This window comes from Tiliqua scincoides, chromosome 1 (assembly GCF_035046505.1).
Source record: "Tiliqua scincoides isolate rTilSci1 chromosome 1, rTilSci1.hap2, whole genome shotgun sequence".
NCBI lineage: Eukaryota > Metazoa > Chordata > Lepidosauria > Squamata > Scincidae > Tiliqua > Tiliqua scincoides.
Genome location: NC_089821.1, coordinates 31,529,908 through 31,818,265, shown reverse-complemented (window position 1 = coordinate 31,818,265; position 288,358 = coordinate 31,529,908). Strand labels below are relative to the sequence as shown.

At 44.0% G+C, this 288,358-nt stretch overlaps 1 protein-coding gene and 2 pseudogenes across 2 annotated transcripts; 2 read left to right on the top strand and 1 right to left on the bottom strand.

Annotated features, from left to right (window-relative positions):
* The first annotated feature begins 46,380 nt into the window (after window positions 1–46,380).
* Window positions 46,381–46,497, top strand: LOC136637916 (5S ribosomal RNA; annotated as a pseudogene).
* A 10,173-nt stretch (window positions 46,498–56,670) lies between these two features.
* LOC136637242 (5S ribosomal RNA) lies at window positions 56,671–56,790 on the bottom strand (annotated as a pseudogene).
* Window positions 56,791–64,210: 7,420 nt separating this feature from the next.
* Window positions 64,211–270,255, top strand: LDLRAD3 (low density lipoprotein receptor class A domain containing 3). 2 transcript variants are annotated; one of them, XM_066635423.1, is made up of 6 exons: window positions 64,211–64,310; window positions 121,863–122,009; window positions 162,110–162,235; window positions 168,799–168,933; window positions 263,325–263,670; window positions 268,294–270,255. In XM_066635423.1, exons 1-6 carry the CDS (start codon window positions 64,277–64,279, stop codon window positions 268,547–268,549), a joined length of 1,044 nt encoding a protein of 347 aa, XP_066491520.1. In that variant the 5' UTR covers window positions 64,211–64,276; the 3' UTR covers window positions 268,550–270,255. The 2 variants fall into 2 exon arrangements, with proteins under 2 accessions (XP_066491520.1, XP_066491529.1); XM_066635432.1 differs by lacking the exon at window positions 64,211–64,310 and adding an exon at window positions 89,571–89,630.
* Window positions 270,256–288,358: the final 18,103 nt, after the last annotated feature.

Below are 288,358 nucleotides of genomic sequence, written 5' to 3'. Positions count from 1 at the left end.
GAGTAGGAAAGACTCTGGGCAGAGGGCTGCTGATAAATGTTATCAGTCCGCATTTCTTATTAAGTATCCCTGAGAGGACTGGATTGTCAGGAAAGTTGGGAATTGGAGTGAGAACTGCCAGGTGGGGTGCTCACTCACCCTGTCTGCCTCCAGATTCCCCAGTCATTCACTGACGTCTTTTGATCTCTACACTTGGATGAACTTGGTTGGCTCCATGGAAACAAAACAGACTCTCAGCAGCCGGAAGGTTAATAATCATGCTTGGCACTTGTATAGTGCTTTCAAAGTGTTCAAACCACTTCACGTCCATTCAGCGGCTTGACTAGGGTTTGCGTCGCCCGATGCGGGAGGCCAGGGAGTCACCCTTATGATGGACGTCCTCCCGTGAAGTGGGCGGGGCAACGCCCTGGGTGGTTTGCATGGTTTTTTAGCTATAACTTTTGCTAGAATAGAGATTTCAACATGGTTTGTTTCATTGCATTCTGCATGAAATCATGCAGCGATTGATTTATGACATGATGATATTATTTGAAAATACCAAGATTTTAAAAGTTTTGGCAAGTAGTGGTGTCACCCCCCCCCATGCATGCCACCCAGTGCAGCCCCCATCCTCCTAGCAATGCGACTGCGTCCATTGCTGTATGTTACTAATCCGTACAATACCCACAGAGGGTAAGTTACAGCCCAAGCCTAACTAAATCTTCTTGGATTTGCGCACGTTATTTTGCTAGTGCATGTTCAAGTAGAGGAAGGGAGAGGGAAAGGAAAAAGGGTTAGAATCTGGTACCTACCAGTGCCACTAAAGCCTAACCCCATTCCACCTAATGCTCATCTTCCCACCAGGAAACTTCCAAGTTCCTCCCTCCCCACCCTGTTTTGCCCGTTCCCTGGCTCCACTACCAGCTTACCTCCTTTACTGGAGATAGCTGGCAGTAGCAGTGGGCCTCTAGGACTGCCACTGTTTGTGGTGGCAGGCCCAAAATGGCTGCTGTATGGCCATTTACAACATTTGGACTATGTTCTGCTGTCATAAAAGGCAGCAAAAGCCCTATGTTGGATTGGGCTGTAAGTGTTATCTCCACGTTGCAGGAACTGAGAGTTTTGCTTAGATCCAGACACAGTCCAAGCCTAGGCATATCTATTCAGAAGTGTCACTGAGTACAATGGGACTTACTCTCAAGTAACAGCCTGATCCTAACTAACTTTCCAGTGCTGGTACAGCTATGTCAATGGGGCATGCATTGCATCCTGCAGTGGGGGGACAGTCACAGAGGTCTCCTCAAAGTAAGGGAACATTTGTTCCCTTACCTGGGGGCTGCATTGTGGTTATATCAGCACTGGAAAGTTGGATAGAATTGAGCCCTCAGTGGGCCCTACTCACAAGTACATATGTATTGGATTGCAGCCTTAGCAAGTTCACAGTTGAAAGGGAATTTGAACTGGGGATGTCTCTGCTCATAGGTGCATAGAAAGGCAGGGCAATTCTCTGGTCCTGCTGTGCTAAGTGGTTCCTATGTCTATGCCAATGGTAGTGTAACATGGGTCCTTTGCAGAAGACTGGATCTTTTTGAACACACAGGCAGCAGAAGGTGACAAAGTCAACTCCCCACCATATATTTGTGTCCATGTGACAAAGACCCTCATATAGTGCACCTATGACCAATACATACATGCCAGTGAATATCTCTGCAGTTGGAAAGGTGAAGCAATCCTGCTCCATCCTTAAAAGAATTTTTTGAACATATGTATTTTGATTTTTAGTTATTTGATTTTTCTCTGTAAACCGCTTTGTGAACTTTTAGTTGAAAAGCGGTATATAAATACTGTTGATTGATTGATTATGTAGGGCCCACTTGAAAAGAGTGAAAGAAACAGCCGAATTCACTACCAGCAGCAACACAAAAAAACCCAATCCAGTGCCATTAGAAACAAAACTGCAGGGAGCAATAACTCCTCCTCCAGTATCCAGAGCAACTCTGTTGCCACCTGCCAATCACAGCTGCCAATCACAATGTTGAAGATTGAGAACAGCCATGTGTGGGAGGCACTAATTAATGTGCAGACTAGCTGGGACTCCGTGGTGGTGTCGTGCTATTTCACACTCTGTGTGCAAGCCCCCTCTCAGGAACACACCACACCATCTCCTACCAGAACCTCTGATGGCCCAGCAGTCAGGAGGCTGGTGTGTAGACTGCAGAGGCTTTGCAGAAAAAGAGTGTGAGTCTTGCTGGTGTGGCAAAGCTTCCAATACAAAAAAAGGCTAATAATACTGCATGACCTGTTGTCCTGGTGCTGACCTGGATCAGGACCTCTCACTGCTGCTATTTGTCAAAGGATTTTTTTTTAAAAAACACATCCAGTGGCACCAGTGAAAACTTTTCCTCCTTGAAAAATAGCAGCCAAATGGGTTGGGGATCCAGATCGTGGGAAGGGGTGTGTGTGAAAGGTACAGAATCAAATCTGAAGTTGCCATTCAGCAATACAGGTAAGAACAAATGCATAGACTCTTTGTATCCTGCTATTGCAAATTTTAGGAAACTGCCTTGGCAACCATGTCTCCTTTAGAGTGGCAGCTGGGTCTGTGAAAGTTTTAATCAGGGAGCGATTGTCTACAGTTCTACACAGCGGTGATTACTTTCCTAGGGAGCAGCACCTTGACAATTCCCCTGAGTGATTGCAATAAAGCTGCCTTTTATATTGCTGCTTCTTTACCACTCCAACTCCATCAAAGCACTAAAAGGGGGACGACGACTTTTCCAACATCTGATTTCTAGATGTTTATCAAAATTTCAACACTGTCTCCAGTCTCTTTCCTTGAGCTTTCCCAAGCTATCCTTATGAGCTCTTGTCTTCCTGTCTTCTGGACTGGTCATGTTCTACTCACATGACATTAGAATCTGAAGGGTATTAATTCACCAACACAAATACGCTCTTTCAGAACCTTTCTTAAAACCCATCTCATCTATGATGGTTTGAGCACACTTCCTTAGGGCCTGTTCCCTGCTATAACAGGTTCAAGTGCTTGTAACTTGAAACAGTAACTTATGTTTGTCCTGGTAACCTCCCCCCCTTCCTTTCTCTGTTATTTCCTTTCTGTCAGTATCTCAATTGTAAGTTCCTCAGGGCAGCGATCTGCATTCTCACTCTGTGTAAAGTGTCATGTACATGAATGGTGCCACCTAAATAAATATTATCATAGTTGTAGCACATAAAGATGTGGTATATTTTCAGAAAAGAGGAAATGTGGCCAGTGGGATCACATATCTATTGAACGCATATCTGTCTCCTCACCCCCCAAACCCAACTTATATAGATGTATTGTGGGTGGGAGCGAGGTCCTAGATTCAGCTACCATTCTTCATCTAACAGTTTTCACTTAAAATGAAGCAGGCTCCTTCAAAAGCAGCACCTCTTATGATGGCTAGTACCATGATTCAAATGATTGCTACTCCATGAGAATGAAACAAAAGCAGCTTATTGGAAACAGAAGGCCACTCCAAATACTGGATCATCCATCATCCTTAGTATTTTAGAACAGATCCAGTTCATGGGAACATTGCAATGATTGGTATCTAAAAATGTGAATTTTTGACATTGTTTCACCATTGCTACCATTGTGGTCACTGTATAGTACTGCTATTCCAAAGCCTCTGCTAGTGCAGCATGTGGAGGTTATAAATCTTGCTTTACTCCTCCTCCTTGGGGAAGGCGACATGATGGGCATGCTAAAGACTCAGAAGTAGGGGAAGCGAGAAGAGGAAGAGGCAGGCTCTTCGAAAAAGCCCCCAGAGGAGGCTTTGCCTTCATCAGCCCTTGAAAAATGAATGGTTGTTAGATTAATTTCCCATAAAATATCATTTAGGCCATGGTAGTTTAGCTAAGTATGTGGTCTTAAGAACTTCTTTTGTTCCCTATTTGCTTTTACCGCAGAGAAGAATACAAAAGCCCACAATGAATATATTGTGTTTTTATTGAATATACTCTGAAGGGGGGGGGGGAGGCTTGTTTTTCCAAGTAACCAGTTACCCCATTTTACTTCCTTTTTGAAAGATCAGAAGTGCTGACTGGTCAAACATTCACTGTCTCGTTAACTCACGTTTACATTCAGTGTGAGCTTGACTCGAGTTCATTTGAGTTAAGATGAAATTGGCGACCTGCCCATGAAGGTTTTTATAAAGAAATGACAAAAGTACTTGTCACCAGTGGTGTATAGCTACAGGGGTGGTGGTGCAGTAAGAACTACAAGTGCCATAGTGAGCCATGTGAGCAGCCCCTCCCACTTGCCATTGGAGCCATGTGCAGGCATACGCCACTGCTTGCCATGCAACAGATACTACTTCCCTCACACTCTCACCCTATACTTCTGTCTCTGTGTACAGCTCACTGATAATTTTCACCGCACTTGCCTTATATGCCTTATGTCTTCACAGAGACCATTAACTAGTCTTGAAGGCATGGATAAGTTTGGGGTTTGGATGTAGGAGGCACAGGATCAAATCTTTGCGTGACACAGGGCCATATTATTCATATGGCTGACTAGGCTAAAATCTAAAAACTCTTTTTTTATCCTTTTGCTGATGCATTGTTATCTGAGCCCTAAGGCTCCAATAGTTAAAGGCACTTTGCACTCAGCACCGTAACAATACATGTACAAATATATTTATCCATACGTATTCTCATATGTACTGTGGCTTCACTTGGGTTGGCAACAGCTGGTACAGGAGGCCAGCACATCATCCCTAAGATGGACCTCTTCCCATGCAGTGGGTGGGGCAATGCCCCAGGCAGTGGGTGTGATGATGTACCATCACCCTGCCCCCATTGGGTTTTTTGGCTATACCTGTTGATAGAATAGAGGTATTTCAACTTGGTTTGCTTCATTACATTATGCGTGAAATTATGCTTTGAATGATATATAACATGATGGTGTTATTCAAAAATACAAGATTTTAAAAATTTTGGCCAGTAGTGGTGTCACCCCCCTGTGCATGTCACCCAGTGCAGCAGTACCCCCGGGAAATCCCCTAGCGATACCACTGCATAAACATACAATAGATAGATAACTTTTAATGCCATATTGCTTACCAGTTCCTTTCTCGTCCATATCTCTATTCCAATATTCAGGCGAGAGAAATAGAAGGTGGGAGATGCTTAGTTTCAGTTCATAGATGCTCTTCCACCTATTTTAGTTCATTTCTATGAAATGTTTATTGTGATAAACTTCTCCACTTGCCTGTGGAATGCTATAGAATCCCTATGATCCCTTTTCGAACAGCCATCTACTGAACTGTTATGTAAAAAAACTGAGAAGTTGCAAGGCACGCTCGTAGTCAGCTGAGGATTGTTTTGAGACAATGGGGGGAGGAAGAGACTTCCTCCCAGCGGACCAATAGTGCATTAGCATCAGGGTTATGATGCCATGCTGCCTCCTCTCATTACACGTGAGGTGGGGTGAGAGATTGCAGTGTTAGAGGGGGCCCAAAATACTTGAAAGCCTAGGGGCCCAGCCATGGGTCAATATGGCCCCAGCATGACATAAAATCAGGAAAGTTGATTGGTCTCACCTGAAGTGAGCAGTGGTGGACCTCCCAAACCTCACACCCCAGGGCGAAGGTCTGTGATGGCCCCCGTAGGATGTTGCCACCCACTCCCACACACAAATCCGCTCCCCCCCCCCACTTACCTGGAGCTCATGGAGACTCGTGCAACTCCAGGATGCGTTGGGGAAGCCTCCTGAGGGTTCCCCGACACTTTAAACTATGCTTCCGGAAAACCAGAAGCACATTTTCCAACCCCATCAAGAGCCTCAGAGAGACTTCTGTCGCAAGGCATTTCCCCGATTGACTAAATGGGAGATTTGCCACAGAAGAGAAGGGGCAGAGAAGAACATGTTCTAGATTTAATATAGACAGTAATGTGGTCAAATGTCTACTTTTTTTTAACCTTGCTGAAAGTTGCTCATTGAGTTTATTGCTCAGGGTGAATTTGAACCCAGTTTCAAGTCTGTCCACCGCGTTGCATAGAATTAAATACTGAGAGTAAAAGAAGCGAAGCTCTTGAGACTGGTGATCTTCACCTAATTGCTGCTTGTAATACAGAAGTAGGAGCTGTTTCCACTAGAACTGAGGCAAAGATCCAGGTGTTTCTCTGGAAATTTACACATGAAAAGCATCATTGCCCCAAACTATTACCGAGCAGCCCTGCCTAGCCCATAATCAGGCTGTAGCATTATGGCGGTTGTGCAGTTAAGCATTTGTCCAAGCCACCGCCCTGGCATCTGCTACATATGCAAGTTTCACCCTGCCACTTCCGCCACTTCTCCTCTCCTTTATTCTGGGAAATAAAGAAAGGCTTGTTTGAACTATTGTTAATTAAATATTTCTGATGAGCAAGAAAAGGAAAGTCGAAAGCTGCAGCATCTTAATGTCTGCTCTTTTTTAGGACAGACATTTGATTATGAAAACAAAAGCCAGCTTCTTTCTTAGCACATGGTATCACCTACCAGCGATACAGTAATGCACATCTGTGTGAAGGAAGACAGCATTCTTCTGTTGTAGACTTAATGCGAGTTCATGGAGCTTGTCTGATGAACGGGTAGGAAGTAGTTGGCAGGAACAACAGAATTTGCATAATTACAAATACATCGAAGTTCTGGGTTTTTTTGTTTGTTTTTTAAAGCCCACTGTGGTCAGGGTTCTGGAAAAGAGGATCCTATTTTTCAGCCAAAAGAGATCAATAATTTCCTCTTGGCATTTTGCTGCAAAGATATGTCTGTCTCGCTAGGAAGGGAATTTCAACACAGTCCCTGGACACATGACAGCATTCCTGGGGGTTAATACTACATTACACTTGATCTGCTCAGCTTGCACTGAATATCAGGCAATTGATCTCATTCGGGTGCTAATAGCAAAGAAAATAAGAACAGTTTGAAAAAATTCATGTCCCTATCTCCTTCTACAGAGTTAAGAGGCAGGGCTATGCTATCTGTGAGACTGCCTGACGTCATCACCTCATGCAGGAGCTTGACAGGGGTTGCTGCCACAAATAGCAAAGAAGATCCCACATGCAGCAGCAGTCAGGAGAAACCCCACCAATGTCGGTGGTGATCGAGGCAGATTGGGGGAGGGAAGGGGGCATGTCGGAGGTGGAAGGGGATATATTCCAGTGCAGGTAACATCCAGATAATATATGTGAAATGCTTTGCCATTCTGACAGTGGCAAACCTCCCCAGCCCTGTGCTCCCAGGTAAAGGTCCATGATGGTGCCCCCCATGGGATGTTGCTGTCCCCCCCCCCCGTGCGCAAATCCACCCACCCACTTACCGGGAGCACAACGGAGCCTCGTGTGACTCTAGGACACGTCGGGGAAGCCTCTCTGAGGTTCCCCAACACTTTAAACTGTGCTTCCAGTAAACTGGAAGCACAGTTTCTGACCCCATTGGGAGCCTCAGAGAAGCTTCCACGGGGTCCTAAAGGTGCATGAGGCTCCGCGCTTGGGGCATTTGCCCCATCGAATGAATGGGAGGTCCACCACTGCATTCAGAAAGTGCAAAGTACCATTATTGAAACTGAGAGTCTCTCACTGTCCTGTTCTTAACTCCATGACCCTTAGCTCTTCTTGGACTTTGTGCAGATTTTCAGGACAAAGTCTCCAATCTAAATGAAACTCATCTGCTCTTCTTTGACTTGTGTCCATGCATGTATCTACCTGACTTTTGTTTCCTGCCCTTCTTCCACCATGATCATGCCCACCCTCATTTTATCCTCACAGCATCCCTGTGAGGTCAATTCACCTCAAGGTCACCAAGTGACAGTGGCCCAGTGTTTTGAATCTGCATCCCCTGCTCCAAGTCCAACACTTTATTCACCACACTGCAGTGTTCTGCCAAAGTGCCTCTAGCAAAATCAGACTTCCAGGGAAATTCTGCACATGCCCAGCAAGCTCCCTCCCTCCAACCGACATTATTCTGTATAATGCTGGAGGCCCTCTGACCTCAGCTCCTCTCTAAAACACGGAGAAAGTGTGACTTCCAGAGTTTCTGTTGTCTTTGAGGAAACTCAACTCTTGCCAATCCTTAGAGGGAAGGCGCTATAGAAGTTTGACTGTAGTTGAGATACTCAAGGTACATTTCAAAGTATGCAGTCCAAGGAAAAGAATCGGATTACTGAGCAACCTGAAAGTATGCCAAAATCTGATTTACAAAATCACCTGTGGAAAGAGTTCAGCTTATGCTGAAGACACACACTACCTGCCACATCTATACACTGCTCCTCCTGGTTTCCTGTTTTGGTGATGGCCCCAGAAGATGGGGAATTTGGCTCATATTTCTGTTTACGATAAAAACTACTCTTCCTCTTGGTGTTCAGCTTCCCTGCACAGGTGTCCTGTGCTTCAACAAGGGAGTAGAATGCACAATTTAACCTTCTGGCTTTAATTATGGTTCATAGGAACTTGTGCATAGGCAAGGAGGGTAGCACACCTGCTTCCCATCCCTTCAACAATATCATTTCCCTGTATTGTCTGAAGGCAATTCAAGATCTCTTATCTGTGAAGGAAATAATGAGAGAATTCGTAAGAAACCGAGTTTAACTTCCTCACTCCAAAAGTGAAATATGCAGATACGGGATTCTAAAGTATTTTACTGCAAAAAGTTGACCAGATTTTGAGGGGGGGAGAGAGAGAGAGAGAGAGAGAGAGAGAGAGAGAGAGAGAGAGAGAGACTTCTCCCCCTACCCTTCCTCCCATAATATTAAAACTTAGGATTATCTGCATGGCTGTTGGGTTACCCTGCACATGCCTGATCTTGTCTGATCTCGGAAGCTAAGCAGGGTCAGGCCTGGTTAGTAATTGGATGGGAGACTGCCTGGGAATACTGGGGGCTGTAGGCTTATACCATAGTCTTTCGAGACTGAAAGTTGCCAACCAGGATCATCCGCATCTCTCAAACTGTGGAGTGAGACCTATTCAGGTGGGTCACACAGCAGCTGGATCAGCTGCCACTGTAAATACAGAGCTGACAATACAGGGTACAGAGCTGTTGGGCAGGGCAGGCTTCTGGCGGGAGAGCGGCAAGGTGCTTTGCCCTGAATAGGTGGGAAGACGGAAGGCTGGAAAGCGGGGAGGGTTGTGTAGTTGGAGAAGGAGCCAGGTCTGCTTTCTGCTTTGACTTCCGAGCTGGAGTGTTTGAATTCTGAGCTATGCAAAATAACAGCATGAGCATGCTGTGTAACGAGACCTTTGGCTGACTGTGGTTTAGATTTGAAGCCTAAATTAACAATGTCGCGTCTGGCCATGACATCACTTCCAGGTTACTGACATTGCTTCAGATGGGTCCTGACAGATTGTCATTTTTTCAAAAGTGAGTCCTGATGCTTAAAATGTTTGAGAACCACTGGTCTAGCAAATTTGTCTGGCAGCAGATTCAGGACATATGAAAGTTCCTCTTTACTTGGGTCACCCAGTTTAGGGCCCAGTCCGATCCAATTTTCCAGTGCTGGTGCTGCTGTGCCTATAGAGTACGCACTGCTCCCTGTGTTGGGGAGGCGGTCTTGGAGGCCTCCTCAGAGTATGGGAACATTTGTTACCTTACTTCAGGGCTGCACTGTGGCTGCCCTGGTGCTGGAAATTTGAATAGGATTGGGCCCTTAGCTGATTGGCAAAAGATTTAGGATAGGCAAAAGAAAGTCCTTCGCACAGTGGATATTATTCTTATTTTTATACAAAGAAGTCAACAAAGTTATTTTCACAACACAAGAAGTGAGAAATATTCTACCTCCAGGTTACAAGGGAAACTAGCCAGTCTAGGCTAGATAAATTGCTGATTAGATAGGCCTTTCCTGGAGAGCAGTAGTCCATAGTTTCACTAGGGTCTACATCACCCGGTGTTGGAGGCCACTGCGTCACCCCTACGATGAACCTCCTCCCATGCAGTGCGTCCCACCATTGCCCCACCCTCACTGGTATTTTGCCTAGAACTTTGATAAGCTATTTCAACATGGTTTGTTTCATTGCATTCTGCATGAATCACACATCAAATGATAGATATAACATGATGGTATTATTTGAAAATACCAAGATTTGAAAAATTTTGGCCAGTAGTGGTGTCAACCCCCTCCCCATGCGTATCACCCAGTGCGGCCTGCGCTCTCTGCACCCCCTAGCGATGCCACTGATGGGTCATGACACCTCTGCAGAGGTGTGTGGATGAAATTCTGCGCACCAGAAGAACTGATGTTCAGTGCAGTTACATGCAAGCTCTTTTAATATTGAGGACATAACAATGGGCAAATAGGAGATCTGTTCTTGGCAAAGGATGGTCCTGAAGGTCTGTGGAGATTGGACGGAAGGGAAAGCTGGTAATGGGAAAGTTTGCAAACCTAATCTCCAGCTCTGAAGCCAACTAATCCTCCCACGTTAACGTTAATCTCTTCAGCAGAGATCAAAGAGCCTTCCTTATCGTTCATTTTGATCACTGAGTTTAGAAAACACAGAGCCGGGCTTTGGTCTTTGCTGGTTGTATAAACATGGAGGTGCCAGTATCTCTGCTGGGAGGTAAAGTTGCCAGACTTCCCAAGACTTTGGCTGGGCTTAGCACTTACTTCCAGCTCTCAGCAGCAGCAACCCAGTATTCTCTTTGAACCAGTCTGTTGTTCTTTCATTTATAATCTTCATTTTTTCTTTCTTTCTTTCAGCAACCTTATGACAGGGATTCTTATCATTTCCAGAGCAGAGAATGGGAACTGCAACTGGGAAAGTGCCTTGACTTTCTCTCTGTTAAGCCCACCCAGAGAGATAATGGCTTAACAGGGGAATGCTTTCTTGGCAGAAATTAAAATGTGAGGCCACCAAGAAGGGACTTGGTGGCAGACACGTCTTTTACAGCCAAATCCTATCTCAGTCCCTGCTTGGCTACAGCTGTATCCCTCTGGGGATTGTTGGCTGCTGGAGGTCTCCTTGGGGTAATGAAACATTTGTCCTCCTTCTCCAGGGGAAGCCCCAGCAGCCACCATGGGGCAGCTTGGGCTTGCACCAGTGATATCACTGATTCAAGTCCACCACGCTCAGTGAATTAGGCTTGGGAAGGGGATTCAGTGTGCACCGTCACTGCTGAACTGAAATGTTGATGATAGACACATCACTGGACAGACCTGAAAAGAGCCTCTTTCCAGTCTCTTGTACAGGGCGGGGGGGGGGGGTTAAAGGGGGTAATTTCTACCTGGGCCCAGGGTCAAAAGGGGGGCCCAGAAATTTCCTGAGATTTTACGTTTTCCTATCTACTCAAACTTGTTGCCCGTATGGGATGCTGGGGACACTACCGATGCCACATGGGTTGGTAGACCTGGGCTCCAAAGTCTTTTGCAGCTGTCTCCACTCTCCCCCCCCCACCCTGGTTCGCTCCTCTCTGCCCCTATTCTGTTCTCCCATCACCACTCTCCCCTGCTCTGTTTCACCCATTTCCCTTTGCAAAGGAGGCCAAAACAAACTTTGTACCCCCTGATAAAATTCCTCTCAGAGGCCCTGCTCTTGTATTAATACATGTTCCTCTTGCTGTCTTGAGAAATGGCTCAAAATAAATACTTTTTTTAAAAAAGTAGCCAGGGAAGGGGGTCTTAAAAATAGGAGATGTGAGGTTTTTCACCTTTTTTAAATCCAGCACTTGTGATTCCTTTCAGCGGCACTGGCCTATAACCCTTTGTAACATGCTTGAGCTCACTGGAAAACTTATTTTCTTGGCAGCAACTCTCATTTAGTGCTTCCTCTGTACCCACAGACTTTTCCCATAAACCACAGCAGGGGAGAAGAGCTGCAAGTTCTTTTTTCTTTTTTTTCTCCCCTACAAAGAAAGAAAGGAATCCATGCTTAGAACCATCTCTGAACCAGGAAAGACACCCCCAAAGTGGCCAATGTGTGCAATGAAAGCAACCACTGAGTGCACCAGATGGATAGCCAGGAAAATGTGACACTGAGGACTGTGCTGACAGGCTCCAAGTTCACGCAGTGTTCATTCATACCACAGTACACTTGAGCATCTAGTTTTGATAGATATAAGATAACAGGCCAACCCATGTCATGTTGAAGCGCAGGTCTATCTCGGCTAGCCTGCATTACTAATTTCCCACGTCACTGCCACTCCGAGGACCTGCAATGCATGGCTAATGTGCAGCATCTCCACCAGCAGCAGTTGAGATACCTGTGACAGAGCTTGTTTTTTCAGGTGCAGCCGTTTCCTATAAATGTGCAATTGTGCTATAGTTAGCAGAACTGTTTGTGTATGTGTGTGTGTGTCTTTTTTAAGCGGGGAAAGAATGACACAATAGCATTCCTAGCCAAAGCCCAGCTGCCCTACAAAAATCCATATGTGAATATAGAATGTGTTTAGGAGCACTGAATGGAGTGCATAGAGACACATGTGCTGCAAACCAGCGACACATTGGATAGAAGCCAGCTAACCTGCAGAGCAGCAAAAGACCCTGATATCTCTGTTTAATCTCAGATCTTGAGGTAAACCTGATTCACCTTGGAATACTGAATACTCTTCCATGCAAAAACAAATCCTATGCATAGAAAATGGCAGGCCAGGAGAAGGTAGATTAGAACCAGGCCTGGTGACACATGTGGCACCCTCAGGCAAAGGCTGGGGTCCCAACTGCATAGCAAGCCTAGCAAGCACCCCCCGCGCCACAGCTGACACCTGTACATGGGGCCCCTTTGACATGCGTCCTTTCCTGCCATTCCTTTTAGTGCCAGCGTGGCTGAAACAACCATATAAATTCCCCCACCATGTCCCTGACATAACATCATTTTGGCCCAGTTCTATGTTGGGAGCTTTCTGAGGGGATTGAAATGACATTAGACTGGCAATGAAAGTGCAACATCTGCTGCCTGATACAGTTTCCTGCCTGGGAAGCCTCTGAAGGCCTCACAGCACTGAAAAGAACACTATTGTAACTGCCATAGCAACCGCAGAGCCTGGAAGTTCATCAGGGCCCACCTACATGTTGGGGAGGAGGACCAATGCAGGGGATCCACTACAGAGCACTTTAATAATAATAATAATAATAATAATAATAATACAGGTATTTCTATACTGCCTTTCTTGGTCCTCAGATTTCTCCTTAGACTTTGTTCAAGGCGGTTTACATAGGCAGGCAATATAAATTCCCATAGGGATTTTTACAATTTGAAAGAAAGTTTCTATCTTTCAAGAAACCACAACATTCAGATGTTTCTTTCTTGATCTGGCCGCACATTCTGGCCTCCATCCTCCCATGCTCAGAGCAGATGGAATAGCTCGGCTCAGCTTGTCAGCTGCTTCAAGATCGCACGGTGCCGGTGGCCTCGAACTGGCGACCTTCAGATGTTATCTTCAGGCAAATGGAGGCTCAACCCTCTAGACCAGACCTCCGACTTTAGTCGGGTTTTTTCCTGACATTTATTTTTATAGGCACAGAAAGGATTTTATTGATACATTTCTAAGTGCCGCATAGTGACATTACAACAACTGATCAACCACATATACGATAGCGGTCCCAGCAAACTCATAAGGCTAGTTTCCGTCCCTTCATCCTTGCCAGCTCAACTGTTGTTCATTGTCTTGTTTGCTCCCTGGGGCATTTGATGGACCACTGTGAGATACAGGAAGCTGGACTAGATAGGCCTTTGGTCTGATCCAGCAGGGCTGTTCTTATGGCTAACCAGCACTTTGTACACTTTTTGTTGTTTTTGCAGTAGCTACCTGCCTTCTTCCTGCTTTTCCAACTCTACAAGTCATTCTGGGGTGCTCTATGGCTGTTGCAAGGCATTCTGTGTACAACTTGGCTGCCATTAGGGAGGCACCTGGACTTTGTAGAACGTATCCCCATCATTAAGCAGCATGTACCTGTTACCTATATGGAGAGGGAGAGAGGCATTCAGTCCCAGGAGACCCACCTGCACTCTGAGAGTCAAACTACACATTACATGCCTCTGTGTTGATTTTTACAAAAGAATACTAGCTTCAGGTGGCCAAATCCATATGAGAACCATGAAAAGATGAAAAGGTTAATCCCCTTTTCCATCTCCTGATCCAGATTACTCCCCCTGTTCTTCCCCAGCTATCATATTTAAACACACACACACATACACATGGTGAAGATATGTGGATGCATGGATTGTCATGTGTAGTTTGAGCCTGAAATGATTGTTGGTGATTAGTACCCAGTGTTCTAAGAAAGGTGTTTCCAGTTGTGCAGTATCATGTTAGGCACAAACTTCAGTTGCAGTGGGCCCTCTTCTGCAGTCTCAGCGGATTTAAGAATCTGCGGGTGCCAAGCCTTTGGCTAGAGGTCCTCAGAAGGAAGTCTGGTCTGAAGAGGCCAGGAGACTGTGCACGACCTCTGGAAAGCCAGGTGCAGCCCCCAGATAAGTTACTGCGGTGCTGTGCCTGGCTCCCGGTGAATTTAATTATCCACAGATTACGGCAGTGGTTTTCAAACTCTCATGGAGAGTTTGAGCCACTGTAAGTGCTTGTGGGGTGGGGGCAGGCAGCGGGGCAGGGAGAAGGCAGTGGCGCGGCCCACTGTAATCAGAATACCAAGAACCCACTGAATACCAAGAGTAGACAGCAGATACCGAGAGCCAACTGTAATCAGAAACTGGGTCCAACTGGCAAAGAATTGCACTGAATTTAATTTAACTTGAGAAGCAAGCCCACAGAAGTTCTCATAAAGAGCCAGAGAAGACTGCATTTGCTCCCCATGTCATCAGGCTTTGCTGGGGCTGGTGGCTGTAATTTCCCTTCTGGCCACTGTGAGGTGCTGTATAGCAACTCTGTTCAGGTCAGCCAATCCAACTTCCTACTAGTTATTTTAGTGAGGCAGAGAGTAAGGTACCTTAGCCTTACTGCAAGAGTTCCTGGTTTGAGACCCCCTGATATGTATACAGTTATGTATAGAAGGTTCCAGATTCAATCTCTGCCATCTCCAAAGTCCTAGGAAAGATGTATCCTTAAAACCCTGGAGGGCTCCTGGAAGGCAATGTGGCTCAGCTGAAGGCAGATTCATAAGGATGCTTTAGCAATTTCAAGGGTCTCTAAACATTTAGGCCAGAGGGCCACATAAAATATTTGGCATGGTACTGAGGGCCATAAAATAAATTTTAAATATAAAATTTAAATAAATTTATTTGATTAATAACATTAATTATTTGATTTCTCTGTAAACTGCTTTGTGAACTTTTAGTTGAAAAGCAGTATATAAATACTTATAATAATAATTACTGTTAATAAATACATTAGAAAACCTCCAAGCCTTCAGACGGCCCAAAAACATAACTTCTGGTTTTTCAGGAAAACCAGGAAGTGATGTTTTTAGATCTTTAGAAGGAATTTTGAGGGGAGGTACATGGTCACCCCAGCCCTCAGAACACCCACCAGACACAACTGGAGCACAGCTCTGGTCACATTCAGTTGAGCAGGCCAGAGGTTTGCAGGGGACTAGAGGCTTGCCGCAGGCCGGATAGAGGCTTGTTGCGGGCCGGGGTTTGGAGACCCCTGAATTAGCTGACAAGCAGTAAAAAGTGGTATGAGGTATGCAAATGTTTTTAAATATTCAAAAGCAGAAAAGTTATGCTTAAAAGATTTCTAAACATAAATCTTGCTTTAAAAAAAGACCTCCAACTCCTATACAAGTTTAAAGAAAAAAATTTTTTTTAATGTTATAAACATTCCTTCTAATCCATTTATTTTTATGGATTATAGGATGGACTTGTGAAAAGGTGAATCATGACACATCAAGCCAATCTAATATTTTTTGATAGGATAACTACATTCATGTTTAAGGGAGAAAAAAGGTGATTATAACAGAACTTTATTTTAAGCAAAGCCTCCAACCATTTTCAGTGTAATATTCTTCTAAATGAACAAGGAACATGGTGACAAACTACCCTTGAAAATTATTAATGGAGCAATACCAAATGAGGAGTATGTAACAAATGGGGTCCTCTCCTTGTGAGCCTTGATCCTGTTTGTTTTTATTAATGACTTGGATGAGAGAATAATGAGGCTGTTAATCAGTTTTGCAGATGGTAGAGATCCAGGGAGATAACACTTTTGCAGCTAGGACTGTGATTAAAAATTACTGTAATGAATTGGAGAATTAGGTAACAGAAGACAAAGTTAAGTTCAGCAGAGCCAAATGCTGAACGTAAGAAGTAGAAAAGTTGAACATAATGCACAAGTACAAAATGGGTAATAACTGGCTAATAATAATAATAATAATAATAATAATAATAATAACTTTATTTTTATCCCGCCTTTCTCCCCAAAGGGACTCAAGGCGGCTTACAACATAAAAAACATAATTTAAAAACAAATAAAAACATATTAACACATCATAAAAAACAGCAGTCAGAGTAAAAAAATAGGTAAAAAGAGCATAGAGCAGCAGCAAGTCATAAAAGAATCAGGCCTGTAAAAAATATTAAAAGATGTTAAAAAGATGTTAAAAGGCCGAGAACTCAGAAGGCCTGTTTAAACAGAAGGGTCTTCAGGCCTCGCCAAAAGGTCTCAAGAGAGGGAGCCATTCTTAAGTCAGGGGGAAGGGAGTTCCATAGCGTTGGTGCCACTACTGAGAAGGCCCTATTTCTTGCAGCCGCCCCACGTACCTCCCTAGGCGGCGGCACTTGTAAAAAGGCCTTCTCTGATGACCTAAGAGGACGAGCCGGATTGTATGGGAGCAGGCGATCTCTAAGATACCCTGGTCCAGAGCAGTATAGGGCTTTAAAGGTCAATACCAGCACCTTAATGGGAAGCAGAATTGGAAATGATGATAGTAAGTGATACAATGAGTGACTGCTTTTGATTACTGTTGCTGTACTAAGGTAAATGCTGTAGTTACTACCAGTAATGCATCCAAAAAATACAGCAATGGTCTTTAACTGGATGAATATTTTTGCCAAGCAATTTTAAGGGAAAAAGTTATCGCATGCATGAACAGCTGGTCAATGGAACAAGTTAGCTAGGGATGTTTCTCACTAGTAGTCATTTCTCTAGCTTCTGAACAAGAAGCTGTGATGCTTGGAGAATTCTGCTTTGGGGCAAAAGTCTGATTGTATCTTCTGATCTCTTCTGGTTCATGATCTTGAGATGTGGTTGAGTATTAACACATTTCCCCTCAAGGGAAGTGGCTCAGGTACCCTGATCCTTGAGATCTTTTCTCAGTCTTACATGATCAGTGCCTGCCCAGTGATGTCAAGCACACCTTTTTCTCTTTGTGTGAGTTTCAGGATCCTCTGATTCTCGAAGTTTAACAAAATAGCTCTTCAAACCCCATCTTGTTTACCTTTTAGTATGTCAAGAGACTCTGCCTGCAGAGCTTGCAATGAAGTGTGAGAGCCAGGAAAAAAAAAATGTGCCTGGATTTATTAAATGTGAAAGCATTGAAGCCAAGGAGTTTTTTTTATTACAACTCATAAAATACTGGAAAAGATCCTGTTCATTTTCTCTAGGTTTAGCCTTAATGGATTACTTGTACTTTAATAAGGCTTTGCCAGGATGAAGGGGGAAAAGCATTTTAATAATAATAATAATAATAATACAGGTATTTCTATACCGCCTTTCTTGGTCCTCAGATTTCTCCTCGGACTTTATTCAAGGCGGTTTACGTAGGCAGGCTAATTAAATCCCCGTAGGGATTTTTACAATTTGAAAGAAGGTTCTATCTTTCAAGAAACCACAACATTCAGATGTTTCTTTCTGATCTGGTCGCAACATTCCGACCTCCATCCTCCCACGCTCAGAGCAGATGGAATAACTTGGCTCAGCTTGTCAGCTGCTTCAAGGTCGCACGGTGCCAGTGGCCTCGAACTGGCAACCTGCGGATGTTATCTTCAGGCAAATGGAGGCTCAACCCTCTAGACCAGACCTCCTGCCTATTTAAAATCACCTTATTATCCACTTATAAAAAGCAGACACAGTTTGGTCACTCTGGAGAAACCTGTGTACGTTGACCGTTCTGCTTTGCAATCTGGACTTTTCTCAGCCCCATTTAGATAATAGCTATGACCTTTTCTTAGGTACCCTTGGTTCCAATGTAATAGCAGGAGTCAACTCATATGCATATGGATTGAAAGTTAGAACACTGATGGGACTTAATTATATCTTGTAAGTGAACCGATATGGCTTCTCTGGGATTTATCCTGATTAGGGACAGAGTTTTAGACATCACTGCGAGTATTGCTAGAATCAGTTCTCCCTTTCCCCCCTAGATGTTTATGCTTTTGAAATAGCATTATAGCAACCACAGACACAGCCTCTTGTGTTTTGATTCCCACCACATGCTTAAATATTTGCGTTGCTATTGTGAAGTCAGTGTCTTTGGCTGGAGTCTCCCACTGTTACAAGCAGAACGGAAGTATGGATGTGATTTAGGCATTTGGTTCTGCTGTTCCAAATATTGTTTTCTGGAGACAAACCTTAGGACAGTGGCTCCCAAACTTTTTGGCACCAGGATCCACTTTTTAAAATGGCAGTCTCTTGGGACCCACCTAAGTTTACCAGATATTTAAAAAGGAGATCCAGAAAGATATTTTTACTTGTTTGTTTGTTTATAAGTAATAATAACCAGAAAAAAGATCCTCAAACATTTATCTCCCTATATTTATAGGACCTGCAAGAATTCAGGTCCTTGCAGGGCAGGCAGTCCATCCCAAACGGCAAGAGCTTTGCAGGGTAATTAACAGCTATAGTATCTGATTTTTTAACAACCTCAGGGCTTGAGGCAATTAGTTACCTGATCTTTCCATCACCCTATGGTGACCCACCAAAATCAGGTCGTGACCCATCAGTGGGTCCCTACCCACAGTTTGGGAGCCACTGGCTTAGGACATGAGAAGAAGGGTGTCACGGGAAATAGTCCACTCCCTGAAGCAGAGACCAGCATTCCCTTTGGATATGGTATGTCTATGCTGTCATAGCCTTAATGCTAATCAGGATTACTTTGACAGAAGAGAGTTATTTTTATGCTATCCAACCCTGGAAGACACCATGGATTCAAAATGCATAGAGGCAGATGGGCCCAAACATCCACTTGGCACTGCATTGGAACAGTAACTAAGTATGCAGATTGCTTCCCCTCTTTCTATGTATCTGGACGCAAGTCCATGTGTTCTACTGAAGAACTCTCATCGCAAGGACCCCTGCCAAAGCTTCCACAGAAACATTTGGACCATACATATTTTAGGGTCTCCTCCCATTAATTAGCATTAATTGCCTCATATTAAAAGACAAGCACAAGAAACACAAAATTATTATGGGGGAATCCAAGATTTTGCGCTTTTTTTATTTTTTGCTTTTTTTCCTAGCAAACCTCCCCATTGTTGGCAAATCACCATTTCCCCAGCATGCAAACAGTATATAGGTTATACCAGGGATGGGCAAACTTTCAACTTTATGGATCCTGGACCTTGAACAACTGTATAGAACAGCCATTTTCAACCACTGTGCCATGGCACATTGGTGTGCCGTGAATGGTCTGCAGGTGTGCCGCAGGAGTTTGGGGGAGAGTCATTTATTAGTAGGCCCTTAGGGGGATATGAGCCTTCCCCATCACCAGCATGGTGTGCCTTATCAATTGTCCAAAAAATGATGGTGTGCCTTGACAATTTTAGTATCTTGTCAGTGTGCCGTGAGACCAAAAAGGTTGAAAATCACTGGTATAGAAGCTGCACCTGCTGAAATTGTCTCTCCTACACAATTGTTAAAGGTCCAGGATCCCTAAAGTTGAAAGTTTGCCCACCCCTGGGTTATACTGACACACTCCCTCACACACACAACACCCATTCACCACCCCCAAAGCATTTTCATGGCTGTACTCTTTGCCATCGGAAATATAGCTGGAGTACATCCCAGTTAGCGCCCCTGGCATCATGGGTGGCAAAACCTCTTCCATTCACGACAACATTTTGAATACACATTCAAATATTTTGGGAATGGATTTTAAATGAAATGACAGCACTTCAGTTGATGTGAGTTTCCTGCAGGTTGATTGCTGAGAGTGGCTCGATCATTATGGTGTTGCTTGATGTTGTGCGCTGACACAAAAGAACATCAATTTGCATTAATGGATGCAGGTATTTTCTTTGAGTGGGAAAGTCACCTGCAAGAGTGAGGTTTGAGATGAGTGCTTGGAATGTATGGCTGACCCGAGAGATCCATTATTAAATCTCCTGGCATCTTTTTCTTTTCCTAAATGCAGTGATGGGCAATTCAGATCGGGGCTGTACTCATGCATGTGTGTGGCATAAAGGGGAAAGGAGTTAATTCTTTCCCTTTGGATTGATTCACCAATTAAAATTCTCCACTCACCCCTTCACTGACTATGAATCTACTATTCCCTGCAGAAGGTAACAGTATGGGCAAAAAAATATAGGCACACAGAAAGAAAAAGAAGTTGGACTCTCTGGTCACAAACCCAGTAGTGTAGCCAGAGAGGGAGCAAAATGGTAAGTACTGCAGGTGCCGCAATACATCTTGTAAGCAACCCCTCCCACTCAGAGCCATTCCGGGCATGGTTGACAACCAATGGTTGTCAGAGCTATTCCGGGCATGGCAACACACAAGAGACACCATTTGGTTTGGTGAGCGCCTGTGTGTTGCCATCACACTGAATGGCAAGTGGCACTGTGTGAGCCCGGAATGGCTCTGATGGCAAGTGGAAGGAGTTGCTTACAATACAATGGCCTGCAGTACTTACCATTTTGGCCCCCCTCTAGCTATGCTACTGCACAGACCTCCCATGTCACATGCAGTTTGACCGTGAGGCAGTTTTGCGAAGACAGCGACCACAGTGGTGAGTGGCACCTTCTGTACTAGTTTCCAATTTCTTCTTCAGAGACCAGCTTGATGTCACTGTGCTAGCACCAGGGAGAATGAATTGCCTTCTGATAAGGTTGGTTCCTGGCTACGTTCTCTTCCTCACAGTTCTGTACTATAAATCAATATATAATCAGTTAGCTAAAGAAGACAAAGGGTTCTGTTAGATGGATGGAAAGAAGCACCGTAGACCCAGAGAGGGCAAAGTGAATGTAAATTCTATTCAGAACATCTTCATTGTTCTGAATCTCTGCTTTGCCCTGGTTTTTTTCACCATTTCAAGCAAAGAAAGTGACACACACCACAAAAGTTAAATGCATATATAAGGATGCTTTTAACTGTGTGTGTTCACTTGCTCTCTGGTGCACATGTAGTGGCCCCCACAGGCCTGGGGTCATCATACAGAGGGAGGTCTACATCAAAAGGGTGTATGGTGCTCAAGGGCTAGGCTGTGGTTCCCTAGGCAGTTAGAAGGATCACGTTTACCAGACTTTTTACGCTGCAACTATGTCTGTTTTTGGCTGTTACAGGATGAGAGGCCTAGGCCTCCTGCTGATACTTTCCCAAGGGTCAGTGCTCCCAGTGATGCTTTGGTCAAGTACTCTCTGACAAACAGCATCCAGCAAGAATCTTTCAATAGACCCCAACTCTCCCCCATAGCCAGTACTAGCCTCTTCCTCTTGCTTCAGGCTTGGCCAATACCCTACCCAGTCAGCCCAGATCATCTGGCAGGATTCCTAAGAGGACTTGTGCTTGTCCTGAGGTCCCTCAAATAAGGTGTCCCGAAACAAGAGAGTTGGATCACAATGGGTTGCAGGCTTGGAAACCCAGCAATCTATCAGAATAAGGAAAAAAAAATCTTTATTTTCCTAAGATAGAAGTGTAGCTGATTTAAATTGTGCTGCAGATTAGCTCATCCCCTGATCTGCCATTCTGGAACTAGGAGCTGTCACTGGATATGTGGCAGCTACTGGTCCCTGGGTCCAAGCTGCCATGTTTCTCCAGGATAATGCACACATGCAATGGATATCAAATGGGCTTGACCAGTGTTTCTCAAATTGTGGGTCGGGACCCACTAGGTGGGTCACGAGCCAATTTCAGGTGGGTCGCCATTCATTTCATTATTTTATTCTTAATATATTAGACTTGACATGATATGTGACTGTATTTGGGGAAATGTTACAAATCTGTACTTTTAGCAGGCTACTCTGTATATGCTTTTAACAATGATAGTCAATGGGACTTACTCCTGGGTAAGTGTAGGTAGGATTGTTAAAAATCTTCCTGCTTGATGACTTCTGGTCATTACATCATTTCCAGTGGGTCCTGATAGATTCTCATTCTAAAAAAGTGGGTCTTGCTGTGTTGAGAACCACTGGGCTAGACTATATCTGCTAAGCCCAGCTACCACTTGCCTCTGCGTTTTTCTCTGTTGTCTATCACTGCTGGTGACACTCCAATCCCAGATACAGTGAGCATCTATGATATCACCCTCACAAAGGCATGTGTGCATTATCATAAGGAAGCATTGGCAGGTAAGAACATAAGAACAGCCCCATTGGATCAGGCCATAGGCCCATCTAGTCCAGCTTCCTGTATCTCACAGCGGCCCACCAAATAGCCAAGGGAGCACACCTGATAACAAGAGACCTGCATCCTGGTGCCATCCCTTGCATTGGCATTCTGACATAGCCCATCTCTAAAATTAGGAAGTTGCACATACACATCATGGCTTGTAACCCATAATGGATTTTTCCTCCAGAAACTTGTCCAATCCCCTTTTAAAGGCATCCAGGCCAGATGCCATCACCACATCCTGCGCCAAGGAGTTCCACAGACCAACCACACTCTGAGTAAAGAAATATTATCTTTTATTTGTCCTAACCTAATTTCTTTTGTTTGTCCAACACACAATTTTAGTGGATGTCCCCTGGTTCTGGTTTTATGTGAGAATGTAAAGAGCATCTCTCTATCCACTTTATCCTTCCTGTGCATAATTTTGTATGTTGCAAACATGTCCCCCCTCAGGCACCTCTTTTCTAGGCTGAAGAGGCCCAAACGCCGTAGCCTTTCCTCATAAGGAAGGTGCCCCAGCCCAGTAATCATCTTAGTCGCTCTTTTTTGCACCTTTTCCATTTCCACTATGTCCTTTTTGAGATGTGGTGACCAGAACTGGACACAATACTCCAGGTGTGTAGGAAAGAAGCTTTGGGGTTCGTTTAGCCCTAGCATAAAGACTAGGAGTCAGAGTATACACATTTTGGTAAACTACCTTGGCTATTATTTGGTTGCCGCTGGCCCTCCACTGTCATCTGGCAAGCAGACAAAACTTGTAAGAATACTAGGGATTTGTTTTTGACTTTGCTCTATCCTTCAGAGGCATTTTTGGTGCTTCTAAACTGAAAGCACAGAATGCAGTTAAGTTCAGTCCACCTCTTCCCAAGTTCCAGGCTCAGGAGGGGGGTGGGGTTTTGCCTCTGATTTTGTAACACCTTTCAGGAGTTTTGAATGCCTGCAACAGTAAATAGAGATGAGAGAAGGAATATTCCAGCACTGAGAAGGTCAGTCGCAATGGGATCTGGAACCAGGACTTCTTTATCTGGTCGATAGAGCAGTGTCTTCTGCTTGCCATGCTTCTGACTCCAGTTTCTAACTGAAGTCACTGACCTCAAAGTCCTTCTGTGGGAGCATATACCTTTCAGACCAGATACAGATGAATGGTCCAGACTGGATGCTAGGGGACCTAGCTTCCACTATGATGGACTCCATGATAGTGCATGGGTGTAACAATGTGTCATGGGGCGGCACTGGATTTCATACAGGTTCCTGTGGAATATGTCTCCTTTCCATAGCTAGAAGAAGGGTGAAATGGTAAAAAGGCTCATCAGTACTCCTCCCACTCACTGTCGAAACCATTCCGGGCACCGAAGGCAATGCACAGGTGTTCACCGAACCAAACAGTGTCTCCTGCATGTTGCTGTCATTGCCCAGGATCGCTTCAAAAGCAAGCTGCACATGAAACATTGCGGGGCTTGCAGGACTTACAATTTTGAACCCCTCTAGCTATGCTACTCTTCCTATCCCCCATTCATCATTAAAAAAAAGGTTGCAGGTTAATTATACCTGCATCTTGCCCTTTCTCAAGGACCTCAAGAAAACATACAACAAAGAGCCTTAAGTTTGTCTTAAGACTAACAGATTTATTGGAACATAAGAAAGAGTATGCACCAATAAATCAGTGTGTCTTTAAGGTACTGCAAGTGTCTTTGCTGTTTTTGCTGCAACTGACATGGCTAGCCTTCTGGAAAAGGACAATTTAAATAATGTGTCAATGCAATGTTCTAACTAGCAATGGATTTACTATAGCAGAATCAAATTAAAATTGCTTCCAGATGTAAGGAGTTGCAGCTATGAAAGTACACTGCACCCTCAGCAAGTTAATATGCTGGGAAGTCACAGCACAATAAAAAATATCTCATCCAACCCCTTGGGCTTCGTGTTGTGTGCTAGGAAAAATTGTTAGGGTGAAGGGATGAGATAGAGAGAAACAAAGGAGTCTTGAGATGAAAGTCAAATAATTACACTGGATCTGGTACCCTATCAAATCGAGGCAAACATCTCTGCTCCCTGATGATGGAGTTGCTAGCAGAAGCCTCAGATGAAAAGCCAGTCATTGTTATTCCCAGAATAGGAGAAACTAGCGTAAGATTTGCGGCCTGGCACTGAAAAGGATTGAGCCTCTGCTGGAAAGAAGAGCAAATACTGTCTTGATCGGTATCATATAGCACCATCGTTCTCATTTTCTTAATTTCGGTTTGCATAAAAGAACACAGAAGGCCTGTTCAAGGGCAAGACTTGAAGAAACGCAGTATCTCTGAATTGTCCAAACTAATTTGAAACACATCATAAAGCAAAGGGGCCTGAACCTACATTAAAAAGGACCTTTGCAGACTTGAAATCTGTTTTGGAGTTAACATTATTACAGAAGGTTATTGGCAGTGTGGAGGGCAATGCTGGAGATTTAAGAACTGTATAAGGAATCTATGGACCCACCATTTTAGTTAGGGCTATGATGTGGAAGCAATCCTAGAAGTAATCCTTGCAGCTCTCCATCTGTGAGGCTTTTGTTTTACCTGCATGGGGTCCTTTGTCTTGGCATCTATAGTTAAGGATCATGTTCGGAGTAATAAGACCATTTCAGCTTATGCCACAACTTTTGTGGCATAAGATACCTAAATGTTACACTGACCAGGAGCCAGGAATGTTGTCTAAGGAGTTTCAGATTTGGACAAAGGCTTCTTCTCTCCCAATACATTTTCAGTCCTACCCATTTTAGGCCTCTGTGCTGGTAGTCTTGTGCTGATTTTCAGGACAGTCTGGCATAACATTGCATGCTGTCAATCTTAGCCTGCAAAGCAGAGCCACTGGAGATGGAGTATTTGAGGGTGTACTCTTAGCTTGCGGAAGATAATGATGAGGTCCAGCAGACCTGACCAGTGCTGCCTGTAAACTGACTGTGCATCTTAAAATATTTTCCAAAATGTTCTATAGACATTCTGGAGTGGCCAAGGGAATTTGGAAAGGACTTGTTGAAGATAGATTATTTGAAAACCACTGTGCTACTGTACAGAACTATTAGAAGTAGGGGAACTACTTTTCCAGATGCACTCAAACACATCATTGGAGCCTGGCCTCCCTCATTGGAAATAATACGTGCTGCACCTGGATGCACTGGATAAGATCTCGATAATGAAACCCGAGATCTCTCCAAGAACCTCAGCACACAGTTTACGACACATTCTGGTCCTACCATTTTAAGGAAAAGTGACTTGTGCTGGGAGGAAGGCAGGCTGCTATATTCAAACAAGCTCCCCGAATTAACACTGGTGGAAAGGCCTACTACTCTTATCTGTTTAATCTTTTCCCAGCTGAGGGCGAGTGGTTCAGTGAATTCATTCCGACTCAGTAAAATGAGATCCAACCTCTAAGCTGGCAGAAATTCATCTATCATGTTCTATATTGTGTTGAGGAAAGCAGCTGCAAAATTCCAGCTGACACACTAAGCAGAAATAGTCCATTTCTTGAGTGACATGTTATTATAGGACTCCTGGAGTTCTGAGAGCTGAGAGTATAAGGCTACAGGGCTGTTTTGCTTGGAAGCAGTTACAGTAAGTTATGGTGTTTTGAATTTATACATGTGCTATATTAAAAGCGGCTAATGTGCCAGGTTGTTCAATGGTACGGACTCCAGGGATGAGCAATGGAGAGGGAGCCTTTTGCATCTATAGTAGCCAAAATCTTCTGCATAAGTTCAGATGAAGTCATATGAATTCCAGTGGAGTTGACTTGTGGGAATCTTATTAAGGGTCAGAACCATGCTCACCTTCAGTAGCTAAACTTTGGCTAACCTCTAGTGCTGATTTGTTCACAGCTAGCCCATTCCTGTGCTAAGGAAGTAGTTATTGGTGTAAAAACTCCTGAGTAATCCTTCACACAGGTTGCGTATGAATCCTAGGCTGTTTCCCATTTACAGTCTAATAGCACCATCCAGTACATGTTTACTCAGGAATAAGTCCTACTGTGTTCAGTGGAACTTACTCTCAGGTAAGTGTTTAAGGATTACAGCCTGGGACCAAACCTATCCAACTTTCCAGCATTGAGGCAACCATGCCAACAAAGCATATTCTGCATCCTGCGTTGTAGGGGCAGTCATGGAGGCCTCCTCATGGTAAGGGAACATTTGTTCCCTTACTTAGGGACAACGCTGCAGCTGCATTGATGCTGGTAAGTTGAATAGGACTGGGCCCTAGGTCCCCTATAAGGTTTGAATTGGGTGTCAAGCCTGTTTCATTCAGTGGGCCGAATAGGTTTCATGATACCTGCTGAGGGCCAGGAGTGATGTCATAAAGCAGGAAGTGACATCATTAAGCAAGTCATGACCAGAAATAGGCAGTTTTTTTTCCTTTCTTAGGAACTCATTAGCTGCAAATGACAGAAGACAAAATATGCAAATCTTGATCATATTTTCGAGATATGGGAGAGCCCAATTCTCACATGGGTTGCCCTTTCAGCAGTGACACCTCAGCCCAGCTCAGTAGCTGAGAGCAACTGATGGAGATGTTGGGCATGACTGAGGGCCGTATAAAGAACTTCGGCAGGCTGCATCCGGTCCCCAGGCCTTATTTTGACACCCCTGGTTTAAATAGCCCTGTGTGGTGCCAGTCCATTCACTGTGTGTCCATATTCTGTTTCCTATATAGCACAAGCCTAGTTATTTTTACAGATCTATTCAGAGAGGCTGGATAAAGCTGCCCATGAGGGTTAGGCGGCCACTTACTTGCCTTGCTCATGTTAACATTCCTGTGTGTTTTCTCATCTCATTTCTCCCTCCCATACAGAGCTCATCTTTTGTTGCTTCCCTGCACATGTCTTTTACTCTGCTTCTTCCTGCTTCCTGGCTCCTCCAGTTGCTGCATAGACTCCCTTCTCCCAATGTTCTGCTTGCTTCACAAGTTTCATAAGGCATCAGCTCTTCATCTCCCACCTAGGTTTCTCTGTCTGGACTGCCATATTATTTTTACTTCTATCACATCCTCACTCACCATGTGCATCTCTGACTTGCCTTCCTCTCTCCTCACACCCGTGTCACCTATATCAGATGAGTCATAGCTCAGCTTAGTTAGAGCAGCAGGAGAAATCTGCTCCAGTAATTACATCTGTCCACAGGTAGTAAGAATAGATGTGTTGGCTCCACGCTCAGGATCCTCAGATCTGCTAATCTGTTACATGTTAATAACTATAAAGATCCAATGTCTGCCCCTCTACAGCAGCTTAAGAACTCACACTGCAGGGGAAGGAACAGGGCATACCCATGAAGCCACCGGGGGGTAAGGTATCTGTGTCAGACTAGATTGGCATGGCTCCCCTACCTCCATCCACATAGCCACCTCTACTGCTTTTCTTCCTCCCTGGATTCAAAGGGGGAAACAGAGAGGAAGTATGGCAGAGGCGAGTCTTTCCTCCTCTACATTTCCTGTTTAGCCCCATGCCATTCTTTCTGAATCCAGGGAGTGAGAAGAGCAGCCAAGGTAGTGGCTGTTCAACCAGGTAATGGGAGAAATTTGGTGGACTATTTGAGGCTCTAGGAGGTCATGGGCTGATAAGGACCGAAAGGAAGATGCAATGAAAACATGACCTTATGCAGGATCCTCTGGCCTTTTTTCTTTCAACCAGCTGCACAAGGAGCTTGAGGCAAAAGGCAGAGATATATTAAAGAACAATACTGCCCAGATTTCAGTTTAACAAGGTCCTTACATACTCTTTGTATTTTTAAATAAATCCATAGGACACTGCTAAAGTTTGTCTGGCTGGATGAGCTATGTCAGAATGCCAGATGCAAGGGAGGGCACTAGGATGAGGTCTCTTGTTATCTGGTGTGCTCCCTGGGGCATTTGGTGGGCCACTGTGACATACAGGAAGCTGGACTAGATGGGCCTATGGCCTGATCCAGTGGGGCTGTTCTTATGTTCTTATGGACATATTCAAAAATCTGTGATTTCTGATGCCAGGATGGGTACCCATCTGTAGAGGGGCAGAGCCCAGAAGTGACCCAGAATGCCCTGAAATTAATCTTTGCTGCCCTTCTGCCTGAAGAAAAAGCAACACGCTTGATAAATTGTCATTTTTGGCAAGTTGGCAGCCCAAGACATGGACTAGTTTTCACCCTTCCTCTTCCCTACTTTCCAGCACTTTTCCCCTTGCCACAGCCTGGGTCAACTATACGATTCAAGTAATCCTGTATGCTAATGCCCATACTGATAGTGTATTCTGTGTTTGTATTTCTTGCTGTGAAATGCCTGAGCAGTATGAGAGTAAAAATAGTCTAGTAGCAAGCTTGGAGAAGAACTAAGGTGAAGGCATCCATCAGTTCCAGCTTAAAGTCACCGGAAAAATATATAAGTAGCAGCCGTTTGGAAGTCGGATTCAACATTGTTTTGACTTGGTGTGAAATGCACAGTAAAAGTATCCTGGAAATTCAGATCCTGCAAAAAATTTTTTAAAAAACAGCTTAATCCTCAAAGTTTCCAGTTGGTGCAAGGCCAGTGGAAATGAGTGAGGCTTACCTAAGACAGGCTGAATAAAAGCAAGGTCTTTTATTCTTCTGAGACAAGCCGATAGTCTGCGATGACTTTGCCAATGTTCACGTAAATCCCTCCGTTTGCTTCTCCGGTGTGCGTGTTAAAGTCAAGGGTGTGTTCTGGGTTATTAATATCCATCTTGTTATTTTCCAGGTGCCTCCTCTTATAGCCTTCTGCTATTTCCCTGAGCGACATTCTTTAGCTCTAGCCCTGGAATCAGATCCATGTGGAGGTGGCTGCCAAATGCAAACCTCAGCTGCTTTGGAAAGTTTTGCCATTATAGCCACCAATTGGAAAAGGTTTTCAAATCATATAAACAGTGGCAATTAAATGTGCTAATGAAGTGTGACAGCCTCATTAGAGCCTCTTTTTTACTCTATAGATTTCTGGGTGGAAATATTTTGAGCATAGATTAGATTGATCTGACTTGTTTCCATATTACCCATAGGTCCTCCATGACTGGACTGTGAACTCTGAACCTGGACATATAACTCCAGTCTGGCTCAGGACAGGAAAAGGCAAAAATGGTTTTTGTCAATTGAATCTGCATTAGTACACCTGGAACAAAACAAACAAAAGGTACAAAACAGCAGGGGGGACATGATTGAGACATACAAAATCATGCAGGGGATGGTCAGAGTGGATAGAGAGACGCTCTTTTCCCTCTCACATAACACCAGAACCAGGGGACATCCACGAAAGTTGAGTGTTGGGAGAGTTACTACAGACAGAAGAAAATATTTCTTTACCCAGTGTGTAATTAGTTTGTGGAACTCCTTGCCACAGGATGTGGGGACTGGACACATAACCCCTGCTAATTGGGTAAGAGGCACTTTTTCAAGTGGGTGCTCCTTTTTTTAGCAGGGGGAGAGTAACTGGCCCACCTCACCCCAGCACTGTCTGTCCTAGTGGATATCTGCTGGTATTCATTTGCATCTTTTTAGATTGTGAGCCCTTTTGGGACAGGGAGCCATTTAGTTATTTGACTTTTCTCTGTAAACCGCTTTGTGAACTTTTAGTTGAAAAGCGGTATATAAATACTGTTAATAATAATAATAATAATAATAATAATAATAATAATAATAATAATAATAATAATAATAATTATTATTATTATTATTATTATTATTATTATTATTATTATTATTATTATTATTATTATTATTATTATTTCTGGAGGAAAAGTTCATTATGGGTTGCAAGTCATAGTAGGTATGTGTAAGCTCTTGGTTTTAGAGGCAAGCTGCCTCTGATTGCCTGATGCAGGGGAAGGCACAAGGATGCAGGTTGTTTCTGTTTTCTTGTGTGCTCCCTGGGGCATTTGGTGGGCCACTGTGAGATACAGGAAGCTGAACTAGATGGGTCCTTGGCCTGATCTAGCGGGGCTCTTCTTATGTTCTCATGTTCTTATGATGGGAACTTGGCTCATAAAAACTCGAGTCTCAAAAACACACGTTTTTGCATGTAACTGACTCGGGTCCTGACTCGTGACTTGGGGTAGTGACTTGGAAAAGAGTCGTGACTCATATCAACTTGTGTCACACTTGTGGTTTTTGTGTCCCCAACCCGGTTTTGTGCCTGTGCATACTTGCTTACTATTTTTTTCATTGCTTCCACATTGCCCCAAAAGACCTTGTGGGTGATCCAGAAGTTGACATTCAAACCAGCGCTAGCAGCAGACTTGGTGGAAGGAGGGTAGCTTGGCTCCAGGAGGCAGGGGCTGGGGGAGTGGAGGAGAGACTTAACAAGGCTGGGGAAGGAACCAGAAGAAGGTGGGGGCAGCCAGGACATGGGGGGGGGGAATGGGCTCTCTTGTCCATCTTGGAAGAACAGACAATTGATTGGCCAAATGGATGGCCTGCTTTTTTATCTCTGGACAAGGGAAAAGGAGGAGCCCAATGAAGGGGAGAGGGGGTTCTTGCAATAGGAACAAATGACTGGATAAGCCCAGGGAGGGGGCAAAGGAGGCAGGCAAACCCCATTTTAGGGAGGCAAGAAAGGAGGCATTTCTTAGCAATAGAAGAGGAACACCTTCCAACCTCCTAGCTCACTTTGCATTCCAGCATGGCAGGAGCAGCACTCACCTGTTGCTCATGCCTGAGGTGCATGCAAGCACCAACTTCTTAATATTATTATAATACCTCACTGATGGTCCTGAGTAGAGCTGCAAAGGATTGGGGGTTGTAACATAAGCCTCCCAGCTACTGCCAGTGACTCTCTCTCTCCTGCTTGCGGCTTCTGTCTCCTTAAGATATCTGTCCCCTCCACCATTAAGTTTGAATATCTCCCTGTTGATCATGGCATGCCTCTTGGTGCTCCTTCTGAAGGTGGAATTGGAGTTGTGATTTGAACAGGAGGGTCATTGCTGTGGTTTGTAAGGAACCAATCACTTTCTGCACTGCTGCACTCACTCAAATAACAGCAGAGCTTCGGTTTACATAAATAAAATGAAAATGAACTGAAGGACCAACACCTCACTGATGGCAGATGGGGCGGAACATCAAGGCAGTGTTAAATGAGAACTCTGACACACCCATACTCCCACCAGCACCTCCATTTTTTTCCTGCGGAACTGCACCTGACTCACAGCCTGACTCACTTCTTGTAAAGGCTCAGACTTGTCAAAATGACTATCAAAAAGGGTCAGGACGAGTCACGATGACCACCTGTTATGACTCGCGAGTGAGTTGAGTCAAGGAGGCAAAGACTCATGACTCAACTTGTGATTCAGCACAGGTATTCTGGCACATCCCTGCAAGACAGAGAATAATTATAAATTGTACATGCTCCAAGCCTGAATGAAACGTGGGAGAATTTGGAATTTAAAGAAAAGAATGCAGAATCCATCTTCAGCTTCTCTAGATTTCTGAATGGATGGATTTTGAAATACATGACTGAGTTGCTCACTTCACAAGCCTTGCTATACATTTTGTCTGGAAATTCTTACCCAAAAAGGAGTTATGAATAGTGTTCACACTTACATAATCACCCACATACATTTGGCCAAGTTCATGACACACCCCCCCCCCCAAATTTATCTTGCTGGGGAGGCAACATAAGGGCAATCATTCTTATCTCACCCTCTCTGTACTAGCAAGAAAATCTTCTTGGACATGATGTGGTGGTGTAGCCAAGGAGATTGGCTATTAATAAAGATAAGTTGTGGGAGGAAACAGGGTATCACAAGTGAACGTTTTGCTTCAGTTTGAATTCACACAATGGCCATATTCATTATGCTGCTGTTGCATTTTCCATGAGCCCCAGACTGTCTGAACCAGTCAGGCCTTCGTCCATTTGTAGCAGGGCATCTGAGCACAGTGCCAGGGCTACTGGAACGCATTTCTTTATTTACCAGTGTTCCATCCTACCTTTCTGCCTAAAGATGGAAAGTCACTCCAAGGTGGCTCACAACAAATGCAAAACAGTTAAAGCAATAAAAGCAAGTTAAAAATACATCAATAAGTAAAAACTGGCAAGGAAAACAGCACAATAAATAATCTGTCAAGTGCTGCCAAGGGCCTGAGCAAACCAAAATGGTTTTTAATAACTCTAACCCTCTTTTTCTTTGCCAGCACTGCTCTCACACACAGAAACACATGTTTACCACTGCAGATGCAAATATACAGTCCAGGGTCCTGGTTTTCCCAGCCCAGAATTAAAACCAAATTTGGGGAATTTATGACCAGATTGGCCAGAACACTGTGAATGGCTGTATTGGGACCATTGACTAGAAGGAGCAAACAACCTTAAAGGGCCTCCAATTAGTCTGACAGTAACCAGGAGACCTGAGTTTTCCACAAGTATGTCGGTTTTATTGAAAGATAGAAAAACAAGGAAAGGGCAATGTTTACTTTGTAAGATCAATTGCATAGAGATTTCAGTGACTGTGTGAAGGGTAACAAGCCAACACACATTTTGCAGTCTTAAAAGACAGACCTATTCCTGGGTATATTTGGAGTGCTGATTCCAAAAATGGTGTCGGTTTTGCCTTATCATGTCTAGTTTTGGCGAAGCAGCATAGCCTCATGAAGAAGCTGCTTGAACCATTCACTAAGGAGGCAATGCAGTATCTCTGAAACAAGGTGTGATAGGGCAAAACTGATGTCATTTTGGGAATCAGAGTCCCAAATTCATATAAAACCATCATAAATTTAGAAAAAAACTTTTTCTGACCCTCAAATTTGCAGGCCTGTATAATTGAAAGTGGTTCCATTTGCGGATACATGGATTAAGTGCATGCTTTCAAAGGGGGGGGGAGACATGAAGAAATGGAGAGCATGGCCATGGCTCAAGTCTGCATAGATGGCTTGGTGCATGCAATTATTATTATTTATTATTATTAACAGTATTTATATACCGCTTTTTCAGCAGAAAGTTTACAAAGTGGTTTACAGAGAAAATCAAATATCTAATGGCTCCTGGTCCCAATAGGGCTCACAATCTAAAAAGATGCAAAAGAATACCAGCAGACAGACAGTGCTGGGGTGAGGTGGGCCAGTTACTCTCCCCCTGCTAAAAAAAGAGGAGCACCCACTTGAAAAAGTGCCTCTTACCCAATTAGCAGGGGTAGGATTATGCTGTAGTGCAGTGGTTCTCACACAATGAGCACCAGGACCCACATTTTAGAATGAGAATCTGTCAGGACCCACCGGAAGTGATGTCATCTAGCAGGAAAATTTTTTAACAATCCTAGGTTGCAATCCTACCCACACTTACCCAGGAGTCAGTCCCATTTACTAACATTGTTAGAAGAATATACACAGTAGCTTGTTAAAAGTATAGGTGTGTAGCATTTTCCCAAATGCAGTCAGATACCATCAAGACTAATATATTAAAAAAATAAAATATTGAAATGAATGGGGACCCACCTGAAACTGGCTCATGACTCACCTAGTGGTGAGTCACAACTCACCCACAGTTTGAGAAACACTGCTGTAGTGTATCCTATCCCCCTCTCCGGGCTTGAAAGCCCAACATGGCTCCACTCAAATCTTTGCCAGTGAATTAGCTGGCACAGGTCTGAGTAGACCCATTGCTCAGGCTGGGGCTTTTCATGGAGCAAGGGGACAAATGTCCCATTACTTTGAACTCCAGCCTGCTCACTACCAGCCTAGGATGGAATGTGGCTGTGCTGGTCCCACTATCTCAGTGCTGGTTAGGATTGGACTGCTGGGCTTTTCTTTTGATTCAGAAATCCTTCTGTTAGGATTCAGAAAATTGTATGAAAAGGCTGATGATAACAACAACAACAACAACAACAACAACAGGTATTTATATACCGCCTTTCTTGGTCTTTATTCAAGACTTTATTCAAGGTGGTTTACATAGGCAGGCTTTTATTTAAATGCCTTATTAAATAGGGATTTTTACAATTTGAAAGAAGGTTCTTTCTTTCAAGAACCACAACATTCAGGTGTTTTGTTCCGATCTGGCTTCACATTCTGGCCTCCATCCTCCCACGCTCAGAGCAGATGGAATAGCTCGGCTTCAGCTTGTCAGCTGCTTCAAGGTTGCACGGTGCCAGTGGCCTCGAACTGGCGACCTTGTGGATGTTATCTTCAGGCAGACGGAGGCTCTGCCCTCTAGACCAGACCTCCTGCCCATGATAGAACACTTCTGCTGGTGTTAGTTGCCACAAAATCACCATAAAGCGCTTTGTGGTAGTGCAAGCTGCCAGTGTGCTGGTGGGAAGACTGGAGACTTTCTGCATGTGGGTGGACGCCAGGAGGCCACTGGAAGCCTATGAAGGGGGTTGGAGAGAAGCGGAGAGAGGATTGAACAGGGTTGGGTTTCGCAGAATGGAAGAAGGTGGGTGGGAGGGAGTGATGATAGGGCAGGGAGGAGGGCAGATCAGGTCCAGGAAGGGAGTGAGTTTGGCTGCAGTACACACTGAATCCTGATCAGGCCTCCTTCCCAAGCCTGATCTGCCAGGACAGATCAACATGGACTTGTGCCAGAGATAGATAGCTGGTGCAAGTCCTAGTTGATCATTTGTCACTGTCTGACTCAATTCTGGTTAATTTTTAAAAATATTTGTATTAAAATTTTTGATTGTGTTTTTTTGCCTAAAACATTCACTGCAGATACTCGCCTATAAGTAGACCCCACAGATAAGTCAAGGGCAGGTTTTGAGCCAAAAATCATGGAATTTTCTATGACCCTCGGATAAGTCGGGGGTTAAACTTAGGAGGGTGTCTGACTATAGTTTTGTCTGATTTTACCCGAGGCCAGATCCTGAAAAATAGCCTACCACTAATTGTTAACCTAAGAACTATAGTCTCTATTAAAAACATAGTAAAAGATCATAAGATACATTTTTATTCTTTTAAAATTCTGGTCTTCACTACCTTTTTGTAAAGACTATTGGAATACGTGCACTGTAAACAACATACCAGTAGAACAGTGGTTCCCAACCTGGTAGTCATGTACTCCAGGGACACTCAACAGGACCTTTAGGGGTACTTGAAAAAGAATAGAATAATGGCAGAAAAAGGCAGGTCGTGCTCCAGAATGCCTTGCAATGACCAGCAAGGCAGGAAGGGAAGTAGCTAGTTGGCTGTGAAAGCCCCACCAATAGCTCATTTTTGGTCATCAATTCACATATGAACCAGTGATTGAAAACCAGCACGTAAAAAAGCTGAAACATAATATGGAAAGTGATCAATCACCCAGAATTTCTCAGCACACTTCTGGTGCAAAACAGTGCAAAGGCAGAGTCTTCTGTTCTTCAAACAGATGAAAAGAGAAAACACTGTGAAATACTTGAAGTCTGGGCTTTCATATAGAGGAGATGAGAGTTTATATACTAATTACAAACATTTTGCTAATATGAAGGGTACAATTTATGGAAATGGGCTGCCAAGGGATATGCAAGTGAAAAAGGTTGGGAACCCCTGCAGGAGAACCATGAATCAAATCCACCTTTAAGGTGTCTGGTGTGTTAAGCCAGAAGCTGTACATACAACATACAACCCATAACACGTAACTGAGAGTGTGCAATTCAATTCACAGCAGACAGATGCAGCTGCATATATTTGCAAACCTTTTTACTCAGAAGTAGACCCTCTGCTTTCCATGGGTGTTATTCTTAAGTAAGGGTGTATTGAATTGTAGCCTGAATTGAATTTCTGATGGAAAGGAGGATCCCAACCTGATGTTGGGGAAAAAAAAAAGACTTCTGCCAAATGCATTTGCAAAAAGGAACCAGGTTGCAGCAGCGAAAGGGAATGGAGGAGAATAAAAGGTTAACCTTGGCTAGAATTTCCCAGCAAAGTTACTATAGAACAGCCATTTTCAACCTTTTTCAGCTCACAACACACTGTCAAGGCACTAAAATTGTCAAGGCACACTCCCAGTTTTTTTACTTACATTTAATTACTATATTACAATTAATTTTTAATTAATATAATTAATACAATTAAATCATTACATGACAAAGGGCACAATCCTAACCAGGTCTACTCAGAAGTAAGTCCTATTTTGTTCAATGGGGCTTACTCTCAGGAAAGTGTGGTTAGGATTGCAGCCAAAGACTAGGGGGAATGTGCCTGTGGGACTTACTTCTGAGTAGACATGCCTAGGATTGGGCTTTTGGTTGCACTTTTTTCTCAGGAGCAGGCAATTGGCACTTCTCTCTCCTCCCCACCCCACCCCCTCCCTCAGGCACATTCCCCCATCTCATAATTGCAGTTAGCACCTCTCCTACTGATCCACACCTTCCAAAGGTCCAAAATCATTTGCCTCACATTCTCCTCCCCATTGCCTGCTCCTGTATTTCAGAGAAAAGCCCAATTCTAGGCATGTCTACTCAGAAGTAAGTGCCATTATAGTCAATGGGGCTTACTCCCAGGAAAGTGGGGTTCGAGAGGAACTTGAGAGCCCAACCCAGCCCAGGCATGTCTACTCAGAAGTAAGTCCCATTATAGTCAATGGGGCTTACTCCCAGGAAAGTGTGGATAGGATTGTGGCCCAACGCCCCTCCTCTGAAAGGTAAAGGCGAGACACAGAGGGTCAGTTTGGGGAGCTGCAGTCAACTGTGGCCAGGAAAAGGGACTTCAGCCAGCCCATTCTTAGGCTGGTAGCCTCAGCAGACTTGCTAGCTTCCCACCTGCTTTCCTGCCCCTGGCTCCCTCATTCTCACTCCTCCCAGACCTCCTCCAGGCTTTTCTGGTTGCCCAGTCAGCAGGCAGGGCAGACAAGGGACTTGATACCCAATCCTAGGCATGTCTACTCAGAAGTAAGCCCCATAATAGTCAACAGGGCTTACGCCCAGATAAAGGAGGATCAGGTTGCAGCCTTCCTCTTGCTCACAACAGGAGATGCTGTGGATTGGGTTTCAGCCATAATAGTCAACAGGGTTTACTCCCAGGTAAAGGAGGACTGGGTTACAGCCTTCCTCTTGCTCACAGCAGGGGATGCAAAGCTCCTTCCCCCCCCATGCCTCGAGGGGGTCAAAGCAGCCGCTTTTTCTGCTGCCTGCCTCCTCTGGCCCCCCCCCCCCAAGCCGTGGCACAGCGGGTAAAAACCGCTACTATAGAAACAAATGAGCCTGCTTTAGCAAGAACCGAGACTGTTCAAAGGCTGTGCCCTCTAATTGACCCGGAGATAAGGCGAAGTGAGAATTGGAGCTTGATTACTTGGCAAACATTTCATGTACTATATATGAGTATGCCACCTGAGCAGAACCCTGGCCGGTCTCATGGTGTTTTGTTTGGGCTTATGGCAAAGAAGTATCAAGTCCCACAGGGCTTTAGGAAAAAGGCCAAACTTTGGTTTGTTGAAGCAACTCTCCCTGCTAGCTGGCAAGCTTGAGAGAAGCTTTTGCAGCTGATCTTTTACAAAGCTTATCTTTATTTGTTTACAAAGATCTTCTAGTTTGGCTCTTACCGGACTTCCTTAAGTTGCTAGTGACATTATTTAAAATGAAATACACACTTTGGGAACTTGCTGGATGGAAAATAAATGACCAGGCTATAGACAGAACCCAAACTGGCAAGGTTAGGTCAGCCGTAATATCAGTCGTTCTACTGCCCACAGAGATATATTTGGCAGTCCTACAGAACTGTTGCTGTTACAAATTTTTCATTATTTTTTCCCATCAGTCACCATGGAGTTGAACTATGACATGCACACAGTTGCACAAGTCAAATAAGCATGTTCAGCTTTAGCCACTTTGTTTTGCACTTCTTTCTCTGAATTGCCCACCATTTATCCTTTGCTGGCAGTGACCTTTTATTTACAAAGAGTACTTCATGTGAGATATATATACAAAGAGATTGAGTTCTGTGTCATCTAATGTTTCCTCCATATTATTGATATACCAGTGAAGTGCCTGTCAGTATGCTTGTCTACGTTTACTTTTTCTCATAAATGTGAGTGGCTTCCATTGACTTTTCAAATGTCCACCATGTATTACTTACACTGGGTATATGAGGTGCCATATAAACATTAAGAAGCATGGCCCTCTCTGCAGGCTTTTGACTGAGGGAAAGCTCAATAGCTGAGGGAAGGAAATCAGGAGGGAAGGAGTCGGCACTAGATATCAATCAAGATAAGCAAGATTGATCATGATGGAACAGGAGGATCGAAAAGATGAGTTTTCAATTTCTCCTTAAAGAAAGGGAGGAAAGAAGCCATCAGAGTGTCTTAAGGAATGTAGACCAACAAGATAAAAAGAGGGAAGCTGAGAAACAGCTCTTAAAAGAGAAGGTTTAAAAAGATGCAAAGATTGAAGTGACCAAGAAGGCGCATGGTGAAGAAGCAGAGATGAGTCACAGTAAGGATTTGGGGCCACAATGTGGACGATCTGTGAAGTGGGACGGCTGAAGCTATTAGGCTGCCTGAGGCCGCTCAATAGTGCCACCTCCACTCTGCTGGTCCTGTTGCACCAATCCACACACCCCTTACCTGGCTCCTTGTCCCACACATGTTCTTGGATCAACACAGCAGAGCTCATTGGGATCACACCCAAATTGCTCCACATTTCCTACTTCATTCAGAGTGGTTTCTCTTCTATCAGTGGTTAAAATGTGGCAGGAAAACACAATCAGCAAACAAACAAGAGGATATGAGCCACCAAATGAAACTTTGGTTTAAAACAGGGGTGCCCAAACCCCAGCCCCGGGGCTACATGCGGCCCTTGAGGCCTCTCAATGCGGCCCTCAGGGAGCCCCCAGTCTCCAATGAGCCTCTGGCCCTCCGGAGATTTGTTGGAGCCCGCACTGGCCTGATGCAACTGCTCTCAGCGTGACTGTTTGACCTCTTGCGTCTCTGACACAGTGTCAGAGAGATGATGTGGCCCTCCTGCCAAAAACTTTGGACACCCCTGATTTAAAATGTAACTTGCAGCAAAACATGCATTATGGAGAAAGTGATTTGGTTTGGCCTAACATTCTGTGAAGAGTGATTATGTGCGCACCCAAGCAGGACTTGCCCATCCATGGAACCAATCGAGATGATAGCCTTAGGTTGCAGATTGGCTGGGGATGCCCACCTCCATCAGTCCACTGGCTTCCATTGCTTTACTTACTCCTCCCACTGCCCGGAAAGGAAGGACCAAGCGGAAAAGGTATCCCACCATGCTCCTCTCCTCATCCTTCTTTCACTCTGAAACCCTCTTGCTTTTCTAGACAATGTTGGGAGGAGCAGGCGCTGACATCTCACCATGTAAGGGAGGAAGTATTTGACCTGCTGCTCCAGGCAGCAGAAGCTTTTGGGCAGTCCCTGCATCCAGGTGCTTTGGGTTCTCTCTGATTCTAAAAACAGTATGTCAGTTTAAAGAGGTGACTGGACATACTGCTGAAATGTGGACGTATTTCTTAGCAACCTCAGCATGCCAAAGGACCTTTGTGCTCATGCTGTGCAGCACAAGACACAGAGTCTGTGAAACTCTGCTTGTGTCGGACTGATTCCTCAGCCACTGTTTTCTCAAAAGTGAGATTTCAGGAGAGGGTGATGGAAAATGGCAAGTGGTGTGTTTTTTGCTGCCTGTGAATATTCACAGCTTTCCAAATGGGTTGTATTAGCCGGACTCAGGGAGGAGACAGAACAGGAGGACTGGTTCTCAGAGGTGTTTTCACTTGAAGGAGGGAATAGAAGAGAGAAAACGCAGCAACAGCATGCATGACTGTTGTCTGTGTGTATCATATCATAAGCATTTCCTACTGGCTCCACACCACTCACATCGTTAGATTAGGCTTGAAACCAGATCCCACCTTCGGCGACACTTGCTTCTCCTTTGGACCCTACTAGTTCCTGTGGCCACAATTGCTTCTTACCTGGCACCCAGCTCACATGGAACTTGGTTGCCCATATATGATGACACAGGCCCAGCTCAAACACTTTTCTCAGCTCTTCACGGTTCAGTAGAATGATCATTGTCTCAGACACTGAAGAAAATGTATCTCTTTTAGCTCTCACACATGAAATATAAGTCCCTCATTTTGCTTATATTGGTTTTCCTGAAAAACCTTTATGTACCCGAAACATGACAGAAACGATAAAAGGAATCTTTGTATCCTCTTAATCCATTCCAGATATCTTCTGTGCACATAATCTCTAATGATGAGTAGCAATGAGCCAAACTGCTTCCTTGGTGTAAGTCCTATTCTGACCTCTTTTATCCAACACCAGGGATGAGCATGGATCATGGAATCTGGCCTGTAGCCATACAAGCTCACGCTGTGATCTTGTCAGCTCTTATAAGCTTATTATCTTGGCTGTGCTAACACACCACTTAGGTGGCAGGCAGGCCTCTCTAGAGAAAAACCTAGAAATAGCTAACTCTGTCCCCCAAGACTTCATTAGTGTTTATTAATGTCTGTTCAATTGTGATGTGTCTAGTAACACCAGAGCTCCTAGATGCTGGCCTGGGAAATATTGAAATACCTGGTTGTTCGTGAAGGTTGTTTGATGTTAGAGTTGGGTGATAAATGAGTTCGTTAGTACAAGAAAACGCTTCTGTCATTTCTGAGATCAGAGAAGCCCGTAGCAAAATGTCTGGGCAGTTTGAGAAGATCTTTGTCACGGAGCACCTCTTTTCAAAAATACAACAAAGAAGGGAAGGTGATAATAGAGTCTACACATTTATAAACATGCTGCCAGTCACTGGCGTACATAGAGGCAGGCCACTAAGTTTTGCAGGGAGCCTCCCCACAGCGTGTAAGTGGCCCCTCCCCCTCCCCTTGGGAGCTATTCGCCTCCGTTTAGCCTCACCGCAGCGTGCAAGTGGCTCCTTCCCTCCCCTTTGGAGCCATTGGGGGGGCAAAACGGAGGCAAATGGCTCCCAAGGGGAGGGACCACTTGCACACTGCGGGGAGGCTCCCAGTAAAACTTAGTTCCCCACCTCACCTCTAGCTATGCCAGTACTGCCAGTTTATTATCAGCCAGTGCCCTCCAAACTTAAGCCGTAAGAATAAGACAGGTAATAGGAGCTTGTCACCTTCCGTTGATGCAGAAGTAGCCAGGCTTTTGAGTTCACTACACAGAACGGAAAGAAAGCTAGCTCTGAACAACTCTGATACACATTAGCATTTTTAAAGAGCTTGACAATAGTTGAAGTGCTTCATGTGTGTTATCAACAACCCTATACAGTTAAGTATATCTGTGTCCCCGTCCCCCCCGGGGGTTGGGGATAAGAATAGGCTCTCAGTTTGGCTGTACTTGTTGTAAGAGGCGACTAAACAGCCACAGGGTAGATGGGACTCCTTAGCCTGGGAAGGCAGCTCATCTGAGAGAAGGAAAACTCTGATCCCAAACCTCCACTGCCGTGTGGCTACATCCAGTTATGGAAAAGGCTTCAGGAGTCAACCTCAAGGCAAACTCCGGAGCCGGAGTCCCTGAGGCAGTTCATGGCTGAACACAGTCACGTTCTGACAACTCCTGCGACGCCGCTGGAACCAACCGTATTGGCCTCTGCTTTTCCATCGGACCATTTCAGTGATGTGGAGAGGGGATATTTGCTGCATGGGAAACAGTCTATCTTCCATATCTACTTTACCCAGGCCTTGCACACTGGAGAAGACACTGTTCCAGAACCACCATTCAGAGCGCGATACCATAGTCTTCCAAGACTGAAGGATGCCAACAGCTCTATACAGTTAAGTCAGTATTTTTCTGGTAAACAAATTGGTTCAGCAGATATTTTGTTATACATCACACAGAGAGAAATGTCTAGTTTACAAATATTCACTACTACCTGACCGCCTGCCTGCACAGCAGTCTGTGGGTGGATTCAATGGGAATCCAGTTCCCATTTCCTTGGCCTCTCTCAATGTGCTTACCCTGCCTAGCTTGTGATTCCTCTTGCCAAGCAAATTATTTTAGGCCAATAAAGCGACTTCATTTCATGTGGGGCCTGCAACAGACCTTTTGTTGTCACAGTGTGTCTTGCTTGCAAGTGAGGCAGCTGCCCAAGTGTTGTGACTGCTACTAGGGTTACCACTAAGTTGTTCTGAAGTTGTAGAGAGATTTCCATAGCTGTCTGTTTGGGGGAAGAGGGGAAACATGATGACTCTACCTACATGTTAAGTTTTTGCATGAGCAGTTTTTGGTTCATCTAAAACATACTGGAAGGTTTTCATACCAAAGGTTTCCAAAAGACACTGAGGGCCCAATCCTATCCAACTTTCCCATGCTGATGCAGCCATGTCAATGGGGCATGTGCTGAATCCTGTGGTGGGAAGGCAGTCACAGAGGCCTCCTCTAGATAAGGGAATATTTGTTCTCTTTCCTCTCAGCTGCATTGCATCTGCACTGACATTGGACACTAAGCCTTTGCAGATCAAGTAAGCAGTCTCTGAGTTTGTCCATTCAGGACATTGTTCACAGTTTATAAACCATGTAGCAGGGTACTTTGCAATATCTAACATGTTCTTTTATTTAAAAAAAAAACCATGAGGAAAAGCATATGTGAACACATGCATGTTCACCTACAGGTATAGCAAGGCAGAGAAGGGAGTCAGATATACACAGAAGAATCTTACTCAATATTTTCTATGAGAGCTCGAAACTTTAAAACTGAAAGATGAGAGTCTCAGGGCACAGTCCTAACCAACTTTCTAGCACTGAGGTAAGGTCAATGCAGCTCCAAGGTAAGAGAACAAACATTTCTTTACCTTGAGAAGGGCCTCCGTGACTGCCAACCAACTGCAGGATGCAGCACATGCCCCATTAGCACAGCTGTGTCAGTGCTGGAAAGTTGACCCGGCTTTGGGCCTCAGGATACAGGGTTTAGAGGTTAGCTTCTAAACTCTCATATTGGTAGAAAGAATGAAGGGGAACATTTACAGTCATGCACACAAGTATAATTTCCAAGATGTCAGTGGAACCATACCAGTGGTAAATGAATAACCCAAAGGATCTCCTCTATGGTGAACTCGTGCAAGGAAAGTGCCCTACAGGTAGATCACAGCTGCGATACAAGGACATCTGCAAGAGCGATCTGAAGGCCTTAGGAGTGGACCTCAACAGGTGGGAAACCCTGGCCTCTGAGTGGCCCGCTTGGAGCCAGGCTGTGCAGCATGGCCTTTCCCAGTTTGAAGAGACACTTGGCCAACAGTCTGAGACAAAGAGGCAAAGAAGGAAGGCCCATAGCCAGGGAGACAGACCAGGGACAGACTGCACTTGCTCCCGGTGTGGAAGGGACTATCACTCCCGAATTGGCCTTTTCAGCCACACTAGACGCTGTTCCAGTTCCAGAACCACCATTCAGAGCGCGATACCATAGTCTTTCAAGACTGAAGGTTGCCAACATAAAGCTGAAATCCACATAAGCATTTTACTCCATAGAAATAGCCAAGGTGGCGTCAGTTGGCATTGTCAAGGCTGCTCTGCGGTAATTGTTTGCTGTTCTTTCACAAATGCATACATAAGCGCACGGAACATCCCAGGACAATCATCACTGATTCATTAATTTTTCATGGTCTTGTGCTAAGAAGAGTTTTCTAATATTAGACAGTGCATTAAAATAGGGGCTGGAAGTGAGACAATGGTAGCTGGTCCTCTGCCAGAAATATTTGCTTTCATTTCGTTGGCGTCAATAAATTTGCATCTACTGAAGATCTGAATTCAGTAAGGTCCCACTGTAAGCAGCACAAATCTCCATGATTTCTAAGCCATGAAAAGTGTCATACATCATACAGATGTATTGATTTGCCCTATGTAATTTATATGTCAAAACTGCGAGTAATGGATCTTTTGAAGTAATCTTCATTCACTAAAGGGGATATCTATTGAACTGGTCATTTCCATTATTGATTTTTCACTCTGCTGCCAGATAATCTGCAATGTGATCATTTATCTTTATTACATTTTGGGTTTGGAGGAAAAAAAAAATTCCTCCCCTAGTTTACCCATTATAATAATGGCAATTATTGAGATGGTAATTGTGTAGGAGGTGAGCTTAAGAGTTTGCAGGTGATAAAATCATCTTGCGTTGCTTTGAGTTGTCTATTATGACTATTCTGGAATAATTAGTAGTAAATATTGGTGTGTTGGGGAGATGTAGAAAATTAATGTGATTCATTTCAAAGGAACTGAAAGTGCCTTTAGGAGAAGAGGAAAAAAAAATCCCTGAAAACAATGCATGGCAAATGCTCTGTATTTCTGATTAGTTCCTCTGAATAATAAGAACACTTAGGGTGTTTAATAAAAAGTCATACCCAAGGGAGGATTATGCAAATCATTTGTATTCTAAAGCCTTCCAGTTAGAAGAATGTAGTGACTTCACTGAGCTATAAATTCTCCCTGCAGACAGACTGTGGCCTGGTTTAGACCTTTGCAGGGTGAGAGTAGTATTTGTTTAGTAGTAGACTGGTAAGTTCCCTCCATTTGTCTTGACTGCCCCCGCTCCCACTGTGGGATGCAACACATGCCCTGTTGACACAACTGCATCAGCCCTGGAAAGTTGGATAGGATTGGGCCCTCAGTCCCTCAGGATTGTGGGAAGTAGTACCACAGGTAGCTTGAAATCTTTTTTTATCCCTGTATCATTACCACTGCAGAAGACTAGCTTTATGATGGTGGATCAGTGGCATTTTACTCCTTGAAAAATACACAAAATATATCATTATGGAGAAGTGTTGGTTTTGCCAAAATGTTAAAAGTTATTTTATTCATGTACAGTGCTTATGTAGAAGACTCATAAGTTCCAGTTGGTTCTAAATACAATGATTTTTTTAGCCCAACCTTTTTTTATTATGGACCCCAAGTTTGTCTTTCAAATTATGCAGAACCATATCCCTCCCCCCCAAAAAAAATTACCTTCTGGCTGCATCATGTATGTGCATGATATTGGAAAAAATGGATAATTCCTCCCAAAAAATGAGTGGCTAAACAAATTATGGGAACTAACGGACAGCCTAATCCTATTTCAGCACAGGAGCAGTGGATGCCAAACGTCTACCACTGGATCCTGTGTTGGATCTGAGCAGGTTGGGAAGGGGACATTCATCCTCTTACCCTGAGTAGTGCCCCAATCAGCTCAAAGAGCTTCTCAACACAGGGGTTAGGATTTGGCAGAGGAGGACTCCACCATTCCCACCCCCTCCCCTTAAAAAAAAATCAATCTGAAGGGTGAATTATAAAGCAAAACCTTGTCAAATCCAAGGCTAGAAAGAAGCTGGCCCAAATACAAAGAAGCAAGGCCGTTATCACCTGCTAACTATGACAGTTCTTCCAGCTGGAGCAGTACAGAACATCTATCAAGAGGGCAAGAGAATGGGAACTGAACAGTTAGAGCCGATTTAAACATTATAGGCCCCACATGGAGGTCACTGAAAACTACTCTCCATGAAAATGCTCCATGTGGTGAGCATAACATTTAACTCCTCTTAATTTGATGCTTTGTTCTGCATCAATCCTGGACAACGGATTGCAATTAGCAATTATTGATGGAAGCAATTGGAAAATGATTGGACTAATGTGTTAATTGTCTAATTGGTTGAGAAATTATCTATGCCAATGTATTGGACTATAAAAGGAGTTGCAATGAATGCTAAAGTTTAAATTTGGGTTCAGTGTCCTCTGTTTTCCCTATGAAAGCTAACAGACCTGGCCCAAGTCTTTGTGGCACTATTCCCTCCATTCCCTCCTTCTCTGTTGACTTGGTGGAGTGGCCAGCATGGAGGCTTGCTCGCTTGTCCTCATCTTCGCAGTGGAGACGGCACTTACTTCTGCTGCAGCCCCCCTATCCCTGTTCTTTGCCAAGGGCCAAAGCAGCTGGCTGAGGCAAGGGCAGTGGTGGAAATAAGTGCATGGTGGCAATAGAGTTACCACTACCAAAAAAATGGGGGAGAGGAAATGTGCTCCCTGGGTTTTGGTGCCCACCAGGCCAGTTAAAGGGCAAGCCCTGCTGACCACTATGTCTTTCTTTGTAAATAAAAACAAAACAGTTGTGGCAGCAACTGTTACCCTGCACATGCCCGATCTCATCTGATCTCGGAAGCTAAGCAGGGTCAGGCCTGGTTAGTACTTGGATGGGAGACCACCTGGGAATACTGGGTGCTGTAGGCTTATACCATAGTCTTTGGAGACTGAAGGTTGCCAACCAAAAAGAAATGCATTACAACTTAGGCTTTTGTAGGCTAGAGCAGTGGTTCTCACACATTTAGCACCGTGACCCACTTTGTAGAATGAGAATCTGTCGGGACCCACCAGAAGTGATGTCATGGCCGGAAGTGACATTGTCAAGCAGGAAAAAATTTAACTATCCTAGAGCCGAACCCTATCCACACGTTCCTGGGAGTAAGACCCATTGACCACAAAGGGATTTACTTCTGAGTAAACATGCATAGGCTTGGGCTGTTAGGCTGGAATCCTACCCACACTTATCCTGGGGTAAGTCCCATTTACTTACTATCATTGTTCAAAGAATATACATAGTAGCCTGTTAAAAGTACAGGTCGTAACATTTCCCCAAATGCAGTCACATACCATAGTAGTATCAAGTCCAATATATCAAAAATGGAATATTGAAGTGAATGGGGACCCCCCTGAAATTGGCTTGCGGCCCACCTAGTGGGTCCCGAGCCACAGTTTGAGAAACACTGGGCTAGAGCCTTCTGTTCTGCCAGAATGCATTTATGCTGGGTCATATGATATCTGATGACAAATTCAAGACAGCTCTGAGCTGTGAATTTAAATTAAAGGAGAGTCGTGCTACTTTGGCAGTACTCATAATTCAGCAAGTAATAACAGGGGACATGTTTCAGTATTTAGGGAGGGAATCAATGAAAACATTGGTCAATCTCTCTTTATATGCAGTGATGTAGTGGCAAAAAGTGCAGGAGTTTATCATGACAACCACCCCACACAGTCATGTTCCCCTAGACACACACTCATTTACTTTAACAACAACAAAACTCTAAACTTTATATTTCTTCATTACATATCTTCTTCTCCTGCCACATATTTCTACTTTGAAATAGTTTCTACTTATTATGCTTCAATTTAAATCCTTGTTGTTGGCATCCTTCAGTCTCTGAAGACTATGGTGTCTTTTGACTATGGCTCTGAATGGTGGTTCTGGAACAGAGTGTCCTCTCCAGTGCGTGAAGCCTGGGTAAAGTAGGTATGAAGGATAGGCTGTTACCCTTGCAGCAAATCCCCCCTCTCCATGTCGCTGAAATGGTCCAATGGAAAGGCAGAGGCCAATACGGTTGGTTCCAGCGGTGTCGCAGGAGTTGCCAGAACGTGACTGTGTTCAGCCACGAACTGCCTCAGGGACTCTGGCTCCAGATTTTGCCTCGAGGTTGACTCCTGAAGCCTTTTCCATAACTGGATGTAGCCACAAGGCAGTGGAGGTTTGGGATCAGAGTTTTCCTTCTCTCAGATGAGCTGCCTTCCCAGGCTGACGAGTCCCATCTACCCTGTTCTCTCCACATAATGCATAATCAATGCAGGAACCTCACTGCCACACTATTTTTTGCTGGCACAATCAGAGAACAATATAACACACATGGCTCTGTTAACAACTCTATGAAAGAGCAAAGATTCATGAGAGTGCTTCCTGAGTTATCACTCTGCCTTTCACTGTCCAGAAGTCCTACATTTAGGGGTCGCAGAGCAGGCCACGTTCAGGAGGGGCGTCCTCTGAGCCGCGGACGCCCCAGACTGTCGCTCCTGCGGGGAGCAGCGTCGGGAGCCGGGGAGCGCCCCCAGAGCAGAGCTGGTGTGGAGCCCAGGTCTGCCTGCCAAGTCCAGGCTGGAGCCCGGGTCTGCCTGCCTACCTGCTCGATCTGGGCTCTGCAGCCAAGAGAGCCTCTATACCCTCCAGGATTGTACGAGATCAGGTGGAGTTGCGTCTGTGTGCAAAGACAGAAGGATGGACACGTAATGTCATGTGGTCCTGGATGAATCGCAATGCCCGTGTCAGCGACTTGCTCCAGATCCTCAATGACTTGCAGCTCTACCTGGCACGTGATGTCATCATCTCATGGCACCCATCAGTGGGCTCCCCAAAGCCCAGTGCCTTGTCTTGTCATCTTCCATCTGCCCTGCCTGAGCCTCCACCTGCCCTGCCTACTCCAGATCCTGGTAGCAAGTGCACCTGGGTCAGTACAACAACCTGGGAGCCCCAGAAAGGAACATCCCTACCTGCTGTTAGCTTTGTGTTCTTAGGGAAGCAGAACCACAGCTTACAAGTTGGTTCAGGAAGCAGGTGTAGATTGCTGAATCAGCAGAATCAGCAGGCACCTGGGACTGACACACCCTGGGTGTGACCAAGCCAGCACTGATTGGCTAAGCTGACTACATAAGGTTAGTCTGCTGGTGCTTCCAGTGCAGCAGTAGGGGAGTAGGAGATAACTGTGGAACTCCTGCCAGTGACTGAGGAGGCTGGATACTGTATGTATATGTTATTACTGACTTATGGAATGAACCTTTGACTGTGTATTGTTGGAAACTGATTTGGATTTGTTATACTTGGACTGACTGCTCTTCATGCTGAATCTTGGACTGTTTACTGACTACTCTACTTGTGATATCCCTTGCTCAAATACATCTGCTGAAAGTACTCTGCTGTATCTGCTGTTTTTCTTGCAACTTGCTCTCATTGGGACAAAGCAGGGATCCTACACCAACCACCCATACAAAAATAACCTTAACACCTGCCACAGGTAAAGTTCTCTATATGTGATTAGTGGAAGGTGCAGCAAAAGTATGCCCTCTTTTCCACCCTCATCTTCACTACCACCAATTTAAATCACCATTTCATTTAATCCCAAACTCTTAGCGAGTTAGAATATTTTAAAACAAATGGTTAAAAATGGCAAAAAAGAGATTAAAAAATATCCTAAACAAATATATTTGGTCCCATATGAGTGCTGGCCCATGCATGTTAGATGAGTTATATGCATGCTATATGATTGCTAGCCCATGCATATAGCCCATGCTATATGAGTATTAGCCCATGAGTGCTAGTCCATGCGTGTTTCCTCAGAAATGAGTCCCACTATGTTCAGCAGGACTTATTCTCAGATAAATCTGAACAAAATTGTAGCCTGAATATAACATGAGCCACATACTAACTTTTAGGTAACTTATGGGCAAGATAATGGCCTAGTTTTTCAACCAGTGGTATGGGTACCACCGGTGGTTCTTGAGGTGGCGTCTGGAGGTATTTGTGGGATCCCTGGACATCTGCTGCCAGCAGTGAGTTGAGTGACATGACATGACACGACACCCATCAATTGGCTTGGCTTGGTGGGCAAAGCTCCAAATCATGCTTTGCACTCTAAAGGCATTGTGAAAAGGTCTCCTATCCACCCTGAGCAGGTGTGTTTGTCAAAGTGCATCTGGCTTCTCAATCCAGAAGTAACTGGTCATGCTCTCATCACCAGTTACTTCCGGTTGTACTTCCAATAGTTGGATCATGCGAAGTGGTATGGCAGGGATAAATGTTGAGAAACACTGACTTAGACATCAGCTTATGACCCTGGACAAATGTCTCAGTTTGCCTCCTGATGAGCCTGTTGCTTCTTCCCAAATAAGGTCCTCTGAAAACTTCCAGAGGCAGCTCCTGAGCATTTCTGCGGATGCTGTCACAGCTTTGGTTGTAGAAATGCTAGAGCTCTGCTCTCACGCCTATTAACTGAAATCTGCAAAGATGCTTGATGTGCCTTCCAAAATTCTTTTCTACTGTCTCAGCATGGAGGTGTTTTTTTCTGACTGCATTTCTTCAATCCACCCTCCTCCCTCTCCCAAACCTCCCCCAGCATGGCTCTTGGTCCACCCCTACTGCCAACTTACTGGCAACGGTGGAAGTTCTGAGGTCCACTGCTGCAGGTGCAGGACTTACCAGGTACTGTACCATTGGAGCAACTCCAACAATGGTGACCTTGTTATTATGAGGATAGGCTTGGGCTGTAGTTTGTGGAAGCCTATGCTTCAATGCATTTATTTTAAGATATCCTAAGATTTTCCGTCTGGAAAAGGAAAGGCTGAAGTTAAATTTCACCTTAAGCTGTGGGTTGGGGAAGGCATCACTCAAGGGGTACCATGAATCCTGTTCCTGCCTGCCTGCCACCTTCTCCAGTTCCAAACCTGCCTGGAGACCAAACAACTCCATCCTCATCTTGCATGCAGGCACACTAGCATGGCAAAACTGTGTGCTCAAAGGGCATATGAGAGCATGAAAAGGGCTTCGTTTCTAAGATGAGTCCAGCACTGCTGCTGTTCCTTTACTGGCTGACGGGCAAAGAGAGTTCTAGGAATTCCCAGCATTCCTCTGTTGGCCACTAGAGGAGAGAGAAGAGGTTGCAGTGCTCAGTTCATTGGCGTGACTTAAGTGAAACACATGGGGTGTGTGTGGCTTACCTTCCTCCTCATATGAGTCCAACTCCTGCCTCCCCCTCCTCTAGTGGCTGGTGATTTTAGAAATGGGCTATGTCTGAAGGCCAGATGCAAGGGAGGGCACCAGGATGAGATCTCTTGTTATCTGGTGTGCTCCCTGGGGCATTTGGTGGGCCACTGTGAGACACAGGAAGCTGGACTAGATGGGCCTATGGCCTGATCCAGTGGGGCTGTTCTTATGTTCTTATGAGGGAATGTTGTGCACAGAAGCCCCCAGTGTTCCCTCTGTTGGCCACTAGAGAAGGCAGTGACTGCAATAGTGCTGGATTTGTCTGAGAAAGTAAACTCTCTTCATGCTCCTCATTTCCTGAGTGTAAGAGGATGGGGTTGCCAGAAGAGCAGGTGGACTGCCCTAGCATGCACCCGCAGTGTGCACTATTCATGATGTATGCTTCATAATTGATGCACGTGTGTATCTGTGCACACGATAGTACATATGTGCTGGTGTAGATAAGTGGTGGAATTTGTGGGGAGATATAGGCACCGGTGTGTCACAGACTACCTAGAGTGACAGGGTGGCATCACATGTGGGGTCTTGTGGGTCATGGGTCTAAGAACCTACCTGGAATGAGTTCAGGCATGCAGAGCTGCAGTGTGAATCACAACAGCATAAACCAAGAAACTATAAATTGCCTATCATCAATCAGCCCTAAAAGTCAATATGCTACAACACATGAAGTTTATTGTTTTCAAATGTACAGGATGCCTTTGCATCACCAAGGAGGAAGGACAAATATATTTAACAGAATTAACAAAGCTGATTTAATTAAAGATCTGCTTCTTGATAAACAAAAGACATGCAAACACAGACATCTAAACTCTAAGAAACATGAAAGAGAAGTAGGCCTCTTTCTATCTATCATGCACAAGCCCAGAACAAAAAAAAAAGATTGTAGCCAATTTTACTGTGTAAAACAAGAGTTAACATTTTTGTTCAGCTCTGAAAACTGTAACTCCACTGAGTGAAAGCTGATGTTCATGCCAGTAATTTAATTTTTTGAAGCACAAAAACAGCACATTCTGTTTTTAGGGATTTGGTTTTGAATGAAATGTCCAAGTCAAATGTTTTGAATGCTTCCCTGGCACATCTGCATTATAAACAGGAAGCAAAATAACTTTTGCCAGTATTAAACATTGATAAGTCCTCAAGAATCTTAGGGCCCAGTCCTATCCAATTTTGCAGTGTTGGTGTAGCTGTGCCAATGGAGTGTGCACTGCATCCGGTGGTGGTGGGGAGCGGTCACAGAGGCCTCCTCAACATGTGTTTTCTTGCCTTGGGGTGCATTGTGGCTGCAGCAGTGCTGGAAAGTTTGATAGGATTGGGCCCTCTGTATCCTGAAATCTTGTTTGGACATATTAAACAATAAGTATAGAAACCAAATCAACAGCTAAGAGGAAGAATGGAAAATGGAAAACAGTGGAAACAGTGACAGAATAGTAGGAAATGGAAAACAGTTCCCTCAGTGACAGAATAGTAGGGTAAATTACAGCTTAATTGATTGGCAGGTTTTGTTCCTTCACATGGCTTTAAACACAGTTTGAAAGCAATATTGAAATGGTTGTTTTCTATAGGCAAGAAGAGAATAGTATATCAATGGCTTTGGATTCTCTTTTGTTTTGATGTCTGGAAGTGTAGTAATTTGACACTATTTATTTATTTGACACTAAGATCTATACAGTCATTATTTATGAATCTATCCTTAAATGTATTTTGTATCAAACATACATTGCATTTATTCTCTATTTATCAATTCTCTACTTAAATAAATGTTCGAGAGCAACAGATTCCCACAAATAAAGGGAAAAAAATCATAGCAGAAAACATAGTCCTGAACACGATCTGGGCTGTCTACAGTCCTGATTTGGCACATAGTCTTGAATATGATCTGGGCTGTCTACAGTCCTGATTTGGCACAGTAGCCTATCACAAAAGCACCGGTGGGGCTATTATGTTCCTGGAAAAGACACTTCTCCCTCCTATAGCCAGAGATCTCCCATGAAAATATGCTTCAAAGTGTGTGGACAATACTTGCTGAAATCTCAGGGCACAACCAAGTATGGTTTTAGAGAGACTGAACTCCAACTGGGACTATGGCATTGGAAGTGTTCTCCCAATCTCTGCACCACTTCTTCAATGAAAGTCCCCCAAACCTGCTGTTTGCTTCACTGGTCAAAACATATAAGTAGCAGAATATTCTCCCCCCCCCCCATGGAGAAATGGGGATAATTCACTTGGAAATTGATGTAATGGGAAGAGTTAAAAAAGCACACACATTTCCCCTCAAGTATTATGGTGACAATTGCTGCTTTTTTTTTTGTTAAAAAAATTTCCAGATTATTTACCATCATATCTGATATCAGAAATCATATCAGATAAACCATATCTGATCTGAGAAACCAAAAAATTCTAGATTTACTATCATATTATTATTAATAATAATAATAAATAATAATAATAATAATAATAATAATATAGCAGTATTTATATACTGCTTTTCAACAATGATATCTGATATCAGAAACCAGAGAGGCAACTGAAGACTTCCAGAGGTTGGAAGCAGGAGTTCAGAGAGCAGCATCCCTCTTATCTTTCTCTGTCACTAACAACACTAGAATTATTTGTGCAAACCTGGGGTCAGGGGAGATGAACAAAACATGCACAGTAAGAAAAACCGAATGGTTTATTTGGGCCCAATCCTATAATGGGTCAGCGCCTGTGGCCACTGCACTACCCCAGCAACCTCTGTTGCAAATGTGTTGTAAGCCTGCATTGGCAGTAAGCCCACTGGGCTGGCACTAGGTCTTAGTGCTGGGAGGATCTGCTGCGGGAGCAGCCTGCGGTGTCTATTCTTGGGATGTGGGCAGCGTGTGGGGAGGGTGGAACTGGGTGGAGGAGGGTGAGCTGGAGGAAGGATCAGGCCTGGGAAGGGGGTGGAGATGGCAGCAGACTCTGCCGCTGAATCCTTTGCCCCCTCTCTGGTCGGAAAGCCCAACACGAGCCTCCTCAGTTCTGTGCCAGCAAAAAAGCCGGTGCAGTTCCAAGGACACCCATTGTGGATGCCGGAGTTTTACCTGCGGCATGGGAACATTTGTTCCCTTACCCTAAGGAGACTCCAACGGCTGCCTCAGGCCCACAGGATACAGTGGCGGTCATTGCAGTGCCGCCACTCCTGAGCTCCGGGGCAGCATAAGATTGGGCTGGCAGCCTTTACATAGATTGCAGCATTTATCTCTTATTGTTGGAATGTGTGAGTTACCTGAATGCAGAGATTTTGTGTGCAGGACACATACACTATGACTCTCTGAAGCACAACAGCTGATGATGCAGAGGTGCTGTAGGCTGTACTGTCTTAAATTTCAAGGCAGGGTCTAAATTATTCTGTTTCCTGAAAGCTTTCAAGAGTGAATGCTCTCCCTGAATGAAGAGTGAGCCTTTGGACAGTGTTTGTCACCTTTGAGGGTGACTAGCATATGCCACCGATTATAAATTGTTGAGCGGCTTTACCGAATCCCACCTATCTGATAAGTGTACTTGTGTGATAAACATATTTTCATATGTATCTTTGTCCATGTATATATTGCATCTTACATCTTTAAAAAATGTAAAAAAAACAATTCAACATTTTAAAAAAAGTAACAGCACTGATTTTCATTAGGAAGTTATTTTATTTTTCTTTCCACTTTTTAAAAACCTTTAAGCATTTTAAGCCTGCTCTTCAGTCAACAAGTCCCACAGAGTGGCTTATTAAAAATGACAAATTTGTAATACAATAAAAGCACAGTGGGTAGCAGTCTAATGGCTTCTTCTCTACACAGGAAGGTAAGGACCCCAGTCTCAGCTGGGCCACCAGTGGTAGGTGGCAATGGCACCTTTCTACTTTCTCCTTCTCGTATTGATAGGGTGATTCTTTTGGACTCTGTGAAGGGAAGTTGGGCCCAATTTCAGCCAGAGAAGCACCAGTCTGTGCCAATGGGGCCACTTTGTCTTGCTGGTTTTTTTCTTTCTGTTACTGGTGGGGATCAAAGCATCCATAACCTACCTGAATTTCCACGAGATCACCTTCATGAAGAATTTTGGATGACCACTTTAAGGTGCTCCTGTAGATATGTTTCTGAAAACTCTGAAACAGCTCCTAGCTGGAAGGAAAGTTGAAAGATCAAAACATTAGAATGCCATAATGAAGATGAATTTTACCCGGCAAGCAGATATGTGCTCATGTGCATGCTTAATGTGATAAATGCTAATGAGTAAGTCCATTTTATAGATGTTTTCAGAAGCCACCTTTATCAATTTGTGTGAACAAAGGACTTCTATTATTATTTTGAATCCATCAAAATCCTGCAGTTCAGCATGCCAACAGATTCAAAGGCTTACCTATGTGGTAGCTAGTCATTTATAAAATGCTGCAGGGTATTATTACAAGGTTTTTGTCCTTAATTAACACGACCTCAAATTTTCATATTCATCAATCCTGATATCAGATGTGACAACCAGGCACATTGCCACTCTCTTTTGCCACATGCGCACATATGTGAACACATTCATTACAATTAACATTTATTTCTTGCCGCTCCACAATTTTGTTTTAATTAAACAGCACTGCTGTGTGTTTCTTTATGGAATGTTGTTATGGTCTGTTTACAAAAAAAAAAGGTGTAAATAGTAGGATATATAGAATATCCTTTAAAAACATTTATGGGAGATTTCTTCTTGAGTTGAAGCCCCCCCTTTTTTTTTTTAAAAGCTAGAGGTGACTCAGGAAACATTAACCATCACAGAAGCGTTTGTGCTGCAGCTGCCAGTCAGAAGAATGGAGGAGGAAAGTGAGCAAAAAGTAGGGCAGAGGAGATAGAATCAGCAGCAGCACCACCAATGAAAATCCTGGCTGGAGAGCCTACCTGAGGTTACCAGGAACTAAATCTGGGACCTTCTGCATGCTAAGAATGTTGCTCTATCTGCCAAAGTCCTTCCCAAGCATTGGGGAAAAGTGCAGTTACAATCCTTCACTACCACAATAATGCAGTCGAGTTTCCCATAACTGTAGGGCTCATTAGCTGCATCAGTCACAATGGCACAATTAATTAATTAATCTGTATTTCTTTATTAGTTTTATACATATACAGTACATTTTATTTTTATGTCTGTCAAAATGAACTGCTTAAGGCCCAATCCTATCCTTGAGATACGCTGGTATATCTCTATGTATGCTGGGGTAACATAGCCCGCTAGCATAGAAACTGCCCACCAATGAACGCACCACAGATGCCAGTGCAACGTCAGAAAAATATTGCACTGCTGTAACTCGGGCATCATTTGGACACCAGTGCAACACCACCAGCAGTGAAAATGGGCCGTAAATGGGGGTGTGATGTTGGAGGGATGAAGAGGAGATAACATATGCCAGATCCTGGTCCTCTTTCAGATGATGGATAAGCCCCCAATGCTGGAAAAACGCTATGCAAATATCTGAGCTTGTATGGGTAGGAGGAACCCAATAGGGAAACACACCAGAAAATTGCACCTTCTGTCACTCCCCCCACCTAGCCCACTTTCCTACAATGGCGCACAGGATGCAGACTGCAGTTTGCAGCCAATCAGCCAACCTAGTACCAAAGCTCCTGCCAGGGAGACTAAAGATTAAATGTCCAGTCTGGTGTCATTTAATCTTTGTATCTTACTCTGGTATCTCTGGAACTATGGTGATAGGAACCATGCTAAAGGGCACCTTATGGCACATTTGTGATGGCTTTGCTGGTGCAGCAACCACTGCACCAATGCACACCACAATAGGACTGGTTGGTTGGCAACCTTCAGTCTCCAAAGACTATGGTATAAGCCTACAGCACCCGGTATTCCCAGGCGGTCTCCCATCCAAGTACTAACCAGGCCTGACCCTACTTAGCTTCCAAGATCAGATGAGATCAGGCATGTGCAGGGTAACAGTTGCTGCACAATAGTCATTTGTTAAAACCACTTCATATCCAAGTAATCCTACAACAGTCTTGTAGGATAGTTATTATTACATAGGCACACACACCCCATATCACAGAAGATGTGTTTGCTGAGACGAGTGGCTCATCTAAGGGCACAATCCTAACCAGGTCTACTTAGAAGTAAGTCCTATTTTGTTCAGTGGAGCTTACTCTCAGGAAAGTGTGGTTAGGATTGCAGTCTAAGGGCACAATCCTAACCAGGTCTACTCCGAAGTAAGTCCTATTTTGTTCAATGGGGCTTACTCTCAGGGAAGTGTGGTTAGGATTGCAGCCTAAGACTACAGAACGAGGATATCCTAGTTTAGCCATTATGGTCCAGAACTTTGCTGTGGAGAGAGATCTTGAGTGAAGCTATCAAGGTTGACAGGGGATTGTAAGCTGTTTGGTCTCCTTTGTCCCTCCCTCCCGCTGCCTTTCTTCATTTCATCTGGCATAAAGAGTGCCCACACACCCATCCTTTTATATTCTACTATTGTTGCTTTGGTTGTTTTTCATGAAAGCATGAAAATCTATAGTTTAAGTTTGCACAGTTATGTTTGGATATATATCTAGCACACCGTCTTATAGTGGCCAATAAGCAAAACTAATGGAGTGCAGGGAAAACATTATGTTGTCAGCATAATGCAGTCAAAGTCTGTACATTGTTTTTTGGTATGGAATAATCCATCACTAAGTAAAGACAGGATCTCCTTCAAATTCACAGCAATTAAAGATTAGACTGTCAGCGACAAAGGTAATGAAAAGCTAACACTACACTACTCTCAAATTCAAAAAGTGGTAATGTAGACAAGTCCCAAGAGACTATGTGCACAATCCACAAGTCATACTTTTCATGCATTTCTCCGTTTTAATTAATGCCATGTAAAGTTATCAGCATACTGACCCTTATGCCTAACCTTTAATGCTACATTTCTGTGCAATTTCAGGCCAGTGGTAGGCTGCTTTGCATTTTGCAATTTGTGGATGTGAGCAGATGCATGAACTCAAGCTTCGCCTTACAGCCACCAATTCTAATTGGCAAAAAGAAGCTTGCACAGCTTTCTCTATAGAGAACTGCATAGACTCCAGATGCAAGGAAGACTCTCTTCCCACTGAGGTGATGCAGTGGGAAGTCCCTCTAATGTGTTAAAGCTTTCATCAGAGAGTAGAAGTGCAAGTCAATTTGCGTTTCTGCTTACCTATGAGATCACAGCCTGTGAGGTCTGGCTGCACCAGTTGATTCACTGACTGCCATAGAGTTTGAAAAGCCACAGGAGCCTGAATGGAAGGAGTTGATCAATAAGCAACCTGGTGTCCAAGACTGGTGTTAGGAACTGCGGGGCCTAATTGGAAACACTTTTGTGGGGCCCCCTCTAATTTTGCAGGGCCCCCTTCTGCTAATTTTTTTTAGCTCTTAGCCTGAATGGAGCTAGACCAAGAAAAAAAAGTCTGTTACTTCTCTGCAGGTGGATAGGACTCCTGTACCTTTAGTGGCACAGTGCGCGCCCAGTCTGCAGTGCTCCCTGGCTCTCGCCCATTGCCATCTGCAGCAGCCCACTCTGGAGCAGGTTGGGGGGGGGGGGAGGATGGCTCTGGGAGCTGTGAAGGCAGGGAAAGAGCAATATGCTGCCACCTTCAAGGCACCAATTCCGGGCTAACTGATAGAAGCGGTGGGTGGGAGCTGCTTCCAAAGTGACCCAATTTCAGGCTCACTGGAAGTAGCAATGAGCAGAAGGGCAGCATGAGGCCCCCAACTTTCCCTCTTGGGGGGGGGAGGGCGGACACTGCAGTGGAACTGCTGAGGACCAATGTTCAGTCCACTGTGGCAATGGTGCAGTCTTGAAAACACAGTGGACCCTGATGAGTGTTGTTTGTGCAAATACAAAGTGTTTGCTGAGTGTGCTTTGAGTTCCCTTTGTGTGCTGAGTACTGTTTCACCATGGTTTCCATTACCAAAGTTTGAGAGATCAGAGAGGTATGGCCAAGGGTGACCAGATACAATGGAGGACAGAGTGCCTATACCAGGGGTGTCAAACATAATGCCTGGGGGCCGGGTGTGGCCCGCGGAAGCTTTTTATCCAGCCCTCAGGATCTCAGCTGCTGAGCAGTGCTGTTACTGCTAAAAGGGCAACCCCCACGAAAATTGGGCTCTCCCATATCTTGAAATATGATAAAGATTTGCATGTTTTGTCATTTGTAAATGAATTCCTAAGTGAGAAAAAGTGCTTATTTTTGGTTATGAGTTGTTTTATGACATCACTTTCTGCCTAACAACATCGCTTCCGGCCCTCAGCAGGCATCACAAATGCCATTCGGCCCTTGGTATGAAACGAGTATGACACCCCTGGCCTATACCTTTAATCACTGTATAGAAGAGGGAATTTTGGCAGGTGCAGCTCAACATGGTTTAAAAAGCTGCACCTGCCAAAATCTCCTCTTCAATACTTCAGAGGTATTGGCACTCTGTCCTCCATTGTATCTGGTTACCTTGGGTATGGCCCTATGCCACACACCTTATGATGTGAGCTATAGTCTTCTAGGCAGCGGTTTATATACTGGAGTTAGTTTGCTGTGATTGGCTGCCAAATATAAGATACTATATTATATAAGATACAGACTATATCAAATATAGTCTGTATATTCTGTATCCCACTAAACCTCAAAACCTCTGTTGTATAAAAATGGGCAGAATCATGGTGGGGGGGGGAGCAGAAGGTGCAATTTGCTGCTGTTTTTCTTTTCCCCTTTGTTCCTTATGGGGTTATTCCTTCCTACACCAGTTGTCACTGGCATGGCATATTTCTGGAGTCAGGGGCACCTCTGTTGAATGAAGATGGCTTCAGATATGGTATACGTCAACTTCTCCTTGTGCTTCTCATGTCCCTCCCCCATCTCCTCCCTGTTTTTGTCTCTCTGCTAGTGAAATTACCCTGGTGCCCAATGATATCTGAACTATGTTGACATGGCATTTTTCTGACACTGTGCCAGCATCCATGGTGTGCCAGCAGGCGGGCTTCTACACTGGCAGGACCGCCATTGTGCTAGCATATTTAGGGATATGCTGGCTTATCTCAAGGATAGGATTGGGCATTAAGGTATAGAAACACAGTGACATATCAGCAAAGAGAAAGTTTTAACCAAAGTCTTCTCTCCCACTAATTCAATCGTTCTGCCAGATCTCCAAGTGGCTAAAACTTCTTATTTATTTTTGGCACTAAGTCCCACAGTGAATAGCAATTTTCAACTCTAGACATTAATTGCATAGTCTTGAAAATTAATGACTAAGGTTTAAAGCTTCACTCAAGTTATAACCCCCCCCAAAAGCACTAGATATTAAAATAATAATGAAAAACATTCATCCCTCCAAATTATATGAAATCCTCATCAATAAATCTCTAGAACACAAGCTTCTTGGTTGACTAAATTAAAAATGAATTACAAGAACTCAGCTTGTACCCAGCAGTATTTTCCTGTAGATTACTAGATGACAGTTTTTAAAATCAGTTGGCAGCTTTAGGCTATTACATGAAGAATTGAGTTCTTGGCTGGAACGAAGTTACTCAGTCGTTTCATGCTACTGTTCAATGTATTCCATGGGGTCCTCTAGGATTAAGACTATAATTTAGATTATAGCTTTTCGGGGAGCGGAAGATGACATGATAGAGCATCACGTGGAACATGCACTGAATTTATCCCATTCATTTTTCCATCCTACTAAACCTCAAAACCTGTTTGAGAAGGGACACTGGGACAGAAAAAAAATGAATATCTGTACCACAGGCAGCAACTCTGTCATCCAATCTAAAGTCTCAGGAAAATAATTGTGCACATATAGCCTATGAGACTACAATATTTGAGATGTTGGTTCATGTACTGTTAGGTGACATTGGGAAACAGAATATTTTCATATCAGAAAAGTCAGTAATTTCGATCCACATAATGTTAACAGTCACACAGTGCAACTCTGCAGAAGCTGTGGCTTAGGTCTAATTATGCTGCTGGTACACTGGAGATATTGGTCGTATATCATAATAATTGTAATCTTGAACATACCCTGCTGACTGCAACAGATGTAATTTGGCATTCTAAAATTCTTACAGCACAATCCTATCCATGTCAGTTCAGAAGGAAGTCCAATTTGTTTCAAACGAACTTACTCCCAGGTAAGGGAGTACAGCATAGTATTGCAGCCTCATATTCCAAAATAATCCTATTTTTCCCAAACCACAAAAAATTGAATCTGAAAGAAAAGTCAGAGTGGTTATGCTCAAGATTAGTCTTTTGGGACCAAATCAAAAGCCAGTTGGTGGACATTAAATCAGATCTTTAATCCTTTGTGATTGGGGAAAGATTACATTTCTCTTTTAAAAGTTGGTGTTATCCAGTCCTAATCAAACTCTAAAGGTATTATGGTTTCAAACAAATCAGGATTTGAGCCATATATAGCTAGTCACAGACCTATATACACTGCTGAAATTCACTGCATGCATTTTCCTTAACAATGAAGTTAGAGAGTTCTGACTACTTTGTAAGGACTGTAAATCCCCCCAGAGCATTCTGATTGATTAGTTATGATGAAAAATTCTACCACTGGAAATCAACAGGGATTTCAGGAAGATAAATGAGCAATCAACAGGTGGAGAATGAGAGCAGATGTGCTTTCTGAGATACAGAAATCATAGAGAACTGTAGAAAGGGGAATAAGTGTGCGGACTCCATTATCTGTTTTCACAAGGTACCACCTAAAGTACAAAGTGGAGGGCCAGAATGTGATGTATAGCTTGATCCTATCCACATTTATTCAGAAGTAAATCTTGAATTCAATAGGGCCTCCTCTAAAGTAGGATTGTATACATAGGAGGATATTTAGGATTGGAGTGGCAATGTCTCCAATAGCTGAATTTGCACAAAAAATTACAAATAGGGTTAGGTACTCTTGTAGGGCTTTCTGAAAACATTGATTATGCCAAACCAAAATAATTGGTTCCCCAAAGTACCATGTGTGGAGGAAATGGAAGAGTGTGATGAAGTTCAGTCATTCATAAACGAGAAATACTGAAAATATGTTTCTAGAGTTCAAGCACTAAGTTCAAGCTTGCTTTCTGCATTTTATCTTAATAAGTCAGCACATTTCCCTGTCGTGACAAAATCAGGTCACTTAGCAAACCCATCTATGTATAATGCATAGTTGCACAGCTGGCCCAGAATAAAATACCCTGTATCTGCAGGTATAGCCTGCCTTCCCACAAAAAGGTACTCAATCATAAGAGCAGTTATCCCTATTTATTACCTCTTTTGCAGACATGCACATCAGAGGGCTAAAAGAGAGGAGCAACTCAGAGAGGAGTTTTAGTGAACAATTTGCTACAGTCTCACAATCTGGTTGCTCTGTTAAATTTGGAAAGACTCTCAACTCTTATGAACAATACCATCATGTTATATATCATTGAAAAGGTAATTTAATGCAGAATGCAATGAAACAAACTGCACTGGAATATCTGTATTCTATCAAAAGTTATGGCCAATTAACCAGAAAATGAAAACACAACTGCCTTGTGGAACAAAAAGTGGATTTGCTTAACTCCAAACTGACCTGTGAGACCGATTGTTCTGAGTGCCAATGAGATGTTGTTATGATACAGCATGAAACCAATAACTTTTTATTTAATTAAATTTGATTTTGTCATGAAGGGGGGGCTACAAAATCTTTGACTTCAGGTAGCAGATATATGCTTTAGCTATGCCACTGACTGGGGGGATGCAGCAGAGCAAGTGGGTGGTGAGCTGCTGGGGGGGAGGAGGTGGGTTCCTACCAATTTTCACCTTTTAAAAAGCCCAGGTGTGATGTCACTTCCGGTTGTAACATCACTTTCGGGGCAACATTTTGAACTTGGCTACGCCACTAGCTATTCCACTGATCCCCTGTAACTTACTTTCATGACCAGGGCTGAAGCCCAGACAATGCAAAGAGCATGTCTGAGCACATGCAGACGCCTTTCCCCAGCCCTTCAGCCAGGTCCATAAGTACATACGAAGGGCCCCACTGCATCATTCCAACGGCCCATCTGGTCCTGCATTCTGTAATCTCACAGTGGCCCAATAAATGCCTCAGGGCCCAATCGTATCCAACTTTCTAGCACCGGTGCAACAGCAATGCAGCCCCAAGATGAAGGAACAAATGTTCCCATACCTTGAAGAGGCCTCTGTTAATGCCTCCCCACCACAGGATGCAGAGCACACCCCATTGGCACAGCTACACTGGCACTGGAAAATTGGATAGGATTGGGCCCTCAGGGAGCACACAAGACAACAAGATACTTGCATCCTGGTGCTACTCCCTTGCAGCTGGCATTCTGAAATACCCTACTTCTCAAATCAGGAGGTTTTACACCTACCCATCAGGGTCCATAACCTGTGATGGTTACAGACTTTTGGACTTTTCTTCTAGAAATCTGTCCAGTTCCCTTTTAAAGGCCTCAGGGCCAGATGCCATCACCACAACCTGTGGCAAGGAGTTCCACAGATTAATGACGCGCTGGGTAAAGAAATATTTTCTTCTGTCTGTTCTAACTCTCCATTCAGTTTGAGTCCCCTGGTTCTTGTGTCCATCCATTGTGCATTCACTCAGAAAATGCAATTAGCTCCACCAGATTCACTCTGAAGTCACAGCGGGAGCTTCAGGGCCCAATTCTCTGTGCATGTCCACTCAGAAGCCAGTTCCATTAGGGTCAAAGTGGCTTGTTCCCAGGAAAGTGTGGACAGGATTGCAGCCTCAGGGCCCAACCTATCCAACCTTCCAGCACTAGTGCAGCCCCAAGGTAAAGAAACAAATGATCCCATCCCTTGAGGATGCCTCTGTGACTGTTTCCACCACAGCATGCAGTGCATGCCCCATTGACACTAGAACACTGGATGGGAGAGGGCCCTCAGGCTACAATCCTGACCACACTTTCCTGGGAGTAAGCTCCACTGACTAAAACGGGATTTACTTCTGAGTAGACAAGCCTAGGATTGGGCCCTGAGGGTGCAAGCCCCTCTGCTTGGAGTGGGGTTTGCTGCCAACCCTGGGCACCTTTTCTCCTACAGACAGCCCCACAGATCCCAGTGCCACCGACTGCCAAGAAGCAGGCGCCTTGCCGGGCTGGAGAGAGGCGAGGCCGCCCAGCCCTTGCACAGCAGCAGGTCTGCGCTGGGGAAACGGGGCGCCGCAGGGCAGGGAGGCAGCCCGGGGTGACCGAGGGATGCTGCGAGGGCTGCGCAGGGGCCCTGCTCCGGGCCAGGGAGGAGAGAGCCTGCGAGAGCGCAGCCGGCTGGCTGGCTGGGCGTGAGGGTCCGGCCGGCTGGGAGGGAGCCTCCCCCTGGCCGCCCTCCTCTTCCTCCTCCTCCTTCCCCGCCCAGCAGCCTGGGCCGGGCTGGGCCCAGAGTCGGAGGCGCCGGGGAGAGCCCCGAAACTTTGCCGAGTGGGGCCATGTGGCTGCTGTGGCTGCTCCTGGGCTCGGCGGGTGAGTGAGCGGGGGGGGGGGGGGAGCGACTGGCGTGCGCTCTTGCGCCGGGCTGCCCGCTGGGGGAAGGGAAGAAGCCCAGGAGGTGGGACGGGCTCCTCGTGCTGGCTGCACGGGCAGGCGGGGACCCTCGCCCCGCACTGGCGCCTTTCGCCCGCTTTGTGTGGCTTCCTTCCCTCCCCTTCCCTCCCCAGGCGGGGGGCAGAAGGCGTGGGCTGCGCAGCGCGGCGCAGGCTCCCCGGGGGCTGCCAGCCCTCTGGAGCAGCGCTGGGATGGGGGGGCTGCTCAGCTCGTCAGAGGGCTCAGCCAAGGCTGGCACTGCCATCGCTTTGGAGATCGTTTGCACCAGCCACTTCTAAGAACAGCCCTCTCCGGGGGGGGGGTTAAGTACCATCCCACTAAGTTGGGGGAGGGGAAGATTTCTCCCCTCCCTCCAGCAGTGAGGCAAGCTACTCAGAGAGTGATGCCAACTCCTTCTTGGCTGAAAGTTCTTCTGCAACCCATCTTTTCTAGTGTATTGGTTACAACGTGGCTTGTGATTCTTTTCCTCTCCAGCAGCCCAACAGGTTATTGGCGACCAACACTTAGCCCTGTGTGGGAGGGAAGGAGAAGCCTCTTCTTGCAGGAATAACCATTCAATAATGCAAGAGATTGCAAAGTACCTTTTCAGACTGACATGGGGCTAATGATCCCCCAGTACAGCGATTTTCAGCCACTGTGCTGGGGCACGTTGGTGAGCCACGAGTGGTCTGCAGGTGTGCCGCAGCAGTTTGGACGAGGGTAATTTATTAGTAGGGTCCCCCACCAGCAGCATAGTGCGCCTTGTCGAAGTCAAAAAACCGATGATGTGTCTTGACAATTTTAGTGTCAGCGTGTGCTGTGAGATGAAAAAGATTGAAAATCGCTGCCCTAGTAACTTCTAGTAACTTCTTCTGTGTGAATTTTTCTGGCCTGTGATTCGAGTTGGTCAATTGTGCTAACTTTCAAGAGGGACTCTGTGTTTTAAAAAGCCTGGAACCGGCTGTCCATCAGTTCCCAAGGGAATGTTAGTTTTTGGCTGGTTTTTGTCATGTGCTGTTGACGTTTTCCTCTCCCTGGAAGTTTTGATTGTAACTCTCTCATTCCTGTAGTTGTGTGTGTTACTATTGAGATCTGGGGGCCATAGGTCAATCTTTGTTCTGAAGAGTTTTGTTTTGGCTTCTTTCCTTACTCTGATCCACTCCTAATAGTGCCGGAGCTTAGCCCCAGGTAAAACAAAAATATTTTACTTCTGGCTCCCAGCTGCATGCTGCAGGTGGAAGCTATGTGCATATGAAAGGTTGCCTATCCCGAGGAGAGGTGCTGTAGCGCAGCTGGTTTCTGGCAGCAAAATGTTCTTGCGCTAAACTTGTGTACTGCTACATGTGTTCCTAGGGAGAAGAGGTATATGCTATGTGCCTGTGGAGAGAGGAACCTGCAAGTGTGTCTGAACTTTGGAATGACAAAGTTGGAAATGACTAGAAAACTCTAGTCCACCCCCCCCCCCCGTTTGCAAACGAAACACCCACCCCCACCAGTTCCATTGATACAGTCCAGGCAATACAAGGCCATGATCAGATGCTTGGAGTACACAGAGCATCTAGTTCCAAACAAGCAAGTTGAATTTGTTTTTTGGGAAGCGCTTTCCGATGTTGGGAAGCACTAGGTTTTGACATCTGAAGGTACGTACTGTCAGCTCTAGCGCTGCTTTATAATCCCTCTGTTGCTGGAATACCTCTTGCAACATCTGCCCCTGTTGCTCGGTGAGTCATTGGCCAAACTGACTCCAGTCGATGGGGTCTGTCATCCTGGAGGAGAATTTCTGTTAATGGGCCTCCTGCCTGGTTATCTCAGAGGAACTGGGTTGTCCCTCGTGCCCTTCCTTTCCCTGGGGCAGCACCCAGAGGCTTTGAGGAGAGACCTAGGCTGAGGGGCACTGGCAAGTTTGGTGTTGGCCTCAGAGTCAAAGGTGGGAGACTACATAACTTTCCCTCTCTCCTCTGCCTCCTGGGATACCCTTCCCTAAGTGTCGGGGTTCCTGCCTCTGTCAGAAAGCAAGGAGTTTCCTAGCCCTCCTTCCGTCCACCTCCTTGGCCTGATTGTGGTTTCTGAGCTACACACTGCCCTTTTTCCAACCCCTTCCTGTCCCTCCTCCCCTCTTTCCCCTGCCACCCACCCACTTCCGGCTCCTTTCCTCATGGTCCTGGGTCTCCCTGAGCCTGGCTGTGGCCTGCAATACAAGGTAACTGCCATCTTGCCCTGGGCTGTTGTTGGTTGAGGCCACTGTGCCTCAGCCTGGGCCTGTACTTACAGCCCCACCCCAGGGTTGGGCATGGTATTGTGAGGAGGTTGTGCGGCCAGGTGCCCGTCGGGCTGTGTCCCCTCATAGCTAGTGTCATTAGCTTCCCACTCTTTGGACAGGCAGCTCGACTGCCCATTGCTGCCGGGGGGATTGCCAGGGGCTTGTCCCCCTTGCAGATAAGTCCATTGCTGGACATGTACTATATATTTGTCCTCAGATATAAATAGTGTTGTGGTTTGTATAGGCCTTTGACAGACCAGAGCTCTTATAGATGCAGCTGCTACAGATATACCTGTGCAGCTGTTCAACAATGAGTGATAGTGAACACTCAGTTTTAAAGGAACTGATTAGTGTGTACCACTTTATGAAGATTTTTTTCCTTTATGGACTATACAGAATTAAAGAATGTGAAGCCACATAAGCTGTCAAACATTCTGAAAATTCAGAAGTGGTTTGTGCTCCAAGAAAAATGAAAAAAAAAAATGAACACTTAGGTTCGAAGGCCTGTCTGAACACTACTGTTAATGAGAAGCCTGGAAAAATGTCTCTTCTGAAAATCCGTTTCGTTGCACATGTGTACACCTTTTCTCACTATTGGAGCATTTCATGCAACTGCTAAGTTTTATGTGCAAAACTGCATCCTGGTCACCTCATCAGCACTTGCACTTAGATGTTCCACTGTCTTTTGCCGGCATATTTAAGCAGTGGTGTTGGAGGTAAATCTCTTCTCATATAATGCATCATTCCCATTGAAGATGATCTGTTTGTCTCCTGTCTGTAATGGTACTTGATGATAAGCCCTGTAACCGTGATACTTCTTGGGGTGGATGTTGACAGAAGTCGCTGGGTGTATAAAGGATTTCACTGTATAATGTGGCCATTAAAAGCTTGTTTGTAAAGCTCATCTAAGTTCTTTCATGTGTTGCACCATATCACATGAGTGGTTTTTCTCCAGTGCCTTTTGTCACCTTTTGTTGCTTTCTTTCTGACCACATTGAGCATAAACGTTTCAGAGAACTTTTTCAAGTGCCACATCTTTACCTATGCGATATAATGTGGAAGTAACATCCCAGCTTGTTATTGCATGAGCAAAAAGTTCATTTCTTAACCTCTTAATGTTCTAAAAATTACTTTATCCCATGTGTACACGTGCATATTCTTGACCAAGGAGCAAACGTTCTTCTTAATAAAGTAGCATTAAGAGAGCTATGCCATCTGCTAAGATGATTGTCAGCCCAATCCTAACCTGCACTGGAACAGGCAGGTCAGTTGACCTGTGCTTTATCTGTTGCAGGTTTGAAGGTGGAGGGAGCGCAACTTGGAGTAAGGAGACACGTCCCCTTACTCTGAGTAATTTCCTAGCACTGCAATGGGGCTACTTGGTTCTGCACCAACAAAATCACTGGCATAGGTTCGAGCAGTCCGGTGTAATGCCAGGCTGCTTGGGAAGGGGGTGAGGATCTGTCCAAAATGCCAGAGGCCAGTCCTGCCCCCCTCCCAGTCCTGGTCCACCCACTGGCCCGTCCTCTGCCACCCAAAACACCCCCACTGTGCCGTCTCCTCCCTCCCCAACCCCTTGCTCTGGCCGTCCTTGGCAGATGCTACTTTACTGGGTCCTGGTGGCATGGAGGCTGGATGCGCCCTCCACAGGCTGGTGCGTGTCCTCATGCCACCCTAACCAGCTCTCCTGGAGGCACAAAAGTGCTTTATGGCACATTTACAACGTGCCCAGGCCAGTGCCAGCCCCACAAACACTCAGGGTTGTGCTCAGAGCAATCCACAATGGTCTTAGCTGTTTTCATGTAGCATCACTTGGAACTTGAATGACTGTGAATCCTGTTTCATAAAGGTGCAGCCAGCATGTTCAGATATCCTGTTCTTTTGCTCTGAAGTTTCAGCTGCAGTTCTGTTGAGCTTGCATCCTGTCATTCAGTGGCATTTACAAAGGGGCTACTTTTATGGTTGTCAAAGACAATGGTTGCTCTGGGATATTTTTTGGCTATGTAAGTTGTCAGTAACATCACACTACGACTCTCTTTTTTGAGCACTCTATGCGGAGGAGTGCTTTCATCTTCTGAAATGTATTTAATTGTTCCCTCAATGATGTTGCACTTGACAGTGATAGACTTTGATGGTTTTGGTTTGTTTGGAGCTTAGAATATTAAGACTAATCAAATAGTGCTACTGAATAGGTGCAAAGTCAATACCAGAAACATAAAGAAGCTGACATTCTGTACTCTGTGCATGAACAGTATTTTTTAAGTTGTCATTTGTACAGCTTTATCTCTTCTCTTGAATGTAAGCCCTCTTAAAGACTTCCCAGTCATTGTTTCTGTAGCACTTTGCTTCCAAGGTCTCCTTTTCTGTATCAATAATTGATTGCCCTCAATTGCAGGTCCGTTTAATAGTAATTCAACAGTTGTTTTCACATCCTTGAAGTTGCATTGTTCCCTTGCATCAGCAGGTTGTGTTTTTACTGGTTCTGTAGCATTTCATTATAGTCTCACTTGAAATACTAATTTTACAACAAGATGGGTGTGAAAATGTGCACAATTAACTCTACATTTCTGGGATGCTAATAATACTAGTTAGTATATCCATTGTTTTCAACTGTCTGATCAGTACTTTATTGAATGTTTGTTATTTTTATCCCACCTTTCTCCCACACTAAGGGGAACTCAAGGCAGCTAACAATGTAGAAACATAAAAAATACAATTCATACATATTAAAATGTTAGAACAATAAAAACACCCAGGATCCCAACTATTAAAATGTATATCATTAAAAACACTAGCCGCCAGTATCAATTAAAAGCTTTCCTGAATAAAGAAAGTCATGAGGCCCCGGTCTCCAGAGAGGGAGCCATTCTTAATTTCAAGGGAATGTAAGTGAGGCACCACCACAGAGAAGGCCCTATTCTTAACCGCTGTCCCCCTCGTCTTTACTGGTGGTGTCACAGACAAGAAGGCCCCTTCAGATGACCTGAGAGGATGAATAGGGATTATATGGACAAAGGCACTCCCTCGGATTTCCTGGCCCTGAATCATATAGGGCTTTAAAAGTCAAAATCAACACTTTGAATTTAGCCCGGAAATGAACTGGCCTCCAAAGCAGCGGCCCGACTGAGTTGAACTGATGAGCTCCAACAACCACACAGGTGGCTGTATTCTGCACTAGTTGCAGTTTCTGAACTGTCTTCAGAGGCAGCCCCATGTAGAGTGTGTTACAGTAATCGAATCTAAATGTCACTAGGCCATGGGTCACTGTGACCACATCTGAGTGACCCAGGTATAGTCAGAGCTGGGGAATCACCCAAAGCTGAGCAAAGGCCCACCTGGCCACAGCTGCCACCTTGGGTCTGTTTATTGGAGGCAGGAATCATTAATATCTCTAGATAGCAGAAAGCATTAATTTATCATTATCTCGGAGATGTATAGGTGAGATAGCAATACTTTCAAACCAAAACCTTAAGGGTATTATTTGCACAACTCTAAATTGATATGTTTGTTGGATAGACTAGATATTACTTGGAAAGTGTTTGATGGAGCTGGTAAGAAAACTGAGAACTCCCATGTTGTCAAATTATTATTTTCCCCCCGCTAAAGATTAGCAAATATCTATACCTGGGTACAAAATGATAATGGTGAGTATGATGCTACTTAATGCAATGAATTAATACTTATAATTGACGGAGATAGATTTACCTTTCAGTAGGAGATAATTGACTGGAATGTTATGATAGTGGCAGAGGTGAACTGCACACTTACAAAGGGTTGTATATATAGCTATGTCAGAATGATTTCCTAGGAATGCTATCTGTACATGTGCTAGAACATTATGAAATAATGATTCCATAGAGCTGCCAAATTGCTCATGCACGAAGACAGTTTGTTGTAGCAGGCATAAGTCTCTTAATCAAAGCCTGGCACCCTGCTTGCATTTGCATCTTTAATGTAGGTATGAATTATGCAATGTGATTTTTACTGGCACCCCACCCAAGTATCCGTGTAAAACATATAAAACACATTTGCTTTGTGCAGCTATATTTGGTATTGAATACCTTCTTGATGATGAAGTGATGACAGACGGGGCAGGGGGGAAGTGTGGGACAAGGACAGCGGCAGGATCAAATTAAAAAAATTTAAAGAACTTCAGTCCTTTAGTGGAAGTTTCCATGGCAAGCATAGTTCCTCTTGGCCTAGATAGAAAGAGAGTTGTATCAGACATAATATTCATAGAGTCATGTAATATAGTTAAGTTTTATAATTGAATGTCGCCATCATATAATTTTTCTTGTGGTTAGATCCACAAGATTACCTTGAAGTAAAGATCTGTTTAATATTGGAAGCTTCCAAAAAATGGTTCTAGGTGTTCTTCCAATGCCTATAAAATTTTATTTGGAAATGGAGATAGCAGCTGTTTGTGGATACATGTTTGCCCTGCTATATGTGTTCTTGGCTCTGCATTATTACTGTAGGGCAAAGTAGTTTGCAATAATTAGTTGTAATAATTACTTAGCAACTTTCTCTCCATATATTCTGGTCTAAAATAGAACTCTTGGATCAAAACTGGCCAAAGCATAGAAACGGCAAACTTTTTTTTCTCTCCAAATGCAAGGCTGGTAAAGGTCACTTTTCAAGGTGGTTTTTTTGGGATTAAAAAACGCATGCTTATTGAGTGTGGTTCGCATCTCACTGGTATAGTTCACACAATATCTTCCTTTACTTATAAGAACATAAGAACAGCCCCACTGGATCAGGCCATAGGCCCATCTAGTCCAGCTTCCTGTATCTCACAGCGGCCCACCAAATGCCCCAGGGAGCACACCAGATAACAAGCGACCTCATCCTGGTGCCCTCCCTTGCATCTGGCATTCTGACATAACCCATTTCTAAAATCAGGAGGTTGTGCATACACATCATGGCTTGTACCCCGTAATGGATTTTTCCTCCAGAAACTTGTCCAATCCCCTTTTAAAGGCGTCTAGGCTAGACGCCAGCACCACATCCTGTGGCAAGGAGTTCCACAGACCGACCACACGCTGAGTAAAGAAATATTTTCTTTTGTCTGTCCTAATCCACCCAACACTCAATTTTAGTGGATGTCCCCTGGTTCTGGTGTTATGTGAGAGTGTAAAGAGCATCTCCCTATCCACTCTGTCCATCCCCTGCATAATTTTGTATGTCTCAATCATGTCCCCCCTCAGGCATCTCTTTTCTAGGCTGAAGAGGCCCAAACGCTATAGCCTTTCCTCATAAGGAAAGTGCCCCAGCCCTGTAATCATCTTAGTCGCTCTCTTTTGCACCTTTTCCATTTCCACTATGTCTTTTTTGAGATGTGGCGACCAGAACTGGACACAATACTCCAGGTGTGGCCTTACCATAGATTTGTACAACGGCATTATAATATTAGCCGTTTTGTTCTCAATACCCTTCCTAATGATCCCAAGCATAGAATTGGCCTTCTTCACTGCCGCCGCACATTGGGTCGACACTTTCATCGACCTGTCCACCACCACCCCAAGATCTCTCTCCTGATCTGTCACAGACAGCTCAGAACCCATCAGCCTATATCTAAAGTTTTGATTTTTTTTTATTTTCTACTTTTCTCTTTTACACTCCTAGAACTACCCGTGAGAGTTTAGAGAAGTCCTTAAATACTGAATAATTTATGTAGATAGCTAACAAACCCAAAATGAACAACTGAAGGAAGCAAATACTTATTATACCAAATACCCCCCAGATCCTGATTATTGGGAAAACCCTAGAAATGTAAAGACATTTTTAGCCTCTATTTTTTTCTTAGAATCCTATAGTGGGCTCCATTCCAATATCTAATTTAAATATCGTTTCCAATTAAGAAATCCTGCATATAGTACAATTGATATCATGTCATCAACATAACCTGACCTTAATAAATTGATTCCCCTTTTCTTGGCACCACAGCTGTGCTTGCTGAGCTTGCCAAAATACAGCCGCGAACCAGCTCAAAACATGTACAACCAAATCACTTGTGTTGCAGACCATGCCTGTTCAAAATTTGCCTGGAGATTTGCCTGGAGAGTAAAATATAGTGTTGCTGTACTGCTAAATTCTGTGCACATTTAATCTTAGACAGGGAGAGTAATGTCCACTTTTCTATATTGTGTGTGCACACAGAACACTTGCAGTGCAATCCTGTTTATGTCTATTCCGAAGTAAGGGTCACTGAACTCAGTGAGCCTTATTCCCCGGTAAGTGTGTATGGATTGCACCTTGAGTGATTTTCTATAAGTATACGGACTGCACTGTACACCTGTTGGGTGCGTTTGATACCTTCTAAAGTTAATTCTGGGAAATCTTGTCATGTAAGATTCCTTTTCTTATTGGAAGACTCTTGTTTCTTTTGGGTACATTGTAGTTAGTAATTGTGGTATTGTTTGACACTTCAGTCTGCAGCTTTATTTCATCAGAGTCCTTTTGAGTAGGCTGGTGGCAGCAAAGACTTGGATACCCTTCAGTCTTGTAAGAGCTTAACGACAGGGTTACGTTCTCCAGTCCCCGTTGTTATGCGCTTAGGTCATTAAGTGAACTTTCAGTCCAATCTATTGTCTTTCTGGTGTAAACAGACACTCCCTGCCAGAAACTAGCCGGCTGCTCAGGCTACTGGAGATAGATTGCCTCCTCTTTGCATTAAGAGCAGTCACTCTGCTGCAGGCTATGGGAGATATGATTGCCTCATTAAGAGCAACTTTATTGTGCTTTGATCACTGTCATATATGCAGTCCGTTGTTAAGCAAATGGTTGTTAAGCGTCACGCGCCTGTATATTTTTGTGTGACCCTTCTGCACAGTCTAGAAGTAACTTGGGTATCTGTGATGCTCTTAAAGGAGTAATATTTAGTAATTGTGTACAGGGTTTTTCGTTTTGTTCTCCTATAATCTTCAAATCAATACAGTACGTTTTCTATGTTCTAGACCAGGGGTGCCCAAACCCCGGCCCTGGGGCCACATGCGGCCCTCAAGGCTTCTCAATGCAGCCCTCAGGAAGCCCCCAGTTTCCAATGAGCCTCTGGCCCTCCGGAGATCTGCTGGAGCCCGCACTGGCCCGACGCAACTGCTCTCAGCATGAGGGCGACAGTTTGACCTCTCACATGAGCTGTGGGATGAGGTCTCCCTCCACTGCTTGCTGTTTCATGTCTGTGATGCAGCAGAGGCAGCAAAGGAAAGGTCAACCTTGCTTTGTGCAAGGCCTTTGATAGGCCTTGAGCTATTGCAAGACCTTCATTCATTCATATAAGTTCATCTTTAATATATTCATTTATGTAAACTTATGCAAATTTTTCAAATATTAAATGTAAATTAATTCTCCCCCCCCTCCGGCCCCCGACACAGTGTCAGAAAGTTGATGTGGCCCTCCAGCCAAAAACTTTGAACACCCCTGTTCTAGACAAAAACAATGGAATGCTGTTTCAAATATTTTAACATAATTATTCTTTTCACTTGCTTGTGCTAACTCAGATTTCATTTACTTGCTTGTTTTCATAGCACTTGCTTGTGCTAACTCAGATTTCAGATTCAGATTCACTTGCTTGTGCTAACTCAGATTTCATAGCACTTGCTTGTGCTAACTCAGATTTCATAACTCATTTGCTTCTTTCTTTTTTTAAGTTCCCTCTCTCCACTGTCACAGCTGAAAAACTTTCATATGAAAGTTAAGGCTAGGTATACAGTTTTTGTTTCATGATTTTGACATGGGGGGAGGTTTGAAACAATGAAATCTTCACATGAAACCTGACATAACAAGGTTGTAGAATAGGTGCGTAAGAGCATAAGAACAGCCCCGCTGGATCAGGCCATAGGCCCATTTAGTCCAGCTTCCTGTATCTCACAGCAGCCCACCAAATGCCCCAGGGAGCACACCAGATAACAAGAGACCTGCATCCTGGTGCCCTCCCTTGAATCTGGCATTCTGACATAGCCATTTCTAAAATCAGGAGGTTGCACATACACATCATGGCTTGTAACCCGTAATGGATTTTTCCTCCAGAAATTTGTGCAATCCCTTTATAAAGGCATCTAGGCCAGATGCCATTACCACATCCTGTGGCAAGGAGTTCCACAGACCAACCACACACTGAGTAAAGAAATATTTTCTTTTGTTTGTCCTCTCTCCCAACGCTCAATTTTAGTGGATGTCCCCTGGTTCTGGTGTTATGTGAGAGTGTAAAGAGCATCTCTCTATCCACTTTATCCTTCCCGTGCATAATTTTGTATGTCTCAATCATGTCCCCCCTCAGGCGTCTCTTTTCTAGGCTGAAGAGGCCCAAACGTTGTAGCCTTTCCTCATAAGGAAGGTGCCCCAGCCCAGTAATCATCTTAGTCACTCTCTTTTGCGCCTTTTCCATTTCCACTATGTCCTTTTTGAGATGTGGCATCCAGAACTAGACGCAATACTCCAGGTGTGGCCTTACCATTTATTTTATAATATTAGCTGGTTTGCTTTCATTACCTTTTCTAATGATCCCAAGCATAGGATTGTCCTTCTTTACTGCCGCACATTGGGTCAATACTTCAATCGAGCTGTCCACCACCACCCCAAGATCTCTCTCTTGATCTGTCACAGGCAGCTCACAACCCATTAGCCTATATGTGAAGTTTTGATTCCCCCCCCCCCCGATGTGCATGATTTTACACTTACTTACATTGAATTGCATCTGCCATTTTGCTGCTGATTCTGCCGGTTTGGAGAGATCCTTCTGGAGCTCCTGACAATCACTTCTGGTCTTCACCACTCGGAAAAGTTTGGTGTTGTCTGCAAACTTAGCCACCTTGCTACTCAGCCCTTTTTCCAGGTCATTCATGGTTGTAAAGCACTGGTCCCAGGACAGATCCTTGCGGCATACTGCTTTTCACCTCTCTCCATTGTGAAAATTGCCCATTAACACCCACTCTCTGTTTCCTGATCTTCAACCAGTTCTCAGTCCATGAGAGGACCTGCCCTCTGACTCCCTGACTATGGAGTTTTTTCAGTAGCCTTTGGTGAGGGACCGTGTCGAATGCCTTCTGAAAGTCTAGATATATAATGGCTGTGGGTTCTCCCGCATCCACATGCCTGTTGACCTTTTCAAAAAATTCTGTAAGGTTCGTGAGGCAAGACTTACCCTTACAGAAGCCATGCTGATTCTCGCTCAGCAAGGCCTGTTTGTCTATGTGTTTTGAGATTCTATCTTTGATGAGGCATTCCACCATCTTACCCGGTATAGATGTTAGGCTGACCGGCCTATAGTTTCCCGGGTTCCCCCTCTTTTCCTTTTTAAAGATCGGTGTGACATTTGCTATCCGCCAATCCTCTGGCACCATGGTCATTTTAAGAGACAAGTTGCATTTTCTAGTCAAGAGATCAGCAACCTTATTCTTCAGTTCCTTAATAACTCTTGGTTGCATGCCATCAGGGCCCGGTGACTTATTGATCTTTAATTTATCAATGAGGTCTGAAACATCTTCTCTTTTAACCTCTATCTGACTTAACTCCTTGGTCAGGAGGGGCCGTTCGGGCAGCGTCATCTGCCCGAGGTCTTCTGCCGTGAAGACAGATGCAAAAACTCATTTAATTTCTCTGCCATCTCTAAGTCCCCTTTTATCTCCCCTTTCCCTCTCTCACCATCCAGAGGGCCAACTGCTTCTCTGGCGGGTTTCCTGCTTCTAATGTATCTGAAGAAGCTTTTATTATTCCCCTTAATGTTGCTGGCCATGTGTTCCTCATAGTGTCTCTTGGCCTCCCATATCACCTTCTTACATTTCTTTTGCCACAGTTTTTGTTCCTTTTTCTTCTTATTAGGGCAAGACTTCCATTTACGGAAGGAAGCTTCCTTGCCCTTTACGACCTCTCTAACTTGGGTTGCTTGCCATGCAGGCATCCTCCTGGACTTAGTGGAGCCCTTCCTCCTTTACCTTATACACTTCTGCTGGGCCTCTATTACTGTTGTTTTAAACAGCATCCATGCCCTCTGGAGAGACTGGACTCTTTTTACCTTCTCTTTCAACGTCCTTCTAACCAGACTCCTCATTTGAGGGAAATCAGCTGATCGGAAGTCAAGAGCTTTTGTGACAGATTTGCCTGGTATTCCTCCCCCGACGTGCATGTTGAAACGGATTGTTGCGTGGTCACTGTTCCCTAATGGCTCAGTAACATTTACACAGCCAATTCTGACCAATCCTAACCAATCCTGAGTACCGCACAATATTAAATCCAGTGTCACCTGTCCTCTGGTGGGCTCCATGACTAGCTGTTCTAAGGCACAGTCATTTAGCATGTCAAGAATTCTGGTCTCTTTTTCGTGGCATTGGCATTGGCAACCTTCAGTCTCGAAAGACTATGGTATCGTGCTCTGAATGGTGGATCTGGCACAGCATCTAGTGTGGCTGAAAAGGCCAATCCGGGAGTGACAATCCCTTCCACACCGGGAGCAAGTGCAGTCTGTCCCTGGTCTGTCTCCCTGGCTATGGGCCTTCCTTCTTTGCCTCTTTGCCTCAGACTGTTGGCAAAGTGTCTTTTCAAAGGGTTCCACTAAATCCAGGAGAGTGCCCGCATGGCTAACCAGCCAAGTTAGAGAGGCTGTGAAGGGCAAGGAAGCTTCCTTCCGTAAATGGAAGTCTTGCCCTAATGAAGAGAATAAAAAGGAACATAAACTGTGGCAAAAGAAATGTAAGAAGGTGATAGGGGAGGCCAAGCGAGACTATGAGGAACGCATGGCCAGCAACATTAAGGGGAATAATAAAAGCTTCTTCAAATATGTTAGAAGCAGGAAACCCGCCAGAGAAGCGGTTGGCCCTCTGGATGGTTAGGGAGGGAAAGGGGAGATAAAAGGAGACTTAGAGATGGCAGAGAAATTAAATGAGTTCTTTGCATCTGTCTTCACGGCAGAAGACCTCGGGCAGATACCGCTGCCCGAACGGCCCCTCCTGACCGAGGAGTTAAGTCAGATAGAGGTTAAAAGAGAAGATGTTTCAGACCTCATTGATAAATTAAAGATCAATAAGTCACCGGGCCCTGATGGCATACACCCAAGGGTTATTAAGGAATTGAAGAATGAAGTTGCAGATCTCTTGACTAAGGTATGCAACTTGTCCCTCAAAACGGCCACGGTACCAGAAGATTGGAGGATAGCAAATGTCACGCCTATTTTTAAAAAGGGAAAGAGGGGGGACCCAGGAAACTATAGGCCGGTCAGCCTAACATCTATACCGGGTAAGATGGTGGAATGCCTCATCAAAGATAGGATCTCAAAACACATAGACGAACAGGCCTTGCTGAGGGAGAGTCAGCATGGCTTCTGTAAGGGTAAGTCTTGCCTCACGAACCTTATAGAATTCTTTGAAAAGGTCAACAGGCATGTGGATGCGGGAGAACCCGTGGACATTATATATCTGGACTTTCAGAAGGCATTTGACACGGTCCCTCACCAAAGGCTACTGAAAAAACTCCACAGTCAGGGAATTAGAGGACAGGTCCTCTCCTGGATTGAGAACTGGTTGGAGGCCAGGAAGCAGAGAGTGGGTGTCAATGGGCAATTTTCACAATGGAGAGAGGTGAAAAGCGGTGTGCCCCAAGGATCTGTCCTGGGACCGGTGCTTTTCAACCTCTTCATAAATGACCTGGAGACAGGGTTGAGCAGTGAAGTGGCTAAGTTTGCAGACGACACCAAACTTTTCCGAGTGGTAAAGACCAGAAGTGATTGTGAGGAGCTCCAGAAGGATCTCTCCAGACTGGCAGAATGGGCAGCAAAATGGCAGATGCGCTTCAATGTCAGTAAGTGTAAAGTCATGCACATTGGGGCAAAAAATCAAAACTTTAGATATAGGCTGATGGGTTCTGAGCTGTCTGTGACAGATCAGGAGAGAGATCTTGGGGTGGTGGTGGACAGGTCGATGAAAGTGTCGACCCAATGTGCGGCGGCAGTGAAGAAGGCCAATTCTATGCTTGGGATCATTAGGAAGGGTATTGAGAACAAAACGGCTAGTATTATAATGCCGTTGTACAAATCTATGGTAAGGCCACACCTGTAGTATTGTGTCCAGTTCTGGTCGCCGCATCTCAAAAAAGACATAGTGGAAATGGAAAAGGTGCAAAAGAGAGCGACTAAGATGATTACGGGGCTGGGGCACCTTCCTTATGAGGAAAGGCTACGGCGTTTGGGCCTCTTCAGCCTAGAGAAGAGACGCTTGAGGGGGGACATGATTGAGACATACAAAATTATGCAGGGGATGGACAGAGTGGATAGGGAGATGCTCTTTACACTCTCACATAATACCAGAACCAGGGGACATCCACTAAAATTGAGCGTTGGGAGAGAGGACAAACAAAAGAAAATATTTCTTTACTCAGCGCGTGGTCGGTCTGTGGAACTCCTTGCCACAGGATGTGGTGCTGGCGTCTAGCCTAGACGCCTTTAAAAGGGGATTGGACGAGTTTCTGGAGGAAAAATCCATTATGGGGTACAAGCCATGATGTGTATGCGCAACCTCCTGATTTTAGGAATGGGTTAAGTCAGAATGCCAGATGTAGGGGAGAGCACCAGGATGAGGTCTCTTGTTATCTGGTGTGCTCCCTGGGGCATTTGGTGGGCCGCTGTGAGATACAGGAAGCTGGACTAGATGGGCCTATGGCCTGATCCAGTGGGGCTGTTCTTATGTTCTTATGTTCTTATGTTCTAAACTGGGAAAGGCCATGCTGCACAGCCTGCCTCCAAGTAGGCCGCTCAGAGGCCAGGGTTTCCCACTTGTTGAGGTCCATTCCTAAGGCCTTCAGATCCCTCTTGCAGATGTCCTTGTATCGCAGCTGTGGTCTACCTGTAGGGTGCTTTCCTTGCACGAGTTCAACATAGAGGAGATCCTTTGGGATCCACCCATCATCCATTCTCACGACATGACCGAGCCAACGCAGGCGTCTCTGTTTCAGCAGTGCATACATGCTAGGGATTCCAGCACATTCCTGGGCTGTGTTGTTAGGAACTTTGTCCTGCCAGGTGATGCCGAGAATGCGTCGGAAGCAGCGCATGTGGAAATCGTTCAGTTTCCTCTCCTGTTGTGAGCGGAGAGTCCATGACTCGCTGCAGTACAGAAGTGTACTCAGGACGCAAATTCTGTAGACCTGGATCTTGGTATGTTCCGTCAGCTTCTTGTTGGACCAAACTCTCTTTGTGAGTCTGGAAAAGGTGGTAGGTGCTTTACCGATGCGTTTGTTTAGCTCAGTATCGAGAGAAAGAGTGTCGGAGATCGTTGAGCCAAGGTACACAAAGTCATGGACAACCTCCAGTTCATGCGCAGAGATTGTAATGCAGGGAGGTGAGTCCACATCCTGAACCATGACCTGTGTTTTCTTCAGGCTGATCGTCAGTCCAAAATCTTGGCAGGCCTTGCTAAAATGATCCATGAGCTGCTGGAGATCTTTGGCAGAGTGGGTAGTGACAGCTGCATCGTCGGCAAAGAGGAAGTCACGCAGACATTCAGCTTTTTCGTGTCCAGAAAACAAATTGACCCAGTTGATGTGAGGATAATTGAAGTCTCCCATGATTACAACCCTGTCCCTCCTTGACACCTTCCTGATCTGTTTCCTCATTTCAAGGTCCCCTTCTGGTTTCTGGTTTGGAGGACAATAGCATACCCCCAGTATTACATCGTTCCTCGAACCTGGTAATTTAAGCCACAGCGATTCTGTGGTGGAGTCGGACCCGCATTCAATCTCTACTTTGCTGGATCCCACCCCTTCTTTAACATAAATGGCTACCCCACCACCAACACGCCCATCCCTGACCCTCCTATAGAGTTTATAGCCCGGGATTGCGGTATCCCACTCGTTCTCCGCATTCCACCATGTTTCTGTTATGCCCACTATGTCAATGTTTTCCCTAGTCACCAGACATTCCAGCTCTCCCATCTTTGCTCGGAGACTTCAGGCATTCGCATAAAAGCACTTGTATATGAAGTCCTCCAAGATGGGCTGCTTATTATCTCCTTTATCCTTGCAGTCTCTCATTTGCTGGATGGGCTATCACATCCCATCATGTTTCCACTTCCACTTCCTACTCCTACTTTGACCCTGCCTTGTTCTCTAACCTCTCCATCCTCATTCCATAGGGATGAGAAGTCCCGAACCGGATGCCCCTTAGCTCCTGTCAGTTTTTCCCCAGGGATCATTTTTAAAGCTGCTCTGCCACCTTTTTAATGTTATGCGCCAGCAGTCTGGTTCCATTCTTGTTCAAGTGAAGCCTGTCCCTCTTGTACAGGCCCCGCTTGTCCCAAAATGTTTCCCAGTGCCTAACAAATCTAAACCCCTCCTCCCTACACCACCGTCTCATCCACGCATTGAGACCCCTGATCTCCCCTGATCTCCGCCTGCCACATAAAACGTCTGTGTGAAATGGCTTTATACTGTTGTGATCCTGAGCATGTTAACATGGAAGTTCCACTTAAATCAATGGGACCTATATAAAAATAGATGTCCTTAGGACTGGGATATAAATTTGGCTTGAAACTGTTGCCTTGGCAATTTTCTGCAGAAGTCTTAAGAATCATGCTGAATCTAGCAAAGTTACAAGTCAGAAAACGTCCTTATGTTTTTTCTGTCTGTATTACTCCTGTTTCTACCCATGGGGTGGGTAGGGTGGTAGAGCAGGGGGTGTCCAAACTTTTTTGGCAGGAGGGCCACATCATCTCTCTGACACTGTGTCGGGGGCTGGGGAAAAAAAGAATTAATTTACATTTCAAATTTGAATACATTTACATAAAATATATTAGAGGTGGAACTTATATGAACAAATGAAGGACTTGCAATAGCTCAAGGTCTATAAAAGGCCTTGCAAAAAGCAAGGCTGGCCTTTCCTTTGCTGCCGCTGCTGCAGCACAGACGTGAAACAGAAAGCAGTGGAGGGAGCTCTCATCCCACAGCTCACATGAGAGGTTGAACAGTCGTCCTCACACTGAGAGCGAGGGCCAGAGCGAGCTCCAGCAAGTCTGTGGAGTGCCAGACCATTGGAGACTGGCGGCTCCCTGCGGATTGAATTGGGAGTCTCTGTGGGCCACAAATGGCCCTTGGGCCGGGGTTTGGGCACCCTGTGCTAGAGAAGCCTTCTTACATTGTGGTACAGAGCCTGAAAGTAGAATTTTTATTACACAACCTGCCGGTACCATTGATGATCAGGCTTTATAATAAAATCTGTACCTCCTTTACAATAGCAGCTTTAGTTACAAAGTGCATGTGTTCAAGTGTGGCAGAGACATCACATATGAAATAGAAAGAAATATGTTATATTCAAGAATGGAATATCTTATAATTTTTGTTAACAGTTTTTTCAGGAAATAACACATTTATGATAGAGTGGTCTGCCAATTTGTTCTCGCCATCGATCTTGTCGTGGCAGAGGGTCAGGGATCTTCTGAACTGGGGTGAGGGACAGGAATTTGTTCCTGGTGTGCTCAACTTTGTAGGTCCTTTCTACATCTTTCAAGTTTTGGAAGATCTTTTAGTCCTTTCCTAGTTTGGGAGAAGAGTTAAGGATCCCACATGAACAAAAAGTGAGCTTCCTAGTGGTGATGTAACAATTTTATCCTTATTTTCACTATAAGTACTGTAAAAGAAAATTCAGGAGTCTGTTACATCTTGATTAACATCGCATCTTGAATGATTACTAAGTAGTGTATGTACAGATAAAATGGCTTTGCAAACCATATCTGAATTGTGGGCCACTGGCTGCTTTCTGGTCCCTGAACTGTTTTAAGCAAATACAATCTACCTCTTAAGTGAACGTAATCAAGACTCTGTTTGCAGTTTACGGGCAAGGTGGGAAGAATTTGCAGACCTGCCACTTGCCAACAATGCTTCTTTCATGCTGTTTTTCAGAAACTCAGGATGAACTAATGTTGCCTTTTCTGTTGTTTTCATTTTAGTAGCACAGCAAAACTGATGGAATTTTTTTTTCTGTACGTGTTCTTAGTACAGCAAGAGCAACAGGAGCTGCATCATGCTCAGAAACAAATAATGTTGTTAAGGTTTGCTGCTAGGCACGATCAAAGCCTCTGAGTGTTATGGGACTGAAGTTGAATCAACAGCCTGTAGTAGAGGGAGGAGAAAGTGATAGGGCTGCTGTTGCCTTTGCATGAGTTAGTGAAAAATGAGTAGCACCTCTGCTGTCCTAATGTAGTACTATTGGAGTACTACCTTGTCCTAATGTAGACAAGGTAGTACTATTGGAACAGTAGTTGAATAAGCAGACTAAGGGCACAAGCCTAACCACGTCTACTCAGAAGTAAGTTTTATTTTGTTCAATGGGGCTTACTCTCAGGAAAGTGTGGTTAGGATTGCAGCCTAAGTGAGTCAGATATGGCTGCTGAAAGCCTGTTCCATTTATAATATAAATGACTACAGTAAAGGCAAATCGGTATGCTGTAGAACACCGTTTAGCATATATAGCAATACTTTTAATAAAGCTGCTCCTTTACCACTCTTTTGCTCCAATGTCCTTCATCCAAGATTGATTGACAGCTACCACTGCTGATGAGTGTGGTATATTCTGGCCAGTGAGCACTAGTTTCCTGCCTTATCTTCTGTTTCAGACACTACTCAGCTTTTGAAAAATGAATGCATTGTTGGAGGTATTGCTGCATGCAGTTGGAAAGGTGGGTTGTTTTTCATGGTAGATGCTGCACACCTGAAGAGCTGCACCAGTCTTGAGATTTTCAGATCCTTTAACATTTTTAGTAGGTAGAAAAGGCTTGAAAAGGCAGTTCAGATAGTTAACTTCCACCTTATACCAAACTGTTACTTACTCTAGGAAAGTAGCTTCCTTTTACAGCAGGGGCCTCCAAACTACTACCCACAGTGCACAGAGAAAGTCCTCTTGGGCATGATTCAGTGGGGGCAAAGCTTTATCATTCTGCCCTGACGCCTCCCGTCTTTGTCAAATCATTGCAGAAACTTGTGCCAGAAAGTTGCTTCTGCTGTTGATCATCCCAAAATTTTGCCCTGATTTTCCTGGGGAAGTGGCGGCCCAGTGCAACCTTCTGCAAATATTGGGTGTGAAGATGGGAGGTGGCAGGGTAGAAGGGTAAGGCTTCTCCACTGCCATGCCCAAGAGGATTTTCTCAGTGCAACAGATCCTGCCTGCGAGAGCCATATTTGGGAAGCTCCTGCTTTATGGGATAGACTACAGTAAATGGTGCTGCAGGAGGCTTAAGACATTTTGGTGGCAGAGGCAGAAAATTTCAGTGTTGCTTCCCATAGTGGTGAAAATATAATAATAAACTAAACCAGTGTTTTTCAACCAGCGGTACGAGTACCACAAGTGGTACTTGTATTATGTGACAATCCCCCCTTTTAGCTTTGATCTTCTTTTTCTATACCTGGTTATGCTCTATTATGGACTATAATTTCATGCAAGCTAAACTGTTGGGACTCCTAAAATCCTTCTCTACAACCCCCTTCCTTTTTCTGATTTCCTTGGATGCACCAAATACTCTTCATACGCAACCACCACGAAGCCAGGTACACTGTATTCAATGATTAGGACCAAGAAACATACCTTTATTATTTCTCCATGTGCATTATTTTTACCAAAACAAAATAGCTCTTTTGGTAACACTTGAGGTGGTGTCTGGTGGTATATAAGAACATAAGAACAGCCCCACTGGATCAGGCCATAGCCCCATCTAGTCCAGCTTCCTGTATCTCACAGCAGCCCACCAAATGCCCCAGGGAGCACACCAGATAACAAGAGACCTCATCCTGGTGCCCTCCCTTGCATCTGGCATTCTGACATAACCCATTTCTAAAATCAGGAGGTTGCGCATACACATCATGGCTTGTACCCCATAATGGATTTTTCCTCCAGAAACATGTCCAGTCCCCTTTTAAAGGCGTCTTTAACGCCAGCACCACATCCTGTGGCAAGGAGTTCCACAGACCGACCACACGCTGAGTAAAGAAATATTTTCTTTTGTCTGTCCCAACCCGCCCAACACTCAACTTGAGTGGATGTCCCCTGGTTCTGGTATTATGTGAGAGTGTAAAGAGCATCTCCCTATCCACTCTGTCCATCCCCTGCATAATTTTGTATGTCTCAATCATGTCCCCCCCTCAGGCGTCTCTTTTCTAGGCTGAAGAGGCCCAAACGCCATAGCCTTTCCTCATAAGGAAGGTGCCCCAGCCCCGTAATCATCTTAGTCGATCTCTTTTGCACCTTTTCCATTTCCACTATGTCTTTTTTGAGATGCGGCGACCAGAACTGGACACAATACTACAGGTGTGGCCTTACCATAGATTTGTACAACGGCATTATAATATTAGCCGTTTTGTTCTCAATACCCTTCCTAATGATTTCAAGCATAGAATTGGCCTTCTTCACTGCCACCGCACATTGGGTCGACACTTTCATCGACCTGTCCACCACCACCCCAAGATCTCTCTCCTGATCTGTCACAGACAGCTCAGAACCCATCAGCCTATATCTAAAGTTTTGATTTTTTGCCCCAATGTGCATGACTTTACACTTACTGACATTGAAGCGCATCTGCCATTTTGCTGCCCATTCTGCCAGTCTGGAGAGATCCTTCTGGAGCTCCTCACAATCACTTCTGGTCTTCACCACTCGGAAAAGTTTGGTGTCGTCTGCAAACTTAGCCACTTCACTGCTCAACCCTGTCTCCAGGTCATTTATGAAGAGGTTGAAAAGCACCGGTCCCAGGACAGATCCTTGGGGCACACCGCTTTTCACCTCTCTCCATTGTGAAAATTGCCCATTGACACCCACTCTCTGCTTCCTGGCCTCCAACCAGTTCTCAATCCACGAGAGGACCTGTCCTCTAATTCCCTGACTGTGGAGTTTTTTCAGTAGCCTTTGGTGAGGGACCGTGTCAAACGCCTTCTGAAAGTCCAGATATATAATGTCCACGGGTTCTCCCACATCCACATGCCTGTTGACCTTTTCAAAGAATTCTATAAGGTTGGTGAGGCAAGACTTACCCTTACAGAAGCCATGCTGATTCTCGCTCAGCAAGGCCTGTTCGTCTATGTGTTTTGAGATCCTATCTTTGATGAGGCATTCCACCATCTTACCCGGTATGGATGTTAGGCTGACCGGCCTATAGTTTCCCGGGTCCCCCCTCTTTCCCTTTTTAAAGATAGGCGTGACATTTGCTATCCTCCAATCTTCTGGCACCGTGGCCGTTTTGAGGGACAAGTTGCATACCTTAGTCAAGAGATCTGCAACTTCATTCTTCAATTCCTTAATAACTCTTGGGTGGATGCCATCAGGGCCCGATGACTTATTGATCTTTAATTTATCAATGAGGTCTGAAACATCTCCTCTTTTAACCTCTATCTGACTTAACTCCTCGGTCAGGAGGGGCCGTTCGGGCAGCGGTATCTGCCCGAGGTCTTCTGCTGTGAAGACAGATGCAAAGAACTCATTTAATTTCTCTGCCATCTCTAAGTCTCCTTTTATCTCCCCTTTCCCTCCCTCACCATCCAGAGGGCCAACCGCTTCTCTGGCGGGTTTCCTGCTTCTAACATATTTGAAGAAGCTTTTATTATTCCCCTTAATGTTGCTGGCCATGCGTTCCTCATAGTCTCGCTTGGCCTCCCGTATCACCTTCTTACATTTCTTTTGCCACAGTTTATGTTCCTTTTTATTCTCCTCATTAGGGCAAGACTTCCATTTACGGAAGGAAGCTTCCTTGCCCTTCACAGCCTCTCTAACTTGGCTGGTTAGCCATGAGGACACCCTCCTGGATTTAGTGGAACCCTTCTTTCTTTGCGGTATACACCTCTGCTGGGCCTCTATTACTGTTGTTTTAAGCAGCCTCCATGCACTCTGGAGAGATTGGACTCTTTTTACCCTCCCTTTCAACCTCCTTCTAACCAGCCTCCTCATTTGGGGGAAGTCTGCCCGTCGGAAGTCAAGGGTTTTTGTTAGAGATTTGCCTGGTATTCTTCCCCCAACGTGCACGTCAAAATGGATCGCAGCATGATCACTGTTCCCCAATGGCTCAGTAACGTTTCCATCTCTAACCAGGTCCTGCGTATCGTACAATATTAAATCCAGAGTCACCTGCCCTCTGGTGGGCTCCATGACTAGCTGCTCTAAGCCACAGTCATTTAGCATGTCAAGAAATCCGGTTTCCTTATTGTGACCAGAACACAAATTGACCCAGTCAATATTCACAAGAGCCCCAGACCCCTGCTCCAGAGACCTAGCCCCAGGTATTCACAAGAGCCCCAGACCCCTGCTGTCTGGCAGGGAGGCCAGGAATGTGACGCAACAAACAGCAGTAGGAGACTCCAAAGCATACTTTTCCACTCTTGAAAAAGCCCTCCCATCCACAATGAGTCTCTTACTGGTGTTTGAGTCTTTTTCTGGAGGAAAAGTTCATCAAGGGTCTCAAGTCATTGTAGGTATGTGCAAGCTCCTGGTTTTAGAGGTAGGCTGCCTCTGATTACCAGATGCAGGGGAGGGCACCACGACACAGGTTGTGTCTGTTGTCTGGTGTGCTCCCTGAAGTATTTGGTGGGCCACTGTGAGATACAGGAAGCTGAACTAGGTGGGCCTTTGGACTGATCCAGCAGGGCTCTTCTTATGTTCTTATGCTTTTACGTTGTTGTGTCTCATCTTTCCTTGCGATTTTGTCATTGCCAGTTACTTCCGGTGATTCTTCAAACTGGTGGACCATGTGAAGTGGTGCAGCGGAGGATAAACCTTGAGAAACACTTGAAATAAACATGCCCTTTAATAGTATCCCTCAATCTGCCACCTAAGTTGGGTCACCTGAGCTTACATTGTCATGGTGGGGCCATTCCTCACATTGGTCTCAGGGACTTATTGCCATTACATAAGATCAGTGGCAAAAATTTGCAAAGCAAGTACTCAGTTTGTACATGCAGGTATTTTAGTTTTGACACTGTATTCAGGTGCCTATGGTTTTCCCTTAAGGTCAGGCAGCAGTGACTGAAAAGTAGTTGCTGTAGATGCAGAGCTGTCATTGTTATGAGCATCCAGTATTGTCTTCTACTCTGCGGGCAGGTAGAGGCACATTGCTTTTGAATGCACTTTGTGTTTGCATAAATTACCTGAGCACAGTTAAATGTCTGTCTAGGTAACATGCAGTATGGTGTGGTGGTTTTTTCTTTTTCTTTTTTAAGAAGGCATTTGTTAATAGTTGCAGACAAACCATTTTTCATGCCAAGTAAAATGAATTTTGTAGCCTCCTAGTTTGTCATCACTCAGTTCTCAGATTTCACTGGTATTCTCTTTTCAGCGAGCCGGTGTCTTGTTAATAGGCAGTTAAATCGGTGTGTTAAAAGTTGGATTTGACAGCAGTTTTGGTTCATGCTGAGGGGCCTTCAGTTCAATGCACAAAAAGTTTAGAGTTACGAAATAAAAAATGAAGAATATTTGTTTTGGCAAAATGGATCTGATAGAATATCTCGAGGAGAGAGAATTAACTATATTTTGATATATTGAAATGGGAGACAGGATTTCAAAATAGTTTGCCAGTGCTGCACCTCAGACTGCCTGCTGACCTTTAATTTAAACAGATGATAGGAAACTTTGCAGACTAGCATCATTTGTCATTAATAGAAGTTGGATGAGCCACCTAACTGTTTTTTAAAAAGTCCTATATTCTTGCTGCTTCCTTCTTTCCTTCATCAGCATGGCGCCCATTTTTAACTGACTCTGAAGGAACCATGGAACATTATGAGATTTATAATAGGCTATTTTTGTTAGGTTTACTTTTACAATTTATTTTGAACTGGTCTTTGCATCCTGCAAAATGCTTATGGAACCATATGACTTCAGATGGCATGTTGTGTTGAATTCAACCTTCAGAGCAGAAACTCGCATAGGCCTGTGTTTTGCAACATTTGTCTTCTTCCATACCACATTGTATGGTCCATCTATTGGAAGTACCACTGGAAGTAACTGGTGATGATATCATTGCCAGATACGTCTGGTTTGGGAGTCTAGATGTGACATGATGAACACCAGTAAGAGGCTCAGGGTGGATGGGAGGGCTTTTTTGAGTGTTGGAAAGCATGCTTTGGAGCTCTGCCTGCTGAACCATGCCTCCTACTGCTGTTTGCTGTGTCACGTTTCTGGTCTCGGTGCCAGGCAGCTGGGGACTGGGGGGTCCCATGGGTATCACCAGACACCACCTCAGGTACCACTGGTTGAGAAACACTGCTGTAGACTAGTCTGTAGTGGAAAAAGCTTAGCACTTTTCCTGATATTGCTAGTTTTCTGCATGCAGGGCAATCAGAACTGCAACAACTTGTGGAAGTGGTATTATCCCAGAAGAAATCTTACCATGTGATTTTGCTGATCAACCTTAAGTCTTTTTTTGTATCTTTAAAAAAAAAGAACTTGGAAAATGGAATAGGGGCACTTTGCCTTGTTTCAGATAGGTATTAGGAGGCTGCATAACTTCACATGCTGATGCCATTAGGCATTGCAGATGATGGGAACCACATGAGTACTTTGTGAAGCACTTGTTTTTAGAGATCAGCTGTGAAATGAGGAGCTAACCTAACTGTCTTGTACAGATCTGGAGAATATACCACTGCCATTTGGCTAATTAAATTAGTCCTTAGATTACCAGCTCTCCATTATATTGAGTCACATAGGCAGTAGTAGCAATGGGCATATAAAGCAAGTTTCTACACAAGGAAACCACACAAATGGTAGATTGTAGAACAGTTACTAGGAGTGGAGCTACTTAAAAGGAAACTGAAATAGTTTCCCCCTTCAGAAGGCACAATTTTAAAGTTTAATATAGTCTAATGTTGCAATTCAGTTTAAGGATCTTTACAAGAGAATATATTTTCACATCCTTGCTGATTATACTCAATCCGTAGCTCGCCTTCATGGTGAAGGACTCATTCATCTTTTTTTCTCTCCCAGCTCCCAAGCCTGTTTATTTCCTTGGTGTATTTTCATGACTGTTCCATATTTTCAATATTTACTTGACAAGGTAGGTACAGAAGTACTATATAGAACCTAAGTGTAATTTAGAATTTAGAGCATTGATTTTCGAGAAAGGTGCCTTGGCACATTGGTGTGCTGCAGGTGGTCTGCAGGTGTGCAACGGAAGCTTGGGTGGAGGGTCATTATTAGTAGGGCCATTGGGTTATGTGAACCCTGGCTAGCAGTACAATGTGCTTTGTCAATTGTCTGAAAACTGAAAATTTTAATGCCTTGTCAGTGTGCCTTGAGCTGAAAATGGTTGAAAATCCTTTTTTTGGAACAACTTTTTAGCACGAGACCCACTTTTTAAAACACTTTATCGGGATCCACCTAGCTTTACAAGACGTGAAAAAAACATTTATTTATTTATTTACAAATCATAACCACCCCCCAAAGATGCTCAAACATTTACCTCCCTTTATTTACACATGCTTGCAAACTGCAGGAGCAGAGCTCTTTGCAGTGTAATTAGCAGCTGTATGATTTTGAATAGCTCAGGGGGTGAGGCAATTAGCTATCTGAACTTTCCATTACCTGTGTTTTTATTGGAGGCTCTGCTCAACTGCTAAGGGACCCACCAAAAATCCGGTTGTGACCCACCAGTGGGTCCTAACCCACTGTTTGGGAACCACTGTTTTAGAGCGTTCAAAACAATTCCTATACAGTATGCTGTTGTAATCATTACAACAGTCCTTGAAAGCCTGCTAAAATCGTTGTCTTCATATTAAGGATGGGAAGCCAAGACTTGTTGGAGGCTGCCGTGTCAGAGGCAAAATTCAAACCTGGGGCTTCCAAATTCATAGCTCTTAGCTATTATGCTCTCACTTCTCCCTGCAGAATCAACAGTTGCCAATGTGTGATGCTAGAATAGGCTGCTATTAACTTGATGTGCTGAGGATAGGTGGCATAAGGAGAGTACTTGATGAGTGTTCTTTTTTTTTTTAATGCTATACTGTCATGGGCAACTGTGAAATCCTCTCTTAGTTCCATCTATAAATGCCTTTTTAAAATTCAAGGAACTCTGGGGAAAACTGGCATCTGTGCCGAGTGCTGTTCCCTGACAGAAAATAGGTAGAAGGAAGGTCTGGGACAGCACAAAGGACTTGTGACTCCATAATGAGTGGGCATTCCAAGGACTGTGCTTTACCTCCGTCTACTGCAATAGGAGGAAGTGGTGTGCTTACTTGCTCTTCTCTTGTTGTGTGAAATTCTTATTGACGCATAGGATTTAAAAAACGGTTACCAGTTACATAGATTTGCTTGGGACCTGGATTTGTGTATGTGTTGTATGTCAAAGACTGCATGCTTGTTCCGAAACACTGTATTTTGCAGAACCCTTTACTTTAATGTTTAGTTTCTTTATAATCATAATTTTCCTGTCACTTTAATTTCTGACACTTTTCCTGATTGCACTGAAGGGCAAGGAGCATATCAACATTTTAATTCATACACTTGCCCTAAAACCTTATATAGTAGTAGAAATCTTTTGCGTTTATGCTTTCCAGGCAGTGTTCCTCAGTGTGTGCTCCTCAGAGCCCTGGGGCTCCCTGATAGGAGTGGAAAGTGATCTGGAGAGTGAAAATTTGAGAATGGCTGCTTTACAAACACTAAGGCTGCAGTCCTGTGACCTCTGGAATTTACTTCTGAGCATAAGTGCAGAGGATTGTGCTGCAAGTGTAGGAGTCTTTGCAGGTGTACTCAGCTGTCTATTGGTTACTGGCTCTGAAGAGTTGGTATCTGTGCTTGCTATATAGTCTTTGGAGGTCCTGCTAAAATCCAAGGAAATCAACTTGAAATGCAAAGCACTTTCTCTAGGAGAAAGAGTTAACTGGTTTTGTGGAGGGGGGAAGGTTAGCTGCAGTAGACTTCTAGTTGGCACATCTAGTAATTCCTTCTTGTAAAGCTTCTGAATGGCTGAGTGTATTTCAAGCTGAAAAGCCTACTATTTGATTAGCACCAGGCTTTTATACCAATTCTGGCAGAACGCATAACTAATTGCAATGAGTTTCCAGAAGAATCGTAATAGGAGTATTGGAAATCTGCCAAGGGAGTGATTAGGCTTCCTAGTAAATTTCTTTAATGGACACTCTGGCCTGTTAGTTGGTTAAGAGCCTTCAGGTTAGCCTGGGGGGCACTCGTTTCCCAATTTCTAAGTGTTATCAGTGGAGGAATATCTGCTTCATTGGATATTATTGTGTAATTAGCTGAGTCAAACGATATGTGACAATTTAAGAAGCAAGCAGCTTTGATCTCTGACAGGATGTTCAAGTCCTAACTGAGGTTGTGTGGAGGGGCTGCTCAGCTGTATAATGTATTAATTGTTTTCTCTCCTGTACTCCTTAGTATATTCTCATGGGAAAGATTCAGCCAGCATCTTGATTGAAATGACACTGAATCTAGCTTCATTTTATCTGTATTGCATTTTAGCAGTATCTCTTGGCTGTTTTCTTCTTCTAGAGCAGCCATTTTCAACCACTGTACTGTGGCACACTAGTATGCTGCGAGTGGTCTGCAGGTGTGCCAAAGGAATTTGGGGGGGGGAGATCATTTATTAGTAGGGCCAATGGGGATGTGAGCCCCCCACTGGCAGTATGGTATGCTTTGTCAGTTGCCAAAAACCTGATGGTGTGCCTTGACAATTTTAATGCCTTGTCAGTGTGCCACAAGATGAAAAAGATTGCAAATCACTGTTCTAGAGATTGCGCTATTAAACAGTACGTATCATAACAGTCAGCACAGCTCTCTCTCCAATTTCCAGGTACCCACAATGCCCTTTCTGCCCCTCCCCCACATCCTCCGTTTCACTCAGCACAGCTGAGTGGACTGACAATCAGCCTGAAGAAAACACAGGTCATGGTTCAGGATGTGGACTCACCTCCCTGCATTACAATCTCTGCGCATAAACTGGAGGTTGTCCATGACTTTGTGTACCTTGGCTCAACGATCTCCGACACTTTCTCTCGATACCGAGCTAAACAAACGCATCGGTAAAGCACCTACCACCTTTTCCAGATTCACAAAGAGAGTCTGGTCCAATAAGAAGCTGACGGAACATACCAAGATCCAGGTCTACAGAGCTTGCGTCCTGAGTACACTTCTGTACTGCAGCGAGTCATGGACTCTCTGCTCACAACAGGAGAGGAAACTGAACGATTTCCACATGCGCTGCCTCCGACGCATTCTCGGCATCACCTGGCAGGACAAAGTTCCTAACAACACAGCCCAGGAATGTGCTGGAATCCCTAGCATGTATGCACTGCTGAAACAGAGACGCCTGCGTTGGCTCGGTCATGTCGTGAGAATGGATGATGGGCAGATCCCAAAGGATCTCCTCTATGGTGAACTTGTGCTAGGAAAGCGCCCTACAGGTAGACCACAGCTGCGATACAAGGACATCTGCAAGAGGGATCTGAAGGCCTTAGGAATGGACCTCAACAAGTGGGAAACCCTGGCCTCTGAGCGTCCTGCTTGGAGGCAGGCTGTGCAGCATGGCCTTTCCCAGTTTGAAGAGACACTTTGCCAACAGTCTGAGGCAAAGAGGCAAAGAAGGAAGGCCCATAGCCAGGGAGACAGACCAGGGACAGACTGCACTTGCTCCCGGTGTGGAAGGGATTGTCACTCCCGGATTAGCCTTTTCAGCCACACTAGACGCTGTGCCAGAACCACCTTTCAGAGCGCGATACCATAGTCTTTTGAGACTGAAGGTTGCCAATACAATACTAATCATAACAGTGCACTTTGCCTTTCTGTTTTAAACACCCATTTCTGTGCTAAAGTTATTATAGAAGCTTTGCCACCTTCTTGCAGCAGGTTTTGTTTTGTTTTAAGCAGCATCTCGCTTTTTAAAAGTGTGTGTGACTTTCTTATGGTTTTTAAGAGTAGAGAGCATGAAAATACTTTTAAGTGCAGTTTTGCATTGCTCTCCCGCCCATGTGCAACCTCGGTGTGCCTTCCCTCCCTCAATGCCTCGCCTAGCTTTAGGTTTTTAAATTATTGTCTTAATTGCATTGTCTGTTCCACATTTGTTCCATGATGTCCACAACTGTTGTACAATCGTCTGGTTGTGTGAAATTTTTACTTGGTAACTGCTGCTTTGAACTGTCCTCAGTCATGGCCCTGTCTGTAGTAAGGACAAGTACATTGTGGGATGGGGATATATGGTGGCGCTAAGTAACTCAGCCGACCCATGGGGCATGATTCACTTTTAGGCATTAGTAACGACAAGTGCATAGGAATGGGCGCAAGCTTGAGACCATCTAGATGTGCTTACCTCCTCTTCTCTAACCACCAGTTAGCCCACATCTTGTCAGGTTCTACTTTGACAATCTGTTTGTGACTTCCTGTTTCTACCTGGGCCAGTTTGAGTGAGCCCCTTCTTGAGCCTGGGATATCTGACAACAAGAGTAGGATTAAGTTGAGACCATCTAGCTGTGCCTCCTCCCACTATTCTAATATCATTTTTTTAGGATTGCTAAATAGGAGCAAAAAGGAATACAAGTTTCAACTGAAGTAGGTGTGACCGATTCTTAATAAAAACCTAATTAACATGGCTACAGTTTGATAACATTATCTTCAATAATTTCCTTATGAATGTGAAAAGTACCTTAAGGAATAGATTTTCACAGGCATATTTGTCATAACTTCAGATTGCATTGTGAAGATTTTACAGGAAAAAATATATTTTTTTTTACCCTACAAGCACAATGCTTGATAAATTTTGACTCCACTGGCAAGTCAAATGTTAAGCTTATCATTGGGTTAGTTCCACTTTTAATAGATTATGTGATTTAGCCCTTGCATTTGACATACATATCGTTTGACGTACACATCTCTCATAATTGTTGTGTACCTCTGCTGCAGTTCCTTAGTATTCTGCGTCTCAGGGTCTTAAACCTTATATGATGTACACATTTATTTTTGTATGCTTCAGAGCTGCTGGATCATTGACACTGGCAATTGCTGCAAGCAATGACAATGTAAGTAATAGCCTCCAGCATCTCTGTGCATCTAAATTTACAAGGGGAGCAGCCCACACACACATGGTTACAATGGAATTGGTTCAAGAGCTTTATCTGTATAAGCAGTTGCTTTTGTCCCTTCATAAATATGATTACTTGAAGGACTGAACAATATGGAATCATTCCTGTGCTGGGTGTATACATACAGTATGTGGATTAATCAAGGACACGCATACGGGACTGACTTGTACTGACAAAACTCCATAGTTAAGAGTTGAATGTACAAAGAACACTTGAGAGCAAAAACAAAAATGCTTATTAGTCTGGCAAAAACCATATATCTTCATTAATGTAGGTGTGGTAAAATGGTTGACAAAATAGATGTTGGCATAGGAAACATGTTATAGCTTCTCTTTTGCAACACACTTCCACAAGGACGACGTATGGGTGGGGTATTGCTGAAATGACAGACAGCAATATCCTAGAGTCAAAGAAATGAGAGATGACAAATGTGCAGCTTATCTTTTTGGCTTTCTTCTGCAAAGAAAATATCTGCATGGGTTGTGCAATGCAGATTTTTACAGCTGGCAGCTTTCAACATTACTACATTAGTCTAAATACAGAAAGATTAAAAGATAATATGCAGTTTCGTTTATGGAAAACAAAAATGTGACTAGCAATATGGACAGCTCCCAACTCCTTTACAGTGCGCATGGTAACATATACTCACAGTTTGCTGTGTGTTTGAATCTGATGTCTTGCATGTAATTCAGTTAAAGGATACTTGTCAACCAGTATACATGTTCTGTAGTTGTATACATGTTTGTAAGATAACTATGTGAACATTTTTAGGAGTTGCTGAAATAAAGGTTATCAGTTATTCTGGGCTCAATCCACTAGGGGTCTTTTCCTTAAGGCAAAGTCAGGGACTATAGAACCTGAACTAGGAATCTTGTGGTCTATGACTGGCATACGGAGCATTCGGGGTCGATATTCATTTTCATACTTCTTTTATGCCACTGAAGCTGTATGATACAATGTTGGCTCTTATAGACATGATAGATGTATCTGGGCTGACCAGGCATGTTATAAATACTAGGCTCCTAGCCTTTTCTTCTGCCTCTAAGCCCCTAGCATAGTGTTCTCAAACTCACCACTAGGTGAGTCACAAATCAGTTTCAGGTGGATCCCCATTCATTTCAATGTGTACAGATGCGTGCTGCTTAACAACCATTCGCTTAACAACAGACTGCATATATGACGGTGGTCAAAGCACAATAAAGATGCTCTTAATGGAGCAATTGTATCTCCCATAGCCTGTAGCAGAGTGTCTGTTTACACAACAGAGGGGCTCTTAATGCAAAGAAGAGACAATCTATCTCCAATAGCCTGTGCAGCCAGCTAGTGTCTGGCAGGGATTGTCTGTTTACACAACAAAGGCTCTAGATTTGGCAGAATGTTCACTTAATGACCTAATTGCATAACAACATATTTCCGTTGTTAAGTGGCACACACCGGTATTTTATTTTTAAGATATTAGACAATACTAATATGTGCTAACTTGGTGCATGGTATATGGCTGCATACACTGCTGCAGTGTCCTAAGCTAACATTTGCAAAGAGATTGAGAAATGTACAACAGTACCATTCTTTTCCCCAGCTTCCTAATAACCTTTTAAATGTGTTTATAGGAGAATCTTGGGATGGCTGGTTGTTGCTTCCTGAGAACTTTGAAGATTTTTGTTTGGGGTTAAGACACTGGGATGGAAGGGAAAACTACAAATAGCTGTTGCTTGTAAAACTGTAATGAATGTAAAGACTTCAAAATACATGTTATTTAAATGCCTGTTTACATGCTTGGTCATACGAGCATGTCACCATTATCAGCAAAGAAGACGCACGTGCATAAAAAGTGGTGTAACTGGGGTTTGGATCTGAAAAAGTTCTGCTTAATTTCCTTTCTGCTTATTAAAATTCAGGAGCTTTTATGTTGCTCTGCTTTACTCTTTGTTCTGTAATATTTATTTAGATAGGGTGTTGCTTGATTTTTATCTTGCAGTGCAGCGGTGTTTTTACTATGATAAAAAAAACCTTTGCAATCATGATTCATAGCTGTTAGCGAAGAACTTTTGCTGGCAGGCTGTCACTGGTAATCAGGATGCTTCTTTAACAGAGATTGGCTGGATCACCTGGATCTTGTTGTTAGTGTAGAAGTTCATCGTTTATTAGCATAGATTGAACATATTCTGTTTTCTTAAAACACTTGTAAAAAACTTTTGAGTTGATATAACAATAAAATCTACTATAATGATCCAAAAATTAATGGTAATAAGAACATAAGAACAGCCCCACTGGATCAGGCCATAGGCCCATCTAGTCCAGCTTCCTGTATCTCACAGCGGCCCACCAAATGCCCCAGGGAGCACACCAGATAACAAGAGACCTCATCCTGGTGCCCTCCCTTGCATCTGGCATTCTGACATAACCCATTTCTAAAATCAGGAGGTTGCGCATACACATCATGGCTTGTACCCTGTAATGGATTAAAACAATTCACCAGTTAAAAAGTCAACACAGTTAAAACTTCCTAGAAAAGTATTTTCTTTTTTTAACCTGGGAAATTCATAGCTGGGGCACTACTACTAAGAAAGCTCTAGTCCAGGGATGTCAAACCCGTTTCATACAGAGGGCTGAAGTTAGTGTTCATGGTGCTTGCTGTGGACTGGAAGTGACATCATTAAGCAGATGATGGTCAGAAATAACTGAATGACTTTATTCTCACAGAGAAACTCATTAGCTGCAAATGGCAGAAGAGAAAATGTGCAGATCTTGTTTAAATTTTCAAAAAATGAGAGAATCCAATTATCCATCTGGGAGAACCCAGTTGTAATGGGGATTGAATAAATTGCTCCTGTGGGCCACATTCGGCCTACAGGCCTTATATTTGCCACTCCTACTCTAGTCCATGTGGTCACAACACTGTGTTTCAGATAGTAGGAGCACTTCCAAAAGCATTTATTGCTCTCTCCATTCCTAGTGGTGGGAAATAATTGATAGGATTTAGCATTCTTTTAATCAGGACCTAAATCTCAAAAGCAAGGCTTCAAATTGAGCCTGGAAATGGCCAGAACCAGTGCGGCCCTTTTAGGATTAAACATGACTGCTTTTCCCAAGACACGCCTAGCGCACATATCACGGGAGCTGACTAAGCAGTCAGCATTGTCAGGAAAAGGTTTTAGGATTAGCTGTAGCAATTGCTGGAAATAGTCCTGCTATTTTGCTGCTGAGCAGATGTAGTGCTGACACAGCAGAATTTGCTGAATATGTTGCCATCTTCACTGCCACAGAGTAGGCTTGTAATATGGGCTTGCTAGCATCTCTCCTGTCATATTCAGCCCACGTCTTCCTTCATTTCAACTCTAGCTAGCCTGCCAACCATTTCGTTGCCTGCAGGGAGCAGGGAGCTCTTCATTGCATCAGGGAGCAGAATGGGCTTTAACCATTGGGAAAGGTTGCTTAGGAATATCCATGTTATTTATCCATTTGAGCTTCACATTTAGAGATCTACTAGGGAGGTGAACGACAACCAAAGAGTTACGTGACTGGGTTGAACCATGCAAATATAGTCCTTCCAGCCTTGCAGGAATCAGTGAGCAAGTGAATTCTGAAGTTCATTAGATGATGTTTGTTTCTTGATAATTGAGTAATCTCATACTGATTTCTTACCAGGATAGTCATTCACCTGACTTGACAGAAATCTTTCGTTAAAGCTACTTAAAGAGAAATGAAACATGATACTCACTTCCCAGTTGTGTAACTTGTCCAAAAGTGCCACATTGTTGGTATCAAGTTGCTGCTGCTGGGGACAATCAGAATTTTAAATCTCTAAACAAGTCTAAACTTCTGTGCCCTACCTACAATTTTAACATTGTGTGTGTTGATGTCCTTTTATATAAACATTGTGGAATTGCCGCTTTCCCTCCAAAATATTAGTTCCTTGTTTTGGTGAAAAATTCGATGATAAAAGTTTGGATTTGTGGAATGTTGCAAGAGAGATCATAGTTGCATTGTGAGATGCAGTGGGGCCTGGTTTTATAAGCTGTACAGGTTCATGAGCTCCACTTAGCCACTCTCTTTTTTTTAAGCATGGCTCAGACTTTCCAGATGTTTTGAGATGATTGATAGAATACTGAGGGTAGAAGTACTGATCCTTAAAAGAATGCTGGAGAATACTTTTGTGTGTGTGATGGCTCAAATGATGCACTGGCATCTGCAAACGTTTAAAGGATAATTTTCATTGTATCCAACTATTGGTTAAAATAAGAAGCTATCAGATAGATTAACAAGTTTATCTACTATTTATATCACTTAAACTAAACATTTGAACTCATTCCCAGGATTGTCTGAGTACTAGGTTAAATTAGGAAACTCTTATGCTAGTTGTTGCATGGGGTGTGTGTATAGTGCTTTCAAGTGTTCAGAGCATTTAATATGTATTACCTTGCTATGTTTACAACAATTCTGTAAGGAAGTATTATTGCTAGATTAACAATGGGGGACTGAGGGTGAGAGGGAACAGCTCACATAAGGCCACGGAGTGTGAATTTGCAGAGACTTCTTGATTTCACAACACAGTCTCTTAGCCTCTGTGCTGTACCAGCTGGCAACCATGCAAGTCCCTGGGCTCATTCTTGTTGAACATGGTGGGACACTGATGTTTCCTAAAATATTATTTGGATTAAACCTAACTTTATTGGTAAATCTCAGCCGAAGAAACATGTTCAGAGAATTACAGTAAGAATTTGTACTCTTCAAATACCTATAATTTGCCTATAATGGCACCTAGCATAAGAAAAAAAGGAGGAAAGCATGACAAAGGGAAAGAGCATTATGACTTTAGTATTCATAATAAGAGAGCACTGCCTTTTGAAAAAGCCATATAGTTGTTTTGGAAAACTTTGGAGTAGTGATGGAAACCGAATGTGTTGGTGCACATTTAAAATGTAAGTTTCATCCTTGTTCCCTTGTAAAAAGCAGTTGTTTAACTAATGATTCTGGCAACAATAAAATTGCTCACTATTAAAGAACCTCTGGGGATGTTTTTTTCCCAAGCCTAGTAAGTTTCACTCATAACTAAATCCTGCTGTGTTCAATGGGCTTACTCCCAGGAAAGTGTGTTTGGGATTTCACCTTTAACCATCAACATAAATGGTTAATGCAGTGGGGCTTTTGTTGCATGTACAAAAGAGATGGGAGTACCTTTAGATTACTCAAAGTGATGAATATAACTCTGCTTCCATTGTATATTAGTGTGCATTGCATTTGAACACCAGGAAATTAATTGCTTAAGAGGCTGGGAAGATGGAAGGAAAACCTATAATCATTTGTCATTTTCTGCAGCTTGTGGACATTATAAATCCAAGTTATACAAATTATATTTATTCTTTAAGCTCCGTGCATTTATCATTCTTTTTAAAACTAGGTCTCCCAGCAGTACAAGTGCCTTGTAGTCTTGAAGGAGCAGTACACCCCCCCTGTAGGTGGATGCTCCTGCTGTAAATGGAAAGCGAAGGCAGATTAAGAGCATGTTTCCTTCTATCATAATGGACAACAGCAAAGTTTACTCCTTAGGAAAATGCTCCAGTTACATGGCCATTAATAGCTAAATTATTGATGCAGTGTCTCTTGCAGAGGAAGCTTTTTGACTGCTGGGTATCCTCTTTCATTTGGCATGTTAATAGCTGGAATTATGGGAGCTGTACTGTGTGTGATGAGACCTCTGCTAATATGAACTGTCTCTGATTCTGAGCAGACCACTGAACAATAGTTTCTGTGCAGTGTTGTTTTGTGCAGCGATGCACAGAGCTTACATTTTGGGATGCTTCCTTAGTATCAAGCACTGATCCTGTGACAAACTTGATGAATCTCAGATGATTAGGGAGGGGATGCTCCCTTTTAAAAATAGGAACAGTGGTAATCTCAGATAAATGTGACATGATGAGAATTAGTGACTGCCCTCCATGTGAGTTCTGAACACAGTGCTGCATATTTTCCCTTGCTCTGACAATTAGTGCAACCATCTTGTTGAGCTGATGTGACAGTGCGTCACAGAGCATTAGCACTTGCAGAGCGAAGACCCTTACTCTTTGAGAAGTTACCCCAAGGCACAGGAAAGAGGACAAAAAAAGGGGCTGTCTGAGTGGATGATGGGTTTCATTCACTGACAAAAGTGAAGGATTACCTGTCTCCTTGATACTAAATACTTGGTTGGTGTTCCTACCTCAGTGGTGTCAAATTAAATGCTATAATACCGCCTTAGGTGCCTGCCTTGGGTGCCCTTTGGGGAGAAAGGCGGAATATAAATCGAATGAATAAAATAAATAAATAAATATAATACAATGGTTTTCACACATTTAGCACCTACTTTTAATCTGTCAGAATCTGTCAGGACCCACTGGAAGTGATGTCATGACCGGAAGTGGCATCATCAAGCAGAACATTTTTTAACAATCCTAGGCTGTAATCCTACCCACACTTACCCAGGAGTAAGTCCCATTGACTATCATTGTTAGAAGAATATACATAGTAGTCTGTAACATTTCCCCAATGCAGTCACATCCCATGGTAGCATCAAGTCTAAAATATTAAAAATAAAATATTGAAATGAACGGGGACCTACCTGAAATTGGCTCGCAACCCACCTAGTGGGTCCTGACCCACAGTTTGAGAAACACTGCTGTAATAAAACAATTGGGAACTATGCATATGATGGCCCTGTATCTTTTCCTCTGCCCATGGCGAAGCTGGCTCTGAGGGATGTGAGCAGTTCTGGGCAGAAAACAGGAAGCATTCAAACACTCAGTCAGCCAGGAAGCCACCTTCAATTGCATTGTATCAGCAATAACATTGGTTTTGTTTCTTTTTACAAAACTAAGACTGCAATCCAGGGACATGCGGTGGGTGGGGAGGCAGATGAGGCAGAGCCTCCCCACAGGAGTCCTTCAAAAAGCATTGCCACTATGTGAAGTGTGCAAGCGTTTACAACCCATGCGCAGAGCACATGGGTTGTGAATGCTTGCATGTCTCCAATGGCTTGCATGTCTCACACAGCAGCGCTTTTCGGAGGACTCTGGTGGGGAGGCTGCCTCACCTGCCTCTCCATCCACTGCATGTCCCTGCTGCAATCCTGGGCACACTTAGAGGCCAGTCTTACACTCACCAAGTCCTTGTTTCCTTTGCAATGGCACTGACAGCCATAAAGCAGTCACAAAAGACAGTCTGTCTGTCACAAGAGGCGCTCTGACAGCGTAAGACTTGGTACAGATTATCTTCCGTTCCCCTGATTGCTGGAGAAGGTAAGATGTCTGGAAAGGCAGGAGGCTGTGTGGAAAGGATTGAATTTGTCTTTCACTGCCTAGTAAATCCCATTAAACTTGATGAAACTTCTGAGTGGACATTGACAGGATTGCACTGCTAGGTTGCAATTCTGTATTTGCTTATGTAGGATTGATCCCATTGAGCTCAGTGGGGCTTACATCTGGGTAGATATGGATGAGATTGGGGTGGTAATTAAGTATTTTTCCCCTAATCTTCCATGCTTCCTATTCAATAGGAAATTGATTACACTAACATGAAATCATTTAGAAACATATAGTGCTACCAACCAGCCATACTAGCTTAATATCATGCCAATTTTATTGACAATTATTCATGCCTGGCTTGAATTTGCAGATTTGCATAACAGTAACAGAGTGCTTATGAATTAAAGTTAATTCTTTACAGTGTCTCTTTGTGTGCCCCTCTCCAATAGTTGTATTTACAATTTATAGTTTATTGAGAGAGTGCATATGGAGTTTTGTCAAGCATTTCGGAACCCCCTTAGTGTACGCTGTTTAATCTGCTGATGTGTTCTCTTGGCTTTAGTGTATGCACAAAGATGTCTCTGTATATGTTTACAGGCATGAAAATTAGTGAGTGAACAAGTTGGTAACATCTATGGATGTTTTAAACTGGTGTATTTCTTGATATTTTTAATTAAGGTTTCTTTTTACTATGTTAGACTCATCTCACTCCAAAGACAGAAATTGTGTTTGTGGTCTTTTTCCTTTTTTAAGTGAACAATTGAAATAAGAGGTGGGAATGTTATACTTCAGAGGTGGGCAGGTTTGAAGGATTTAATTTTTCCTACAACTCAAAGGTCTACAAACCAAAGCTAGCTACAAAAGTGTCACTGGAGAATGCGCAGCAAATTCTGATCAAACTTCTCCCCAACCCCGCTGCACTGGATCTACCAGTCCCTTGGGCCTGGTCTAGAATTGCAGTGTTCTATCTCAGTAAAGGAGACATTATGCCTGTAGTTCCCAAATGTTTTTGACTGGCAGCTCCTTTGACCTACTGGGCTGTGGCTCCCTATTAGGTTCTCAAACTAGGGCATTGCGATGCCCCAGCCAGAGAGTCCTGGCCTCTGCCCCCTTAAGGAGTGGGGAGGGGGGAAAGCAGTGACGCGATGTGCTAGATCATGCTGCTTTGGAGGGGTGCAGGGGCTAGCCGCCACTTACTAGAGCCTTCAGCAGCCTCCCAGGGATGTGGGAAGCCCCCACGCCACCCTCAGCAGGGCTTCCCAACTACTGGAAGTGGTCGTGATCACGATTTTGAGGGTCTGCAGTGTGGGGAGCCCTGGGGAGGCTGGCGCAGGGGCTCCCCACACCCCCAGGAGGCTGCTGCAAATGACAGAAGAGAAAACATGCAAATCTTGATCATATTTCAAGATATGGGAGAGCCCAAATTTCATGTGGGCTTCCCTTTCAGCAGTAACACCTCAGCACTACTTAGCAGCTGACAGCCTGAGGGCCAGATAAAAAGCTGGCCCCTGGGCCTTATGTTTGACACCCCTGATCTAGTGCATCATGTTGCTGCCCCTGCACACACTTACTGTGGCTCAAACTCTCAGTGAGCATTTGAGAATTGCTGCTATATATTATATAGGGTGGTGGGTTTTTCTCAAGGATTCCATAGCTTCCTTGGCTGGTTTCTGTGGCTCTCTGGGAAGCCATGGCTCAAAATTTGGGAACCACTGGATTATGCTGCCATGCTATTTGAGAGATTATGGATGCGTCTCATTAGGCCTTTCCAGTGGTCTTTGCTCTGCTTCAAAGACTCAGGATTCAATCCTATCCAACTTTTCAGTGCTGATGCAGCCCTGTGGTAGGGGAATAAACATTCCCTTACCTTCATGAGGCTTCCATGACTGCCTCCCCCACTGCAAGATACAGCTCATGTCCAGTTGGCACAGTTGCATCAGTGCTGGAAAGTTTCATAGGATTGGGCCCTCAGTGGTTACCTTTTTTTTGCATTGCATTGCATTATTTCTCTCCTGTTCATTATTATGCAAAATGGAGTTATCAGTTAAAATGATGTAATTTGAGACTCACTTGGTATATTGTAAGCTATTGCATTACCTTCCTACTAGTTGCCAGGCCATCTTAATATATTATGTACTTGACTAGCATTTTGTTGTGGCCATTTTGTTGGTTGAAATTTGTCACTTGTACAGTGCAATAAGATTATCCCTTATTCTTCCCTTTTCTCTGCTGCTGCAAAGTGCTGTGTATGACAGTGCACATTTATTTCCCATCTGCACTGCCTGAATATAATTTCTATTGTAATGGAGATACATATTTTCTTTCAGCTGGGGTTTCTGTTGTGATGAATAAGTGGAGTAGATAAGGTGAAATTAAACTTCTGTGAAAATAATGTGGCTGACTTCAATATAATTTCTGCTGTGCATCTTCATAACAGTTTGTTTCCCATTGACAAAATGCAAATGCCATTCATTCTTGTTATTGATTGTCTTAGAGAAAACAGCTGAAATCTAATCCAGCCAGGAAATAACTGAGCCACAGTATATTTTGCATGAATTCTCAAACATTTATTGCTGAATAGGGAACATTAAAGAAGGGTGTGGGAATCTAATGTGTTATGAAAGGTGACTATGAATGTTATTATCTGGTAGTGATTTTCATTGGTTATGATATTTAAGGATAAATAAAATAATTTGTGACATATATATATATATATTTAAACTATAAACTATATATATAAACTATTATATATTTATGTAGTATATTTATCTATTATATATTTATTTATATATATATGTTTATTATATATATATAAACTATATATATATATATATATATATATATATATATATATATATATATATATATATATATATATATATATAAACTTTGTAAACTATATATAATTTTTTAAGTCGTTCTAAGGGCTCTTCTAAAAGAGGGTCTGAAAGCCCAATGTTGTCGTTAACAAAGCAAAGTCAGTGGTCACAATCCAAATATAAAAACACATATGGGCTTCTTCACAGCAGGTCTGTTGACTTGGTGATGTGGCCTTGGGCCAGTAGCAGGGCATATAGATGCAGTTGCATGGTGTTCTGGAATACAAGGACAAACTACTTTCTTAAGGGTTAGACAAAATGGCTCCTTTCTGAATATACATTTTTTTCTGATTTGCTGCTTACTGATGAGTGAAGTGAAAGAAGTTGCTTCTCTTTTTCTGGGTGGTGTAGCAGGAGGATTGGACCTGTGGCATTGTTTAGGCTATGCTAACAGACTAGGAGAAGGTTCCTAGACAGCATAGCCAAGAGGACTGATCCACTGGACAAAATGCTGACCGTGTAGTACCCAGAGAGGGAGAGTGCAGCATACAAGTGAGCAGAAGTGGCTGCTCCTTCAGGAAACTCTTGCTCACCTGTTCTCTTTCTCAGAGGGCAGAATAGTGGTGGGGCTCATTGAGCCCTGTGCTACCGAGAGAGAGGATGATGACAATAAAACACAGATAGTGGCTGCTGTTGAAAGCAGCCATGCTCTCTCTCTTGATGGCCGTGGGTGGTCCTGCTCAGTGCGAGAGCGGTGAGCATTATAGCCTCCCTGAAACAGGGAAGGTAAAATTTTGGAAGCAGTGGCTCCATCACTGACCCAACCTTCCTTGCTGTGCTGTTGAAAGGGGGGGGGGTTGTGCAAAGGCAGCTAACTGGGTAAGAGGCACTTTTTCAAGCGGGTGCTCCTCTTTTATTTAGTGAGAGGGGGGAGTAACTGGCCTACCTCACCCCAGCAGTGTCTTTGCTAATGGCTGTCTGCTGGTGTTCTTCTGCCTCCTTTTAAATTGTGAGCGCTTTTGGGACAGGGAGCCATTAATTTGATTTTTCTCTGTAAACTGCTTTGTGAACTTTTTGTTGAAAAGTAGTATATAAATGTGAGGGGTGCCCCCAAAAGGGGGGGATCTTTGGGGATCACCTGGTGGGGTGCCAAGGGTCAGCTGGGTGGTCTTTTGGGACCCCTGGGTGGGGTGTCCACCTCCCTGGGGTTCCTTGCAGGGGAAGCCTCAGACCAAGGGGTTCACAAGACCCTTGTCCCCCTTGTCCTCCTCCTTGGAGGCAGGACCTGAGGCCCTTGGTCTTCAGGCAGGGGCTCCAGCTCCAGCCTCCTGCCTTCCCTCTCCAGAACTGCCTGTCATCACAGGCTTCCCTGCTTTTATCCTCCCCAGCCACACCCTCGGCTCCTCCCCTTCTAGGCTTAAAGGGGCCCTGACCCTAGCCTGCTTCCCTCCACTCTGGTGGTTAATGGTGACCCAGCCCTGCTCACTGCTCTGGTCAGGTGAGCTCTGGGGGGGCACAGTCTCTCCCACCCAGCTGCGCTGCATCTTGCCTGGTCAGCTGGTGAGGCGGTGGTGGCTCTGTGGCCAGGCAGTGCTGCCCCTGGCCCGCAGCCAGGTAAGGCAGGGGTTGGACAAGGGCTTGAACCCTGACATAAATATTGTTAATAATAATAATAAGTTGGTAGCTACCATGTAGGTGAAAGAGGTGGTACTACTGTTAAACATGTGGTGGAGGCAAATAAGGTGAATCCATGGTAGTTTTGTCACCATCCAGACCCACCAGAATTCTGTCTGAACTTTTGACTCACTCCTCTTTATTAAAACAGTTGGCCCTCTGTATCTACATTTGTTTCCGGGACCCTACACGGATGCCTAAACCTATGGATGCTCCAGGCCATAGTTGTAACACTGAGAAAATTTTGTGAAATGTGCAAATTGCCTAAACTTGCATGAATGAGGCGAGTGCTGCAGGCAGAGAGAGAGAGCTGTGAAATGGCAGGAGGCTACAGCAGGGTCAGTGAAAACTAGTCAGAAGTTACATGGTACCTTTAAAACAAATGGACTTCTTATAACAGAGCTTGGATAGACAAGACTTCATGTGAGAAAGCAGTTTTCTTGAACAAACAAGTCAATAGATTTGATCACTTCAGGTATAATCTATTTTATTTGTGTAGTCTTCTAGTTAACACTTTACACCTGTCGCATTATAGCTCTGGGGTTTGGTTTCCTCCCAGTTCGATTTTAAGTAATTGCTATATCTCCCAGTAAAATAAATGGCTTTACACTGGAGCTTTAGGAAATGAGTATGTAAGAAGACACTATGCTCTGTCAAAATCTCGGCAACAGCCATTATATTGTTCCTGTGTGTTAGGTGACAAATAAGAAGCATTATTGCATCTGTACAGCTTAGTGTTCATGCAGTTAATTAGTATTGATGAAAGTGTATTTACATGGTAAAATACAGATCCTTTACAATGTAAGGCATTACAGCCAAGAACAGAATATTAAGAAGGATCTGAATATTAATAAGGATCTGATACTGTGAAAGACTTTCTATTTGTGGATTCTTTCTGTGCATTTCAGAATTCAGTTGTAATTCTGGACTTTAATGGATTGTTCTGTACTTAAGGGATCTTATAATGTATCTTTCATTTATTACTTATGCCTACCTCCACGTTGGAGCTATGCATCAGTTGCAGAGTACTTCTTTGAACAATGTGCCTGATGAACACTTAGCTTTGCAACTGCTGCACATTGGCTTTTAGTCTGCTGTATGACTTGAAATTACAGCCACACCAAATTTTTCGCTTGTCATTGTTTAACCACCTGTGCTTTTCCTTTGCAAAACTGAAGACGTATTTGGTAGCAGAAAATTGAGAGTAGATAGATCGGGTGCGTGCCTGCCTATGCGTGTGGAGAATTTACTTGGAGTAGCTAGCCTGAGATACACTTCTGTATCTTAATTAATTTTATTTAAAAGATTTCTATTCCATCTTTCTGCTTGTGAACAATTTATCTCATTTTCCACTTTGCATTTTCCTCTTTTGCCAATTTTGGCATTATTTTTCTAACTCAATCAATGTTTTAAAGATAGGATCTTGGAACAGCACACTTCCTGTGCCCCCTTTTTTTTGGTAAAATCCTGATCTGCCCATCACCATATAACAGAAGGCAAGGATGGTTGACTCTATCTGTGTGTTCTTAGCCTTCCGCTTCTTGGGGGGAGAGGCTACTTAGGTACAGTGTTTGTCAGTGTAGACAGATGCTATGCACTGGCTAGTATGACTGGGCTTAGTGTGAGGGTGGTGTTTAGTAGATGCACTCTAGACCCTTCCCACACTGTGTGGACAACCGTCATTGTGTTTTGTCTGAAGATGGCTTTGCTGACGCTTAAGTTTCTGTGTTTCTGTAGTACTATCCATGTGTAGTTCCTTTGTCCCATTTCTGTAGCTTTATTCTGGGTGGACTGTATCTTTTTGACAGGCCATGCAGTACTGTTGGAAAAATAGATTTATGAATAAAAATTAAGCAGTCATATGGCAAAAGATCCTTTTCCTGGTGCTTCCCTTCAACCCCTGCTACTGTGCTGCTAGCAGTAAAACAGAAGCAGAGGCAGTGAAAAGGTATAATAGGAAAAAAAAAACTTAATACTTGCACATCTCTGTTCAAAGTATAGGTCCTAGATTTTGCAACAGGGTATCATAGGCTTATTTCTTTTGCATGCACACTCATGGCATGGTGGACTCCATTTCAGCTGGCAGAGATCATGGGGGAACTCCTACACTTTAGGAGGCCTGGAGACGGGGGGGGGGGAAGCAAGATGTGGATATACCTTTAAAGGTCATAGAGGGCAAGAGTATAGGTCTGAGACAGGCAGTCTCTGAGACCTCTGCCTCCTGGAAAATACAGTGTATCATAATTCCTTGCCACCCTCACTATTCAGTTCTTAACCTGTAGTCAGTGATAGATTTTGAATTCTGCTATGTAATTCATCACAAATTGTAAAGTGATCATCTGAATGCAGATTACAGAATCTCCTAAGATTGGGTCTTATACATCAATCAAAATTAGTAACTGTGTGACCTACAATAAAAAAAAAACCAACTCTTGTTCTTGGACTGTGTAATAGATTGTTTTGGAGCTAAATCTTTACCTTATTTTCCCTGAATAATTTTAATAGCCTTTCTTATGAAATTGGGATTTATAATATATCTCTATCCATTTTATGGTTTATACTCTAGTCTTTTAATGTTCCAGCATGAATTAATAGTTTGCATCTCCCACCATGCACATAAAACTGTCAATATGACTGCATTATGATATTTAATGACATTGGGAACCATCAGTCTCTTTTAAGCTTTTGTTGCATGGTAACACATTTGATCCTAGGAGGTTTTTAAAAAAAAAAATTCAAACTTTAGAAGATATTTAGGGATTTTACTGTCATATTTGAAAAATGGGCTGAAAAATAAGGCAAGATTTTGATTGTAGTAATCCCCCCTTTCCCCTCCATTGACTTGTAATGACCTTGATTGATTTTTCTATAAGCCACTTTGGGCAACCATATCAAATGAAGAATGGTGTGCCAATGCTTTCAGTAAGTAACCTTTGTAACCTGCAACCAGACTCATGTCTCCAAATACACTGAACAGGATTTTAAGGAAGTTTGATGGGTGCCTTAGGAAAGAAAGCACAACATATCATTGGTGTACAATGCTCTTCATGTTCAGTTCTCTTAATTCCAGGGAATTCCTTAAATGTTTCCAGCATCATCACATGATTTGGAAACAGCTGCAGCTTTGTGCATGGCCACCACATGTGGAGGATGGTGATGAGTGTGATTCTAATAAATTCATACTTTGCATTTAAATACCACTTTAAGAAAGAACTTCACATATATCATGTTGTAATCCTACAGTACCCCCCAAAATTAGTTTAGTTGTATTGCCCAGCTGCGAGTGCCATTTCAGGTGGGACCTCAGTATCCATTAGGGATCTGATCTCTGCTTTTTTAATTAAATCCGTGATCGGCTTCCCCAGGCCTCAGAATACCTTATATGACATAAAACATCCCTTGGGAAACCAGAAGTAGCCTTTTTCCTCCAAAAAGGCCATTCTGAAACCTGCAGAGGCCTCTGTGAGCTTCAGAATCAGAAAGTCCTCTGGATGCGACCAGAGCTATGCTATGCTATCCTCGGGAGAGCTCAGGTCCAGGGAGACCCATGTTGAGCTAGATCTTCAGGTGAATAATCCATGGATATTTTATTTTTTCACATTTTTATACTGCCCTTCCTCCAAACAGCTCAGGACAGTGGACACAACTGCTTTCCTCCTTTTGTCCTCACAACAACCCTGTGAGGTAGGTAAGACTGGCCCAAGGTCACCCAGGAAGCTTCATGTCGGAGAGGGGATTTGAACCTGGATCTTCCAGGTCTAAGTCTACCTCCCTAACCACTACGCCACCTGCCTGTATTTATAAAAGTTGTGGGTACAATATGTGTTTTTCAGTTTGGTCTTTTTGAGACATTATGAGAGTTCAATAAGCTTTTAGTGCTAACTTTTTTCTCTTTTTTTATAGTGGCTCAGCTTCCTAGCCTTACCTATTTTTATAATCATCTGGTCAAAGGGATTCTGCTGCCAGTAAAAATGTTAGGGCTTGTGTTTGCTAAGAGAGCAAGCAGCCACAATCAAACTTAATAGCAAAAAGAAACAATCAAGAGTGAATGGTAAAGTATTAGCACATGGTTTTTCTAGGCATTATAAGCATTGACTGATGTAAAAGTTAGATCCATGTATACCAGTCTTCATATTTAGTTTTGCAATCTTTTGTGATTGCATTTCATTTGTATCTAGGACCAAACAAACTTAGTACTGCTTTCAGCCACTTATTTTTGAAACCTGATAGAAACATAGTGCTAGTTATTACAATCTCCTGACTGTGATGCTAGAAGACCATATGGTGAGTTGGTTTACTCCGTTCCCTGTGCAAATTTCTCTGCTTTTCCGCCCTTGATTAATGTTAATGGTGGTGCAGCAATACATCTGCACTGGAAGTGACAGCATAAAATAGTGACAGCTTTTAAATTTTATTTTATTTAAGAAAAAGTAAGAAAATATTTGGAATTTCATTTCTTTGCTTAGAGGCAGTTTCAAGGTGCAGCTCTGCCCCAACCCATTCCAAAGAGGTAAAATGAATGCAGCATTTTTGAGAGGGGTTCATCCTGGAATTAGAGAATGGACTGAAGTTTACACAGAGTATCTCCTACTTTGCTGTGATTATTATTATTATTATTATTATTATTATTATTATTATTATTATTATTATTATTGCTGTGATAAATTATTCTCTTTGGATTATTTAATATACTCATACAAGATTTAATGGTTGTGTGTATCTGTGAAGGCTACTGCTATCTATTGATGTTCTCCCTAGAGGAGAAGCATGATTGTGCACTGTATTTTTTTTTCTTTTATACAATTTAGCTGGACTTAGACGAACTATTTTATTTAGGATTATGTGTGGCTCTTTCATCAAACTGGTTCTATCTCACTCAGTGGTGGGAGCAAGTATCTTTTTCAGGCAGCCCTGTTGTGCCAGATTCTTATGTAAGTGAGACGCCATGGTCCTTCTCTGCTCCTGTTGCTGCCTTGGCTTGGGTTCGGCATTGTATTGGTCTGGTGCCACCTGTAGCCTCCATGCAGACTTTGTTTTGCAAATGGCACATGTTCCCTATTTCCTCTGAGTCATTAAAAAGGCCCTGTGAGCTTTGCCCAGATTTATTTTTGTCCCTGTCCAAGCAGAAGCAACAGCTGCTGTGGAGACAGTTTAAACCTGAAGCTGGGGATTTCACCAAGAATCTCCAGCTGTGAAGCCCAGCCACATCATGTTCAGTGGGATTAAACAAGGCACAGTGCATCTTGGATTACTAATACTTATATCTTATTTGGATGTTTTAAAATGGGAAAATGTGTCAGTTGTTGGAAAGCATACTCTTCCATTCAGAAAGTATCTGATTTGTTGTGTGGAATGTATGCACAAATCCCTGGAGCAAGGTCTGAAATGCAGCCATCCATGAGGTGAAATATAACAACCTAACACTTTGAATAAGCACTGAAGAGTACAGAGCACTATTCAGAGGAAGTTAAGTGCAGTTAAATCCTTTTGCAATTGCCTGGAAGATGCTCAACACCCTCCCTTCTATCACTTCTTTTCTGAGATTTGAAACCGATCTGGAAAGGCTACACAAAAAAATTTTATATAGAGAAAGGTTCAGGGACGACCAAAATTAACATGGCAAACCTTCCTATGAACTTTTGCCTCCTGGATTAGGTTAAGATTGTATAGGTGTAAAAACTGTACCTTAGTTTCACTTTTCTGTCTCTTCCCCCCCCCCCATTCTTTCTAGTTTAATCTGTATTCTGTTTGAAAATTCACTGTAATGGGTGTTCTGTGCTATATGTGGAACTATAGTTCTTGTTTCTCAATTAAAAATTTCTCAGATGGGGGCTAGGGGGATGGAGAAAGCTAATCATCAGTTTTCTGTAAATAGAACATGCAAATTTATACACACAGGTTTATATTGCTGTTGCCATTGTGACTAAAGTGGTTCTATTAAAAAAATAGAAGAATAAAATTAAATCTTATTGAAATAAAATGAAGTTGAACATTTAAGTCTATTTATGGAACTCTTTGCTACAGGACATTCTGATGGCACCTGGTCTTGATACCTTTAAAAGGGTATTGGACAGATTTCTAGAGGAAAAGTCCATGCCAGGTTATAAACCATGATGACTGCATATAATCTCCAGGTTTTAGAGGTAGCCTAACTCTGAATGCCTGATGGAAGGGAGTGGAAACAAGATGCAGGTATTGGGTTGTCTTGCTGCTCCCAAAAGCATCTGGGGCCACTGTGAGATAGGGAAAGTTGGACTGGATGGACCCTTGATCGGATCCAGCAGGATTCTTCTTACCTTCTTATATTTCAAAGAAAAATAAGTGGGCCAGTTCAGACTCGCTTGTATTTCACATCACTTTGATTGTGCTTAATAATTCTCAGCTGAATTTGCGAATGGACTCCGCTGAAAAGGTTTATGTTAGACTTGAGGTTCAAATTGCTTCTAACATTTGATATACCACCTGAGGTAGTGGATAAGGAACAACACATAGGCTCAAAATCTTAACTCATTCCAGTCAGCAAAACATCAGCGGTAGACTTTGGGCAAGGCAGCAAGAAATGAGAAACAAGAAAGCTACAAGTGTCTGTACAAACTCTTTTTTTGTGGGCTCAGCGCAGTTCTACCCCATCTTAATAAACATCAGTGATAGACATGCAAAGGACTGCACTGTAAATCAGAAGTAAGCCACATAGAATTCAAAGGGACTTACTTTCAGGTAAGTGTGTAGGATTGTGCCCTACAAACCATATATCTGGGTTGTGGAAGAAAAAAATTGTTTCTCAGTAAAGGGTGAATTGCTTTACTGTGATTTGCATGATGTCTGTAGAGACTTATGACCAACAATGCGCATTTTTAAAGGAACATTTGCAGTCCTAGAGGAGAGTTCCAGCCTGCAGCTTGTAATGGCTGCCTGGTGGCAGCTTGTAATGGCTGCTTTCTTTGCCAGTGGACCATCTTATGATGGAGAACTGCAGCCAGTTGGGTTCAAACTTGAGTGTACTTTGTCAGTGTTCTCTTCCAGGAAGGACATGGGAAGTTCAAGCATACCTGGACCCCCAATAGACTTGCATCTCTGATAAACAGAAATACTTGGACATAAGCAGTCTAATTAATGTAAAATGTCCTTCTGTCAGTGTGGATAGGATTGGAAAACAGAAAAGGAATTAGTGAGGGTCTTAGGGTCCAATCCTATGGAGTGCATGCTGACTCACTGCTGGCGTGCACTGTCGTAAATGTGCCATAAGGCACATTTGCGGGTCCTAGCGCCAGTGCTCTGTGCGGACCACCGAGCAGCGGAGATGTAGGTGGGGGTGTGGGGGGAGGCTGGGAGGAGGCGTTCCAGGGTGAGGGGAGGTGGAGAGAGGGCGGGGAGGAGGTGTTCCAGTGGGAGAGAGCAGGGCAGGAGGGAGGTGGGACTGGTGGAGTTTCGCTGCACCGGATACAGAGCCTCCATGTTGGGTTGGTCACCAGACACGGAGGCTCTGAATTTTACGCTGCCTTTTGGGTCATTGTAGAATTGAGTAACCCCATTGTGGTTTACCAAGGGGAAGGGGACAAAAGTCCCCTTCTCCTGAGGAGGAGGCTGTGTCTGCCTGGAGTGTGCTGGATGCAGCGGCAGCCATTTTCAGCACCGCTGCAGCCCTGCATGCTGGGCAACTCAGGATTGGACCGCCCGTGAGTTTTGCAGTGAGGACATAAAGATCATGTCAGCCTATGTGTAGATAATAGAAGTGTTAGTTGAAAGGCTTGTCTGTCTTGAACCTTTGCAAGAAAATAGCAGTTAGTTCTCTGAGAGGGAATTAAATACAGTGAGCCCTTGATTTGACAGAACTCCATGCCCTGGACTTTGGAAATTACAGACTATGTCTTTTTTCCAACGTCTGCAGAGGTCTGTTAAATCCCTACCTCGGCAGCACCAAGAAAGCTCTCTAAGGCATTAATTGTTGGAAGAGCTTTGGGAGCATGCTTACCTACCTTCTAGGCTGGTGCTGATACTCTCTGCTCTGCTGGTGACCATGATGCTCTATGAATGCAGACGTTTCTCCAAGAAGCTCTCCATTATTAGATTACCTGAAGATCAGAGGAATGTCTCTATTCCTAAGGCACAATCACCAGCGGAGTGGAAGGCATGAGCACCAATGGAGATCTAGAAGGTAAGCCTGTTCTGCCCCTGACCGTTCCGAGCTATGGTAGAAAGACATTGCCAAGGGTGCTCTCTGTGGTAGGGGCTTAATGAATGGGAGGGAAGGGTTGCCCAAACTTAATGGGCTTTTCAATATTAAAAGGCACCCCTTCCCCAATTACTCCATGAAATCAATGTCTCACTGTACTGCTCCAGTTCCTGTCACAATCGCTCCAGGTTTGTTACACAACAAAACTCCCTGTTGCTGCAGAAGTTGGATAGGAGTTTACATCTCTCTGAGTGTTGTTGACTTCAATTGCGCATACTTGTTGCTTATTTCTGGTTCCTTTTTTCCATGCCTTGATCCTGTTATATTAATTTTGGTGGGGCTGCCTTGGCAAAAGTTTGTAGAGATGAATACGGTGGCTCTCCAGTTTTGGATTATAAACTGTGACCATTTTCTGGTGGTGTTCAGATGAAAGTGGAACCATCTGTCTGTCTCTAAGCAGATGCAAATTAATGTTGATTTCTATCCTTCATTTCCTAGAGCTAAGTATTGCAGCATCTGTAGTTGGGCTTTGCTGCCCCAGTTATAGTTAATTGGCACTTTATTGGTGGCAGTTGAGAGAGACGGATTAGTCTTAATCACAAGGATTATGAGATTCTTAGATAATCCTGCAGTAGCTATCCTTTCCTCTGTATCTAACCATGGTGCTTATGAATTATTATCAGGAGGCAAGCAAATATCCTAAACATTCTGTCATAGCCAAACGTTCTGTCATAACTTGTTGTCTTTTTCTATAAAGTTGAACAGGACAAAAGACCACAAATAAGAATAGTAATTGATGATACCAGTTTTGGAGAATGAGCTCCCTCTTCAGTTCATGTGCAATGCCAGAATACTTGGAACTTTGTGTCTTAGTTCAAAGTCAACAGGGCTTTGCCATTTTATCAGAACCCAGCTGATACTTTTTTTTTTCTAACTAGAGTTAGAAAATATTTAACCAGAATATCAAGCTGTGATTGATTTAAACCTGTCCACTCACTGGTACGTGAACTTCATGGCTCTGTGAGGAAGAACATTGTACACGTTGTAAACGTCCCAAGTATATATCAAACACTTCTTACATCACACTGACTTTTGTCAATAAAATGTGTTTTTTTTAAATGTTAATGATGAAATGTTGCTAATGAGGAGAAGCTAACATTGGTCATAGTTTGTGATTAGGATTGTGTTGCCTTCTGTATGGTAGGGAATGGACTTGAGTCTTTGACAGCCAAGAAGAATATAACAGACCAGGGGATAGGCACAAGTGCAAAAAAAGCAGAGAATTTGATATTGGGTGCAGGAAAAAATATAGAAAAATTGATTTTTAAAAAGTTTAGCTGCTACAATTGATCCCCTGGGGATCCCCTGGGGACTGGGGGATAAGAATAGGCCCTCAGTTTGGCTGTACTTGTCGTAAGAGGCGACTAAACAGCCACCGGGTAGATGGAACTCGTCAGCCTGGAAAGGCAGCTCATCTGAGAGAAGGAAAACTCTAATCCCAAACCTCCACTGCCTTGTGGCTACATCCAGTTATGGAAAAGGCTTCAGGAGTCAACCTCAAGGCAAAATCCGGAGCCGGAGTCCCTGAGGCAGTTCATGGCTGAACACAGTCAACCATGTTTCTGGCAACTCCTGTGACGCCGCTGGAACCAACCCTATTGGCCTCTGCCTTTCCATTGGATCATTTCAGCGACGTGGAGAGGGGGGATTTGCTGCTTGGGTAACAGCCTATCCTCCATACGTACTTTACCCAGGCTTCGCGCACTGGAGAGTACACTCTGTTCCAGAACCACCATTCAGAGCATGACACCATAGTCTTCCGAGACTGAAGGATGCCAACACACACAACACAATTGATCACTCTTTGTGGCTCAACACTCTTTGTGACTTGGACCTCTTGTGATTCTGTCCTCAAATGATTCTCTTCCTGCTTCTTGTTCCATGTTTTCTTAGCAGGAAAGGCTTTTTCAGTTTCCAGAAGGGGAAGCTTCTCTTACCCTCTTTCTATTGGGGTTCTTCAGTGTTCTGTTCTTGCCCCCCTTGCTGTTCTCCCTTGTACACTGACCCTGGGTGATCTTATCAAACCTGTGACTTTCAGCACCGCCTATATGGGCACAGCACCCAACTATACCTCACTGCTCCTGCACTTTCCTCTCTGCCTGTTTTCTTATCTCAAATTGCCTAGATGCTTCATCATCATCTCAAGCTCTGTATGTACAAGAACTGAATTCCTTATTTCTCCTTCTCTCGCTCCATCTCACTGTCTACTGACAGTGTTGCCGTCACTGTGAATCAGACATGTAATCTTGACTTTCTTTGATTCTTCTCTCTCATTTGCTCCCCATATTCAATATGTTGCCAAATTATGTAACTTCTCTCTTCAAAATATTACAAAATATTACACTGTTGTCCTCTGTCCCCTTGACAATAGTTCTAGTTCACACTACTGTAGTTTCTTGCCTTTTTATTCCAAACTTCCTCCTTGTTGTTCTTTCATTGACTCATCTTAATCTCCTTGCCTCCATCCAATACTCTGCTGGTAAGGTCATTCATCATTTTCATTGCATATTGTATATCACATCCCTCCTTAAATCCCTTCACTGGCTTTCTGACCTGTTCTGGATCCAGCCCAAGCTCCTTTGTCCTTGCATTCCAGCCTCCCCTCTTGACTCTCTTATCCCATTATCCCTGTGACTGTCACTCTTCCAGCTCCACCATCCTCAACTATCTGAAGAACTCCATTTAATATCTCCACCTTTTTTTGCCTGTGGCTGACCCTGTGAACACCACCTGAGAACCCATCTCTTTTGAGAAACCTTTGGCACCTTGCCTTCATTTGCATTCCCTGCTATAACTAAAGTGTGTGAAACTGTAAGTATTGCATATGCTTCTGTTCCTCTCCCCCCCTCCCCGTCTGTCTCCTTTGAATCCATTTCAAGATTGTAAATCCCTTGGGGCAGAGACCTGCCTTTTTTACCCTATGCAGAACATCATGTATATTGATGGTGGTGTGTAAAATATAACAACAGTACTTTGTTATTATTGTAGTTAACAAGGTTGGGAAAGGTTATTATATGAGAGAGCCCTGGAGAGCTGTAACCAGTAGTAGATGGTCCTGAAGCTAGTTGGGTGGTCTATCCCCACATAAGGTTGATTCTCATCCTTGCAGGTGCTGTGCTAAAAAAAGGTGGTACTTTCACATGTGTATGGTTATTGCATTTCTAGGATTCCAGATTGTTCTAGGATGCCAGCTGCCGGCAGAATTTTTTTCTTTCCAGTTGGAAGGAATTTGCCAGGTGCAACAAGTTTATGCTATTTGACATAATTTCAGCCTGAGTACCACTGATGGTAATGGTTGTGTAATCAAGGTTTGAATTTTTCACCCCTGTGATTTGGAAGCCCCTCAGTTTTATCTCACATGCATAGAACTGTTTAAGGTTGTAACTTCCAAATGGTAGAACATACGTATTGTTTCCAAAGTATCGGTGCTCAGCTGATGGGTCAGGACCCAGATCCCAGCAGTACCACATTGGGGTCTTTGTTATTCTTCCCCAACCTCTACCTCTTAAAAATACAAAACAAAATAACAATGAGAAACTAATGATGTTATAAAAATAAGAAGGTGCAGAACTGAACAATTTTAGACTTTGGGTGAGTAATAATAAAACTACTCTGCTTATTGGCTTCCTGTGCTGATAGGGGGAAAGTAACATCTTATTGCATAAAGAGGTTGACTGTCATGAGAGAGCTTCTGAAACGGCCAGAACCAGCCAAATTGTAGTAAATTGGTCAGTGATGTGGTCATCTGGAATTTAATCTGGATTCCACCACACAATTTAGTTATTTCAGCAGCATCCAGGTAGAAAGTAATCTATCTCTTGTTTTTTATCTGAAGCATTGGGAGAGAAATCGTAATGTTTTGATAAACATGTCCTTATAAATAAGACAAATGATATTGTTTGCTGTAGAATTTGCTCGTTTATTTATTTGATTTGTACCTTGCCTTTCTTCTGAAGGGCCCCCAAGGTATTTTAACAACAATTAAAATACACTAAAAGAATGATAAAATACAATGAAAAATGATAAAATACAAATAAAACTGTAAATACCTGTAAATGCTTTTTTTTTTTTTTTTTGGTAAATACTTTAAATATAAAAAAGGAATACATTCTGGTAGTGCTAAACACTCTGTATAAAGAGGGCGGGGAGTGTTTTTGTATCAATGTGTGGTATGTGAATTGCTTTGGTTATTAAACCTTTTCCATTGCACCATGTGTCATGCTCGCCGAGCTATTTGTTTTGGGCAGGGTGCCAACAATATCTTCGATGGTATCCAAATGTGGTTGACAACTACTTTGAGATGAAAAATGCCAGGCAGCTGTATTGATCCAAAACATAAACTATGTCATAATATCTTTGTCAGGCACAACTAGAAGTCACAAAACGGTTGGCTAGCTTTCAGGTCCTACAGAACTCTTCCTCGGTATCAAGTTGAACAGATTGGGTTTGGGGTAGGGGAGAGAGAGGAAAAAAGTGACAGGTAGAGAGCATTCTACACCAGGGCTTGACAGTTTCTGGGTAGCAGGTTTGTATGGTGACTTTGTATGGTGACTTCTTAGTGATCCCTAGATAATGACCACAAGGCTGTAGCTAAGGTGCAGCCATTGCTGAAATGCAAGGTGAAGAGAAGCAGCGCTCAATTTTGATTTGGCCATGCCTAGTGGAAATAGAACTTGAGTTATAGTTCGGATAAATAAGCAACAGTTGCTTTGCCTTTGCAAGTGTAAAAGCCTTGATCCACTATGCCTCTAGCTCTAATGGAAAGGCATGTAAGGCGGATAGTAGAAGTCAAAAGTCAAAATGTAGTAGTCCTTATATTAGCAAAGCTTTAAACTAGCTTTAAGTAGTACACTTGCTAGAGAGTCAGTAGAAACCAAATTGGGAATTGAGTGGTTGGAGGGCATGTTTTCCTCACAGGCAGGCGCTCACAGGTCTGTGGTAGAAGAGTCTCCAGTTCTAAGATCTGTATCCTAAATTAGATATTCTCAAAAGTAAACAAAATTCCAACATTAGTCTTAACTTCCTGAAATTGCAGACAAATTTAAGGTTTTAAGCCCATCCTGCCTTCCAGAGAGGTCAGGGCGACACATATAATTTATCCCAGTCCCATTGAATTCTCAAAAGCACTCCATGCGGTAGGTTATGCTGAGACTTAGCAACTGGTCTAAAGTCACACTGTGAACTTCTTGGCTGAGCAGGGATTTGAACCTGGTTCGTCCAACTCCTAGCCCAGTGTTCTAACCCTATGCTGCACTGGTTCTTAGGTTAGTTCGTGCCGAGTGCTTGGACTGAACCAAAGCATACTGATGTCACCCTAGAACTGCATTGGCTGGTCCAGAAGTGACTAGCCAGCCAATCCTAGGTGGTGGTGTTCACTGCTCCAGAATCCGTCTCAAGGCACAATCATGCATCGCTTAGCAATAGGGATGTGGACCGGCCACCCCCATTGCCAAGCAAGGCTTGACCATTATGTGAAGCCCCCGAAGACAAGGGGAGCCATATTCCCCTCCCCTTTAATAAAATATACAGCTCTTAAATCCAGCGCAAGAGTTAGAGAAACAACATCTGACAAGAGAGGAGAGGAGTGAAGGGAGTTGTAATGCACCATGAATGTGTGGAGATGTGTGGAGATGGAATGCTTTTTGGGCGTTCTTCTCTGCGTGTCCTACCATTTCACTTAAACCAAGGCGATAGTCACTGAGCTACAAGGGCAGAAAGCAAATCAGAGCTAATAGCGGCAGTGATGATGCCTTCTGTGTAGGAGACCCCAGTGTCTGACTGCTGCAAATAGATTTACATCTGATGCAGTGGTAAAATTTAAAGAGCAGGAACTCATCATGACACTCGCCATTAAGACTAGAGCGCACAGACAAAATCAGTTCCTTCTTTAGAGTGTTTTCTTCTGGCTCAAGCCCTTTGAAAATAAAATATGTCAAGGGGAACACTTGGGTGTTCTTGCTGATGCCATCACCACTCCAGCTATAGAAGGCCCAGCGCTCCCACTTGAATACAGCCCTGGTAGGACTGCCAGATGAGAGAAACAACAAGAAGCTCCTTGTAAGACACAAATTGCTGCTAGGAGATTCTCAGCGTTTGTACTAAGTCTTGGGAAGAAAACCTGAGAAGATCCTGAAACACGAAGTTCGGTTATGACTCTCCCCAGAGAATGCCAGGAGAAGACCAGCACATGTTATTCCCTTGAGCTGATTGCTGTGTGGATTCTTTGTGGGGCAATTGGACACCCCTGCAGCTGTCTACTGTCACACACTCACGTCTGCTTTAGACACAAGTAACCAAACTATTGGGAGTTCAAGACAAGCCCTGCCACCAAAGTGACAACTACTGTTGCTGTTACTCAATGCTTGTTTAGCATCAACAGTCTAACGCCAATTAGGTTCTCTTGAGATACTTGTTGGCACAGCAGTCTGGTGTCGAGCCAAAATGCCTGTTTTGGGTGAAAAGACGTGACTTCCGGTTTTCATGCGGAAGTCACATGATTTTGGCCAAAATAGCCAGTCTGAACCTCAGTGAGGCTCAGAAAAGCCTTCAGAGATGAGGAGAGCATGGCTTCCCTTGGCTTCAGAGCCTGGGGGGATGGACGGACAGGGACCAGCGGCAGCTGTCACATATGCAGTCTGTCGCTGGTTGGAACATTGCTAAGCAACACTCACCTGTATAATGATAGCTTAATTTTGGTTACAGAGGGCAACAAATTATTCAGATTTCATCTCTATTACATCATACCTGCTCAGACACACAACAAGAGTTGTCAGTTCTATCTATCCTCCTCTCCAGAGGGTGGGGGAGGGTTGCCTGCAAATGTGGCACAGTTGTCGGTCATATCTCCGATTTTTAGGCCAGGTTAATGGCAACCAGTATCATTTCACAACCTTGATGTTCAGCTCTCTGCACTAGTCTTATTTTGAAGCCATTCTAAAATCATCGAACATAGGCTCAGTCTCTCTTGAAATGATGGTTAAAAGCCTTTTTGTAAAGCACATAGAAAAAGATAGCCTTTTTAGAACAGCTTTGATGTAGGCCTAATGGACCTTGTGCCATGTGCTCCAATTTGTCCAGTAGTTGATACTTTTCTCTTTACATCTATAATTGTATTTTATCTTCCAATAAGGTTGTTTCAAATGTGAAAACAGTTTCCATGCATGTAAACACTGTGTATTGTTTCTTTTCTTGCAGAAGGCCAGTTGTTGCCTTGGAATAACTTCACAGATGAATGTAACATCCCCGGAAACTTCATGTGCAGTAATGGGCGCTGCATCCCAGGGTCCTGGCAGTGTGACGGGCTGCCAGACTGCTTTGATGATAGCGATGAGAAGGAATGCCGTGAGTGTTCTTCCCCTGCTTGCTATGTGGAGCAAGATTCAGCCATGTAAAACTGTGTACATTTTCGGAGATCACAAACCATTGCATTCTCTCTCTCTCTCTTTCTCTCTCTCTCTCTCTCTCTCTCTCTCTCTCTCTCGTTGTTGCTCTGAGTATACAGATGAGTGTTCACCTCTGAGTTTGGGGCATTGCAGTTACTTTATGTAATTGCCATTTCTTCAAGCAGTGACATAGCTAAGGAGGTGCAGGGGGGTGCAATCGCACAAGGCAACAAGCTGAGCTTGATACTACTGGCCAAAATTGTGAAAACCTTGGTATGTAGGAATAATGCCATCATGCTATATGTCAATGGAAAAGTAATTTAAAGCTGCATACAATGAAACAAACCACACTGGAGTATCTGTTTTCAATCAAACGTTATGGCCAATTAACCAGGAAAATTTATTTATTTATTTATTTACTTACTTACTTACTTACTTACTTACTTACTTACTTACTTACTTAATAAATTTGATTTTATCATGGAAGAGGGGGCTACAGAATCTTCTTTGACCCAAGGTAACAGATGCTTTACCTATGCTACTGCCCCATTTTTCACTTTTTAAAAAAGTCCGAATGTGATGTCACTTCTGGAAGAGAGGTCAATTCAGGGGCATCATTTTGCACTTGGCACTGGGCTGCACTTTCATTAGCTATGCCAGGGGTGTCCAAAGTTTTTGGCAGGAGGGCCACATCATCTCTCTGACACTGTGTCGGGGGCCGGGGGAAATTAATTTACATTTAAAATTTGAATAAATTTACATAAGTTTACATAAATGAATATATTAAAGATGAACTTATATGAATGAATTGAAGGTCTTGCAATAGCTCAAGGCCTATAAAAGGCCTTGTACAAAGCAAGACTGGCCTTTCATTTGCTGCCTCTGCTGCATCACAGATGTGAAACTGCAAGCAGTGGCAGGAGCCCTCATCCCACAGCTCAGGTGAGAGGTCAAACAGTTGCCTTCATGCTAAGAGCAGTTGCATCAGGCCAGTGTGGGCTCCAACAATCTCCAGAGGACCAGAGGCTCAGTGGAGATGGGGCTCCCTGAGGGCCGCATTGGGAGTCTTCGAGGGCTGCAAGTGGCCCTAGGGCCGGGGTTTGGGCACCCCTGAGCTATGCCACTGTCTTCAAAGATGGCAGAGTGGCAGACATGGAGTTCTCATTTTATCCTAACAAGTGTGTGAAACAGATTGTTATAACAGACAATAGTTTGCTAAAGAGCACTGTTAGCTTTTAAGTTGAGTTTGCATCTGAACTAATTTCTTACATTCCAAGTAGGGATGAGTGGGTGTACCCTGTTCTACTCTGCCTCCCAACCAACTTGACTTGGAGAATTCCTAAACGTAACTTTGAAATTGGTTCATACAAACTGAAAGTCACAGGAAAATGAGTATCTTAAAAAAAAAAAATAAAGAAGTGAAAAATTAAAAAAGAACCTATATTTTTTAAAAAAACATTTTCTTTTTCTAATGCCAGCAGGCTGCATGTGTTCATTATGTACAGCACCTGCAAACAGGAGTTTCGTAATTGCATAACAGTTCTTTTTTTACAGAGTGATTTAATCAGTGCACACAAAAGCAATCTTTATGTAGTATGTGTGTGGTTTTAATCAATACACATGTGAGTCTATGGAATAGAGTGGAATATAAATAAATGTTGGGCAGTCCAGTCCTGAGCTGCCTGGTATGAAGGGCTGCTGCGTGCCAAAATGTCTGCCACGGTATCCATTGCTCAACCAGGCTGCCACAGGCTGCACCTTGGGGGAAGGGGACAAAAGTCCCTTTCCCCAGGTAAGGGAAGCAGCCCGACAATGGGACTACTTGATTCTATGGCAGTTCTGGAGCTGCTCCAGAATCGGAGAGTCCTGTGTCGAACCACACGGGGCTCAGGATTCAGTGGAACTGAGCTCCACCAGTCCTGCCCCTCCTGCCACGCCTCCTCCCTGCCCTCTCCGTGTCTCCCCCTGCCACGGAAAACCTCCTCCCTGCCTCCCCCCACATCCCCACTCACCACCACCACCAGGCAGTTCAGGTGACTGCTGAGGAACATACTGCCAGCTTCCCACTGTCACTGGCTGGCCCAGCAAGGGCTCACCCTGGGCCAGCTCTGGCGCTCGGCTGGCACTCACCCTTGCAAACATGCTTTATGGTACATTTGCGCTGGTTCGCGCTGGTGGTAAGCCAGCGCACCAACCTCAGGATTGGACTCTAAGTAAGCAATGAGTTGTGGCAACTGTGAGAGGAAAAACGCACAAACAAAAAAATTCAGTAACTTCCTTTTGCCCAGCAGTCTGAACACTGTCCAGAAATCAAAAAGGGAACAATGGTGGATTGATGCTATTCTGCAAGCAAAGTGAGATTATTTGGAATCCCTAAACCTGGGTAGAATTGGACCATTCAAAAAAATTGTGTTCTTGTTTTGTTTTGGAGGGGTTAGCTGTTTACAAAAGCTAGTCAACCTGAGATAAATTCACTCACTAATCCAAATTCACCATACTGTCTGCCCTTTTGCAAAGAGCTAAATGAAATCTTAAGCATACAGATTCACATCCATTTTATGTCTCTGTGTTTTCTGTTTAAATATTTGTATCTGAAATACAAATAATGTACCAGAGAGAATATATTAGGAAAGCTTGTACTTTGAATTAGTGCAATTTTCCATGTGAACCCGTGTTTAGTAAGATTATCTGGTTCCGTATTCTTCCTGGAGACTGTCAACCATATAGCAAATAGGATCTAGAAGGTTATGCTGTTTCATGTTTTGAGCCAATGTAGTCAAATCCTTGACTATTCCTTATGAAAGAGTACTAAATCTGTTTAGTTGAAAATTCAAGCTTTGATTAGCTTACTTCATACATTTAATCTTGGGTCCAGACCAAACATGCAGTTACTGTGTGTCGCATCTGTGAGTTTCAGCCCAGCTAGGAGTTGCAACCACATATTTGCTCAGCTGAGGATCTCTTTATTCAAAAAGCCACACTAGTCCCTCCTCTGGCACTGTCAGTCAGCCTTTGGCAGACTTCTTGTGGCTGCATGTATCTCAACAGCACTTGCCCATTGAAATGAGTCCAACTTTAGTAGGGAAGCTTTCTTCCTTCATTGTTAAATTCTATTCTTTAACCAAAAAACTGGGGTTCCCTCAAGGGGAAACCCCTTTTGAGATTGGGCTGTCCTCCTTGCTGCCAAGCAGGGAAGTTTCCTGAAGTTCTTTGGAGGTAGTCCAGAGAATCCTGCCTTGGTTAGAACTAGGGAAAAGAGCTGAATTTCCATTGAATTCAGTCAATTAGTGTGCTGTGCAGTTGGTACAGTTCATTAGTGCTTAATGGAGGCTAGTCAAATGTGGTCCCATTTTCTTTCCTGCACTTCCAGATTTTGGGACCACTACAAGAACATTTCCAACAGAGAACGTGGGCAAAGGAAAGAGAGTGAAGCAACAAGTGCACACTCTGCACGTGTCAATTTTACTTGAATTGATTTTTCAAAAAAAGGTCCCTTTGGAGATGCGGGTGTGCGTGCCAGCAAGCAGAAGGGGTTGTCCTCCTGAGGGTAACATATCTCCTGGTCTAGTGAGTGCCGTAGGAGTGGAGCAGCTGGATATTTTAGTGTGCTGTATTAACTCGAAGCAGGAGCTCTTGGACTATATCCTCAGCTGGTGGGGTTTTTAGTGGAGAAAGCCTTTGGACAATTGAAGGGATGGTAGAGGATTCTCCTGAAGTGAGTGGGCTGTAATGGAATAGCTGGTTACAGTGATACCCTGCTACATCCTGCATGATATCCACCTCTCTTAGGTGTACGTTCTGCTGGACCTGGCACCATTCCCTCAGTGAGAAACAACACATCCTGCCCCTCTCCCACACTTAGAGCCTGTTTGTAGAGGGTGCATAGGGAGGCTGCCAAAAAGATCAAAGATGTTTTCTGCAGCCACTTCTGTGGTGAGGGACTGGAGTAAATAGTGGTTCAAATAAGGAGATGGTTTTAAAAGGGGGGGAGGGGGTTATTTTCCTGTTTATTGCCATGTAACAGGTTAATAAACATTCATTAATGGGTCCCTTTAGGGAGAAGGGCAGGATATAAATAAAGTTTATTATTTATTATTATAATGCAGTGGTTCTCAAACTTTTAGGGAGTGTTACTCCCTAAGTAAGTCCTTGCAGGGGAGGGGCCAGGGCATTGATGTGATCACCGGGATCGCATTGCTAATGGGGGGGGTGAGGGGAGGTGCTTTTACTTACTGTGGACTTCTGCAAGTAGCAGGAGGTGTGGGGGAACCCCACGTAGCCCTCTGCAGGGCTCCCCAAGTGTTGGAATGTTGAGAAACAGCACGCTCCAGCCATCTCCTGCAAACCGGAATTGCTTGTAGATGTGGTTTCTCAACATTCTAACACTCAGGGAGCTCTGCGGAGGGCTGCTTGGGGCGTCCCTCACCTCCTCCTGCTTGCAGAAGCCCACAGTAAGTAAAAGCACCCCCTCTTGCCCCCCTTAGCGATACGATCTGTATTGGTAAAGACGGGAGATGTGCAACAAGGTTCACAACAGAGGGGGATTACACACACACCCATGATGTCATGTCCTGGTGCTTTCCCTCCCTCCCCACTTGTGGTTCAGGCTTGAAAAGATAAGTCTCCATTACAGTGGTCTGCTTCTCCATGAAGCCACTCATCATGCACTGAGTGGTCTTCCCAACTGGCATCCTGACGTCCTGTGACCTTTGCTCTGCCACAGCCTCAAGTTTGAAGAGCTCGTGGAATACAAGTTGTCTGTAGGATGATGAGACGGTGTCCTTTTGCAGGTATTGGTTTCGCTTGTTTTGCATATCCTTTTTGGCTTCACCTTTATAAGAGCGAAGCAGCCGTCCAGCAACTTCATGGTGTCTTGAAATGTGTAATGACCTTCTTTTAAACTTTTGCAATGGTTCTTTGGCAATTGTTGAGAAACCACCTACTATGATGTAATACTAGTTGCCTAGAGCAGTGTGGCCCTGACAACAAAGAATTAACATTAACAGCGAAGAGTGGATTGAGTTTCCTTTTTTCCTATGATTGTATCTTAAAATTAGCGATGCTGGGATTGTCATTATGGGACCTGAGATGATCAGCTTTGCCAAGATTAGGTGCAATTCAACATTCTTTCCACCCGCAGTATGCAAGACTCCAATCTCCTCCTTAAGCCTGGTTGAATAATGTGCCTGTATGTGTGTATAAATAATCACCAAGGAGATTTGTCTTTCTTTTTCATAGTTATTTTATCATTCTTTTGTTTATCGCCTCCCACTCATGCATTCCCCCTTCCTCACTGACTTTAGATAGGTAGTTAATGAAGCATGGCTGAAAAAGGGCTAACGTCTTGCTTATAAATCAGCAATGACCACAGAGTCCATTCAGAATATTCTTTTATCACTGTGGATATGCTGGATCCAACAACATTCTGGTGGTAATGAACATGGTAACTGCCAATAAAATTTTAATTTGCTGTAAAACCCTAGTTCGTAAAGCCACTTTCTCAGTTGGTTTGGGTTAGGTTTTGTGATTGTCGATTGATATTTCTGCTGAATTGTTTATCATTTTTTCTCTCCTAGTTGGATTAGATTTAAATATTGCTGCTAGGTCATCTTTATGTCACCCAAGCAGAGAGAATCATTCTGTTAGTTCCAGCTAATCTCATGAATAAAGTTAAAACTGACACATAGGAAAAAGAACCCAGGAGCGGGTGATTCATTTCCTGTATTATCCTGTAGTTGACAGGTGAGGTAAAAGAAAACAGAACAGGCAGCACTGATAGGATTTGAGTAGCCAATAACTCTGGAAAATTGTGAACTTTTTTGGTTTAATTTTTACTCTGCCTTTCTCGCCTAAAACGGTGACATCATTTCTCTTAATGAAAACACAAAAGCTATAATAAATATAATCCACTGTAATGCATTCAAAATCATGAAAACGCAACAAAACCTTCTAAAATGAAATATGTTTGAGGTTTGGGCACCAACTGGGGAAGAACTTTCTGAACCTGGGATGCCACTACTGTGAAGATCCTGTCTTGTACCTCAGATACTGTAGCTCAGATATAAGCACCTTTCATCCTCATATTTAGGTAATGTGGAATTGATCCAAGGAATAGGAGTAGTTGGGTTTCATGATAGACATAAAATGAGATGATCATATTTGGCATTGCTGTATATACATTTTTACCAAAATCAGCAGCAAAATTTTCTCAAAGTATATGGCGACAGCTCACTGATTCTGAAGAAAAGTATAAAACATGTATTCAAATGAAATTTCTAGGGTCACTCTTGCTTTTGTTGCTTTACTTTATTTTCACCACTCATGGTGCATTCATGTGTTCTGCTTAAGTTGTGCTAGAGTCGGTCCAGTATCATTTTTGAACTGACAATTTAATAATTTTGCTTGTGCAAAAACATGGTTGCAAGCTCTCTGCCCTGATTTCTTGTCATTTCCCCCCCCCCCCCCGGGCTGCTAAGTGCTGGGAACTCTAGAAAAGAAGTGTATAGTCTTGCTTTTTGACAAGGGCATTTACCCACGAGTTTCTGTTTTGGATTCCTTGACTAATTGGTCCTTACTGTGTAGCTATTCATACTAGCACTGATAATCTTGAATCTTAAAATGCTGTTGTTTGCTAGTGCAGGTTAATATGACTTTTCTTTGAAAAATAATGGGCTAATAAGAAACCCAGAGTGACTGTAACCTAACAGAATTTCACTCAGGCCTGGACCATCCATGAAGCCCACTGATGTATGAGGGGCAGGTTGTGATGTGTCTGAGGGGATGGCAGATTTGGGATGCCTTTCAACCCAGGTTCGCTGCTGCTGGTGTCTCTTTTGAACCTGCTGCTAAACCCATAAGTGTGGGACTTTCAATTTCATTTATAGGAGCTCCTTTGTTCATGCTGATACTGTAAAAAAAAGAACAAAAAAACAAAAGTTCAACACTTCTGGGTTTGATGACAGTGCACAAGGGGCATGGTAAGGGTTTTTGTTTTTGATTTTTGTAGCACAAAATAAGATAACTTGAGACAGCATCAGGCGGTGTTCCAGGTCACCCTCTCATTTCAGGACCATTTGATGATTGGTTCAGTTAGTCACAATGTCTACTGTATGATGGGAAACAGAAGAGAATGGCAGGGTAAAGAAAGATAGTATAGTGGCAGTTTATAAGAGCAAATGCAAGGTGGCTTTGAAGGGCACACAGAAGTGTGGAGGACACGAGGAATTTACCCCACAGCAGTGTATGTCTGAAGAGGAAATTTGCACATCTCCGTATGTGATGAAATGCACGAACAGTGTGCATTTAAAGCATGCATATCTAGTTGTGGAACAGATGTGCAAATTCCACTTTTGATGATGCATTGGAAACTGGAGAAGAAGTATAAGTTACTCCAGCTCACCCCTTCCCAAGTTATGTGTGAAGTTACCCTACAATGTTGTGGTAGGAGTGGTAGAAAGTAATGACAGCAGATGAATACATTGGAACGCAAAAGTGTGGTCAGTTTCAGGTGAACAAATTTGTTACTGTCGAACTTGAGCAGTGTGACTAAGAACACCACTTGATACTGTCCTGGGTCTACTGCCTCTATTCTAAAGAAACCAAAACCCTTACAATGCTCCTCGTGCGCTGCAGTGAAATTTGGAAGTGTGGGACTTCCGGTTTCATTTACAGGAACAGTGTAAACTCCCCTGGTGTCGCTGAAAATGAGAAATCCCATGCTTACAGGTTACTCCGCTGCACACGAGGAGTACTGTAAGAAGGGGAGTGATCAGCTTCATACTCAGGGGGCTGCATGGATGGACTGGCACTGGTAGAAATTTATCTCTCTTAACTATCCTTTGCTGCTTTTTCAAACAAAGGACAAAAGATAAGGCAGAGTTTGGATGACTGATCTGTAATACAGCACTAATTTAAATATTTAAACAATTTAAATAAATGAAGTTAAAATAGTTAAAGAAATTATGTTAAATTAAATAAAGAAAAATAGTTAAATATGTTTAACTATTTGATTTGTCTTCATTTATTTGCTGTTACTTATGGTTGTTCAAAATACAATGGCTATTCCTTCCAAAGAAACAATGGCCTGGTTCAGAAATTACATGCAACCACCATGATTTAATTCTGATTCTGCATGGTTTAATTCTGAACAGCATTTGCAGTTCTTTGGCTTGCATGCTCCGTTTTCCCTTTCATGAGAACAGTCTACTTCCAGGTTTAAAATGAACTGGGATTTGCTGTGATGTCCAAATCTGCAAACCCTGGCTTGTTCTAACCATAGTTTAGGAATAAGCTGTGATGTGAAACTGGGACCTCATGTGCTCTTCAGTGTGCCAGAGCAACAATGGGAGAAAAAAAAGCCTCCCTGAGTTCCGGAAGATAAGTAGTAAGGAGGTGAAGTATAGTGGGATATGGAGTCTTTTCAGGGACCACTGCCTTTCCAGGGACTATTCCAGTTCCAAGAGCAACTGGCAAAGGGGTGGAAAAATCCTTGCCATGTTCCTTATTATGCTCTTGCTGTTCTTGCCAGGATTGGGAAGTAAAGGGCTCTAGGAAGGTTGGCAGAGAAGGTTAGGAGGTGTGCTGCCAGACTTTTGAGTGACTTAAAAAAATTGTCTTAAGACTTTTTTTTTATCCCCCAAAGTTCATCCCTGAACCCAACCGAGAGATTTTCTGTTATCTCTAGTCCACTTTAAGTGGTTCTTCAGTCATCCGGTTTGCAGTTCTTTACTTCCTCCTTGTGCCTGTATGTCAGCCTGACATCTCTGTTCCCTCCTAACTTTGTTTTGAACAGTGGCTGAGGTGGCTGCTGATAGTCAACAGTCGTGAACAGCGTGTCACCTTGGTGATAGGTTCATCTTATGAAAACCTCTTGGAGACAGAGGCAAAGGCTTGTCCTAGAAGGATTTCTGTCCTTCTGCAATAGGAGCTGATATTACTCTTTGACACACACAGAATCTGAAACAAAAGGCAGACTAGAATGAGGGAACTGTGGGAGGCTGTGAGCTCTCTAGTGTTTTGAAGACCATTCTGAGCATGTTGATGAGGTGTTTGTCTGCTCCTCGCTCGGCCTGCATCTGACTGTCAGCAGTAAAAAGGGTCTGAAAAGAGGTTCAGTCTGCAGAGCTGACAGCAAATAAAATCAGAAAGTATGAAAGATAATGGGATGGAAAGTAATGCAAACTTGAGGGTGGGAGAGGCTTAAACCATTGAATTTGTTAATATTACAATACTATAAGGAATATTATTCCTTGTGAATATCGCAGATTTAGTTTGTATTGTTTAATGCTAACTCTTTACCAAAAGCTGGGAGATTAAGAACCTAAGAAGAGTCCTGCTGGATCAGGCTAAAGGCCCACCTAGTCCAGCTTCCTATATCTCACAGTGGGCCACCAGATGCCTCAGGTATTCTCTTCCACGGCTCCATCTGCACACTGTGCTGTTCTCAGTGCATCTTGTCATTAGGTTCTCTGGGACTTGGATCTCGATCATGTTGCCATATTTCATTTCCCTCTGTACTCTTGTGTGTTTTCTCTTTTTTACCCCTTTCCTCATCCAGTATAATCTTTTCTTCTGTCTGAAATGATGTAATAACACAGGAGCATTGAAAGTGGCTTTTGTCAGCTAATGAGCAAGAGCTACTTAGAGAGACGGTCGGGTTGCTGCTTTTGTCAGCTAACGAGCAGCAGATGGTGCCGTTTCAAATTATGGTGCATCATCTGAGCTTCCTGCCTGACATGACGGCAGCCAAAATGAAAGCTGCACTGAATATCCAGACATTTCTGATTACAATCCCCTGCTCTGCCCCGCCTTCGGAAAAACCAAATATTTCTTTTTGGGCCGGTTCTGTAGGCTTTCAGACGCACGTCTGTAAACCAACAGTGACACCCAGTGACCAGCCACATTAGTCTGTCACAATTGTACTTAGAGGTTAAAACAGTTTGCCTCTGCGAGGTTCTGTTAAGGGCCTCCTCATGTCACATTTCTGTGGGATTTAGTGCAGGAAGGGGGAAATGTGTAAATCAGGGGTGTCAAACTCATTTCATACAGAGGGCCGAATGGCACTCATGATGCCTGCTGAGGGCCAGAAGTGATGTCACTAGGCAGGAAGTGATGTCATTAAACAGTTCATGACCAAAAATAAGCACTTTTTCTCACTTGGGAACTCATTAGCTGCAAATGAAAGAAGAGAAAATATACATATCTTGATCATATTCTAGATATGGCAGAGCTCAATTTTCAAGTGGGCTGCCCTTTCAGCAGTAACACCTCAGCAGCTGAGAGCCTGAGGACCAGAGAAAAAGCTTCTGTGGGCCGTGTCCGGCCCCCGGGCCTTATGCTTGACACCCCTGGTGTAAATAGTCCCACTATAAACTGAACCTGGACTCTAAATGTCACGTTGAATTGTTTCATGTTACTGACATTAATCAGGTCTTTATTTTTCCATGTTAAAGCAAATACTTGTTGACACATGATGCACCTGAGGACTCTTTGATGCGGGATGGGGAGTATATACTTCTTGTGCTGTATCCTGACACCCAAAGACTTTCTCTTGGCCTACACAACCTTGTGCTGCTGCTGTCACGTGGTAAATTACCTGCAGTCCTGTTGTTTGGGAAGGGAAAGGGAAGAAGGAAGGCTCTTGCATGCCAAATGTAGCTTCCACTTTTATGTTACTTCTGCTACTGAAGATAGTGTTGCCTTGGGGCAAAGCCGTATTAAAGTAGGATTTTCACAGAAGGAGATGGATATAATTTTGAATTCCAAGGAAACAGATCACTGGAACAAATAGATGTTACTTTGATGAACATATGAAGCTGCCTTATACAGAGTCAGACCAATAATCCATCTAGCTCTTTGCAAGTTTGGGAACGTAGCAAAGCAGTCGGAGAAGATGATACCCCTGCCTATCACAGCAGACTTTGGAGTTTTAAACAGACTTCATTTTAATTCTTTTAAAAGGCTTACCAACAAAAATATTAAAATAAAAAACCAGGACACTGACTGATTGTGGGGACTGCTGGCTGTTCTGGGTTGAATGTTGCACGTGTGGCATCTCAGAACAATAATAAAAAAGTAACCTCTGTTTGGAAAAAGTCCTGAATAAGGCAGCCAGAATGATCAAGGTTATAGAAGCAGAGATTTTTTTTCTATTATATCACTCTCATAGTATTCATTGGGGTCATCCAGTGAAAATCATTGGCAGTTGATTTAGGAAAGAAAAGAGACCACTTTTTCAGAAATGCAAAATTAACTTAACAACCTTCCACTTAACAACAAAACACATATATGACGGTGGTCAAAGCACAACAAAGAGGCTCTTAATGAGGCAGTCAGGACTCGCATAGCCTGCAGCAGAGTGTCTGTTTACACAACGAAGAGGCTCTTAATGCAAAGAAGAGGCAATCTCACTCCAGTAGCCTGTACACCAGCTAGTTTCTGGCAGGGAGTGTCTGTTTACATAACAAAGGCACTAGATTGAGCTGAATGTTTACTTAACAACCCAATCACATAACAATGGGAATTGGCGAACGTATCCCTGTTAAGTGGCACACACCTGTATTTGACATTTCTTGCCACTGTGTATGGTGACTGAGTTTGAGCAGTAGGTTAGGATGTCTTTAAATGAGATTAGACACATGGCCTAATAACCACAAAAGCTAAACAGAATCTTGTGTTCAGAGGGAATACTTATCTGGCAGTGCAATCCTATACTCTCCTATAGTAAATCCCTATAGTAAGTCCCAGTGAGTTTTAATGACTTATGTTCTGGTAATTGTGTACAGTATAGAATGTCTGCAATCCTATACACACTTATTTTATTATTAAGAATAGTTATATACTGCTTTTCATAAAAAAAAAAGTAAATTCTCGGTTTCCATAGACCTCGAACGTATCTGGGAGTAAGTTCTATAAAATCAACGGTGCTTATGTTTTAATAGGCATGTGCAGGACTGCCCTGAAAATATCCTTTGCGGGAAGACAAATAATGAAGGAGGTTGTTGCCTTCATATCCCACTTCAGATACATGAAATACCTTCCTGTTCACTGTTATAGACAGGATTTTGGATGCTTGATCAGATCTTGCTAAGGTCTTTTTACCCAGTTCCTATGATGTTATTTGAGATGTGTTTTTCAGTACTGTTCCTGACATCCTTTAATTGGAAGTTCCAGTGATTTAATGTGAAATCTATTCAAAGCATGTATTGTACCACTAAACTAGAGGCCCTATCAACTTATTTCTCAAAGTACACCATAAGTGTTGGTGTTGATCATTTATTTCTGAGTTTTCACTTAAATTGCATATTTTTGTCTCTATATAGATAGCATTCCCAAATTTGCTTTTCTTTCAAAAGACTGTGGACATTTGTGGGTGTGCATATGTTTTTTCATAAAACTCCAAAATGAAAAGGAAACTATAGTTTTATAGTTTGTGAAACTGCCCACACATTGCATTTTCTTTCTAATGAATCTGCTGTTGACAGTGAAATAGTGTGGTTGAGTCTCTGTTGCAAGTGCCACTTTCACTAACTATTTCGATGTGTTCTCAGGGTTTAGGATATAAAGTTTTTTAATCTCCTTTGTCTTGGAAACCACCACTCAGGCAACAGCATTTACCGCTTTCATTGGTATACATACCCAACAAGTTTTGCTGCTTTACAAATTCAAGTGAAATAGAACACACAGAAAATGATCATACTAATTATTTATTCAACCTTGTAAAGAAAAGATGAATAATTTTATACGCTTAGCAGAATTAAAGCTTAATGCTGCAACTAATATTTTAAATTTTATGGATCATGTGACAATAGTTGTGCTATTATAACTCTTGAACAAAGTGGATAGTTGAGCTGGAGCATCTAGAGCCCCGGCATTGTTTGCCCAACCTCCCCGGATGGGCTCAGGGCATAGGCAGGAAAATTGAGGCAGCCCATAGGCTGCCCAATTGATTGGGAGTGTGGTGCAGCTATTGCTGGAGCCAGGGCCAGGTAGGAATTTTTGGCTGATAAACATGAGTGGTTTTTTTGCCTGTTTTTTTCACTGGCATTTGGGCTTGGTGTTAATTCAAAGGTTTCTGCGAGTGGGGCAGGTTGCGTGCTGTCTGGATAGCCAAATGGGGGGGACGGGACGGTGTACATACAGAGGAGAGCAAGATCAGGGGTGAGTCAGGACTGCTCTGACAACACTTGTCCTGTTTGGTGAGGTTAGCTGGCAGGCCCCCTGGCTGGTTAAGCACGGGCCAGCTCAAGGCTTAGACTGTGCAGGTCAGTGCTGGCCAGCTGCCTACGACCCCTTGGGTCTGGCTGGGATAGGCTAACCCAGTCTCTGATTGGGTGATCCCTGGAGCCACGTTGTCATGTCCATGGGGTCTGGGAGGAGTGAACGGCTAGGGCAGTTTTCCCCCAAATGCTTAGTGGCCTGCACACTTTGGGATTTTTACTAGTTTAATTTTTCCCTGCTGCAGGTTATTATTAAAATTACAATCTTCCCAAGCCTCTGTCTCATGTCCTTCTTGGGGGGTAATGGGGAGGTAATACTCATTTTTGTCTTCATGCTCTGAATTATAACATTTATTTATTCTTGAACTATTAACATCTTTTTTCTTTTAAAAGGGCATTAAATTTATTGTGCAATGGTCTATTTACTATAAAAATTATTTGATATTTTCTAACTGGTTAATTGTTCAACTAAATTTAAGCATATTGGCATATTACTAAGATCTCAGTATATCTGTGCTGACAATCTCTGATTTCGCCCTGCCTATTTTTTCACCTCTTTGGCACCTTCCTCTTACCTCAGAGGCTCCTGTGATGCCTTAGCATCTTGAAGCAGTGGCTGAGATATTCAGATGCAGTAAGTTGTCCTGTTCTTAGTTCTGCCCTTTTTCTTTCCTAATCAGCTAGTGAACCAAGATGTTGGCCTTGAGCTAGTTGTGAAACTCACCTGATTCCAAGGAGCGAGAATGTCAAGGGTTCAGAGGCTCCAACTAGCCAATCCTGCAGGTAAAACTGGGTAAACATTGACAGGTCACTTTTTTAAAAGAAGGTTGTCCCTGCACACCCCCCATTTATGCATTCTGCCCTTGTCTGTAATCTAGTATATTGGATGCATCAGTGAATGTCACGTACCTGCCTAACCTAGGCATGGGTGTAAGAACCAAGATTCTGGTCTAGTGTGAGTTCCTAGGGTAGAGAAAGTAACTTAGGGCCTGATCCTGAACAGTGCATGCTGGCTCACTGCCGATGCACAGTGTTGCAAATGTGCCGTAAGGCATGTTTGCAAGCTCTTACAGTGGGCCCAGCGCCGGAGCTAACCCAGTGCGAGCTTGTGCTGGGCCAGCTCTGGTGCTGGGCCTGCATTCCACCGGCCAGCAGTCACCCCGACTGTCTGGCGGTGGAGATGTGAGTGGGGGTGTAGAGGAAGGTGGGGAGGAGGTGTTCTGGGGCAGGAGGAGACGGGGAGAGGGTGGGCAGAGAGCAGGGAGGAGGCACAGCAGGGGGAAGAAGCAGGAAGGGAGGGGGGCGGGACTGGTGGAGCTCTGCTCCACCGGATCCTGAGCCCTGTGTGGGACTGTGCAGTCCGACACAGGACTCTCCGATTCTGTGGCAACTACAGAGTTGCCATAGAATCGAGTAGTACCATTGTGGGGCTTCTTCCCTTACCCTGTGGAAGGGGATGAAATTCCCCTCCCCCTTGGAGCTGCCGGCAGCTGCCTAGTTGTGCGCCAGATACTACATTTTGGCGCTGTGGCAGCCCTGTGCACCGGGCAGCTCATTACTGTTACCCAGTTATGTTAGTGTTTTAACTTTCTGCTTTCTGTGGGTTTTCTTGGGGGGGGGGCCCTGGAAATTCATCCACTTAACCTTTTCTTGCCTTTCTGTGACTTCTCAGTAGTCTTTGGTTTCAGTAGTTCAGGCTTTTAACAAAATATAACTCTTTATATTGTTTTTATGTTAATCTGCCTGGACTCATTTCACTTGGGAGTCAGTTGACTGTCCCATAAGAACATAAGAACATAAGAACATAAGAACAGCCCCACTGGATCAGGCCATAGGCCCATCTAGTCCAGCTTCCCGTATCTCACAGCGGCCCACCAAATGCCCCAGGGAGCACACCAGATAACAAGAGACCTCATCCTGGTGCTCTCCCCTACATCTGGCATTCTGACTTAACCCATTCCTAAAATCAGGAGGTTGTGCATACACATCATGGCTTGTACCCCATAATGGATTTTTCCTCCAGAAACTCATCCAATCCCCTTTTAAAGGCGTCTAGGCTAGACGCCAGCACCACATCCTGTGGCAAGGAATTCCACAGACCGACCACGCGCTGAGTAAAGAAATATTTTCTTTTGTCTGTCCTAACCCGCCCAACACTCAATTTTAGTGGATGTCCCCTGGTTCTGGTATTATGTGAGAGTGTAAAGAGCATCTCCCTATCCACTCTGTCCATCCCCTGCATAATTTTGTATGTCTCAATCATGTCCCCCCTCAAGCGTCTCTTTTCTAGGCTGAAGAGGCCCAAACGCCGTAGCCTTTCCTCATAAGGAAGGTGCCCCAGCCCCGTAATCATCTTAGTCGCTCTCTTTTGCACCTTTTCCATTTCCACTATGTCTTTTTTGAGATGCGGCGACCAGAACTGGACACAATACTCCAGGTGTGGCCTTACCATCGATTTGTACAACGGCATTATAATACTAACCGTTTTGTTCTCAATACCCTTCCTAATGATCCCAAGCATAGAATTGGCCTTCTTCACTGCCGCCGCACATTGGGTCGACACTTTCATCGACCTGTCCACCACCACCCCAAGATCTCTCTCCTGATCTGTCACAGACAGCTCAGAACCCATCAGCCTATATCTAAAGTTTTGATTTTTTGCCCCAATGTGCATGACTTTACACTTACTGACATTGAAGCGCATCTGCCATTTTGCTGCCCATTCTGCCAGTCTGGAGAGATCCTTCTGGAGCTCCTCACAATCACTTCTGGTCTTTACCACTCGGAAAAGTTTGGTGTCGTCTGCAAACTTAGCCACTTCACTGCTCAACCCTGTCTCCAGGTCATTTATGAAGAGGTTGAAAAGCACCGGTCCCAGGACAGATCCTTGGGGCACACCACTTTTCACCTCTCTCCATTGTGAAAATTGCCCATTGACACCCACTCTCTGCTTCCTGGCCTCCAACCAGTTCTCAATCCACGAGAGGACCTGTCCTCTAATTCCCTGACTGTGGAGTTTTTTCAGTAGCCTTTGGTGAGGGACCGTGTCAAACGCCTTCTGAAAGTCCAGATATATAATGTCCACGGGTTCTCCCGCATCCACATGCCTGTTGACCTTTTCAAAGAATTCTATAAGGTTGGTGAGGCAAGACTTACCCTTACAGAAGCCATGCTGACTCTCCCTCAGCAAGGCCTGTTCATCTATGTGTTTTGAGATCCTATCTTTGATGAGGCATTCCACCATCTTACCCGGTATAGATGTTAGGCTGACCGGCCTATAGTTTCCCGGGTCCCCCCTCTTTCCCTTTTTAAAAATAGGCGTGACATTTGCTATCCTCCAATCTTCTGGCACCGTGGCCGTTTTGAGGGACAAGTTGCATACCTTAGTCAAGAGATCTGCAACTTCATTCTTCAATTCCTTAATAACCCTTGGGTGTATGCCATCAGGGCCCGGTGACTTATTGATCTTTAATTTATCAATGAGGTCTGAAACATCTTCTCTTTTAACCTCTATCTGACTTAACTCCTCGGTCAGGAGGGGCCGTTCGGGCAGCGGTATCTGCCCGAGGTCTTCTGCTGTGAAGACAGATGCAAAGAACTCATTTAATTTCTCTGCCATCTCTAAGTCTCCTTTTATCTCCCCTTTCCCTCCCTCACCATCCAGAGGGCCAACCGCTTCTCTGGCGGGTTTCCTGCTTCTAACATATTTGAAGAAGCTTTTATTATTCCCCTTAATGTTGCTGGCCATGCGTTCCTCATAGTCTCGCTTGGCCTCCCCTATCACCTTCTTACATTTCTTTTGCCACAGTTTATGTTCCTTTTTATTCTCTTCATTAGGGCAAGACTTCCATTTACGGAAGGAAGCTTCCTTGCCCTTCACAGCCTCTCTAACTTGGTTGGTTAGCCATGCGGGCACCCTCCTGGATTTAGTGGAACCCTTCTTTCTTTGCGGTATACACCTCTGCTGGGCCTCTATTACTGTTGTTTTAAGCAGCCTCCATGCACTCTGGAGAGACTGGACTCTTTTTACCCTCTCTTTCAACCTCCTTCTAACCAGCCTCCTCATTTGAGGGAAGTCCGCCCGTCGGAAGTCAAGGGTTTTTGTTAGAGATTTGCCTGGTATTCTTCCCCCAACGTGCACATCAAAACGGATCGCAGCATGATCACTGTTCCCCAATGGCTCAGTAACATTTACATCTCTAACCAGGTCCTGCGTACCGCACAAAATTAAATCCAGAGTCACCTGTCCTCTAGTGGGCTCCGTGACTAGCTGATCTAAGCCACAGTCATTTAGCACGTCAAGAAATCCGGTTTCCTTATCGTGACCAGAACACAAATTGACCCAGTCAATATGAGGATAATTGAAGTCCCCCATGATTACAACCCTGTCCTTCCTTGTCACCTCCCTGATCTGTTTCCTCATTTCAAGGTCCCCATCAGATTTCTGGTCTGGAGGACGATAGCACACCCCCAGTATAACATCGCTGCACAAGCCTGGTAATTTAACCCACAGAGATTCTACGGTGGAGTCGGACCCACCTTCAATCTCTACTTTGCTGGATTCTATCCCTTCCTTAACATAAAGGGCCACCCCACCTCCAACACGCCCCTGCCTGTCCCTCCTGTAGAGTTTATAGCCCGGGATTGCGGTATCCCACTGATTCTCCGCATTCCACCAGGTTTCCGTTATGCCCACTATGTCAATATTTTCCCTTGTCACCAGACATTCCAGTTCTCCCACCTTTGCTCGTAGACTTCGGGCATTCGCATAAAAGCATTTATACACGGAATGCCCCAGGATGGGCTGCTTATTCGCTCCTTTGTCCCCGCATCCTCTCATTGTGCCAAACCGTCTATCACATCCCATCTCCCTACCTTTCCCAATTTCTTCTCCTACCCTGCCTTTGTCTTGTTGTTCTCTAACCTCCCCATCCTCATCCCATAGGGATGAGGAGTCCCGAACCGGATGCCCCTCGGCTCCTGTCGGCCTTCCCCCAGGGATCAGTTTAAAAGCTGCTCTGCCACCTTTTTAATGTTATGCGCCAGCAGTCTGGTTCCATTCTGGTTCAAATGGAGCCCGTCCCTCTTGTACAGGCCCCGCTTGTCCCAAAACGTTCCCCAGTGCCTAACGAATCTAAACCCCTCCTCCCTACACCACCGTCTCATCCACGCATTGAGACCCCTGATCTCCGCCTGCCTAGCTGGCCCTGCGCGTGGAACAGGTAGCACTTCAGAGAACGCTACCTTTGAGGTCCTGGCTTTCAGCTTCCTGCCTAAAAGCCTAAATTTGGCCTCCAGGACCTCCCAGCTACACTTGCCCACATCGTTGGTGCCGACATGCACCACAGCCGCTACCTTTCCCCCAGCACTGTCTACTAGCCTGTCTAGACGAGAAGTGATGTCCGCAACCTTCGCACCAGGCAGGCAAGTCACCATGCGGTCCTCACATCCGTCGCAAACCCCCCTCTCTATGTTTCTAATAATCGAATCCCCCACTACAAGAAGCCCCCGACCCCCCTCCCGCCGAGGAGTATCCCGAGTGCGCTCGGATACGGGCCCATCCCCTGGAGAAGGGATCCCCCCTAGGGGATTGTTTCCCTCCTCTCCAGGATGACGTCCTCCAGTCCCGAGACTTCCCACCCGGGCAGCCGAGGAGCTGCACGCCTGATGTTGGGACAAAGCCTGATCGTCCCCAGAAGTCTCCCCACGGTCCTCCTCTGGCTGCCTGCGCTTCTCCAGGTCGGCCACCAAGGCTTCAAGGGAGCGGACGCGTTCCCTGAGAGCCTGGAGCTCCTTGCACCGAGGACACACCCATGACTTATACCCCAGAGGCATATAATCATACATGTGGCACTCGATGCAGAACACTGGATAGCTCCCACTCTGCTGCTGGCTGTCTGACTGCATAGCTTTTTTGTTGTTGTTGTTGTTGTTGTTGTTGTTGTTGTATTTAGGGGTCCTTTTAAAAACCATACACTGGATAGCAGCCCTTTTCTCTAGGGAAGAGGAAGGACAGTGTCTGGGGCCCTGGCCTCCTTGCCCCTCTGCTGAACTCGCCCAGATGCTAAACTCTCGTGCCTTACCTGGCACTTAGTTCCCAGAGGCACTGGGTTCCCAGAGGCCACACGCGTCTGCAGAGAGCCACACGCGATGGCCTGCCTAGCTTTATACTCCTGGCTGGCTCCTCCCCCCTCCTTCCTTCCTGATTGAAAGGGGGCTGGCCTTCCCAGGTGAGTTTACAAAAGCTCAGGAAGGCAAATGGCTGCTGATGGGCGTGACCTACTCTGCAGGCTCCTGAATGGACTGCTTGGGGCTCTTAATGGGTTGGGAATTGGCCCTTCCTAGGTCCTTTCCCTCCTAGTTCTGTTCTCTTAGGCTGGACTGTTTTTGTAACCTCAAGCTAGTTTTTATTTGGGTTTGTTTAATTATTTATTGCTCTCTAGATCCTGTGTCCCGATTTACTGACCTGTTTAGGTTATGTTCTAACTTAGATTAGGTTTAACCTGGGTTAAGTATAGGTTTAATTTAAGCAAGTAGAAAACCTGCTTTTCACTTTATCCTCCTCCCTTTCTTCGATTAAGTGCTACCTTAGGTGCAGCTAACTTTCAATTTTGATTTAAATGCCTGACCCTTGGGCACTTACTCACGAGTAGGACTCTGCTCTTACTCACGAGTAGGACTCTGCTCCTGCTCAGAGTAGCCCTATGTACCTCCCTTAGGTGCTAACTTTCAATTTTGATTTAAGGTTGCTTTAAAGGTAAGGTTAAGGTTAGAAGACAGGGAGTTAGAAAGACAAAGCGTTAGAATGAGTACACTTACCTCCTCCTCCTGCTCCTCCTCCTCTCCTTCTCCAAAACTCAGAGGTCTCCTTGCCTTCTCCTCGCCCAGATGCTAAACTCTCGTGCCTTACCTGGCACTTAGTTCCCAGAGGCACTTGGTTCCCAGAGGCCACACGCGTCTGCCCAGACCGCCAGTCTTAACTACAGTCTTACTTTTAAGGGAACTGCAAAGATTTTTGGGGCTCTCGGTTCTTCTGAGAAGTATGTTTCTCCATGACAGCCTCTTTTTAGTTGGTTATTCCTGGCCTTAGATGGTGGCAGAACTACCATCCTTGTTTAAATTCACTGTTAGAGATGGGCTTGAAGTGAGCTCTGATTGCTAGGTGCTGTACCCGTCTGTCTGAGTACCAGTCTACCCTTTTGACATATTGTCAAAAGTGTGGGAGAATATAAAATTTAATTTGACTTTTTATTGTTAGAAGGAAAAGCCTATTTTGAATGTTTTGTTTCAATTCCAATTATGGTAAGATAGCATCTGAAAATAAAAATGTTTGACTATTGCATGTAATTCCCCCAATTCAAGCTGTGCTACATTGATTCATCAACAAATTGGCTTGTCTATTAAATGGCTAAATGTTACAGTAAAGTATTAGCTGTGCAAATATGCAAGTTCCAGTCTATGAAATGTAGCTTAGTATTGCCTTGTTTTACTGACACCTTAGGCGCTGTCTTGCATATTCCCGCATCCCTTGTTTTATTTATCTAATATAGTTCTACCCAACCTTTCCTCCACTTATGTGAATGCCCAGGGGGTTTTGTAGTGTTTTAGGTCTGCAGAATAGAATTATCACAATCCTATCTCTTTAGAGAGCTTTGTGGCCATTTAAGGGCAAGTTTGCTCATTATTTTGAATCTTCACAGTAGTAACTTGGTTTCTTCAAGATGTGGAACTGTAAACTTTTTTATGATCACTTTGATGGCAGCTACATAATTGGATTTAATCGGTGCAATCAAGCATTGATTCTGAATCCCTGCAAAGGATGGCAAAAGACTTTTGCTGACCTTTTTGTCCGTCTGTTTAGAAAGACCCTGTGAATAGCTGTTCTCTCACCAGTCTCTTACAGGACCTCATCTCAAAGGTTCTCAAAATCCTTAACTGTGGCATGTGCTCTTCCTTCTTGCTGCAAAGCTAGTAGTAAATCAGCCTGATTCTTTGCTTGCTTGCTTGTTGCTCAACAAGGTGAAAGATCTTGCTTAAACTGACCTCATTTTAAACGAAAAGTGAAACTTGGACCTGGAAGAGACGTCAGCGAAAGCAAAGTTTCTCGCTTGTGATCTTAATTGCAATTACTATGACTGACACTTCTGTTGCTTGCATTCACCCATGCTGGAGTCAAAGGCTAATGAATTGATTTCATGTGCAGAAACTCACAAAGGCTGTAAAGGAGTTCAAGTTGCTCTTCTGGAACTGCCAGCCTTTCACATGAATGATGTGTATGAAGCTAGGTATACTGTGTGCTGTGTAATGAGGAAGCAGCATTGACTTAATAAGAAATCTGCCTGCTGTAGTAATGGTACCATATGAAGTGACTAAAGCAGAGGAGGTCATCCTAACAATCCTATCAACCTGAATTCACCTGAGCTTTTACATCTGTGCAGATTCTAGGTGTCTTTTGTTAGTAGAGCACAGACATCTGGTACTTTTTCTGAGACTTGGTCTATTTTTTGCTTTTGTCAAATTTTTGCCCAATGTTGCATCTGTGCAACAGAGACCAAATGTGTACACCTGTGTGCCAGGCAAAAATGGGTTAACTATGTCATTATCCAGTTCCATTCATGGTGTGTGTTCATATATTTGCACATACATTAAACATATTTGGTGATTAAGCATGCAATCAATAATTTGGGACGATCATTGTGAACAGCATATTGGGACAGTTCACTGGGTGATGTTGCCTTATTTGAAAAGAAGGAAGCATCTGTTTTCCATTCTTCTTTAATGCAAACTAGGTGTAGTTGGAGCACAAATGGCAATTTGCCAAAGCAAATTACCATTGGTCCATTTAGGGGATGCTTCATTGTCTTTTAATGGGGTGGTTTATTAGAAATTGGAGCTATATATGGGTTTCCTCCTGGGCTGCCAAGATTTAGAAATGGTTTCTATAGAAAGACACTGCTGATGAGACTTGCCTGTCATAAAGTTGCAGGAATTGCTTTGAAAGTTGAATGAACAGTCGAGTAGCATCGTACCTGCATTTAACTTGTGCAAATTCAAGTGTGCGTACTCAGTAAAATAAAAATGGAGTGAAAGGAGAAGCAATTGTTTAAAGCTGTGGCCGATTCTGCCCGCCATTCCACCTTCTGGGTAATGTCCCAGAGTGAGTGTGACATGGTAGAATGAATCTGCTATTCTCTTAATCATCTCCATTCCCGTGTGTCTCTTGTAGTATAATTTTAGACAGTTCGTATTTTCAGACTTGAAGGTATTTTTTGACTATATGTGATTTTCACGGTATGTGCCAACTTCAGGACTTAACCTTTGAATAAGATGTGACTTGACTGTTTAAGCAGGTGACTTATTTTATTTATTTGCTAAATTTCTACCCTGCTTTATCTCCCTGAAGGGCATTCAGAGCAACTTAGATTGCTCATTAGGTTATCTTAGGGCAGTTGGATTTTTTACTTGGTTTAAGGATGCAGTTTTTCATTGTCTGTCACAATCCAGACCAATAGAAGTTACCTAGTGAATTTTAAGAATAAGCAAACAAACAAAAAATCTAGCTCTTCTGAAAAGGGGAAATTATGTTTGCCTTCGTACACACCTCATGTTTCATTATGATGTGACTGAAGGCATGACTTTGTGCATGACAGTGCAGTGCTAATGGAACGATGTAGGGTCTGCCATGGGCAACAGACATTATTCTTGTTTCTGTTCTTGTTCGTTTGGTTTACTATCTGCCACTGCGTGTTGAAATGACTGGAGTATGTTCTGGGTCAAAAGCTTCATCAATGGCAGGGGAGCAGTAGTGGCATTAATAAAGAAACTAGTAACCCTGGAATATATTCAGTCCTAGGTGAGTCCTCAAAAAGGGGGGGGGGAAGTCCTACAATAAAATGGCTACAAAAGAATTATCTAGATAATCGTGTGCATTGGTATCGCTAGGGGATGCAGAGAGTGTGGGCCATACCAGGTGATACACACGGGGGGGGGGGAGGTACAGTTGTTGACAGTAGACACTACTATGAGCCAAAATTTTCAAAATCTTGGTATTTTCAAATAATACCTTCATGTTATATATCATTTGATGCGTAATTTCATGCAGAATGCAGTGAAAGAAACGGCATTGAAATATCTCTATTCTATCAAACATTATAGCAAAAAAAACCAACAACCCAGTGGAGCGGGGCAATGGTTCATCATCATGCCCACCGCCCAGGGTGTTGCCCTGCTCACTGCATGGTAGGAGGTCCATCGTGGGGGTGATGTGTTCTGTTCTGGACCAGGTGACTCAGACCCTCGAGATGCCACTATGTGTAGGTGTCTACGATTATACTGTCTTAAAAAATAATAATAAGCTCAGTTTTGATTGTGTGTACATTCTTAGATTCTGTCCTTAAGAGAACAAATCTGTTTTAAAACACACAAACACACACACGCGCGCAAAGATTTTTGTGAACAGTTTAGAGCTGCATGATATGTAGTCTCTTTTTGAAAAGAGAAAAATGCATGAAAGCATCTTACCTGGGTTTAATCACCTTCTCTGGTGACAGACTCCTTTTCTTCAAACCTTCCTTTTTCCTTCTCTATTTCTTAAGACGGGTTTATCAGACAATTAATGTACTACTAATGAAGGAGATGCCCGGAAAGAGTTATGAGGTGTGTTGAGGGAATGTTCCTGCTTATTATGAGTCTCTTATAAAATGGTGGTTGTGGGTTGTGGTTTCTATGGCGATAAAGCCACTAGTTGATGTTCTGAAAGTGGTGATCTATTTTGTCGCTTCTGTGCCTGTTTCTTGATGTTCTTGGAAATCCCTTTGAAAAGTTAAGACAGAAAGCACAGAGTTTAATCATCTTGAACAGCTTGAATAGTCTTGAACATTTTAGGAACTTATCAAAATATTGTCAGGGGTAGTGTTGTGCGCAAGTGGATCTGCTTTGGAGAACTGATGTAAACGTTGTGGAAATGCACTACACATTATCATACTGACTGCAATTTTTTCATTAGGATTTGAAGAGGCTCTGTAGAACTAGACAGGTAGACATGAGTGAGTTCTTCAACATGATAATCACACCAAAAGCATATTGCTTGTATTTTGTAATTTAATCATATGGATAATCAGCAATTGAATCACCATACTACCATTGATCAATTTTCCAAAAATGTTAATTAAAGAAAGGGAAATGGTACATTGCATGGAATGGGAGGGGGTCTTTGTATGTCTGCCCTGATTTCATGCTGTCTTGAAGTAACCTTCAGGGTTCAAGAGCATTTTCAGGAATTTTTAATTAGAAACTACTAGGGTCCTTCTTTTTCTTCTTTCTTTTTTCAGAATGTCTTATAGTTGGCTGTTTAATTTTTAATTGAACTATTTCCACAATTGGGAATAAAAACTGGGAAAGGTGACAAGGCATTATCCAACATTTGTTTGCAAGTTGTTGACATTTTGTGCTGCCTGGCTATATACGAGTTTCTTGTGCATGCAAGATTGAATTTATTGGTAAGATAATTATCTTTGAGCCAGAAAGGCGAAATATAAATTATTTGCCTTTCCTCCTTCAAACTAGAGGTGCCCAAGGCATCTTATAAATTGCTAACCGTAATGCAATAATAAACTAAATCAAACAATAAACATTTTAAAAATCCACACACAAAAATGTAACTAACGATCCTGCACTAAAATATAAAAATAGAGTTCTTCTATGCAGCAGACAAATGACAAGCTCACTGAAAAAAGTGGACTTTTCAGTTGGTACTGGAACACCAACAAAGCAGGGAGTGCCACAATCTGGACACTGTAATGAAAAAGACCCTCTTATTTGTCCTCGCCAGCTATTTCTCAGAAGACAAAGTGATGTGCAGAAAAGTCTGAGATGTCAACCTTTTAAAGTAGTGTCATATTTAGCAGGGTGGAGCAAGAGTATCATCACCCCAGCATGGTGACTTCCCCAGCTGCTGTCACTAGTGTCTCTTCAGCATCTTTTGAGATGGTGAGCCCTTTAGCAACCATTTGTTTAGCAACAAATGCTTTAGGAAGCATTTGTTGATATATCTTTCTATGTAAACTACTTTGTGAACTATATTTTGCTGAACATAAAAATGGTATATATTATTATTATTATTATTATTATTATTATTATTAATAATAATAATAATAATAATAATAATAATAATAACAGTATTTATATACCGCTTTTCAACCAAAAGTTCACAAAGCGGTTTACAGAGAAAAATCAAATAACTAAATGGCTCCTGTCCCAAAAGGGCTCACAATCTAAAAAGATGCAAATGAATACCAGCAGACAGCCACTAGTTCAGACAGTGCTGGGGTGAGATGGGCCAGTTACTCTCCCCCTGCTTAAAAAAGGAGCACCCACTTGAAAAAGTACTTCTTACCCAATTAGCAGGGGTATATACATGTTCGTATTATCAGGCAGATTCCTACGGGGAGGAGAGTGGCCCTTTGGGTACCATGATTGAAAGCCTAAGCTTAGGGCCTTTGTTTTTGTATATAGGTAATGAATCTATATTAAAATTATGTCTGAGTAAATTCATTATTCATTCATGTTAAAAAAATAATAATAAATTCAGTTCCATAATAAGTTAAAAAGAGCTTTGAAACAATGGTTTGCTGCTAATGGGAAAGAGAATAGTCTTGGAGGGCTGCTCTTTACGGAGTGTGTTTTTTTTAAAGAACTTCCCTTTTTGAACATAAACCTACTCTCTATCTGCAGTATGTGTATTTATAGATGTACAGAAATTAAAAAACAAAGTTTTATGCAGGGCTTTTTTTGTAATGGAATGCACCGGAACCTTTTTTCCCCCCTCCTCTCTGCCCCCACCTTTTTTTCCCCCCTGCCTGCACCACCCCGCCCCCTTTTTTTCCCTTCTCCTTGCCCCCACCTTTTTTCACCTGCCTGCACCACCCTGCTCTGCACTGCTGGCTAGGGAGGGATTCGAACCTCCAACCTTGTGCTCCACAGCCCAGCACTCTCTCCATTAGGCTATAGGAAAGTCTGTTATCAAAGTGTTCAGAACTAATATATAAAGTCTTCAGCCCAGCTGGTGGCTATCAGTGCCTCAAGTATTAGTTCCAAACACTTTGAATCTAAGACCTCTGGTGGCTCAGTGGTTAAATTATAGATCTGTGGAGCTGGAGGCCTGGGGTTCAAATCCCACTGAGGAATAATTTTTTTTTTTTTTAAGGTGGGAAGGTGCTCCATGGCTGCAAAATATAAAGGTTGGTTGCTAGTTGCCAAAAGGGGGGCCAGTTGAGGCTGCAAAACTCCTCAAAGTTCAGTCCCAGGCAGGCTCTTTTTTTAACTTTTTTTTTTTTTTTTTTTTAAGTTCCAGTTAGGACTTAACCCACAGTTAAGCTCCTGGAGTGAGCCCCTTGCTGGAGGCTGTGGGTTAAGTCCTACCTGGGACTTAAAAAAAAAAAAGTTAAAAAAAGAGCCTGCCTGGGACTGAACTTTGAGGAGTTTTGCAGCCTCAGCTGGCCCCCCTTTTGGCAACTAGCAACCAACCTTTATATTTTGCAGCCATGGAGCACCTTCCCACCTTAAAAAAAAAATTATTCCTCAGTGGGATTTGAACCCCAGGCCTCCAGCTCCACAGATCTATAATTTAACCACTGAGCCACCAGAGGTCTTAAGTTCAAAGTGTTTGGAACTAACACTTGAGGCACTGATGGCCACCAGCTGGGCTGAAGACCTTATATATTTGTTCTGAACACTTTAACTACTGTATAGGCTTTCCTATAGCCCAATGGAGAGAGTTTCCTATAGCCCAATGGAGCACCTCCCCACCTAAAAAAAAATGGGGTGATTCACTCCAGCTGTGGCAGGAGTGCTTTTGCTACCAGGGATCTCACACGGGATGGACGTGTGTGTGTGTGTGCGTGTGCGCGCGCATGTATAAAAAATGGTTTAAAAATAAATAAATAAATAAAAAGTTGTGAGTTCCTGCACCTATTTTTTTACAAAAAAAGCACTGGTTTTATGCATTTAGCCCAGGAGTGTCAAACATAAGGCCCACAGGCTGAATGTGGCCCCCGAAACAATTTGTCTGACCCCCATTATAATTGGGCACTCCCAGCTTGATAATTGGGTTCTCGCATATCTTGAAATTATGATCAAGATTTGCAGATTTTCTCTTCTGTCCTTTGCAGCTAATGAGTTTCTATGTGAGAACTAAGTGCTTATTTCTGGCCAGCATTTGCCTAATGATGTCACTTCCTACTTAATGTGGCTTAATGATGTCACTTCCGACTTTCGGCAGAATGCTAGCTTTGGTCCTCTGTATGAAACTAGTTTGACATCCCTTGTTTAGCCCATCCAAAGTTAAGCACTGAGAAGTCCTATGGGCAAGTTAAGTATATGCTCAAATCTTCTTTACTGTGAAGTTTTTACTTTGACTGGATTGAGCCAGAAAGCACTGAAAATATTTCTTCTCTTATGGAGCTGGATCCTGGAAAGGGCTACTTTGGGTCCAAGATGTGCATGTTGTTGTTTTTTATTGCTCTAATTTGCTGAAATAATAAAATTGCATTATTTTATGTGAAATTGGAACATATAATTTAAAGGGTAGATCACTTGGCAAGTGTATTGGATAGCTAGCTAGAAAGTTCCTCTGTGAACTAACAAATTGTTCCTGCCAAATGGAGCTTGCGTAGTCTGTGGTACAAACTACCTAAAGGTATTTTATAAATGAATTATATCACCAATTTACAACAATATTCCTCTGAGACGCATAAAATCACCTCCTATCACATCTCCTATTTTTAGATGTGGCATTGAGGTAGTCTTCAATGACTTGCCAGCAAAAATACAACAGAACACATGAACTGTCTTTCACTGCTATTTGACAAGTGTTGGGCCGTGTAGAAATTCATAAGTACTGTTACTAGAGCCTCTTGGACATCTGTTGTGTTTCGCACAGATAAACTAGAGATCAGAATTCATCCCCTTCTGAAATTTGGCTCTGATCTGTGGAAAAATTAGTGAGATTGTGTTTTCCACTACATTATAAGTATGGTAGTGCCTGTAGGGTTAGGTCCGGGGGGGGGGGCAGGGAGGAGGGAAGGAAGCATTCTATCATTGAAAGCCCTACACACTCTTTTCCTCATAAAATTGAAGACTTGCACCCAAATTTCCAGTTTTGGGATTGAGGAATTAGGTAATAAGCCCCACTATCCTATCAAATCTGGTGCAAATTCATTGAGAAATGAGGAGTTTATAGCAGTTTAAAGTTTTTCCAAGTTTGAAAAATCATGTACACAGTTTATGACCAAAATTTACTTCGACTTTTTTCTTGAGGTTTATCTCCTTGAACATTTTTTTTCTTTTCAAAAATTCAAGATTTTTCTGCTTTTTTGTAATTTTGAAGAATATCTATCAAACTATAGGTGGAGCCTATTTATCCGCATTAGTTCCGTTCCGTGAGTCGGCATGATTAACAAAAAAAACATGTTGTGCTAAATTCCACAGAGTTACACAAATACACTGCAGCCTGACACTTCCGGATGGAAGGAAACTAAGGCAGCTGTTATCAATCCCCTCCCCTGTACTCAGCCCTCCCCGTTGCCAGCTGTCCCGCTGAGCTTTTAAGAGTCCAGCCCTATGCATTTCTACTCAGAAGTAAGCCCCATTGTAGTCAATGGGGTTTACTCCCAGGAAAGTGTGGAGAGGATTGTAAGCTAAATCACATGCTTTGTTTGCTGGGAAGGCTTTCGGCTGGAGCAGGAGAGCCTGCAGCATCTTGGGGGGGGGGTAATTTGGCAAACACTCCCTGGGTTTTTTAAAGCAATCCCCTCTGTTGCTACCACACCTGCCCCTGTGTGAGTGAGAGAAAGAAAGAGCAAGCGAGCTTCACCTTGCTTGCACATATTCTGGCTGCAGAGATTTTCGGGGGCCCCCTTCCCCTCTTCAGCCTCTTTGCTGGCTCAGAGGCTCCAGGAGTGTTACTGTTCCTTTGCAAGGGGAGCCTCTTCCAGGACTCCAGGGCTATTTCCCTGTCTGGGCGAGGCGGAGCCTTTTTGCAGTGTTTTGGGCTGCCTGGAAATGGAGCAAGAAGCCAGTGCAGGGCAAAGGAGGCAAAGGTGTGTGTGACTTTCAGTTCCCCCACCCTGTTCTTGTTGAGACAAATCCACAGATAAAAAATCCATGGATAAATAGGCTGCACCTGTATTTTTTTATTGTCTTGTAATAACTAGTAGGGTACATTTGGATGCCATAACATTCTGTCAGAGGTTTTGAAGGTGTTGTCTTGCTGTCAGCAAACTTGACTGCTGCTTCAGTTTGTCTTAGTTCTTTAAAAAAAAAAAAGTTTGCTTGTAAAATCAGTGTCATTCCTAAAATTTCATACAGATAAACTAGAAATCAGAATTCTCCCTCTTCCCAAATTTGGTCCTGCTCTGTGGAGAAATCAGTGAGATACACATTTGCCAAACTCATCCACATTTTTATTCATTAAAGCAGAACTGCTTTTTCAATTTTCCTGAAATTTTGCATCAAAGTGAGAAGTTGATCTTCTTAACCTCCCCAAGTTTGGTCCTGATGTGTTCAGTAATTTTAGTAATTACAGTAGTTTCAGTAATTACAGTAATTTCACACTCATCTAGTAGACACCTTTACTACTCATTTCTTGCAAGAGGAAAAAATTGAGTTTTCAGGGGGTGGGATGTTCTCTAGGGGGAAAGATTTTTATTTTTTTAATCTTAATAGGGCTTACTGTTGAGTAGACATGCATAAGAGTGGAATGACAGAGGGAACACTTGAAAATCCCTAGGGAAGAGTATGATTTTTTTTTTTCATTTTCTTTGTCTTCCTGTTTCAAATTAAGGAGAAGATCAACCCATACTGGGATTGTATCTGATTATTTTCCCTTAAGTTGCTTATAAGTGCTTCCGAGAAATCAGAGTTGGTCCTGCTTTGTGCATGTCCTCTACTTCCTGATACTGGACCACAGATACAATCTGCATACACAGCATGGTATTTCCAGTCATTTTTAGTAAAAGACTATTGTATTGGCAACCTTCAGTCTCGAAAGACTATGGTATCGCGCTCTGAAAGGTGGTTCTGGCACAGCGTCTAGTGTGGCTGAAAAGGCCAATCCGGGAGTGACAATCCCTTCCACACCAGGAGCAAGTGCAGTCTGTCCCTGGTCTGTCTCCCTGGCTATGGGCCTTCCTTCTTTGCCTCTTAGCCTCAGACTGTTGGCAAAGTGTCTCTTCAAACTGGGAAAGGCCATGCTGCACAGCCTGCCTCCAAGCGGGCCGCTCAGAGGCCAGGGTTTCCCACTTGTTGAGGTCCATCCCTAAGGCCTTCAGATCCCTCTTGCAGATGTCCTTGTATCGCAGCTGTGGTCTACCTGTAGGGCGCTTTCCTTGCACGAGTTCTCCATAGAGGAGATCCTTTGGGATCCAGCCATCATCCATTCTCACGACATGACCAAGCCAACGCAGGCGTCTCTGTTTCAGCAGTGAATACATGCTAGGGATTCCAGCACGTTCCAGGACTGTGTTGTTTGGAACTTTGTCCTGCCAGGTGATGTCGAGGATGCGTCGGAGGCAGCGCATGTGGAAAGCATGTGGAAAGCGCATGTGGAAAGCGCATGTGGAAAGCGCATAGTAAAAGACTATGTATATTGAAAGTGTAAAATGTTTGCTTAGACATTCTGTAGTAACAGGTGGCAGTTAAGGGGGGCAGTGTATGTAGAAGAGATGCTAATGTGGAGATGCATTGCACACACATTGATCAGGTGGGTGGAGAAGTTCAATTGTAGAATTGCTGTCTGGGTGAGTCTCTCTCCAGCCCAATGATGAACTGAAAGACCAAGGCAGAGCATGAGTACATGGAGCGTAATTTGCAAAGCAAGCATAATATAGGGTACTGTACAAAGTCTTCAATGCTTATATAGACAACCACCTTAACTTCCAGTTCCTTATTATTATTATTATTATTATTATTATTATTATTATTATTATTATTAACAGTATTTATGTACCGCTTTTCAACTAAAAGTTCACAAAGCGGTTTACAGAGAAAAATCAAATAACTAAATGGCTCCCTGTCCCAAAAGGGCTCACAATCTAAAAAGATGCAAATGAATACCAGCAGACAGCCACTAGAACAGACAATGCTGGGGTGAGGTGGGCCAGTTACTCTCCCCCTGCTAAAAAAAGGAGCACCCACTTGAAAAAGTGCCTCTTACCCAATTAGCAGGGGTAATTTGGAGGGCTTTTTGGAGCATGAAATTGTAAGCAGTTTAATTCATTGTAAGGTTTTTTGATACTTTAATATAGATAAATACATGAATAAGTCAGTATATTGGAGCTGGTGGGGAATTTTTGTGTATCTGCTGCTATGTTTCAGACAAATTTAAAAAAATGGAGAGTAGAGATCAACAATTCTAAAACTTACTTCCTCTATTTAAGTGTTCTTCAATAAATTATGTCAGTATAGAATCCTGCAAAGAGTGTGTGTTCTTGAATTCTTTAGGTACAGTCTATAACTCTTTCAATGTGGAAACAATCAGATTTTTATTTCCATCTGTAGTCCATCATTTGTCCTCAAACATCTATGAAAGGGCTGTTTGCCTCACAATTTGAAAAGCTTGTATCCAAAGGTAAGCATTGCCTCCCTGGGGTATGTACTTTTGGGATAAGAAGTCTCTCTGGGTCTTCTTGATTTTGTTTGTATATGTTTTAACCCTAATCAGGGATGAGTTATAGCCTCCCCCCACCTGCCCCAGTTTATATGCTCAAACTCTGTTTCTTGAGGGTACTTTCATTTCATTTTCATTTTTTAAATGTTGGAAGGAAAAATACACAGTTTCACACCATGTCTAGTTTGGACTTTAATATCTTTGCATTTTATTTTATGTAGTGTGTTGTATGTAGAATACTACATTTCCAATCCCCTTTCAGTGATTTCAGAAACTTTCAGTCCTAGGACAAGAATGATTAAACAGTCCTGGGGATATCAAGGAGGTTTTTTTCTGAACTTTTTTGTAGTTGAGATTGTGTGAGTATCTACGGGGGATTATTTTGAGCTACGGAATATTGCCTTTATATAGATCAATATCACAAATGCAAAGTGGGATCCCTAAGGCATTCTAAAAGATTCCTCCAACAGCCGCCCCGCTTCCCTTTATGGAGGGTCTGCCAATTAAGAGCCCAATCCTGAGCTCGGCATCATGGCTCCGTGCCGCCAAGCACTGATGCAAACGTGCCGTAAGGCACGTTTGCCAGCCTCACCGCTGGGCTCCCGCCAATGCTAGCTGGCCAGTGCTGTGCTAGCTTGGGGCAGTCGCCCAGCTTCCGTGGCTTGGTGGTTTCCCAGACCGCCAAGCAGTGGCACGGTAAGTGGGGACGGGGTTGGGGAGGAGGCATTCTGGGGAGGGGGGAGACCAGTGGGGGGCGGAGAGAGGGAGGGGAGGAGGCATGATGGGGAGGTGTGATGTGGGGAGGGGGTGGGCTGGAGGCGTGCCTGGGGAGGAATGGGAGGCGGGTCTACGGAGCTCCACAGGATCCAAGGCGCTCGTGTAGGGCTGCGCAGCCTACACGATTGCCTTTACCTTTTGGCGGTAAAGTGAGTAGCCCCATTGCAGGGCTACTTACCTTACTCGGGGGAAGGGGACGAAAGTGCCGAGGCGCCTCCCGTGGCAGCCCTTCTTGGTGCTGCTAAGCCTGTGTGCAGTTCAGGATTGGGCTGTAAGTCATTCTTCTATGGTTTTCTTTCAGTAGTGGGCTAAAATAATATTTCTCCTTGTAACTTCACTGTGAAGATTAAACATGCTTTTTGCATGCCTGTGGTTGCACATGCATGCAGGTTGTCTGAGGTATGGGCGGCTACATTGGCACTTTTACACAGGTGTGCTTTTGTGCAGGTGTGATAGCATTGTGTTGGCTATTTCAAGGTATGTATGTTCTGGTTTCCTTACAGACTTCTGACATGGAACCAGTACACATGGAACCTCATCTTTCCTATAATGCTGGTGTTTCACATTACAGAGTGCTTTTCAGCCAGTAGATCCTCCAGAGTGTCTTGGGCATCAGATAAATCAAGTCACATGGTACAGATTTCATGGGAATTCTTTAACATCAAAAGAATGCCACCACAGGAGAGAATGATAGACTTGGGTGTGGGAAGTCTGGCATGGAATTAGTTATGTATGAATCTCTGCCCACTGTGGAGCCTTATAGTTCTCTCTCTGCATGATGCAAAATTTGTTCACCTAATAGTTGCTACTGTGTGAGAGGGTGCTAAGGTCAAATTTATTGTTATCATCGCCATATGACCAAGATCTTTGTGCATGATGCAGCTGCATTCTGGTTTGTATAATTCTTTCCTGGAGATTATCCTAGGGCACTTTACTTCCAAAAGTGATTTGCCATGTGATATCTACTCTAACGTTTTGAAGAACAGCTACGTTTGAGAGCACGGCTTGGGAAAAATAAAATCATAGATTTCTAAGAATGTGAGACTTTATCAATGCTACAGTTAGCGAAAGGGCCTTATTCTTCTTTATTCATCCTATTTTGGACCTTTGTTTTTCAGATAACAGGCTTGTCAACTTGTCCAAGCAGAATAATAATAAGACTTTCTAATTGCACTGTGTGTCACATCCACCTTGGTGTACATTTTTTAAAAAAAGTTTGTTGCTGGAAAAACCATAAAATAGATTAATCTTGAGACTAAAGGAATGTTTTTAATATACTGAGAAATACAGTAATATGTTCCACTGTTAACCTAGGCAACAGTGTAGTGTTTGCATTTTCTGTATTGGAACGACAACCACTCAGTTATAACAGGCTGCTTTTTATGGACAAATTCACCCCCAACTGGAGAATGACTTGCACAAAGGCTCATAAAATAAACCACAAATGGAAAACATCACTGGATGGTATTTAAAATAGCATGGTCTTTTTTTGTCTTGGGGAGAGAGAGAGAGAGAATTCTGGGGGGGGGGGTGTGACTTTATTGATAATGGTGCCTTTACTGTCAAGAAAAACCAGGATTCAGGTAGTGTAGCTCTGCTTTGCTATGGAAGTCTAAGATATGCTGCCATCTTCTTTGTTCTGTCTTATGGGTCTGAGGCAGTTGTGACTCTTTTTGTCCTAGGCATATGTTAGCAAATAGCCCATGTTGGACCACGAATCATTCCCTTCCTTATTGCTTCTCTCTGATTCTGTCCTCTTTACTTGCCCCACCTTTCTTGATACTGTAGGTTGTTCTACCCCGATGTCACGGTAGGCTTCTGTTAACATGGAACTACAACTTCTCAGATTCCCATTGATGTGGTTGTTCAAGGTTTCACAGAAGGGCTTGTCAGTCTTTGCACAGGAATCTTACTCTTTAGGAGATCATTGAAGCCATTACGCTGAACACCAGTGTCACTCTGAACATCAGTGTCCGTGAAATTAATTCTTTTCATTTATGGCAGCATGTCATGTTCTGTCAACTGATGTACATCTCTCCATTGGCTGAGTGAGCATGGAGCCCCAAGTTGGAACGAGGCAAATGATGTTCATTGCTTACATTTAAGATCATGAACATAGCTACAAGCTGATGTTTTCCTCTGCAAGCTTACATTTGTAGGAGAGGTTATCCTGTAAGAGTAAGGTAAGGGCAACCATGCCATTAGACAACCTTCGTTATTCGCTCGAGGCAGAATATTCCTGTGGCACGCTGTTATAATAAGCTTTTGCTACTGAATGCAAATATGCTTCTACTGCTTTAAGGGACAGCAGAGTTGAAGGCAGGATAAAGGCAAGATGTGACTACAAAGGAATATACCATTTTGCATCTTTTAGTGCTCCTCCATAGAAAATCTTCCCTGTATATGAAAAGTGAACCTGTTGGAGACAAGGGTAATGTATAGATTGGACTTATAGAAGGGTAATGTATAGATAGAAAAGCTCCTCACAGGATAGTCAGTCTTTTCTAAAAACAAACAACCTTGGATTAATTTGAAGGCCTGGAGGCACTTGGATTCAGTGCTTGAAGTTCCCAAGATCCAAATGTAAGGTATCTTTCACTTGGACAGATTTCACGGACTTGTCTCTGACTGCAAGGCTACTTAATAATGTAGTGAGACTTCAGTGTTGCCACATGGTTCTGTTTCATTAAAAATTTGCAAGAGATTGGAGTGGTTTAAAAGTGTTTCTGATTTAGAATTTTCCACTGCCAGACTTGGTGTGTCATAGCAGTTACTTGCAGATAATTTATTCCCTCTCTTTTTTCTAGAGTGATGGTCTCCTATTTCTGAATTGTCCTTGGATCCTGTCCAGAAAAATATGGTAGTTGGTGGGCAAGTGACATTTAGTTTATACGTCTCAGTTTCTGCTCTTCAATCCCAGCAAAGAACTGACGCAACTGCAAAGGATGCAGGGCCATAAAGGAATTGCATTGCTTTGTATTTGAAAGATACTAAATCAATTTAAGAGTTACAGTGGCTGCTGCTTAATAAAAATCCTTTATACGTTATTACCTGCCAGTGAATTCTGGGGAAGGCTTCAGTTTAGTGGCAGTCACTTTCTGTCTCTGTCCGAATCATTGCCAAAATGCTTAGCTTTTCTGGCTTTTTAATGACATCATACATTCTCCTTTTATTCCACATTGACTTTCCCTCCATTGTTCCCTTACTGACCTTCACAGAGAGAGAATTCACATATACACACTTGTCATTTGATTATTAGAGCCTCAAGTTGCATCAGTGTAAGTCTGCCCTCACTGATAAAATGCCGAAGACAGAATTCTCTTAAAATGTCAGTTGCAGAGCTTTGCAATGGAAATAGTTCACACATTTTGCTGCATGTGATTGAGTGAAAATGCTTATGTGAATCATTTTTCATTTCTCAATGGTAGAAATGCTAGCCTGCTGTTATGAGACACCAGTTCTGTTCAGCTGACTAAAACACAATAGTCAATATGTAGGAAAGGCAATTTGTTCCCACCACCATCTATGTGGTGGTTAGTTCTTTCTACAGAAACTACATGTGTAGGTGCTCTCTTCATGACTGGGAAAGGTGGTGGGGTATTGCATTTTGTGATACAGGTGGTACATTGGTATCAACGGGGGATCCATTCTTGAACCCCTCCCCCAAGATACCAAAATCTGTGAATAATCAAATCCATATGTCTCCCTACCTGCTGTCTTCCAAATGCAGAGGCCCTTCTGAGGGCCAGGGAGGCTGTGCACGGACTCCCAGACCTTCAAGAGGCCCTCTAAAGCCTGTAAAGCCAAAAATCGTCACTTCTGGTTTCCAGCTGACAACCTGAAGTACCAAATTTTGGCCTTCCGGAGGACTTAGAGGGCCTCCTGAGGGTTGGGAATGCCGCTCACAGCCTCCCTGGCCCTCAGAAGGGCCTCTAAATGTGACCGGAGCAGAGGACAGCAGATGAGAAGAGCCGCGAGTTCGAAACCCACGGTGAGGTAAAATCGTAGGTCCCAAATCCTTAGATAAAGAGGCTCCATTTAAATTTCAGATTGCACACACAGAGCCTACTGAGCAAAACGGTTATTACACTATATTTATTTATTTATTTATTTGAAAAATTTGTAGCCTTCCTTTCCCATGCTGAAGCAAATGCCCAAGGCAGCTTACAAAGCTCCAAAATAAAATGTACATTATATTGCAACTATATCATAGTAAACAAATTAAAACAGAACAAAAAACCCAACTCACGTTGTCGAGCCATTGGGGGAGGGCCACAAATTAGGCCAGGGAGGCAGTCAAGCCATTGCATTATGACAGAGGTGCAGAGAGCAAGCACCCATCTTCTGGGAAGGACAATCCTGTGCTCTGAGACGTGTAATATGTGCACATTGGGGAGATCGGCTATGAGTGCAAGGATCTAAGTGGACTGGCTCGTGACCTAGCTGAGTGGATTGGCATGAAATAAAGATGAGGAAGATGGCAATATAGGTGCAGCATGAAACGCTTTATTTAAATATGCAATAAAAGGGAAGGAATAAAAAAGATACACAGTGTTACATTCACACTCATGGCTTAAGTCCTATATGGTAGTAAATGGCAGGCAGATTAAGAGAAATAGGAAATTGTTATGAGAAGGGGAATGCATTAAGACACAAAATGGAGGAGGGGAGGAATGGTATATGAAATGGGGAGGAGTATGGAGTTGATAAAGGAATTGAAACGCTACGTAGCTGAGATGCAGATGATCTCTGGAGGGGGTGAAAAAACTGAAAAGCATTTGATAAATTAGCCCAGAGGGTCTAGGCCAGTGATTTTCAACCTTTTTCATCTCATGGCACACTGACAAGGCACTAAAATTGTCAAGACACACCTTCAGGTTTTTGATGATTGACAGGGCACACCATGTTGCTGGTGGGGGGCTCACATCCCCCATTGACCCTACTGATAAATGACCGCTCTTCAAATTCCTGTGGCACACCTCTGGACCACTTGTGGCACACCAATGTGCCATGGCACAGTGGTTGAAAATGTCTGGTCTCGGCAGTAGCCCCAGCTTGTTTCAGGGAAGAAAAGAAGGCAAGGGAGGCGAGATTGCTCACGGACAAGGAAAGCAATTCAGCAGGTGAAAAAGTACACAACACTCGGGGAAAGGGTGCAGGAGTAAAAGAAGGCTAGAAAGAAAAAGTGAGCAATCTAATACTTGTCTAAGGGGCCAGCAGGCACAGTAGTTTTTGGATCCTGGAGGTAATGAAGGTACTTAGCATAGCACCATTGGGTCATGCTCAACATAGGACAGAGGAGAGTATAGCAACCAAATGGGCAAACACACAAGAGGTATGTGATCAGTCTTCTTATAGACAAAATTCCCATAGGGCATGTTAGGCGCAATTGTAGGCTGAGCTTGTACTGGAGCATTATATTGTTTCTTGGTGGCTCTTGATTGTCTATCCCCAAGGTGATAGTAGTCTCCTGTTGCGTATCCCTCTACAGCAGTGGTTTTCAAACTGGGGCATTGGCCTTTGCCCCCTTAAGGGGCGGGGGCAGGGAGGAGGCAGGATTGCGTCACTCAGGGGGCTGCAGGGACTGGGATGTTCTCACCAGTCTCTGCAGCAGCATTCCCGGGGTCCCGCATTCCCTACAGCGAGTGTCTGTAGGGCTCCCCATGCCTTCAAAAATGAAAGTGAAGCTATTGCTGCACTTTCACTTTTAGAAGGCTGGGGAGCCCTGCAGGTGTTTGCACAGGGCTCCGTGTACCCCAGGGAGACTGCAGCAGGGACCGGTGAGTACATCCCAGTCCCTGCAGCCCCCCTGAGTGACACGATCCTGGGGATTGCATTGCTGCTTCCCTCCCACCCCCACTGCTGCTCTCCCCTCCCCCACAAGGACTTACTGTGATTTTCAAACCCCCTGAGAGTTTGAAAACTGCAGCCCTACAGGATGCAGCGGGGGGGGGGGGCTTTTTAATTGCTCAAGTGACCTTCTTCTTGATTAGCATAAAGGTTGGATTTCTAATGAAGTTGGTGGGGCAGGGGCAGTGTGGTCTTTTGTGACCACAAATATACTGTTTTCCTTAAAGCCAGGAGGCTTCCTTGTTGGAGCATTATTTGTAATCTGAACAGGTTGACCAAGGAAGGTGCAGCTTGTCATGGAGTTTTCCAAAGCAAAACTTGAAGGGAGAGAGACATTACCCCAGTGAACCAAAGTCTGGCCTTTTATCCAATGGTCTGTGGGACCTGATGCTTCCTTTGCATTCGCCCTAGCAAATCAACCTAAGATTGGTCATGGTCAGTACCATGTACACTAATGTGTTAGGTCATATTCTGTTTCCCAGTCTGATTGACTGAACAGGGCTCATACATATGATTGTTGTGTACTGCAGTTACACTGAGAATATTATGCAATATTTTAGGGATTTTATAACGTAAGACATATTTAGAGAACAGGGTTACTTTCTGGCTAATTCAAGGATGACACTCCATTGTGTAATAAACCCAACTCTGTATGCTACTAACAGCTGACCTAAGCATAGATAGTACAATCCCACAGATTTGTTTCACTAGTTCTGATTCCATTAGTCAACCTCTCTCGGAGTGTCTAAAACAGTGGTTCCCAAAGTCATGGGTCGTGACCCACTATTGGGAGCCAAACCACTCCTTTATGGGGAGTGGCCCAGGAATGGGTCCCCAACAGCGCCACAGTGATCACAGCGCTGCAGGGACCCAGAGAAATCCCCATGTACCTTGGGCATCCTGCAGCCCCCCAGGGGATTCTGAAGGCTTGCAGCTGCCTCCACAACCCTCTGCGCAGCTGCAATGAGCTCCAGTCTGCTGTCAGAGCTCACTTTGCACAAACTGGAAGTGAATTCCAATAGAAGGTCAGAGCTCATTGCAGCTGCATGGAGGGTCATGCAGGTGGCTGCAAGCCTCTAGGACCCACCGGGAGGCTGCAGGATGCTCCCAGGGACCCGCAGTGTCATGATTGCTGTGGTGCTGTCGGGCAACCCCCTGGTCCTACCCTACCCCTGCAACAACTTAGAGTGGTTCCAAGTCTGAGTAAGACTTTGGGAAATGCTGGTCTAAAAGATACACTTCTGGTTTAACATCTGATTAGATTTGGAAAATCCTGCCACAGAGGCCAGAAGCTGTGCTGAATAGATCTTGATGGAGAAAATGTATGAAAAAATGAAAGGCTGTGGAATAACAAAGCAATACCACTCTGAATACATTTTGCTAAGGCAGGCATTATAAGTTTTGTCTCATCGATGTACGTGCTGAAAATACTGGTGTTTGAGAGCGTTGAGAGTTTGAGAGCATTGTGACCACATCTGATGCAGAGATCTTTAATGATGGGGCTTCCCCCTAAATCTTGCTTTTTTTTTTCTTTTTCCCCTTCTCCTGCAGCAAAAGCCAAATCTAAATGTGGCTCCACCTTTTTCCCCTGTGCAAATGGAATTCACTGTATCATTGGTCGCTTCCGATGCAATGGTTTTGAAGATTGTCCTGATGGCAGTGATGAAGAAAACTGCAGTAAGTATCCCTCTCTGCTTGCACATAGAGCAGTGTTTCTCAAACTGTAGGTTGGAACCCACTAGGTGGGTCACGAGCCTATTTCAGGTGGGTCCCCATTTATTTCAATATTTTATTTTTAATAGATCAGTCTTGATGCTACCATGGGATGTGACTGCATTTGGGGAAATGTGACAGACCTGTACTTTTAACAAGCTATATATATTCTTTTAACAATGGAACTTACTCCTGGGTAAGTGTGGGTAGGATTGCATCCTAAAATTTTCCTGCTTGATGATATCACTTTCGGTCATGATATCACTTCCAGTGGGTCCTGACAGATTCTTCTTCTAAAAAGTGGGTCCTGGTGCTAAATGTCTGAGAACTGCTGATGTAGAGAAATAGTCCTGTCCCACCCCTTTTGTAAACAAATAATTAATTCCCCCTCTGCTGTTGCACTGGACACAACACACCATGATTAGATTTGTCATGTTCCTTCCCTCTTTTCATTTTGGAGCTCTCTGAAAACTTATTCTCTCAGGCTTTTTCAAATTATGTTTCATTTCTGATTTTCTCTAACTTCTCCGTTGTAGTGTTTTTATTATTTTATTTGGTTTAAGGCTTGTTTTTAGTGCCTTTATTGTATTTCAGTGTTACCCGAAGAGCTGGCATGGGAGAATTTTTAATAAATATTTCCTCTTAAAGACCCAGTGGGACCAACCCTTCATCTAACTTCTAGAGAAAAATATGGACAAAATGAAGTACACAGGTCCATTTGATTAAAAAAAGAGAGAGAGACTCTTGGACAGGGTGTTGATCAGTGTTCTCTGATACCCCTCCCTTTAAAACCTCTCTGCCCCTCAAAGAGAAAAGTCTAAGAGAGAAATAGCTCCCATTTCATAGTTATAAAGATTTATTGTAAAAGAATAGCTATAAAAGTAATACACACAAAAAAATACTCTCAGGATATGGAGATTACACGCAGGGGATGGATTGTGAAAGGTTGTAGTCTGTTGAGACAACCACAATACGAATACAAAGAGGAGGTTACACAATTACAGTTATTCAGTGGAAACAGGAGGTATGTTGAAAGGCTGCATAAGGGGACTACATTGGGACTACATGCCAAGGTATGTTGGCATGAAATGGCCAACAGAGTTCAAGATGGATTTTGAGGCTTGACGAGAATTATCAGGACAAAGAACATGCAAAGTTTATAAAGCAGTGTTTATCAAATTGTGGGTTGGGACCCAGCAGGTGGGTCACGAGCTGGTTTATGGTGGGTCTCTATCCATTTCAATGTGTATTTTATTTTTTAATATGTTAGACTTGATGCTACCATGGTATGTGACTGCATTTGCAGAACGTTACAGAGCTGTACTTTTAACAGGATACTCTGTATATGCCTTTAAGAATAATAGTCAATGGGGCTTACTCCCAGGTAAGTGTGGATAGGATTGCAACATTTGAGATGTTTGGAGAATTTTTTTTTAGCAGATCAGCAACTATTTCGGATGGTTAGGAAGGGTCTTTATTTTAAATAAATGTTTCAATTTATACTTATTGTAAACTTTTAATTTACTTATTTAATTGATATGATTTTATTGTATGGAGCGTGTTAAATGTTCCCGCTTGATGATGTCACTTCCAGCCACGACATCACTTTCAGTTTAATGACAACACTTCCAGTGGGTCCTGACAGATTGTCATTCTAAAAAGTGGGTCCCAGTTCTAAAATGTTTGAGAACCATTGTTATAAAGCATATGGATTCACAGCAAAATGTAATGCTGTCATCAGCTGATTTGTCTTACCTTGTACAGTATGTACTGCCCATGATTAAAGATGAGGGTATAATACAATAGAAAATAAGAGAAAATTGTACAAGAAAATCACCACATGTAGCAGCAAGATAGGTTAGCTGCGTCAAGTCACTTTGAGGATGCATGGGATATAAATGTTCTTCAGTAAATAAATAAAGCAAAGGCAGGAAGCAAGCTGGAAGAAAGAACAATAAAGGTGCTGATGAGATTGTAGACTTTGTAAGGGCTACTGCAGTGAAATCACCTTCATGTTTCTTCTGGTTTGGAAAGAAAGGGAAAAACTCTGCTACAGAACACTTTACTTATGGCATGCTGTGTCTCAATCAATGAGGGAACCGGAAAAAGGAGCTCCTCACTGCTGCTGGGGCAAGTGAAGGGTGTTTTGGGGGGAGTGGAAATCTGGTAGAGAGGATTGGTAAGGTGGGACTGAGCTCTGGCTCAGAAGCTATGTTCCTTGGAAGCCAGTGGGACGTTGTCCCTCCTTTGTGGGTGGAATTTAGAACCTCTAAAACGTATTTCCGAACTCAAAACCAGAGAACTTCAGAGGCATCTCTAGCATAGTGCTGATTTCTTAAGCCCAGGTTCAAAGCTAAAGTCACTGTTGCTTTCTGCTTACATGTGTCAGCACTTGACTTTGTTAGCACTGCAGAACTGTCCTGAAGCAGGCTGACATTTTGTAATTTGAAACTTGTCTCTACATACAAGTGAATTTTAGCATTTCTGTAGAACCCTGGTTATATAGGCCAAGAGGCTTATCTCTATAGAAACTTGGCTTTAAAATACTTTGTAGTGTTCCAAGTTTACAAGGCATGTTTCTTTGTAGTGGTTCTATTTTAAATACTAAGATCAGAATTGGGCAGCTGGTGAACAGGTGGAGTTTGAAATGTGAATTTCTAGAGCTTTGACTTGTTTTACATGAGAAATTCACATGAAGTGCCTACTGCTCCAAGTGTTTTTTTTCCCGCTCCTGAAAAATTTAATTCACTTTTGGCACATTGAGACCTCGGTGATTATGCAGATGGACAATTTTTTCCTGAATTTTTTTTGGTCTTCTTTCTTGTCCTTTCTGTTTTGTGTCTTATGCTTTACTCTTAATTTTAAGAGCCTGTGTCATGTTCCTTGACCTTGTCAATAAAAATATTAGTCCTGCGGAGTCAGTGGAAGCATGAAAGAACAAGATGGCTCTTTTCTGCCTTCTGCATCAGTAGTACTGAATGCAGCCTTTGGCTGACAGGACTGTTACCATTGAGGTTGATGACGGAGATGGAAAAGTCCCAGCTGGATGTTCAGTTGCCTGGTGATGCTTGTCAGGGAGCCAGTAGAAAGAATGTAGTTCACTCCATGCAATCGAGTAGTGCTAAAACGGTGGCAACCAAACTCTGTTATCATCAAAAGCCATTCAAATTCAAAATCTGTTTAAATATCATTTGTGCCTCTTTGGTAGAGGTGTTTCAAAACAGATTTATTTTACTCAGAAGTAAGCTCATTGTGTTCAGTAAGACTTAGGGCCAAATCCTATCCAATTTTCCAGTGCTGGTGCAAATGTACCGAGCAGGCATGCGCTGCATCCTGTGGTGGGGAGGCAATCATGAGGGCCTCCTCCAAGTTAGATAACATTTGTTCCCTTTCCTCAAGCTGCATTTCAGCTGCACTGGCACTCAAACGTTGGATGGGATTGGGCCCTTAGGCTATAATTTTCTCTTACTCATAGGAAACAAACATCTCTACTTACTCTGTGTGTGAGAATTACTTTTACCAAAATTGTTGAAAGTGGCTGAATAGTAACCTGTTTACCTGTATTGTTGCTTAGGGGTGGGAGGTGGGTTTGAGCAAGCCAATCCCAGCGGCAGTACTATGCTGACCCAGGAAGAAAGTTGCTTGGACTCAGTTGTAGTTTTTGAGAAGATTACTGTATTGTCATTGCAGGACAAGAACTTCAACTTCCATCACCTTGTCCCAGTTAGCTTAGTGTAGCAGAGAAGTGGGGGGGGGGGGAATCTTGCATGCACAGCAGACTTTATTTTTTGTCATGCTGTATGTGAGGACCTTTGGGGGGGGGAAATGAAGGCTTTTCCCCCACTGCTGCTAGAAGAGGTGCAGAGGAGGTGAAGTTGGATAGGAGGAATAGCAGGGATGAAATAATATTTTTATGAAGGTGCTACTTGAGGCACAATTTAACATCTTCCAGTTTTGGGGGGGGGGGGAAGAAGATGAATTGTGCTCAAACTGGTACAATTTGAGATTCAGTTATTCCCTCTTGAGTCAAAGTATGTTTTAGAATAATCCAATTGGTTCCATAATACTTATCTTCTGTTTTGTGATAACTTGGTCTCAGTCTTTATCCTGTTTGCCGTTTTGTGGAAAAATGGATTTTTAATTTCTGCCCTGGCCTATCGCTTGCATTTGCATGCATCAATAAAGTGCAGAGCTAGCAATTTTTAGGAGGATTGTGTGAATACTAAATTCCCAGTTTCTGTGCATAAATTACATGCGCCCACTGTTTATCATTCTTGGTTTCTTTATTTCAATTCTATACATATGCTCTTTAAAGGACCTTTTTGTTTAGTTGGCCTGAAAACAGAGGAAATCCGCAGAGTCTGAGAACTATAATCCCTATTGTAATTGTTACCAGAAATGCTCTGAAGCTGATCATGCAGCTAAAGGACATTGTCAACCCACTTTCCTGAGGCTGTTCAAGTTTAATAAACTTGGAGTATTATGCTTGGTTTCATTGATTTCATTAGGAGGAGCTAGAGAAAATTCAGCAAGAAATGACTGGATAAAGTTTCCCCAGAAGATAGATAAGCAGTGAAAGTACATATGCTGAGTGACAAACAGACAAGGACATTGTACAGAGGCTTGCTGTATAGATCCTGCAGTCCCTGTCACACCGCCACAATCCTTTTGTGGTGATGAGGACAGTTGCTAGATCCACCTGTTAGCATGCTAATGGTCATTTTGTTGAAGCAGCTGTCACGCCAGCGATTGTGTGGATTGGCATCTTAGGCCTTGAGCCATTGTGCATATAAATAAGTGCTATGCCTATGCATATAAATGCATATAACCTATGCATATAAATAAGTGCTCATGCAAATAGTTATGAGTGAAATTTGACTGGCTGCAGTTATATCTGCATCAACTCCCTGCATTCGCCACAAGATACATTGCTTTGGGTATAAAGGGTAGTTTGTATTGTACCCACTGGTCCCATGTTCAAAATTCATCCTACATCAATAGAGAAAACATACATCTGTTCTGTAGCCTCTTAGTCACTACCACAGTAAACTGGGTAGTTTTCTGAGGTGCCACGTTACTTCTCCTTTTTTATTGCTACATCCTGGCAAATGGAATTAGTAGGCATGGTTTTATTTTTTCTGGGGCAAATGATCGACCCCAGGAATACATGAACATAATTTAGCTTTCATCATCAATCTATGTATGTCCCTTCTGTTTCTGTTTTAAATTTCTTTTGTAATAATTTCATTTGATTGAAAATAAGGGTCTCTTGAATTTTCTATTTAATTCTCAATATGGACATTGCTGAGGCTCATCAAATGGATTTTGCATGGGATCCCTTGCTTCCCTATTTGAAATGCATCTTAGATTTGTAAGGAAGCTTTCTTGCCCCCATTCCACTTTATAAACCTTACCTTTGAATCAAGAGACCCGGTAAAGAAGAGGTGGAGGGAGGGAAAGAGTGAGAGTATGCTATGTATTAATCTACCACAGGAGTCAGCAATCTATTTGATCCATGGGCCAGATGCAGCCTGGTACACAAAATTGTCTGGTCCATAGTCCCAAAAAGATATATTCACTCCGCCCTTGGTAGTCCTGAAAACAAATTCAAGTTTGTGATTCTCTTTAAGGATTACAGTGTAAGCAGACCAATGATAGAAGCTTCCTTTGAGCATCATTCTCTGTCTGGTCATGCATCCTTTCACACCATGTCAGTCTTTTTTTGTAGCTCTGTGACTTAATTGGGAAGTTCATGCATGATTATCTAACGTGTGCTTTCTTATGTCCAACTTTTATGCAGAAGAAAGGACTGCTAGCGTGCCTTGAGGTGTGCTAGCGGCGAATTGCGCCACTCCCCAGCCAACAGCAGGCTATGGCTGTCAGCCAATTGGTTGGTTTGACTGGGGACGTGGGAGTGGAGTTCTGCTCAGGTGCGCATGTGCCTGGGGAGCTCAGTCTGTTCCTAGTGACCCACAGCCGCCCACCCTTTGACTATATTATATTGCTGGCTTTAGAGGCTCACTACATTTATCTCAAATTACCACTAACGTGCTGCAAAACCTCAGGCTGCTATTTAGTGGTTGTTATATGTTCTCTGAAGTTCATGCTACTTTACTTTCTGTGTGTGTTTTGTTTACCGGACAATTATTATATTTCATCACTGCACAAGGGAAAATGTTGACATGTTGAAGGGGATGTCCAAGTGTCAAAATGATGTGTTTTACTAAGTGATTGAAACTGAGGTAGACTGAGTTTTCTGGTTTTTATTTTAAAACATTTTTATCCTGCCTTTCCTCCCAAATAAATGGAATACCCAAGGTAGCTCACATCAGTGAATTAAAAAACATAGTTATTAAAAAAAACATGTGATCTTTTTAAACATACGAGGATATAAAATACGCTCCAGAAGGAAGTGGTAGATATCTCATTGCATGATCATTTGATTTTTATGGAACTGCCTTTGGGGATTGTGTCAGTCTTGATAAAGTCTCAAGTTTGAACAAGATGCCATACTTTTATTTTCACAGCAGCAAATCCCTTACTATGCTCGACTGCCCGATTTCATTGTAGGAACGGCCTGTGCATTGATAAAAGTTTTGTGTGTGACAATCAAAACAACTGTCAAGACAACAGTGATGAGGAGAACTGTGAAAACGCTCAAGGTAAGCACAAAGCTTTAAAAATATGCACCGCTAGGCACTGAATCCTATTTCATCTTGTTCTTGATAAAGATGATGGCATTGTTTACGTGATCCACCTTGGAACATTTGTTGCTTTGTCTTCTCTTTGGCAGTGTATAAATAATACTTAGGGCTGGCCGAATGTCTACACAGTTGGTGGCTTACTCTTGGGCCACACTTTGCCAGGAATTTTCGTCACATAGAAAATACAAGGCACTTCTTCTGTAGCATTCTGAAAAGTTTGTGACATCTTGTAGGCGCAGCATGGGAGTCGGGTGAACAGATTGATGGACTGAACTTGTAATCTCTCCAATCCATTTAGCCTAGGACAGTGGTTGCCAAACTTTTTAGTACGGGGACCCACGCTTTAAAATGACGTTCTATTAGTATTCATTCATTCATTCATAAGTAATGATAACAAGAAAAAAGACCCTCAAACATTTATCTCCCCTATATTTACACATACTTGCAAACTGCAGATGCTGAGCTCTTTACAGGGTAATTAGAAGCTTCTGGTTCTGAAAAACTTCTGAAAGCTTCTGAAAGCTTCTGGTTCTGAAAGCTTCTGAAAAACAGTTTCTGGTTTTTCAGTAGTCTCCAGGCTTGAGGCAATTAGTTATCTGATATTCCATCACCTATTGGTAACCCACCAAAAATCAGGTCGTGACACACAAGTGGGTCCTGACCCACAGTCTGGGAACCACTGACCTAGGACTTACTCATTTTATAAGTGGTTAAGACTGTGTGCCTCTCTTATGATAAAGAGTTCATATAGGGTTGTTCTTTTTTGGAAAAATGGTAGCTGTTTCCATTATTACCAGGTTGCCAGCTCTGCTTCAGTAGTAACAATCGTTGTAGAAACATAATGAAGAATGAAGAACCTTCTGGCAGAGGAGTGGGGTCTTTGTTTCTTTCTTTTTTGAAGAATGGGGCTGGATGGGAAGATCCATTTTTAAGATCATGGGAATGATATTGCAGGCACAAATTTGCAGTGGTTCCAGTCATTTCTAGAGATTCCCAGTAGATGGTGCATGGGACCTGCTGCTTCCTATCATCATTGGCTTATGGACCTTGTAGCATTCCATCTTGTCCTTTATCCTGTTGAACATCTACATAGAACTGCTGGGAGAGGTTATCCAGGAATGATCTCAGCTCTAGCTGGTAAGAATATCAGCTCTCTCCCTCGTTTCCACCTAGAGCAGAGGGCTGGCAACTTGCACTGACTGTCTCTTTTAAAATGGCAACATCATAGCACACGTTGCACAATGGAAGTGCTGTGTGAATTGTACACAGTAATACACTCAGGCTTAGTTGATATATATAGGAGAACATAATGGGACTTTATGTTCTGGGGAATATTTTCCTTTGAACTACTTGGCATTATTTTAGTAGAAAAGCATGTGGTTGTTACCAAGTAATCATTTCTCTGCTGTAACTCCTGCATCTTCTTCCTGATGGTCACTAACTCCAAGAAACATTTATCAACTTTTTTTTCTTTCACTGGCTCCACATTGCCATGTGCAAAACAAATTTAACAATCCTTTCTTTACTGTACAGGGCTCCTGAGAGTTAATACATTTCGATACAGTTTCCTAATGTTGCAGAAGAATATACTGCAGAGAATCATAAAAGCTGTATGGTTTAGTTTTTATTTTGTTGTTTTAAAGCCATTCACAGGCAATATCAATCCTGTTCTTTTCCTCCTGTAAGTATCAGCATGGTATTTTATAAAGCATAAGTTATGACTGACTCGAATACACAATATTCATACATATAGTACACAGATTAATTGTTCACATAGGCAAGGATGCTTGGGCAGGTGGTATTGTAGGGTGTTTTGTAAAATATATGGCATGTGGACAAACAGGGAAGGCTTTGGTATAGGAACATGGTTGATGGGAGAACCAAAATGATGGTGACTTGGTATAGAGAATAAACAGGGAATAAACTGAATGTTTATGGCAACTGCTACAGAGGTTAGTGAAGTCTGACTGATTTGTATTTTAAACCACAATGTGATGGGTAACTATGAGTTTTTATGAATGTGTGAAGTAATGTCACATCTTATTCATCAGAAAACCTACTTAAAGGATTAATACATTAGCTGTAGTTTGGCAGAAATACTGTATTGTGGTTGGGGGCAAGGGGTTTTGTTCCGAGCATGAGTTAGCCCTAAGACAGTGTTTTCCAGATTTCTTTCCTTGACATACTACTTTGCATGGTCCACCAATCAGAAGTAATAGATGATGTCATAACCAGTTACTTCCAGGTTGGGAGACCAGAAACAATGTGACAAGCACTAGTAAGAGGCTCAGGGCAGGTAGGAGGACTTTTTCAAGCATGCAAAAATTGTGCGCTGGAACTCAGCCAGATGAGCTGATCCTCCTGTGGCTATTTGTCACATCGTGGTCTGCTGCAGGGTGGCAGGTGTCCAGGGGTGCTGTGCATACCACCAGACACCACCTCGCATACCACCAGTGGTACGCATGCTACTGGTTGAGAAATGCTGCTCTAGGACTCATTGGCGTTAACAAGAGTTAACTCTTTTAAAGAGTTGGCAGTCAGAGCCACAGTCATCTCAAGAAAAGAATGAAGATTCAGCTGTTTATAGTAGAGATCACTGCAAAGCAAAGGACTCTGATTTCAGAAAGTAAGAATGAGATTCAGTGGGGGTGATTATGTATGTCAGTACCACTTGGAAAAAATGTTGAAGTGGGCAAGCATGGACAGTGCTACTTGCATTATTGAACAACTTGACTTTAGTCATCACTATATCTTTAATGTGTGGATTGAGTTTGCCTAGTAGAATAATTCTTGTTTTCTTTGACAAAGTTATGAGTATTCAAACTGATCTTGCTATCTTACTATTCAGTGATAGAGCCAGCTGTATCAGGAACGTCCCAGAAATTACTGTAGGCTGCACCCTCTGGATAAGCAATTTGTACTGTTGAACTCTTGCTTTGGGGAAGGAGGAAGGGAGAACTTGGAGATGGCACAATTGTGAATGTTTTTTCTGGTGTGGAAATTGCATCTCTGGCATGATGAGGAGTTGGATTTTTTTTTCTTTTTTTGCTGTAGATTTTTGTTAGCCCTAATAAGATTAATGGAAGAGATGACAAAGCAGAGTTCGCATTGGGGGCTTAAATCAGCAACATTTTCCCCAGGGTTGGATTGACTTCATTCTTTATATATTAATTGGCTGGTTTGCTTCTAGGTTGTCATAGCAATCAGCTCCTGGAAGTGATGGTCAGACTGAGGAAAAAAAAACCCCCAACAACTATAGTTTGTGAAGAGGTTACTTTGCCCTTGTCCTCTGTTCCTTGGGAGGAAAAATTATCATGGAGAGAATCGAATACAACTTTGTTTTTTAACACTTATAACCACAAACAGCACATCATGGCTTGTTACAACTTGATTCTTACTTTACAAGAAGTACACGTTACAACAACATGATTCTTACTTTATAGATCAGAAAGAAAGTGGTCAATGTGCATGGGCTAGCTTAACCCTTTCCCTCAAGCTGATTCTTGCAGTAGTCTGACTATTTGAACACCAGTTGAAAGATGAATGCCTGCCCTATGACTACGCTGTGCAATAAACAAAGGTTAGTATGTCAGAACTATCTCTGCAATTCAAAAAACAAACAAAATATTTCAATAAAATATCCAAGCAGTGTACGCAAGTCTCAAGAGTCATCAACTCCATCCTGATGTCATTAGCCAATCAGATGAGAGAATGTTTGTATAATGATCAGATCCTTATGTGAAAGAAGATAACGTATTCTAGGTCTATTGAGGTTTAAAAAGTCTTTTTAGATTTTTGGGTCTCTTGTCAACATCCAGTTGTCAGAATAGCTTAACCCATTTCTCAGTCCACAGGTGTACGCATTGATTCCAGTTGTATATTCACAATGTTGGTCAGAAGTGACTTAATCATAGCTGAATTAGTTATTGTGCAAGCATTTGCTATACAAGTGTAACACATTTACTTCACTGGTTACCATAGGAAGGAATGTGGTTCTGGGTAGTGAAAGTGATGGTGTGCCTTGATGTGAACTGCAGTGAGTCTGTAATGTGCAAACACAATCCTCATTGTTGGAGTCAGAAATTAGTGATGCTGAATTCCATGGGAGCCATCATGAAATAACGTATTTCAGTCACTGAAGGAAGATGCCATACCACTGCTACTCTTTTTACTAGCAAATTATATAACTGGCAGTTATCTCTCCCAATGTCAGGTCAGTACCACTGGCAATCAAGAGGTTAGCGCTGTGCCCTTTTCTAACAGTGGTCTGATTCTCTTTCTTCTCTTAGGCTGTAATCCTAGACACACTTTCCTGGGAGTCAACCCTATTGAATAGAGTTGGACTTACTTCTGAGTAGACATGCTTAAGATTGTGCTGTAACTCAGGCAAAAGAAATGTTCTGCATAAGGGGCTGATGATATTTTTCTCAGTGTTGTGTAAAGACTGTCCCGCAGGTCAGAGTCCCAATGGAAGTGGGGTCAGAAACTTGGTCTGTTTTCATCAGCAGAGCAGAGCCAAACCAATTCTGAGTTTTTCCAAGCTTGCATTTTTGCTGCCCTCTTGTCAACATCAATCCATCAGTATTTTAAAAATTATTACAACAAAGTTCTTTAGGAAAAACAAAAGCAAAATCCTAGAAACTAACCATTAGAAAGTGTCCTCAAGGTTAGTGACGTTGTTTTGGAGAAATGAACTGTTGTATATTTCTGCTTCATCTCTTCCCTTTCAGTCACAGTTGTATTTGAAAAGTGGTTCTGAATCTTCTCTATCTGGGGGCTTAGCCTTCTATAGCGGTGATTTTCAGTCTGTTTCATCTCATGGCACATGACAAGGTGCTAAAATTGTCAGGGCACACCATCATTTTTTTGACAGTTGACAAGGCAGTCCATGCTGCTGATGGGGGTTCACATCCCCCAATGGTCCTACTAATAAATGACCCTCCCCCAAACTCCCTCAGCACACCTGCAGACCACCTGTGCCACACCAAGGTACCGTGGCACACTGGTTGAAAATCACTGTTCTTTGGCATGCAGCATTGTGTATTTAGACTGTCAAAGTATTGCCTTAACCTTATCAGTAATTCTAAGACAATTCTTTCTGCTCAGTTTTTTCCCTTGAAGTTCTAAATATAGATTTCAAATAAAGGCTACTGGAAGTCTGGGCTGCTCTTGCATCAATCTCATTTTTTCTTAGTGGACTTCTGTGCCCTCTTCATATGCTTGTTAAAAACTCTTCTTCCCGTTAACCCTTTTGGCTATGCTGCACTCATTTTACTTTTATTGCTGCACTTATCTCCTCCTTAACTGACTCTGAATGATTCTTGCAAAGTGCATGGTAATATCCCCACAATGCTGTTATTAGTTTAATGATAGCATTGTTGCCCAATTACTGACTGGGTGGCCTGCAAGCCTCATTAATTGTTAGTTTGAGTATTCTATTACCATGCATTGGAAGCATTCTCTCATCTGATTAGCATTTTGTCTCTATTCAAACATTTTCCAGGGGAAGGGGGGGTGGAGAAGCCTGTTATTAACCCCATCTAGATTCTGCTGAGACTACAATCTGGCCTTCCTTGTCAGCCTTCTGTTTCTAACCATTTTCCAGTTGCTTAAGGTTGAAGTCTGGGGGTGGAAGGCTGGGTTAACCCCTGGGGACTGGGGGATAAGAATAGGCCCTCAGTTTGGCTGTACTTGTCGTAAGACGTGACTGAACAGCCACTGGGTAGATGGGACTCGTTAACCTGGGAAGGCAGCTCATCTGAGAGAAGGAAAACTCTGATCCCAAACCTCCACTGCCTTGTGGCTACATCCAGTTATGGAAAAGGCTTCAGGAGCCGGAGTCCCTGAGGCAGTTCATGGCTGAACACAGTCACGTTCTGGCAACTCCTGCAATGCTGCTGGAACCAACCGTATTGGCTTCTGCCTTTCCATTGGACCATTTCAGCGACGTGGAGAGGGGGGATTTGCTGCATGGGTAACAGCCTATCCTCCATACCTACTTTACCCAGGCTTCACGCACTGGAGAGGACACTCTGTTCCAGAACCACCATTCAAAGCGCGATACCATAGTCTTCCGAGACTGAAGGATGCCAACAAGGTTGAAGGGATAAGTGAGCCATTAAAAGTCAGTATTTGTGATTGCATTCGAGTCAGCAGTTCTTTCGGTTCATGCTAACAGAAAGATTGCAGAATCTGATAATGGTTATTGCAGAGCCCTGGACTGATGTGCATGTTATCCATTCAGACAAGTCCTTCACCATTTAATTTCAAACTCTTTTATGTCTGCTGTATGTAGCACTAGATATCATACCTGTCCCCATCACCACCAACACAGGTGCCAAAATTCTACCACAACATTGATTTCATCTACTTCCTTAATCCTTGAGTATAATGATAAAATAGATATAGAATACATTCTCTGTTTTACCCTTGTCATCAAATCCCAAATCCTGACCTTTCTCCAAAAGATATTTATGGCCTACTTTGGCTCCCTCATTAAAGAACAGCCAACAAGATCTCTGCATACACTTTCTGTGTGAACAGTGATGTACAGAATTTGCTTTTTATTATCTAAAAGTTATGATGGGACTTGCTGATTGTAAGAGTATATCGTGCAAGGCACGTATATGTGGCTAAAGCTATTTAAAGTTTAAATTCAAAGGCACTTCCATAGATTGTACCAGATAGCTGTTAAAAAATGCTTCTTTGAGCCATGTAGTGTTTTGCCTATGATCCCTGATAGTCTCCAGCAGTAGGCACATGTCAAGTGTGCTGCAGTATTCTTGATATTATGGGACATGAATGGTGGTTGCTGGGTCTGAACATAAGAGAAGACTAACAGTGCAATCCTATGCATGTCTCTTCTGAAGTAAATCTCATTGGGTTCAATGGGGCTTACTCCCTGGAAAGTGAGTATGGGATTGCAGCCTAAGCCACCTTACCAGCTGGAAGGTGGCAGGCAAAATGTCTAGCTGACACTGTAGACTAAGATATGAAACTCAGCAAATGAACTAGGAGAGCTATGGGTCAATATACACCACATTTTTCATCTACATGAGCAGTCCAAACTTTACCTGATGATGCACTTATGTGGCAAACAGCATACACATATGTAAACGCAGCCTTCATCCAACCTCCAACTACTACCCTTGTGCTACAAAACTGGTGTCAAGCTTTTTTTTTTTTTTTTAAGTTACTAGCAGTGTGGCGTGAAAACAGGCAATACCTAGATCAGAGTTTCCCAAATTTCTTCTCAGAAGTTGGGAACTTGGTAAGTCTTTGCAGAAGAGGATTGCCAGGATCATGCCGCTGCCAGGAACAAAAGTTTTTGTTTTAAATTAGAGGAGGCAGTGCTGGCCTCCTGGGAGGTAAGGGGAGCCCATGGATGCCCCTGCAGAGCTCCCCAAGCTTCAGAATGTCTAAAAAATAACAATCATGACCCCCTTCTGGTTTGCCTTCACTCTTCCTTGCCTCTTAAGGGGAGAGAGACAGGGCATCGCTGGTTGATGGGTCACAACCCACCAATTTGGGAACCTCTCGCCTATATAATTGTACTATTGTAGTATTATAGATGATACCCTTTGTGGGAAAGTTTTGAGCTTATTGGATTGAGGTCTAAAGTGGTTGCTTCCTTTGAACCCCAGAGTTTAAGTGATGCTAGGTAGCAATCGTGTACTAATGCTGCAGTATTGCTTTCTGATTCCTTCCAGCCTGTTTCTGGCTGTGCCTGTTTCCTTTTATTGAGTCTGTCTTTGGCTCATTGTTTACGAAGGCTGTAAACTGAAGCTTAACTTGCAATTACTGCACATCACCTTCTTCCCAATGCAGCCTACATCTGGAACTTAATAGTTAAAGGCAGACTAAATAAAAAGCAAGAAAATTCTTAAGAACAGATACAAATGAAATGACACTAAATGCTTAATTAAAGCAAGCCTGTGCATATTTTAGTAGCCACAAATAGCTTGCTTGTAGCATCTGGTGCTCAGAAGTAGCTTCCTGAAAGTTTTATCAGCTGGAAATAATTTTTCATGATCTCTTACTCTCTCGCCTGTTTCACTCTGCTTTTTTCAAAGTAAAAAGTAACACAATATTCAGGAATCTCTTTAAAAAAGTGAACTCATTCTTTTAATTGGTATATGAGATGTAAAGCAGATGCAGCAGTTGTTTAAGGCAGTACCAAAGATAAGTTAATTGGATAGCAATAGCACATTCTACGAGTAGTCCATGGCTGGCAAAAGGTGTATAGGTTGGCCCTCCTTAACTGCGGGTTTAGGACATGTGGATTTGACTTACTGGGGGTCTTGACCTGCATTTGGATGCCATCACAGAACTTCCTGGACACAGCAGGAAGGCGTTTCCAGTCACGTCCAGAGGTCTTCTGAGCTCCCCCCGGTGAATCTTAATATCTGCTGGTTCGGTATTTGCACAGGACACACATATACACCCCCGCCCCACAGATACAGAGGGCCATCCTGTATTTGGAATAATCGTACAGGCAATGGACAACTGTACACTCCTTTTTGCAAAGTGACCAGTCTTTCCTGATTCACTGGGTTGAAACTTTGCAGTGAGATTCTGAAATAACTAATTGTTTAAAGCAGGGAATATTTAATGATAGCAGGCGAGTGCCTTCAACATCCCTTTGCTAGTGCTGTATGATCCATGGAGTGGCTTAATATGCATAATTATTACACCCTTTCCTCCTCTTGTAAGCTGTGCTGCTCCCTTATAGGTTTTATAATCAACTGTTTTGTCAGGTAGGAAAATGAAGAAGGTCATTTCCTAAGAAGGTTTGTCCCAAATGGGTTTGTCATGCATTTTAGATGATCATTTGGGCTAGTTCAACTGAGGTTTCCTATGGATGTCCCTCAAGAGCCTCAGCTGTCTCTTCAGTGAACTTTGGTACAGTTGATGTCTGGACTGGCTTGACAAATCATTGGGCCCCCTGATACATTATGTGAAGTGTTGATGTCACCACATCATGTTCAGAATTACTCTCTGCAGCGTTTTAGAGTCCCTGGATGCAGTTCAGAAATTTAAATAAAGCTGCATAATGTAGGATAGCATGCCTTGAGCAACATTATGGATTAAAATCTTCCCCAAAAATGGTGGAGTATGCAATAAGCTGTACCTCTAGGACTTGGAGCTTCTGAGGATCTGCCTTCATTCAGACTTGAGCTAGCTGTGGGCCTGGTATTATTTGCCAGATGGATATCAAGGGGCAATTCACTGCTGTTTCTTGCTCAGGCTAAATGGAGGCAGTTCCAGGGATGCCAGCCAACCAGCACCTAATGAGGAATCCTCCTTGTGAGAATAAGCCAGTCTGATGATATTTTTTGTTTCCCCACCTGAAGGCAAGCATGTCAGATTTGCTTGTTGACCTCAGCAAGTAGGCTGAAAACAGATTGGTTTTACCTTCCTTTCTGTAGTAATATGTTCTTACTTCACCCTAAAAGTAGTGGTCTGAGACCGTGCAGGTGTGCTGGCACATTTCGTATTCCACACTGTGTGTGATTCAGCAGATTCTTAAAGATAGCTTTCTCCACTAGTTTGAATTTGAACCTTTTCATTTATTTGTCACATATTTTATACCAACCTTCCTCCAAGGAGCTCAAGCTGGTGGACATAGTTTCTCCCTTCCTTTTGTCCTCACAACAACCCTGTAGAGTAGGTGAGGCTGAGAGATCACCAGGTCACCAAGGAAGTTTCATGGCTGAGGGGGGATTTGCACCTGGATCTTCCAGGTTTAAGTCCAACTCCTGAACCACTACACTATCCTGGCTCTTATATTTTCTTTATGATAAGACTGCTATGGCTTTCCTTCTAACAGTTAGAACCACATGCAACTGAATCACACAGTGGCCAGTCGCAATGCTGTACATTTTTTAAGTTCAGCACTGAATTTGTGTTTTGGCTCTGCTGTGTTACTATAATTGAAACTCATACTCTGTGTCAGGGTCCAGAGAGGGGCTGCATAACCACATGCTTATCCCGGGCAGTAACACCTAGTGTAGCATACTTACTCCCCATTTCCCTCTCTTCCCCTTGTTTGGACATGCAGCTTACCAGGGAAAAACCTTGATAGATTGAATCCTCTGCCACTAGCCTAGGAGATCAGGCTAGCCAAAGGGGCTCCCTGGGCAGAACCTTCCTCCTAGACAATACTAAACCTAAGGGTCCTCTATCAAAATCACTCTCACAGTAGCACCTGCAGAGTAAGGAGATGTGACAATCCTATGATTTCCCTTAAGGCACGTTCAGAATGAAGTAAAAGATTTATTATTTTAAAAGTTGAATAAAAGAAAAAGATAACAAAAGTGAAGAAGGAACAAAAGTGGGGAGCATTTAGATTTTCCACCTGCAATCATAGAAATGGCCAGCAGATGGCTCTGACGTGCTGTGGAATCTCACACATGTATGGTGTAACTCAGAGCTCTTGCCACAGAATTCAGTTTACTATATAATGTGAAAGCACGGCATATAGAAGACATACTGAAATCAACACAAAATCTTACAGTTTCTGGTTAATACAGATTCCTACCTTTGTACCTGGATGATGGGATTACCTGTCCTTTCCCTTGCTGCAAGGATGGTGGTAGGCTGCCCTGGCTCCCCTCTCAATGGCTAGACTAAAGAAGAGAGTTTCTGATTGGTAGGGGCTTATCATTCCTGGCTGGAATGACATCATTCTGCTACTTCATAAGAGAAGCACTAGTCCCTTGGAACTTGATCATCCTTTTCTCCGCTTAACCTGAGACATTCCTGGATTTCAGCTGGAGGAGTAATGAAGCAAAATATCTTTTGATGCTTTGCCAGCGAGGGGGAAGGGCAAAATACCCCCAAATCATGAGACACACACCGGATTCCACAGAAAAACAGGCAAAATGAGTATAGCTCATGCACGCACCCGCGCGCACACACACGTGCGCGCGTGCGCGCACACACACAGAGTATAGCTACTTCTTAGTCTGTATTTCGAGACTTGTTGACAATGGAACCATTGAAATGATTTTTGCATCTACCAGTGAGTAGTAACTGAGTAATAGTTACTCTCCTGAGTACTTTGCTCTAGTTATTCTACTAATAGTTACTCTAACAATGAGTAGTAACTGAGTAGTATTTTATTATAAATTTATTTTTCAAGAATTGTTCAGAGCCTTCTTTTTTGCAATCACTTGAGTTCTCTAATATGTAAATCTTATTCAAATAATTTCTAGGCTTAAAACAGTTTTTCAAAAATTCTTTCTACGGAAGGCTCAACATGGCTCAGATACACCTATGCTTAGGGACAGAAGGCAGCTTCCTTCAGATGTGGGCTTTAGCCCAAAGGCAAATCAGTTGTGTGCTCTTTGTCAAGGTACAGCTGGCAAAAATCTGTGCCACAGACCACTGTAGCTTATGGTGTCTATTTCACCGAGAACAAAATTGAGTGAACTACTGCTGTTCCAGTATGAATAGCAGTCTGGGAAAAAAGTTTCCAGAACAGTTGTCTACAAGGTACTTATGGGGTTGATAGTACAGACTTTGCAATGCAGCAGATTTCACACTAAATGAAACTTAAGTGGACTTTAATATATGCAATATATTAAACTGTTTTGTGCTAATGTAATTCTGATCATTGTGTGCTTCTGGGAGCGAGAAATTCTTGGCACCCTGTGTAAAGTAGAAGTGTATATCTTTCCCCTCTTTTTCAGCAACTTGCCTTTTAAATATGAGAAGCATTAATATGACTTCATTGACACATGCTGTGGTTGCCCTCCTCTCCACCCTGACTTAAGGAGTTGGAAACTGGAACGTTTTAATACTCTAAAAGTTGTAGAAATCTCAATGTTTGTTAATTTGTTTTCTCGTTTTATTAGGCTGTAAATTGCATAATCTGACCAATCCTATGCATATCTACTTAAGTTCCAATGAATGCAGGGGGACTTACTCCCTGATATGTGTAGGATTGCAGCCTCAGAAACCTTTTGATACATTTTAAAAGGTCCCCTTTATTAATCAGGTAACAGAATTTAAAAATAAATAAATAGTGCAAGTACTTATTTAAAAACCAAAGTTGATTCCAGTCACAATTGTAGAATATTTTTCTCTTACAAACTTTGGCATAATACGTCTTCTAAGATGGTACCTGCTGTAACACATGAATGCATCATCTAAAACCGGGTGTCAAAGATAAGGCCCATGGGCCAGATCTGGCCTGCAGAGCCATTTTGGGCAGCCCCCAGGCTTTGGGGGAGTTCTGGGGCTGTCCCACGCCCGCTTGCTCCAACCGCGAACGGAGCTCTGCGGCTGGAGAGAGTTCTGAGAGCTGGAGGAGCCACGCGTGGCATCCCCACCCCTGATTCCCCCCCCCCCGGCTGCGAGCAGGCCTGATCCATGGCTGGAAGGGGCAACTGAGGACTGGAGCAGCCGTGCACGGCATCCCCAGCCTTCGATCCTCCCTCCAGCAGCGGCCAGAGATCTCCCAGGCTTTGGTAGCAGCCAGAGGGGGTGTGGCTTCCCTGGCCCTGACTAGTGGCAGGTAGGTGGGGGCTGGGGGGGTGACTGGGAGGCTTGGCTGGCTGACGGGCAGGGGATGCTTGGTGGTAGAATGGGGTCTGGGGTGGGGTGAGGCAGTGGGTGCTTGGTGGTAGAATGGGGTCTAGGGTGGGATGAGGCAGTGGATGCTTAGTGGTAGGGTGGGGTGGGGGGCAGGGGATGCTTTGTGGTAGAATGGAGTCCTGGGTGGGTGGAGGCAGGGGATGCTTGGTGGTAGAATGGGGTCTAGGGTGGGGTGAGGCAGTTGATGCTTGGTGGTAGGATAGGGTGGGGAACAGGGGATGCTTTGTGGTAGAATGGAGTCCTGGGTGGGTGGAGGCAGGAGATGCTTGGTGGTAGAATGGGGTCTGGGGTGGGGTGAGGTAGCAGAGTGAGGGGGAAGCTTCAGCTTTTTAAAAAAAACAGGAAGTGATGTCACAAGTGACATCACTTCCTGTGTTCAGGTCAATTCCGGGTGCCACATTTGGAGTTTGGCCCTCAGCAGGTGCCATGAATCCAATGTGGCCCCCAGGATGAAATGAGTTTGACACCCCTGATCTAAAACAAGCAGGACTATTGTTCATATGCATACGTATTTGTATATAATTGATTACAGGCATCCACCCCGTACCCGTGGATCCGGTATCTGTGGAGTCAACTGCAGGTCCAGGACTCTATGCGCCCATACACTTGGTGTCTGGGTGTTTCTTGCTTAAAAGGAACATTTTTGCTTAGCAGCAAAAGCACAGCAGGCAGGCAGGCAGGCAGGCAGGCAATCTGCATGCTTATAGGTGAGCAACCGAATGTTAACAGGAAGGAGGAACTGTCCTCCTTTGATTCATCTTCTCCCCGTAGTGTGCTGGCTGGATGCCTGTGTGTTGCGTGTTTCAGTTAAGCAAGAATGTTCCTTGTTAAGCAAGAAACACCCATGCTTCAAGCACGACTAATGAAAAATAAAGATAATGGGTGCAGGGGACTATTTAAATAGGGTTATATAGAATGGAACCTCCACAGATATTGGAGGATGCCTGTACTTTAATTATATGAGTTATAATTGACTAAGGTTTGAGCCTATTCATGCTTACTTGGCACTTACTACTAGACATTCATAGGATTGAGCTGTAAATTTTCTTGAATAGGTCAACAGTACTGTTTAGTTATTTGCATAATAGTTTGTTTTATGAAGACATTACTTTGATTAAATGTGTCTCTTGCATAATTTTGCCCTGTGGAACCTCAACTGAATGTCACAAGTTTCCATTCACATAATTCAAGTCTGTTTGGTTCTTTACTTGTGCTGAAATGTCATAGCATGGAAATGATTCCCAAATAGCTGGGCTTTTAAAATCACTACTTCAAATTTTATAGTAATTTCTTTGGACTGAATTCATTCTTGCACTGAATGCTGGACAAGGCTGGACCTTGTGCAGCATGGAAGCTCCTGTGTTCTCAAGCAAGGCATCTTAAGATCATTTAATGCAGTAATTGAAACCACACAGGAGCATGTGGACTGCTATATTAATTACTTTTATAAAATATTAATATTAATCTTATTAATAGCAATAAATATTAATGTTAATTTCAATATTAATATTTATTATTAATAAATATTAATTTGAAAGACAAAACAAACCTCTGTATGCACATAGTGAATACGTCCTGTAAGAGAGAAGTCAACTCACTCCCCCTGCAGCTACTCATTTGCTAAAATGATGCTTTCAGCCAAGTAGTGGGTGTGTTTCAGGTATAAATGAGGCTAATTTTGTTTTGTGGTAAAGTAGGTAGTTATAGGCAGAGAGTCTATCCCTGTATACATTTTGGGGGGAAAACAGAATATTTGTATCAGCTTAAATACCATTTACTGTTCGTCACCAAGTCTCGATGAATTCATCCACTCACTCTCGAGGAGAAATAGATTTCCCCAGCAAATGTATGGGGCTGCAGAGCCATAAATCCACAAGTGTTTACTTCAGGATTAAAGCTATTGTCAGTGTCAGAACAATCCACAGAAGTATATATTTAAACCAAGGAAGACACTTTCAGAATTCGGGGGGGGGGGGGATTTGCTGCCTACTCATCAGTTTGTGACTGACAAAGATAGTCCTTTACATCATTCAGTTGTGGGAAGTCAAGGTTGGCTATGTCTTCCTTGTCCTACAATCCTCTCTAGTAGATGAACCTCCAGTCATAACTTTGGGAGCAAAATTGGTATCCAGAATTTATGAGGCTTTCCAGCTTCATTTTCTTCAGCTTGCAAACGAGATATACTGTGTTTGGCTCTCATGGTACCCTGCACTGTGTTATATTCTTATCCAAGCCTCTGTTCCGTTTTGGGCTGTGAGTTCTGAGAACTTCCTGACATTTGATTAAACCCATAGGCAGAATGCTGACTGTCAGTAGAAGAAGCAAGAAGTGAGCCCCGGACAGAAATTGGAAAAAGAAGCAGAGTGGGGAAATCTAGGCAGAGGGCTTGATCTGCTTTATTAGTGGGTCTACCTTCCTAGGATCAGAATCCAACTGCAAGTCGTCTTGAACTTGCGAGTGGACTAAATCCTCTTCAGAGTGAACTTCTCTCTCTCTTAGGACACTTGTGGTTTCTCATGTTAACTGCCTCCAAATCTGTATCTTAGTCATTAGTAAGAGCTAGATACCTGAATGCCTCCTCAAGTCCTCTTCAGACAGTTTGATTGGGAGAATTGATTCTTACAGGTTAACAGACAGTACATTTCCTATTTTTCCCAGGGACTGACAATATACAAGTTGGGTAAGGTAGTATCTCTTCTTCTGAGGCAGGAATATAATGACTTTTTAGTACGAGGTAAGTACAGAGGTTGTCCTGTGGTACAGCAATAGAATGTTTCCAAAAGGTGGTGATGTCTGTGGAGGCAAAGTTTTAAAATCTAAATAAAAGAGGCTTGACACCAGTTTAAAGTACAACAGTCTATAGAAGAGACCCAAGGAAACTAGGAAGGTATGTGAGCTCATAGGTGATTTACAGTGTAGCATTCATTCATTATGAGCTTCTGACCAAGTTTCTAGGTAGACGGGAAGAACTGAAAAAAATCACGTTATAAGTTCATTTGACATAAATGCATACAGATATTTCTAAATAATGACTATCTGCCATATTGTGACCCCTTCTCCCCTTATATAGGAAAGAAATCCAGTGATATTCTTTTTAGGCATCTTGCCCACTCTGTGGTCAACACCTGTTTTTTTGCTACATTTGTAGTGGAAGCTCCCAGCATGCCTGATAGAACTCCCTGACCTTTACAGTTTCCTATTTGCTAACTTAGCACAAACAGAGTATGATTAAATAAGATATGGTTGGCTTCTTGCTTTCTCTGGGCCTGTATTAAAGCCCAGGGATGAACTTTTCTCCCACATGCCTTGCCTGGCTTTATATCAGAGAAGACCTTGTATGACTTTTTTTTGGCGGGAGGGTGGGTGTAAGACGGATTTGACAGAATCCTTTGTGTGAATTAGCTTGATATTCAAGTTTAGCACATGAGCCACCTGCAGAGAGTGAGGTTTTTATCAGTGCAGTATCTGGGCTAACAAATGCACATTTCGCTGTAAGCTTCTCTTTGGGAGAGAGCTGGCTCTCTGCAGGAGAGAATCCAGTAATAGAGGCTGTAAAGCCATTAAGCCTCCCCACTTACTTCCAGTAATTTATCAAATCAACAGTGGCACTGAAGTCGTGAACATGAACGGCTAAAGATGGGAGCTCCTTGCTTTATTGCTTGTTCTTTCCCTTCCCGATCTCTTCTAAGCTACAGAGGTAAAAGCATGATGCATGGTGATTAATGTTCTATTTCTTCCCTATGTGGTGACCTCAATAACATTTTCCACCAAAGGCAGATAGCGGGTAGAATACTTAAATAGTCCTCAAATTATATAAGCATCTTCTGTGTGAATCAAACAATCAAGATTTATTTTTTTCCTCCTTGAAGGACTGGTGAGAAGGAAATATGCATGACAGGCATGATGGGACTGCATGTCAACCAGAAAAGGTTTGCAGGTTGTTCAGAAGAGTGTGCCGCGAATGGTCCGCAGGTGTGCCACAGGAGTTTGGGGGATGGTCATTCATTAATAGTGCCACCATTGGGGGATGCAAGTCCTTTACCAGAAATGCAGTGTGCCTTGTAAATTTCCAAAAATCTGATGGTGTGCTTTGACAGTTTTAGCACCTTGTCAGTGTGCCATGAGATGAAAAGGGTTAAAAATCACAGATCTAGATAGTCACAGATTAGAACCACCTCCTTCCTAGATTTGGGAGAGGGAGTGATAGAAGAAGTGGGGAAATGCCCTAGCCTACCACTCTCCTCTCCATATTTCCTCTGCTATGCTATTCCTTTCTGAATTCTGGGAGGATCCAGGCAAAAGTGTATACCGGAAAGGAAGAAGGGCTCGACTAAGTCCAGGAGGGTGCCCGCATGGCTAACGAGCCAAGTTACAGAGGCCGTAAAGGGCAAGGAAGCTTCCTCCGTAAATGGAAATCTTGCCCTAATGAGGAGAATAAAAAGGAACATAAACTGTGGCAAAAGAAATGTGATATGGGAGGCCAAGAGAGACTATGAGGAACGCATGGCCAGCAACATTAAGGGGAATAATAAAAGCTTCTTCAAATATGTTAGAAGCAGGAAACCGACCAGAGAAGCGGTTGGCCCTCTCAGTGATGAGGGAGGGAAAGGGGAGATAAAAGGAGACTTAGAGATGGCAGAGAAATTAAATGAGTTTTTTGCATCTGTCTTCAAGGCAGAAGATCTCGGGCAGATACCGCTACCCGGACGGCCCCTCCTGACCAAGGAATTAAGTCAGATAGCAGTTAAAACAGAAGATGTTTCAGACCTAATTGATAAATTAAAGATCAATAAGTCACCAGGCCCTGATGGCATCTACCCAAGAGTTATTAAGGATTTGAAGAATGAAGTTGCTGATCTCTTGACTAAAATATGCAACTTGTCCCTCAAAACGACCACAGTGCCAGAGGATTGGAGGATAGCAAATGTCACACTGATTTTTAAAAAGGGAAAGGGGGGGGACCCGGGAAACTATAGGCCGGTCAGCCTAACATCTATACTGGGTAAGATGGTGGAATGCCTCATCAAAGATAGAATCTCAAAACATATAGATGAACAAGCCTTGCTGAGAGAGAATCAGCATGGCTTCTGTAAGCGTAAGTCTTGCCTCACAAACCTTTTAGAATTCTTTGAAAAGGTCAACAGGCCTGTGGATGCGGGAGAATCTGTGGATATTATATATCTGGACTCTTAGAATGCATTCGACACGGTCCCTCACCAAAGGCCACTGAAAAAACTCCACAGTCAGGGAATTAGAGGGCAGGTCCTCTCATGAATTGAGAACTGGTTGAAGACCAGGAAACAGAGAGTGGGTATCAATGGGCAATTTTCACAGTGGAGAGAGGTGAAAAGCAGTGTGCCCCAAGGATCTGTCCTGGGACCAGTGCTTTTCAACCTCTTCATAAATGACCTGGAGACAGGGTTGAGGAGTGAGGTGGCTAAGTTTGCAGATGACACCAAACTTTTCCGAGTGGTGAAGACCAGAAATGATTGTGAGGAGCTCCAGAAGGATCTCTCCAAACTGGCAGAACGGGCAGCAAAATGGCAGATGCGTTTCAATGTAAGTAAGTGTAAAGTCATAAGAACATAAGAACATAAGAACAGCCCCACTGGATCAGGCCATAGGCCCATCTAGTCCAGCTTCCTGTATCTCACAGCGGCCCACCAAATGCCCCAGGGAGCACACCAGATAACAAGAGACCTCATCCTGGTGCCCTCCCCTACATCTGGCATTCTGACTTAACCCATTCCTAAAATCAGGAGGTTGCGCATACACATCATGGCTTGTACCCCATAATGGATTTTTCCTCCAGAAACTCGTCCAATCCCCTTTTAAATGCGTCTAGGCTAGACGCCAGCACCACATCCTGTGGCAAGGAGTTCCACAGACCGACCACGCGCTGAGTAAAGAAATATTTTCTTTTGTCTGTCCTAACCCGCCCAACACTCAATTTTAGTGGATGTCCCCTGGTTCTGGTATTATGTGAGAGTGTAAAGAGCATCTCCCTATCCACTCTGTCCATCCCCTGCATAATTTTGTATGTCTCAATCATGTCCCCCCTCAAGCGTCTCTTTTCTAGGCTGAAGAGGCCCAAACGCCGTAGCCTTTCCTCATAAGGAAGGTGCCCCAGCCCCGTAATCATCTTAGTCGCTCTCTTTTGCACCTTTTCCATTTCCACTATGTCTTTTTTGAGATGCGGCGACCAGAACTGGACACAATACTCCAGGTGTGGCCTTACGATCGATTTGTACAACGGCATTATAATACTAACCGTTTTGTTCTCAATACCCTTCCTAATGATCCCAAGCATAGAATTGGCCTTCTTCACTGCCGCCGCACATTGGGTCGACACTTTCATCGACCTGTCCACCACCACCCCAAGATCTCTCTCCTGATCTGTCACAGACAGCTCAGAACCCATCAGCCTATATCTAAAGTTTTGATTTTTTGCCCCAATGTACATGACTTTACACTTACTGACATTGAAGCGCATCTGCCATTTTGCTGCCCATTCTGCCAGTCTGGAGAGATCCTCCTGGAGCTCCTCACAATCACTTCTGGTCTTTACCACTCGGAAAAGTTTGGTGTCGCCTGCAAACTTAGCCACTTCACTGCTCAACCCTGTCTCCAGGTCATTTATGAAGAGGTTGAAAAGCACCGGTCCCAGGACAGATCCTTGGGGCACACCGCTTTTCACCTCTCTCCATTGTGAAAATTGCCCATTGACACCCACTCTCTGCTTCCTGGCCTCCAACCAGTTCTCAATCCATGAGAGGACCTGTCCTCTAATTCCCTGACTGTGGAGTTTTTTCAGTAGCCTTTGGTGAGGGACCGTGTCAAACGCCTTCTGAAGGTCCAGATATATAATGTCCACGGGTTCTCCCGCATCCACATGCCTGTTGACCTTTTCAAAGAATTCTATAAGGTTTGTGAGGCAAGACTTACCCTTACAGAAGCCATGCTGACTCTCCCTCAGCAAGGCCTGTTCGTCTATGTGTTTTGAGATCCTATCTTTGATGAGGCATTCCACCATCTTACCCGGTATGGATGTTAGGCTGACCGGCCTATAGTTTCCCGGGTCCCCCCTCTTTCCCTTTTTAAAAATAGGCGTGACATTTGCTATCCTCCAATCTACTGGCACCTTGGCCGTTTTGAGGGACAAGTTGCATACCTTAGTCAAGAGATCAGCAACTTCATTCTTCAATTCCTTAATAACCCTTGGGTGGATGCCATCAGGGCCCGGTGACTTATTGATCTTTAATTTATCAATGAGGTCTGAAACATCTTCTCTTTTAACCTCTATCTGACTTAACTCCTCGGTTAGGAGGGGCCGTTCGGGCAGCGGTATCTGCCTGAGGTCTTCTGCCGTGAAGACAGATGCAAAGAACTCATTTAATTTCTCTGCCATCTCTAAGTCTCCTTTTATCTCCCCTTTCCCTCCCTCACCATCCAGAGGGCCAACCGCTTCTCTGGCGGGTTTCCTGCTTCTAACATATTTGAAGAAGCTTTTATTATTCCCCTTAATGTTGCTGGCCATGCGTTCCTCATAGTCTCGCTTGGCCTCCCCTATCACCTTCTTACATTTCTTTTGCCACAGTTTATGTTCCTTTTTATTCTCTTCATTAGGGCAAGACTTCCATTTACGGAAGGAAGCTTCCTTGCCCTTCACAGCCTCTCTAACTTGGCTGGTTAGCCATGCGGGCACCCTCCTGAATTTAGTGGAACCCTTCTTTCTTTGCGGTATACACCTCTGCTGGGCCTCTATTACTGTTGTTTTAAGCAGCCTCCATGCACTCTGGAGAGACTGGACTCTTTTTACCCTCCCTTTCAACCTCCTTCTAACCAGCCTCCTCATTTGAGGGAAGTCCGCCCGTCGGAAGTCAAGGGTTTTTGTTAGAGATTTGCCTGGTATTCTTCCCCCAACGTGCACGTCAAAACGGATCGCAGCATGATCACTGTTCCCCAATGGCTCAGTAACGTTTACATCTCTAACCAGGTCCTGCGTACCGCACAAAATTAAATCCAGAGTCACCTGTCCTCTGGTGGGCTCCGTGACTAGCTGATCTAAGCCACAGTCATTTAGCACATCAAGAAATCCGGTTTCCTTATCGTGACCAGAACACAAATTGACCCAGTCAATATGAGGATAATTGAAGTCCCCCATGATTACAACCCTGTCCCTCCTTGTCACTTCCCTGATCTGTTTCCTCATTTCAAGGTCCCCATCAGATTTCTGGTCTGGAGGACGATAGCACGCCCCCAGTATTACATCGCTGCACAAGCCTGGTAATTTATCCCACAGAGATTCTACGGTGGAGTCGGACCCACCTTCAATCTCTACTTTGCTGGATTCTATCCCTTCCTTAACATAAAGGGCCACCCCACCTCCAACACGCCCCTGCCTGTCCCTCCTGTAGAGTTTATAGCCTGGGATTGCGGTATCCCACTGATTCTCCGCATTCCACCAGGTTTCTGTTATGCCCACTATGTCAATATTTTCCCTTGTCACCAGACATTCCAGTTCTCCCACCTTTGCTCGTAGACTTCGGGCATTCGCATAAAAGCATTTATACACTGAATGCCCCAGGATGCGCTGCTTATTCGCTCCTTTGTCCCCGCATCCTCTCATTGTGCCAAACCGTCTATCACATCCGATCACCCTACCTTTCCCAATTTCTTCTCCTACCCTGCCTTTGTCTTGTTGTTCTCTAACCTCCCCATCCTCATCCCATAGGGATGAGGAGTCCCAAACCGGATGCCCCTCGGCTCCTGTCAGCCTTCCCCCAGGGATCAGTTTAAAAGCTGCTCTGCCACCTTTTTAATGTTATGCGCCAGCAGTCTGGTTCCATTCTGGTTCAAATGGAGCCCGTCCCTCTTGTACAGGCCCCGCTTGTCCCAAAACGTTCCCCAGTGCCTAACGAATCTAAACCCCTCCTCCCTACACCACCGTCTCATCCACACATTGAGACCCCTGATCTCCGCCTGCCTAGCTGGCCCTGCGCGTGGAACAGGTAGCACTTCAGAGAACGCTACCTTTGAGGTCCTGGCTTTCAGCTTCCTGCCTAAAAGCCTAAATTTGGCCTCCAGGACCTCCCAGCTACACTTGCCCACGTCGTTGGTGCCGACATGCACCACAGCCGCTACCTCTCCCCCAGCACTGTCTACTAGCCTGTCTAGACGAGAAGTGATGTCCGCAACCTTCGCACCAGGCAGGCAAGTCACCATGCGGTCCTCACATCCGTCGCAAACCCCCCTCTCTATGTTTCTAATAATCGAATCCCCCACTACAAGAAGCCCCCGACCCCCCTCCTGCCGAGGAGTATCCCGAGTGCGCTCGGATACAGGCCCATCCCCTGGAGAAGGGGTCCCCCCTAGGGGATTGTTTCCCTCCTCTCCAGGATGACGTCCTCCAGTCCCGAGACTTCCCACCCGGGCAGCCGAGGAGCTGCACACCTGAGGTTGGGACGAAGCCTGATCGTCCCCAGAAGTCTCCCCACGGTCCTCCTCTGGCTGCCTGCGCTTCTCCAGGTCGGCCACCAAGGCTTCAAGGGAGCGGACGCATTCCCTGAGAGCCTGGAGCTCCTTGCACCGAGGACACACCCATGACTTATGCCCCAGAGGCATATAATCATACATGTGGCACTCGATGCAGAACACTGGATAGCCCCCACCCTGCTGCTGGCTATCTGACTGCATAGCTTTGTTGTTGTTGTTGTTGTTGTTGTTTTATTTAGGGGTCCTTTTAAAAACCGTACACTGGATAGCAGCCCTTTTCTCAAGGGAAGAGGAAGGGCAGTGTATGGGGCCCTGGCCTCCTTGCCCTGCTGCTGAACTCGCCCAGATGCTAAACTCTTGTGCCTTACCTGGCACTTAGTTCCCGAGGCACTGGGTTCCCAGAGGCCACACGCATCTGCAGAGGGCCTCACGCGATGGCCCGCCTAGCTTTATACTCCTGGCTGGCTCCTCCCCCCTCCTTCCTTCCTGATTGAAAGGGGGCTGGCCTTCCCAGGTGAGTTTACAAAAGCTCAGGAAGGCAAATGGCTGCTGATGGGCGTGACCTACTCTGCAGGCTCCTGAATGGACTGCTTGGATTAGCCTAATGGGGCTCTTAATGGGTTGGGAATTGGCCCTTCCTAGGTCCTTTCCCTCCTAGTTCTGTTCTCTTAGGCTGGACTGTTTTTGTAACCTCAAGCTAGTTTTTATTTGGGTTTGTTTAATTATTTATTGCTCTCTAGATCCTGTGTCCCAATTTACTGACCTGTTTAGGTTATGTTCTAACTTAGATTAAGTTTAACCTGGGTTAAGTATAGGTTTAATTTAAACAAGTAGAAAAACCTGCTTTCCACTTTATCCTCCTCCCTTCCTTCGATTAGGTGCTACCTTAGGTGCAGCTAACTTTCAACTTTGATTTAAATGCCTGACCCTTGGGCTCTTACTCATGAGTAGGACTCTGCTCGGGAACTAAGTGCCAGGTAAGGCACAAGAGTTTAGCATCTGGGCGAGGAGAAGGCAAGGAGACCTCTGAGTTTTGGAGAAGGAGAGGAGGAGGAGCAGGAGGAGGAGGTAAGTGTACTCATTCTAACGCTTTGTCTTTCTAACTCCCTGTCTTCTAACCTTAACCTTACCTTTAAAGCAACCTTAAATCAAAATTGAAAGTTAGCACCTAAGGGAGGTACATAGGGCTACTCGTGATGCATATTGGGGAAAAAAAAAAAATCAAAACTTCACATATAGGCTGATGGGTTCTGAGCTGTCTGTGACAGATCAGGAGAGAGATCTTGGGATGGTGGTGGACAGCTTGATGAAAGTGTCGACCCAATGTGTGGTGGCCGTGAAGAAGACCAATTCTATGCTTGGGATCATTAGAAAAGTTATTGAGAACAAAACAGCTAATATTATAATGCCGTTGTAGAAATCAATGGTAAGGCCACACCTGGAGTATTGCATCCAGCTCTGGTCACCACATCTCAAAAAGGACATAGTGGAAATGGAAAAGGTGCAAAAGAGAGGGACTAAGATGATTACTGGGCTGGGGTACCTTTCTTATGAGGAAAGGCTACAGCGTTTGGGCCTCTTCAGCCTAGAAAAGAGACGCCTGAGGGGGGACATGATTGAGACATACAAAATTATGCATGGTAAGGATAGAGTGGTGGGCCGCTGTGAGATACAGGAAGCTGAACTAGATGGGCCTATGGCCTGATCCAGTGGGGCTTATGTTCTTATGAGGAGGAGGGCTGGTGGAGGCCGTAACTAGTGCACTGTTGTGTAAGGGGCAGGGTGATGTCATGGGTTGGGAGGTCTTGGACTGGCCCTGATTAGAGCTGGGTATCTTAATACCTTCTTGACCAGAATAGCTGTGGCTTTCTTCTACTTTTCATTCTCTTGCTTTTTTTCACTCTTAAAAATGTTGCTATCTTTTGGCTGTTCAGACAAAAGAATGTAATCTTATACCAGCAGGGGCATGCCTTCTGCCACAGCAACCACACTCTCTCCTTCTATGGAGAGATTAAATGCTCTCTGCTGTGGGTCACTCAGTGGGTGACCATGTGTTGGTGGGGAGTTTTGGCATGGTCTTGTATTAGAATCACCACAGTTGTTGTATCCGTTTTTGGTCACGAGTGGTTGCATAGTGCTTTTCAATATACGTTCTGAACTTCTGCTGAAATACCAATAATTGTACAAATTGCTAACTAAAAAAAGTCAGTAATCTACCTTTGACTTGTAGAGTAGGAGTGAAATATTGTGTGATTCCATTCATTTCATCATGACTCATGGTTAATTAATATGGAGGAAGAGGCATTGGTTTTAAAAAATGAAGAATGGAATGAAAATAAATCAGTTTGCCAAACCTTGCTTAAAGAAGCACAACTTTGGTTCAGTTAAGGACCCAATGCTTAGCAGTGTGCACTGGCTTACCGCTGGCCAGGTTTAGCGCTGGCTGAGCACAGAGCTAGGCCAGTGCCAGCAGGTGCTGGGCTAGTGCCATTGGACCCTTGGTACTCTGCTCTTCAGCAGTCGCATGAACCACCAGGCAGCAGAGAGGTAGATGGGGGTGTGGGGGAAGGCAGAGAGAGGGTGGGAGGTGTGCCGGCAGGAGGGGGCAGAGCGGGAGGGAAGGGAAACCAGAGGATCAGCTCCACTGGATCCTGAGCTCTGTATCAGGCTGCACAGCCCTACACAGAGGCTGTTGATTCTACGACAGCTCAAGAGCTGTCACAGAATTGAGTAGCCCCATTGTGGGACTATTTCTCTTACCTGGGGGAAGGGGACAAAAAGACCCGAGGAGCTGCTGGTGGCAGCCCTGTTGTGCCCAGGTTGCTGCAGCAGCCATTTCAGCACTGCAGCAGTCCCAGCGGAACAGGCAGCTCAGGACTGGGCTGCCCATCATCAGATGGCCAGTTATTTGCGATTGACTAGCATACTGAAAACCACGGTTTGTCCTCCCTTTGATTTGGCATGAGGCCTAAATTGACAAATTGTAGAAAATATTTCTTTACCCAGCATGTAATTAGTTTGTGGAACTCTTTGCCACAAGAAGTAGTGATGGCATCTTGCCTGGATGCCTTTAAGAGGGGACTGGACAAATTTCTGAAGGAGAAGTTCATTACGGGTTACAAGTCATAGTAGGTATGTGCAAGCTCTTGGTTTTAGAGGCAGGCTGCCTCTGATTGCCAGATGCAGGGGAGGATACCAAGATGCAGGTTGTATCTGTTGTCTTGTGTGCTCCCTGGGGCATTTGGTGGGCCACTGTGAGATACAGGAAGCTGGACTAGATGGGCCTTTGGCCTGATCCAGCGGGGCTCTTCTTATGTTTTTATGGGCACCTGCCTACCTCCAGAGGCTAATTAGCTGCAGAAACTGGAATGAACTTAGGAATTTGTGAAGCTGAAATGGATGGAAAATGAAAACAGACAAGTAGCAGAACCGGAGTAGTGTGATTTCCTGATTTTAGAAATGGGTTATGTCAGAATGCCAGATGCAAGGGAGGGCACCAGGATGAGGTCTCTTGTTATCTGGTGTGCTCCCTGGGGCATTTGGTGGGCCGCTGTGAGATACAGGAAGCTGGACTAGATGGGCCTATGGCCTGATCCAGTGGGGCTGTTCTTATGTTCTTATGATGTCTGAATTGGGCTTCCTAGATGGTAAATTTTGGAGACAGTTGCCTCTGTCTCATCTAGCTTCCTGGTTTACTCCCAAGTCTCTGCTTTGTATGGAGATTGAACTACTGACCTTCTCTTAGTGTTTTAGCCTCTGGGTAGAGTTGCAGCATTTATGTATCCCTGTATTTCATCAACAGAGTTGCTGGCCAAAGCCCTGTCAGCTAGCTGTGTGACCTGGTCAGGTGAGCTCTGGAATTGATCTCCGAGCCCAGCTGTGGGATAGGCTTTCTTTTTCTCTGTGCTAGTATTTCCTCTCTCCAGTGCTTACCCTGTGATCTTGACTGTTATTACTTTGATTTACTGAAGGTGCCATGGGTAATTCTGCTGAAGTTTCTCTGTATGTAGTTAACACTGAAGGAGCTGTTTCCTGAACTGTTTTGGCTTTAAGGCTGTGTTTGGCAGTAACATTTTCCTGTGTGACACCTTCCATAAACAGAATATTATGGAGTTGCAGCAGGGAAGGGGAAGGAAGACCGGGAAAAGTCTTTGCTCATATATGAGAGTCGCCCAGAAATGCACCACATTTTTTTTCTCAGCCTACAGTAATGGTACGAATGCGAAACTTTAGATATACATTATTTGAATTTTCAGGAGTGCGCACACAAATTTTTGGTTTCTTCAGACAGATAGGGTAGCTGCAGCAGTGTTTCGAAATGGCGTCTGTAAGTGATGTGCGTTATAAGCAGCCTGTCGTCATTGAATTTCTCACTGCAGAGAAAGAAACTGTTGGGAACATTCACAAAAGTTTGTGTACAGTTTATGGAGAATCTGCAGTCGACAGAAGTACGGTTAGTCGCTGGCCACAGAGGGTGAGGCCATTAGAAGGCGGTTCGGCAGACCTCCAAGATTTGCAGCGTTCAGGGCGGCCATCTGACGGCTGTCACACCTGTCACGGCTGTCACACCTGACAAGACACAGCTTGCTGATGTGCTCATTCGCGAGGACCGACGCATAACGACTAGGCAGTTGGCACTGAAGCTGTCAATCAGCAAAGGAAGTGTGGATGCAATCATCCGTGCTCTTGATTACTCAAAAGTGTGTGCACAATGGGTTCCGCGCTGTCTTACGGTGGACCACAAATCTCTCAGAAAAAACATTTCTTCTGAGTTGCTGAAACGTTTTGAAGATGAGGGAGAAGCGTTCTTGTCCAGGATTGTGACAGGTGATTAAACCTGGGTTCACCATTTTGAGCCCGAAACAAAATGGCAGTCGATGGAATGGCGTCATCCTCAATCTCCACAGAAGAAAAAATTCAAAGCAACTGCTTCCGCCGGTAAGGTCATGATCACTGTGTTTTGGGACTGTGAGGGCGTCATACTCATTGATGTGATGCCAAGAGGCAGCACCATTAATTCTGAAGCTTATGTGAAGACATTAACCAAACTCAAGAAGCGCTTCCAGTGACTTCAGCGCCATAACAACCCAGGTGAATGTTTGATTCAACATGATAACGCTCGGCCTCACACAAGTTTGAGGACTTCGGAACACATCACTAAACAGGGTTGGACTGTGTTACCCCATCCACCCTACAGCCCTCACCTAGCTCCCTCAGACTTCCACTTGTTTGGGCCATTAAAGGATGCCATTCGCGGAAGACATTTTGAGGATGACAAAGAGGTGATTCGCACAGTGCAGAAATGGCTTTGTGACCAGAACAAGGAGTGTTACTGACAGGGCATACATGCCCTTGTGTCTCGCTGGAGGAAGGCCGTAGAACTGGACGGAGATTATGTGGAAAAATAGGGAGTGTAGAAGAAACATCATTCTTTCTTGTGTGTAAGTTTCATTGTGTTCAATAAATAATTGTTGAAGAAAAAAATGTGGTGCATTACTTTCTGGGCGACCCTCGTAGTCTTGTATTTTAAACAGATAGCTTGAACAATTTGCTGGCTTTTAACAATCAGATTCTGGAGCAGTAATATGCTTTAGAATTTCTCACTCCCTGCATGCTTTTGCTGCAATCCTTTTTATGGCAGCATTTTTAAAGAAAGTAACAGTTTAAAAACATCTGTGTCCTAGCACTTACCTAGTTCTAGGACAGAGGCTTAGGTAACAGGTACAGGGTCCCAGATTTCACGCCATGCGGAGTGTCAAGGTACCTTCTTCTGTGCATGTGGGCAGACACACACCTGCAGCTAGCCAGAGTGGTTGCAAATTGCTCTGAGCAGGCACCACTTATTTTGCAGGGAGAGGAAAAAAGCAAAAAGCAGTCACATGCTCAGAGCAGTATGCAGCTGCTCAGAGTGCCAGTGAGAGGTGTGCAGGAAAAGGTGCTGCGATGGCAAAGGAGGCCTCCTCACCACCGCAGTACCTTCTCCTGCAGCCACACATATCACAGGAACTTGTTGCAGTTGCAAGCTGCTCTGAATGTCCAAACACTTTTTTTTTTTTTTGCTTTTTTCAGCGAAAAAGCAGTTGGCCACTCAGAGTGGTGCAGAACTGTTCCATGTGCCTATGATCTAGAAATAAAACTCATCACTTCATCACAATTACTTCCAGGTCAGGCACTTCGGGGGAAGGGTGACATTGAGCGTCACAGCTCCAGGTGCCAGAAGGGCCAGCTACATCAGACTGCACCCCCCCCCCCAAATAGATTATTGTATCTGCACTGGGGTGGGGGGTTGGAATGGATACCGACAGCCCACTGTAGGTGTTCTCAAGACCCTGATGAAAACCTGAAGAAATAATGATTCAGGAATCAGGGATATGAGAAAATCCATGATGCTTTTGGCTTATTACCAGTTCTTCCTTTTGAAGGCTTATAATACTTCTTTTGTACTGAGTACTTAGAATTCTAGTCTCTAAAATGGGAGTCTGTGCTAATGTGTGCCCTTGAACTTCATTCTTCTCATTTCTTTTGGAGGCAATTGAGTTCAGCCAATTATCTGCAAACAGATAGAAAGCAGGTTGTTCTCCACTGTGTGTCTTTACTTGCTCACTGCTTTTTTAAGTTGCAAACATCCTGTGCTTTTTGTTGGTGCACCACTGTTAGATGAATGCTGAACTTTGTTTCTTCCATTGTGTTTCCATTGGGCCATCACAAAATGGTGCTTAAGGGACTGTGCTGATTGTTGCCTGGAGAGTGTATTGATTAATACTGCTTGCTATTCATTGGAAAAGAAATCCAAGACCTCTTTAAAATGCTCTGTGAAGTTTTTAAAAAAATTTTTATGAAGGGGCACCAAAGGCAAAAATGAGTTTTCCGTTTTTTGTTTCTTTTAATGGACTTTTCATATTGTAACACACTGTTTAAAAAGAAAAAATCAGATCTGATCCAGACATGATCCAGACCAAAATGAGCCCTTTGAAGTTTCATTAGTGTCAATGGGACAGAGTTAAACATGTACTTAACACTGTTCCAATGAATCAATGGGATTACAAAGTGCTCAACTTTGGCTAGATAGTGCTTCAAAGAAACAGTCTCCAAGTACAATTAGCCAACTTGTTTCAGAAATGGGAAAGGGGATTCAGTATCCTTCACTGAATATTTGAAACTTTTAGTTTGATTCCTGTTTTAGTGCAAAGTGCCTTGTGGCTGACTGTTTTCAACTTCTGCATTCATTTCAGCACAGATAATAATCCTTTGATGTTGTATTCTTCCCCTCTATCCCCTTTCAGATGACAGCATCTTCAACAAAATGCAGAACAAGTTTATTATTGCCAAAGTTTAAAGCCCCTGCATTGTATCTTTTGCTTAGAAGTTTGCAGTGCATGAACTTAATTTTGTTTGTGAATACTGGCCCTGTGGAGAGAGGAATGGAATGATAGGGAATATTGTGAGCTGAAAGCTCTCCATCTTGTGGCAAAATGCAAGGGATCATTTTCTCCCTGGTCTGCTGTGTCTTAGAATCATTTTTCTTTCTTGAACCGCTTTGTCTGCCTCAGAACCGTTTTGCGATTGCTTTTCAAAAGTAATTAAATGTGTTATTCTTTCAAAGTATTGGGTAGCTGTAGCTACGTATTTAAACTGCCTTAGTTTAGATAGAGCTCTTCTTAAGGCACATAGTTTCTGCAGTTTAAATCTGGTTTTATTGTGGCTTACAGTGTGCTTGGAACCTGACTTGCTCTCTGTCTGTACTGCCCCCCTTCAAGATAATAGCTCCCAGTCCACCAGTTGAGCAGCTAAGTCCTCCTGAATAGGTTAGTGTTTCTCAACGTTTGTCTTCCACTGTACCACTTCACATGGTCCACCAGTTGAGGACCAGTTGAGGACCACCAAGTCATCAAAGAACCTATTTGATGACATCATTGCCAGTTACTTCTGGGTTGGGAGGCCAGATGCAACAAGCCAGACCTCAGCAAGAGGCTCAGGATGTACAGGAGGGCTATTCTGAGCATGGAAAAGCATGCTTTGGAGCCTCCTGCCGCTGTTTGTCATGTTGAGTTCCTGGTCTCACTGCCGGGTGGCAGGTGTCTAGGGGTCCCATAAGTACCACCAGACACCACCTCAAGTACCACTGGTGGCACCCATTCCAGTGGTTGAGAACCACTGGTCTAGGTGAAAGGGTGGGGTGCAGTGGCCAGGTGGCTTCTCCCATCCAATCAGGTAATCTCGTGACAATGTGAAACCCAAGTGTTCCCCGCCCCCTCCAGAGCAAGCATAAGAAAGTGTAGGTGTGTTTTACCAGACCTGCTGTTAGAGCCACCTGCTGGTTTGTGGAAGGCAAACCCTCTTTCTTGGCACAAAGACTTTGAGGAAAGTTTTCTATCATCCAGGTCCCCTTTAGGTTGAAAAGTCGTCAGTAGTGTGTCTGAATAATTACTTTCACCACAGGAACTGATTTTCTGTTAACCCAAATCTTCAAAGTGCTACAGCTGTTTGGTATGTCCTTATTCTGAGCTAGTAACAATGGCATTTAATCCACATACAAACCATGGTGCAGCTATGTTACTATCATACAGGTGTTCAGCATTATTTCCTAACAAGCCAGAGGAGTCTCCCAAGCATATGATGCGAGAACCCTTCCTAAATGCTGTTTTAGACTGCAGCCATATTATTTAAATTTGACTCTTTTTTTATTCAAAGGTGAAGTCTTGAGCATGCCTGTTTTTTTGTGATCAGCAGTAAAGGTGTTCCCTTTCATATAGCTAGAGCTCCAGAAAGACGTGCTCTGGAGTATTGAAGGAATTTACTGTTGGGACCAGAGAGCACTGAATCCATGAATCCCAGAATTATTTTGCAGCTACTTAATAGCTGATGCTAGTGAATGTTCCATGGAGATTTGCCACACTTTTCTTCCCCCTTTCCCGCACATTGCTCAAAGGATGGCTGGAGAGAAGCCAGCAAAATTATTTCTTGCTGAAACTTTAAGGCTCCCCAGAGCTAGGAGGTCTGTGGAAAAGTGATCTTTGCCTAACAGCAAAACTGCATAAAGTGCTTTTTAGGCCAGTTGTCTCAGAGGTCTGCTGATGCTTCCTTCCTTTTCATCATTTATTTTCCTGCAAGTTTTGTCTTCTACACATATGTTAACACCTCACTTTGCCTGCTTCTTTTTTTTTTAATTTTTGCCTGTGCTGTAACCTCCAGTCCTCAAAAATTCAGTTTCTATGACTGGAATTATGCGAACCAAAGAAGCGTAAGGGCGCAGTCCTAAGTCACCCTTGGGCCTTGCACCAGTCCAGGAGGGTCGCAAACGTGCCATAAAGCACTCTGAGTCAGCTGGGCCAGTGCAGGGACACAAACCGGTTCACAGAGGCTGAATCCAGCCTTCACACCAACTCTGACAGGGAGCCTTGCATTAGCTGAGCTCGGCCGACGTTAGGCTCTGGGGTGGGCAGGGAGGAGGTGGAGGGAGAGTGGGAGGAGGGCTGTCCCAGGGGCAGGCAGGCGGGGAGCGGGAGGTGGGGCTGGGACCCAGCAGATATGCCGGATCCTAGCCCCCGTTGCTGAGGAGCGCAGAGCGGCTGCAAGCTGCTCCACTCTCCTCTGACTTATACCACCTACGGAGGTGGTGCAAGTCTGAGAAGACCCATTGGGCTGTGGTGGCTTACCCAGACGTAAGGGAAAGAGTTTTCCCTTACCTCTGGCTGAGCCACTTTGGGCTCCTATCTTGCGCTGGATATAGTGCAGGCCTCCTGGTCTGCCTGTTCCAGCACAAGATAGGACTGTGCTATAAATTTCTTCAATTTGTTTAATGTTATTCTTATTACTACACTACATAGATAGTAAGAGAGGGAAAGTGGTGGGTAAGAATCATATGGATATAGATAGGACTAGAATCCTTAGGAGGAAAAGAGGGGTTTGCAGATGGAAGCATACGTGCAAGTCTCTCCCCAAGTCTCTAGAAATGTTTTCCTGTTGGGTGGAATTATTATGATTTTGAGTGTCTGTGTTCCTTCCTATAAATTGGATTCTGCAGTTAATGTGCAATGCAGCTCTTTAAAATTCTAGTCTCCCTGGTTATATTGAATTAAAATGAGAATATGCACAGAAAAGCTTAGCAACCTTTATATAAAAAGACATGAGGGCAAGAATTGCATAGCATGGGTGTGTGTGTGTGTGTGTGTGTGTGTGAAAGAGAGAGAGAGAGAGAGGTTTTTTTTTATAAAGAGAAAATATCTTTTCACTCAAATGTTACATTTCTATAGGTATATTCCTTTCATGCATGTGTTCTCATTAAAGCACAAACTGAGTAGTTTCCATTCTTAAAAGCAAATTCACTTATTCACCCACTCATTCATTTCTTATCTCTCATTCATTCACAAGTAGGTTTAACCAGTCTGAAAGAACTTCCCTCTCACTCTCCTATTCACTGAAAACCTTTTTATTAGCCCCTTGAAGTAGCTGTGTCTCGTTAGGTGGCCTTCATTTGCTGAATGATGGAGGCCTCTGGTGAATTGGGAATGGCTGCAGAGTTCACAGAGGACAGATTAATGAATGGGTTAGATTATTCTTAATGGTAATCAACTCTGCTCTCTTTCGCCTCTCCCACTCTCTTCCTTTTCCTCTCTGTACTAGGGAACAGTATTCTTGATCACTAGCAGTGATCCAACATCCTGAGAGTCTTTCTGTTGCTCAATACAAGCTCCACTTGTGCAAACACTTGTTTGCATGAGTGCTCTGCTCCCCTGAAAAGTGTAGCATCAGAGCTGTGGGTGTGCACGAGACCATGGCCCTTCGTGTATAAGCTAGAAAAGGCACAGAGGAAATGTATCTGTCCTTTGTAGAGTACAAGCTAGATTTACTACTTCTAGTAATAAAAATACATTTCATTGATATTCTGATAGCCCAATCCTATCCTAAAGGACACTTCCTCTGTTGTAAAATGGCTGGTGATGGTGCACAGGTCAGCAATGAATCAGTGGTGGGGGCAGGGAGGAAGTGGGCAGACTGGGGGAGGAACTGGGTGGGGAGGAGGTGAGAGGCATGGATCTAGTGGCAATGGCACAAACTGGATACTATCTCTTGTCCTATGTTCGCTGCCCCTTTCTTCTCAGACATATACCACTATTTTGGTGGTGTATATCAAAGGTGACCCATATATGGCCCAGGTTTACCGGGAGGTTGTGTTCCCCCCTCCCACCACTGGAAACTGAACAAGACTTTTTGGTGCAGCTGCATTGGCATGGGACAGGATTAGGTCCTGAGATAAATAAAGCAAGAAATGGATTTTCCCTTAAATAAATAATATTGAAAAGGAGGGTGGGAAGATGGGAAAAGGAAGATTGAAGATGGGAATTTATCCCCTTGTATTTCATTCAATCCCTAAATTATGGTTTGAAAGTGTGATCTTCAACCTAGCCTCTGTGGATACAATGTAAAATGTATACAATGTAAAATTGTTTGATTTTTTTTTATTAGCAAAAATATACAACTTGTCATTAAACAAGTGACTTCTGGCCTCCAGGATTAGAAGGTAGCCACTGTAACCAATAGGTACAATGGATCCAGGGAATGTACAGGCCTATTCGTCTAACCCAGTGTTATTCAAACTGTGAGGCGCGGCTCTTTAGGGCAGCGCCAGGAACTCAAAGGGGAGGCGCGGGATGTCCTCTTGCAGCGATACAGTCACACCCCTGGGCAGAATACGAGCCCGTCTTCTAGGGATCATAGATAGATTGTAAATAGAGCCCGTCTGTGATTTGTTTTAAAGCAGAAGAAACGAGAGTTGCTCAGCTACGAGAGTGGCTGCTGCTGCCCCGCCCTCTTCCGAGCTTGCTCGGCTTGCAGTTCTTAACCTTCGCTGATCCTTGTCTGGTTGGTTCCCAGTTCCCAGCCTGGGAACACTTCTCATCAAAGTGAAATCTCTCTTTTCAGCCCCCTCCCTCTTCCACTCCCCCCTTTCAATCTCCAAACCTTCCAGCTTTCCTCCCCCTCCCCTTAAAGTTGCTTCCATGCAGTTGGCAAAGGGGGAGGGGAGAGACAAGCACACACTTTACTTGGCCAGGAGCAGAAAAAGGGCACTGTTTTAAAAGTGATTTATTAATATTCTTGTTTGACTGAATAGGAAAGGCTGTATTTTTAAAGTGAAGAATCTTGCTATTTGAAGGGAATACTTATCAGCCATTGATGAAGTGATTGCTAGCCCAATCCTGTCCACACTTTCCTGGGAGTAAGCCCCATTGACTCTAATGGGACTTACTTCTGAGTAGACATGCATAGGCTTGAGCTGTGCCTCTCCTAGTATAGGAGACAAATCAGCTTCCTAACCAAACCCTTATCAGCTCTGATATATTTTCATGGTCTATTTTTGTTTTCCCCACCAGCTGCTAGAAAAATTTAATTTCATTAAATTAATAAAGGGTTCAGTCCTATCCAAGGAGAATGGGAGAAATGACTAGTTGGATTGGGGTCCACAGGAGTGTGTGTGTGTAATGTTGGTCAGACTGGTTGTTCACAAAGTTCATTTGATAAAACATTTCTATTGGTATGCTTACAAAGTTTAAAAAAATGAGTCCTCCTGGACCAGACAAAATCTACCTACTCCAGCATCCTGTCTCCAACAGTGATCAGCAGCTGATCATTTATAAAGCATGTATATTGCTGTGTATTAATAATATGTTTTTAAGATCTGGATTTAATTAATGATATGATCAATATAATTAATATTAATATAGTTAATATATATTTAATATTTAATATTATATTATAATAAATATAATATTATAGTATTATATTTAATATAGTTAATATTTCTGACCATTTTCTGTTTAATGATGTCACCTCCAGCCCTCAGGAACATGATGGGGAGTCTTAGCCACGGGGGTCAAGGAAGCCACTGGCCTGAAAAGTCTGAGTACCACTGGTCTAACCCAAGATGGTGTAGTGGTTCTAGAGTTGGACTTGGATATTGGATTGGACTTGGTCTTAGATCTTGGACTTGGATTGGGAGGTTGAGGTTCAAATCCCCACTCTGCCACAAAGCTTGCTGGTTGATCTTGGGCCAGCCACTATCCCTCAGTCTCACCTACCTCACAGAGTTGTTGTGAAGACAAAAGCAGGGAAGGAGACATTTAAACCACGCTAAGCTCCTTGGAAGAAGGGCAATAGAAGAATGTGATAAATAATATCACTTAATTTCTGCTTTTAGTGTAACTTGTTTGTCTTGTTTTGTTTTGTTGTTTTACTAGTATCTTTAAAAGCTTTGTTGGAAAGGAGGTGAGCAAAAACTCTAGAAATAAAAACAAAATAATCTGTGCAGGGAAATTGGTAGGTGTTATTAAAGTAAGGGCCTAATCCTATCCAACTTTCCAGTGCCAATGCAGTCCCAACGTAAGGGAACAAATGTCCCCTTACCTTAAAGAGGCCTCTGTGACTGTCTCCCTCACTGCAGGGTACAGTGCATGCCTAAGAACTTGGCTGCATCAGTGCGGGGAAATTGGATGAAACTGGGCCCTAAGGCTAGTGAAACAGATGGAAGAACACACCTGCAAAGAGAAGTTCTGCCTCACCAATCTCATGGAATTTCAGAAACGCGTAGTGAGGATTTGGCAGACATTTTAGAACTAGGCTTCTAAAATTCCAAAGAAAGTTCCTTCCCAACACCTCCCATGTAAACTTAGCAGACACGGAATGAGAGGACAGGTTCTCTTATGCAGTATTAAATAGTTAAAGAACAGAAAGCAGACAATAGGAATAAATAAAGAGCTCTCACAGTGGAGGTGGTAATAGTGTGGAATCCCAAGAGTCTGAGCAGGGTTTGGAGTTATTTAATTTATTAATAAATTAGTTGGAATTGGAAGTGAGCAGTGAAGTTTGCAAATTTAATCTAGTTTTCTGAATAGTGGAAACCTTAGTAACATATTTTTTTTATGAAGTTTGCATTAAAACGTATATCTAGGGTTTGCTCTCAACCCTCTTTTGTTCTGTCTGATCTTCTCTCCCTTCATGAGTATCTTAGAGCGTGCAATATTCCTGCCAAAACCTTTTGTCATGGTCTGTTTCTAATGTAATGAAGGTAAGCAAGTTTTGAACTGGACTACAGGTACTCTGTTAAAGCTTGCCATAGCTGAATCTTAGTTGCCTCCACTCTCAATTTAGCAGTTCTGCAGCTACTTAAGGTGCATTTTTTGCTTCAGCCTGCACATCCCTTTTGATCGTAGCTCACCCAGTTGTGAATATCTCTGTTGAAACCACGTACTTATAAAGACTAGGAAAGCTGAAAAAGAGAAATGGCACACGAGGTCAGTTGTTAAAATGGCATTGATTTAACTGAGCCATAATGACTTCTGTTCCTTCTGAATAGGTCTCTGGGAGATCATCTGAATTTATTTTAGCCCTGTGCTTTGTACAGAATGGAAACTGGAAAAGATGAGACAAACGACAGCATTACCTTTGCAGCTCTTACTGCTTTGCTTGTTTTCTTGCTGACTATTTCAATCAAAAATTAGATCACCTCCTTTGAGGCTTTCTTTTGGGTATATATATGGTAAGAAGGGGAATTAGTGCGAGTATGAAGAATTTTGCTGAAATATCTGTAAGTGAAAGCAGTGAAATATTTTCTAGGGAAATTGTCATTTTCCAGGTTAAGATCAGAAATCTATTTTATAACTTGGTCACGGTGATGGGGGGAGAAATCCAGACTGTTTGTCGATAGGTAAGGAGTAAAGCTTACTTGTACTGAAAAAGGATAGCACTTAGAGAACAGAGAGGTAATGACACCGGCAGTAAGAATTGCAGGTGGTTTCTATGGGGACAAGTATATTGAGCCAAGTTGGGGACTCTAATAAAAGAAAATGCTTTCAAATCATAGATGGCATATCTACCCCCAGAAACAAAATTATTCTTGTAAGAATTGTCCCCCAAGTTGCTGGAAAGAATATCCGAGGGAATGTCCTGCAATATATTGTGGATCTATCTGCAATCCTGCTATGTATGTATGTATGGGTTGAATTCTTTGTTGTGCTGCTTACAATACCTTTTTTATAATATTGCATATTTATGATTTTACAGGTTTGTAATTCTATAGTCTTATAGAACAATATCGTATTTGAAACCCTAATAATAATAATAATAATAATAATAAAACACAAAAATCTCAAACCATCTGCCTGTGCAAGAAGTCTTTCCCTGGTGGCAGTAAACTACCAATGAGAGAGTGAAGGGGGAGAGAGTTCCAAAATCTGAGGGTTGTGACCAAAAAGGTTCTGTCGTGTCTGTGTTCCAGATGGGCTTCGGAAGAACATGGGGCAAGGCCTCTGATGTTAAACAAAGTGGGTGGGCAGTTTCATGTGGGGTTAGACGATCATTTGAATATCCTGGTCGCAGGCCATTAAGGCTTTAAAAGCTATTACCAACACCTTGAATTGAGTGTGGAAACACATGGATAACCTGTGTAGATGGTACAAAATGGGGGTTGGATGCTCCTAAGCGTGAACTGAGCATGCACAGTTGCATTCTGCAGCAACTGAAGTTCCTAGACAATCTTCAAGGGTAGCCCCCCTTGTAAAACTCATTGTAGTAGTCCTGTCTAACTATGATCAAGGCATGTGTTACAGTGGCAAGATCTGCCTTGAAAGGCACCAGCTGGTGCACCAATTAAAGGTGCTCCTGGGTAAGGGTAGGTCCAAAAGCACCCCCAGACTGTGAACCAGATCTTCTGGGGGAATACTTGACAGAAAGCAGCTTCCTGATATCCTGTAATCCAGAGGTTCCCAAACTGGGGCATCACAATCAGGGAAGCTCTGTCTCTACTCCCTTAAGGGCCAGAGGGAGGGTGAAGGCAGGGCGTGATTGCTGTGATCACACTCCTACTGGTGGTAAAAGTGGTTTTTTTGACCAGAGGCAGCACCAGCCTCCTGGGGGAGTCCAGGGACCCTATGAACCACTCTGCAGGGCTTCCTGTACTTCCAAGCAGCTAAAAATAGTGAAAAATGCCCACTTCAGTTTTGTGATGAAAATTGGAAGTGGGCATTTTTTTACTAGTTTTAGCTGTATGAAGGCACGGGGAGCCCTGCAGCGGGGTCCACAGGCTCCCCAAACCCCCCCCCCCGGAGACTGGTGCTGCCTCAGATAAGTTTTTTTTTTTAAAAAAAGAAAAGAAAATCCCTTTTTACCTCTAGCAGCGGCACGATTGCACGACTGTGCAACTTCCATCACCCCTGACCCGCAAGAACTTACAGTGATTCTCAAACTTCCAGAGAGTTTGGGAACCACTGCTATAATCATTTGTCTAAAGGGCAAGGGGTAGTTTTTCACTGGTTAGAAAAAAAAGTAATACAAAATAATAGATGAATTGCATATTGGAATTGCATATTGTGCAATCTGTCAATGTTCTATTGAAAAATCTGTCAGTGTTTTATTGAAGACATGAAAATGGAGAATATGTTCACCCTTTAATGTAGGCATCCCTGGATATAAAATTGGTTTAATGTTAGTTGATAGCTGTTATTTTTCCCAGACTTGTCCATTAAGCTTTCAGGCAGTACACATAAGTGTTAGTTTATAATAAAAGACAGTAATGTAATGATAGCTTTCAACTGAACGCACTCTCTCTGCATAACATAGTTCAGCTCTATATTGATGACAATTTTGGATGCTACAATTCTAACACACAATTTTGCACCAATCCTGTCGAATGACATAAGTGTACCAAAACCAAGATCCTTTGTGATGCTGCTCCTGGTACACATCTTTTGCTGCTTAGGAATAGAGGGCTGAAGGAAGAGTGGTTTTGATTCTAGCACAGGAAGACACAGAAGAACAGGACTAAGTCAAAAATTGACCTGAGGCAACGCTAGCCTCCTGGGGGAGTCCAGGGACCCTGTGGACTGCTCTGCAGGGCTTCCTGTACATCCAAGCAGCTAAAAATAGTGGAAAATGCCCACTTCAGTCTTGTGATGAAAATTGGAAGACCAGAGATAGACCAAGGGAGAAATGGACCAGGTATGAGATGTGTGCATTATGTGCGTTACTTGGGTATCGAGTAATAGGGTTTGGGTATAGGACCAGGTATGAGACATGAGTTTGCATGGGCCAGCAGGAGTAATTAGTCTGTGGAACTCCTTGTCACAAGAAGTGGTGATGGTATCTTGCCTTGATGCCTTTAAGAGGGGATTGGACAAATTTCTGGAGGAAAAGTCCATTATGGGTTGCAAGTCATGAGAAGTATGTGAAAGCTCCTGATTTTTGAAATAGGGTATCTCAGAATGCCATATGCAAGGGAGGGCATCAGGATGCAGGTTGTGTCTTGCTGTCTTGTGTGCTTCCTGAAGCATTTGGTGGGCCAAGTGAGATACAGGAAGATGGAGTAGATGGGTCTTTGGCCTGATTCAGAGGGCCTCTTCTTAGGAGAGGTCTGGAGGCCTAATATGCTTCATGTCATGCCTTCCTGTGCCAATGTCCTTATAAGCCAGAGCAATGTGAGGTTTTCATTCTCTGTATGTATCTTCATTTCATGTTCCCCTGAGAGATCCAGTCCTCAGTTGTTTAAGGGCCCAATCCTATCCAACTTTCCAGCACTGGTGCAGCCACAATGCAACCGTGAGATAAGGGAACAAATGTTTCCATACCTTTAGGAGGCCTCTGTGACTGCCCACCATCGCAGGATGCAGCGCACACCCTATTGGCACAGCTGAATCGGCACTGGAAAATTGGATAGGATTGGGCCCTAAGTCTTTAATAATTGGCTCTCTTGATACACTGTCACTTGCACAGGATCAATGTGTAGATGTTTAGTCAGCAGCTCATGTATTGAAGGGAAGAGCTCCTATAGCAAATAGGTTTTCATTGATCTGGGTTCAGTAGATGATTTACTCATTCAGTGCATCATGTACATCAAGGAAACTCGCTGACCAGTCATACTTTTTCAACATTATTAATAAACCAGAGAATGTTCTGCCAAATACTTTTTTTTCCAGCCTGGCACTGCAGCAACCAATGTTAATAATTAGAATGGAGTTCGTTCATTCACTCTTGATTCTTCTTTGTGTATTGTTTGGGGTAGGGCAGTTGCACAATGCCTAGTGATGGAGGTTGTCAAAAGGCAGCTGTAAGACCCTATGCTACTTGTATATGGTATAAGAGTATCACTGAGAGTCTACACCAGGGGTTTCCAAACTTTTTAGCCAGAGGGCTGCATGAAATATCTGGCGCAGTGCTGAGGGCTGGAAAAAAATTTAAATATAAAATTTAAATAATTTAGAGATGGAACTTAGATGAATGAATAAATGAATGAGTGGGCTTATTCACTCAGCCTCTCCGGCCCTCAGAACACCCTCTAGATGCAATCAGAGCACAGCTCTGGTCGTGGTCAGTCAAGAGGCTTTCAGGGGACAAGAGGCTGGCCGTGGGCCGGATAGAGGCTCGCTGCAGGCCGCATCTGGCCCCTGGGCCAGGGTTTGGAGACCCCTGGTCTACACTGAGAGTACCTTTTTTATAGATGTAGTCCTAGCTATCTTGTCCTAGGATATGTAGCCTATCCTCCATACCTTCTTTACCCAGGCTTCGCGCACTGGAGAGGGCACTCCAACTTCGCCATACGGCGTCGGCACAACACGGGAAGCAGCAGTTTACCGGTTATAAGTCTTTGCTCGATTGGCATAGAGCATGACGCCAGGGGCTGCTTCCGACGGTGGGAGAGATCATTGCATCTCATTGGGCAGCTACCGCCCGCCTTAAGCTGGGCAGTCCCCAGCCAGTAAGGTGTTGCCTCGCCACGGTCCGTTAACCTCATGGGGTGCGTGGGGTTTAGGGTGAAAACCGACAAGCGGATCGACAACTCTGCACCATGCAACAGAAAACAGAAAACTACTGCCCTAAAGCTGGGCACCTGGAACGTTAGGACAATGACACCTGGCTTCTCTGATGACCTGCAAGAAATAGACGACGCACGCAAAACAGCTGTCATTGACATGGAGCTGAGCAGACTGCAGATGGACATCGTCGCCCTTCAAGAGACTAGGCTGCCAGATTCCGGATCTGTCAAGGAGAGAAATTTCTCATTTTTCTGGCAGGGAAAACCACCAAACGAAACCAGGGAACATGGCGTTGGCTTTGCGGTCAGAAATACCCTGCTGAAATCCATCATCCCACCTACTGTGGGAAGTGAAAGAATTTTGTCCCTGCAGCTCCAGTCATCAGCAGGACCTATCACTCTCATCAGTGCTTATGCACCGACTCTGTCGTCTCCAGCAGAAGCCAGAGACAAATTCTATGATGACCTGGCCACCACTGTCAAGAAAATCCCTGTAAAAGAGCCATTGTTCATCCTCGGCGATTTCAATGCTAGAGTTGGTGCTGATAACAGTTCATGGCCCACTTGCTTAGGTCAGTTTGGCACTGGGAGGATGAACGAAAATGGCCAACGCCTGCTAGAGTTTTGCTGTCATCACGGTCTCTGTGTCAGCAACACGTTCTTCAACACAAAGCCCCAACATAGAGTCTCTTGGAGACATCCAAGATCAAAGCACTGGCACCAGCTCGACCTGATCCTCACCAGACGCTCCGGCCTTCCCAGCATCAAGATCACACGCAGTTATCATGGTGCTGCCTGCGACACTGACCACTCCCTGGTGTGCAGCAGAGTGAAACTGCAAACAAAGCGACTGTATCACACGAAAAAGGATGGAAGACCTCACATTGATACCAGCAAGACCCGGGATCAGAGAAAAGTGGAGGAATTTGCACAAGCGCTTGAGGAATCTCTTCCAGGCCCGGCCGACGCAAACGCATCCAACAGATGGGAACATTTCAAGAATACCGTTTACAACACCGCCTTGTCCATATTCGGCAAGAAGACCAACAAGGCGGCAGACTGGTTTGAAGCCCACTCTGAGGAGTTGACACCAGTCATTGAGGAAAAGAGGAGAGCTCAAGCAGCATACAAGGCCTGTCCCAGTGAGCGCAACCTGCAGGTCCTCCGAACTGCTCGCAGCAAAGTCCAACAGACTGCCAGGAGATGTGCTAACGACTACTGGCTCCAGCTCTGTTCCGAGATACAGATAGCAGCTGACACGGGCAACATCAAGGGGATGTATGATGGTATCAAGCAGGCCCTAGGTCCAACACAGAGGAAAATTGCCCCTCTGAAGTCTGCCACAGGCGAGGTCATCCAGGATCGGGCGCAGCAGATGGAACGCTGGGTGCAGCACTACTCTGAGCTATATTCCAGAGAAAATGTAGTCACCGAAGAAACACTGAACAACATTGAGTGCCTGCCTGTGCTGGAAGAGCTTGACAGTGAACCAACCCTAGAAGAACTTCACGTGGCCCTGGACTCCCTTGCCTTTGGCAAGGCACCTGGAAAAGACAGCATCCCTGCTGAAGTCCTAAAATGCTGCAAAGAGATCATCGTCACTGAGCTGCATGAAATCCTTTGTCTCTGCTGGAGAGAAGGTGGAGTACCTCAAGACATGAGGGATGCAAACATCATCACGCTGTACAAGAACAAAGGTGACAGGGGTGACTGCAACAACTACCGCGGCATCTCTCTCCTTAGCGTTGTAGGAAAGCTGTTTGCCCGAGTTGTACTAAAGAGGCTCCAGGTACTTGCAGAGAGCGTCTATCCAGAATCGCAGTGTGGATTCCGAGCCAACAGGTCCACCACTGATATGGTATTCTCCCTTAGACAACTGCAGGAGAAATGCAGGGAACAACGACAGCCACTCTTTATAGCCTTCATAGATCTCACAAAGGCTTTCGACCTGGTCAGCAGAGACGGCCTCTTCAAGATTCTCCCCAAGATTGGATGTCCACCCAGGCTCCTCAGCATCATCAGATCTTTCCACAAGGACATGAAAGGCACTGTTGTCTTCGATGGCTCCACATCAGACCCTTTTGACATCCGAAGCGGAGTGAAGCAGGGCTGTGTTCTTGCACCAACCTTGTTTGGGATTTTCTTCGCTGTCCTGCTGAAGCAGGCCTTTGGAACTGCAACAGAAGGCATCTATCTCCGGACCAGATCAGACGGAAAGCTCTTCAACCTCTCCAGACTGAGAGCAAAATCCAAAGTCCAGCTGAAATGTCTGCGTGACTTCCTCTTTGCCGACGATGCAGCTGTCACTACCCACTCTGCCAAAGATCTCCAGCAGCTCATGGATCGTTTTAGCAAGGCCTGCCAAGATTTTGGACTGACAATCAGCCTGAAGAAAACACAGGTCATGGTTCAGGATGTGGACTCACCTCCCTGCATTACAATCTCTGAGCATGAACTGGAGGTTGTCCATGACTTTGTGTACCTTGGCTCAACGATCTCCGACACTCATTCTCTCGATGCCGAGCTAAACAAGCGCATCGGTAAAGCAGCTACCACGTTTTCCAGACTCACAAAGAGAGTCTGGTCCAACAAGAAGCTGACGGAACATACCAAGATCCAGGTCTACAGAGCTTGCGTCCTGAGTACACTTCTGTACTGCAGCGAGTCATGGACTCTTCGCTCACAACAGGAGAGGAAACTGAGCGCTTTCCACATGCGCTGCCTCCGACGCATCCTCGGCATCACCTGGCAGGACAAAGTTCCAAACAACACAGTCCTGGAACGTGCTGGAATCCCTAGCATGTATTCACTGCTGAAACAGAGACACCTGCGTTGGCTCGGTCATGTTGTGAGAATGGATGATGGCCGGATCCCAAAGGATCTCCTCTATGGAGAACTCGTGCAAGGAAAGCGCCCTACAGGTAGACCACAGCTGCGATACAAGGACATCTGCAAGAGGGATCTGAAGGCCTTAGGGATGGACCTCAACAAGTGGGAAACCCTGGCCTCTGAGCGGCCCGCTTGGAGGCAGGCTGTGCAGCATGGCCTTTCCCAGTTTGAAGAGACACTTTGCCAACAGTCTGAGGCTAAGAGGCAAAGAAGGAAGGCCCATAGCCAGGGAGACAGACCAGGGGCAGACTGCACTTGCTCCCGGTGTGGAAGGGATTGTCACTCCCGGATTGGCCTTTTCAGCCACACTAGACGCTGTGCCAGAACCACCTTTCAGAGCGCGATACCATAGTCTTTCGAGACTGAAGGTTGCCAATACTAGTCCTAGCTAGCATATGAGTAATGGAAAATCCTTACATTTCATATTGAGGAATTTGATCTCTCACGCAAACTGTAGCACATCATTTCATTCATTTACTCCTCACGTCTAAGCTGTTAATACTCCAAAGTATGTCATGATTACTTTGGAACCATCCTACTTTATGGAAACTGTGAATCCCTAGTCTGCTAATGTCAGCATTCTGCCTTGCTATGAAAACAGATTCCAAAGCAGGGAGCTGGCGATAAAGAATGGCACTTTAAGCAGTTTCATTCAATTGATATTATAATGCCAACTCCTTTGGAGAAATCCTTTTGTGTGAGGAATGAGTGCTGGTATTAGGGTTGTGCAGGCCTGGGCACAGAAGGGAGCAAACAAGCTGAAAGATGTGTCTTGACATTGAATGTGCATTGACACAGAGTTTATGACTGTTTGAAATTACTTTTTTTGATGCTCTTAAGACCACCTATTCTGAAGATTCTAGAGAGAACCAAATCATTTAGGTTGATAACTTTTGAAGGAGGTATAAATGTGGTGATAGGCTGCTAGTGTACATTTTAGAATGTTGGGGTGTGATCCAGAGAGACCCTTGCACTGGTCAGGAGGTGTTACAGACCATCAGGAGAGGAGGAAGGCCAGCACAATTCTGTGTGTCAGCCTCTGGAGAGTCTGATATGGGCCCTGCAGAGTCAGTGCAGCAGTAAGTTAATGCCAGCCATGTCAGGCCAGCAGGAGGAGGGTGGGGAAAGGATGGAACAGCGGTGTTCTGGGGCTTGGGGAGGGTGGGCAGCTGGGAGGTGGGGCCAGGATACAACACTTGGGCCAAATCCTAACCCTGCTTCCAGGCAACTTGGTGCAGTGCCAGGCTGCTTGGATCTGTGCCACCTTTGTAGGCGACTCAGATCCAAATAGACCCATTGGAGCTGCTGCTGTGTTACCCGGGATAAGGGGAATGAATTCCTCTTGCCCTGGGCTGCCCCAGGCTGCCCCAACCCCATGGTAGATACAGGGCAGGCCAGCTGGTTAGGGTTAGGATTGGGCTGCCCGTTTTTATATCTTGGCTTCTAAAGAGGCATGTGCAGTTTGTTGTGGCGGTGCCTTGGGTTAAGGCAGGAGACAGAATCTGAAACCAATCCTGGGTTCCTTCACATTTTTGCAGTGCAACATTGGTGGATGCTGTGTGCAAGGCAACACTGAAATTGATTTGCTTTGAACTATCAGTGTGTGATCTAGCTGGTGTCCAAACAAGCAGCACGAAATGATGAAGAATGAAGATCACATATCAGTAATCTGATTGTGTGCTTTTTCAAGAGATTTGCTCTAGCTAAGGAACAAAAATGATTCCAGGGAAGGGAATGGCAAGGAAAAACAGATTTGTAGACAGTGATGTTTTCTTCTGCATCAGTTAAATTCAACTTCTTGTTTTCTGTTCAGTGTTTCACCACACCTGTGTATTCATGATTTTTGTTGTTGGCAGTGTGTTAATACAGATGGCTTCCTCTGATACCACAGAGAAGTGGTAAGTTTTAAGGAGTTGTTGAAGGTATCATTCCAGTAATTTCTAGCAGGAGAAGAAATCTGTAACTGTAGGAAACTGGCAGAGGAAAGGGTGAAAAAAACTACTGGGACTCAAAGTTGCCATCTGTAGCTGTCCTACTGAAAGAAATATGAACAATGCCACTGGCAAACATCTTTTGTTATTACATTATTGATATTAACAGTGTCACAGTTGCAGAAGTTATTAAAATTTGTAGAGGCAGAAAATATACATGAACAACAAGGGGGGAAGAACACACACATTCTGCATTCACAGGGAGGGTATGTTTGTGTGTGTCTATGAAGCTACTAGACCAACTTACCCACTTTGCTGTTCAGGTTCGGGGCAGGGGTGGAGAGAATTACATGATTTGTTTTTTTTTTTGAGGATTGGTTGTGATTCCAAGTATGTACAAATTGGTGAGTAATTCCAAAAGGGGAGCAAGTGTCTAAAGAAATGGTTTTTTTTACAAAATAGGACATAGAAAGCTAGTAACATCTAGAGATAGAGGAGTCTGTTGTTTACCTTCTGGCAGTGAATGCAGAGAATTGTATGTAAGATCCTGCTCAGCTGCCTGTATGTGATTGGAGGATATATTTTGTATTTTCTTTTCTCCAAGTGGTGATGTTCCCAAGTGGTCAACCTTCTGTCAGATAGTTCTATTCTTGAGTCCCCTGACGCAGGAAGAACTGGAAATCTAGCACAAGATTTCTGTGGTTTTTTCACTGTTCAAACAAATGGGTTTGGTCTGAAAAACACATCCGTAAGAAGTAAAATAATGTGTCAGTTATGCGTGCAGCTATCATCCATTGGGATATGAAGAATGTGCCTTTTTGAAGCTGAGTTGAAGTTTACATAATCCTTCAAGAAGCATATAGTATAGCAGAAGGCTCTCTTTGAAAAGACATTCACAAAAATAGCTAAAGTTTTGAGGTTTCCTATTTGAGGATTCATCAGCAAATTCTGCTTATGCATGTTATAAGCAGTTCCTTTTCATTATGTTTGACTTTAGGATCCAATCCTGCACGCAATTATGATCATCGCGGGCCTAATTTCTGGACAAACACACATAGGATTACAGAGTCTTGTTTGCTTCCACAGGGGCTTCCTAGCTCAAAATATCTTGTGCACAACTGAGGAAAGATGTGCACAGGTGTGACCAGGGTCAGTGCTATCATTAAGACAACTAGGCAATTGTCTAGGCCAGGGCTTTTCAAACTGGGGCGTTGCGATGCCCCAGCCTGTGGGCCCTGGCCTCTCTCCCCTTAACAGGCAGGGAGGAGGCAGTGGAGCGATCCCCAGGATCGCGCTGCTCAGGGGTCTGCAGGGGCTTGGGTGCACTTACCCAAGCCTCCTGCAGCCTCCCTGGTTGCAGGGAGCCCGGTGCAAACCTTTGGCAGGGCTCCCCGCAGCAGTGAAAGTGAAAGCGAAGCAATCGCGCTCCACTTCCACTTTAGTAGAGGTGGGCGCAATCGCTCTGCTTTTACATTCACTGCTGCAGGGAGCCCTGCCAAAGGTTCGCACTGGGCTCCCGGCACCCTGGGGAGGCTGCAGGAGACTTGGGTAAGTGCACCCAAGCCCCTGCAGGCCCCTGAGCAACGAGATCCTGGGGATCGCGCCACTGCCTTCCACCCGCCCCCGCTGCCTCCCCCCTGCCCCCACAAGCACTTACAGTGGCTCAAACTCTCCAGGAGAGTTTGAAAACCAGTGGTCTAGGCCTAGGGTGCAGACCTCAGAGGGCACTGTACTGACTTCGAGGTCGGTTTTATACAGATTAGTTTTTTATTAATCCATGCAATAAATGCAACTGCAGAAATGCAAGAAATAAATGTTAGTATAATGGAGAGACAGACAGACAGATGGTCTTGTGAATTGAGGGTTTGTTTCTTTTTAATTCTTTGTTTTGAGTTACAGTTGAGCAGAAGGATGGAGGGGGGATGAAACAGATTGGGGACAAGAGGATGGGAGTTAGAAGAAAGAGGATTCTGTTTATGTAGTATTGTTCATTCAATTACTTTTGGGCTTTAAAAGACAAGGAATTGTAATAGGTACAGTGTCAGTCCTCCAAATATCAAAGTCCCTAGTTCTAACTGAAAGAAGCTTTTGTTTCAAATTCATCAGTTATCCAACCTAGAATATCAAGAGAGGTTCTCCAATAATAGCACCTCACTTTTTATCATGTAGCTGAATCTCTTATCAAGACATGTGCTTAAGGCAGCCATTTTCAACCACTGCCATGGCACACTGGTGTGCCACAAATAGTCTGCAGGTGTGCCGAGTTTGGGGGAGAGTCATTTATTAGTAGGGCCATTGGAGAATGTAAGCGCCCCACCAACAGCATGATGTGCCTTTTCAGTGGTCAGAAAACTGATGGTGTGCCTTGACAATTTAAGCACCTTGTCAGTGTGCCATGAGATGAAAAAGATTGAAAATCACTGGCTTAAGGAATATTCAAGTTTCCATAAAAATGATGGGTTTTTTTCTTGGTTTTTTTTTCAAGCTTGAAAAAAATTGAAATTAAAAAGCAGCTTTGTTTTTCAACATCCCTCACTGCTAATCAAATTTGAATTGTACATAAAATCCATTTAGTCTGTAGCATTCTTCAAAAGCAGGTTGTGCTTGAGATGTAGTTGCTTCATACATTTTCATTCGATTCCTGCAAAATATGTAGAATTACACTTCCCCCTTGCCTGTTTTGATTTGCATATTTTCAGTTGACAGGAGTGTGCATTAAGTAGTGCATGTCACTGAATATTAATGGTAGAAGAAATAACCTATTCATTGTTTTGTTTTTGTGCTGTATGTAAACAGATGAAGAGAAGTCAACTGCATCTCCACCCCTTGCTTTATTATTTAGTCTTTCTACACTCTATAGGAAAAAAAAATCTTTGAATAATCAGATTCTAGAAATAGATGTCCATGAAACACAGTCTCCCATAGAGAGAGAAAATTCTACTTTGCAAGCACATTTTAGACACAGCATCGTGAATAAAAGTTTATATTTTAGGCCTTTGGGAATGAAAGGACCTAAGGGTGCTCTTCTGCAATAGCCTTTCTACCAGTTTGTTACTCCTTTTTGAAAACGAAGACAACCACCAAAGCATAGAACAAAGCAACATAAATTCAGTATGGTATAAGTTGATAAAAGATCAATGAGTCTTTTGAACGCTGTGCTGGAAGTTTGGGTTGATATTTTGTTATTCTGTGGTATTATTGTTGTTCTAAGGCGGAGTGCCCAAACACCGGCCCAAGGGCCATTCGCCTCAGGGACCCCCTCTCTGGCCCACGGGGAGTCCCTAGTCTCCAGTGAGCCTCTGGCTCTCCTGAGGCTTGCTGGATCAACTGAAGGTAGCCAAGTCCATGCCACCACCAGTAACCAGACACTCTACAGTAGGGCTCTCCAAACCCTGGCCCACGGGCCAGATTCAGGGTTTGGAAAAAGCCCTCCCCCATGAGCGGCACTTACTGTTCCACCGTGGCACTGTTTCAAATCCAACTCAGTCGCTGCATAGGAACACTCCGGGCAGTCATGTCTGCCCAGACAGTCTGCTGGGACTATGGGCAAAAGACCTGACTGCCCAGAGCATCCCTGTATAGCAATTGAGTTGGAAATGAAGCTGCGCGATGGTGGAATGGTAAGCGCTGCTCGGGATGGGAGGGCTTTTCCCAAACACTCTAAAAACCTGTTTATTGCATTAGCAATGGCTTGTACCCTACCCAGGAGACTCAATCAGTCTAAATCAGCAGTTCCCAAACTGTGCGCTGCAATTCCCCAGGGTGTTGTGAACGGGGTGTTGCAGGTCACCCACTGCCTTGGCAGGGAGACTGAGTTGTGCTGCTTAAAACTGGCTGAAAACTTTGTGCTGGGAAAAGCTGTCCCACCCATGCTGACCTCGTTATCACTGTTTGAAGCGGTGCAGAAGTGACTGGCGATAACATCATCACCAGTCATTCTAGGAACCGTGAACTGCAAACACAGTGTGCTGGGCATAACAGGCCCCCGTAGATTTGGAAGCACTGATCTAGATCAGGGGCCTCCAAACTCCAGCCTGCAGGCCAGATCCAGTGCACCAGCATAACAATCTCAGGCGCGGCGTGGCACAGCGTGGCAATGCCAGAGTTGTACGGTTCTACACCCCAACCTCCTAACTTTGCAGGTGATCTTCACAGAGCGTTACGCCAGGCAGCTGCTCCCCCCTCCCCTGAAATTGGGAAAAAGAGCCTTCTGGGGCAGCATGTGGTAGAAGTGGCTACCCCGTGCAACTCTGCAAAAAAATCAGCTGTGAAGACAGGAGGCTGTGGTGCGGAACGGTAAGGCTCTGGCACTGCCGCGCCGTGCCTGGACACGATCGTCAGGCACACCATGGGCTGTGGTTTGGAGAGCGCTGTGCTATACATTTGGGTTGATATTTTGTTGTTCTATGGTATTCCTGTTATTCTAAGGCAGGGGTGTCCAAGCACCAGCCCAAGGACCATTCAAGGCCCTCAGGGACCCCCAATCTGGCCCATGGGGAGCCCCCAGTCTCCAATGAGCCTCTGGTCTTCCGGAGACTTGCTGAAGCCTGCGCTGGCCCAACACAAGTGCTCTCAGCATGAGGGTGACTGTTCGGCCTCTCATGTGAGCTGAAGGCTCCCTCCACTGCTTGCTGTTTCACATATTTTATGCAGCAGTAGCAGGGAAGGAAAGGCCAGCCAGAACTTTGTACAAGGTCTTGAGCTATTGTAAGACCTTAATTCATTCATATAAGTTCCATCTCTAATATATTCATTTATGTAAATTTATTCAAATTTTAAATGTAAATTAATTATTTTTTTCCTGGCAATGTCAAAGAGATGATGTGGCCCTCCTGCCAAAAAGTTTGGACACCTGAGCATGTCCACCATGCCAAGATTTATTTGTTACATGCTTATGTGTTTTGTATGAAGATAAATTTTAAGGCCCTAGCAGCATGGAATGGGGAGGGTATCACAGATGAAATCAGATAAGTTGCAGGGTATTTAAGCTGTGATAGCCGTTATTTTCCCCCACCATTTAAGACATCTTCTGCATTCTCCCGGATCACTTTATAAAAGCAAGTTAGTTCCTTCATTGTAAGAACAACAACTGACAATGCAGGAGCATCTTAACATAAAGTCTTGCCTAAGAAAGTAGAGAGATGGGACTGCTTTAAACTATTAAACTTGTTGGTGTTGTGTATTAAATATAGTCTGATTGACATGTATTTTTAGCGATGTATACGTTTCATTATTTTTCAAATTCTCCTTCTAATTTAATTAGCTATTTTCTCATCACAAATACATTGTGTACCAATTTAAGATCCTGTAACCTGAAACCACTCAATTTGTTCCTGAACACCTGACAGTTTTGTCAGCCAACCCTTGGAATGGAGGAAAATGATTAGCAGCCTGAACTTCAGGCATGGGTGCGGTATTGTAACAGGGAAATCCTTGCATGCTGAATGTAACCGACTACTCTTGCGATGCACCAATCTGTGTGAACTTGTGAATCTTGTTTGGTGTCTGGGAAAATTAGTGGCTCTGTCTTCTAAGCAAAATATAGGATAAAAACAAAGCCAGAAGATCTAGTGTATCACCACTTCTTTGCCTCCCCAACACTTTCTCATGCTTGCTTCCATGGCAAGACTGCTTCAGGGAGATCTGAGTCGGTTCATTTGATTATAGAATGCTTTTTAATTATATTTGCATATTTATATTCCACTTTTCTATGAGATCATATTTAAAGCAGCTAACAAGGAAGTATAAATGTTGATGGAGAGCTGAAAGAGATATTATTTTGAAGCCCCTCCCCAGCTCTCTGATGATTGTGTTGCAGCTGATCTCAGACCTCCTGTAGTAGAGCCAGATGGAAAGACCTTATTCCAGGAGGTGTGTTGCTAGCAGCACCAGAGGCCATTTATGTGAAAATGGAAATAATTGGCTTGACCCTTTGTCTTCAGCTGGTGGGTTGAGACTCAAGACTGGCTTTCAGGCACCTATGCTTGGTCATAGTAGAGGCACAAACATCATTTTCTTTTTCCCCCCATTGTTTTAAGCAGATTTTTTAAAAGGAGAAGATCAACCAGTAAGATAAAAGGCATTAAGAAAAGAAGGAAAAACTGCAAGGCAGAGAGTCTCCATTAAGCAGTCACCTCCATCTGCCGGTGCTATTTAAAACACAGGTGACATGCACTGTCAGTGGTGTGTGGAACAATAATGTGTGGGAAGCCAGTGTGTTGGCCAGTGGTGAGACTATATAATTAAGGGTTGAAAGGAAAATGAAGATGAGAGTGAAAGGGCACTAACAGCCCAATTCTAAACTGCCCAGTGTGCATTCATCCCCTTCCCCTAGGTAAGGAAAGTAGCCCACAAAAGGACTGCTTGATTCTGTTGCGGCCTCCTCTCCCCACGCCTCCCACCTACCTTTCTGCTGCCAGTTGTTTGGACGGCCTTCAAATGGCAGAGCAACAACTTTCCGCCACGGCTAGTCCAGTGCCAGGCCAGTGCTAAGGGCATGCAAATGTGCTTTATGACATGTTTACGGCGTGCTGGTGGTGAGCAGGCACATACTGTTTAGGACTGGGCTATAACTTCAATAAAAGTGCTCAAAGGTGGGGGGTCAGTTTGCCAGTTAGGGCCAATTAAGTAGGCTCACTCACAGTTCATCTAGACAGGGCAAAATGCAGCTAACGTTCACACAACAATGGATTCCTAAAGAAAGAGGTTAGGAGGCAAAGAAATAAGGAAAGGGGACAAGAGAGAAACTCTTAAAAGAAGGGGCAAAGAGAGCAAATGCTATCCATGTGATGAATGGGAGAGCAAGAGCATGACAGCAAGCCCCACATTGATATGACTTCAAAGTTCTACCCTGGCTTTCCTGTAGACAGCTTTTGTCTACAGTCAGGGGTCTCCAAACTTTTAATTCATTCTTTCATTCCACCTTTATTGGCATAAACAATCCAACAAGAAAACAAAATTAAAACATTCAAGGTAGCCACCAATCATTGATCAGGCAAAGAAATACGGAGGAATTTACGCCTCAACAGTGCCTTAAATAAATATTTTACTACATTTGAGGAGCAGCACTCATTTCTCCCGTCCAACAAGTACCGAACCAAGTCTGTATCTGAACCATGAAAGTTTTCCAGGAATGGATATAGAAATCGATGGCGTAAATCAATATAGTGGGTACAATTCAAAAGTACATGGGTCAAGGACTCTTTTGAGGTCAGGTCACAGGAACATGACTGGGGACTCTCCAATGGTCTATTAAATCTTGCTCTTAGTACATTTGTAGGTAAGATATTAAACCTACCAAGAGTAAAGGCTCTACGAATCTGAGGTGAACACATGAACAATAGATAGCTTGAACCCAAATCAGAGGGCCATGAAAGACCAATATATAGAGGCGAACAAGACTTACGGCCTGCAACTTGCAAATCCTGTTTCTCTGTATCGAATAGTCAGGTCCGAATTAGGTTGTAAACAGCAGACATGGGTAATCCTCCTATCAGATCAGTTGATAAACCTAGGAGCTGGAGTCTTTTGTGAAATAAGGTTAGACCAGGGGAAAAAGAAACATCAGCAAGAATATTGGAGAGCATGATGTTCTGATTTGCCTCAAAACCGACCCTTAGCCAAAATCTCAAGAATCTCAGCCAGGCCAGTGTTTCAATTTTATGCAGACCAACTTCAAGGCACAATGCTGCGTAAGGGACACAGTGAGGTACCGCAAAGATCTTATAGAGGAATCTGGATTGAACACGTTCTACTAGAGTGGAAATGGCTGATATCCAGATAGGAGTACCAAATAGCAATTGTGCCAGAACCTTGGACTTAAAGATCTGCACCAATGCTGGGATATAAGAATTGTCCCAGGTGTAAAAAAACCGCAAAATAGCTTGAACTAATCAATTGCTTGAGTTAATAGCAGCCTAGTGATGGGGTGACTGTGATGAAACAGAATTCCCAGGTACTTGAAAACTTTAACCTGTTCGATTACCTTCCCACCAAAGGACCAAGAGGTAGGTTTCCATTGGGAACCGAAAACCACTATTTTAGACTTCTCAAAGTTTAATTGCAATTTATTGGAAATTGGGTATTTAATACATGAGTTGATTAAACGCTTCAAGCCAATTTTCGTACAGGACAATAGCAGCATATCGTCTGCATACAAGAAGGGGGAATGGTAAATTGCCTAATTTAGGAGGATGAGCATCAACTAAGGACAAATGAGGAGCCAGATCATTAATGAATATGTTAAACAGCATAGGGGCTAAGACACATCCTTGTTTGACTCCTAAATTAGTAGGAATTGGGGCCAAAAGTTTCCCACATGGTGTTAATTTAACACAGCAGCTTTTCAGTACGATGGCCACATCATATATTTGACACATTTTCACAGGCCAAAAAAAATCAGTTTTATAAATGAAATTTAAATGAATGAATAAGTTTTACTTGGGTCTTTTTTGTAATCAGAATGATATGTTTCAGGACTAAAGAGAAATGTGACAATTAAAAGAAAACAAAGCCATGGTTAAACTGAGAAATGATATATAATGAATATAAATGTCAAACATTTGCAAATACTGTGACAAAAAAGCAAGGTTCTGCAGGCAGGATGTGGTCCCCAGGCTGTTGAGTTTGGAAACCCTGGTCTATGTTGACAATCATTCTCCAGGGGGAGAGTGGGGGAACGAGGCTTTCCAACGTGTCTGTCTCCTCCTTCTGTCATTGCATGGACAGTATCCATGTTGTATAGCAACTAGAGAGCTACTCTGAACTACCTGAATTTTACTGAATCTAGTATTTCTTCAACCATTTTTTTACACCATTAGTTTTTTGCTTAAACAAATGCATAGGTGGCATCATAAGTAGGTATCCAGTTGTGGCACAACCCAGCTGAAGCTGCTGCCATTGCAACTCATTCATTTGCTTGGTCCCTGTAAATTAATAACCCTGCACTTCCTGGTTTGTGAAAACCATGCAACGAACACAATAAGGAAGCAGATGATCTACTTTCTGCTTAATAAGCAAGCAGGAAGTGGATCAATGTGGCTCATGCCTATAGTGGGTAGGAGAGTGGTGGTAGCAGAATCAGGGTGAAGAGCACCCTGAATCCCTTCCCTCCTGTGCTATCTGCAGCAGACGCAAATTACATCAAGTCATTTCATGGCTGAATCAGCTGTTCTTGTATCTTCATTTCAAGCAATAGGTCAGTCTGAAGAATCAAAATAAATGGGGTCAGAAAAATTAGTGTGAAGTGCATGACTTTCTCAACAGAAAGAAGAAAGGCCAGAACAATTATCAAGTTTTATGTTACTCTGTGAATAAACCATCTATCTATTTTCACACTTCTGCATAACGGATGTGCTTTTAAAGTAATATTTACCACATGAAAGCTTTAACATACCGAGAAGCAGCATAACAAATACCTGGCACGCGCAGGTTCAGAGTAGCAAGTGTCATCTTTCTTTGCTTATCTCTCTGAGGAATGAACTCATGATAGATTTTCAATGCATCATTTGGCACATTCGTGCATCTTAGATATCTTGGAAAATTCAGCGGATGCAATGCAGTGCAAGTTTATTGTTTACCAAAACGTGACACAGGAAAATCCATTATACCAGTTCTCATACAGTTTCATAGAATTGCTCCAGGTTTGGACTGATTCAGTTCAAAATGTTGATACCTTTAAAGCCCTATGTGATATGAGTCTGTGCTCTTCAAGATTCTCCCCAAGATTGGATGTCCACCCAGGCTCCTCAGCATCATCAGATCTTTCCACAAGGACATGAAGGGCACTGTTGTCTTCGATGGCTCCACATCAGACCCTTTTGACATCCGAAGCGGAGTGAAGCAGGGCTGTGTTCTTGCACCAACCTTGTTTGGGATTTTCTTCGCTGTCCTGCTGAAGCAGGCCTTTGGAACTGCAACAGAAGGCATCTATCTCCGGACCAGATCAGACGGAAAGCTCTTCAACCTCTCCAGACTGAGAGCAAAATCCAAAGTCCAGCTGAAATGTCTGCGTGACTTCCTCTTTGCCGACGATGCAGCTGTCACTACCCACTCTGCCAAAGATCTCCAGCAGCTCATGGATCGTTTTAGCAAGGCCTGCCAAGATTTTGGACTGACAATCAGCCTGAAGAAAACACAGGTCATGGTTCAGGATGTGGACTCACCTCCCTGCATTACAATCTCTGAGCATGAACTGGAGGTTGTCCATGACTTTGTGTACCTTGGCTCAACGATCTCCGACACTCATTCTCTCGATGCCGAGCTAAACAGGCGCATCGGTAAAGCAGCTACCACGTTTTCCAGACTCACAAAGAGAGTCTGGGCCAACAAGAAGCTGACGGAACATACCAAGATCCAGGTCTACAGAGCTTGCGTCCTGAGTACACTTCTGTACTGCAGCGAGTCATGGACTCTTTGCTCACAACAGGAGAGGAAACTGAGCGCTTTCCACATGCGCTGCCTCCGACGCATCCTCGGCATCACCTGGCAGGACAAAGTTCCAAACAACACAGTCCTGGAACGTGCTGGAATCCCTAGCATGTATTCACTGCTGAAACAGAGACGCCTGCGTTGGCTTGGTCATGTCGTGAGAATGGATGATGGCCGGATCCCAAAGGATCTCCTCTATGGAGAACTCGTGCAAGGAAAGCGCCCTACAGGTAGACCACAGCTGCGATACAAGGACATCTGCAAGAGGGATCTGAAGGCCTTAGGGATGGACCTCAACAAGTGGGAAACCCTGGCCTCTGAGCGGCCCGCTTGGAGGCAGGCTGTGCAGCATGGCCTTTCCCAGTTTGAAGAGACACTTTGCCAACAGTCTGAGGCTAAGAGGCAAAGAAGGAAGGCCCATAGCCAGGGAGACAGACCAGGGACAGACTGCACTTGCTCCCGGTGTGGAAGGGATTGTCACTCCCGGATTGGCCTTTTCAGCCACACTAGACGCTGTGCCAGAACCACCTTTCAGAGCGCGATACCATAGTCTTTCGAGACTGAAGGTTGCCAATACAATACTTAAAGAAAAAAGCTACCACTCTTTTCAGCTTCTCCTTATGCTGAGGATATCTACTGAGGCCTGATGACACTGAAAAGAACTTGCCAAGGGCCTCTGTAGTGGCTGCATCCTCTTTCCATAACTCCCTGCTCCACAAGAAAATATTTCTTTACCCAGTTTTAAGTTAATGTGTGGGACTCCTTGTCACAGGATGCAGTGATGGCGCCTGGCCTAGATGCCTTTAAAAGGGGATTGGACAGATTTCTGGAGGAAAAGTCTATCACAGGTTACAAGCCAGGATGGGCATGTGCAACCTCCTGGTTTTAGAAGTAGGATACCTCAGAATGCCAGATGCAAGGGACAGACAACAAGATGCAAGTATTTTGTTGTTTTGTGTGCTCCCTGAGGCATCTGGTGGGCCACTGTGAGATACAGGAAGCTGGACTAGACTGGCCTTTGGTCTGATCCTGTGGAACTGTATTTATGCTCTCATGTTCTTATGAGGCCTCGAGAGCAACTGCTTGAACTTCTCAAACACTTAACTTTTTTCTTTTTTTTTAAAGGTTTTTGTTTCAGAAGATATTGAAAAATCTTAGCTGAATTGCTGGGATTTTTTAATCTCATAGTCTGCTGCATTTGGATACCTCCTATGCTAAATGGAAGTTTCTAATATCTTTTCCTCACTTGCAGAAAGGGAAGGAGAAGCTACACAAGCTCGAGGCCTGCCACGGCTCATTCCAGATTTGGAGGATTATCTGAATACAGCCCGGGTTACATGAGACCTCTCCTAATGTGTCTGGAATTCTCAGAGAGAATGGGATCTGTGAGCTACAAGGCATGCAGTCCCTGGTAGGATTTTTTGAGGCTAAGGGCGCAATCCTAACTGGCAGTTATGCCAGTATAGGTGGCCCTGGAGGGTCGCAAACGTGCCGTAAAGCACGTTTGCGCCTCCTTAGGCAGGAGCTGCGTCAGTGTATTCAGATGCGCAGACACGGACGGAGGCAGAAGCCTCCGTTGTAGCTCCCGCACCCCCGCTTGTGTCAGCGCAAGTGCGCGGACATAAGCAGCAAAAGTAGGCATGGGGAGAGGGCGGGAGGGGCGTTACTGGGCAGGGGAGGGTGGGCCCGGGGGCGGGCACGCGAGGAGCCAGGGTGGGGCTGGGACCCGGCGGTTATGCTGGATTCCAACCCCCGTCCCTGGGGCGAGCAGAGCGGCTTCAAGCCGCTCCACTCTCCTCGGACTTGCGCCACCTCCAGACCCATAGGGGCGCACAGCCGTTACCCACGGGTAAGGGGAAGAGCTTCCCCTTGCTCATGGCTGAGCCGCTGCTCGCTGCAATCCCGCGTTGGATGCAGCGCAAGCCTCCTCGCTTGCCTTCTCCAGCGCAGGTTAGGATTGCGCCCTTAGATGCACAGTTTAGCCAGTTGAGCATATTAGGAATGTCAGCAGTACAGTGCCAGGAAAGCAGTTACCTCTACCACTTAACCTGCTCCTAGTAGTACAATTCAGTATAGAGTTTGTACACATCAAAATTTATGCCAAACCTGCAGTGTTGTCCTGCAGAAATAATGTCATTCGCTTCTATAGAAAACAGAGTGGCTCCAAAGTGAGTGATGATATACCGTTGATGCCTTCAGCGCTAACGGTCAGTTGCCCCCGCCCTGCTTCGTGCAGCCAGGCTGGGGCAAAAGGGTCCCATTGGCTGCTGCCCAGGTGGCTGGGTGGGAGTGGAGGTTGCTTCATGCCTGCTTTGCCTGACCAGCTTCAGTCAGGCAGCAACCCTGTCCTTCACTTCAGTCTGAGGCTAGCTGCTCACCTGTTGGGGCCGGGTAGGGATTTTTTGCTGCCATCCTGATTGGCTTGTGGAGGTCCGTTATTTTTGCCCAACCCCAGACTGTCTTTGTTAGATTATTCACAATGTTATTAGGTTTCCTCGGTCACTTTTGGCTTGCAGGGTCTGGGTAGGTAGGCAGGCACAGTTCAGTGTCTGTCTAAGGCAGCAAAGTCAAGGGGTGACCCAGTACTGCTCACGTGATTCCTGACCGACTGGAAGAGGCTGGCTGGCAAGCCCCTTTGACTGAACTTGCATGCCTGGCAAGCTTGACCTGCGGACCAGCAGTCCTGCTGTCTTGACCCTTATGGGGCGATGTTGACAGGCTGTCCTAGGTCTCTGGTGTGGTGACAGCCTCAGGTCTGACAGTTTTGCCCTTGAGACCCCGGGTGAGATAGACGGCTAGGTTCGTTTCCCCCAACTTTAGACCCCTGCATGCTGTGAGAGGGGGATGTTTAGTTTAATCTCCCCTAGTTGCCCTTCTGTAACAATAAAATGTACGTGAAACAGTAAGCAGACGTGAAACAGTAAGCAGTGGAGGAAGCCCTTATTCCACAGCTCATGCAAGAGGTCAAACAGTTGCCCTCACGCTGAGAGCAGTTGCATCGGGCCAGTGCAGGCTCCAACAAATCTCCGGAGGGCCAGAGGCTCATTGGAGACTGGGGGCTTCCTGAGGGCTGCATTGGGAGGCCGCAAGTGGCCCCAGGGCTGGGGTTTGGGCACCCCTGATGTATACAATAGAAATTCAAATTGTTGCTTTTGAGGCATTTAGATCCCACTATAAAAGAGGCAAGCCACTGTTCATTGTCAGGTGGCTTGTGGAAGCTATTTAGTTGGAAATAAAGGACAGAACTCCACTTACTTGCACACTCTTTCCTTGCACTTATATACAGCTCTGTTGGGTCCCTGCATAGAAGGTATGCAAATATGACATTGACGTATCTGTTCCAAAAATGTTCTTTCTATTTTGGGTTGTGTGTTCAATTTTCTGCATCTGAGATTGCAATACACTCTTTGACACATCAGGAGAAATTGCATTTGTTTTTATTTGAACAAGCTGGATTAATGAAAATGCCTCCTGCTGGGCTGGCAGTTTTCTATAAGCAGTGCACATTTCATTAACGTTTTCTTTTTAAAAGTAGGATCATAAACTTAAAATTGCTTTAGCTTAAATGCTTCAAATTTTAACAGGAACAGTATAATAACCTAAGAGCAGAACAATAAACATGGGTGCAAATGTTGAGTTTTTTCCCCAAAATGTGTGTGTGTTTCCTTAAATGGGGGGGGGGGGGAGATAATTGATTGCATTTTTGTTTTAACCAGCAAAGCAAGCTCTTCAGAGCAGAATGAAAAAAAAATTAAGATGTAAATCAAATTCTTTTCTTTTTAAAGTGATGTTTAAGAGGAAGAGGGAGATCATGCAGTGATTATGACAAACAATGGTGATGTGGGTTGTTTTTTTCCAATCGTGCTCACATAAATTAAAAAATTAAAATTGGAAGGTTCCAGAGCTCCCATCTGTCAATCAGGAGATTAAGAAACCAATGTGTGGAAACGTCAAACCAAAGCCTGAGGCATCTCATGTATTTTTAAACTGCAGATTTTACACTTGGGGGTTTAGTACTGGGTTTGTTTTCTTGAGAAAGAATTCTTATAGAAACAGGTTGTTTCTTGCTGTGCTGTCCTATGCATGTTTACTAAGAAGTTAAGTCCGCTGTGTTCAATGGGACTTCCAACCCAATCCTATGCATGTCTACTCAGATGTAAGTCCTACTATACCCAATTGGGCTTATTCTCAGGTAAGTGTGGTTAGGATTGCAGCCTTAACTTCCCAGAACTGGAGCCATAGCGAGGTTTTCTTGTTGTGCTTACCATTAGATTTTGTTCCAGAGAGGTTGCTGGATGCCAAAAACTCTTTAAAGAAGCATGGTCTTTGGAAAGGATTGTTGTATGAGGGTGCATTGCAAAATTATGTTTCATTTCCTACTCAAGAAATTTTGCTCTGGACCATCCCCATTTAAAGGAGGTGTGAATTTTTCCTCCAATCCAGGGGTGTCCAAACATTTTGGCAGGAGGGCCACATCATCTCTCCGACAGTGTGTCAGGAGCCAGGGGCGGGGAATTAATTTACATTTAAAATTTGAATAAATTTACATAAATGAATATATTAGAGATGGAACTTATATGAATGAATGAAGGTCTTGCATTAACTTAAGGCCTTGCACAAAGCAAGGCTGGCCTTTCCTTCACTGTCACTGCTGCATCGCAGACATGAAACAGCAAGTAGTGGAGGGAGCCCTCATCCCACAGCTCACATGAGAGGTTGAACAGTCACCCTCATGCTGAGAACGGTTGCATTGGACCAGTGCAGGCTCCAGCAAGTCACTGGAGGGCCAGAGGCCCATTGGAGACTGGGAGCTCCCTGTGGGCCGGATTGGGAGCCCCCGAGGGCCGCAAGTAGCCCCAGGGCCAGGGTTTGGGCACCCCTGCATCAATCCATGAAACCTTAGCAAAAGACAATAGAGAAGGCCCCAACCCCACTCTGCACTTAAGTGTTGTTCAATGTATTACAACTCAGATGTTGTTCTCCATTTCCCACTAAAATATTCTCATTAAAAAGACCCTTATGTACTTGAATTTTAAAACTGTAGAACTACAAAACCAATCTCCCCAAACAGATAGAAAATGCAATATTCACTTTTTATCCTAGCATTTGGATTTTCACTTGAAACACTTTTCCTGTTAATGATGACAAAGGCTTTAAAACCTTCATTCAGCCGTTATCGTAGTTGCTCATGCAAGTCTTTCTTTGCTTATTATCTAAACCTTACTAATCTTTTCCAGTGCTCATCAGCTCACATATTACAGCAACAGTGTTGGCTTATCTTGGTTCTACAGAATAGAAATAAGTACAGAGCAAAAAACAGTAAATTTCATGATAAATGAGATCAGCAGAGTGTCCAACAACTGATGAATGGAGCGGTGCTGGATCTTAATACTTTCATTGCTTTAGGCCTAAAATGATGCTAGGGAAAGTGTATGAAGAAACATGTCATCCTTTTATTATTATTGTATCACTTTTTAGTAGAAAAGTTCACAAAGTGGTTTCTAGACAAAATCAAATAACTAAATGGTACCCTGCCCCAAAAGGGCTCACAATCTAAAAAGATGTAAAAGAAACACCAGCAAACGGCCACTAGAAAAGACACTGTGCTGGCATGAAGAGGGTCAGCTATTCTCCCCCTACAAAATATAAGAGGGCACCACTTGAAAAAGTGCCTCTTTGCCCAGTTAGCAGGGGGTATGTGATTGTAGTGACTCCTAATGCAGTTCAGAGATTCTTTTTTGAATAATGTACCGTTTCCCTTCCCCCTTAGTACAGAAAAATAGTAAATAGCTTAACCTGAATGAGTTATATTGTGATAAGAGTCAGATGATCCTTCTTCCAGTGTCTAAGGCTGCAGTCCTATCCATACTTCTCTGGGAGTAAGCTTCACTTACTACAGTGGGACTTAATGTGTCTAGGATTGGTTTCTAAAAAGCACTGGCCCTTGGCTTTACTTAGTTATTTAGAGAACCATCACTCCCCATATTTATCCCCATAATTATTGCCTTGTAAACTACTCTGGGTAGTTTACAAATTAAAAACACAACATAACCAGTCAATCTTACAATCTTACAACAAAGTTAAGCAATGAAAATTAAACAAAATGACACAATCACATAGTGATATGAATCTCCCCACTCACTGCCCTTTACATTTGAATCCCTGCTTTGTGTTCCCCTTCTTTTTGAAGTTCTCTGGGGTGGGAGTGGGTATGAGATATGGTCAGATCAGTTGCAGCCCCTCCCCCAGTTTGTGGAATTCCTTCCCTAGTTTGGCACCCTCATTAATTTTTGCCTTCTCTTCAAAACATTTCTGTTCAGACAAGTACATTTTAGTTGAGTTGATGTGTTTTGATTTGTCAGTTTTTAGTCATTTTTCGTTGTCACTTAATTGATTTTTATTTTAGTATTTTTTATATTTATTATACTTTTTGATTATTTTTATTTATGCCATTTTTTATATGATGTGAGTTATCCTGAGTGAGTGGAAAGGCAGGACAAAAGTTCCCAGACAGACAATGCATTAGTAAAATATACAGTTTGGTGTTTCTATAGCCTTCACTTTAAAATGATATATAATATAGCTGTTCATTTTATCAGGTCATATAATTCATGAAAAGCCAGTATGTTAATTCCATTAAGTGCTGGGGGGGGGGGGAGGAAGTATAAATTGTGAGGGATAATGGAAGCTCTCTGATTTCAGGCTGGAAGATTAATTTTCAGAAGACATTTTCTCAGCTTGCATACCTTTTTAAGGCTTGTCCAGAAGAGGAAATTCTTCTTTGTTTAGTTTGAACCTATCTGAAATAGAATCCTTCACTTTCCCAGATACTGGGGTGAGAAACAATAGCAAAATGAAAGGATAAGTGTTTTTAGGTACCAGGAGTTTGTGTCCCAGGCCTGCTCAGGTTCTTAGCAATTGTGCTAGAATAACTTTCACTAGTGCTGGGCTTCATAGTAACTTTTTCTGCTCTGGAGAAATAGGGTTAGAAAATTTAGAAAAGAGGAGTATTTAGTGAACGATGCTGGGAGGGTGGAATGGGGCTGGGATGGGCAGACAGGGTCCTGGGAGGGGGTGCAGCAGAGGCGTCGCTAACGAGGGGCGGCAGGGGCGATCTGCCCCAGGTTCCAGCCTCCAGGGGGTGCCCTCAGGCGAGGCCAGATGCCTCTGCTCCCTGGGAGTCCTCCAGCCTGGCGCTCAGACAAGTACACCGCAGGCTGGCCAAGCACGCGTGACATCTCTAACCTTCTCCTTGCGCACGGCTGCGGGGACGGGGAGCCCGGCAGCGCCAGACCCTGTGCAGCAGCAGCTTACTTTTTGCAGGGAGCCACCCTGCAGCGTGAAAGCAGCTCCTCCCCTCCCCTTTGGAGCCATCTGGGCGGGGAGGGGGAACGAAGGCGAATGGCTCCCGAGGGGAGGGGGAGGAGCTGCTTGCACGCCGCTGTGGGAAGGCTTCCTGCAAAACTCCCTGTGCCGCCCCCCTCTTACTATGCCAGTGGCCCTGTGGGGTGGGCTGGGCTGGACTGGGGGGCTGCTGACCCGTCAACTCACCAAAAGCTGGAAAGCCGGAAACCAAAAAATTCATGGAGCCCTATGGAAAACAAAACCAAGCCATATCGTGCACTTACTCGCAAGTAGGCAGACGTGCCTTAATGTGTCGGAAAGGGCAGGCTGAGAGGAATCCAAGGACACCAGAATGGTCCCGATCCAATGAACGCAGCCCCCCAAAGGAGGAGGTCCCTCCCTCCAAGCAGACAAATGTATGGAGCCCTATGGAAAGCAAAGTAAGCCATGCAGTTGCATTTACTGACGAGTAAGCAAGCATGCCTTGACTCCTGGTCAAGTTGGGCGCAGGGGAGTGCAAGGCTTGCAGCCTAGTCCTGATCTCATGAAAGTGGAGCTCAACAGATGCTCCAGAAGGCAGCACCTCCCCCCCCCCCCAAAGAATAAAACAGAGGCTTGAGCAGGTAAGGTGGGCACTGGAGAGGACTGAAAGTTTCACTGATTTATTTGTGAGGGGGCATACGTGGATTCGGGGGGGGGGCATTGCTTCTTGGCCTGCTGGGCTCTGAGGCTGCAAGCTGCCGCGCTCCACACTTTCCAGGGAGGAAGCCCCAGGGACTATAAGGGGACTGACTTCTGAGTAGACATGTATAGGGTTGGATGTCTCTCAGACAGCATTCTGTTCCCCCCCCCCCATCCACTGGCAAGAACTTCAGTTAGCCAGCTGGAGCTATTAGGACACATAACTTAAACATTTTCAAACCAGCTGTAAAGTCAAAGCATGAGCAAACCTACCTATTCAGTTCACTCTCACCTTGGATGTTAAGCATCTCCCAAAAAAGGGGGGTGGATTGGGAAAAAGGATGTTTCATGGTGAAAGGGGGGGTAGACATGCCAAGGTTTGGGTCCTCTTAGACTGTAAAGCTATCCACATTTACCAGGGGGGGGGGGAGAAGGAGGGCAGCTCTTGAAGTGCTTCTCTGTTCTTTTTGACATGATGAGAATCCCAGCCTTTCCTACCTTGAACTGGGGGCCCTATTCCATTTTCCAGCATTGGTGCAATTGTACCAATGGGACATGCACTACATCTTGCAGTGGAGGGGCAGTCACACTGAGGCCTCCTCAAGGTATGTGAACATGTGTTCCTTTACCTTGGGGCTACATTACAGCATCACTGGTGCTGTAAGTTTGGATAGGATTGGACCCTTAATTAGATTAACTGGTCTGTGGTGCAAAAAGAACAGCTGCTGTCATAGATGTCCCTGTTAAAGGCATAGGAGACCTGTGGCTTTCCACATTAAGTTTCCAAAGCAGACTTTTCACATAAAGGGCGTAATCCTAAGCCCTTATGTCAGTGTTTTCCAGCACTGGCATAGTGGTACCATTGGGGCATTTGCTGGAAAGCATAATTAATTATTTTGTATGGGGTGACAAAAATTTATGGCCCCCGGGTATCAAATGACCTAGCTACACCACTGGGGTGTAGGATTGATAGTGGGGTCACCAATCTCACTATTTATGTATTTGGGTCATGGCACGAAAAAGGTTGAAGACAAGCATATTTTCTGCAGACTGCTGATGCTGTTAATAGCAGAGTTTATGGTTAGACAATAAAAAGCCAGAAATAGAGAACACTGAGCATCCTATCTCCCTTTGGCCTGTTGCTCTTGGAAAACATCTATTCAGATAATAGCTTTCCCTTACGTAATAGAAAGGGAATGTGTAGGGGGAACTGCGTAAGGGGGAAATAAGATCATACAAAGTTGTACCATCGAACTTGTACTTGAACAATTTATAAGAATCTGAAAACATGACAGTTTACTCCAGTATATGTTACATTTTTTATGTGAGAAGAGACCATAGAGGACTCTGATGTAACTTTTATCAAAAGAATGTTTGTTATAGACTTCATGAATAAAAAAATCAAGTTATTTTAATTATGGTATGAGCATTGTAAAATGAGTTGTATAAAACCTGTGAGAGTGTATGAGAGCCGCTATTGCCTGTGGGTAAAAGACTCAACTTGGTTGAATCATACACTCACAGCCTGTTTCCTATCTGTAACACTGGCCCTAACAGTGACTTAGAATTAAAATTTGCATAATGGTTATGAGGGTAAATAGCAAGTTGATGAAACATCTTCTGATTGAAAAATGGTACTATAGTAAATGTAGTCCATGTACCTGATCACTGAAACATTCAAACCATCAGTTTCCGGTCACCTTTCCCTACTGGGTACAGCTGTATTCTTGTGAAAATAGCCTTTCCATAGTTCTAACTGGAAAGAGCTCTTCCTCTGCTCTAGTTCTGTTAAGCATGGTTTTCAGTCCATGAAACCTGATTTATTGGCCAACTCCCCATAGGAGCAACTAGATAAAAGCTGTTGACAATGAAAAACTATTATGTATTCTGTTCTTGTCTAGACAGTGTAACACCCCGGGATATTTCTAAAAATACAGTGGCAGGTGGTTATTCTTTCTGAGAATAGGAAGGGGTAAGGCAGGAAATAGTGCAACTGGGCTCTTTTATATACTTTTGAAAATATTGTACTAAAAAACAAGGAATACAACTGCTTCTGGCTGAAGAGCACTAGCAGCTGTGTTTGAATAAGTGAGCAAACAAAGATTGCATTGCTGGGTGATCATGGCATCTCTGCGGTTATGCCCAAGGCCTAGATGTTTAAGAGTCGTGATTCGTGCTCTAAAATGTTGGGACAGGATAGCAAAATGACTGTGGAAGTACCGTATTTTTCGCTCCATAAGACGCACTTTTTCCCCCCCAAAAAAGTGGGGGGGGGAAGTGTGTGTGTCTTATGGAGCGAATACTGCAAAAAAAAAACTCCGCCCCCTGCCCGCTCTGCTCTGCTCGCCTTCCCAGGAAAGTGTGGGTGGGATGGCAGTCTTGCTGAGCAAGCCCTCCTGTCTACTCAGAAGTAAGTCTCAGAGTCACTGGGGCTCACTCCCAGGAAAGCGTGGGTGGGGTGGCAGTCTTGCTGAGCAAGCCCCTAGAGCAGGGGTGCTCATTATGTCAATTGAGAGCTACCAGTCGATCTCCAGGCAAAATGAGTCAATCGCAGGCTTCTCTCCCGTCCAAGCATCCCTAGGAGTGAGCCCCTGGCAGGCTTGCGAGCCCAGGGAGGGAGCCTAGGGAGTGAGTCTAGGGAGCCCAGGGAGTGAGCACCTGACGGTTCTGTGTGGTTCTGTGTGCAAGGGGTTTTGCACTGGACTTGCTGTGATGTCTATACAGAGATCTTCCCTCCCTCACACCTTTCCCCTGCTTTTGCACTGTTATGTATGGAGATCTGCGCCCCCCCCCACTTCCATCTGTTGGTTCTGTGTGCAAGGGGTTTTGCACTGGTCTTGCTGTGATGTCTATACAGAGATCTTCCCTTCCCCACACCTTTCCCCTGTTTTTGCACTGGTCTGTATAGAGATCTGCTTCCCCCCCCCCTTGTATTGGAATCGAGAAAGATCTGGTGAGGAGGTAGATGTGGTGTCAGCAGTGGCCCCTTTAAAGGTAAGACCTGGGCATCCAGCAGAGTGTGCTGCACAGCTGCAGCCACTGGAAGGCAATAGGCCACTCAGGGATATAAGGAGTACCAGAGGCAGAAAGGGTTTGTGGGTTTTGAAGGAGTGCAGGTTGGAGGTAGGAGAGGAAACTGGGTTTCCTCTGACTGGGTTTATTGAATTTGGAATCTGACTGTGGATTGTGACTGGACTTGGATACCCTGATGGATTTGACTGACCTACCTGGAACCTGACCTTGGACTGTAATTTGGCTTATTGGCTCTGGACTCTGATTTGGTAACTCTGATTGATGGGACTGATTTACTTGGCATCTGTGGACTAGAACTGGACTCACTTTTGCTTGCTGCACTGGTGAGTTGCACGAGGGGGACTGATCAGCCTTAAGCGGGCACGAGGCCCAGTGGTTTGGAATTTGGCAGAACATCATTGTAGCAGAAAGATAATGTGATCCCCTATTTGTGTGCACCTGCTTTTGTGAGCTTCATAAATTCTGACTCAAATATAAAATAGTGTATTTTATAAAAATATAAAATAGTGTATTTTATTACACTATTTGGTTCAGAATATTTTTTTCCTTGTTTTCCTCCTCTAAAAACTAGGTGCGTCTTATGGTCAGGTGCGTCTTATGGAGCGAAAAATACGGTAATTTGTGAGGAATGGTAAACTAGCACAAAATATTTGCAATTATTCATGGAAGTCATCCAGTGCATTCCTTTTTCTCTTGTTTAAACCACATGATTAAAAAAAACACACAACATTTTAATTTAAATCTTGTTACTAGGATGTGTTGTCAATATGCTGTTCAGGTACTGTCCATTCATGTCAGTTCTATGCGCTTGGAAACATACAGTCCAATGATCCTTAGTCATGCACGAATGTCAGTGCAATATAACTCTCTGCCTCATCTTACATTAGGAATGAAGAGTTATATCACACTGAAAATCTTGAAACTTGACATGATTCACATTGAAACTGTTCCCAAGCCAGTCTTGCTAATATAGCTATTTGCATTGTGTTCAGGAGCTTTATATAAAATGAGGAATCAATGTTGTCTTAGACTTCTGTTCTTCCCAAATGGCATCCCGAAAGAATCAGGATGGCACTTCCTCTATGAGAGCAGGCAGAGTCCGATCTAGGATAAGCCACTCCCAAGGGGAGAGCCTGTCCTGCCCTCCCAGACCACCCTTGTCTGGTGTGTAGAGCAGCCAAGTTCTGAGAGGTGCAAAGCTCCTGTACAAGCTTCTCCTTTCTCTCTCTCTCTCTCCCAACTCTTTTATGATAACCACTGGGCATCACATGAGGAAAAAGGAGGGAAGCAAGAGAGTCACCAGGTGGCAGGTGATCTACACTGCAGCAGTGGCAGAATTTCTGGACAGCGAAAGTCCCAGGAAGGGTTTTCCCCGCAGAAGCAGATCAGCAGAATTGCATGCTCCAGATAGAGCACCAGCCACCTACTTGAGAGAATGCAAAGTGAATAACTTGGCAGGCATCTCAGGAGTTTTCCCTGCCTCCTCTTGTGTGGCAAGAGAAGAGCCTCTTGGGCCCTAATACAATGGCAAGGCACCAGTTGTTCCACTAGTGCCTGGCTTATTCCAACTCCCTCCCCTTCTGGCAGGGCACTGAGAAAGGTTTGAAAGAAAAGTTCCTGCTCTTGGACATTTGTTTGGGTTCCTACCCTGTAGGGCTGTAAGTTTTGGTTCAGACCTTTTCCTGGCGCATTAAGATTGATGTGCTGATGCAGCCTGTGACAGGTGTATGTTGGAGAGCATTGTTCCCAAGCAATAAGGTGGTTGCTATGGTCCTCACCCCAGGGTAGCACTGCTCCTTAATATTTCAGTTGTTCTGGACACTCTCTGGGAGTCTAGGAAGAAAAGGACATTTCTTGTCATGAATTCCTATTCTTTGAAACAGGTGAAAAGTGCCTTAGCTGTTCCTGTCCAGTCTGGGAGAGCGAGGTGGCCCTTTTCCCTGGAGTGGCTTGATCCCAGTTGGATTCTGCCTGCTCTCAGGGGAAGCAGCATTCTGACCATGTGGGATGCCCTCCTGGCTTTTCAGAGAACAGCAATTCACAGTAAGAAATTCCCTCCTCCCCAAACCAATGTTTGGGCGACCACTGTTATTAATCATTGACTTGAAATGTCACTTATGTGCATTTATTTGTACAACTCAGGAATACTGATAGTTGTTGGAGCAGTTTTCCCAAATCAAGATCAAATTGTTTTATGTATTTTATTTGTTGGAACTTGCTACTGAAAGATAAGCCTCTCACCTATTTTGTTACCTTTCATTGCTAGTGAAGGAGTATGCAGGCTTTTTGAGTTGTATGTACTGTAGATGGATTGTACATGTGCTTTAAACGATCTGTCAAACCTAATAGAGCCTTTCTCCATCTTCCAAATGGATTAATAGTAATGGCACAGCTTCTGGGATTGATTCATTTTCTTTCTTTCTCCTTCTCTTCTTGTAAACTCCAAAGGTTAAAAATGGTCTAAGGCTGAGTGCAAAGAGTAGTTAACATGCAGGCCCTAATAAAAGTTTTTTCTTTGAGCTGCAGTCCCTTGTACCATGTCAAATGTTGCTCTTGAGGAAGGATAAAGTAGCTTACAACTGTGCGTTGAACTGAGAGTTGCAAATGGTGTAGCACTGATAGAACAGGACTTCCCTGCTCCATCCCGCAGTCCCCAGCGCTGTCCTCAAAAGCTAATCTTGGGGGTCGGAGGACCATAAGGAATAACATAATGCATGGATGTCAAACTCATTTCATACAGTGACCAAATAGCATTCATTGCATCTGCTCAGGGCAAATGTTATGTCATTAAGCAGGAAGTGACATCATTAAGCAGGTGATGACCAAAACTGAGCACTCTTTTCTCATCTAGAAGTTCATTTGCTGAAAGGGACAGAAGAGTTAAACATTTTAACCTTGGTCCTATTTGCAAGATATGGGAGAGCCCAATTATCATATGGGCAGCCTGCATGATAATTGGGCTCACCAGCTCCTTTGCAGTTTCTCTCTTTCTCACCCATCTTGGTCTGCCTCTTCCACTGTATGTTTCTCACCTTCTGAGTCCTCTTTCCATGGCCCCCTTCCAGCATGTCGGCAAAAGCAGCACTGCTGAAAGGACAGTGCTGAGAGAGCCCAATTATCATGCAAGCTGCCCTTGCAACAGTGACACCTCAACACTGCTGAAAGGGTAGCCACATTGTATTTGGGCTCTCCCAGTACCACCCTTTCAGCAGTGTCACTTCTGCTAATGTGTCACTTCACAGCTCAGCAGGTAAAAGCAGTTGATGGTGCTGGGAGAGCCCAACTATCATACTGGACAGATAAATAGCTCCTGTGGGCCACATCTGGCCCATAGGTCTTTGTCACCCCTGGCATAATGCATGGTTGGGGGGGCGCTACCATTGGAGGGGAACTTGGTAGAACAGAACTTTCCCTTACAGGGGCATTTCACTTACACAAACCCTTCTGAGAATCCAACCCTCTGTTCCATCAAGGAATGAAGTATCACTGGATATTTGAAAATAAAAAAGGCATGAAGCAGCATAACAAACAAACATTATGTTTGTTACTATGAATAATGTTAATGATCTATGTGAGGGGTTGAGGTTTACAACACAGCATGTATCTTATTGCAAGTGATGTGAAAGCATTTTGGTATTCGCTGTTTTCTGGTCTGTATGACTTGGAAAGGAAGGGGAAAACAGCCCAAGTTTCAAATAAGCAATGAAGGACAAAGTACAAAATTAACTAACTTGCAATTAATTTTGGTAGTAATTATATCAAAAATTCTAAGCATGTGTAGAAGACGAGGAGTGTGGCATAATTAGTTATGGGATTTTTTTTTTTTTACTACTTTAATTACAGTGATGAATATGCATGAGGCAGCCTGGGAAGGCAAGCACAGCAAGCAGTTGTATTTAATTAAACTTTTAGTTGGCTTAGCTTTGGAAGCTGCTTTTTGTTTTAATCCCTTCAAAACTAATATAAAATTTCCAGGAAAAGAAGCAATATGCTGGAATATGAAAATGACATTGGATGTTCTGTTTTTCCCTAACACATAGCTCTGGGGCCATGTAGTCTTTCCTAAGTCCTTGATAGCTATTATGCCCAGCTCCTGAAGTTTCCTGAAAATATAGCTATTATGCCCAGCTCTTGTACAGTTTCCTGAAAGTAAAGCTAACTACTAAGGTTTCCAGGTATTAGCTGTTTGTGTAGGTGAAATGTGGGTGAGCCAGCCTCAAGCGTGATGTTTCAAGATGCACCATAGTAGATGTCATTTGTGCAGATGAAGATTTTAAAAAATCCATTATGCAGGAAAAGTCCAATGAGGTTCATATGCTAGTAGCCAAAGCCAGAAATGGTTCAAACCTTGTATGATAGAGAAGATAAAGGAAAAGAATACTTTCTGGGAAGGAAGGCTGGCATTCCTACTGCTGGGATGCCCCTCCTCCTGGAAGGTAGGATCGGAACCTCTACGAACGAATACTCCTCCCACGTTGGGGGCATCCCATGGTATTCTCCAGTTCCGGTTCTACCTTCTAGGAACGAGGACGGACCTCTGTCGTGCTGTGGCACATCAGTATTTTTTCCTTTTTCCTTTTATTTTTTAAATTTTTTCTTCAGCCTTCTTCCTTGGAGCAGGGGGGTTGAACTGTCCCCCCCAGGCTCTGAACAGCAGCCAGAGCCTGTCTGCTGGTGGGACTGTCTCCCCCCTCACTGCAAGTGGGCAGGAACAGCGGGTTGAGGCAGCGTGGGAGGCTTCTGAACCCCTCCCCAGCGCGGAGCCGGTGGCAGACCCACGCCAGCAGCTGCAGCTGCAGCAGCAGCAGCAGCAAGGAGCACCGGAGCCATGTGGTGGGCGCCATCTTGGGCCTTCCCTCCCTTCCCCACGGGAGGGATTCAGGCCGGTGGCAGCCCAGCGGTGGTGTGCTCCACAGAGGCTCCCCAGGGCGGCGAAGCGCCCCCTGGTCGCCGCTCCCCCCAAGCGGAGGCGGCAGGCGGCGGGGTCCCCCCCTCAACCGGTGCAGCCCCCGCAGACCTCCAGTAACGGCAGCAGCAGCGGACCCGGTAAATCCCCAGACAGCACAGACACCCCTTCTCTGCAGCGGTGGGTGAGCACGGGGGGAGCAGGAACACCAACAGGTAGTGTGCCAGGCGGGCGGCGCTACTGCACCCCTCACAGCACGATTACTGCAGGGCAGGCACCCCTCCCAGGCGGGTTGAGGTGAAAGTCCCCCCCTCCGGTCAGCACCTCCCACGCGGGCTACCTGCCCTACCCTGCAGGACAGGCCCGCTAGGAAAGGGGGGGAAGTATGGCGGGGGAAGGGTGAATGCCCAGGCAGGCTAAGCTGACCCCGCACCTTTTCCAGTTTTACAGCTTCGCAGGTCCCCCCCCCATGAAGCACAGGAACCTGCAGCGCCTGGGGCCACAGCCCCAAGGTGGACAGGAGGAGTTCCAGGACCCACCTGGCACCGCAGTTACCCCAGGAGGACATGGGCCTACCATAAGCCAGTATGGGCCAGTCCAAGGGGGGGATTTCTGTGCTTCCCCAGATCCAAATTGAGGCCATGGTGTGACGGATCCTGGGGGAAGCCAGCAGTCCCGGGCCTATGAGGGGCAAGAGGAAGCGTAAACACCCCCATCATCATCCAGCTCCGATTCCAGCAGCCCCGAGAGGGAGCACCCCCCACACATGCGGCATAGGGTCAAGGGTGCAAAGGGCAAGTCAGACAAGCCCAACTGCCGCAAGCAGACCAAGGAACTGGGACGCAGACCAGGCCTCCCAGGCATGTCTGGTAGCTTTCCCCTTCACGGGGTCCAAACTGTCTGGTCAGGCCCTTGACCCCTTGCTGGTAGAAAGCAGGGACAAGCGTGAGGTGCTGACCTCGACATACAAGGAGGCAAGCAAGTTAACAAGGCCAGGCTGGCCATTTCGTTCACAACGCCCCACATTAAGACCTAGAAGCTCATTTGGGGACTCCGTCCCCCAGCAAATTTCGATGGGCCAAGTCTAAATTCTTCCCTAAGGCTCCCCCCCCTGCAGAGGAGATTCTTCTTCCTCTTCCCACAGGGCCGCCAAGCCCACCCACTCTGCACAACGCCGGACTACGGATGGAGGGCCCCCAGATCGGAGGACGCCTCCTGCACTTCGCAGCGTATTGAAGCAAGGTCACCACAGACGCCTGGGTGCTGAAGATAGTGACCAGAGCTACTCTTTGGAGTCCAAGACCAAGCCTGGGAACCACTTCTGGAGGGTGCCGCGGTACAAGGTGCAGGAGAAGCACCAGTGCATGCAAATGATGATTCACCACCTGCTGGACATCGGAGCAGTCAAACCAGTCCCACTGGCACAGAGGGGCAAGGGAGTCTATTCCACCTTCTTCCTGGTCCCAAAGAAGAACGGCAGCACGATTTCGATCCTTGACCTCAAGTGGCTGAACCAATTCCTCTGGAAGCGCCATGTGGGCCTGCTCCTGGACATTACCGAGTACAGGGACTCTCTGTCCCTGGAGAGGCGCGAGAAGATGTGGCAACTTCTGGAGACACTGCTCGCGACACAGCAACAGGATGTGTTGATGCTAGCCAGGCTGTTGGGCATGATGGTGTCTTGCCAGGACGTTATACCATGCCTGGCACACTTTCATGCCAGGGCACTTCAGAGATTCCTCCTGCACTTTCAGCAAGAGATAGAGAACAACATCCACTACAAGACTTCCATCCCTCCCAAGGTCAGGAAGGAGCTGGCGTGGTGGAGGAGCCGCTCCAAACTGACAGAGGGTTCCCCACTCTGCAACCCGGAGTGGACAGTGATCGCCACGGACGCCAGCCTTCTGGGGTGGGGAACCCACACAAGGGGGGCGGTCACTAAGGGAGCCTGGTAAAGGGAGGAGTCCCGCATGCATATCAACCTCCTGGAACTCAGAACCATCCATCTGGCGCTGGGCAAATTCGCCCACCTGATCCAAGGCCAGCAAGTTTTAGTGAGGGCGGACAACATAACCGCCAAGGCTTACGTGAACAAACAAGGAGACCTATGATCCATGGTCTTCCTCAAAGAGGCGGCAGCCATCATCACTTGGGCCAAAGCCCATCTCGTAACCATACGGGCAGAGCATGTGGCTGGAGTGGACAATGCCGCAGCGGATTGGCTAAGCAGGCAGCGGATCCTGGAGACAGAGTGCCAGCTAAACCCGCGGGTCTTCAGCCTGGTGAGAGAGAGGTTCGGTATCCCACTCGTGGACCTCTTTGCCACAAGAGAGAACGCGCAAATCCAAAGATTCTTTGCAAGTTCCCACAAGAGGGGGCAGAAGCCACAGACGCTCTAAGCAACCCCTGGCCTCAGAGTCTTCTGTACACCTTTCCACCAGTTCCGCTACTCCAGCGTCTCCTCAACAGAATCAAGCAGCTCCAGGCCAAAGTCATTCTGATCGCTCCCAAGTGGCCCAGACGTCCGTGGTTCCCAGAGCTCCTACGCCTGTCAACACAGAACCATTGGACATTCCCACTACAGTAGGACCTCCTGCTCCAGGGCCTGATGGCACATCATCAGCCACACCTCTTCAATCTGACAGCATGGAGGTTGAGTGGAGCATGCTAGTCAGGCTGGGGTATTCTGACAGGGTCACGGCCACCTTGCTGGCCTCACGTAAGTCCTCCACTAGGAAGGTGCCAGTTCACCTGGCGCACCTTTATCAGGTGGGCGTAGGATAGGGGAGTCAGGGCGGTAATGGCTAGGGTAAAGCACATCTTGGCCTTCCTGCAGGAGGGCCTGGACAAGGGTCTGTCCACCAACACACTCAAGAGGCAGGTGGTGGCCCTCAGCAGCATGCTGGGAGCAGGCTCAGGGGAATCCCTGTCACACCATCCTCACGTCTGCAGATTCCTGAGGGGGGTGGCACTTCTGAACCCTCCAACGGTACACAGGTTTCCTAGCTGGGACCTGAACAAGGTTCTGGAGGCCCTCACTCAGGCACCCTTGGAGCCTCTGGCCTCACGTTCAAAGTTCTCTTCCTGGTGGCGATTACCTCAGCCAGGAGGATCTCAGAGCTTGGGGCCTTGTCCATCAACCCCAAGCTGCGCATTTTCCATAAGGACCAGGTGGTACTCCGCCTGGATCCGACCTTTGTCCCAAAGGTCAACTCCCTATTTCACAGGGCCCAGAAACTGATTCTCCCCTCCTTCTGCCCCAAGCCGGTGCACCCCAGGGAGAAGGCATGGCACACTATGGATGTGCGTAGGGCCTTACGTTATTACACCAGGCGCACTAGAGACTTTAGGAAGTCGGAGTCCCTGTTTGTAACCTACAAGGGCTCCAACCAAGGCCACAAGGCCTCAGCCAGCTCGCTAGCATGCTGGTTAAAGGCGTGCATACAGGTGGAGGCCAGAGGGGAAGTTCCCCCAGAAGGGATCATGGTCCACTCCCTTATGAGCGCTACCACCTCAGAGGCGTTTGACGGGTACGCATCCCTCATTGAAGTCTGTAGGGCAGCGACATGGTCTTCGGTCCACACCTTTGCCAAGCGCTACCGGATAACCACAGCCGCTTCATCAGACACCTTGGGGTCTTATCCTATGGGGCATAAGGTGTTGCAACAGGTGGTGAGGCCGTGAGCGACCCCTCGCTAGCCCACCCTTCTGGTTGGCTCTGGTGTATCCCAGCAGTAGGAATGCCAGCCTTCCTTCCCAGAGAAAGTAGGAATTTCTTACCTGAGAATTCCAGTTCTGGGAAAGGAAGGATGGCATTCCTTCCACTGCTTCTCCAGCTCGGGGGGTGCACTGCTACTTCAGGCCTCCCCACGGGGGCAGGAACCCCTAGCGGGTATTCTTTGCATGGTTGTTGGGGTTGGTTGTTGTGGTTTATTTGTAGTCACTCCTGCAGTTGGCTAGGTATCGCCATAGTCAACCCTCGCGGCGGACACGCCATAAATCAAGGGCCAGGCCACTGCGGAGGTAGTTCCGATCCTACCTTCCAGGAGGAGGGGCATCTCAGCAGTAGGAATGCCAGCCTTCCTTTCCCAGAACTGGAATGCTCAAGTAAGAAATTCCTACTTTATTCACCAAACCATTGTTTGTACTCTTTTCCTTTATCCTCTCTGCCTAAACAATTAATTCAAAAATTGTCATTTCTATACTTGATGTTAGGAAAAAGACAATCATTTTTTTTTTTGTCAGACAGGTAGAATTCTACTAATTCTACAGTATTTCTTATTGCCCCCCCACATTGCAGTGGCGGATTTTTTTTTTGTACTTTTCAAGAGCACTTAAAGAAGTCTAAATTACAGAGAACCTTGTAGGTGAAATTAGTAGTAAAGCATACTAGTGTAGGTGTCTGAGGCTGTTTCTAACAATGTGTGTCAGTAGTAAGTCTGTGCATTCAGTTGTGGTAACGGCTGTTCATAGTGGTTGTAGCACACTGGTGCCCCATGTATAGCCACGTGGTGACTGACAGCCTGTGCCAATATCTTAGCTCAGTGTACTCTTGACTTTCAGTTGTCTTATAACTGCTTCTGCTTGTGGTAGCAGTTGGTCACAATTTTCCTTAGTAGCAACTACCATTTCAGAGCAGGTACTGAAAATCTTTTTGCACCTCCTTAGAGCGTATTTAGATGTGCCTAGTATTTAATTACCATGATTGCAGAGCTATGGTGTGATTCTTGCGTTGTTAGAATTAATCTTGAACACGAGCTTGAGCTTATGAATACTTCCATAAAGCATTACTTATGCAGAAGATCTCCTATTTACAAACTTGTTGGGTTCTAGGGATCTGTTCCCAAGTCATTTTGTTCATAAGTACAGTAATGTAGCTGTTATTTTCACTGGGGATGCTGTCCATGTTGTCATTTTCACTCTGGATATCCAAGTCACTCAGGGTGCTATTAGTTTTCACTCAGAATGTTGTCGGTTTCACTGCAGAGCTGTTCAGATTGCTCCTGAGTAGCTTCTGTACTCTGCGGTATTGGCTGCAAAATGGAAGTCAGGACTCAAAGCATTAATTCATAAGTTGAATGTTCATAAGTAGGAGAGCTTCTGTGATTGTTTTATGTTGCGCTTCTTGGGGAGAAGTAAAATTGGTGGTTTTCATACTACATTCCATAAAATTTGAAAGTGCTACAGTGCTGCTTAAAACAGCTTATCCAGTGTTACCCATCTGTGCCCACTGCGTAATATCATAGTGCTCTGAGTTCACACTCGGAAGCAACAGTTCACAGCAGATGTTTGGTAGAAACTGAGAATGCATCAGATCAGATTCAAGTTATCGTGAAATCAGAAGTTACAAAAATTTCTCATTTAAAGCTTGCAGTCTTCCTACCTTGATAGTGTTTCCTCGGTGCTAAATAATTTGCCTTTTGTTGCTACAACCCCAACTGCACATCCATCTTCTTAGTATCTCTCTACAGTACCCATTTTGTCTTCAGATAAAATACAGGACATTGTTCATCAAATGTGAAATCATGAAGTTTTATTTAGAAGGAGGCAAGGTTATTCTCTTGTCTGTATAGTGCATTGTATTAGTGCATTGTATACAAGCCAGAATGTATTAGGTTTCTTTCTGTTAATGCTGAATACTGAGTCTGAATCAAACATATGCCATTTCCATGCTAATCAGTCATAATCATGGAGTTAGCATTGAATTTGAAATACAAGTTGGTTATCAGCATATGTCGTGGAACACCATCCACCAAAAACTACATAATTTGCACTAATTTAAGTAGGTTTTAAGTAGGCTCCTTTCCTAAGCCACCACTGGAAATGTTCATAAATTGCTCTACATGAATAATTCTGCACCTGTTCTGTGTAACATGGGTTTGGATTGGTTACAATGTTGGCTATATTGTTCATATTGCTTTTTAATGTGACTCATTTCTCCCCCCGCCCCCAGAACAGAAGTAGAAACCCACAAAGATGACCTCGGCCTTCCCCCTCTCCAAAACTGAGTCAATAAATTTCCTGTAATACTGTACTGATATAACTTGGGGTTCTTTCTCTGTGGATTCATTCCTAGATGTGCAGGTCTTTTCTAGACTATATATTTGCTTTTTTTTTTATTATTAGGAGGACAAGATTGTATTGGATCAGACATCCAATATTTTATTTTTAACAGTCAGTTTTTGTCAAGGAAACAATTTCCTTATATTTCTTACTGAGAACAAACCTAATACGTTTATTTCACCCATGCTGCTATTGTCAGGGATAGCTTTAGAAAAAAAAGAAACCACTTACCAAGTGAAGCAGTTTTCTCCTTTCTGTAATTAAAGCATTCTCTTGCTTAATTTATTTATTTGCAAACTCACTCAAGTGCGACTGAATCTTCTTACAATGTGTATCTCAAATGGGGAATAAGGAACCAGGACAGAGAGTCCCGGGTATTCTAATACCTTGATTTACTGCAAGGCATGCTTCACTGAACCCATCTACAAAAGAAATTCACATCTTTACACATCATTTCAAAAGGCGAGTATTTTTATGTGCCTGTGATTTGCTTGTAAAGTTTTAGAATTTATGGAATCGCCAATTGAGCACAAATGTTCTAATGAAACTAACGCTGGGATGAAATTATATTGATGTCAAGCACCTCATCTATTCTGTTACTGTTTAAATAGGAGAAGTTTTGAACTTAACCTAGTGCAAGAGGACTACTCCCTTTCTGCAGCAGGGAGAGGAATTAGATAGAAATGTGTGTCATTTTTCTAATATTTCACTTGTGTATTTAACTGGCAAAATGAGAATCCATTAAAGAAAATTGTGTTTGATATCAGTCTGTAATTAATTATACTTGAGCACATGCATACCAGTGACAACTTCTAATGGCTTTCTCATTCTGCCACTAGCCAGAAATTCATAAAGCATTCATGCTGTCATAGTAATATTAGGATTATCCACTGTGCATTATTCAGTGGGATGTGGAAGGCTGCAGGTGCATGATGGACTGTGCTAATCAATCCAGTAACATCCAATGCTGCACATGCAATGCTGTTTTAAATTTTAAAAATGTATGTGTAAATATAGTTGTCAAGCTCTCAAGAATCCCAGCCATGATTAGTCATGATCAGAGAGGGCTGTCTTTCACCTCTGCCCTCACACTTAGCTGCCCACCTCATTCCTCAGACAAATGTGCAGTTGGGAAGCCCCACCCGCAGACAAATTTTCCGGGCCTGTCTTGGTATGAAGGTTGGGTGAACAGTGCAGACAGTTGGGAGGGAATCAAAGGTGATTGGTTCGTTAAAAGTGCTAGAGGCAATAAGTGGACTATGTATAGTAAACTCCAGTTTGGGATGCAGTTGTCTGGCACTTCCAATTGTCCAGCAACAAAATTCCCTGGGAGCACTCCCAGCTCGGGAGCAGACTTCCGCCCTAGTTATGGAAGCCACTCAGGTCAGAGCAGCCTGAGTGGTTTGGCAGTAATATAAGTAACAACCCCATCAATAGATCCAGACAGTAATGACACTAGATTCGGGACTAATCAAGGGCGGGTAACACCTCATCATAGTCCAGTATGTTTGTTAATTTGATTCCACCTATGTCCTGAAGGTGCCAGATTACTGGACATGTACTTCAGTTTAGTGTGTCCACCTTAAAATTCATAGCAACCTTGTTGTCCATTCTGGATACCGTAGCTGCCATTTCAGCATCACTGCATGCGGAGTGCAGATTGGGTAAAGACAGTGTAAAGTAATGCACCCCGGGGCAAGAAATCAAAACTTCACATATACGCTAATGCTGAGGTGTGCATCCCACCTCCCTAGTGAGGTGTGGCTAGCCTCCAGGGGTGTCGCCAGGCATCTCGGGGAGAGAGGCTGTTCTGCTCTGCTTAGCTGCACGTGCTGCCTGCTGACTTGCTGCTTTTCTGCAGCTGTGAACGAGGTGGGTGGGGCAGTGTGAGGCTGGGAGGGCGTGTGAAACATAGTGGGGGGAGGTGGGAGAGAAGACTGGCTGGGCAGGCAGACAGAGGTGCCGCATCTCATCATGGAGCTCTCTCCATGTGCACCCTTGCCCCAAGGACTACATTTCCCAGTGTGCCCCTCGCCCTGGACATCCTTAGATTGGTCAAGCCTGGAGGAGAGAAGAGTGCGGAGGTGCTCCATCTCATCAGCACAGGGCGCACTCCTGGCAGACTTTAAAGTAAGTACAGGCAGTGCAGCACTTTCCTCTGCTTGGGAAGGAAGGAGCCAGCCTGCTCCTAGTGGGGGGGGGTGTCCAAATGCCCCAGCCTGCATCCCTCCATCTTGCCTGGGGGGAACAGGGGTGGCATCTGCATGTTGGGTGTATGTGTGTGAGCAGCCCCCATCTACTTTGGGGTGAGTTGTAATCTTGCTGGGTGTGGCTGCAATCCTTTCCACACTTTCCTGGGAGTAAGCCCCATTGACTCATGTGGGGCTTACTTCTGAGTAGGCCTACATAGGCTTGGGGTCTGTGTCAGCTTAACCAAGGATCCTCACCTTTCTCTTTTTCCTCCCCCTTCAAAAAAGAAAAAAAGCCACTCTTGACTTTGTCTCCAAAAATTGTTTAAAAATAAAAATTCCCATTCATTTTTAGCCATTCCCCCTTTTCCTCCTGCCTCCTTTTGGGGGAGGGGTACTCTGTTGGCTGCTATTGTAAGACAAAAGGCACAATCCTAGCTAGGTCTGCTCAGAAGTAAGTCCTATTGTGTTTAATGGGACTTACTCCCAGGAAAGTGGGGTTAGGATTGCAGCCAACCAGTCTCTGGGTCTCAGTTTGCATCAGTTTGCAATTAGCAGATACACACAAAACAAAGTCTTCCCCTCCCCCAGCAAATTCATCACTTCCCCCCTCCCTTTCCAAAACCCTCCAGGTGTGCTGCTAACAAACTCAGGGCACAATCCTAACCAGGTCTACTTAGAAGTAAGTTCTATTTTGTTCAGTGGGGCTTACTCTCATTTAAGTGTGGTTAGGATTGCAGCCTCAGAGTGCTGGCAGCCTTATTTCTAGTGTATAATTATAACACCTTCATCCCCATTTTGGGGGTAACTGAGGTGAGGTGTTGTAGTGGGGAGCCGTGACCAATGGCTATAAGGATCGGGGAAGGTGTGAGCCAGAAAAGTTCGAGAACCACTGCGCTAATGGATACTGAGCTATCTGTGATGGATCAGGTAAGAGATCTTGGAGTGGTGATGGATAACTGAATAGCAGCAGTGAAGGTTAATTTCATAATTAAGGTCATTTTAAAAAGGGATTGAGAATGAAACAGCCAATATTGTTATGCCTTTGTACAAGTCAGTGATAAAGCCACATCTGGAATATTGTGTTCAGTTCTGGTCACCACATCTCAGAAGGGATATAGTGGAACTGGAAAAGATGCAGAAGAGAGTGACAAATTATTAGTGGGCTGGAGCACCTCCCTTATCAGGAAAGGCTACTGCATTTGGGGTAGAAAGAAGCCGCCTGAGGGGGCATGATTGAGACAAAAAATTAAGCATGGGGTGACCATAGGGAAGTTATTTTCCCTCCACACAACACTGGAACCAGAGGGCATCCAGTAAAATTGGTGCCAAGAGAGTTAGAAGAGACTAAAGAAATATCTCTTTCCCCAGCAAGTAATTAATCTGTTGAACTCCTTGTCACAGGATGCTGTGATGTTATGTGAAGGCCTAAATAAAAGAGATTGGATAGATTTGATGGAAGTTCATCAAAGGTTACAAACCATGATGACTATATGCAACTATACCTGAATGCCAGATGCAAAGGAATGGCATTCAGAATATAGGTATCTAGTTGTTTTGACTGCTCCAAGAAGCATCTGATGGACCACTGTGAGATACAAGAAGTTGAACTGGATGGGCAATAAGCCTGATTCAGCAAGGTGGTTCTTATGATCTTATTGTCAGCATGGTAAATGAAATCAACAGAGATTGGGAAATAAGAGGAAGGAGGGCTATAAGGGGTAGGCTGGTTAAGAGGGTAATGATTCTTTTCCAGATCAAAATGTGAGCCAGAGAAGAATTTGGGATTGATGATGCTTGCCTTTTATTTGAGACAACCATTATAACCCGAGACTTAAATTTACAATACCATAAGCATGAATTTTCAACTACATCACTAATAAAGGTCATCATAGCTGGTGTAAGAAGAAAGAGAACACTAAGCCTTGGGATACTTGCATCCTGTTGCTTGTAGAGCATGACAGTTTAATAGCTTCTGTAGGTCTAGTGTACATCTCCCTTAATCCATTTCACTCCTCTGATTCTTATGCACATAGGACTGACTCTTACATGGGAACGAAGGAAAAAGCCCTCTCTGTATTTTATTATTATTAATGTTATCTATATAATGCTTTTCAACAAAAAGTTCACAAAGTAGTTTACAGAGAAAAATTAAATAACTAATGGCTCCCTGTACCAAAAGATCTCACAATTTAAAAAGATGCAAAAGAATACCAGCAAGCAGCCACTAGAAAAGACACTGCTGGAGTGAGGAGTTACTCTCCCCTTGCTAAACCAAAGAGGAGCACTCACTTGAAAAAGTGCCTTGACCCACTTAGCAGGAGTAGGGTACATCCATCAAAACATATCAAAAAGAAAGACTGAATAGTTATTTACTATAACATGCATCTGACAAGGCCTCTAAGCCTGGAAGGCTTAGGGTACATTTAGGGTTTTGCTGTTCTAGCTGATTTCCATTGCATATTCTGAAAAACCAGGCTTTAGTAGCTTCTTACTGGCTGCAATAGGGAGCCCTTTTGGGGGGGGGGGGAATCTCCCCTTTGGTATCTAATTAATAAATTGAGAAATGGTAATTTGTTAATATGGTTGTGATACCTGAGCAAGAGAGATTCCTGCTTTCAGGAATCTCCTGGTTTGTGATATGGGGCATGCAGTATAAGGTGTGGGAGGGAGGGAGCTAGGAAAAAATATATGAACAAGAGGCCTGTTCATGACCTCTTTACGTGGAAGTGAGATTTTTGAACAACTCTGAGTTGTAGGCACTATGGACGTGATAAATAGCGTAACTGAGATTTAGAATAGAGACGTGATGTCTGAACAGGGCCTGGGTGATTTAACCAATCTTGCTTATCTGCTTTCTGGTCTGATTTTTGGACTCCGTGGTCACAGGAATCTTGTTGGAGAATGAAACTAAGTGGACTACTTATCTGACAGCATCTCTTCCCCTGGAAATTTCTTTAAAGGAATGGCATTCCTGAAAGTAATGTACCAGAGTAGAGAGAGGTTGTGCTAGCAGTTTTTCAGAACCACAGTTACTCAAAATACAGTCTTTGAATGCCTTTGCAATACATTTAAAAGTGGGTTAAAATACACTTTACAGTATACCTAAATCAACCATAAGCTAGCGGTATTTCTTGCCAACTAAGGCTGACTCTGCAGGCTCATTAAATCCTTGGATTGTAACTCTGAGTCTTATTATCAACCTGCCTTCCCTTCCATACAAACTGGTAGCCTGTATGGCCAACACAGTATCTTGGTATTTGTCAACTTACTATTTCTAGGTAAAAACCAATCACCACATAAACTTGTGCATAAGTTGATCGCATGGATAGGTTGAGGGCAGGCTCTAAGCACAAAATCAGAAATTCACTATAACCCATTAATAAGTCACAGGTAAAACATAGAGGTGTATGAAAGTCTTTGAAGTTATTCTGAAACAAGTTATTCTATTCTATGCAGTAGAAACATGCAGTTATTCTCCAGACAGGAACCAAAGTGAAGATGCTTATGGGAGTTGCAGGCTTTGTGAGGAAAACCATACTTCCATAGCAGCAGCCCTCACAAAGCCTATGATTCCCATAAGCACCTTCCCATTGCTTCCTGTTTGGAGAATAACTCCATGGCTGCATTCTTTTTTTAGCTGAGAAAATAGGCAGAAGTGACATTTCTAGCATGCTGCTAGCGTGCTTCCAGCACCATTTATTTAAAAGAAGTCAAATAGTGCTGAAAGTATTTTGGGGTGCTTTTGCAATGGTTAATCATTGCCTCAAAAAAGGTACGTTAACCTCTATATACTGCTTTTACAATCTCCAAAATGGATGGTGCCTTGTGTGCAAATTCAAAACCCTTTCCTCCACTGTCTCCCCTACTAGCAGTAAAAAAAATGACTTTGCTCAGTTGTTTCTTCAGAGTAGAGCCATAAGATAGCATTGCTAAATGCAGGCAGCTGTCTTTTCTAATTCCGAGCTCACTAGGAAAAATTCTAGCGCTGCTAGCACGCTAGAACCTAAAAAAAAACAAAAACATGCTCCTAACATGCTAGAACCTTTTTAAAAAACTCTCTAGTGCTTCTAGTGCTAGATACTTTAAAAACGAACTCAGCTCATGTGCTACTTTAGAACAAGGTAAAATAGCTCCTCCTCCTTTTTCCCCTATGTGTCCCATTTCTCAGCCTGGTCTCCCCCCTCCACCTCCCCAGGCAGCTGTTTTGAGAAAGCAAGGAGACAAGCTTCTAACACATTGATTTGTGTTTAATTTGACCTGGATATTCAGGGTCACACAATTCTGGCAGTCTGAGCCTTGCAGAGGCAGCGGGCAGGCACGCGCTGCCTCTGGGAAGCTCAGATGAGCCTCTGGAGAAGACATGGGGTGTGTGCCCCGCGACAACTATGTAACCGATGGTGGTCATTGCATATGCGATCCAGCATTGGCTGGAACGTGGCTAAGGGGCGCACACCTGTATATACTGTATGTTGTGCCTGTGTCCACTCAGGATGCTTGATATTTTATGGAACATAGAAGTGGCATTCTTTCTGCCCAGAACGTTTGCAATCTCAGGGTAGGACTTACATATTCCATTGGCAAAGGGGCGTACCCAACTATGGATTTTTCAAGGTAGCATAAGCATTGGGGTGAGCAGTGGCATAGCTAAGGGGGTGCAGGGGGTAGCAGTTGCACCTGGCATCATGTTTTAGGGGGACAACAGGCTGAACTTGAGACTAGTGACCAAATTGTGAAAATCTTGCTATGTATAAATAATACCATCATGTTATATATCATTGGAAAGGTAATTTAATGCAGAATTTAGTTAAGCAAACCACATTGGAATATCTGTATTCTATCAAAAGTTATGGCCAAATAACCAGAAAATGAAAACACAACTGTCTTGTGGAATAAAAAGTGGATTTGCTTAACTCCAAACTGAACTATGAGTCTGATTGTTCTGAGTGCCAATAAGATGTTATTATGATACAGCATGGAACCAATAACTTTTTATTTATTTACTTAATTAAATTTGATTTTATCAAGGGGGGCTACAAAATCTTTTTTGACCCCCGGGTAGCAGATAGCTGTCTTAGCTATGCCTCTGACTGGGGGGAGGCAGCAGAGCGAGTGGGTGGTGAGCTGCTGGGAGGAGGAGGTGGGCTCCTCCCAATTTTCACTTTTTAAAAAGCCTGGGAGTGATGTCACTTTCGGTTGTGACATCACTTCTGGGGCAACATTTTGAGCTTGGCACCGGGCTACATGATCGTTAGCTACACCACTGGGGGTGAGGAGAGCCAAGATAGATTAGATTCAGCAAGGAGGAAGAGAAAATTCTTAACCATCCCCTGGCCAGTTCTTTCTCTCCCCCAGCCAGGGTTACTTCTCAGAACTTTGCAGAGATGGGTGTTTGGAGAATAGAATTGGTGGGTAGAGAAGAGTTAAGTACCCCCTCCCACCTGCTGGATCTGCTCTGAAGACATTTGCCTCCCCAGCACATCAGCATTATAAGGAAAAATGGAGAACTCAGGAAACCCCCCCCCCATGTTAACAAAATTTGTGTCAATGCCCATCACTAGGAACCATATCATTTGTGAAGCAATGGAAGACCTACTGGTATAACAGAATATGTTTGGACTCCAGAGAGAGAACCAGGTACAAGCCTAGTCATGGTGCTTTCTGCAATTATAGTAACGAACAGTTAGCACAGAATCTGGGCTGACTTTAACAGCACATCCACACACCTGGGTCAGCACGCATGCCATTGTGGTCTGTCATTTTTTCCTTCCAAGCACAGGGGAGGAGATGGTTGTTGCATAAATTGTCCCAGAGGCACTATTGCCCTAGCCTACTTCGCAAGATTTTTTGCAATGATAAATCGTTTTAAGCATTCTAAACTATACTGTGTTCTCTTTACATTATCCCAAGCCCTTTCTTTTATAGCTCCTACATTAATTTTAGAACTGCAGCTTAGTACTCATATGTTGGCAGCTTATTTTTTCACTTTGCTTTTCAACCCAGATTTTTTCCCCACACTGAAACTGGGACAGACATGGTGCTCAAGATAACTATCTAGCATTGTGTGAGATGGAAAGAAGGCGAGAGGGGAAGTTCTGGGTCTTAAGTCTCAGGAGCAGGTATGCAAAGAAATAGCTGAAATGAATAAACTAGTATACTACTAGTGATGATAGCTAAATGGCTGTTACATATACTGAGGCAACATGCATCTGAATACCAGCTGTTGGGGACAAAAGTAAAATCAGGAGATGGCCATCACTCTCATTTCCTGCTTGTAATCTTCCAGAGACATCAGGCTAGCCTTGCTGGAAAGAAACTGCTGGATGGGATGAGATTGTATATGCATCTGTGTGAGACAGTTTTCATTCTATAGGCATCGATAGATTTTTAGATGCCACTGTGAATTTGTCCCACCCCCAATAACTCTGATCTAAGAGCTGCTATCATGTAGTGGCTAAGAAGCTGAATTGTGAAATCTCACTTTTGCCCTGAACTCATCTTGGGCAGTTAACTCCTTCTAGGCCTCCACTCACCAGTTGCAATATGGAGATGTTGCTCCCTCATCACCATTTTTTCCTTTCACAAAGTTCATGGACCCTTTGATTTCTATGGGAAAATGTAGATACCATTAACATAGTGGCAGGCATATTGTTAGTATTGAAGTCCTGAGTACTGAGTCATCAGCTTAGCTATACAGCAGGAGGCATTCAACAGAGGGCATTCAACAGAGGGAACAGTACAGGACATCACCCTCTGAAACTCCATTCCTTAATAGGCTCCTGCCTGACCCAAATTTGTACCTGTGATACTTTCTAAACGCATTGTCCTGATGTGTACTGTTGGTACTGTGATTTGTGTGTTGAGAGGTGGGTGTTTCAGAGTTCTTCAGTCTGAACCTGGGATTAATCTTCATCCCAGGAACTGTTGTCCCTGCACCCTGTCCTGCACTGAAGCTTTTTCTTTTAGAAAGAAAGCCTAATAGATTAGGAAACCACACAGAATGAAGAAATGTCAGAAGTCACAGGCCACCTTAAGCTCTGCTCTGACAACTCTAAATAGGGCTTAGTACAAAAAAACAACAACACAAGTGTGCTTCTGCTAATGACCAGCCTGAATGATTTGGCTTCCATCATCTTCTGTAACCTCCTAAGCAGGCAGTCACATTTTTGAATCTATTGGAATTTAAATATCCTGTTTAAAGTGGTATCTCTTGTTGAAGATGGGCCGTTACTTGTGTTCATTAAAGCTGCAGATGTCTGCTCTGATTATGTATTTCAAAAGCTTTAGCCCTCTGATGGAGTGTGAAACAGCTGGGCCAGTTCAGAGGCTTGAGAGAGACAAAGTAATGGCCTCTCCAATTCCAGCATCTCAAGAGGCTTAATCCAATTTGGTCCTAGACCTTTTAAATGGTTTGGAGATGTTATCATTTGTTCATGGTTAATAAAACAGTCTTGCGAGTACATCCTGTAATGTTTCCCATTACCAACCTTCTGTTCAGTCTTAACTATCCACAGGCCTCTTCTGCATACTTCTATCCTCAAAGCTTCCAGTCTGCACATTCAGCATTTTAGCCGATAATGAGGTTTAATAGGCGTAAGTGGCATTGATGAACTATCTCTACATAGTGCCATTAGAATACATAGACCCTGCTAAGGAAAACCAGAGCAGAATGGGAGCTGCATGAATCTGAGCTAATTTAGCTTTCCCGCACTCAATTGTTTGTGAATAGAGCAAACAGTATTATAAATCTCCCCATGTCATACCTGACTCTTCGCAGAGAAATACTCCAAGTGCATTACCCAGAGCCTTAATTCACTTTCTTCTTCTGTGATGTATCAACATTTGCAGAATGTTATTAGAGCAGAACTAAAAATTGTAAACTGAATATCCAGACAAATTGTTTCTAGAGCCTTTATTTCCATCCCGTGACGCAGTACGTTGTATCTAATTGCCGCCATCCTTTGAGAGCAACATGCCAGCAACACTGGTTTCTATGTCAGGATCTTCCCTGTCCAGGTGCACAAAATAGTGATACAAGAGATGAATTTAGCAGCTTAAGGAATGCGTGTTCTATTTTCCTTCCCTTGGTCATTCCTATTTCTGCCTCAAGAAACATCAACTGCAAGCTCCATAAGAAGAAAGCTTTCTAGCAGAAGAGTTGTCACAAGTTGCATCTTTATTATCAGAATCATAATTTTATATTGCTTTTGAGGAATTGAACATTGTTTTGTATAATGTTGGTTTTGTTAACCACTTGAAGCATGCCCAGTGGACAAGAGGGTACAAATTCAGGAACAAAATGAGACAAATTAGATATCAAAATATGCGAATGTTCACATTTGTAGATTTAGGCCCTTTAAGAAGCTCCGAACATGACCAGAGCATCTGCCTGCGACCTTGGTGGCCCTCAGAATGCCTGTTTCAGGCAAAAAAAATGCCCTTTTTCATGAAAAAGTGATGTTATATGCCTTTAATAGGCATTCTGAGGAGCAGGGAAGCCGCTGAAGGTTCAGAACCCACGAATGATGAAATCCATGGGTACCAAATCCATGGATAACATGGGTCGCCTGCATATCCCACATATGGTCATTTCTTTTTTTATTTGCACAGCAGCTCTGTGAGATAAGTGAGGCAGAGACAATAGTTGACTGAAGCTTGCACAGTAAGCTTCATGGTTGAGCAAAATTTTGACTCCGGGTATTCCTGGTCTCAGCCCAACATCAAATCTATTGGTCTTCATTGGTTCCCTGACCCATAGTGTGTGCATTGCATAACAATCATCATAGCCAGCAGCTCTGACATCAAGTCACTGCTGGGCATCTGGCCCTCTGCCTAAGAGGGGATCTGTGCCATCAGAAATGATAGAACAGCTCCAATGGCATCTTAAGAGGGGTGCACTTCATGAGCATAGCATGTTCCTAGCCCATAGCACCTCTCTGAGAGGTATGTTGTCTTCTTTTGTCTTGTGTGCTCCCTGGGGCATTTGGTGGGCTTCTTTGAGATACAGGAAGCTGGACTAGATGGGCCTTTGGCCTGATCCAGCAGGGCTCTTCTAATGTTCTTATGAGAGCTCTCTCTGCCATGAACAACTTGACACAATGATATGGCAAGCAAAGGACATCTGCTGAAAGGAATGAGCAAATGTATGATATATATCTTTTCCTGCAAAATAATATGCTCAGTCTCTGCTGTTTGTCAAATCCATAGGAGGCTGTTGGAATCCTGTAGCATTGTCTGGATGCAGTAGAGATCTGGATATGGGTTAATAGGCTGAAATTAATCCTGAGAAGAAAGGCCTTTCTGGTTTGGAAAACCACAGTTCAGGTTTTGTATAGCTTACCTGTTCTGAATGGGGTTGCACAACCTCTGAAGGAACAGGTGGGCATCTTTGGTGTCCTCCTGGACCCACAGCTACCCCTGGATAGCCAGATGGCAGCTATGGCCAGGAGTTAGTCGTACCTGGCCATGGTGGTCCATGCCTTGGTGATAGTGTGATTGGATAGCTGCAACTCACTCTATGTGGAGTGGCCTTTGAGGACCGTTCAGAAGTGGTAGAAATATAGAGTTGCCATAGGAGGATTCTGCTCCACACAGCCGTGATGTTGGACTCTAAAATAACTTACCCCAAATGGCTCCCTATCTCCATCCCTTTCAGTTCATTCTTGTATATCCTTTGTTTTTCACGATCTGTCTCTTTCCTATATTTGGGACATTCAATATAGTTTGAAGCTGTGTGTGTTGGGACAGTTGATCTTGGGGGAGCAGGGGAAATTTAACTGAAAGAAGAGTAATAATGTATCTTTTAAAGAAGGAAAGAGAAATATGTGACAAAGGGCATCATATTTCTGTGCTATTAATCATAGTATACTGTGTACTGGGGTCAGTTTTTGGAGTCAGGTGAAAGAAACCTTCCTCAAATCAAGAACCAATTCATATATCACTCATTCAAGTTACCATTGCTTTAGTTTTGTTTCTTGACACAGGAGAGCATCTCAACATAGGAAGTGTGGAGTAGTCAGAATTGGTACAATTCTGAAGGGACTGTAATGTTTCTGAGTGTCTACTTTGACATGAAAGGTCACAGAACACATGCACAGAAACATGTGCAATTTACGGGTGTTTCCAACTGTACTCTCTTTTTTTTAAAAGCATCAACAGAAAAGCCCTGACTGATCAGATCGTGCAGGGAGGCTGCATGAAGTTTGCTCTCCTCTAACATGCTGTATTAAAGTCAAAAATCACCCCCTGATGTGGTAATTTGTCACAGAAGCAGCTATTTTCTAAAAACTTTTGTGATTCTGCAGACTCAAAGAATTCTCTGGGAAGGAAGACACCAGTAGCCCGCTATGCAATGACAGGTTTTGGATTATGATTGAATAAAAACACACGTTTCTATGAAAGTCCTTCTAGGTAACCATTCAGGAGTGAACTAGTCCTCCTTTCATCCTTCAGTGGTTAAATCTCTAAAAAGCAGGAAAGTCATAGTGAACTCTGTAGAAATATTTGTCACAATTTCATAGCTTGGCTTGAATTGTGGTTGGACGCTTCATTGGCTTTATCAGTGGATTCCATCCAGCACTTTCCAGCACTGACATAAGGGCAATGTAGCTCTGAGGTAAGGGAACAAACATTCCCTTACTTTGAGGAGGCCTCCGTGAGTGACACCCAACTGCAGGATGCAGCACATGCCCCATTGGCACCGCTATGCCAGTACTGGAAAGCACTGACATAAGGGGTTAGGATTGCACCCTAAGTGGAATTTCCTTTTCTTTCAACTCAATCCCCCCCTCCCAGCTGATGCAACCGTACCAACAGAGCTCACTGCATCCTGCAAGGGGGGCACACAGAGGCCTTCTCTGGATAAGTCTCTTCTTCCCTGATTGGTCTACTAAGACCTGCACCATCTCTCTGGCTGGTGCAAATTCAAGTGGACCCAGGGAGGTGGATCGAAGGATAGGGTAAAGTATTGGCAGAGCCGCTGCCACCAAAAACTACCCCTTCCTGCTGTCAGTAATCCCCCTCCCTACCCTGGTCCTTGCCCCTTTCTTCCCCCTTCCACCCTGTTACGTGAAAATCCCCTTTTTCCTTTTGTGATTTTTGTATCTGGTTATGTATTATGGACTAAAATATCATGTAGGCAAAACCTCAACACTTTTAAGCTTCTCACAGTCAGGTCAAGCCACAAGATCATGGCTGCACAACCTCCACTTCCCTGTGATTATACATTAACAACACTGGAAGAGTAAAACCGTTGTTTAAATGTCTTTATTGTTTAACTCAATCACTTTAAATGTCTTCTATTGTTGTATTGTTTAACTAAATCACTGCTTATTGTGTAAGTTCCCCTGGCCATGAAGCCAGTCATTAGCTGATAATCCTTTCACATCGGGACCCCAAACACCTTAGTGGATGGCAGTTTTTTCCCCGCCAGCTCAGCACCCAGCCCATCTTTTGCCGTCACAGCAAAAACTCTTTTAAGAGAAGGCTGCCATGTGCTAGCTCTCTCTCTCTGGCTGCCCCTCCAAGGCAGAGGTCCTCCTTCCAGGACTCCCCCCCCCCCATCTATCTGCTCCTCAGGACAGGTAACTATATCTTGCGTCTGGAACCTTTTCCCTTCTCCCCCCCCTTTTTTCTCCCCTTCTCTCCCCATCTTTAGTCAGCAACTGGGTTGGCAGATCAGGGACCCCTAAAATCCTTCCCTACAACCTATCCTTTTCTGATTTCCTCAGATGCACCAAATACTTTTCACATGCAACCACCATAAAGCTAGGTACACTGGATCCAAGTACTAGGATTCAAGTAGACATATACTTACCATTTTTCCATGTGCATTATGTATACCTGTGTGTTTTTGCAATAAAAATATAATCCTATTGAAAGTTATCTTTCTCCCAGTCTTTTTTCAAGCTAAAAAGGAATTTCTTTGCATTACACTGTCTTGTTATCTAGCCTGTGATCCTGAAGTTTCTAAAAGGGTAATATAATAATTCCCCTTAAAACATAATAGCCCTTTTTGGTAACAACCCAACCCTTCCACACCTGCTTGCCAACACTGGGGCACCCAGGATTGCCACCGCTCACTGCTTCTAGTGTCAGCACACAATAATATATCATGCAGGAAAGACTGTTGCACTGCTGGAATGCAAGTTCTGATGATAGAGCAGCTTGTTAGGATTGGGTTCTTTGTAGAACTGCTTGACAATGTGAATATTGACTCCTATTCAGTAGCTGTTCTTAGCTGCTTTGCAAATAACTCTTGAGCCAAACTTCCATCTTTTATAAAGTGCACATACGCAAAAAGCAAGAATTCATTGCCTGGCAAAGTTGACTCATCCAGCTGTAATGCAAATGTAATGTTGTCTTTATTATGCTACACAATGTATCTTCCACATTTTCAACCATTTCATCTATGCATCTCGACACTGAACTGTTGCTAAGATTAATTATATTCTGTGGTAACTCATGCAAAACAGTGCACCGAACCTCACTAACTGCTGGTAGGATGAGCTCTTCACTAATTGTCTGTGGCTCTCTAGAGTTAGCAGTCAACAATGAAATACTGAATGATGCGCCCAAACAGTGTTCTGTTGTGAAGAACCACAAAACATGCTTGACAATGTTGGCTGCTTTTGAAATTCATCACAAAGTGATTGAGGGACAGTTAAGTTCTTGTCTGCCTTGTCAGGATGTGCCTTCACTAAATGTTCAATCTGTCTGGAGTCTTCATTGTCTCATTAGAAAAGAACTTTTCACATATTAGGCAGCTGTTGGTTTGTTGGTGCTGCTATAAATCCAAATATTTCAAGCTGAATTATCTTCTCAGATTTTTCTGCTTCTGCCATTTCTCTTCAATGACAAAGAGACAAAAACGCTTCCTGTGATGATCAAAGAGCAGTGTACTGGTCTGACTAGAGCTGTGGTGGTGTATTTACTAAAACATCTAATAGTTTCCACCAGGTTTCAACACTATGCAGAGGCAGGCCTTGGACTAGATGGACCTATGGCCTGATCCAGCCGGGCTGTTCTTTTGTTCTTATGACTGCCATTTGACAGTATGGTGCCATAATCCCACCTCCTCCAGTGTCCCCTGCCTTTCCCCTTGCATTTTAGGGCCCCCTAGGTAATCCCACCCCCCAAGTGGTGATACCACCCACTTTACGAACCACTGTCTCTAGATCAGTGTTTCTCAATGTTTGTCCTCCTACTGTACCACTTTGCATGGTCCACCTATTGGAAAGACCACTGGAAGTAACTGATGATGTCATCATTGCCAGTTACTTCTGGTTGAACACCAGTAAGAGGCTCAGAGTGGACAGGAAGACTTTTTCAAGCACGGAAAGCATGCTTTGGAGCTCTGCCCACCAAGTCAAGCCTGCTACCATTGTTTGTGTTGCATTCCTGGTGTCGTTGCCAGGTGGCAACAGGGGTCCTGCGAGTGCTACCAGACACCACCTCAAGTACCACTGGGGGAGAAACACTTCTCTCCATGCAGCCTATTGCTCACCAATATCAACAGTACTGTAATAAGAAATTAGTAACCCTTTGATCCATTACAGCCAAAACTTTTAGTAGTTATTTCCTTTGCTAGAGACCTGCAGGTTTTCTAGCATTGCAGTGGCGTTCAGACCAGGTGAATTCTCTACCCTCAAGCCTTAGCATGTGGATTGTGGAGGTCACTTTCCCTATCCGACTGTTTACTGAAAGCTAAATTAAAAGTGCTGATGTGAGCCTAAATAAATCTTCATGTGTTTCCTGTGAGTTTTCTTCTCCTCCAGAGTTATTGAGGGCATCTGTTTAAAGCAGAAACCTTTTGAGGCAGGCAAAGGGAAATGTGCAATTCCAGTCAGCTGGTTTCCATTTTGCATGCATATGTTCTTGATGAGCGGAATGAGGGAAACTCAGTGGGAAATTGGCCAAGCTGGTGGTAAGGAAGTCCAATCTCTCTTCCATCGAGACTAACCTTATCTTTTCTCCCTCCCTGTGCCTTTCAGAAGCTGGCAGCGACCAGGATTATGTGACCACGGAGCCTCAACTGCTCTACTATCCCAGCATCACCTATGCAATCATTGGCAGCTCAGCTATTTTTGTGCTAGTGGTGGCTCTCCTGGCCTTGATCTTGCACCACCAGCGAAAACGCAATAACCTCATGACGCTCCCCGTGCATCGGCTGCAACACCCTGTCCTGCTGTCCCGGCTGGTTGTCCTTGATCATCCCCATCACTGCAGCGTCACTTACAATGTCAACAATGGAGTTCAGCACATGTCCAGCCAGGCCTATCACAGACCACCGGATTTAGACTCCCCACCTTCTTATTCAGAAGCTGTGCTAGATCAAACGTAAGTGCTGGGCACATGTCATCCTCACATTAAGCTAATATAAAATCTGTAAAATCTGTGGCATTGTTTTACCCATGATGCATTCTCCTGGTTGATCCTAAGCAGGTTTGAATCTGGCCAGACCCTGAATGAAAAATTTCTGGGGAAGTCAGCGTATGTCTTCTGGAGTGACATGACAGAAAGAAAGATGGGATCACAAATATATCTACTGTTTAAAAGTGTTGTGATTCTTGCTTTCCCTTAAAATTTTTTGCCATTCTTACTCCATTTCTGCTGATTTCTCTGTGTATCTGCCCATTTCACTATATCTTTAATTGGTTGAAAGTACAGGGTTGTCTTAGAATAGATGGAATGCCTGCTCTCATTAAGGGCTAGATACAGATTGGAATTTCCCCTAGCAGCATTTCTCAAACTGTGGGTCACAAGCCAATTTCAGGTGGTTCCCCATTCATTTCAATGTGTATTTTATTTTAAATATAAAGTATGCTTGATGCTACTATGGTATGTGATTGCATTTGGGGAAATGTTACAGACCTGTACTTTTAACAGGCTGCTATGAATATGCTTTTAACAATGATAGTCAAGGGGGCTTATTCCTGAGTAAGTGTTGATAGGATTACAGCCTTTGGGATGTTTGGGGAATATTTTTTTTTTTTAACAGATTCCAACTGCTTGGAAGGGTTAGGAGGGTGTTTTCAATTGACTTGATTTGATTTTACGTATCATATGTGAGGGGTGCTAAAAATTTAAAAATGATATCACTTCCAGCCATGACATCACTTGCAGGTTAATTAATGACATCACTTCCAGTGGGTTCTAACAGATTATCATTCTAAAAGTGGGTCCTGGTGTTAAAAAGTTTGAGAATCACTGCTATATAGTGTCACACTTTGCAGTTCGGATTTTCAGATTCAGAACACTTCTCGTTGAAATATACAGAGGAACCGTGCTTTACTACACACACACACACACACACACACACACACACACACACACACACACACACACACACACAGTCGTGTGTTGCTTAGCGCCAGGGATGCAAACCAGCACCCGGGTCACCAAGCAAGGCTTGATGTTATGCGAACCCTCCAAAGATTAGAAGAGCCATGCTCCGCTCCCCTCTGGAGACTTTTCTGAGCCTCACTGAGGCAGCACACATCTATGCACTACCCCTTTGAGGCTCGGAATACCCATTTCAGGTTAAAAGAGCAGCCTCTGCAAGGCTCAGAAAACTGTCCAGAGGCGAGGGGAGCATGGCTCCCCTCAGCTTTGGAGGCTGTGGGGTTGAACAGGAACTAGCAGCGACCATCACATATGTGGGCTGTTGCTGGTAGGAACGTCACTAAGTGATACTCCCCTGTGTGTGTGTGTACACATACATTCATACCACCTTTCTTGGTCACTGGAATTGCTCCTTTGACTTTAATCCAACGTGGTTCACATAGGTTGACTTTCACTAAACCCCCAAGGGGTTTTTTACAATCTGTCAGGGCTGTACAGGCATGGTTGCATTTGGTATGACATGGGAATATACAACCTGCAAATAATTAAATATCAAAATTTTTAAAAAAGATAACACATAAGCATAGGAATTGTCATTAACCATTTGTGGTGTCGCGAAGTGGCCCTGGGATTCCTGCAACCATGTTTTGCATAGCCTTCCCATTTTTGGGAAGGGAATTACGTTTCCCAACAACCAAGTAGTGAGGTCTTTGCCCTTGGAAAACAAGACATCCATGCAACAAAAGCATTGCCTTGAGATAAAGCATCTGGCTCCTTTACAATAGATGATTAAACAATATTCATTTAAGGTACAATTGCATATACACTTACCTGGGAGTAAATCCTATTGGAGGACTTACTTCTGAATAAACATGATCAATAAGTCACTGGGCCCTGATGGCATCCACCCAAGAGTTATTAAGGAATTGAAGAATGAAGTTGCAGATCTCTTGACTAAAATATGCAACTTGTCCCTCAAAACGGCCACGGTGCCAGGGGATTGGAAGATAGCAAATGTCACACCGATTTTTTAAAAAGGAAGGAGGGGGGACCCAGGAAAGTGTAGTCCGGTTAACCTAATATCTATACCGGGTAAGATGGTGGAATGCTTCATCAAAGATAGAATCTCAAAACACAGACGAACAAGCCGTGCTGAGGGAGAATCAGCTTGGCTTCTGTGAGGGTAAGTCTTGCCTCACAAACCTTTCAGAATTCTTTGAAAAGGTCAACAGGCATGTGGATGCAGGAGAACCCATGGACATTATATATCTGGACTTTCAGAAAGCATTCAACAAGGTCCCTCACCAAAGGCTGCTTAAAAAACTCCACAGTCAGGGAATTAGAGGGCAGGTCCTCTCATGGATTGAGAACTGGTTGAAGACCAGGAAACAGAGAGTGTGTGTCAATGGGCAATTTTCACAATGGAGAGAAGTGAAAAGCAGTGTGCCCCAAGGACTCTCCTGGGACCGATACTCTTCAACCTCTTCATAAATGACCTGGAGACAGGGGTGAGCAGTGAGGTGGCTAAGTTTGCAGACGACACCAAACTTTTCCGAGTGGTGAAGACCAGAAGTGATTGTGAGGAGCTCCAGAAGGATCTCTCCAAACTGACAGAATGGGCAGCAAAATGGCAGATGTGTTTCAATGTAAGCAAGTGTAAAGTCATGCACATTGGGGCAAAAAATCAAAACTTCACATATAGGCTAATGGGTTCTGAGCTGTCTGACAGATCAGGAGAGAGATCTTGGGGTGGTGGTGGACAGGTCGATGAAAGTGTCGACCCAATGTGCAGCGGCAGTGAAAAAGGCCAATTATATGCTTGGGATCATTAGAAAAGGTATTGAGAACAAAACAGCTAATATTATAATGCCATTGTACAAATCAATGGTAAGGCCACACCTGGAGTATTGTGTCCAGTTCTGGTCGCCACATCTCAAAAAAGACATAGTGGAAATGGAAAAGGTGCAAAAGAAGTGACTAAGATAATTACTGGGCTTGGGCACCTTCCTTATGGGGAAAGGCTATGGTGTTTTGGCCTCTTCAGCCTAGAAAAGAGACACCTGAGGGGGGGTCATGATTGAGACATACAAAATTATGCATGGGAAGGATAGAGTGGATAGAGAGATGCTCTTTACACTCTCTAATAACACCTAGAACCAGGGGACATCCACTAAAACCGAGTGTTGGGAGAGTTAGGACAGACAAAAGAAAATATTTCTTTGCTTAGTGTGTAGTTGGTCTGTGGAACTCCTTGCCACAGGATGTGGTGATGGCGTCTGGCCTGGATGCCTTTGAAAGGGGATTGGGCAAATTTCTGGAGGAAAAATCCATTACGGGTTACAAGCCATGATGCGTATGTGCAATCTCCTGATTTTAGAAATGGGCTATGACAGAATGCCGAATGCAAAGGAGGCACCAGGATGCAGGTCTCTTGTTATCTGGTGTGCTCCCTGGGACGTTTGGTGGGCCGCTGTGAGATACAGGAAGCTGGACTAGATGGGCCTATGACCTGATCCAGTGGGGCTGTTCTTATGCATAAGGGGTTGTGCTGTTGAGAAAAAAATATATATTTTTAAATGGGCCTTCACTGGTATGCTCTTTAAGTTTTGTGGTCAAAGATAATGGTTAATAAGTAGTTTCATATATTTATTTTTAAATGTGACTCAACTTCCTTGGACTTTGAGACTCAGTTCTTAAAACATAACGATATATCTTTCTGATCATCGGATACTGATTCAGTAAAATATGCTTTGTCCCCTCTCTTCCCCCAGCTCTGTCTGTTTTGGAAGCTACATAGCTCTGAGTGTACTTCGTAGAAACAGGAAGCCAGTTCATTCATTTCTTAGCTTTGTTACTACAACTGACGTTGGTTTCAGTGGCAATATGTGGCAGCAGGCAACAGCTTTTGTAATGTAGATGGATTTCCAACATGCCTTGGACTCGGTCCAGCAGTCCAATTCTTCATCCCAGAAGCACACAAGAATAATGGACATCCAGCAGAACAAAATTTTCTGTATGCCAAAAGCAGCCGGTATTGGGCAAAATGTACCATTAATCTGAATTTTTCGAATAGCCCAAGATTTTAAATATATCTTGCTACACAAATGCCAGACATATTAATCATCTATAAACAGGGCTGACCAGGGTTTTTTCCTGCCATTGAGCCTAGCTTCCCTCCACCTCTGCAATTCTATTTTCAGATGAACCAGAGAGTGATCTGAATGCTGATTCAGTCATTTGGCTGGCACAAGGCCCCGCCACTTCAGGCAAGCAGTAGAAGTAAAAACATTTATATATTTATTTGTTTTTATTGTGCACTGAAACCTGATCATTCATCATCCGTTTGTCACTAAATTAAAGAAAAAAAATCATTTTTAAAAGAATCAAAACTGTTCCAGGAATTGGCGAATGTTCAGATTTTTATGGCTTTGTAGCCAGCCAGTCAGTGCTGTGCACAACCGTTCTTCACTTCGAGTATCCACTTTCCCTGAGTTCAGTCCAAGATAAGCTATAACTCGTCACAACAGTGTGTGCACTTCTGCAGCAACATGACTGCTGAAATAATGTATTCTATGTTTCTTTGCTCATATAGTGACATATCTCATTTACACCCTGCAGCAGGCCGCCATGGTTTGATCTTCCTCCACCTCCTTATTCTTCAGACTCCCAGAATCATATAGACCTCCCTCCTTACCGATCTCGAACTGGGAGTGTGGTGAGCACAGACACTTCAATGGGAAGAAGCCCAGGGAACACAGACAGCAGTCGAACAAGAAGAACCGTAAACGGCACGGACTATCACAGTACATTATGTGAAACTGCAGATGAGCAAAGTGACTCTCCGATTAACTCTGTTTCTGCTGAGGAACTGTAAACAGTTATTTATGAGGTTCTTGTGGGAATGTTTGCTTGGACACAGACCCAGATCTAAAAAGCAGAGTGTCAACAGTCATTTTGGGTCATCTTGCACAACGGTTTCAATGCATAGCACAGACCTAATTGAAATGAAGTGGAGCTGTTCAAACTCCCATTCAACGACTGCTCTCAGTGGTTTCAAGGGAGTACGAACAGGAGCAAGGTGCAAGTGGGTTGTGCATCAAGTCCTCAGTCATGCTAGACTTTAATGTCGTGTTCAGAGTTTGTGGGAGCAGTTCTGGAATCTTGTTTCAGTTCAGATTTGACTCTTGGCAACTATTGCATAGGTATTTACTGTCTGCACATGTCTGAATATAATTATGTATACATGTGCCCAGATACATACCTATACTGAAAACATCTCTATGTGGGTTTTAAAATGTGTATTTATGTCCCTGTAAGTATGTATATAATATACTAGTAAATGAAGTTTGTGTCCTGCAGGTTTAGATTTATGTTTCTGGCTATTACTGGAAGTGCCTCTCCATCATACTCAATTCAGAAAGAGCAGCAGAATCATCACAGCCAACATGTTGTCCCAGGGCCAGCATGGCTTACGATGGCCTAGTAATATCATTTGAAAGATATATTTTTTGCCCCCTACAGTGGTTAAGACTTTGACAAGCCTTCCCTTCAGACTATTGTAGTGATTAGGGTGTCTTAGACTATGTGTGTATCAAATTTCAACTAGTTAACATGGAAGTAACTAGTAACCATTTAGGGGTTCATTCTAAATCCCCTGTGGGCACAATCCTAGCCAGGTCTACTCAGAAGTAAGTCCTATTTTGTTCAAAGGGGCTTACTCTCAGGAAAGTGTGGTTAGGATTGCAGCCTGTGTTGACTGAGAGATAAACGAATGTATTTCTTTCAGGCTTTTCTGGTATCAGGGAGTTTCATGCTAGATGTGTGCCAAAATTCAACTTTCCAAGTGGTCTACATACAAATATCTTAACCCCGGGGGGGGGGGGGTATATTTTGAAGGAGAGGAGGACAAACATCCCAAGTTCATATTTTTTTTTCTGGTAATCCAAGTGCCTTGGACTCTGCGTGCACCAACATTTCAGGTCTCTAGCTTATTGGGAAGCACCTGAACTATTTTGATATCCCATGCATGAGTCAATGTAAGGCTCAAGTGCGCTTTTAAATATATTTCGTAGGTTTAGCTATTTTTCTAGCTCCTGAAACATTTTGTACAGGAAGTTATCAGTGTCCTGCAAAACACCCAATAGCTCTTTGTTGTATCTGCTCGATGAAACAGTGGCTGATTCACACTTTGAACAGCAGCCTTGTCTGCTGCACATTTACCAGCATAGCAGACAGAAATTGGGAGGGTGCGGAAGTGGTGCCTGATAGCACTTGTCCCTGGTGTGTCTGCAAGCAGGCACTTCAACAGTACACTTTAGGTCTCTGCCCCTGTAAACACTGGTATACATGTGGCATACGCGTATGCTGCCCTTATGTGAACCAGCCCCTGGGAGTGCTTGCTCTTTGGCGATCATTTACATATCTCATCCAGTGAACCTAAGACTCTGACTTTTTAAACTGAATGCAGTGTCAGCTCTTTTAATAACTGCCTTGTTTACATAGTGCATCTCGTTAGGCTGTATATATGTACATTTGTGTTAAAATGTTATTTAGAGTTGAACTTTTAAAATAAATGCTTTTTTAATGGCATGTCTGTGGTTTTTATTCTCCCCCCTTCATAAGGTAAGGCTTCATTGATTACCAGAAAATACTCTTTTTGGAATACAACAGTAAGATATAACTAGGGCAGCATAAAGGATGAGAATTCTTTTCCAGCTCAGTGTAGGGAATTACTCTGCAAAGTGTGGCAGGACTTGGTAGTTTGTATCTTTGGTAGATGTTAAAATATCCTTCAAAGGCAATTGCATTTTCATATTCATTCATCAGATTATTACACACTGAATTGTGGAAACACTGAGCCCCTGAAGGGGCTATAAATTTTGTGAAGTGTTGTGCATATTGAGTATGTCTTAACTGGATTTAATGCAAACCTCGGTATAAAATCAAATTTAAAACCTTAAAAAAATAGTAATGCATAAACAGTGCAATTTTTTTTTCCTGTAAGGCTTTAGCTAAAGTGTTGTGGTGATTTTTTTAAATAGGTTGGGTTCTAAAGAAGTACAATAGAAATCCCAATGGTCTGGGCATGTCCAGCATGTTTTTATCTTTTTCACTTTGAGCAACCGATCCCCACACCCTGTCACCAACCATTTTTCAAAGTCCTTCCACTTTTCAAAGTGAATTGCCATATGGCACATGGTGTTCCTCTTCAAGAAATGCTGCCTATTCAGGCAGCTCTTTGGATTCCAGTCCATAGTGTTTTTCCATAGAAAGATAGTGTCTTACTATGCTGGATCACATATGGTGCATGGTTCTTTAGAAAGAATAATTGCATCTATTATACAGCAGGAATGTTTCTAAAGAGATCTGCAGAATGTGCTGTGTGTGTATCATTCATGGTTTTGGGTCAAGTAGACATAAGAGGGGCCAGAAGAGATTTTAGAAAAAGCATTCGAGTACACTTGTATCTAATAAAAAATGATGGATTTGACTCTCATAAAATCTCTATAAACAAATTACATTTCAAATTCACAAACAGCATTTGGGATATTTAATAGTGTAGCACAAAGCCGTCCCTAGCTGATATGAGGAGCAAAGTTCTTTGACTGTCAAATTTGGCCAGCGGTGATTGTATTATATCTCTAGAATAATCTTTTTTAAAGGGCAGGTTTAATTTGTTATCAATGAAAATGGAAATCTAGTTTTAGACAAAGCTTCAAGTTTCTATTGGCCTGGGTAAGAGATTGGTCATACTTGAATTAAGAACATATTTTACATTTTTTAGGCTGTTTTGCTTCTGGGTTGTTGTGAATTGGCAAATAATATTTTCTTCTAACAGTGAGCAATAGCTGAATTCTGAGTTTATCTAATGCTTCCATTAAGTATCTCAAAAAGGGCCTATATTGAAGTTTTGGTACTGGTATTTGTACTGTATTTGTAATGTATTTGTATTGACCCATCAGTAATGAAGCACATCTTTAATCAAAGCTTTAAATTGATTGGCAAGCCTAGTAGCAAAGTTTAAAAACACATTTCTGGATAATTTTTTCTGACTTGTCATTAACATCTCATAAAAAATTGCTTTAGTGGCACTGTAATTATTCATGTCTCAGTCTGCATCATCTTCAAATTTCCATGGGTTTTATTTACAATCACTTTAATTTATGTTCTCTTTATGAAGAATTTTAACATGGTGGAGAGAAGATGCATCTCAGTCTTACAAAATCCAGTGTACTAATCAGCTGTTCTTTTACTTTTAAAACGGTTGCAATGACAAATGGCTGTAACAGAAAAGGACACCCTTTGGCTCTGAAAATAAAATGGCAATTAAAGGGCAGCTACTGATTTTTCAACTAATCCCGTCCAGGAACTGAATGTTACTGCCTAGTCCTATGGAAGAAAAAAAAGACTTGCTTTGATTCTTATCACTCTCTTTTTCTAAAGATGAAACCAGAAAAGGAGCCTCTCTTGATAACCTCCAGAAGAGCACCTGTTTGCCATTGCTTTAGTCTGGTTTTGAAGTGGCAAACCTACGTCCGGCCCTAACATTTCAATCAGCAGATGGAGGATAACATGATTGAATGCCTTTTTTGCAAAAACAAAACAAAAGCATCTCTTCCTCATACATAGAAAACTAGAAAACTCATATAAGACTAAACTGACATCCTCCCATTTGGTTTTCTATGGAAAGGGAAGGGTTTGTGTTTTTTTTTTAATAGAGGATCATTTAATCTTGGGAGCTCCTATCTGCAGTCTGAAGTAATATATAGTCAGACACAAGATTTCCAGCTCAGTAAGAATTATGCCCCAGACCAGGGGTGTCCAAAGTTTTTGGCAGGAAGGCCACATGGTCTCGCTGACACTGTGTTGGGGGCCAGCGGAAAAAAAACTAATTTAAGTTTAAAATTAGAATAAATTTACATAAGTTTACATAAATGAATATATTAAAGATGGAACTTATATGAATGAATGAAGGTCTTGCAGTAGCTCAAGGCCTATAAAAGGCCTTGCACAAAGCAAGTCTGGCCTTTCCTTTGCTGCTGCTACTGCATCACAATGTGAAACAAGAAGCAGTGGAGGGAACCCTCATCCACAGCTCACGTGAGACATCAAACAGTTGCCCTCACACTGAGAGCAGTTGTGTCGGGCCAGTGTGGGCTCCAACAAATCTCCAGAGGGCCAGAGGCTCATTGGAGACTGGGGGCTCCCTGAGGGCCGCATTGAGAGGCCTCGAGGGCTGCAAGTGGCCCCAGGGCCGGGGTTTGGGCACCCCTGCCCCAGACTAACAATTCAAGAGTACAATCCAAAGCTCATATCAAGTTCATATTTAGTTTTATTTTGCTGTTTAAACTTTGTTTTAAAATGCATTTTGTGACCCAATGGCCAAATATCCTGTTGTGTTGTCTAACCTGTGTAAGCCCATACCTAAGTTTATCCTACATCCTGGCCCCGTATCTGTAATAAATAAATAAATCATTTTTTAAAAGAGTGCAATCCAAAGCACTCAATCGGCAGGCGCAAGTCCCTTGCACCAGCCCAGGACTGTCACAAACATGCTGTAAAGCACATTTGTGCTTCCTTGTGAGCCAGGGAAGCTGGTTTGAGGAAGTGTGCTGGCCTTCCCATGCCAAATCTCAGCCGCCAATGGGTGAATTCATGCTGATCTAGGGAGGCTGGTGTGAGGGTGGTGGGAGGGTGAAATGGGAGCGGACTGGGCCCAGAAAGGGGGTGAGAAAAACCTGGGCGACCTAGGCCATATTCTAACCCCACTTCCAAGCAGCCTGGCATTACACCAGACTGCCCGGATCTGCACCAGCGATTTCACTTCTGCCAATCCAAGTAGCCCCATTGAAGTTGCTGTTGTGCCACGTGGGGCAAGAGCAAATAAATTTCCTTACTCAGAGTTGCATGGCAGCTACCTCCTGCCCTGTGCTGGATACAGTACAGGCCAGTTGGCCTGCCTGTTCCAGTGCAAGATAGGATTGGGCTGCCCATAGAGTAAGCCTAAACATTTTAACAAAATTATACACTGAGAGCCAGTTCATTGCTCATTGAGTTCTCACTGGATCAAGTGACTGGGGAGGAGGGGTTGTACAGGTACTTGGGTGTATATGTGCATTTCACATAGAAGGCTATAAGTTTTCCTTGCAAAGATATCTACTGACACCACCTGCAGTGCATGAAAAAGCTGCATCTTGCTATATGTTGCAATTGACTGAATCCCTTCACTATCAGCAGATCAATTTTCAAACTGAGTTCCAGTCTAGCAACTCTGTGCAGCAATTCTGAACAAACTAGATGAAGTTGAACAAGGTCAAAAGCAGCCTCCTTCCCAGAAAAATTAGTAAAGTGTCTGTGTGAAAAGAATAAGGTGAAAATTAATGTTTGAAAAATGGAGAAAGATTCCAGTAATAAACTTAGATGGGATGCTGGGAAAGCCAGGAAGATTCAGATCTTTGGTCCAAACATAAAGGAGGGGCATCCTCGGAAACAGCTTAGTGCTTAATAGTACTTAGTAGTAGTAGTAGTAGTAGTAGTAGTAGTAGTAGTAGCTAAATAGTAAGGTCCACTGAAAACAGATGACTGCTTAGGAATTGTCCTTTAGAGCCATTAGTGGGGCATCCTTGCTGCATTAAGTGCTCTTAGCAAGGTAGAACGGCAGGGAATGAATAAATAAATAAATAAATTTTAAAACGGTCCTTTCCAGAAAATGGGGTGATGTGCACAGACAGCCACCATTGTTTGTGCTGTTTTCCATTGGCAGATGACCTGTTTTACATTTGCAAATAAATATGTTTTCATTGGCCATGGCCTGTAACAGACATATTAATGTTGATGTTTAATTATAAATTGCTGTATAGAATGGTTCTCGGCACTACTTTGGGAGCAGTCGGTCTAGAAATCCTCTGAATACGACTGAGCTGGCAAAATCACTCCCTAAGGCACGCAAGCCTCCACTATTAACCTGTGCATCTGTTGAGTGCCTCCAGTGCTCCCTTTGGTCATGTACCCTCTCCATTCCACACTCGCTCATGACAAATTAAGCACTCTAAAAGCTTCGGTTTCAGAGAGATGTTGGCTGTGATCCAGCAAGCCTATCTTAGACACATGCCAGAAAGTGTGCATTTAGGGGTTTTCTGTGTTCTTCCCTCTTACAGCAATCCTGAGAAATGTTAATCTATTTTGAATTTGAGGACATGTTCAAAAGCAGTGATTTGCAGCTTGGAAGGAGAGGAGACTGTTGTAGCATAGCATGCAAAATATGTTGACGGGAATGACTTTGTCGACTTCTGGGGGCTACAGCCATTAGGTACATTTGAAACTACTATAACTGGTGTGCAGATTCTATGTTGGTTTGCTTGCAACCTCAGAAATAATTAATTCAGGACTTCAGTTGAACAAGAATCCCTGATCCCTTGCATCTTACCTGGGATGATACAATAGCAGTAACAAGTGCCATTCTAGTGGTAGTAGGGCTGGAGGAGGTGACCAGGAGTAGTTTGCGCATTTCTGTGTTTCAACTGGCATTTTGAATTTATCCTCACAAGTTCTCAAATCTCAGCTTGTGTCCCAATAGCTTTAACATTTAAAATTGAATTGGAATGGAATGGTTTTGTACAGTGCTGTTGCTAAAGCCATAAAGGATTTATTAACAGGTAAAATAAAAGTGTGTCCATTATTTCAAAGGAATCACTGAAGTGCAAATTAAAACAACAACAAAAACTTATCAAAGAATGGGGGAAAGACAAAAGAAAAAGCACACCTTTTCCTTTTTCTCAACTTCACAGCCCATTCCATTTCATGAATATCTTTTCCCCATATTCAGAGACTATCAATTCTATAGTGCAGAGGTCCTGGGGTGCTCTGATGACACAGCCATGGAACCCCTTGCTGCCCCCTTAAATGGTGAGGTGACAGCGGCAACACAATTGCCACGATTGCGCTGCTGGTGGGGTTAATTTTTTCCACTTACCTGGGGGTTGCTATGGCTCACTGGAGAGTTTGGGGAACCTGCAGTCCCCTCTGCAGGGCTCCTCATACCTCCAAACTGCTGTAAAAAGCAAACACACAAAGACCACTTTTATTTTTCATAGTAAAACTAGATTTTTTTTGCTTTTTACAGTAGTTTGAAGGCATACGGAGGCCTGCAAAGGGGGTTTCAGGCTCCTTGGACCCTTTAGAGAGCCATAGAGAACCACAGGTAAGTTTCTTTAAAAAAAAAAAAATCTCTTGTCCCCGCCAGCAGCACAATTGTGGTGATCACGTTGTTGCCCCATCCCCTCCCCCACAAGCATAGCGTCGCAAACTCCCCCTGAGATTTTGGGAACCACTGCTATTATGCGGGCTTGTGTTGACCAGTTATGGTGCATGGCACATTTTTGGGCCTTGATGAAGTCCTCTTTGTTCTAAGCATCATTTTAAAGTTTCGACTATGTCTGGTTTTCTCTGGGTGCCTAAACAGAGCCATTGCGTTTTGCCCAACCCTGTCTCACAATTTCAGAAGGTCACATTAGAAAAGAAACTGTTATCCATAGTTCCCCCATGACCTACTCAGGCAGCCTCGTTTTTACCAACTTCAGCATTTACCAACTTCAGCCACCCAACTTGAGCAGTCCTCTGATTCACACTTCTGCTCAGGGCACCCACTCACCATTGACAGTTACTGTACATGACACATCCAGGGTCCTTCCGAAAGCAGACTCCCGATAGCATGTTTCCAGAAGGGTGTAGTACTTAAAAAAGATTTGAGCTTGCGTTTTATTGCTGTGTGCAATAGGTGCGCTTACATGGGGCACTTTTTCAGTCCTCCCAAATACAGACGCAGCATGGATTACAGAGGTGGTAACTACAGCCAAACCCAAGACTTCCAAAGAAGCAGATTGAAACTCCCTTGTGTCTCTCGAGCTACTCGGGTTCTGTGTGTATTGGCAGCTATAGGTAAAATCTTGAGAATTTTCTCCACTTAAACCCCTATTTTCCATTGCCTTCGTTCCATGTGATCCTCACACCAACCTCTTTAAAATCTGCTCCTGGTTTCTTTTTTCACTTAATGAAGATCACAATTTTATAAGAAAACTAGGCCTTTTAAATCAAAACCTAGTTAATGTTACCTGAGAAAACAACAACCGACCATTTGGAACGGTTTCAGATTTTAATCTGGTTTTCACTTTGTTACCCCTTTATAGTTATCATCAGCTTTACAGCATTGGAAGGCCAGCAAAGTCTTTCCCATCCTTGGCTGAACTTTGCTTTGTACTTGAAAATGTTCTTGCAGGTTTTTTTTTGCTTTATTCACCATAATTACATCTATATTTTAAATGTTGGTCTTTCCAAAGTTGTTTTTTAGGGGGGGGGGGGGATTTAATCTAGCTAATTTGCAAAATGCAGTGAAGAGTCTTTATTTTCCTTTTTCATTTCCGAGTCTTGCTGTATTTTTGCCGGGGAGTATCTGAAGCGACTTGTACATTTGCCTCTATTAGCATTTCAGCATTGCCCTCTGATGGCCCCTGTCAGAAACCCGGCATCATTATGAGCATGAAAATTCTTCTTTAATTGTCTCTGTCATCATGTGCGGTGCATAAGGGCAGGAAATGTTTTTAATCAAGACTTCTACAGCTAATTTGGCAGAGGGGGAAGTGTCATGATGGAAAGTAAAGTTAGGAAATAATATGCCTGTTTCTGTTTGCTTAATAGTACAGTAATAGTCCCAGGTTCCAATTTCCTGGCTGGTTGGAAAATATTACTTTTTTATGGAATAATAATACTTAGCACTGCCTGGGTGTGCAAAGCCCTTTATGAGCACAATCTTAATGTTGTCTTTTCAACAACCCTGTAAGGTAGGTGTTACTACAAACATACCACAACACATCACCCATCATCACACCACATCACTCAGTCCACATCATCACAATACACACCATTTCACACAATGCATATCACACCATACCACAAATCACCACACATCATCACCCATCACACATAAAATTAACTTGTATGTTACTAAGTACTGCAAGCACATCTTTGCCACCATGTTTGTTTTCATTGTGATATAACCAATGATGCAAGAGTGTTTCTTCAGAAATGCTGTAGGCTCTTCCTCTGGCCTCAACTCACTTCATCTCCCACACCCTCTGACTTTTCAAAATAATGAGGAAGTGTTGGTAGTGGTGGTCAGTGGGAGCAATACCGGGTGGAACGGAGGCAGTGAGCAGGGTTCAGACCTGATGAAGCAACCAGGGAGGAAACCAGGTTAGGGAGCACAAGTGGAATACCCCCTCCAATCTGTTGCTGCCTGATGCCACTGCTTCACCGGGCCTCAAATAAAGCCCTCTGTTCTTGGAAAAACTAGAGACAAGCAACCATATTTGCTGGCGCTCGTTGGTGTGATGTGCTCATTTGAAACATTTATTTGCCACGCTTCTGTTCAGACAGACTCCTAAGACATCTCTGAACAATAAGAAAAACATGATAAAATGTTGCCAGGCATGATCAGACTTGATAATGTAGATATTGAGCACACCTGGCACTGTGCAAATGCTTAAACCCATCAGGGGGTCAGCCTGGTTAGTTACTAGTACCCCCTTCAGTACTAGTAGCAGAGATGGTGCCTGATGCCCATCAGAGGAGATATGGGATATCATGGTGGCCCAGTGGAAGCCATTGCCCAGGACACCTAACTGGCACCATAATGTTGCTCAGCCAAAAAGAAGACCACTAGAGGTTTAATTGGGGCACTGCATCTCACCATGGAAATATGTTGATTCAGAAAACAGGCACATAAGTTGACTGATAGAGTAATTTACAGTTTACTGATGATTCAGTAAACTGTTGATGATTCAGTAAACTTTTGCCCGTTGGGCAAAAAGGCAGAGTCAACATGTTGGCAACCTTCAGTCTTGAAAGACTATGGTGTTGTGCTCTGAAAGGTGGTTCTGGAACAGCGTCTAGTGTGGCTGAAAAGGCCAATTCGGGAGTGACAATCCCTTCCACAACAGGAGCAAGTGCAGTCTGTCCCTGGTCTGTCTCCCTGGCTATGGACCTTCCTTCTTTGCCTCTTTGCCTCAGACTGTTGGCCAAGTGTCTCTTCAAACTGGGAAAGGCCATGCTGCACAGCCTGCCTCCAAGCGGGCCGCTCAGAGGCCAGGGTTTCCCACTTGTTGAGGTCCACTCCTAAGGCCTTCAGATCCCTCTTGCAGATGTCCTTGTATCGCAGCTGTGGTCTACCTGTAGGGCGCTTTCCTTGCACGAGTTCTCCATAGAGGAGATCCTTTGGGATCCGGCCATCATCCATTCTCACGACATGACCGAGCCAACGCAGGCGTCTCTGTTTCAGCAGCGCATACATGCTAGGGATTCCAGCATGTTAATTAATAAAATAATAAAAAATAATAATAATAATTCAATTTCTCCTTTTCCAACTTAGGGTTTATTAGTTTTGATGTTTACGTTCACAATGGAGAACTTATCATTTAGTATCAATGAACTGTACAAGTGCTGTCCAGAAAGTGGCTTGCGATCAATAGACTCTTTCGAGCTAGATTGCCTGTCAGTCAAGCGGGCCAAAGGCTGCAAGCTTTGATGTGCCAGCCTCTCTGGAAAGATGGTTCATTGATTGCTGGTAAATCAAGTGAGAGCTTTTGCTAGGAGAATTTACAACCCTTTATTAAGTATCTTCTCTGAATTCAAAGGCCAGAGTTGTTTTATTTTTAAATTGCACCCGGTGATGTATCAGTACTGCAGGAAGTAATAATCCATTTAACCACGAGCACAGGCGGGGGAGATAGCGCCTTCAAAAAAAACTTGTGCAAACCACTTTTAAGGCAGAAAGATGCTTCATTGCAACTTTGTCAACACTCCATGGTGTTGGGGTGTTTTAAAATGCGTTCTCATCCCCATTGCAAGAAGGTAACAGGTTTCAGAGAAAGCATCCATTTTGGGGGCAAATGTTCAAACAAATGTTTGGACCACTTTATACAATTTTTGAGATCCAAAGGTAAAGTTTTTCTTAGACAGCAGTGCTTTAGGTTTGAGAAGGGGGGAAAGGGTTTCATCTGTTAATGTTCCCCAATGGAAAAAGCCTTCCCCCCCCCCCCACATAGAAAACTAACATATCAGGAAGATGTGATTCTCCAGCCTTCCTCCTGCCATGTTATTTTATTCGTAGTAACACATACCATCCAGAAGCTTCATAGGACATTTTTCTTAGGTCTTTTATGCCCACTTCCCCGTTGCTGTGTCCCACCATCTCCAGTAACACTTGAATGATGGGATTGTGTCTGATGGGTAGGGAAGGGAAGCCAGTGAAATCCAATTGTCATTCAGCAACATGGAAATCAATTCTGTGAGAATAACTTTTACACTTACCCAGTGGTCTGGAAAAAAGTAACTGCTTTAAACCAGTGGCCTTAAGGTAGATAAAACTTCATATCCCATTTGCTGGCCATAGTAGAAATTGTTACTGTGACCTGTAAATCCTCTCTGGTTAAGTAAGTGTGACTGATCCCACAGGAGAAAAGGTATGGCCACCAGTTAACTCAAGATAATGACAAGATTCTTGTCCCATTTCACCCTAAGCCTCATTCACACAACCAGGAGTTGATTCAACAAAATGGGATCTCTCTCTCTCTCTCTCTCTCTCTCTCTCTCTCTCTCTCTCTCTCTCACCCCTTTTCTGTGTGCAAGGATTTGATATGTATGATGTATGCAGGAAAATTCAATTATATGCTCCCACTTTAGGCCCATGGCCTCCTGGCACCTGAGGTGGCATGTCAAATGACTCCCCCCCCCCCATTAATGGCACACTAACTTCTACTGCTGCTGTTCTGCCTTTCCTGCTCCCTAAATTTGAAAAGGAAGATGGAATAAAGCTGAAGAGGAAGTATGGAAGAAAAGAGAGTGGTGGGCTTAGTCTCTGATGCTAGTCTACTCCATCATTCTCCTTCCAAACATCTGCTCCATTACTCTCTTTCCTTTCAAATACAGGGCCTGGAAAGAGGAAGAGTGACGTGAGTAGCCTGAAGTATGTGTTCCCCCTCCAGCAAATCTGCCTCCTGACACAACCACCTCATGGATAGTTGGCCCTGCCTCACATGAGGTCTGACGGAGCCATCCTGGCATTGTCCAAGAGCAGTTTCAGCTCAGGGTTCCTGTTTGTTCAACTGGACCTTTAGCAGTGTCACTGGAAATCACAGGGGCAAGAGAATCCAAGACAGCCACAGATCTATATTCTGTTTCTTAGCTCAGTAAGGTATCTATTAAGGAAAATGCATAGAAAACAATTTTTAAAATAAATACAAACCAGACTTATCCACCACTAGATCTGGTTTGCTTTAGAGCGGCTTCGGTTCGATGAGATGGAGAATGCAGAGCAGGGTGATGTGCAAAGATAGCGTTATGGTTTAGGATGGTCATTCGTTTAACCAATACTTCCATTAGAGGATTTTTCTATGTCGAAGTGAAGAACTGAATCAATAATGACTTTTGTTTGAGAATCATCCCCTGACTCTTTGTTTGCCCAATCTCCAATATTCGGATCCTGAAGTATGATGGAAAAACAGTCTATTCCCAGTAAATGGGAACAACTTTGAAAGGACCATCTTTAGCAGCACAGAAGACAGATCTGCCTAACAGTTTACATCAGGGCTTTTCAAACTGGGGCATCATGACACCCCATCCTGTGGGTCCTGGACACTTTCACCTTAAGGGGCGGGGGCAGCCTGGAGGCAGGAAGGAGGCAGGGGGGCTGCAGTGACTTGGCTGCATGTACCTGAGCCTCCTGCAGCCTCCTGCGGGTGCGGGGAGCCCTGCACAACCTTCTGCAGGGCTCCCCGTAGCTTTGAAAACGAAAGCGGAGCAATTGCTCCCACCTCTGCTAAAGTGGGAGCAGAGATTTGCTCCACTTAAGCAGAGATCAGCTAAAGTGGGAGCAGAGATTTGCTAAAGTGGGAGCAGGGATTGCTCCACTTTCATTTCTTAAGCTGCGGGGAGCCCTGCAGAAGGTTCACAGGGCTCCCTGCATCCCCAGGAAGCTGCAGGAGGTTAAGGTATGTGCAACCAAGCCCCTGCAGCCCTCCTGAGTGGTGTGATCCTGGGGATTGCACCACTGCCTTTCCCCCACCCCGTTGCCTTCCCCCCCACCCCTGCAAGAACTTAGAACAGCTCAAACTCTCCAAGAGAGTTTGAAAACTGCTGGTTTACATAAAGAAGACGATTGCTTCACCAGTGCTGAGGGCTTCTCTGGAATCCATATAGCATGGCCATGATTTTTGGCATGAGATGTGGTCTAGAGGCTGAGCTGTCGCCTTCCCTGATAAAGCTAAGCAGGATCAGTTGCTTGGATGGGAGACAGAGAGAGATTGAGAAGGCAGCTGGCATTATCTCTCCAGAGGAGGAGTCAGCAGGCTAAAAAACAACTTTGAGAAACCAGTCTGAAGTTTGGTGCAGCTGCCTGTGACAACTTGCAAAAGTGCAAGAAGTCGGCAGCCAGGAGGTCAACTGCACCATGAAGAGAAACCTCTGGAGGTGCTATGAGATTTTCTCATGAAACAATACTTGTAAAAACCTCATGGAAAAATGGGTTTGTGTTCAGCCTGCCTATATAAAGGCAGTATATAAATACCATGATATTCACCTAACACTAAATTATCCTCGGCTTGCTTTGCTGCAGGTGGAAATGGTGCTAAGGTTAGCGAACTGATATTAATATAACTTCTCAGTGGGGATGGACTAACCACATGCAAATGAGTGGTGAAACAATCACAGTCTACAGGCTAGAAACTATATTAGGGTTCCATAATGGAATGTGTAGTGCAGGGCCCAGGTCTACCCGGTTGGTAGACCTGGGCTCCCCAGCAGACTTGGCAGTGCCTTCCTAATGGACTGTGTAGTGCAGGACCCAGGTCTACCCAGTGGGTAGACCAGGCCCACCTAATAGACTTGCTGGTGCAGAGCTCAGGTCTACTGGGCGGGTAGACCTGGGCTCTCCAATGCAGTTGGCGGGTACCTGGCGGATAGACCTGGCCCGCCTAATGGACTTGCTGGTGCAGAGCTCAGGTCTACTGGGCAGGTAGACCTGGGCTCTCCAATGTACTTGGCAGTGCGGAGCCCAAGAGTACCCAGCATGTAGACCAGGGCCACCTAACAGACTTGCTGGCGCAGGGCCCAGGTCTACCCAGTGGTAGACCTAACAGACTTGCTGGTGCGGAACTCAAGTCTACCAGTTGGGTTGTCCTGGGCTCCCTAAAGGACGTTGCAGTGTGGAGCCCAGGTCCACCTGTCAGTTAAATCGGGCTCCCTCAGGGCCAGTGGAATGCTGGGCCCAGGCATTCCAGGCAGGTGGACTTGGGCTCCCAATAGGGAGGCCTGTTCTCAGAGTGAGTAGACCTAGGCTCGCGGGCGTATTCTGCCATTTCTCCCCATGGGAAGAGAGGCCTGTCGGTCCAGTGCACATCACAATCAGAACTTTCTATAGGCTAGCCACATGTCGCCTGTTGCTGTATATTGTACAGTCAATATACAATCTTCTAACATGTTTGATGTATAGTGTACTGTGGAGGAAATGCTTCTGTATTCAGCTATGCTCCTCCTATTTCCCTTTGGGAACATGTATCTAGATATGGGGGTTTCAGCCTAGGCAGTAGAGATTCAGTGTAGTGTAGTGAATATGTCATGAGAATTGGACCAAGAACCTGTTCAGTCATAAGGCTCACAGGAAAAACTATAGACACGTTTTATTGAATGTTGATTCCAAACACGCTGAGATAGGGAAGGAATTTCATTCAAAGTGATTTCAGATATTATCAGGCACCCAGCCCAGGACACTTGGGTGCCTAATCCTAAGCACCCTTATGTTAGATAAAGCATCAAGGATGAGCAGCATTTCACAATGAATTGTGCCCAGTTCAGATCTTTCTATTTCCTTCTCTCTTGTCATGGATGGTACCCAACATCTACCAACTGAGGCACCTTCCTTCGTGGTAGTACCAGCTTCTGCATGTATGTCATCTAGGCAGGACAGGGTGTGATGTGTGATGGTGTATGATGTGGTGTGATGTGTGTTGTGCAATGTGTGATTCGTGTGTGATGAGTGATGTGGTATGATGTGGTGTGTGATGTGATGTGTTACATATGAGGTGTGATGTGAGGTGCAGCGAGGTGTAATGCCAGGCTGGCTAGGAGAGTGCTGGGATATGAGTGTGCACTGCTGTTCCGGGCCCAATCCTCCCTCATTCTGCCCTCCCTCATCCCAAAACACCCCCCTCGCCACCCCCAAAATGCCCTCCTACCACCTTGTCCCACCTTGTGCAACCTGTTGCAACACTTACCTGTGTGGAATGGGATCTGGCACCGGTAGGTCAGCATACATAGTTACGCTAGGGACCTGTGCCAGCTCAATGACCACTTTAGATTGTGCTGCCCCTCTCTGTCTGTCTGTCTGTCTGTCTGTCTGTCTGTCTGTCTGTCTGAGAATTTAGCCAATTCTCAGTGTAACCATTATTTATTAAATGAAAACGATATTGGCCAAGAAATGTACTTTCCATTGCAAATAGCTCATTTCTGCTTCATATATTGTTTTAATAAAATTCAGGCTGAATGCATTTAGAGCTGAAAGGGCATTCTGAAGGCCGACTCTCCTTTAGGATTCTGCCCTTTCAGAGTGGACGTAATCCTTTCTATTGTTTGCATATTTTGAAGGGGAAGATTTTGCTGGAGTGAAGACGGCAGGGGAGAGCTCATGTCGTGGAAAGATAGCTGGAGCACATTTCCATGTGTGTATTTATTTATGTATTTGCTTTATTTTTAGAACACTTTTCCAAGGGACCCATGCATAAATACTAAAATGACGTTAAAACCAATCCACGGTTTCAGAGTTGGGAAGACTTGGTCAAATAAGAATGTTTTTCACTTCTTCCTAAGAACTGCAAGAGTGGAAGTTTTGCGGGTCTTGCTGATAGGAGAGTTTCACAGTAGCAGGGCCACTGCTGAGAAAAGATACACCATGACATTCTCACTGGAATATCTGTGGCAGGGGAGTGCAGGATTTTTAGCAAGAAATTAATTTTTTTTCCTTATCACTAATGATCTGATAAATGTCTGACACCAAAGCACTTTTACAAAGCACTTGATAGTGGTGGTAGTGCTGGGTTTGATCATATTTGGCTCCTCAACCATGAGTCCTGATACAAATTTACCTAGCTTGAGATATGTGAATGGGGTTTACTCCTTTGCCTCTGAAATGGTCTTACATTCTCAGTTTCATCTGAGAACATAGAAGGTTACTGCATGGCAGACAAGTCTGTGTTTGTTCAACTAGCTTCTTGGAAACACACAGCTGCTCTGTTGGTGGGCAATGCATGTTGTTCTTTACTTAAAGTGCCCAGAAACAACTATGTAATTTACCCAGTAAACAAGTAAAAAAAGTAAAAAAAACAAGTAAAAAAAAAAAGTAATGCCAGATGATAGCAGAAGAAAAAAGCAACAAAATGCAAAGATTTACAAAAAGAAATTGAACGACTATGGCAGAAGATCAAAGTGATCCCCATGGTGATTGACACCCTCGGTGCTATTCCAAAACACCTTGAAGAGCACCTGAACAGCATAGGGGCCACAAAAATTACCAACTGCAAAAAGCAGTGTTACTGGGAACAGATTACATTTTGTGACGTTATTTATACGATAAAAAACAGGCATCCCAGGTCCTTGGAAAGGACTCGATGTCTGGGTAAAACAAACCAGTGAATAACACCTACCTTCAGACTGTGCGAAAATCTCATAATAATAGTATTAGTTGTTATATTTTTAGCATACATACATAGCATATTCCCCTGGGGGCTGGGGATAAGAATAGGCCCTCGGTTTGGCTGTACTTGTCGTAAGAGGTGACTAAACAGCCACCGGGTAGATGGGACTCGTCAGCCTGGGAAGGCAGCTCATCTGAGAGAAGGAAAACTCTGATCCCAAACCTCCACTGCCTTGTGGCTACATCCAGTTATGGAAAAGGCTTCAGGAGTCAACCTCGAGGCAAAATCCAGAGCTGGAGTCCCTGAGGCAGTTCATGGCTGAACATGAACACGTTCTGAACATGAACACTGTTGAGGTCTGAACCCAGGAAATCACTCAGGTCCTGTGCGCAGGAGGGAATGCAACAAACGCTGTGGTGAACAGTCAGTTTGTAACAAGTAACAGGGAGCAGCTGTTCCTGATTGCTGACTCTGTGCAGCTGATTGTGGATGTGCCTTGTGCATATAACAAGGTCACAGACAATCACTCCTCAGTGAGTGAGGGGGTGAGTGAGGGTGAGCGTGTAGGGTGGTGAGTGTTAAGAAATAGGAATCAGGATGCCGTAATGTGTGTTGCTGTATGATTGACCAGTGTTGCTGTAAATATCCTTGTATATAATATATCTTGGTGATGGAACCTGACTCTCGTGTCAAGTGCCTCTTTGCCTTCTGAGAGTTTGCCTTGGACATCAGCCTCGAGTTTCTGTTGTGCTGCCGTTTGATTTTGCTCTGCTGGAGACTCCTACACTCCACCCCCAAACCTCCCCGCAACAGGTTATGGGCCCAGGCTGTTGATGTTTCCAAGGTCGTTCCTGTTTTCATTTGCTGCCTGGAAGCGTGAGTCTTATCTGCTGTTGCTGTAAGACGGAATGCAGGCTGCTGGCACCGAGATGGCTTCGACAGGCTTTCCTATTGTAAAGCTCCATGAGACAAATTACCTCACCTGGGCTACTCATGTGGAAATGTTCCTACGTAAGGAGGGGCTATGGACTGTGGTGGAAAACCCCCCACTCCAACCGGACGCTGCTGAAAGGAGGTTGGTGGAACGTGCGCTGGCTACCATTGTGTTATGTGTGGGAGAGAGTCAGATTGTGCATGTTCGTGGCATCGCCTCTGCAGCTGTGTGTTGGGAGACCTTGAGACAGATTCATATACAAACAACTGTGGCCTCAAAAATTGCTCTCACATGGCAGTTGTATCGTGCTCGGATGCGGGCAGGAGCCAGTGTTACAGAGCACATGCTCTACATGAAAAACTTGTTCCTGAGGTTGCAGGAGCAAAATATGACTTTTCCAGAGGTGCAGAAAGCCTATATTGTGTTATCTTCCTTGGATCAGACCTTTGACCATTTGGTCACTGCCTTGGAATGTTTACCAGAGGCTCAATTGACTCTTGCTTACATCACTGGCCGGCTGCAGCAGGAGCAAGAGCGACGTCTGGAAAACAACTCCAGAGGAAGGACTACATCTGCCCCTGTTTCTGCAGGTGCAACCTGCGGTATGGGTGTGTCCTCCCCCGTGCCTGCACTGCACTATGTGAGGAAGTGTTTTTCCTGTGGTGCAGAGGATCATTTACAAAGGGCCTGCCCTGCGAGGAGGGGCTCCAGGAAGCCTCGAAGGCAAGGACCACCCAGCAGACATAGACCAGATATTTCTCTGGTACATGCAACTGAAAAGGAGTCAACCTCCATTGTATGGATATTGGACAGTGGTGCAACTGAGCATGTAGCAAATTCTAAGAGTGTTTTTTCCACTTTAGGATCACCTGATAAGTCTTACGTGGTATTGGCGGATGGGCTGTCCTCTCCTGTGGAAGGATGTGGGGTAGTTCGCTTGCCAGAACTGTGTGAACCTTTGGAGGGGGTCCTATATGCTCCGAATTTACAACACAGTTTGCTCAGTGTATCAGCGTTGTGCAAAAAGGGCTATCATATTGTTTTTGCTGGGAAGCATTGCACAGTGTCCAAACAAGGGAAGAAATGTATGCTGGGAATTGAAAAAGATGGCCTGTTTGTTGTCCAGCCTAGGGCTGAGGCACATGTTACACATGCTATCCACCCTAAGCATCATGGTTGCATCCATGTCTTGCATAGGTCCTTAGGACATCCAAGCTTTAAGGCTGTTTTGCAAACTGTAAAGCATTCAAAGGGCTTGAATTTAACCCCTTGTAAAGAGTTCCTAGACTGTGCTGTTTGTAAAAAGGTTAATATAACAGCAGCTTCTTTGGCAAATAGGAGTGAGCGGGTAGCTAGTAAACCCCTAGAGCTTGTTGATTCAGATCTAATCGGACCCATGGATAAATCCATTGGTGGTGCCAGGTTCCTACTGCTTGTGCTTGACAGATATTCAAAATATATGTTCTGTTTTCCACTAAGGTCTAAAACACCGGTGTTTTCTACGTTTAAAAGATGGGCGGCTTATGCAGAACGTAGGTTTGGCCACAAGCTAATTAGTCTGCAAACAGATCGTGGCACTGAATATTTAAATGAACCTTTTATGACTTGGCTAGAGAGAAAAGGTGTGCACCATCGTTTGTCAAATCCTAATTGTCCTCAGGAGAATGGTGTCGCGGAAAGATATGGCAGAACGTTGCAGACCAAGATACGCGCTCTTCTAACAGATAGCCAACTTCCTTATGGCTATTGGGCGGAGGCTGCAAAATGTGCCTGCTATGTCTTTAATCGTACCTACTCCTCTGTAGTTGGAATGACTCCCTATCAAATGTTACATGGGGAACCTCCCTCTTTAAAACATTTATACCCATTTGGTACATGTGGGGAAGTACTGGTGCAGAGAAGGAGCAGAAAGCGAGCTCCCAGAGCTCAGCCTGTTACCCTGCTAGGTTATGAACCTGGAAGTAAGGGGTATAGGTTAATGACCAAGACAGGCAAGTTAATAATATCCAGG

Coding starts and splice junctions, on each gene's coding strand:
- LDLRAD3 (XM_066635423.1), top strand. CDS start 64,277: ATGTGGCTGCTGTGGCTGCTCCTGGGCTCGGCGG. Junction 122,010..162,109: donor TAGCGATGAGAAGGAATGCC/GTGAGTGTTCTT, acceptor CTTCTCCTGCAG/CAAAAGCCAAATCTAAATGT. Junction 168,934..263,324: donor GAACTGTGAAAACGCTCAAG/GTAAGCACAAAG, acceptor TGTGCCTTTCAG/AAGCTGGCAGCGACCAGGAT.